This window comes from Lynx rufus, unplaced genomic scaffold (genome assembly GCF_022079265.1).
Source record: "Lynx rufus isolate CCGP_SWC_20201006 ecotype Redwood Valley unplaced genomic scaffold, mLynRuf1.p SCAF_16, whole genome shotgun sequence".
In the NCBI taxonomy this organism is placed as follows: Eukaryota; Metazoa; Chordata; class Mammalia; order Carnivora; family Felidae; genus Lynx; species Lynx rufus.
The window spans coordinates 6,112,210-6,377,499 of record NW_025814830.1 but is presented as its reverse complement, the minus strand read 5'-3'; the positions used below and the strand labels follow the sequence as shown (position 1 = coordinate 6,377,499).

Genomic DNA, 265,290 nt, shown 5'->3' with positions numbered 1-265,290 from the left:
CCGCCTGGGATAGCAAAGAGTTGGACCAAGCCCAGGGAGAGGGTATTCCGGGCAAAGGGACCAGAACCTGCAAAGCCCCAGACTTGAGAAGAGCTCAGAATGTTCCCAGGCGTGGCCCTGACTTAGTCACTCCACCCTCTGAATGGCCCCAGTGGCTTCCCTAGGGACAAAGTCTAAATTCTCCGGCTGGGCATCTGTCTGTCCAGCGATTCATTCCCTCAGTCAGTCAACAAACCACAGCCACAGAGCAGAACACAGAAGAGCCGTCAAACAAGACGAGACAGACGGGGACCTGGGTGGAGGGCAGGCTTCAGAAATAAATCCGGTGTCCAGAAATATTGTTGAGGAGGAACACACGAGGGGCGAGAGAAGGCGCAGAGGACCGGGCCCCGCACCTTCTGTGGGGGAAAACAAGTATTTACCCGCCTCTGTCTCGAATGCACTGACGGTCTCTTGCAGGGTGTCACAGAAGCTGCCCGGAGTGGCTGCTTTCAGAGACAAAAGCGTGGCTTTGCGGTTCAGCGTGAGCGTTGGGGCTCCCCCAGCTGCCAAACGGAGACGGCAGCGGCGGCGTCTGGCCTCAGAGCTCACGGAGGGACCAACCAAGGTCACGTCTACCAAGTGCTCTGGGTCGGTGGCCGGCCAACTGCAGCCCTCATGGGATTCGAAGCTGGGATGACCTCTTGAGACCCACATTTTATCTAAGGCCAAAGTGGAAAAGGGCTTTTTCCGTATCTTCCCTCGGACACAGATGCCCAGGCTGGTGCCCCCCACCCGAGAAGCGTTCGGGTCTCGGGGCAACTGGGCAAACAGAGCCTGAGAGGAAGCAGCTGGGACCTGGCAGCTGGGTTTCAGGTGCGGCGGCTGCAGGTGGCCAGGCTGGGGGGGGGGGGAGGGGGGCAGGGAAGCTTCTGGCAGCCCTCCTGGTGAGCAGGGCCCTGGGGACGGAGACGTGGCCCAGGCTGGTTGGGCAACACGGGCAAGGGCCAGGCTGCGCCCAGGCCCTGCTCTTGAATTTCAAGTGTGGGGGTGCCAGATGGGGAGGCAAGATGGTGGGGAGGAGTCTCCAGGACTCAGGGGACCCTGGAGCTCAAAGTCGCCCCGAACGTTCGGGAAGTACGGGGTGGGTCTGGGCCAAGAGGGGAAGGTTTGAGGGTTTGGTCCAGGATTGGCCGGTGGAGCGTCCCCACCCCTTCCCCTCCTCAGGCTTGGAGAGAAAAGTATACCAACTAGTCCCAGCCAGCCTTCCTTCCCCTCCGCCAAGCCTCCCACCCAGACTGGGATTTCATCATTGGAAAAGAAAAGGCCTGGGGCTCTGGGAAGGAGGTGAGAGGGGCCCGGAGGACGCTGGGCGGAGCGGTGTGGCATCTGCACCGCACGGAGCAGGGAGGGCCTTCCTGGCCTCAGTCTGCCGCCCGCGAAATGGGTATCGTTTGGCTCCGTGAGAGGGCGGGGTATCTGACAGCTGGAGGGACCGAGTTGACTTCGGGGGGGGGGGGCATCCGCCACCTCCCTCAGACCTGTGATCGGGAGCCCCCAGAGGATGCGGCCTCTGCTCCTCCCTCAGATTTGCATTCATGTGTTCAGCAAACTTTTTCTGAGAAGTCCAGTCTGGGAAGTGAGGCCAGGGACGGTTTCCTGGACGAGGGGGCATCTGAGCCGAACTGTGAAGGACGTCAGAGCTGACCAGCGAAGGAAGGAGGGAAAGGGGAAGGGCAGAGGACACAGCCCGGGCAGAAAGACCTGGAAGTGAGGAATTTATGAAACTAAGAAGAGTTCCATTTGGAAACTGCCAAGAAATGAGGCCCGGAGGGGGCGTCTGGCTGGCTCAGTCGGGAGACCATGCGACTCTTGATCTCGGGGTCATGCGTCCGAACCCCACATGGGGTGTAAAATAAAGTCCTGGGGCGCCTGGGTGGCTCCGTCGGTTGAGCGTCTGGTTCTTGATTTCGACTCGGGTCGTGATCTCACGGTTCTCACGGTTCGTGAGATCGAGCCCCATCTCTGCGCTGACATCAGAGCGGCTGCTTGGGATTCTCCCTCTCCTTTTCTCTCTCTTCTCCTGCTCTTTCTTCTCTCTCTCTCTCTCTCTCTCTCTCTCTCTCTCAAAAGGAATACATACACATTAAAAAAACAAAGTCTTTAAAAAAAAGACTTTAGCCAAAATCATTCATTTAATTCGGTTTAAAGGCAGCGGGGTCCTGCTGCGGTCACAGCGGTGGCCAAGGGGGTTCCACTCTGTCCTCAGGGAGTCTTAGTAACCACATCACATGCTTCCATTGCATGTTGACCTACAGATTCCCGGCCCTGAGGCAAAACAGAAGGAAGGAAAATCCTACCACAACCCCAGAAGAAGAGAACGAGAATATCAGTGGCCGGTCCTCAAGATTCTAGAATTGCACTCCTTTGATGGGAGTGCTTAGGGGTTCTTAGCACAGTCTATACATCTGTATTTTCTTTCTTTTTTTTTTTTTAATGTTATTTATTTTTGAGAGAGCGTGAGCAGGGGAGGGGCGGGGGGGGGGGGGACAGAAGATCAAAAGAAGGCTCTGTGTTGAAAGCAGAGAGCCCCATGCAGGGCTCGAACTCGTGCAACGTGAAATCCTGACCTGAGCCGACGTCGGCCGCTCAAGGGACCGAGCCACCCGGGGGGCCCCTCCAGATCTGTATTTTCCAACCTCAGTTGTTAACCTACTAGGCGTAAAACAGTGAGTCTCAAGCAGTCAATCGGGGCATGTGTAAAAATAATTATGGTTTCCTGGTATTTTAACTTAACTGTGGGCGCGCACCTGTTCACACACACACTGCGTTGCCGATAAAATATGAATTCTGTTGTGCGTCGAGTGAGGTAAATTGGACACACTTGGAAAAAATTGTTTTTAATTTTTTTTTTAACGTTTATTTATGTTTGAGACAGAGACAGAGCATGAACGGGGGAGGCTCAGAGAGAGGGAGACGCAGAATCCGAAGCAGGCTCCAGGCCCTGAGCCGTCAGCACAGAGCCCGACGCGGGGCTCGAACTCACGGACCGTAAGATGGTGACCTGAGCCGAAGTCGGACGCTCTACCGACTGAGCCACTCAGGCGCCCCAAATCGGAAACGCTTTGAAAAACACTGGTCTGCGGCCCCCTACCCAATCGTCTCCCCATCTTTTTCTCACACAAACGTCTCTTTGCTTTCAGCCAAGATTTTCTCATGCCAACCCAGGGATCCCCTGTGTCCTCCAGACCCCCAGCCTGGGTCACGTGTCCCTCCAAGCTCCTCCAGTCCCTCGAGTCTCCCATCCCAGCCCTGCCCACTCTGGACGGTCACTGTCTGGGGATAGGTCTGTCCCCACCATTGGGCTGGAGGGTGGGGGCGTCTTCACCGCCGAGTCCCCAACATTGCCCTGCACGGGGCCCGGGGCGCACAGTAGGGGCTCTGGGAATGTGGTCTGACTCTTTCAGAAGCGGGAAGGAAAGGAAGGAGGCAGGCCACTTGGGTACACCGGAGCCAAAAGACTCGGGGCCTTCGGGCATCCAGGCCTGTCTGGGAAGCCGCGGCCTGGGACCCGGGAGACTCGCCCAGACCTTCCCTTCCTACCTTTCTAGTTATTTATTTAGGAGCCGGCTTGTCTGGGCTGCTCTGCCCCGCCCCCGCCCAGCTGCAGGCCGCTTGTGGCGCAACAGTAACTCTCGGGTTTCTGGGCCTGAAGGCCCAGAGAGAGGGTGCTGCCCTCCTTACTTCTCCCCACACCCAGTTAAGGTCCTGGGAGCTGGTTCCCAGGCCAGTTTTGCCCCCTACTCCACCACTCCCGGGCCTGCCCCGGGACCCCACCGCTGCCTCAGAGCTTGGGTGACCTGGATGGAAACACACTGGATGCTTTCAGGGAGTCAGGATAGGATAATGGTCAAGGGTGTGGGGTCAAGGGTACGGGGCAGCGACAGGGGCCCTCCCACTTCTCAGCTGACCTTGGGCGAGGGATTCTGCCTCTGAGCCTCATGTCCTCAGCTCTGAAGCAAGATGAAAGTCGTATTTACCCCCAGGGTGGCAGGAGAATTAAATAAAACCAGGTGGCCGCAAAAGATAGGCCTTGGCCATGTGACAAGAGGTCAGTATATGGTACATTAGTCTATCAGTATATCAGATTATTGGCTTTTCCCTTTAGAGATCCCTGGTCAGAAGTTCGCCAAGCCATACCCCCCCTGGGGGCGTGGGGGGGGGTCTGAGGCGAATCCAAAGGAACATGGCCTTGGGACACCTGGGTGGCTCATTTGGTTGGGCGGCCGACTTCGGCTCAGGTCATGATCTCAGAGCTTGGGGGTTCGAGCCCCGCGTCGGGCTCCGTGCTGACCGCTCGGAGCCTGGAGCCTGCTTCCGATTCTGTGTCTCCCTCTTTCTCTGCCCTTCCCCCCGCTCTCAAAAATAAAATATACATTGGGGCCCCTGGGTGGCTCAGTCGGTTAAGCGTCCGACTTCCGCTCAGGTCACGATCTCGCGGTCCGTGAGTTCGAGCCCCGCGTCGGGCTCTGTGCCGACGGCTCAGAGCCTGGAGCCTGTTTCCGATTCTGTGTCTCCCTCTCTCTCTGCCCCTTCCCTGCTCATGCTGTGTCTCTCTCTGTCTCAAAAATAAATAAACATTAAAAATAAAATAAAATAAACATTAAAAAAAACAAATTAAAAAAAAGGAACATGGCCTCGTCAGGAGCTAATTCAAAGGGTAAATGATCACGCAGCCTGTTCACGGTGACTATGTGGGTGTCATCTCCGAAGGCAGCCGGCGTGAAGGACCAGGACGTTGTGAGTCTGGAGTTTTTGTCACCTCCAGCCCCCTGAGGCTAGGGCAGCCCCTGAGTATCAAGTGGTCTCCCCACCTGTGCGGCTGGCCAGCTGGGTCCCCAGAGAAACGTCCAAAGAGCCACCGCTTTACTTCTGAGAAGAGTGTGAGGCCAGTGACCTGGCTTTGAGGGGGGGTCGGGATTTGCACTTGAGCTTGAGATGACGGGGCATCTGAGTTCATCTGCGTGCTGATCAACGGGCTCTGGGCAAAGTCCCCCCCCGCCCCCCGCCGGAGTTGTGGGGTGGGGAGGACGGTGAACGATGTTGCCACCTTGACCTCAAGTAACGCTTAGTTACCATTTGAGGGCCCATTAGAGACCAGTGGGTCCGATCCCCTCGTGGTACAGACAAGGAAACCGAGTCACGAAGTCCCCCAGGGCATTACTGGCCAAGGCAGAGAAGCCGTCAGCGGGGATGGAGATGGGATATCAGGCCGGGAAGAGCGGAGGGCACAAACACCCAGAATAACCAGAGAAGTCCGAGAAGGACATCAAGATACCTTCCACCCATTTTATCTTTTTGACCCCAAGGCACCAAGTTAAAAAAATGTATTTAAAAAAAAAATAAATAAGGGGCGCCTGGGTGGCTCAGTCGGTTGAGCGTCTGACTTCGGCTCGGGTCACGACCTCACGGTCCATGTGTTCGAGCCCCGCGTCGGGCTCTGTGCTGATGGCTCATGGCCTGGAGCCTGCTTTGGAGTCTACGTCTCCCTCTCTCTCTGCCTCTCCCCCCGCTCACACTCTGTCTCTCTCGCTCTCAAAAATAAAGAAACATAGAATTTTTAAAATAAGTATACATTTAAAAAAAAATTTTTTTGGGGGGGGTGAAACCGACACAACATGAAAATGAACCGTTTTCAAGCAAACAATCCAGCGCCATTCGGTACAGTGCCAGTGTTGTGCAACCACCACCTCTGTCTAGTTCCAAATCATTTTTGTCACCTCCCCCAGCCCCTGCCAGGGAAACCCGTGCCCATGAAGCAGTGACTCCCCATCCCTGCCCCCGGGTGCCAACACCAGTAATCCGCGTTCTGTTTCTGTGGATTTGCCTCTTCTGGGGATCGTTCGCACAAACGGAACCGCACAGTATGTGATCGTGACGGTCTGAGTGTGCGTGTCACCCCCAAGTTTATATGTAGAAACCCTAACCCCCCCCAGGGGCGCCTGGCTCAGTCGGCTGAGCGTCCAACTCTTGATTTCGGCTCAGGTCATGACCTCACAGTTTGCGAGTTCGAGCCCTGCAATTTGGGCTCTGTGCTGACAGCGTGGAACCTGCTTGGGATTCTCCGCGTCCCTCTCTCTCTGCACCTCCCTCCTCTCTCTCTCTCTCTCAAAAAAATTTAAAAAAAAAAAGAGGCTCCAAAAAGCAGCGTCGCCCCTTCTGCCAGGCGAGGTGACGAGTCTGTTACCAGAACGGGGCCCCCACCTGCCCACGCCATGCCATCAGGCACCCCGATCTCCGACTTCCAGCCTCTAGAACAGCGACCGATAAACTTCTATCGTTGACGAGCCATCCGGTCTGCGGCATTTTGGTAAAGCAGCCCGACCAGACCATGACAGTGAATTTGACATTGGACTTCTTTCAATTAGCAACCCGTAGTTTGGTGTAATTATTACCAACCATTGAACCCTCACCAAATCCTGGGTGCTTCCGGGACGGCACATGTCTCAACCTGTTTGAGCCTCTCAACAAGCCGCCAAAATTACCCTTATTGTGACAGTCCCGTAGACAGAGGTACAGAGAGGCGGCCGGCCCCGCCCAGGGTTCACGCAGCCGGTGAGTGGTCGCACCGAGACCTTTTTCCTTCTCCTTTTACTTTATATTGTATCTGATTATTATTCTTAGCATCTTTGGCCTTCTTACTTTTCACGCCGTGGTAAAATATACATAACCTGAGGGGCACCTGGGTGGCTTAGTGAGTTAAGCGTCCGACTTCGGCTCAGGTCACGATCGCACAGCTTGGGGGTTCGAGCCCCGCGTCGGGCCCCGAGCTGACCGCCTGGAGCCTGCTTCGGATTCTGCGTCTCCCCTTCTGCCCCTCCCCTGCTCACGCTCGCTCTCTCTCTCTCTCAAAAAATAAGTACACGTTAAAAAAAAATTTTTTTTAAATATACATAACATGATGTGGACTCTTTTTTTTTTTAACGTTTATTTATTTTTGAGACAGAGAGAGACAGAGCATGAACGGGGGAGGGTCCGTGAGAGAGGGAGACACAGAATCTGAAACAGGCTCCGGGCTCTGAGCTGTCAGCACAGGGGCCCGATGCGGGGCTCGAACTCACGGACCGCGAGATCGTGACCTGAGCCGAAGTCGGCCGCCTAACCGACTGAGCCACCCAGGCGCCCCTGGGCTCTTTTCATCATTCGAAAGAGTACAATCCAGTGGTGTTGAACACACTCACGGTGTAGACATCAGCAGTACCTGGTTCCAAACCTGTTTTCATCACGCCAAAGAACAGGCAGGATCCGAACGCTGGATTTCTACCTCCAGAGCCGAGGCAGGTGCTCCCCCTCAGCCTCTCGCCCGAGGAATTTCGCGAGTGGGCAAGAACTCCTCCCGTCTTGGGAGTCAGGCCCGCAGAGCGATCGGTAGCTACGGATCGTTTCCCAGGATCTGGGTTCTAGCACCGGGGCGGGCACACCCCACACCGGGCTCCTCTCGCTGCCGGGAACCTTGTCACCGCCTCCAGCCCCTCGCCTCCTGTGACCACGAGGGGGGACCCCTAAAGGGTGCCAGCGCGGAGGAGAACAGAACTGACGGGTCGAGATGGGCCTCGTGGCATCGTTCGAGCCCCCTGAAGCCAGCTACGCCTGAAGCCAGCCAACTGGACGACTTTTCACTCCGACGGGCCGACCCGTTTCTGATTTTGCGGAAGACGGAGGCAATAAGGCTCTCAGGCCCCTGACGTACAAAGGGACCGAAGGGATCCCGTAAGAGTCAGTCGGCTCTAGGGCTCTGGGGGTAAGCTCCCGGAGAAGGGGAAGGCGGCAGAAAACAAGAGCGGGTGGGAACACGGCCCATCTCAGGGGACAGACAGCAGATTATCGAGGTGGCTTGGAATGTGCGATTTACAAGGGGTCGTGGTCATGAGGGAGCATAACGCAGGCTGAGGGCAAAATACAAGCTCCCGCCCCCAGGTGGGATACGTGTGATAGTCTCTGGACACCCCCGGGCTCCCCAAGAACAAACGAAAGGGGTTTCGGTGCTTGCCACGGTGACCTGGGAAACTAAGGCAAATGAAGAGTTAAAGCCCCTTACTGCCTCCAGCCCATTGGCACATCCTTGAAACGGGCAGAATGACCTCCTTCTAGGAGTTCAGCTGCCTCGATGAGGACACTTTGCGGGGGGACACAAGAGAATCTTGGCTTAATATTATCCTGACCCCCCCCCCAGGATCCCGTGAGTCACTTGGACGTAGAAAAATGCCCTTGGAAACTTCCTTTATGTCCACTCCCCCAAGATACTCCCCGTTTATGGCCCCTGCCAGCCATCCGAAGGGTCAGACGACTGAGGTTTTACTAAACGGTAATCAATGGCGTTTTCCTAACCCGGCGAGCCCCTCAAAGTCCTGGAAACCTTGCTTCCGAAATACCTGAGAGACTTCCTCTGTCCCTGATCCCCTCCCAACCCGAGGGGATAGGATGAGTTACCTGTCACGACCCCAGAGTAGCTCTCCCCGCCCACGGGTCCTGTCCCCGGGGCTTGATAAAATCCCCTGTTTGCACCAAAGACGTCTTCGGGAATCCTCTCTTGGCCGTCAGCTCCGAACTCCACCATCACCCCAAAACCCCATCATCGGTGGGGTCGTGAGGCAACAACCTTCCTGTCACAAGACAGAGGGACAGGCCCCAACGCCGAAGGACCGGGGCCTTGGAAGAATCAGGCAGCCAGAGCCATCCAAGAGTTTAAGCCGCAGGGGCGCCTGGGTGACAGGTAACTCGGTCGGTTACGCGTCCGACTTCGGCCCAGGTCACGATCTCACGGGTTCGTGAGTTCGAGCCCTGCGTCGGGCCCTGTGCTGACGGCTCGGAGCCTGGAGCCCGCTTGGGATTCTGTGTCTCCCTCTCTCTCTGCCCCTCCTCTGCTCCTGCTCTCTCTCTCTCTCTCTCTCTGTCTCTCTCTCTCAAAAATAAATACACATTTTTAAAAAAATAGCACACAACTTTACAGGAAAAAAAAGAAAAAAAGAGCCTAATCTCTTTGCATTACAACGGCGTGCTGGTAAATAGTTAACCACTGGCTCTTTGGGGGTGGAAACAGCCCTGATTTGCAGGTTACCGGTTTCTAATATGACCTTGTCGAAAGCGGAGATCGGAAGAAATACACAGCAGCCCCGGTTAAGCGTCCAGCTCCGGATCTCAGCTCAGGCCTTGATCTCAGGCTCGTGAGTTCAGGCCCCGGGTGGGGCTCCAGGCTGGGCGCGAAGCCTACTTAAAAGAAAACCACAGAAACTGATGGCCCACACGTTAGGGAGTGTTTCTACCGTGTGGACAAGACAGACATAAATAATCTCTCTACCGTGCGGACAAGATAGACATAAATAATCTCTGGCGCAGAGATTAGCCTCCTCGTCACGGAGCGACACATGTTGACCACTGATCGTCTTTGTGTTTAGTGTAATTTATTTCATCGCGAGTGCACGTCATTTCATTTCCGGCAACTGGCCGAGTTTAACGACCGGCTTGCAAAATTCCCGAAAGTTTGGCAATCAGCTCTCACAGACGGTTACAAGCCAGCCCCAGCACACCAGGGAGACATCTCCCAGATGAGAAAGAGAAAGCCAACTTTTGCACAAGTCGCTACAAGGCCGTGTCTGGGCCTCACTCTTCTCGCCGAAGAGTGAGCCCCGCTCTTCAGCTTCGAGGCTCCTTTCCAGATGTGGAACGCTTCAGGCTCCTACCTCAGGGCCTTTGCACGTGCTGTTCCCGCTGCTGTTTGCACCCCTGTCCCCAGATAACCACGGATATGGGAAGCAAAGGCAGAAAGAAAGGCAGGTGAGATCGAATTTCCTCATAACCCCACAGCCCACTGAGAGGTAGCTACTTGAGATCGAGTACTGAGGTTTATTTTGAGAAAAAGCATACTCACACAAACACGCGTGAGGGGCACAGAGAGAGGAAGAGAATCCCCCGCGTGGCGGTGGGGGGGGGGGAGCTCGATCTCAGGAACCGTGAGCTCCTGACCTGAGCAGAAACCAAGAGTCGAACCCTTAAGGACCAAGCCATCCAGGGACCCCAGCTCCCAACATCCGACCCACTACGTAACGTTAACATGTACTTACTTTGTGGATCTACTGCCTTCCCCACTTGGAATGTCAACTCCCTTCCCTGCTGGAGCCCCAGTGCCTAGAACGGTACCCGGCATACAGTAGGCGCTCAATACGCAAGTGTTGAATAAGTGAATATATTCTTTTTTTTTTTTTTTAAGGAGGCTCTACGACCAACGTGGGGCTCGAACTCACAACCCCGAGATCGAGAGTCACCAGCTCCAGCGACTGAGCCAGCCAGGCGCCCCTGAATGTACCCTTACATTTAAAAAAAAAAGGGGGGGCAGGATCATGTGAATTACCTCCATAACATTTCACTAGCTGTGCTTACTTACATATGATCGACTATCTCTGGGAAAAAAAACCCAAGAAACTGGTGGCCCCAGGGCACCCCCCCCCACCCGGAGGGGCCCCAGGGGGGAAGGGAAGGCTTTCACTGCATCCCCTTCCGGAGCTTTTAGAGATCTGTGCCTTTAATTACCTATTAAGATTTTTTTTCAAGTGTTCTATAAAAAGTACTGCCTCGGGCTGTTGTGGGGAACAGGGATGGAGGAGGGTGAGCGTGGGCTGCGAGGACGCTGGGGCAGTGACCCGAGAGCGGGGACTGGACAGGGCTGCCAAGCCCTCATCGCCTGTTCCAGAAGGCCCCGCCACGGAATGTTCTGCACGAAGCCCTTAGGGGCGCTGGGAGGCGAGGCTTGTCCCTCAGACCCGGCCCTCTTGGCCTGGCCTCTGCGAGCCAGCCGCAGGGCCTCCCCAAAAGGCACTTTGGCCACCTCCGTCCCCGCACCAAAGGATCCCGATAAGATCCACCGCCTCCAACTGTCCAGGGGATCGAAGCTGCGAATCCTTGGGGCGCCCGGGTGGCTCAGTCGGTTGAGCGTCCCGCTTCGGCTCGGGTCACGATCTCGCGGTTTGGGGGTTCGAGCCCCGCGTCGGGCTCTGTGCGGACAGCTCAGAGCCTTGGAGCCTGCGTCGGAGTCTGTGTCTCCCTCTCTCTCTGCCCCTCCCCTGCTCATGCTCTCTCTCTCTCGCCCTCTCTCTCAAAAATAAATAAACCATGGGGCGCCTGGGTGGCGCAGTCGGTTAAGCGTCCGACTTCAGCCAGGTCACGATCTCGCGGTCCGTGAGTTCGAGCCCCGCGTCGGGCTCTGGGCTGATGGCTCAGAGCCTGGAGCCTGTTTCCGATTCTGTGTCTCCCTCTCTCTCTGCCCCTCCCCCATTCATGCTCTGTCTCTCTCTGTCCCAAAAATAAATAAAAACGTGGAAAAAAAAAATAAAAAATAAATAAATAAATAAATAAACCTTGAAAACAACAGCAAATCTGAATCCTTCGTATCCCGTCTACAAGGGCAGGAGCACCGGACTGAGTTGCACCCCCAGAGGGAGATGTCAGCTTCCTTCCTCCACGTGACAATGATCTGACAGGCGTCAACTCTTTGTCAGGCACCCGGCCAGGGGTCAGGGAGCTGGGGGGTGAAGGGAGGCCTCGGCAGACACAAAAGGGAGCCCGTGGAAGTAGGAACAGGGTTTTTGTTGTTTTTGTTTTTTTTTTTTTAAGTTAAATCCTGTAAGAATAATTGGTCTGCGATCTGACTGAGAAGGTGCCCTCCTGGTGAGGAAGTGGGAAGGGAGAAGCAGGCGGAGGGAACAGCGAGCGCAATGGCCCAGAGGCTGGGGATGAGCTCAGAGAGTTCGGGAATCAGGAAGCAGGCCAGTGCGGCTGGATCGAAGGGAACCAGGGAAAGTGTCATCAGATGCAGCTGAAAAGACAGGTCTCCATGGGAGTCGTCGACTCTGTCAGGAGCTTGGTAGCATCCCCTCCTCCGGGAAGCCCTCCTTGGCTGCATCAGGTGCCCCCATCCCGATCCTGTTCAGCCCAGGCTTGTCACTCTCTAGTCATCGGCCTGTCTCCTGCAATGCCCGGGGTAGGACTGATCACCGCTGGGTCCCCAGCCCTGTCCAGCACACACCTGGGTACACAGCAGGTGCTCGGTAAATGACGAGGGCGCATGGAGCAAGCTGAGGGCACAGCACAGGCCAGCAGCAGCCCCTCCCCCTGGTGGAATACGTGTGATATTCCCCGGACACCCCCGGGGGCTCCCCACGAACACAGGAAAGGGGTTTAAGTGCTTGCCGCGGAGAGGGGGGAACCGAAGGCAAACGAAGAATTACGTCCCCTTACTGCCTCCAGCCCATTGGCACGTCCTTGACACGGGCAGAGTGACCTCCCCCCAGGGGCTCGGCTGCCTCGATGGCGACACTTCGCCGGGGGCACTTGCTTCCGAAATACCTGAGAGACTTCCTCTGTCCCTGATCCCCTCCCAACCCGAGGGGATAGGATGAGTTACCTGTCACGACCCCAGAGTAGCTCTCCCCGCCCACGGGTCCTGTCCCCGGGGCTTGATAAAATCCCCTGTTTGCACCAAAGACGTCTTCGGGAATCCTCTCTTGGCCGTCAGCTCCGGACCCCGCGCCCCCCACCTTCACCCGGAAACTTCATCAGTAAACGCCCCGGGAGGCTGACCTTGGCTGCCTCCCTGTCTCCCCTCAGCCTTGTCTCTTCCTGACCCAGGCCTGCGTTCCTGAGCGCCCCATCCGGCCACTGTCTTCCATCCCATCCTCAAAGGCTCCTGCGGGGAGGATTCCCAACAAGGCCAGGGGCCTCTGATGGGCTGCCGTCCAAGGTGAGGGCTCTGAAGTGGTCGGATCAAACACTTCCAGGGCTGCCCTCGGGCCGGGCCAGCGTGGGGAGGCTCAGAGGAGACAGAGATTCCCAGGCGTCGGTGTTCAGGGAAGGAGAATGAAAGGCAGGGTTGAAAGGCAGGGTTGAAAGGCGGGGGGTCCCACCCCAGTGACAGCACGCGATTTTCAGTTGCTGACTCATTTGGGGCCAGAGGCTGAGCGAATCTTTTTTTTTTTCCTTTTCTTTTTCAGTTTATTTATTTTGAGAGAGAGAGAGAGAGAGAGAGAACCCCTGTCAGTGCAGAGCTCGATGTGGGGCTCGAACTCTCCAACCACGCGATCAGACCCGAGGCGAAGCTGGACGCTTAAGCGAAGGAGCCCCCACCCCGCCCCCCGCCAGGCACCCCACGCTGAGCTAATCTTTAAAAATAATACAATATTGGGACGCCTGGGTGGTTCAGTCGGTTGGACGTCCGGGTTCGGCTCAGGTCATGATCTCGCGGTCTGTGGGTTCGAGCCCCGCGTCGGGCCTGGAGCCCGCTTCGGATTCTGTGTCTCCCTCTCTCTCTCTGCCCCTCCCCTGCTCGTGCTCTGTCTCTGTCTGTCTCTCTCTCGAAAGTAAAAGCATTAAAAATAAGATTAAAAAAATAATACAATCTATTCATGTCGATGGGTAAGATGTAGTCAGACTGTGTAACTCAGAAGGTTCGAAAGGCCTAAAGGGAAAAGTATTCCATTTTTAGGATTTTAAAAGGGGGGGGGAGTACCTTTCAGGTTGGGTGCCGGCAGCTCACAATCTTTTAAACGATATCTGCTGCCCACGCAGGTCCCCTTCCCGGAGGCAGCTCTTATTACCAGTTTCACTCAAAATGCTCAAAGGATATTCACTAGGCGCCTACTATGCGCCAGGCACTGTCCTAAGGGCTGAGGATATAATAGAGGGGGCTGGGGAGTCCGTATTTTTTAACGTTTACTTATTTATTAAAAAATGTTTTTTAATGTTTATTTATTTTTAAGAGAGAGAGAGAGAGAGAGAGACTGTGAGCAGGGCAGGGGCAGAGAGAGAGGGAGTCACCGAATCCGAAGCAGGCTCCAGGCTCCGAGCGGTCAGCACAGAGCCCGACGCGGGGCTCGAACTCACGACCGTGAGATCATGACCTGAGCTGAAGTTGGACGCTTACCTGACTGAACCCCCCCAGGCGCCCCTATTTATTTATTTTTGATAGAGAGAGAGAGAGAGACAGAGGCAGAGTATCCCAAGTAGACCACACTGCCGACAGAGAGCCCGATGCGGGGCTCGAACTCATGAACCGTGAGATCGTGACCTGAGCCGAAATCAAGAGTCAGACGCTTCGCCCACTGAGCCACCCGAGCGCTCGGATCAGTATTTTTTCTTTTTCTTTTTTTAATAGAAAGGTCAGAGAAGATCAAACCGTTTTGAGTGCTGGTGGGGGTGATCTAGATTCCTAGATGCCAAAGGAGAAGCGGAGGAGAGAAGGGGCCCGGCTGGAATGTTGTCCATATCTAGGCAAAACAGGAAGGGTCCCCAGGCTCAAGGGCGACCACGGCGTTTGCCAAAGATAGACACAACAATCTCTCCCATCCCACACGCTCTTACAGTGCGACCTCGACGTGCCTCCCACTGTGGTTTTTTTTTTTTTTAAGTGTATGTGTTTCTTTTGAGAGAGACAGAGACAGCGCGAGTGGGGGAGGGGCAGGGAGAGAGGAAGAGAGAGAGAGAATCCCAAGCAGGCTCTACACTGGCAGCGCGGGGCCGACACGGGGCTCGAACTCACGAACCTTGAGATCACGACCCGAGCCCAAACCAGGAGACGGATGCTTAACCGGCTGAGCCACCGGGCGCCCCCCACCCACTCCCACTGAGGGTGTTTTGTGTGAGGGTACGTTCCCTCGCCCTTGACACCGGGCAAACCTTCGCGTCTACGCAGACCAGTAAAGCGAGTGGAGGTCAGGTTTCCGAGGACCAGGTATTTCCCACTTGCTTTTAGGGCGCCCGCTCCTGGAACCCAGACGCTTGGCTCTGCGGATGATCAAGGAGCCCACGCCGGGAGGTCCCATAAAGGTATGGCAGCCGTCAGCCCAGCTGAGGTCCCGGCCACCAGCTGCCGGCACCAACTCCCGGACGTAGTGAAGATCCCTCCAGCTGTTTCCGGCTCCCAGCCGGGAGTTACCTCCCAGGTCTGCCGCTCTAGCCGGCCGAGGCCCCAGATATCGGGGCGCAGAGACGCGCTGTCCTCGCTGTGCCTCGCTGAAATTCCTGACCTACAGAATCCATGAATATCACAGAGGGATTTTTTGTTACGCAGCAGTAGATAACCGGTACACCGAGTAGTGGGAGGAGGCAAGAGGTAGATGGGTGGGGAGGAGTCTGGGAAGGTTTTCCTCTGGTGGGTTCTCTCCTCTCAGTGATGTAGAAAGCAACGTCCCCACTGAGAGTGGGCAGAAAGGGAGGAGACGTAGAGTCTGAGCCGTCTAGGAAACAACTCGAGTCCACCGACGAATGAGTGGATAACCCAAATGTCGTAGGTCCACACGATGGAACATTATTCGCCCTCCATCTTTCCCCGCCTCCATCAGGCTGGTGTGAACGTCCTGGCGGAGGCTTTCGAGAACTCCAGAGCGTTAACAATGCCGACGAGGGAAGCGTCTGCCAAGTTCTTATTAGGCCACGCTCCAGAGTCATTTTCCAGCGTCTAATTGCGATGATGAAGCCCGATTACACGGAAGTCACTGGCGATCACGGAGCTGGGAAAATTGCTCTGAAGCTTCCAGACCTGTCCCATTAGTCTGATTTTATTTGCGCTGACAAACCACGGCTGGTGTCTCGGACCAAGAGGGAGTAGGAGAACAACGTATAGGAGGGAGAGTCCCGGCAGTCTTTTTCGAAGGGTGTAATACGTACGTACAAATAAAATACCTCAGTGGGGGGGGGGGGGGAAGGAAAGGAAATTCTGACGAGGTGGATGAACCTTGAAACATCACCCTAAGTGAAGGAAACTGGATGCCTGAGGATAAATATTGTATGGTCCATTTATATGAACTATTCAGAAGAGATAAGTCTGTAGAGACCGAAAGACAGTGGTGATGGTTGCACGGCATTGTGAATGCGTTGATGACACTGAATTTTACCCTTTTATTTTACTTTTTTTTAATTAAGTTTTTAATGTTTATTTATTCTTGAGAGACAGAGCATGAGTGGGGGAGGGGGGGAGAGGGGGAGACACGGAATCCGAAGCAGGCTCCAGGCTCTGAGCCGTCAGCACAGAGCCCGACGCAGGGCTCGAACTCGCGGACCGAGAGATCATGACCTGAGCCGAAGTCGGACGCTTAACCCACTGAGCCACCCAGGCGGCCCCAAAGTTTGGAATTTGAAATGGGGTGTTTAGGGAAGTCCTGGACGACAAGATGACATTTGAGCAGACCCCTGGAATTGTGGGAAGGGCATTCTGGGAAGAGGAAGGATTCTGGCGGGGGGGATGGGGGGGGAAGCTCAGATCAGGACCAGGTTTCAAGGAGCCAATGCACTTCACAGAGTAAGTGAGGGTAACAGCAGCAGCAAATGCAATGGGGACATTAGGCAGGGTGACAGACGGCGTGGGGCCTTGTGAGACCCTGGCTTTTGCTCGGAGACGGGAGCCACCAGGGGGTTTCGAGCAGAGAAGAGATGGGATCAACTTAGGTTTTAACATGGATTGCTGCGACATCTGGGCGGGGTGGGGAGGGGGGGACAGACAGCCAAGGCAGAAGGGAGGAAGCCAAATCTCAGTCACAACAACTTCTGTCGCGACTGAACTCTTGCCGTGACTCGTGGCTGAGATTTATTCGGGGCTGACGATGTGCCCCGCGCGGCCCTAAAAGCAATTCGGGGCGCGGGCTCGTGCAATGCCTCCCACCTCTTCGACCCTGCTTGACACATGGGCAAACCAAGGCTCGAAAAGATCACGTTGCTTGGCCAAGTTCATTCCTGATGGTTCCATCTACTGATTTATTTTTTGTTTCAAGTGTATTTATTTATCTTGAGAGAGACAGAGCATGAGCGGGGGAGGGGCCGAGAAACACGGACGAAGGACTTGAACAGGTGATTTTCGGAGCAGGAAACTGAACCAGCCGATACATATCTCAGGGGCGCCTGGGGGGCTCAGTCTTAGGTGCAGCGTCCGACTTCGGCTCAGGTCATGATCTCGCGGTCCGTGGGTTCGAGCCCCGCGTCGGGCTCTGTGCTGACAGCTCAGAGCCTGGAGCCCATTTCAGATTCTGTGTCTCCCTCTCTCTCTGCCCCTCCCCTGTGCATGCTCTTGTCTTTCTCTCTCTCAAAAATAAACATTCAAATTTTTTTTTTTAAAAAAGGAAGTGTTTGTTGAAAGAATGAATAAATCTCCAAAATCACAGTGCGTGTGTATGTGTGTGGTCTAGTGATAACAAAGGCTGTTTTCAGGATTCCAGGACAGCGCGTTATTTTATTGTTGTTTATTTAACAATTTTTTTTAATTTTTAATGTTTATTTATTTTTGAGAGCAAGAGAGCTTGGGCAAGCGGGGGAGGGGCAGAGAGGGAGGGAGACACAGAATCCGAAACAGGCTCCAGGCTCTGAGCGGTCAGCACAGAGCCCCACGCGGGGCTCGAACCCACGAACCGCGAGATCATGACCTGAGCCGAAGTCGGACGCTTAACCCACGGAGCCACCCAGGCGCCCCAGATTCACGTTGCAGTTTTAAAAAACAAGGCAGAGAGGGCGCCTCAGTCAGTTAAGCGTCCGACTTTGGCTCAGGTCATGATCTCGCCTTCTGTGAGTTCGAGCCCCGTCTCGGGCTCTGTGCTGACAGCTCGGAGCCTGGAGCCTGTTTCGGATCCTGTGTCTCCCTCTCTCTCTGCCCCTCCCCCACTCCCCCCCCGCGTGTCTCTCTCTCTCTCTCTCTCTCAAAAACAAATAAACATTAAGAAACTAAAAATAAAAACAACACAGAGAGGGGCTCCTGGCTGGCTCTGTCACCGGAGCATCGCACTCTTGATCTTGGCGTCAGGAGTTCAAGCCCCACATCAGGCAAAGAGATTACTTTTTTAAAAATTAAATTTAAGGGGCACCTGGGTGGCTCAGTCGGTTAAGCGGCCGACTTCAGCTCAGGTCATGATCTCGTGGTCCGTCCGTGAGTTCGAGCCCCGCGTCGGGCTCTGTGCTGACAGCTCGGAGCCTGGAGCCTGTTTCAGATTCTGTGTCTCCCTCTCTCTGACCCTCCCCCGTTCATGCTTTGTCTCTCTCTGTCTCAAAAGTAAATAAACGTTAAAAAAAATTAAATTTAAAAATTAAAAAAAAATGCTAAAGAAATAAATCAAATACAGAGAGATCCTGTGTGCCTTTTACTGAGTTTTCTCCAATGGGAACATCTTATAAAAGTGGCGTACAGCTGAGGGGCGCCTGGGGGGCTCAGTCAGTTAAGCATCTGACTTGGCTTGGGTCTTGATCTGGCGGCTTGAGTTTGAGCCCCCTCTTCAGGCTCGCTGCTGCCAGCATTGCACCCGCTTGGGATCCTCTGTCCCCCTCTCCCTCTGCCCCCTCCCCCCCACTCACGTGTGCTCTCTCTCTCTCAAAAGTGAATAAATGTTAAAAAAAAAAAACTATAGTACAGTTGATTCTCTTCATTCGCGGCAGTCATGCTATGTCAAGTTGCCGCGAATGCTGAGTTAGCGAATACTGAATCACGGTGGTGGGGGGGGCGAGGGGGGCGAGGGGGGCGGGGCGGGGGCGGGGGCTGCATACAGTTAGGCTCTGGCCAGCTTCTGGTTACAACATGTTCACGAAACCATTAATATGTAACTTTGTTTTCTGTGTGTTTCTCTTTGAAAACACCTTACATAATATCCCTTGTGGATTCCTTGGCCTTGAACTCAGGCCAACAGCTCTGTAACTCACACCTGAGGGAAGTTCTTCTAACGCACGTAAACATCGTGCACGTTTTCTCCGTGAGGCATATCCCAGCCTTGTTGCGCGTGGGGACTCTGGACAGCACGACTCTTGGGGGCTGTTTTACACGGGAAAACCACGAACGGAAAGCACAAAAATGTAAAAAATGTGGCACTTAAATAGACCGTGAAAAGGATGCTTGTTTGCAGCGTGGGAGCTGCAAGGGGAAGGCAGACCTGTAGCCCGGTTCAACTTCAGCTGGGAATGTGTGTTGGGCGACTCGAGTTTTTTATTTATTGACTTATTTTTTTCCATTCTGTACATGTCTGGGAATGACCCGGAAAGTGCCGCCAGTATTGACTTTGGGGGTTTCCGTATTTGCATTCGCAAGTATGGAATCTACAAATCACAAGGACCGACTGTCCGGTATCCCAAGCAGGATGTCCTGACACTGACCGGGTCAGAATACAGAGCATTCCATCACAACGTCTCCCTCACCGACCCCGCATTATCCTGGTGTGGCCACCCCCATTTTCTCTGCTCCGACCTCCTTCTGAACCCCTGGTCACCACTAATCTGTTCTCCAGTTCGTGGGTTCGAGCCCCGCGTCGGGCTCTGTGCTGACAGCTCGGAGCCTGGAGCCCACTTCGGATTCTGTGTCTCCCTCTCTCTCTGCCCCTCCCCCACGCACTCTGTCTCTCTTTCTCTTTCAAAAATAAATAAACATTAAAAAAAAAAAAACCACCATACCCCTTAGCCATCACTCCCCAATCTCTCCATCCCTCCCAGCCCCTGGTAAACCACCAGTCTATTTTCTGTCTTTATAGATTTGCTGCTTCTGCAGATTTCACGTCAATGGATCATACGTTGGTCTTCTGTGTCTGGCTTTTTTTTTTTTTTATTAAAAAACTTTTTTATGTTTGTTTATTTTTGAGAGAGAGAGAGACAGAGCCCGAGTGGGGGAGGGACAGAGAGACAGGGAGACACAGCATCGGAAGCAGGCTCCAGGCTCCGAGCTGTCAGCACAGAGCCCGACGCGAGGCTCGAGCTCATGAACTGTGAGATCGGGACCTGAGCCGAAGTCAGACGCTTAACCGACGGAGCCCCCCGGGGAACCCCTGTCATGTCGTGGTTTTCAATGTTTGAAGATTCGGCGACACCAAGGCTGCCTGGATACCAAGGGACGTGTGGCCGCTTGAGGTGACATCTGGGATTGGCTTCCAAATAAGTCCAGGGCCCTGCGTGGGGTATGAGAGCACAGGGTTAACCCGTACGTTGAGGATGAAAAGCAAACGTTCGAAGCAACAACAAATGGAATCAGGGTGTCGAGTTATCTCGCTCGACCTCTCACACCTCGCGGGCAGCCACAGGGGAAACGATGGCCCTGACCCCAGACAGGCTCGAATCCCGGGTCTGCCGCTCCCCGGGTCTGTGCGCCAGCTAAGTGACTTGGCCCTCACCTGCCCAGCAGGGGACAATCAGACCCCGTCAGAGAACCTTCAAGTTGGGGGCCGAGCGCCGAGCCTTCCTTGCAGCAAGAACTCAGCAGATGGAAACTGGGTGGCCTCCAGCAGGTGACTTTGCCTCTCTGGGCCTCAGTCTCCTCACCTGTGAAATGGGATAGTCCTCTCCCCTACCTTTTGGGGCTGGGGAGAGGACTCATTTGTTCGTTCACTCATTTAATATTTCTTGAGCGTTTTCTACACATCATTATTGAGTGTGTTTTTAAGCTTTTTTTTATTAAAAAAAATTTTTATGTTTATTTTTGAGAGAGAGAGAGAGAGAGAGACAGAGCAGGAGCAGGGGAGGGACAGAGAGAGAGAGCGAGAACACAGAACCCGAAGCAGGCTCCAGGCTCTGAGCTGTCAGCACAGAGCCCGACGCGGGGCTCGAACTCACAGACCGCGAGATCGTGACCTGAGCCGAAGTCGGATGCTCAACCGACTGAGCCACCCAGGCGCCCCTAAGATTCTGTTTTTAAGTAATCTCTGTGCCCAACGTGGGGCTCCAGCTCGTAACCCCGAGATCAAGAGTCGCGTGCTCTCCTGAGTGAGCCAGCCAGGCGCCCCAAGGATAACTATTTTCTGTGGTGAGGTCAGGAAGGCCAGGCAGGGGGAGGTGACATTAGAGTAGAGACCTGAACGAGGTGAGAGAAGGAGGCACACAAATATCTGGGGGAACTGTGTCCCAGGCAGAGAGAATAAGTGCAAAGGCCCTGAGGCAGGACTGTGTCTGATAAGCTCAAGGAACAGCAAAGGGGCAAAAGAGGCCAGTGTGCATGGAACAGAGTGTGCAAGGGGCAGAGAGGATGGGGAATGAGGCAAAAGAGGGGACAGCGGCGTCGTTAGGTCCTTGTGAGTGAGGCAAGAGCCGCAGGAGGGATTCCTATGGGATTTTTTTTTCGTTGTTTTTCTTTTTTGCAAGAGAGAGAGGGAGGCAGAGAATCCAAAGCAGGCTCCACGCTGTCAGCACAAAGCCCGACGAGGGGCTTGAACTCACGAACCGTGAGATCGTGGCCTGAGCTAGAGTCGGATGCTTAACCAACTGAGCCACCCAAGCGCCCCGCAGAGGGGATTCAGAGAAGCGAGTGACATCGTGCACTTCCTGCGAAAGGGTTCTGCCGTCGCGTAAGGAACCTTCTGCCCCGGTTAAGGTGACCGCCATGGCTAAGGTGAGGGACGATGGCTCTGGGACCGGGGTGGTGGCTGTGGGGGGTCAGGCTTCGGATACATTCTGAAGGTCACACCCACAGGACTTCCAGCTGGCTGGGATGTGGGCCGTGCGATGCAGAGGTGAGTCATGAGGCCCTTCAAAGTTTCCAGCCCGCGTGTCTGGAAGGATGTCTGTGCCGCCCGAGAAAGTAGGCGACTCAAGCCACCGAGCATGAGCTGCACACCGGAAGTGCCTGACATGCGCTAGGGCGATTAGAGAGGATGTGGTCGGCCAAGGGCGGGCGTCACGGGGGAAGGAAAGGCACGGCTGACCCTGGCCACCCTTGACAAGACTCAGGCAAGTGCTGGGCACAGAGCCACCCTTGTCTTCCACCTCCCGTTTCCCTCTGGCCTGGGCCGGCCTCTCCCTTGCCCAGGCCGGAAAGAAAGAATTTCTCCCATCTTTACCTTGAATTCACTCTCAGCCAGGTCGATGAAGCTCCCGCCCCCTTCTGCCAGGCCCGTCTTCACCCAGGGGGCTGATAACTACAGATAGGTTACATCGCAGATGTTTGGTATACGGTGTGAGGTAGAGATCTCCCATCTCATAACCTGCCTCCTCTCCTCATCTTCCAGAACTTCCGGGGCTGTTTTCCCCTCCCTCTTTTGCACGGTTATTCATTCAGTTTTGTCTTGTTCTTCTTCTTTTTTTTTTTTTAAACTTTTTAATGTGTATTTATTTTTGAGAGGGAGAGAGACAGAGGCAGAGACAGAGTGCAAGCCGGGGAGGGGCAGAGAGAGAGGGAGACGCGGAATCCGAAGCAGGCTCCGGGCCCCGAGCCGTCAGCCCAGAGCCCGATGTGGGGCTCGAACCCACCGACCTGAGCCGAAGTCGGATGCTGAACCCACTGAGCCACCCAGGCGCCCCTGTCTTGTTCTTATTGATTACTCAAGAGCTCTTTATATATTATGGACACGAATCCCTCTGTCAGGTACATGGATTGCAACTATCATCCACAACTTGTGGCACATCTTTTCATTTTGTTTACAGTGTCTTTTGATGTCCGAAGGTTTTTGACTTTCAATGCAGTCTTTTCTAGACAGCCCCATGTGGATAACCCACATCCTTCCTCCGCGATCTGAAAGGCGACCTTCTGTCTCTTATGAAATCTCCATGAATGTGTGGGTCTGTGTCTGAGCCATCTGTTCTTTTTTTTGGTAATCTGCTTGCCTAATCGTACGCAAATACCATGGTCTCTTAGTGGCTGAGGCTAAATAATGATGAACTTGATTTCTGGTTAGGCAAGCCCTCGTATTCCTCCCTGCTCAAAAGGTTCTTGCCTTTTCTCGTAGCTTTGTTTTCCCACATGGATTCGTTTCCCGGGGCTGTTTTAAGAAAGGCCCACAGACCGGGTGGCTTAAACGGCAGAAGTGTATTGTCCCGTGGTACAGGAGGTCAGAAGTGTTGCAGGATTTGGTTCCTTCTGAGGGCTGGGAGCAAGAATCCGTTCTAGGCCTTTCTCCTTGGCTTGTGGGTGTCCGTCTTCTTCCCGTGTCCTCGCTTGTCTTTCTTCTGAGCCCGTCTGTCCCTGGGGCCAAATTTCCCCTTCTTAAAGGACACCGGTCCTGGGGCACCTGGGTGGCTCGGTCGCTTAAGCATTAGACTTCGCCTCAGGTCACGATCTCTCAGTTCGTGGGTTTGAGCCCCGCGTCGGGCTCTGGGCTGACGGCTCAGAGCCTGGAGCTGCTTCGGATTCTGTGTCTCCCTCTCTCTCTCTCTCTGCCCCTATGCTGCTTGTGCTCTCTCTCTCTCTCTCTCAAAAATAAATACATAAACATTAAAAAAAAAAATCCCCATCTCCCTGATCTCACATCCCTCCCCAGCCACTGTTTTCTTTTAGAGCAACGCTTCCTCCCAGGGGTTTCTAGGGGCTTTTGTCCTGTTCTTTCCTGGGCTCTCCAGAAGCCGCTCTGATTGGTCCAGGGACCGGGCTCCACCAGCCCTGCTCTGGTCCCCGCTGACCCCGCTTTACCAAATCCAGCGGCCGATTCTCTGCCCTTCTCTGATGTGACCACTCAGCAGCTTTTCTTTTTTTTCGCTTTCTTTCTTTTAAGAATTGAGGTATATTCACATATCCTAAAATTCACTTTTTTTTTTTACAAAAAGTTTACTTATTTATTTTGAGAGAGAGAGAGAGAGAGAGAGACAGCACAGGAGGGGCAGAGAGAGAAGGAGAGAGAATCCCAAGCAGGCTCTGCACGGCCAGGGCGGAGCCCGATGTGGGGCTCGAACTCACGAACCCTGAGATCATGACCTGAGCTCAAACCAAGTCGGAGACTTCACTGACTGAGCCCCCCAGGCGCCACGCCCCCCTCCTCCACATTAGGTATTTCTTTTTTTTTTTTAATTTTTTTCAACGTTTTTTATTTATTCTTGGGACAGAGAGAGACAGAGCATGAACGGGGGAGGGGCAGAGAGAGAGGGAGACACAGAATCGGAAACAGGCTCCAGGCTCTGAGCCATCAGCCCAGAGCCCGACGCGGGGCTCGAACTCACGGACCGCGAGATGGTGACCTGGCTGACATCAGACGCTTAACCGACTGCGCCACCCAGGCGCCCCCACATTAGGTATTTCTAAGCGAGCCATCCTGACAGGGCCATCGTGCAGTGATCTGAACGGCACGGAAGGCACAGGTACTCTCTCCTCCTGAGCCCCCCGGTCCCCTTGATTGGATGACGCTGCGCTGGGTGGCTTTCCTTCCTACGCACTGGCCTGTCAGCCTGTCTGTTACCCTCTGATCTCTCCTCTTCCTTTCTCCCTCCCCCGCCCCCCCCACCGTGGCGACCTCAGCGACCTCGTGGCTGTCCATACCTGCAGCGTTCTAGCAACTTCCAAACGTCCTCTCTCCTGAGCCGCAGACCCACCAAGCACCGCTCGAGTGGACACTCGAGCGCACCAACTAGACGTGTTCTTCCCGCTGGCTTCGCGCTCCTGGAAAAGGAGGCCCCAGCGACCCCGACGCTCGGGGCTGCAAAATCGGGAGGGATCCTTGATTTCTCTCCCAGCTGACCTCACGCTGTCAGCAAGTCCTCTCTCGGCCTTCAAAACGTGTCCGGAATCCGGTGTCGCCCCCCCCCCCCCTTACTTCGGTCGCGGTGCCCCCCGCCCTGGCCCCTGCCAGCGGCCTCTGTCGCCCAGACTCTTCCAGTCACCTCACTGGCCTCTCCGCTCCCTGAAATCCCAGCTAGCGGTTCTCCGTTCCCTCCCTGGCTCAGCATTCGCGAGCAGCGCGGATGGTAGGACTCCGTTTCTATGAAACGTCCGGAACGGGCAGAGTCACAGAGACCGAAAGAAGGTTGGTGGGGGAGCAGGTCTGGGGGAAGGTGGGGGCTGGATTGCGGGGTGCCAGCAATTGAGGGCACGGGTGTCTTTTGGGGGGTGATGAGGATTTTCACACGTTGAAAGCGCCTGGGTGGCTCATTGGGTTGAGTGTCCCATCTCGGCTCGGGTCGTGATCTCACAGGTTGTGAGTTCGAGCCCCGCGTCGGGCTCTCTGCTGTCAGCCCAGACCCCGCTTCAGATCTCCTGTCCCTCCCCCCGTCCCTCCTCTCAAAAATAAATAAAACATTAAAAATAATAACAAATTCGGTAATAACAGTGATCGTGGTGATGTAACTCACCCCTGCGAATACCCTGAAAGCTTCTGAACTGTACGTTTTAAGTGGGGGAATTGCATGCAGTGCGAGGTCGAGCTCAACAAAGCCGTCACCACCTTCCCCCCAAGCCCTCCCAACCACCACCAACAAACAATCCTTCCTGTGGCTCTCAACTCAACCCAGTGTCCTCACCACAGCGGGTGCAACTCGCTGCAATCTGCCGTCCCCTTCCCGTCCCGCAATCCTTCTATCTTCTGAACACATCACCTCCACTCTCCCCTCTGCCCATGCTGTTCCCGCCATGCTGGCTTCCTTGCGTGTTCTGCCCCAGGGCCTTTGCACCTGCTGTTCCCGCTGCTTGGGACAGTCGTCCCCTAAAACCTCCCACGGTTCACTCCCTCCCCTCTCTCACTCTCAGCTCCAGCGTCACCTCCTCCGGAGAGGCTTTCCGGACCATCACCTCGAACAGAAATGGCATCCGCCACGCTTCTCTGCCTCCTCTCCCTGTTTTATTTGCCTCCGCTGCACTCCTCACTTTGTGACACAGCGGATACGGACTTGCTTATGTATGCATTGCCCCATCGCCTTCAGGTGACCTGTCCTGCTCGCTGTGGTATCCGCCCAGGGCTAAACAGTGACTGGCACATAGCAGGTGCCCAAGAAACAGGTGTTGAATGCACAAATTAGGGAACGCTCCCTACATCCTTCCCTCTCTGAGCCTCAGAGTCCGCGTGTTCAAAGGCCTCCTGGTCACCTTTCCTGGATGACCCAAGGTATCTCAAACCCACTCTAGTGATGGATGGTCCCCCACCCCGCCTCCCCAGATATGCCGCGTCCTGGAGCCTGTGAACATGACCTTATTCAGAAAAAGGGTCTTTGCCGATGTCATTATGTTAAAAGATCCTGAGATGAGATCACGTAAATTACCCCCTTTTTCATGTTTATTTGTTGACAGAGAGAGAGAGAGAGAGAATGAATGAGCAGGGGAGGGGCAAAGACAGAGGGAGAGAGAGAGAGAATCCCAAGCGGGCTCCGCACCGTCAGTGGAGCACAAATGGCTCAGGACCTGAGCCAGAATCGAGATGCCCAAGTGACTGAGCCACCCAGGCTCCCCAAGATCATCTAGATAATATATGATATATTAGATATATTATATATAATAGATATTATCATATAGGATAATTCCTGGAGGACCCTAAATCCCGTGACCAGTGTCCCTGTAAGAGAAAGGAAAGGAGAAGGTGCAGGCACGAAGGGAAGAGCACGTGACAATGGAGGCCGAGACTGGAGGGACGTGGTCCCTGCCCAGGGGATGTCAGGAGCCACGGGAAACTGAAAGAGGCAAGAAAGAATCCCCCCACCCTGGGGTGTCGGGGGCGGGGAGAGCAGGGCCCTGCTGACACCTTGATTTCAGACTTCTGGCCCCCAGAACTGGGAGGGGCTTGATTTCTCCTTTCACGCCACCTTGCTTCGTGGTCGTAGGTTACAGCGGCTGCAGGAAACTCACACGCTCGCCGTGTCCCGAGAACCTCAGCATATTCCTCCCACCCGCTCTTTCCCCATCCCAGGGAGGGCCTCACCTCCCACCCCCTCGACAGCCGCAGACGCTCCACCCTCACCCCTCCTCCGGCGGTCAGTCGCCAATCCCCGTTGTTTGAAGCCACCGAGTTCGTGGAAAGTCGTTACGGCAGCAGCGAGAAACTAACACGCTGTTGTAACGATCGTATCTATAAAGTCGCCTCTGCGGGCCAGCTGCTCATTGTCCGCTTCCGCAGACGTCTCTGGTGTCTGTGACAGGGCCCGGCCCGCAGCGGGCACTTCAGGTCTGTGCAGTGAGCGTTTGCTTCCTAATGTCACGCACCCCCTCAACTTTCTCAGGATCGACTTCACCCTCAAGCAAACCCTGCGAGATAAAATCTATTGGCGACCGCCGGGGCGCCTGGGTGACAGCTGGCTGGGTGCGCATCCGACTCTTGGTTTGGGCTCCCGTCGTGATCTCATGGTTCGAGCCCCGCATCGGGCTCCGTGCTGACGGTGTGGAGCCTGCTTGGGAGTCTCTCTCTCTCTGCCCTTCCCCTACTCACGCGGTCTCTGTCTCTCTCAAGTAAATAAATAAACTTAAAAGACAAAACCAGGGGCGCCTGGGTGGCTCAGTCAGTTGGGCGTCCGGCTTCGGCTCGGGTCCTGACCTCGCGGTCCATGAGTTCGAGCCCCGCGTCGGGCTCTGGGCTGACAGCTCAGAGCCTGGGACCTGTTTCGGATTCTGTGTCTCCCTCTCTCTCTGAGCCTCCTCTGCTCATGCTCTGTCTCAAAAATAAATAAATGTTAAAAAAAAAAAATTAAAGAAAAAAAGAAAGAAAAACAAAACAAAACTCTTATCAGCCAGGATGCCTGGGCGGCTCAGTTGGTCAGGCGTCAGACTTCGGCTCAGGTCATGATTTTGCGGTTCATGAGTTCGAGCCCCACATCTGGCTCTCTGCTCTCAGCACAGAGCCCGCTTTGGATCCTCTGTCTCCCTCTCTCTCTGCCCTTTCCCCGCTCGCTCACTCTTTCTCAAAAATAAACATTAAAAAAAAAAAAAAAAAGATACTGGAGCCACCTGTCAGGGCTCAGAACAAACCCAGCTTAGCCACACTAGATATGTGACTGCGGGCGAGTCTTTTGACCTTCCCGAGCCTCAGTGATCTCACCTGGAAAGCGGGGATACTACCAGTCCCTTCCTCATGACCTTGTGAGGATTAGGGAAGGTGACGCCTGGTGCTGTTAGATGTTGGCAGGAGTATTACTATTTTAGTAGCAAGTGCTCGGTGTCTAAATCCCTCGCCCCTCCAGGTCGGGCGGGCAGGAGTGCACCCGGTGCACCTGCCTCACTCAGGCCAACGGGTTAGTCAACCGACCGACCGACCGACGACGGATGGCGGGGCGTCCCTCGGTGCCTGCGGCTTCTAGGGCGAACAGGCGAGGGCTCAGAGACACGGGCCGGGCGGGACCATGGGTTTATTGGGAGCTCCACGCGAGCACTCACAGCGTCACACGACAAGGGCACGGTTACCCGGAAGGCGCGAGGTGGCCTCCACCCACGGCTGGGCCCGGAGGCGGTGGGGTGCAGTCTCCTTCCTGGTGGCCCGGGCCCAGCGGGGGCCTTCCTCCCGGGCGGCTGAGGGAGGGCACCGGGGAGGCCCGGGCCTGGCAAGGGGGCGAGCAGGGGGCCGGGGGACCGGGGCGGGTGGGGGGCCTGCGCCCTCACTCCAGGGACTGGAGCATCAGCAGCTGCTTCAGCACCTTCGTCTGGCTGGTCTCGCGGATCTCGCCGGCCAGGAACATCTCGTCCACGACCGTGTAAACCTGAGCGGAGGGAGGTCGATGGGGCGGGGGGGCAGACCCCGGTGTGAAGGAGGCCTCCCCACCCCCCAACAGGCGCTGGTCCGAACCCCTGATGGCAGAGAGCCAGGAAACGGACAGGGGCAGAGGCACCGGGCGGCCCGCCCTCCTCCCTCCTCCTGCCCGGAAGCCCACCTTGTAGAAATTGAACACCAGGTCCAGCTCACAGACGTTGTGGAAATACTCGTTTAAGACCTGGGCGGGGGGGGGGGGGGAGGCAGAGATGGTAAGAGCCGGGCAGGGAGAGACACGCAGAGAAACCGAGGAAGGGGGAGGCAGGGAGGAGGAAAGACGCGGTGACAGAGACGGTCAGAGGCAGAAAGTCAAGGGCAGGGATGATCGGAGAGCGAAAGACGGCAGAGGGAGAAAGAGGAAACTGTACGGGCAGGGAGGGGCAGAGGGAGGCCCCCCCCCCACCCGGTCTGGGCATCCCGAGGGGAGACCAGGGGTGGTTCCGGGGAGTCGGGCCCGGGGCCACAGCGCCCCTACCTTCTCCCCCGCCCCCCCCCACCCCCCGCCTGCCCCTGCACCTCCACGAAGTTGTGGATGGCCTCCAGGTAGGCCAGGTTGTTGTCATTGACATCCACGCAGATGCAGAAGTAGAGGCCAGCGTAGCGTCGGTAAATGATCTTGAAGTTCCGGAACTGCAGGGCAGAGAGCCTGTCAGCGCCCAGCTGTGCCCAGGACCCAACGTGCTGGGCAGAGCGGGGCCAAAAAATTCCGTCCTTTATCCCATGCACGGTCCCTGAGGCCCTGCTCTGCGTCTGGCCCTGTGCCGGGGACACAGTGGTGACGGAGACAGGCCTGGCCCTCCCCTCGCGGGGCTCCCAAACCCACAGAGGTTCATCCACGGTCATCCCCAGCCTGGGGATCCAGGAGGGCTTCCTGGAGGAGGGGGCGCCTGCACTGAGGTCTGCACTGGGAGAGTAGATAAAGAGATAGATACAGGGGCACCTGGGGGGCTCAGTTAAGCATCCGACTTCGGCTCAGGTCATGATCTCGTGGTGCGTGGGTTTGAGCCCCGCATTGGGCTTTGCACGGACAGTACAGAGCCTTCCTGGGATTCTCCTTCTCCTCCTCTCTACCTCTCCCCCTTTGGCATGGTGCGCGCGCGCTCTCTCTCTCTCTCAAAGTAAATAAAATTTGTTTTAAAAAAAGAGAGAGGGGCGCCTGGGTGGCTTGGTCGGTTAAGCCTCCGACTTCGGCTCAGGTCATGATCTCGTGGTCCGTGAGTTCGAGCCCCGCATCGGGCTCTGGGGCTGACAGCTCAGAGCCTGGAGCCTGTTTCAGATTCTGTGTCTCCCTCTCTCTCTCTGCCCCTCCCCTGTTCATGCTCTGTCTCTCTCTGTCTCAAAAATAAATAAAACATTTAAAAAGTTAAAAAAAATAAAAATAAAAAAGAGAGAGAGATAGATATAGATACAAATAGGCATCAGGGTTTGCTAAGCACAAGGTCTTTGGCCAATATCTGAAAAATCCCAGCTCTGGGTCTGGTGTTAGAATGTTTTGTCGCCACCTGGTGGAAACTACAAAACATTAGTCCCTGATTTTTATGCCTCTTTTTTTCCTCCCCCGGGGCTCATCCTTCTGTTAATTTCTATACTTTGAGTATGTTTCCTTTCCTTTTTTTTTTTTAAGTTTATTTGTTTACTTAGAGAGAGAGAGAGAGAGAGAGAGCGAGCGAGAGCCGGGGAGGGGCAGGGAGTGAGGGAGAATCCCAAGCAGGCGTGGGGCTCAATCTCAGGACCCTGACATCACGACCTGAACAGAAATCAAGAGTCGGATGCTTCACCGATTGAGCCACCCAGGCGCCCAGCATTCTGTTTTTTCTGAAAGCTCTCCGTCTCCCACTATCACCCTCCCGGCTTGTTCCTATGCCTCAGTTTTAAATTTGGAGGCTTCTCGGGGAAGCTGGGTGGCTCACTCAGTTGAGCGTCGACTCTTGATTTCGGCTCGGGTCGTGATCTCAGGGTCCTGGGATCGAGCCCCAAGTCAGGCTCTGCACTGAGCGCCTGCTCGGAATTCTCTCTCTCCCTCTCCCTCTGCCCCTCCCCATGGGCACCTTGTGTGCTCTCTCTCTCTCTCTCTCTCTGGGATCCGGCCTCACACCTTCACACCTTCTCCTGCTATATACTCTCAGATGAGTCTCTTCCCGCAGGCTGGGGCAGGCCCCCTCTGAACTGCCCCCCCCCCCACAGGGCCCCCATCCCCACCCTGACCACTCCAGGCGTCACTGTCTGGGGGCAGGTCTGTCTCCTCACTGGACTGAGCTGGGGCTGTCACCGCCGTGTCCCCAGCACCACCCTGCACGGGAAGAAGGCCAAGCCCTAATCCCTGGAACCCGTGAACAGGTGACCTTACATGGCAAAAGAGATTGTGCGGGTGTGCTAAGGGTCTTGAGACGGGGAGATCTGGGATTATCCCGACGGGGCCCAGAGCAATTCCACAATGATCCTTATAAGGGAAAGAAGACGACGGGAGAGTGTGGGTGGGAGAGAGAGTTCAAGAGGCTATGCTGCCGCCTTTGAAGCTGGAGAAGGGGTCCCCCGTGCGGAGGAACACGGGCCACCTCCAGAAGTGGGGGAAAGGCAAGGAAACAGACTCTCCCCGGAGCCCGCAGAGGGAACTCAGCCCCTGCTGACCCATTGTGGACGCCCGACCTCAAGAACTGTTGAGACAAGGAATCTGTGTTGTTTGGAGCCACTAAGTTTAGTAATTTGTTACCACGGGGGCGCCTGGGTGGCTCAGTCGGTTAAGTGTCCCAACTCTTGATCTCGGCTCAGGTCATGATCTCACAGTCAGTGAGTTCGAGCCGCACATCGGGCTCGGCGCTGGTGGCGTGGAGCCTGCTCGGGATTCTGTCTCTCCTTCTCACCTACCCTCCCTCACTTGTGTGCGCGCTCGCTCTCTCGCTCTCTCTCTCTCTCAAAATAAATAAATAAACCAGAAGAAAAAAGTGATTTGTTACCACAGCAAAAGGAATCTAACATAGGTGCTAAGGAATAGGCATTCATGAACAAACGAGAGGAAGAAAGTTTGGGTGGCCTGGGCCTTCTCGTTGGGTACTCATTCTTAGGTTTTCCTCTCACAAGTCCCCTCCTCCAGGAAGCCTGCCCTGATCTCAGTCTCCTGAGAGAGACAGTATTTATTGTCTCCTACCCCTGATCCTTCCCACTTCGTTGGGGAGGGACCAATTCTCTCTTTTTTAAAAAAAAAAAATTTTTTTTAACTTTTATTTATTTTTGAGACAGAGAGAGACAGAGCATGAACGGGGGAGGGGCAGAGAGAGAGGGAGACACAGAATCGGAAGCAGGCTCCAGGCTCTGGGCCATCAGCCCAGAGCCCGACGCGGGGTTCAAACTCACAGACCGTGAGATCGTGACCTGAGCTGAAGTAGGACACTTAACCGACTGAGCCACCCAGGCGCCCCACCAATTCTCTCTTATTCCCCACTGCATTCCCTCCCCCAGGAACCCCTCCCTGACCCTCAGGCTGAGTCAGGAGCCCTCCTCCCACCCGGCTGCTCCGTCCCAGCCCTGCCCTCTCTGGGTGGTGGTGGGAGAGAGTGGGAAATAAACGCACAAAGGAACAAATGAATGAATGAATGGCCTACATCGGGAGGAACCGAAGATCTGGGCGTCAGGGCCCCTTGTGACCTTCTCGCCTGCCCAGCTGGCATCACCGACCTGCTCCTGGTCCCTCAGCACTCCGAGCAGGAGGCCCACTATGCTGGCAGCAGGGGACGGGGCATCCGCCCCCTCCTTCCATCCTGCACCTGCTGCACCGGCTCTCGCCCCGTCGCCCTGCTCCCCGCAAGGCCCCCCATCCCGTCCTCCTCCTGGAAACCCTTTTCTCTAGGCTGCTGGGAACCCCGAATCTCCTGGCTTTCCTCTGCCTCCTCACCTCCCGCCTCTACATATGGCCTCTCTTCTCTCCTTTGTTCCCCTCTGTCGATCGTCACCCCACCCCCCAACCCCGCTAAGTCCCTCGGCCTTCCTTGCCCGCAGTGTGCAGAACCTTCCAGATCACCACATCCTGCCCAAACTCCGGTTCATCACTCCGTCCTGGATTCTCCGCTGGGGTGTGAACAGACACCTCACTCCTGGCCTTCGCCCTCAACCTGCTCTTTCCTGAGCTGGCCCACCTCCCTCCTCTGCTCAAAACCCTCCCGGAGCAGCCACCACACTCGTAAGAGCTCAAGTCTTATGAGGCCCACGAGGCCCCAGGTGATCTGTCCCTGTTATCTCTTTGACCTCATCGGCCCTCCTCCCTGCCTTACAGCACCTCAGACCCGCTAGCCTTCTTGCTATCCCAGGAATGCCCCACTAGGTTCCCGCCTCAGGGCCTTTGCTCGCTACTCCTTACTCGCTACTCCCTGGGTTGGGAGGGCTCCCTCCCTCTCAGATATCATCTCCTGCCACTTCTTCAGCCCCTTCAGGTCTTGGCTCCAATGCTACCGTTTCGAGACTTCCTCCTTAAATCCCTGACACCTGCATTCCGACCCCCGCTGTACACACGCCAGCACTTCACCTCCCACAGATGACGCTTTTGCTCCCGGGCACCTATCACCACCTGCCAGGGTCTACCTTTGTCACCAGGCTCCCTCTGACCAGAACATCAGTGCCCTCAGGGCAGGGACTTGGATCTTTCAGTTCCCGCACCCAGAACAGTGCCCGGCGGGGGCGCCTGGGTGGCTCGGTTGGTTAAGCGTCCGACTTCGGCTCAGGGCATGATCTCACAGTTCGTGAGTTCGAGCCCCGCGTTGGGCTCTCTGGTGTCAGCGCAGAGCCCGCTTCAGCGCCTCTGTCTCCCCCTCTCTCAGCCTCTCCCCTGCTCTATCTCAAAAATAATAAACATAAACGTAATAATAATAATAGTAAGGAACAGTGCCCGGCATACAGTAGGCCCCCATTAAATGTGTTGAACTTACAGCCTGGCTGATGCCGTGGGAATTAAAGACACAGCCTTCCTGATTTAAAGACACCGGGCTGGTTCAGGCAGTATAGCCTGCAACTCTTGATCTCAGGGTCATGAGTTCAAGCCCCCTGTTGGGTATGGAGATTACTTAAAATGAACGAATGAATGAATGAATGAACGAACGGACCTGAGACATAGCAACAAACAGCCATACAAGATCCTTGACTGGCTCTGAATAATCAGCTACGACAATCTGGGGGACATTTAACTATTGATTGGGTATTAGAGTAAATAAGGGAGTATGATTACTTTCATCAGGTCGGCTAATGATATTGCGGTAATGTAAGGAAGCATCTTTATTTTCTGAGATAATTAGGAGTGAAAAGTCATCATCTCTGTAACTTAATTTCAAACACTACAGCAAGGGATAGTTCGCTACCTTAGTCTCTACTCGTGTGTGTGTGTTTTTCTAGAGTTTTATTTCATTTTTAAGATTTTATTTTTAAGCAATCTCTACACCCAAGGGGGGGTAAACTCACAACCCTGAGATCAAGAGTCACGTGCTCCACCGACTGAACCAGCCAGGTACCTGGGCGCCCTCATTTTTATAGTAATTTTTTAAAATAAGTTTCTTTTTAATGTTTATTTACCTTTGAGAGAGAGAGAGAGCAAGCGAGCACGAATGGGGGACAGGCAGAGAGAGAGGGAGATACAGAATCTGAAGCAGGCTCCAGGCTCTGAGCTGTCAGCACAGAGCCCCACGCGGGGCTCGAACCCAGGACCTCTGAGATCATGACCTGAGCCAAAGTCGGACGTTTAACCATCTGGGCCACCCCAGGCGCCCCTTTATAGGAAGTTTTAAAAAGGCACAAGAAAAAAAAAAAAAATCCTTCAGCCAAAAGAAAAGGTAGAGCCAAAGGGTGAAATATTAATACAGATGAAATCTGGATACTGGGTGTATGAATCTTCAATCAACTTCCTTCTCACTGTATTAATCTGTATGTTCGAAAATCTTCACAACGTGGGGACCCTGGCGCCTGGTACAGCGTGTGACTCTTGGTCTCGGGGTTGTGGGTTCGAGCCCCACGTTGGGTGCAGGGATGACTTAAAACTAAATTTAAAAAAAAATTTTTTTTCCCACAATGAAAAGTTCTTTGCAAAGAAGGAAGATCGCCAGCTCAAAGCGTGTTGAGGGAATGAACGCGGGAAGGAAAAGAGGGCCCGAGGGGTTCCTGCCTGTAGGCGTCGGGCAGGAGGCTGGGCAGGAAGGACGGGTGGAGGGAAGCAGGCGAGTGTGGTAGGCATGGGGGGGCAGGGGAGCATCACCTCCACAAAGTTGGTGTGTTTGGCATCTCGGACAGTGACCACGGCGTGCACCTCCTCGATCAGCTTCTGTTTCTCGTCGTCATCGAACTGCATGTACCACTTGGCCAGGCGCGTCTTGCCCGCCCGGTTCTGGATGAGGATGAAGCGGATCTGGGGACAGCAGGAGAAAGCGGAAGTGAGCGTGGCGGGGAGAGAGGGCTGGTCCAGGATGCCCCGCCCCGAAGCCCCGCCCACCCCCACGGGCCACGCCTGTAGACAGGGGCCACGCCTCCTGCCGCCTGCCCTCTGGGGTCTCAACTGCTCCCCAGAGCCCGGTGGTCCCAACACCCCAAGGGAGTGACTTTTCCCACTCCCTGGCCCTGAGGCCCAGGCTCCGCTATCTTTGTCTGTTTGACCTTGGACAAAGGATCCGCCCCCTCAGCCTCAGACTCCCCACCGGCAAAGTAAGTTTCCTAAGAAGATCCATCTTGTCAGTGTTACGGTGGGATAGAGGTTTATAAGCTTAATTCAGGAGCCGGCACGTAGCATGCGCTCGGGAAATGTTTTGAGTTTCAGACTTCTGTGGTCTGAATCCGGGAGACCCCAACTCTTTTATTTTCTTTTTCCTTACCAATTTCTTAAATTTCACCCACTTAAAAGATATGTTTCTTTCTTTTGAGAGAGAGAGAGAGAGAGAGAGAGAGAGAGCGCACACATGAGACAGAGCCCAGAGAGAAGGAGAGAGGGAATCCCAAGCAGGTTCTGCGCTGTCAGCGTGGGGCCTGACACTAGGCTGGATCTCACCAGCTAGAGATCATAGAGTCAGAACCTTAACCGACCGCGCCACCTAAAATTCACCCATTCAAGATGTATATAGTTCAAGTGGTTTTTAGTGCATTCATATGATTGGGCAAAAATCACTAGTCTCTAATTCCAGAATATTTTCATCACCCCAGAAAGAAACCCCCACCCGTGTAGCAGACACTTCCCCTCCCTCCGGCCGCTGGCAAACAAGAACCTTTCTCTCTCTATAGATTTTCCTGTTCTGGACATTTCGTGTGAATAGAATCAGAAACTATGTGGCCCTTGGTTTGCCTTCTGTCCCTTGGCAATGTTTTCAAAGCGCACCCACGTGGAGGCCTGTCCAGGCTTCACTTCTTTTCTTTTCAAAAAAAAATTTTTTTTAATGTTTATTTTTGAGAGGGAGAGACAGAGCATGAGCTGGGGAGGGTCGAGAGAGGGGGAGATGCAGAATCCGAAGCAGGCTCCAGGCTCTGAGCTGTCAACGCAGAACCCAACGACCGTGAGATCATGACCTGAGCTGAAATCAGACGCTTAACCGACTGAGCCACCCAGGCGCCCCCAGGCTTCATTTCTTTTTATGGCTGAATCGCATTCCACCGCATGGATATACCTCGTTTTGCTGACCCACCCATCCGTTGATGGGCATTTGGGTTATTTCCACTTTTGGGTGATTATGAATAAGGCCGCTATGACCATTTGCATGCAAGCTCTTATGTGCATGTGATGGTTTCATTTCTCTAGGGTATATACCTAGGGGGGGAACCGCTGGGTCTTGTGTTAATGCTGCGTCTCGCTTTCTCAGGAACTGCTGAACTGTTTTCCAAAGCATCTGCCACTTCTCAAGTCATGGAACTCCTTGGTGCCTCAGTTTATCCACCTGGAAAGGGCCTCATAAAGTGCGATGGGAAGTAAACAGTGTATGAAAAGCATCTAGACCAGCACCGTGCCTGGTTAGGATTATGCGCTGTGTCAGTTCTGATTACCATCAGCGAGGGCTAGGAAATTCGTTCTTGTGATTCTGAAAAGCCAGGTCAACCCTCATAGGGCTACTATGAAAACGTGAACAAGTTAATGCCTGAAGTGCTTAGCACAGTGCCTGTTATATGTACAGCCCTCGATACGATTAGTGATCAGGGCTGAGAGGCATTTGTCCAAGTGGCTAAGAACACAGACTCTAGAGCCTGAATGAATCCTGGCACTCCTGGCTGTGTGCCCATGGGCAAGTAACTTGGCCTCTCTGGGCCTCAGTTTCTCCTTCTGTATAACGGACATAATGATAGCACCTCCCTCATAAGATAGTCGCAAGGGTTAAGAAATGTCAGGGGCCCAGCACAGTGGCTGGAACATACTAAATGTTACACAAGTATTAGTTCTTAGTGATATTATAATTCACCATCATTTGACTTTAAGAAAACCAAGGCCCGGGGCGCCTGGGTGGCTCAGTCGGTTACGGGTCCGACTCTTGATTTCAGCTTGGGTCAGGATCCCGGGGTCGTGGAACAGAGCCCCATGTCGGGCTCCGCGCTGAGCGTCGAGGCTGCTTGGGGTTCTCTCTCTGTTCCTCTCTCTCAGCCCCTCCCCTGCTTGCACTCTGTCTCTCAAAATAAATAAATAAACATTTAAAAAAAATGTTTTTTTAAATGTTTATTTAAACACACAGAGTGACAGCGGGGAAGAGGCAGAGAGAGGGAAACATAGAATCAGAAGCAGGCTCCAGGCTCCAGAGCTGTCAGCACACAGCCCGACGCAGTGCTTGAACCCACGCATTTTGAGATCATGACCTGAGCTGAAGTCGGATGCTTAACCGACTGAGCCTACCCAGGCGCCACAAATAAATAGTTAAAAAATAGTAAGAAAAGAAAAGAAAACCAAGGCCCAACTTCACCCAGCTAGGAAGCCCGCCTTTAGGCCCAGTTCTGTTTGAGACAGGCATGCGCATACCCATTTATAGATGAAGAAACTGAGGCTCAGAGAAAGAAGTCTCACAGCCACAAAGCACACCTGGGAGTCGAAAGGCTTTGCTCTGGACCCCTTTACCCTGGCTGACTCTCCGGGAGCCTCTATCCGTTCATGGGAGTCCACTCTCTTTCCTAAGCCTCACTCTCCAATAGTCCCCCCTCCCCCAACCAATCAAGACAGACAGGAACAGGATATTACACTCTCCTTCCAAGAACCCCATCTGCTGAGCCAGGGAAAACAACTTCCTAGCAGGCCAGGGGTCCTGGGTACAAAGGGAAAGGGCCTGGGCCTGGCTGGGGGGAGGCTCACTAGGCAGCCACAACCTGTGGGCAGAGCCAGAGATATATAGGGTATATGGGGGAGGAGAGCTAAAAGAGCTGAGGGAGAGTCCTGCCGCTCACCCCCAAATTCCCTCACACACCTCTTCTGTATTAGAATCTCTCCACCTCTGGGAATCTGCCCTAAGAGGTCCCTTCCCTCCTGCACCCTCACCCCTCTGATGTTCCCTCTGGATGCCCCCCAACCTTCCCTGTCTCTGAGCCCCCATCCCCTGGAGCTCTTCCGTTTTGACTTCCAATTTCTGGGTTTCGATCAATCCCCTCTTTTAGGCCTCAGAAGGCCTTTTACTGGGGACATCCCTTCTCTGACGCCAAGGCCTCCTCCCCTGTTCCAAAGGTCCGTGTTGCCTCCAAGGACCCTGTTTATGGGGGAGACTCCCTCGTTCTGACACCCACCTCCATTGATCTTGTTTTCCAGCTCCCTGCCCAAAGACCCATCCTGGGGGAGGGGAGCCAAATCCAATGCCCAGTCCTTGCTCCAAAAACTCCATTCACATCTCTCACACTTGTATGTCTATCCCTACCCAAGACCCCTCTTCTTGGAAGGACCTGTTCCATTGCTCCCCAACCGTTTCTAATACCCACTCCCTACCTCCAAGCCTTCTCCTGCTTTGCAACACACTTCCCCTGACCCCATTCCCTACAGCAGCCTACTTCCCGTCTCCAGCGCCCAGGCTCTTCCCCTTGAGATTCTCTCATTCTCTTTCTCCCTCTCTCTCGTCAGCAGTACTCCTCCCGTTTCAACAGCCCCTCTCTTCCTTCAGTGTCAGTTTCCGCCTTCTAAAGACCCCTTCTGAAGCAGTCCCAGAGGTTTCCATTCTTCTCCAATTATCCTGCCACACTCCGAGAGATCCCTCCTCTTGGGTCGCCCCCTTCCCACCTCCCATTCCTTCTCCCCACCTCCCAGGTCCCGCTTCACGAATCGCCTCCGCATTTCAACCCCCCGCCCCCGCCACCTCCAGTGTCTCCCGCACAGCCCTCTCTCCTTGGCACTCGGTCGCCAATGTCCTCTAGCTTCGAGACCCCCGGTGCGCTTCCGCGCCGACAATCTCCACCCAGTTGCCCCCTTCCCGGGCCTCCAATCGGCCCCAATCCCGAGAGCCCGCGCCCGGCCCAAACCATCGCACCGCGGCAGGGGACGCTTGTCAGCACCCAAGCGAGCCTCAAGCACCTGCACGCGGACCCACCCTGCGCCCGTCCCCAAGGTGGGCGCGCCCCCGTTACCATGGCGACCCCCGTCCGGACCCCAGCGGCCCCGGTCCCGCGGCTACTTGGCAGCTCCGGCTCCCGCAGCAGTCCGGGGTCCCAGGGCTAGAGCGGACTTCCGGCAGAAGAACGCGCCCGCCTTCTCGCGCACAGCCCACTGGGAACCGTAGTCTCAAGAATGCCTTCCCCCGGCCAGGCTGCAAGCCTGGGAAAAGGGCTGGTCCCCCTTCCCAACATGCTGCGCGACTGTCCTTTTCCCACCCCACGGTACAGACCCCGAATGCATGCTGGGAGTTGCGGGTGATGGTCCCTTCCGAGGACTACAATTGCGTGACAGCCCGCAACGGGGAGTTGAATTCTGGGAAATGTAGTTCTGGTAGTCCTCCCTCTATCCCTATCCTCCTAAGGCGAGAAGGGCATGCTGGAAATAGTAGTTTTAAAGTAAGAAATTGATCTGTGGGTCTGGGGGCAGAAAAAAAAAAAAAAAAAAGAAGGAGAAGAAGGAGAAAAAACTGCGCTGTGGGAACTCGAAATGTGACTCTGACCGCGCTCACCCAGTGCTTTTCTTGAAATATATTGCGGTTCCCTGTGGGAGATTGACAGTGGTTTAAGAGAATGATTTTGAGAGGACTGTGTGCAAATTCGGCCATTGCATTAACTAGCTGTGTGACTTTGGGACAACGACTTCACCTCTTAGCTCAATTTCTTCATGTGTAAACAGGAGTAATCAAGAGGTCACCTCGGCGGGGTTGTTTTACATCTTCAATAAGTTTCCGAAGCGCTTATCACAGTGTTTGATACATAGTAAGTGCTCAATAAATACTAGCTGACATCACGAATGCTCATTGTTAACGTCCACAGGATAATAGGATCTTCTTACTTCCTATCCAGAGGTACAGTTGTCTCCTTTCAGTTATCTCAAATAGGCCAAATGTTTTCCTAACTCAGCAACTTTTCCTTTGTACTTTCCTATTGCCCATAGGCCTTTCCGCATTCATCCTGAGGCTGGCTCCTTTTCTTCCTTTACCTTAAACACCACTTCCACAGACCTGTGTAGAAGACCCTGCCTGCCTACAAAGGTCCTCTTCTCCCATCACCGAAATTCTCTAGGTTTGATTTTTTTTTAAGTTTACTTATTTACTTTGACGGAAAGAGAGAGGGAAAGGGGGGAAGGGCAGAGAGAGAGAGAGAGAGAGAGAGAGAGAGAGAGAGAGAGAGAATCCCCAGCAGGTTCCAAACTGTAGTGCACGGTCCGATGTGGGGCTCGAACGCACCAACTGCAAGATCATGGCCACTGAGCCACCCAGGTGCCCCTAGGTTTGATTTTTTTTTAAATATTTTTTTTAACGTTTATTTATTTTTGAGACAGAGAGAGACAGAGCATGAACGGGGGAGGGTCAGAGAGAGGGAGACACAGAATCCGAAACAGGCTCCAGGCTCTGAGCTGTCAGCACAGAGCCAGGCGCAGGAATTGAACTCACGGACCGCGAGATCATGACCTGAGCCAAAGTCGGCCGCTTAACCGACTGAGCCACCCAGGTGCCCCTGATTTTTTTTTTTTAACATTTATTCATTTTTGAGAGACAGATTACAAGCAGGGGTGCATTAGAGAGAGAGGGAGACACAGAATCCGAAGCAGGCTCCAGGCTCTGAGCTGTCAGCACAGAGCCCGACACGGGACTTGAACTCACCGACCGCGAGATCATGCCCTGAGCCAAAGTCGGCCGCTTAACTGACTGAGCCACCCAGGCGCCCCTGATTTTTTTTTTTTAACATTTATTCATTTTTGAGAGACAGATTACAAGCAGGGGTGCATTAGAGAGAGAGGGAGACACAGAATCTGAAGCAGGCTCCAGGCTCTGAGCTGTCAGCACAGAGCCCCACGTGGGGCTCAAACTCAGGAGCCGTGAGATCGTGACCTGAGCGGAAGCCAGACGCTTAACCGACTGAGACACCCAGGCACCCCTAAGATTTTATATTTAAGTAATCTCCAAACCCACCCTGTGGCTCGAACTCATAACCCCAAGATCAAGCATCGCGTGTTCCACCAACTGAGCCGGCCAGGTGCCCCTCTAGGTTTCTTTTTTGTTTTGTTTTGTTTTGTTTTGTTTTGTTTTAATGTTTATTTATTTATTCCAGAGATAGAGAGAGGGAGAGAGCAGTGGAGGGGGACTGAGAAAGAGAGGGTGTGAGAGAGAATCCCAAGTAGTCTCCATGCTCTTCTCATGGAGCCCGACAAGGGACTCGATCCCACTAACCATGAGATCAGGACCTGAGCCAAAATCAAGAGTCTGACGCTCAACCAATTGAGCCACCCTGGTGCCCCAAGTTTCATTTCTTATAGAATCAGTGGGGAGACCCTCTGACTCCCTGAACTCAGAACTGACCTCCTAAGCTCAGCAAGCTCCCAGAGCTTCCGCCTACCTGTCAAATTCATCTTTTGGAAATTAACTAATGAGTTGCTGGACTGGGGAAAGAAACATTTGTGGGTGAGATGCCTGTGCGGATGAATCAGAAAGTGCTCAACAGTGACCTCAGTTTCTTTTTTTTTTTCAACGTTTATTTATTTTTTTTGGAACAGAGAGAGACAGAGCATGAACGGGGGAGGGGCAGAGAGAGAGGGAGACACAGAATCGGAAACAGGCTCCAGGCTCTGAGCCATCAGCCCAGAGCCCGACGCGGGGCTCGAACTCACGGACCACGAGATCGTGACCTGGCTGAAGTCGGACGCTTAACCGACTGCGCCACCCAGGCGCCCCGACCTCAGTTTCATTGTAATGTTAAAATCCCCCCCTCTGAATATTCGTCACAAGCCCTCATAAGAGGAGCCTGAGTACCGTGGTTCTGGGAGTCCCTGATCTGTCCCTCCCCCCCCATCCCCGCTCTGTCTCTCAAAAAGAAATTAAAATATTAAAAAAAAACACATATCATAGAACAATGTAAATTCAAAACGTGGTATTAGCAGAAGCACCAACACATTGGCACGAAAAGGTTAGGGATCATTTCTATCTGGTGCACTGCTGTATCTCTAGGAAGGTTGGGATTGAGAGAAGGTAAACAAGGTGCCCAGGATATAAAATTAAAGAGGCACTCTTGAGTGCCTGGGTGGCTCAGTCAGTTAAGCGTCCGGCTCTCCATTTCAGCGGAGGTAATGGTCTCTCGGGTTCTTGAGTTCGAGCCCCACGTGGGGCTCTGCACTAGCAGCCCAGAGCCTGCCTGGGATTCTCTGTCTCCCTCTCTCTCTGCCCCTCCCCTGTTCGCGCTCTCTCTCAAAAATAAATAAATAAGGGGCGCCTGGGTGGCGCAGTCGGTTAAGCGTCCGACTTCAGCCAGGTCACGATCTCGCGGTCCGCGAGTTCGAGCCCCGCGTCGGGCTCTGGGCTGATGGCTCGGAGCCTGGAGCCTGTTTCCGATTCTGTGTCTCCCTCTCTCTCTGACCCTCCCCCGTTCATGCTCTGTCTCTCTCTGTCCCAAAAATAAATAAACGTTGAAAAAAAAATTTAAAAAAAAATAAATAAAATAAATAAATAAATAAATAAATAAATAAATAAATAAAACCTTAAAAAAAAAAAGGCACTCACTCTTGGGTGATGACCCTGCCCTTGCAAGAGTCTGAAAGTCAGCACCTACTTGAGGTTTGTTCCCTGGACACCTTGCCTGGCTCACCTTAGTCCCAGCCTTGACGTCTAGCGCTTAGCTCAGTGCCTGGCATGAGTCCGGTGTTCCAAAAACATTTGCTGGATGAATGAGTGAGTGAATGAATGAATGAATGAATGAACGAACAGTTATCAAGAAAAACACACTGTCCCCACTCTGACGACATTCACGGGTCGGGCAGGGGAAAAACGACATTGTATCCATGAATTTTAAAATCACCTAGGAAACAGTAAATATTATTTTATCTCATGCAGTTTCTGTGGGTCAGGAGTTCGGGTGTTCAGCTGTATGATTCTGGCCTGGGGTCCCTCGTGCGGTTTGCAGGGGAACAGATTCTGTCTGTGCCTTCAGGAATCTCATGCCTGGGTGGTTTGGAGTCTAAAGGCGATATTCCAGAGACACGGAAAGAAAGAGCAATCCTAACACTTCCACTCTCGTATGGATTTTGAAATGATCCTTCCCTTTGCAAGATCATGACAGTATGCTTGCCCTGGGGAAAAACTGGGAAGAGTCAAAGTATGCATCGTGAGGGGAAAAGTCAGTTAGTTTATGTGCAGCTACATAACAAAATATTAGACAGTAGTTAAGTTGACAGAGGGGCGCCTGGGTGGCTCAGTCGGTTGTGTATCAGACGCTTGAGTTCAGCTCGGGTCATGATCCCAGGGTCATGGGATTGAGCCCCACGTGGGGCTCTGCCTTGAGTTGGAGTCTGCTTAAGATTCTCTCTGTCTCTCCCTCTCCCTCTCAAATTAAAAAAAGAGAAAAAAGAAAAAAAAAGGAATGAGAGAAACGTGTATGCATTGACACGTTGTTGGAGACACAAAGGATGTTGTGGAGAGATATCTCCACAGTGTACCATTTGATCTTAAATTCATTGTGCCAGCTTTGTGTGTAGAAAATTTTCATGTGTACAAAAAAAAGTGGTAAAATTAGGACAACGAACTCCAGTGTTTACTCGCCTAGATCCATGATTAGCTGACATCGTGCCCCATTTACTCTATGTACGTATGTATTGGAGCGATTCAAAAAAAATGTTTTTAATGTTTATTTAGTTTCGAGAGACAGAGAGAGACAAAGCGTGAGCAGGGGAGGGGCAGGGAGAGAGAGACGGAGACACAGGCTCCAGGCTTTTATCTTATTTTTCCTTCTTTCCCCTATGTTCAGCTGTTGTGTTTCTTAAATTCCTTATTTTATTTTATTTTATTTTATTTTATTTTATTTTATTTTATTTTATTTTAGAGGGAAAGAGAGTGAACGGGGTGGGGCAGGGGAAGAAGGAGGGAGAATCTTACGCAGGCTTCTCCCTCAATGTGGAATCCAAGGCGGGGCTCGATCCCACCACCAAGAGATCATGACCTGAGCCCAAATCAAGAGTCAGAAGCTTAACCCACTGAACCACCCAGGCGCCCCCACATTTTTCTTCTTAAAAGTTATTTGAGGGGCGCCTGGGTGGCGCAGTCGGTTAAGCGTCCGACTTCAGCCAGGTCACGATCTCGTGGTCCGGGAGTTCGAGCCCCGCGTCGGGCTCTGGGCTGATGGCTCAGAGCCTGGAGCCTGTTTCCGACTCTGTGTCTCCCTCTCTCTCTGTCCCTCCCCCGTTCATGCTCTGTCTCTCTCTGTCTCAAAAATAAATAAACGTTGAAAAAAATAAAAGTTATTTGATATATCTGATACCAAACACATAAGCAACACAAGAAGAAAAAAAAAAAGCTGAGCATCAAAATTAAAAACTTTTGTGCACCAAAAGACCCTGTCAAGACAGTGAAAAGACAACCCATAGAATGGAAGAAAGTATTTGCAAAGCCCCTATCTGGTAAGAGACTGATATCCAGAGTAATGTCTCCAAAGAAGAGAGACAAATGGCAAATAATCATAGGAAAATATGCTCAACATCACTAGTCTTCAGGGAAATGCAAATGGAAACCACAGCGAGATACCACCTCACAACCATTAGGATGGCTATTATCAAAAACAAAAGAAAACCACCACCACCAAAACAATAATGACAAAGGTTGGCAAGGATGTGGGAAAACTGGAACCCTCGCACATTGCGAATGTAAAATCGTGCAGGCCCTGTGGGAAACAGTTTTGCAGTTCCACAAAAAAGTTAAATGTAGAATTACTACGTGAAACGGCAACTTTATGTCTAAGTAGATATTCCAAATGACTGAAAAGGGGGTTCAAATACCTGTGCATCAATGGTCCTAGCAACACAATTCACAATAGCCCCAAATCCAAATGTCCAGTAACAGGTGAATAAACAAGATGTAATATATACACTGAAACATTACTCAACCTTAAAAAGGAATGAAATCCTGATACACGCCCCCAACCAACGTGGAGGAAACTTGAAACCATCATGCTGGGTGAAATAAACCAGACACAAATGGACAAATGTGTGGTTTCATTTACATGAGGTACCTAGAACAGGCAAATTTATAGAGACAGAAAGTAGTTCTCTCTCTTTCTTTTAGCAGGCTTCATGCCCAGCACAGAGCCAGCCCTTGATCTCATGGCCCTGAGATTAAGACCTGAGCTGAGATCAAGAGTTGGACGCTTAACTGACAGAGCCACCCAAGCACCCCTGTTCCAGGTATTTTTCTAAGCGATTCGCTTATTGAAACCTCAAAAGAACCCCGTGCAGTAGGTATTAATATTATCAACTCCATTTTAAAGATGAGGAAATTGAGGTACAGAGAAGTTGAGTAACTTGCCCAATGTCACACAGCTAGCGTAAATGGTGGGGTTGAGATTCTAGTCCAGGCATTCCAGTTCCAGAGTCAATGCCTCAAGCCACTATACTATGCTGCGTTCGTGTAAGCGTATAGAGAGATCTGGGGGAAAAAAACAAAACAAAACAAAACAAACACATTTCTGGAGAGGTAAGTGGGATGGGTTTAGATTCTCCATGGAAACTGAATTTTATCTAGAGGTGTTTAAAAAATATTTCTTTATTTTTAAGGGGGGGGGAGGAGGGGAGTGCAGAGAAAAGGAGACACAGAATACAAAGCAGGCTCTGGGCTCTGAGTCATCCACACAGAGCCTGAGGCAGGTCTTGAACTCATGAACCATGAGATCAGACTTGAGCTGAAGTCTGAAGTTCAACTAACTGGGCCACCCAGGCAGGTGCCCCTAATCTAGAGTATTTTAATTTTTTTGCAAGGACAAGAAATTCATGTAGTATTGCATAATTTTAAATAATTAAAGAAAATAATATATAACAGTGGGCAATATAATATATATATTATATAACATAACACATATATTATATAACATATTATGTAACATACAATATATTATATAACATTTAATATATATTATATAACATAATATACATTATATAACATATAATATATATTATATAACATATATTTTGCCCATTGTTATGTATTATATATATTATATGTTATATAATATATATAATATATGTTATATAACATATATATAATATATAACTATGGGCAAAATATTTGAACAGCACTTCACCAAAGATGCTATTCAAATGGACTTTATACCTATGAAAAGACGCCCAACCTCATAAATCAGAGGAAGACAAATTAAGACTAAAAAGATACGATTGAACAACCATTAGAATGGCCAAAATTAAATTAAAAAGACGGAAAAGGTGGGACAGCTGAAATTCTTACACCTGACTCCTGGGATGGAAATTGGTACATTCACTTTGGGGAAGGTGAGTACATGCCCGCCCTGTAACCAGCAATTTCATTTGGGTACATACCTAGCAGGAATGAATACTATGTTTACCAAAAGACGTATTCTAGACTGTCACAGCAGCACTACCCATAATAGCCCCAAAGTGGAAATTACCTAGATGCTCACGACAATAGAATGGCTACATACATCGTATTTCATCCACATGGTGGAATACTACACAGCATTGAGAATGAACGATCGATAAGTACACACAGTATCCTGGAGGAATCTCACAAGCTTGATTAAAAGAGGCCACTTGTTGCCTAATTCCGTTTTTATAAAGTGTAAAAACGGGCGAAACTGATCTATGGCCGTAGAAATCAGGATACAGATTTTCCTCGTGGGAGGGAGTGACTGGAAGGGGTCACCAGGAGGCTTCTGAGAGATTGGTCACATTCTGTTTACCTGGGTGAACGTTACAGGGGTGTGTTTTCATTTTTTTTTTTTCAACGTTTATTTATTTTTGGGACAGAGAGAGACAGAGCATGAACGGGGGAGGGGCAGAGAGAGAGGGAGACACAGAACCGGAAGCAGGCTCCAGGCTCCGAGCCATCCGCCCAGAGCCTGACGCGGGGCTCGAACTCACGGACCGCGAGATCGTGACCTGGCTGAAGTCGGACGCTCAACCGACTGCGCCACCCAGGCGCCCCTTCATTTTTTAACGTTTACTTATTTTTGAGAGAGAAAGAGAGCAAGCGTGAGCGGGGGAGGGGCAGAGAGAGGGAGACAGAGGATCCAAAGCAGGTTCCGCAATGTGATGAGCGGAGACGCGGGACTCTAACCCACCTCGAAATCAGGACCTGAGCCGGAATCAGGAGTTGGCCTCTCAAGGGACTGAGCCACCCAAACGCCCCACAGGGGGTGTGTTCCTTGTGAATTACTCATGGAGCTGTACGTACCCTTGTGATTTGTGGACTTCTCCGTATCTATGTTATATTTCCATTTTTGAAGTCTGTAGAAATTGAGAGGTTCTTTCATTATCCATCCTTCCACGAGCCATTAAGTGCGTGACCGCTTCGTTTCAACCGCGGGCCTGGAGACGGGATCCAGCAGTGAATCCGAGCGGGGATCCGAGCATCCCCGCCTCCCGTTCCTTCCTCGTGATTGGCTGCCCTGCCGACCAATGGCGGAGGAGTTCACCGCTCTCTGTCCTCCCGGCGGCATCAGCTGGCGGCAGCTTCCTCTGTTCGGTTTGTAGGAGGCGCTGTGAGCTCGCTGACTTCTTGGTCAAGCGCAGACCCGGTCCCCACCCTCTGTCTGATTTTTTCAGACTCTGAGGAATGTACAGAGAATATACGCCAGCACATTCACCTCTTTGCAAAACTCTTTAGTGGATTTTTCTGGCTGTGTATCTCTACGAGCGGGGTCCAGAACCCCAGGCTCCGCCTGCCTCGTACCTACTCCGGCTCTCTGGCTGGTCTGAGTTCCAGTCCTAGGAGCCCTTCTGGGAGATGCTTGGGAAATCTCGGCAGCGGCCCAGGCCAGCAGTTGGTACTTCTCTCTCTGTCAGCTAATTGTTTACTCGGTTGTTTATTTATCCTGGAGCGGAGGCTAGCAGGGCAGTGAGGGGGCGGCTGCCCCCAGGGAAGCCTGCTTCCTGTGGTTGGCTTGCTAACACCGGCCCTCTGGCAAACTGGAAAGAAGAATTGCAGAGCTGGGAAGACCCTCCTTGATAGTTCAATTGTTCATTCAAGGAAAACACTGCCTGAGACCCTGCCTTGTGCTTGGACCTGTGCTGGAGACGTCGACAGTGACTGAGATAGCCCTGGCCCTGCCCTCAGGGGGTTCACAGTCTGATGGAAGACAAAGACCTGTTACCAGGCAGGGACAACCCAGGGTGGTCAGGGATTGGATGAAGGGCCCAACGGGGCTGTGAGAACCTAGAGGAAGCACCAGACCAAGCCTGCGTCTTAGGGAGAGCCTCCTGGAAGAGGGGGTCATATGAGCTAGCGTCTGAAAAAGGGGTAAGAGTTAGTCCTTAGACAGGACTGTGTCTTTTCGGCCATCCCCTTTGTTTAGCATGGGATTCATTTATTTATTAACTAGTATTTATTGTGGGCCATTTCCCAGACTGCAGAACTAGCCAGACAGAGCCCCTGCCTTCAAAGGGCTCACACATAAAATGGTGATGCCAATACAGAACTTCAAGCCCTGGTGGAGTGCTATAAAGAAGTATTAAGTTGTAGTCATCTGATCCCCATTATCTGGGTTTGAATCTCAAGTCTGCCACTTACTAGCTGTATAACTTTCCTGGGTCTTGGTTTAGTACAACAATGACACCTACGTAAAACCTTTTATTGTGAGTAACTTGTTCTGCAAGTGTTCCGCAAGACGAGCAAACATTTCTAATTTTAACTTGATAAACGAGCGATGTCTCGCAATACGAGTGAGTAGTATGTGATACTGAATGTCACATGATCACAACTGAGCCAGTGGTTCTTGAAATTTGCTTTGATACATGCTTTGGATTACAAACATGTTTCCTGAATGAATTATGCTTGCAAACCAAAGTTTTACTGTATAGCCTACTCATAAAATATTGAGGATTAGGTGGGTTCATATGTTTAACGTGCTTTAGAATATCACCTAGTATAGGGTACCTGGGTGGCTCAGTCAGTTAAGCGTCCGACTCTTGGTTTAGTCGCAGGTCATGATCTCACGGTTCTGTGCTGATAGTGCAGAGCCTACTTGGGATTCTCTCTCTCTGCCCTTCCCTTGTTGGTGCCCTCTCTCTCTTTCTAGATAAATTAAAAAAAATGTTTAACACAATGTCACCTAGCATAAGGTACCTGTTTTCATCAAAGGATGAGTCAGACCAAATCTGGGAGGCTGCTCTGAGGGAGTGAGTTTAAGCTGAGAGTCGAAGCACAAAGGTAGAATTGACAGGCTCCAAAAGACAGAAGGACATCTAGGTCCAGAGTGAACCCAGTCTTCTCTATTCTGGGTGCTGTCAGTTCACAGTCTTTCCAAGAATGGAACGACCTGGAACATCGCATTGGGAGTTAAAAAGACGTATTAAGTAATTTGAGGTGGGGGGATCCGGTGTTCCCTCAAGTGATCTCAAAATAATTTAGGAACCAAAGTTCGCGATGACAGCCTAAAGAAAACCTGGGCCACGCACTTGACTGGTTAAACAAACTCGGAAAAACAAAACAAAATGAAAGTAATGCACATCTAAAAATCAGATTATATGCATAAAAATGCCAAGTTAAAAAAAGTCAAGGGAAACGACTCTGATCGGTAATCAAAAAAACCTTTATTTAATGGGATGTTTTAAAACTTGAGTGCATGTAATGTTGTTTATCAACGTTTGCAAAGCAGTAGTTTTTAGTACTTAACCGTACTAAAACTGTACTAACTTAAGCTCATTTAATTCTCTCAGCAACCCCATGAGGGAGGTACGATTATTATTCCATTTTTGTAGACGAAGAGACTGAAGAAAGAAACGCAAAATGCAATAGGAAACAGCCTTTCTTCATGCATTCCGTAAATACTGACTGGATGCCCAGAACGCTCATCTTCCACGACGCGTACTTCCGGAGGGATCCCAGAGGAACCCCTCCTCGGTTCAGAAGAACTCAAGGGTTACCGCAGTGCCCCCTTCCCATCACTACTGTTACCCTCCACGGGTCGGAACTGACATTTGATTTGCAGTCATTTGCACAACGCTGACTTGGAGGTCAGGGCTGTACGCAGGAGCGTACCCTCGTCCCTCTCCCGGGCATCGGTCGAACACAGAATCCCAAGCAATTCGTATCCACCAGCGCGTTGCCTGCAGATTTTCATCACCGCCGAGGGAAAGAGCACGCGCTCCCCAGCCCTGCCCCTTCTTCCGGAACGACAAATTGCCCGGCATGGATTGGGGTGAGGCGGGCCACGCCTCCTCGTGTTCCCCAATCAACTCCCTCGCTGGGTGTCCTCTCTGCTCCTCAGCCCCTCCCCGCTGCCCCACGTTACGTCGCTCCCTCTCTCCTCCTCCGTTATTCCAGGGGCTGAGGCTTGCGCGGCAAACCCACCTCCCCTTGCCTCCCATTGGCTGGTCAGGTCCCGCGCGAGCGGGATCGCGCCCTTCGCCCCCGCCCCCAAAGCCGGGCCATGTCTCTCCCCTCCTGCTTTCTCCACGAGCCCCCGCAAGGAGGGGATCGGCTGCTTCTGGCGCGCGCAAGGCCGCGCGCGACTCCCGCGGGCCACTCCCTCCGTCTCGCGCTAGGCAGCCCCTCCCGCGCACGCGCACTTGCCCACCCCGTTCCCTCAGCCCGGTCGCGGGCTGCCTGGTGCCGTCTCGCGTCGCAGCCACCGCAGTAGCGGCATTTCTTTGGGGCGCACGCGCACTATGGCCTCCGCGCCCGTTCCCAGCCAGAGGCCGCGGTAGTGGCACTGAGCCCCACGGGTGCGTAGACGCCCTCGCCTCATCTCCTGCCTGGCGCCGGTTATCCCCTTGCGGCGCGCGCCCAGGGGCCGTTATCCTCCTGCAACGGTCCGCGTGCCACGCACGCGCAGTTGGCGAGGGGCGCGCGCGGCGGGAGCGGCGGCCGCAGGAAGGAGGCGCCGCCGCCGCCATTGCGAGGGAGGGAGGGAGCGAGCGAGCGAGGCTGGTCCGCCCTCCCCCTGGTTCCCGCCCCTCCCCCCTTCCCCTCCCCGCCCCCCCGCCCCGAGGGAGAGCCGCGGCGCGGCGGGAGGAGGAGGTGGAGGAGGCGGAGGAGGGAGCCCGCGAGGGAGGGTCCGCCCGGCCCCCCGCCGCCGGAGCCGCCGCCGCCGCCGCCGCCTCAGCCGCCGCTGGACGAGGAGCAGCAGAACATGGCGCCGGGGCCGCCGTCGCCTCTGCTGGGATCCTGGAGGCCGGAGCCGCGCTGAGGGCGCCCAGCTGGTGAGTGCGCGAGCTCGCGGGCCCCGGCGGCGAGGCCGGGCGCCGCCCCGCTGCGGGGTCCAAGGGGAGGCGGGGACGGCGGGGCCCGGAGCCCGCGAACAATGGAGGAGCCGGAGGGGGAGGGGAGGGAGCGGCCCCCCGGCCCCCCAGCCCCCCGGGCCCCGCCGGCCCCGCTGCTTCGCGCAGCGGCCCGGCCCACGGGGCCCGCTTGCCCTTCGGACCTGCCCCTGCTCGCCCCAGCCCTGCTGTCCCCGCGTCTGCCCCCACCTTCCGACCCATTTGGGATCTCGGTGCCTGCCTCGGCCACCCCCTCCTCACTTAAGCCACTCTTCTCCCAATTCTGCGCCTCCCCCTTCCCTTTTCCGCCCGTCAGTAGTGCCCTTCGCCCCTCCTGGACTCTGCGGTCCTCTAGCGACCCACCTCCTCAGTGACCCTTCTGCATTTCTGCATCCCTTAATTCTGGACCTTCACTTTGAGATTCGTGTCCGTCCTGCCCCTTCTTGGATTCCACTCACACCACCCTTGATCTGTTCCCTTCTTTGACCCGTCTACTGTTACCCGTCCTCTCTTGCACCCCCAGGAACTGTCCCTCTAAGACCTGCAGTTCCACCTCCTTCGAGATCCATCTGAGACCTTGTTCGTCTTGGCACTGCTGACCCTAGGTCTTCTCCTTGGACTTAATTCCACCTCCTTGGGCCCTGCTGCCCACTCGCGGAACCCCGTGCATCTCCCGGATGCCCCTTGCCTCTCCGACCCTTCCATGCCTCAGTTCAGTCCCCTGCCCCCTCTCGGACTGGGATGCACCATGCTTGCCTCTTCCCCTTCGCAGATCTGGCTCCCATTTGCCGTTCAGAGCCCCCCCCCCCCTCCTTTTCCCCACTCTTCCAGACCTTTCTACCTTCCCGATCTGCCCTTTGCCCAATCTCAGATCTTGCTGTGCCCTCTTACCTGCTCGCTTTCCCCGACTCTGCCTTCCATGAAGCAGCCTCCTCCCCCTTCTGTGACCCTGCAGCTCTCATTTCTGCCATTCATTTCTCTGACCTCTCTAACTCAGCCTGTCCGCAGCCTCAGTGCTGCCCTGCAGGCCCCAGTTCTGTCCAGTGTTCTTGCGGTTTCCTTTCCACCCCACCTCCTCATTGGCACTGTTGAGCTGTCTCATTCATTCGCTCCCTCTTTCTTTGACCTGTTTCCCCTTCAGGTCTTCTCTGCTTGAGACCTGCTTCCAGCCTCCTCTTCGCTCTAAGTCCTCTCCTCTCTCCATTTTGGCCCTTCTTAGACTTGCCCTTTACCTCCCTAAATCTTTGATAACTTCTCTGATCCATCACCCCCTTTCCTTCCCATTCTGCTGCATCTCGCAGGCTTGCCCCAAATCCTTTTTGCACCTGCTCTTTCAGTTCTGCCCCATCTGCTGTAACATTTTCCTCCCAGCTCTGCCCCTTTTGGAGCTGTCCACTTGCCCCCCTATTTTTTTTTTTTTTTTTGACTCATTTTAACTTTCCTATTGCTGTTCCCCTCTTGGAGTGGTTCTCTTTAATCCTGGTCTCTCTGTAACTGCATCCCACCCGTGTTACCTCTCAATACTTAAGTTTTCCACCTGACCTCCTCTTCCCCCCACCATTTTGATTCAGGCCTCGACCTCCAATTTCTCCTTTCATGTATTCTCTCTCCTTTGTCCTGCTTTTTACCTCCTTCTTGAGTTCTTCCCCCAGTTCTGCCCAGTGGTAGAGATGTCTTCTCAACCATTCTTTCTGATCATCGGCTGCCTCCCCACCCCCCAGCTCCCTCTTGGAGCCATCTCAGTGGTTGGATGGATTCTCCCTCTCTTTTGATACCCGTTTCCCAATTCTGTTCTACCTTGACTTTCCTCACCTTTTCTTTCCCCTTGTGTCCTGGCAAGCGCCTTCTCTTCCGTTTGGTTCCTGTCAGGCTTGCTTTTTTCCCAGCTCCCCACCCTTGACCCACCCATCCCCACTGAGTGCTCCCCGTTTCAGTCTTGTCTTCCTCTAGCCTCCAGTACTCAGCTTTGGAGGGGAAGGGGCTAGGTTGGATCCAGGGTTCTCTAGACTGTGGTTTAGACCGAAGATTCACTCAGCACCCTGACCCTCAGGGTTTTATCCCCAAGGATCCCGTGAGACCTAGATGGGGGGTGGTTGGCTGGTTATTGCTCTCCGGAGTCTGGGAATGTCTGCCCCATTTCCCCTACTTCTGCCAAGGTTCGTGGTGGTGAGGGGGCAGGTCTCTTTCCATTACCCTCCCCCGCACCTTTATTTTTCTCACTCCTGTCTCACTCCCCAGCCCCTTCTGATCCCTGGGCTTTGCAGCTTTGTGTCCTTCAGAACAGGAGAGTGCAGCAGCTCACAGGTTTTTTTTTTTTTTTCCTCTTACTTTCCCTTCCTCCTTCTCTGAGCTATTGTAAAGAGACAGTTGTACCCTTTCCCCACCTCCACCTCCAAGCCAGCACCCCTTGGGAGAACTTACAAGTGTGCTTTTTTGCCTCCCCCCCCACCCCATGACAGTCTAATTTTTGTTTTACCTCTGGCTGGGGAAATGCTAGTTCTCAAGTTCTCCCCAGTCCCACCAGGGGTTATGGCCACATTTGGTGTTTACTGCTCTGGGGCTGCAGAAGCTGCAGCCTTGCCTTCCCTAATGGCTTCGGGTTTGCTGTGTGACCTTTGGGAGGGTGGGCTTATTTCTTTTCACCTCTGCCCCAGGAAGGCTCTGGCTTCCTGGTCTTCAAAATAATTAAGGCCTGAGTTTGGAAAGCCCGTTGAGGTTGTTTGTTGAAAGAGAGAGTGCCAAGTGTCACTCAGATTTCTGCCCTCTGGTGTTGCAGGCAGCTCCCAGCCACCGGAGCTGAATGCCTCTGGGCAGATCCATGCTGGAGGGGGGGGCGGGGTGGGGGTGGGGGACTCAGTGGTGTACGAGGAGTCTGTGGGTGGGCCCTGACATTCCCCAAGCCTTGTGAGTGACCTGATTTGGTAGAGTGAGAAAAGAGTGCCAGGAACTGGCTGATACGATTGGATTTTTGGTCTTATTACCTGAGAAATTAGTACCTTTACCTTTTCTCAAGCTTTTTCTTTAGTGAGCTTATGTTGGGAGTGGGGTTCAGGAAATTTACTCAGAGAAAGAGGTGTGTTTTACAGAAAAGCCATCTAACCATTTTCTGTCCTTAATTTGGGAGCGGGAACCTTTGCATGTTATGGGTTTATTTATTTTATTTCTTAAGTAAATCAAAAGCCTGATTTTTTTTTTTTTTTTAATCCCTGTGGCCTAGGGCAATTGCATATTAAAGCAGCCATCCAGCTGTGGAGGAGCATTTACTGGAAGGACTTTTATTTCTTAACTGAGCTCTGATCAAACTTTGTTTACTTCAGCACTTATTTAGAAATAGTTCTACGAGAACACTTGAAATAAAAAAGCATTCACTGTTATCTGCAGAATTGGACTATTGACTCATCAAAAGTTAGGACATTTGTATATGATACAGTGAGGGGGGCTAGATGGTACATCCATTTGGTTCTTTAGCTTCTGACTTCTTAGGTCTTAAATGTTCTGCCAAGCAGAGTCTGGCAATTTTAATTACCTATAGCATGTGTCTTCACCATTATTGACTTGAATTTTGGTTCATCTTCCCGTTGGTTTCCATTCATTTTTTAATTTTGGCCTTGTGAATTATGATTCATTCTCTGGATTTATTTTAGAATTTGTTTTCCACGTTGGTATAAATAGTTGTTTTTTATCCTTAATGGGGAAGTGATAGCTAATTAAGAATTAAAACAACTGTGTGTGCAGCATTGCTTAAACTTGTGTTTCAGAGTTTTGACATCACTGGCAGCATAGAAAGTTTCTCCATGCCCAGACCCTAAGTTTACATAATAGGAAGAGAAGAGACAGAAGAACAAAGCTGATTTTTCTTCCTAAACTGGTAACTGATGTTACAGAGATTGTCAGACTTTTCTGATGGTAGCAAAGGCTCCAACCTCGGTGTCAGCATTTGCTTTCATGATGGAATTGGGTGCTACAGAAATCTGAGGTGGTAGCCTTGGCCTTCTGGAACAGTTAATATGCCAATTGGGAATGGGATGGAGAGCAGGAGATGGCGGTGGGTGACTGTTTTCAGTCTAGTAACACGTCTTAGGGTCTCCTGCAGTGCCTAGAAAATTCTTGTAATACTAGTCTGATCAAAGTTCTTCCCTTGCTGTTTTTCTTTTTGAACTATCCTTTTGACCATTTCTCCCTTCCCTTGCCTATTTTCTCTTTTTTTTTTTCTTGGCACGATTAAGGCCAAAGCATTTAGGACAATAAAAAAAAAAAAATCAGAAAAGTCATTCTTCTTGATACAGGTTACATGGAAGAAGTTGTCCACGTGGAGATCCTTTGGTCTGATGGTAACTTTTGGCAAAGGCCAATCTGGGAGGAGCGAGGGTTTCACAGATGACTGTAAACTGTAGCCTCTCAGGTGTTTCTGTGGTCTCTTATGTGATGAGGAGACACATGAGGTCAATACAGTTGGAGATTGATGAGGTGAGAGTGTTTGTCCATCTCCCTCTAGGCTCTGCTCTCACATCTTCAGTCTGCGAGGTGGAGGGCCTTCTGAGAGGTGTTAAGCCACCTGCAGGGCCTTCCTGTGATCTGCCTTGACTGTTGTCATTCCCCACCTGGGTGTCTTAATTTACCCAGCCAGTGTGACGTTTTATTGATCATCTAGTCTAGTTGTGTAAAATTTCTTTTTCACACTACATGAAATACATAAACTTGGAGAGTCTTTGCTTGAAGAGGGAAAGCGATTAGCAGAAATCCCTTGGGTTTGGACAACACAGTTTGAAAACCCGTGCCTAGTCTAGCCTCCTCATTTACAGATGGGAAAATGAACTCGCACAGGGCATGGTGACAGGCTTCCTGTCATAATTGAAGGCGTATTGGAAATACAGGCAGCAGACCTTCTGGTCTAGGCCTTAACCTAATTAGTGGGAACCGTGAACAAATCACTTCACTTCTCTGGGCTTCACATTCCTAGTCTGAAGTCTAGTGTGCTGTCCAGCTCTGATTTTAGATTCTTGTTGTCCTGGACCACATACCAAGTTAGAGCTGGGATTGGGACTGGACTCTTGGTGCTGGTCTTCATCCCACCCCCACCTCTTTCCCTCCCCTACATCAAATCCTGTAGCCTGGAATTGGGGGGTAAGGAAGGACCCTTTCTCTGGGAGATGCAGTAAAACGAATTGGATTGCCTTTGTCGTATACTTTTTCAAACATAAACACTATCTCTTTTTCAGCCATTCATGTGAAAATTAGAGTGTATAATTTTGGGGGAGAGTGGCATCCAGATTGTATTGACTACATAACTTAAAACCGTACACTGCTTTTAAAAGCGATATGGAATCTTTCAAGCTGAGTCATTGTTGACCTAGGCTCTCAAATAGCAATGTCTGAATAGTACTTGAATTGCTGGTATTAAGAAGTGCAAACAAATCATTCATGTTCATCTTCCTGAAAGTTTATTTTTATTTAATTTTTGATACAGTGCTTTAATGAGGCTTCATCTATGAAGAATTTTTGAAAATAACTTTCGGCATCTGGCAGTCTGATTTTCATTTATTTGCTTCTTTGGGGTTGGGAGACACCATTAAGTTGATATATTAGCAGAGAACCAGGTACTTTTCAGCCATGAGCCATCATCACAGGAAAGTAGTATTTACTTTAGTTGAAAATAGCCAGACTTGCCTATCTCCTTCATCTTCCTTTATTGAAATGAGCGTTTTCATTTTATGAAATTTGTGGCAGTTGTGACTGTTGCATGGTGTATCTGTGGTATTTCATACCTTTTTTGTTCTTCTAGTGTCTCTGCATTATTGTTGGAAAATGGTCGTTATGGTAATATTTGCACTTGGCAAATTTGAACAAATTGAGAGGCAGCTTCCTATGGCATAAAGAATGTTGAGTTGATAATGAAGAAACTCTGGTCCTAGCCCTGACTCTGCTGCTTACTAGCTGTGTGACTTTCGACAAATCGTTTTCACTTCTCTGGGCTAAGGTTTCTTCGTTGGAAAGATGAAGGGATTGTACTCATTGGTTCCCATTCTGCTTTATTTTAGCTAATGATGCTTGATTGTTTCCTTTCTCCAGATAGTAAACTCCTTAAGGGTGGGGACCCTCATGTATCTTTTATTTCCCATCACACCTAGCAAAATAACCTTGTACTAGTAGGCCCCCTGCTACATATATGTTGATTGAACCCAACAGGTGCCAGAGCCTTTTTGTTTTTATCTGCGCGGTAGGTGGGTGGAGAGATGTGCACCAAATATAATGGCCATTTTTAGGCTTTAAACTCTCAGAGGGCATGCCCTCCTGGTCAGCATTTAATCCTCGTGTATATATACATACTGTGTCATAAGTGTCTTGGCCAGAGTTACACAGCTAATAAGTCGAGAGCTATGTCTGTCTAATTTTAAAATCCGTGTTTATTTTATTAGTCTGCCTTGTGTTTCTGGGATGTAAGAATAAGCTATAGTTCATCCCCTTAAGGAATTTATAGTTGTGAACGGTTAACTCTCTATATAATATTATAAAGTGGGTGAGGGAAGCAAGTGTTGAATAGACTGTTCTGATGAATTTCTGCATTTGAGAGGCAGCCCCATGTTAACAGTCTTAAAGGCTTCCATATTCAGAGACTACTGAGCACACAGTAGGTTCTGTGTCACACTACTTTGAAAAAGAATCTATAGCTCCAAGTACCAGCTTGTCATTCTAGCCAGCATGTTGACAAAGTTGAGCGGTTGAATTCTGACCTGGATGCAAACCCGGGTATAACAAACAAAACTGTATATAAGTAAAGTAGTCCAAAGGAAAGAAGAAAGACATGTTTGGTCATGTAATGATTCCTTTAAGCTGTATTTTCTTTGGTAAGTAGGAAAGTATCTGAGTGGTTCCTGATTGACAATTTTCAAGAGAAAACACTGTAGGCAACTAGAAACTTACAGATAAAACTACACCTTGCCCCTTATTTGTGTGGCACTCTCTACAATGCTTTTTTCAAAAACACGATTCAAAAAGTTATTAAATAATGTTGGGGTAAAAGTATGTTGGCTAGCTGCAACTAATAGCTTCCTGAAGTGTAAAAAATTAAAAAAAAAAAAAAAGGTTGCATTGTACTTCTCCCTGTCTCCATTTAAAAGAAAGGTCAAAATCCCGGCTTCATCTATTGTAGCCTGTAGTTCTTAGGAATAAGACAAAAGAAAATGATTACCGTTAATTGCCATGGGCAATTAAAAAGGATTCTTTGTTCAGTAGCAAATTGATTGTGTACAAATGAAAGCCAGTACTGCATTAATACAAGATTATTAGATTCTCGAAATCTGCATCTTTAACTAGAGTGGCTTTCACTTCAAGGGAATTATTTCACTGGGATTAGTGTACTTGAATGGTTGGTGATAAAAGTATCACTAAGTCTTTATTTTCCAGATACGTTAAGTTCGTAGGTAGAAGGGTGGTGGATGCTGCTTTTGTGGTACCATTTCTAATGGCCTGAAATAATTGAATACTTTTTGAATGTTGCTGACTTCTAGGAGATTTCTTCCTCTGACTGGTCAGTCACCAGAGGAATGCAGATAAAACTTTTGGTAAATGAGGAAAAGGGAAAAAGTCCTCTCAGTGCTCAGGCAGTGAGTCTCCACTGTTGGCATATGCCCAGCATTAGCCAACAGCCATAAAGGCTTAAAAATGGCAGCATTAGCTAAAATAGTTAGGATTTCATGTTCTGTGTGAATACAAGGAATACATATGTTTTCTTGTGTACAGATCCTCTAAATTTTTTTTATTAAATAAATTAAGGTACAACTTATGTGTAGACAAGTACATAAAACTTAAAGTTTACATTTCTGAATTTTCGACATATTGTCTGCACAGCTTTTTCATATAATGGGGCATCATTTCCTTATCCATACACTTCTTAATTAGTTGAAAATTATTTGAGAGGCATTTAAGTCCTGACTTTAACATAGAAAGTGAACTGTATTGAGTGATATTTGTAGCTTTTCCAAGTTTGTTGGCTGACTCTTGATTTAGGAACAGGTCATGATCTCAGTGTTCGTGAGACTGAGCCCCACATTGGACTGCACAGACAGCACGGAGACTGCTTGGGATTCTCTCCCCCTCTCTCTGTTTGCTCCTCCCCCCCAGTAAATAAGTAAACATAAAAAAAGAGAGAGAGAGAGAATGGAATAATAGTGACCTGGTACAAATTACCACAAGTGATGAAAGCATTCTTTTAATAACAGATCTTCCCCATTTGTATTGTAATTCCAGAGGTTTTGGGTCTCTGTTTGCTGGGAATTAAAAGGAAATAGGTAATAGTCACGGCGATCAGGACTGTCAGACACAAAAACTGGTGTGAACTTTCTAAAAAGCATTTTGGCAATGTTTTAAGTGACATAGAATCCTTGATCAACATACAGATTGTGTATGGACCAAGAAATAGAGATGAGGACCAAGATTGTACACAGAGATACTGCCTCTAGTGATGTGTATAAAAAATAAACAGTAAATAAATGTTTTAACCTTAGAGAAACGGTTGCTTTATGGAAAAATACGGAGTCATTTAAAAAGGATGTTTTTTGGAGAATTCTTGACATGGGAAAGTACACACAAAATAAAATTAAGTATGAGAAAAAAGTGGGATATAGAACTATAAACAGTATGATCCCAGTTATTTTAAAAAATATATGGGAAAACTAAAAGAAACATGCCAAAGTGCTGTTTGTATTTATCTCTGTGTTGTAGAATTTTGAGTAAAAATTTTTTTCCTACTATTTTTTAACAAAAGGATAAGGTTTTTTTTTTTGTTGTTTACTTCCGTATGGTTGTATTATGTTTGGTGTTATAAACACATGAAGGAAAAATTGAGCTGAAAACAAGAAATTAGTCATAGTGATATCTGCTGGATTCTAGTTCCTTTGAAAGTTAAAGCAGTCGCCCTTTCTTAGAATAATAATTGAATTAGTTATTAGCTGCATTAGCATTTGATAACAATATGCTTATTGTGTACCAGGAGACTGCAGAGTGTTCCCCTCCTATCCTCACAACAGTTCTCTGAGGTAGGTGGTATTTTATTTTGTAGCCTGGGAACTGAGGCTTTTAGAAGGGACTTGCCCAAGGTCACACAGCTAGTAGGTTCCTGAGGTAGCATGGTTCAGAGCCGTAGTTCTCACTTTATAGAGCCTGGGTGGCTCAGTCGGTTAGGTGTCTGACTTTGGCTCAGGTCATGATCTCACGGTTCATGGGTTTGAGCCCCACGTTGGGCTCTGGGCTGACAGCTCGGAGCCTGGAGCCTGCTTCGGATTCTGTGTCTCCCTCTCTCTCTGCTCCTCCCCCACTCATGCCGTGCCTCTCTCTCAATCTCTATCTCTCTCTCTCTCTCTCTCTCTCAAAACTAAAACATTAAAAAAAAAAAAGAATTGAGTGTACCCCAGAGAAGAGAACTGAAGTCTGCTTTGTGGCTGATCACATAGCTAATCCATTAGTTCTCTTTTCAGCAGGGTGTCCCCCGATGCTTGTTTTAAGAGAGAGAAGGGGCACTTGGTGGCTCAGTCGTTTGAGCATCTGACTTTGGCTCAGGTCATGATCTCGTGGTCCGTGAGTTTGAACCCCGAGTTGGGCTCTGTGCTGACAGCTCAGAGCCTGAAGCCTGCTTCGGATTCTGTGTCTCCCTCTCTCTGCCCTTCCCCTGTTCGCGCTCTGTCTTTCTCTCTGCCTCAAAAATAAATAAACGTAAAAAAAAAATTTTTTTAAAAAGAGAAGCCATTCATATATTATTTTCCCTTTTTCTTGGCCAAAATCAAGAATGGACATGACATTAGTTATATCTTCCCGTCTATGAACCAAAATTCTTTAAGATTTAAATAATTTAGGGCTATTAAGCAGAAGAAGGAATAAACCTATAGGTTTGTAGCTCCAGAGGATAGAGATACAGGGAAACAGGTTTTATTTTTCCTTTTTCCTTCCCATTCAACCAATATTTGGGTGTCCACGCTGTTGAGAGTACTAGTTATACAAAACACGTCTCTTCCTCCCTGCGAGAGTTTATATGCCATTTATTAAAACAAAAGCAATTCTTCCCTTACAGGTGAAACAAGGAACATCCTGTTTCTGTACCAGAAAGTAAAAAATTTAGAAGGTCAGTGGCCTGATTTTTCCTGATCTTATCTTAGAGAAGTGTGACCAAACATTTCAACACAAGAATAGGTAGACTAGGAAGATAGATTTCATCTTACGATAAGAAAGAACTTCTTAAGAATATGGTCCAAGTTCATATTTTATCTTGAATAAGGAATAATTTGGAGATTTAAATTTTTACCTTGTTTTTATTGTTAATTAATAAGACGTTTGCACACACACATTTATTAACTGGTCATTCTTTCATGAGAGAGAATACTGGAAGACCTGAGGTTCAATTGAAATGTGAGGGGGTTTATATTCAGACAGCAGGAAGAAATTGCAAAATAGGTTTGGAAGCACCACAGGAGTTTTTTTCTATTCTCCCATTTATTCTGTTAACCCACTGGGCTCATATATCCTAGAGCCTGTCAGTAGGAACACAATATTTGTTGAATTAAAGTCATACATTTTATCTTATGTTTTATTTTACTTTATTAGTTTTTTTTTAACTTTATTTTTGAGAGGAGCGCGTACTCGAGTCAGTGCAGGGGCAGGGGGAGGCAGAGAGGGAGAGGGAGGTGAGGGGTGGGCAGAGAGAGGGAGAGAGAGAATCCCAAGTAGGTTCTATGCTGTCAGCGCAGAGCCCCACGAAGGGCTCGGTCTCATGAACCGTGAGATCATGACCTGAGTCAAAATCAAGAGTCAGACGCTTAACTGACTTGAGCCACCCGGGTGCTCCCTAAAGGTATATGTTTTAGATAGAAACCAAGAAAAAGTAGTCTCTGCCGTCTTTCAGTCCTTTCATTCTTAGGATTCCTCAAGCCACGTACAGAACCCTCTCTGCCGTCAGTTTTCATTTTGCTTCTCACCAACTTTGTTACCTTGGACAAGTCATTTATTTTCATTTAAATTCTTGTCTATAAAATGAGCCTGGGTACGTACTCTACCTACCACAAAGGCTTTTGTGTTCTAATTCTAGATTTCTTTTGAGAACTGAATGCCAAGATGAATGTGCAAACTCTTTAAGGTTGGAAAGCCTTTCAGTTTTCTCGGGGGAATGAAAGAGAACAATTTGGTTAATTAAACTGTTCAGGTAACTGCCACGTAAGAGGGCTACAAGGGCAGCATGCTGGCATTTTGACTCTGCAGAGCAACGACTGCTACTGATGTGTTATCTTGTAACTTGCCCCCAGGTAGCAGTCAGTTTTCGGGTCTTATCAGTAAGTGTCTCACACATCTAAATGTTATAGGTCATAGGCCAAATAGCAGTGGTTGAGGTCTGTTTGCTTTCACAATGTTAGGACTGCGGCCTCAGGCATTCTCACCGAGACGCATAGGCCTCCCTTCAAGTCCCCAGTCCTACCTCTGGCCAGCTCTGCGCCCTCAGACAAGACTCAAACTTTGGTGCCTCAGGCACCTCATCTATAAAAAGGGGAATATAGTAGTGTTTACTCCCCGAGTCACTGTGCAGTTAAAAGGGGTGGTATATTTAAGGAGCTTAAAATAATGCTTGGGTCATGGTGAGTGCTATGTAAATGTCATTATTAGTGTAGTGGTTCCCGGACTTGGCTTTTATAGACCAGTTGAAAATGATAGTGGGAGGGGCGCCTGAGTGCTGACTTGATCTCAGCTTGGGGCCTGATCTCACAGTTTGTGAGTTCGAGCCCCACATCGGGCTCTGTGCTGACAGCATGGAGCGTGCTTGAAATTCTCTCTCCCTCTTTCTGCCTCTACCCCACTCATGTGTACGTGCTCGCTCTCTCCTCTCTCTCTCAAAATAAATAAATAAACTTAAAAAAAAAAAAAAAGGAAAGTGGTGGAGGGAAGAGACATACAAATTTTGTAATTTGTAGTTTTGCCAAGGAGGGCATTAAAAAAAAAGAATGAAAAACCTTCCTCACTATTATTTTATAAAAAATAGGATCTAGTATCAAAATCAAAGGTAGCCTTTCTCAAGGAAGTTGGCAGCCTTATATGGACATGTGTAGGTATATGTTTCTAAATCTCATTTTTACGTAGACTGGGGAAGACTTTGCCCCAGGCCAGCACCAATAATGTGTGGATAGGTATTTAGACAGCCAGACGTAAATTCATATCCCACTTCTCCATTTATTCTGTCACCTTAAACAAGCTGTTTGACTTCCCTGAGCCGCCTTTAAGTTTTCTCATGTGTAAACTAAAGGTACTGGTATCTGCTTCACTGGGTTATTGTGAGAAGCTGAGGTAGAGAATGAAATGTTTGTCATATAGTAAATGCTAAATTGCTAGGGGTTCTCACAGGGAAGTCAAATATTCGTTGGGAGCCAGTCAAGTGAAATCCACAGTGTATGCCGTTGGGAAATCCAAAAAGTAAGGTAATGTGCTTGACGGTAGAAGTCTCTTGCAAGGTATCCTTCTCTACATAATTTCCTCTCTCTCGTTTATTCTCTCTGCAAGTCACTAAACAAAAACCTGACTTGCATTCCCTTGCTTGAAAACCCTTAGTGCTTTTCTATTGCCTTGTAAAGTGCCTGACTTGTCACAGGCGCCTAATTAATGCCCGAATGAGGGATAGAGTAGTCTAGCTGGGCAGACCAGAGAGATTTTTGAAAAAAAAAAATTTGAACACTGATAATACTAAACCAGCGTATCAGGGGTCCACAGCTAAATCCTAAAGCTAAATCCAAAGTTCTAGCAGTTGTCCCCTCCTTGGCTTTGGGCGTTGTCATAGCCCATAGGACATGGTTGGAAGGTGTCTACAAAGCTTCCTCAACCTGGAATGGATGGGGCTTTTTTTTTCTTTTTTTTTTTTTAAGTTTATTTATCTGAGAGAGAGAGAGAGAGAGAGAGACACCAAGACCGAGAGAGACCCAAGCATCCTACATGCTCAGTGTGGAGCCCCGTACAGGGCTCAGTCTCATAACCACGAGATCATGACCTGAGCTAGTATCAAGTTGGACGCTTGACTGACTGAGCCAGCCAGGTGCCCCTGGATTGGACTTTTCAAACCGCCCCTCCTAATACAGTCAGTACAGCATCCCTCCTCCCTCTGGGCTCACCCCTGGGGAAATCCGTTTCCTTTCCACCAAGTGAAGCTGGGTCCTCAGAAGCTTCTGCGATAATAGTAGCCTTTGCTTCCTTAGTCCTTTCCTATGTACCAAACATTGTTCTGTGTGCTTTATATCTTTTAACTCAAAGAATCCTCATAATAGCCCTCAGAAATAGATACTTTCCTTGTATCCATTTTATGTATGAAGAAATTGAGGCAGCACATGCTAGGTAATGTAGGAACATTCAGAGAAAAGAGGATTACCCCTCCCACCTCCCAAAGTACCAAATTGTTATACAGCTGTCTACTGGGCTGGTTTTGTATGTGTGCTCTCCTCTCTCTCTCTCTCTCTCTCTGGGGTTAATCACCTTCGATTCACATATTGACCTCGATTATTGGGAAATATTTCTCCCACTGAAAGGTATTTGGATGAGCATAGCGAATTCTTTGGTTTGTCCCCTTGATCCTTAGTTTGGCTTACCTGTTAAAGATTTCCAGAATGATCTGGCAGTTAATTCCAGTTCTGTTTTCCTTCCTCGTTTTTAGTGAGATCCTTATTGGAGTTTATCATCTGGTTTCCTCATTTTAGGTATTTTCATCTAAGTTTATTTCAGCAAAATATAAATCAAAGCCTATCACCCAATTCGTTTTTAGAATGCTTCCTTAAAGTATTTTGCTTTTTGGTTTTTGGGGAATTGCCCTGGAAATTTTGGTGTTGTATGATGCAGGGAAGGTCCGTGGCATGTGCTGTCTGCCATCAGTTGGCCTGGAATGCTCACTTTAATACCCATTTCAAATATATATTTGTCTTTCCGGAAACCTTCTCCATTCCTCCCTATTTCCAAGGTCTGAATTAGCATCAGGGCTTCTTTGCAGATCAGCCTTGTCTAATAGAACTTGCTGTACTGTTAAGTTTCTACTTGAAATGTAGATGGTGGGACCGAGAAACTGAATTTTAAGTTTTATTTAATTTTGAAGAAACTTTCAATGGCCAGGGTATTGGGGAGTGCAGATCTACACTATACGCTCCACAAGAGAGTTTGTTTTTTTGTTTTCTTGTCTCTTCTAACTCTGGCATAGGACCATGCTCCTTGATGTATTTGATGACTGTTTGACAAATAGCCCTCAATAGCAGAGATAATAAAGGAAAGTTTAAAATATTCCTTAAATTCTGCCTTCCAGGGATAACCATTGTTAACAATTGTGTTTTAATTGTAGAAAAAATTGCCAGTTTTCATTGACATTGCCGTGATTTCTGCATAGGATTCATCCTTGATTCTAGAAATCCATTTAAAAAATTTTTTTATTTATTTGTTTATTCTTTTCTTTAAAAAAGTTTTTTTTAAGTTTATTTATTTTGAGAGAGAGAGAGAGAAAGAACAAGGAGGAGAGGAACAGAGAGAGAAGGAGAGAGGGAGAACCCTGAGCAGGCTCTGCACTGTCAGCATAGAGCCCGATGCGGGGCTCCAACCCACAAACCGTGAGATCATGACCTGAGCTGAAATCAAGAGTCAGTTGCTCAACACACTGAGCTACCAGGCACCCCTATTTATTTAATTTTTTTAGTAATCTCTACACCCAACGTGGGACTCAAAACTCACAATCCCGGGATCAAGAGTTCGCAGGCCCTTCTGACTAAGCCAGCCAGGCGCCCCTCTAGAAATCAACATTTATCAAGGTTGTTGCAGATTTTGGAATTTTAGGAGATGGAGGCTTAGACTGCAGGTCATACATGTAACAGAAGCAAGTTATGACTAATTTTGGTCAAGTGCCTTTATAAAGATTGTTGTGACATAATGGAATTCTGTCCTAACGCTTAGAGTTCTTAGTGAAAATCTAGGAAAGAGGATGAATCATCCTTCTTTCCTCTTCCACAGCCCAGATGATTTTGCCAGCATTTTGTTTTGAGGATGAGTTGGGCGTTCAGGGGATTTTGGCTTGGCTCCTTGGGGTGGTGGGGGTATTTGGAGAAGAGAAATTAAAGGGATTTATTCCTTGCTGGCAAGATGGGAGAAGCAGAAGCGGGTCTACTTGAACTTCTTTTCTCTTCCATAGTGGAAGCAGCACCTTAAGCCAAGTTGTTTTTGTGAACATTGTGTGTGTGTGTGTGTGTGTGTGTGTGTGTGTGTGTGAGCGTGCATGCATCTTTCCTGTGTAAAGATGTCGTTGATTTCATTTTTTGTCAAATTTCCTTTAATCCCTAACAGTTTTTCCTATTTCATATTATCTGTGTTGGTAACTTCCATTCTGTTCTGAAATGACGTTTTTACCTTCAGAGTGGGCTATTGATGTTGGGGGATGGATGGGAAGCGGAGAGAGAGACAGAATGCAGATGGGTGGGGCAGAGAAAGAGGTAGACACAGAATCTATCAACACTGAGTCCAAGCCCGATGGAGGGCTCGAATTCAAGAACCGTGAGATGACCTGAGCTGAAGTCGGATGCTTAACCGACTGAGCCACCCAGGTGCCCAAGGAAGGAATTTTTAAAAGTCTTTGAATTAAGTGGAATCTGGGAATCTTGGATTTGGTCCTGGAACAGAAAAGAGAATTAATGGAAAAATGGTAAAATCCAAATGAAATCTCTGGTTTAGTTTTTTTTTTACCAAAGATAATTTCTTCGTTTTGACACATCTGCAATGGTTATGTTAATCTTAGGGGAAGCTGGGTGAATCGAATATGGCAGCTCTGTCATATCTGCAACTTTTCTGTAACTCTAAAATCATTCCAAAATAAGTTGTTGTGTTTTTTGTTTGTTTGGTTTTTGTGTGTTTGTTTTGTTTTGCGTTTTTTTTAAATTTATTTTGAGAGAGAGAGAGAGAGAGAGCAAGCTAGCTGGGGAGGGGTAGAGAGAAGGGGAGAGTGAAATCCCAAGCGGGCTCAGCGCCATCGGCGCAAAGCCCAGCGTGGGGCTCTAACTCAAAAACCATGAGATCATGACCTGAGCCGAAGCTGAGAGTTAGGAAGCTTAACCAACTGAGCCACCCAGGCGTCCCCCTCCCCTTTTTTTAAAGCCAAGAAGAGCCAGAGCATTTTAGGGTTGTGACTTCAGCAAGGGGGAAGCATACATAGATTTGGTTTATATAAGCCCCCCCCCCCCCCAGGAGCTGTGCCTGTCTCTGTCCACTTCCCTCCTTACACCCAGTGTTCCAGCCATGTTGAATGACTGTAGCTCTTCCAGAAATCCTAGCTTCTGGGCCTTTTTCATGTACTGTTTCCTTTTATCTGGGGTGTTCTCCTGCTACCCCCATCCCAACCAAACCAAACCAAACCGACAAAAACTTAACTAATTTATTTTAATTCTTTAGATCTGGCTTTTTTTTTTTTTTTTTTTTTTTTTTAAGTTTTAGAGCGTCTGTGTGAGCAGGGGAGAGGAGCAGCGAGAGAGAGGGAGACAGAGAGAATCTTAAGAGAATCCATGCTGAGCATGGAGCCCAACTTGGGGCTTGATCCCGTGACCCTGAGATCACGACCCGAACTGAAATCAGGACTCAGACACTTGACTGACTGAGCCACGCAGGTGCTCTAGATCTGGCTCGGGTTTTGTTTCTCTCAGAAAGCCTTCCCCGATTGACCATCAGTGGTCAGACCTTGTCTGAGTTTGCCCCTGATGTACTTACTACTGTGTGTTCGAACTGCCTGTTTTCTTTTCCTTTCTCTTTCTCCAACTACATCTTAAGCTCCTTGAAGGACTGTACTTTTCATTATTTTATCTCCCAGGCATAGAACCCAGGAATCTAAGCATGCTTGATAAATTGGGGAATGTTTCTTGAATCAATTGCTCCAGGAAGCAGGAAGCAGCAAGCAGCACACCTCACACTCTCTCAGCCTCCACTGGCAGTTTCACTGAGGCCTGTAAGGAATGGTGGCTGTAGTTTGCTGCGAACCCGCGTATGTGCCATAGATGGCCAAACCCCTGCTTTCAGAGATGAGAAAGCACATTTTTTACAGGCTTATTCTTGCACATCAAGCTCCAGGGGTCCAGTTTAGGAAGGCGTTTTAAAATCTTCCAGTTCTGTAGCATTATCTTTTCCTGTACTATGTGAATTTATCTCATTTTACCGTAAGAGATAATGTGTAGATTGTTGTAAGTCTGTTCTTTAGTAAACCAAATCAACAATTAATTCTCTAGAGTGTGTACAGCCCTGGGTGGAATACGTAATGCTATCTGATATGGTCCCTGCTTTTGAACTTCTTACATTCCAGTGGGAGAGAGAGAACATCCTCACCCTATAGTTGTTATTGTGGCTTAATAACATGAATCAGGTAACAAGAGGAGTAGGGACCCTTGTGGTTTAGCAGGTGCTAAAGCCATCACCTCTGTCTTCAGTTTCCCTTGGTGTTGGTATGACCTCTGAAAAACAGTGGTTGGTGAGTTTGGATTGCCCCTAGTTAGATGTGGCTAGAGATGCAAATTCTAAGCAAAGGCTATAAACTGAGGGTCTTTGGATCCTTAAGGGGTATGGTTGGGGGAGTGTCCATAATGTTCCTAAGAGAGTATGCTGCATTTTGGTTCCGTTTATTTTTTGTGGAGAGAGGATCTGTAGCTTTCATTAAATTCTCAAAGGAATCCATGACCCAAAAAAGATTAGAACCACAGGTTTAGAGTAACGCTGCGGCCCATGGCCTCATTTTGTCTTCCTTTTATTTCACCATTTTAGATTGGGCACTGTATTTGGTTTTTCTGTGATACTTGGAGGAGTCCTTGTTGCAAAAATTGTACTGTTGAATATCTGAGGGAGGATTGTGTGAAGTGTTCTCTTTTTTTGGAAGCTTGGTATTACGGCTCTTAAACTTTCATCTATTCTCTCGCTGTTCAGTAAAAACATCTTTATATTTGAAATAATAATCACTGCTTTCCTAGGTCCAAGTAACTGAGTAGTGGTCACATAAAGATGAGGATGACCAGGTCCTGGCCCTAAATCAGCTCTTGGTGATACACAGTGTAAGTACTCCGAAATGGTAGCTAGTAGTCTCATGGGAACAGCTATCATGTTGAATCACAGCTGTAGTCTTGGAGGATGTTCAGGGTAGGATGTACAGCACAGGAACACAGGGGAAAGAGTATTTAAATTGTATGTTTTGGGGCGCCTGGGTGGCGCAGTCGGTTAAGCGTCCGACTTCAGCCAGGTCACGATCTCGCGGTCCGGGAGTTCGAGCCCCGCGTCGGGCTCTGGGCTGACAGCTCGGAGCCTGGAGCCTGCTTCCAATTCTGTGTCTCCCTCTCTCTCTGCCCCTCCCCCGTTCATGCTCTGTCTCTCTCTGTCCCAAAAATAAATAAACGTTGAAAAAAAAAATTAAAAAAAAAAATAAATAAATTGTATGTTTTAGTGAAATTTTACTGTTGACTTATTACCTCATTGATATGTTGCAAACCTTTGCATGTGAGGGTATAACAGATTAGGTGCTTCCGGCCATTGCCAAGCTGGGGAGGTCCAGTTGGAAACATGACAGTGACACATGTATTAACATGGAACTCTTTTGAAGACTGCTGGCACCGTTTCCCCCTGCTCTGGTCAAGAGTGTAAGGTTCTCTTTGCTCTTAGGTCAATTAGCAAGCATCTATTGGACACCGAGAGGGTGTGTAATTCTGGGCTGGACCCTTGGACTTCACTGTTTACTTACTAGGAGATGGCAGTATCTTTTGATTTCTCTCAGTAATCAATATGGTGTCAAGGTCACCTCCCCTGGGAGGCAGTATAGATGGGTTTTGAAAGTCAAGATGCCAGAGTTCCAAACCCAGCTGTGCCATTTTCCAGCTGGATAGCCTTGACTCAGGTCATGGTTGACCCCTCTGAACTTCAGCTTCCTTATGTATAAAATAGGGTTAAACTATTAGCTGCCATATAGGACTTTCATATTATATACAACATGTCCACTGCTTCGCAAAGGGCTGGTCACAGAGTAGGGCCCAATAAATGGAAGCTGTATTGTTATTAGTAAGCAATGATTACAAATCATGGAGAAATTCCCTCATTTTATTTTTTTCACTAATGATAATTACTGTGTCACTCAGAAGAAAGATAATTCTACTTATGTGAATGGGGGAATTGGGTACTCCTAATTAGTATTGGAAGGAGTAGCTGAATCTCTCTCTCTCTCTCTTTTTTTTTTTTTTTTTGCCTGTTCCATAACTTTTGCTAGGGCAAAGGCTCTTAATCTGGGGTTCCTGAATTTTTTGTGTGTAAGTGTGTTTTCTGTGGGAGAAGGTCCAAATTTTCATCATATTGTCAAAGTGATCCTTAACTGGTAAAAGATTACTTGGTTAATTGATCCATTGGGTAGGTGTAGAGCCACAGTTGGTACCCTTGATCCTGAAATTGTCCATCATATTAAGATACTACTGAGAAAACTTTTCCAAATAAAAAGAACATAATGAAGATAGAAGTTGAATACTCAAAATCTTTTGTGTGCTTTTTTTCTTCCTTTGGCAAAGAGAAGGTGGGACCAGTAGGGAAGAAAGAGATGTCAGGAAGGAGTGAAATACTGCCTGCAGAATGACATGGCAGTTTCTTGCCTCAGAGGTTGATTCCAGATCATCACTTGGCTTCCTCATCTGCACCACGGCTTCTGGTCACGTGTACCATTTGCTTTCTCCTGAACACCTGTTCAGGTTCTGTCAGCTCAGGTTGGTCTTCTTGCTGAGATTGTCCCGTCTCCCATAGTCTGCAGGTGCAGGTGTCCTTCCTGATCCTGCCTATCTTAATTATGATCAGCTTCGGAGTCCTTCAGAGCACTGACATTCATCTTTACCCTCCACGGGCACCGTCCTTTGTACAGAGTAAGCACTGCCTGTGTGCGTGATATAGGGGCATATTATTACACATAATAAAGCATTGTGGAACTAAAGTGAATACTGATGCATAAGAAGAAACTAAATGTCTGCCTGAGGGAGGAAAAGAATATAGGTTAAATTTATTGAAAACATGAAAAGTGGTCAAATGCCAGTGGGAGTTTTGAGTTCTGAGAGAGTTTGGGAACCCTTTTATAGCCTCAGTGAGAGCCTTGTTAGGGGGAAGAACCCACCTTGATTTAGGAACTAGGAGAGTGGGAAACAGCCAGCATTATGGCCCTGGCTGAGTCATAGTACTTGTGGACTGGGGTTATCTTCTCTGCAAAGTGGATTAGACTTTTTTTTTTTCTTTTTTTTACGATTTTATTTTTTTATTATTATTTTTTAAATAATATATTTCTTTTTTTTTTTTTTTTTTTTTTTCAACGTTTATTTATTTTTGGGACAGAGAGAGACAGAGCATGAACGGGGGAGGGACAGAGAGAGAGGGAGACACAGAATCGGAAACAGGCTCCAGGCTCTGAGCCATCAGCCCAGAGCCTGACGTGGGGCTCGAACTCCCGGACCGCGAGATCGTGACCTGGCTGAAGTCGGACGCTTAACCGACTGCGCCACCCAGGCGCCCCAATAATATATTTCTTTATATCCAAGTTAGTTAACATATAGTATAGTATTGGTTTCAAGAGTAAAATTTAGTGATTCATCACTTACACATACCCAGTGCTCATCCCAGCAAGTGCCCTCCTTAATGCCCATCACCCATTTAGCCCACCCCCCACCCTCCTCTCCTCCAGCAACCCTCAGTTTGTTCTCTGTTTGTTTTTTTTTTTTAATTTTTTTTTTCAACGTTTATTTATTTTTGGGACAGAGAGAGACAGAGCATGAACGGGGGAGGGGCAGAAAGAGAGGGAGACACAGAATCAGAAACAGGCTCCAGGCTCTGAGCCATCAGCCCAGAGCCCGACGCGGGGCTCGAACTCACGCACCGCGAGATCGTGACCTGGCTGAAGTCGGACGCCCAACCGACTGCGCCACCCAGGCGCCCCTGTTCTCTGTTTTTAAGAGTCTCTTATGGTTGGCCTTCCTTTCTGTTTTTTGCTATTGTTTGTTTTGTTTCTTAAATGTTTATTTTTGAGAGAGAGAGCATGCACAAGCAGGGGAGGTGCAGAGAGAGGGGGACAGAGGATCTGAAGCAGGCTCCATGCTGATAGCAGAGAACCCGATGTAGGGCTCGAACTCATGAACTGTGAGATCATGACCTGAGCCAAAGTCAGATGTTTAACCACCCAGTCCCCCCCCACCCCCGCCATCTCTGTTTTTATCTTATTTTTCCTTCCCTTCCCCTATGTTCATGTTTTGGTGCTTAAATTCCACGTATAAGTGGAATGATATTACTGGTATTATAAATAAATGGCTTATTTCACTTATGATAATACACTCTAGTTCCATGCATATTGTTGCAAAAGGAAGATTTCTTTTTTTTTTTTTTTAATGTTTATTTTTTTTTATTTTTGAGAGAAAGCAAGTAGGGAGGGGCAGAGAGAGGGAGAAAATCCCAAGCAGGCTCTGTCTGGGCTGTCAGCATAGAGCCTAATACAGGGTTTGATCCCATGATCTGTGAGGTCATGACTTGAGCTGAAATCGAGAGTTGGACGCTTAACCAACTGGGCCACCCAGGTGCCCTAAGATATCATTCTTTTTTTTTTTTTTTTTTTTAATTTTTTTTGAAAGAGTGTGAGTGGGGGAGGGGCAGAGAGAAGGAGACACAGAATCTGAAGCAGGCTCCAGGCTCTGAGCTGTCAGCACAGAGCCCGATACGGGGCTTGAACTCACAAACTGTGAGATCATGACCTGAGCCGAAGTCGGACACTTAACTGACTGAGCCACCCAGGCGCCCCTAAGATATCATTCTTTTTGATGGCTGAGTAATATTCCATTATATGTATGTATATATATAATATATATATATATATATGTATGTATGTACGTATATGTATACACACACACACACACACACACACACACACACACATACACCACATCATCTTTATGGATTCATCAGCTGATGGACATCTGGGGTTTTTTCATAATTTGACTATTGTTGATGGTGCTGCTATAAACACTGGGGTGCATGTGCCCCTTTGAATCAGCATTTTTGTATCCTTTGGGTAAATACCTAGTAGTGCAGCTGTTGGGTCGTAGGGTAGTTCTATTTAAAGATTTTATTTTTAAGTAATCTCTACACCCAACGTGATGCTCTGAACTCAACCCCGAGATCAAGAGTAATATGCTCCAGGTGAGCCACCCAGCGCCCTGGATTGGCCTTTCTGAACATGTAATAGTGGTGTTGATGAGCGTCTACCATGTACCAGGTGCTAGGCTGGGTCCCGAGAACAACCAGACAAGACCCTCTGCTTTTATTCTAGTGGAATGTATTGAGTGGGATGTTAGTCCCTTCACCAGCATTACAGTTCTGGGATCTGGATAGTGCTCTGGGGGTTGTTGTGAAGATTAAATGAGAAAGCACTTTGAAGATTACGAAGTACTCTTCTCTTATTTATTATGAGTGCTGTCCCCACCCTGCCTTTGACCTATAATTTAAGCAGATTAAAAATGTTTAAAATGTGTGCCAAGGTCACTGCCAGCATTTTTACATTATCTAGTCCCCAGTGAGGTCTTCGTGTCATATCGTAAGTAAATTAGCCTAGGAAGATTGGGTGGAAGCTTTTTGCACCAATAGGAGTATGATCCCAGGGTTTAGGTAGATTTAGGGACTTAATTCCATCCATTATAAGTGAATCCCTTAAACAGGATTGGGATATAGATTTGTAATACTGTCTTCACTAACTGAGAATGTATTTGAGAAGAGCACGTTTACTTACAAGTATTTTTGAAGTGTTTCTGTATCGGGTTTATTTCTGCCTTTCTGCTGAGTTCTTTCCATTTTTAAAAAAGATTTCAGTCTGGGGACACCTGAGTGGCTCAGTCCATAGGGCATTGAACTCTCGATTTCGGCTCAGGTCACGATCTCATGGTTTGAGTTTTGAGCCCCTCATTGGGCTCCATGCTGGTGGTGCAGAGCCTGCTTGTGACTCTCTCCCCCTCTCCCTCTTTCTTTGCCCCTTCAGTGCATGTGCTCGCTCTCTCTCACTCACTCTATCTCTCTCTCTCAAAATAAACTTAAGAGAAGATTTCAGACTGACTCTTAAATTCTTACATACAGTTTCACATTGGCAAAGACTGCATATTGGGAAAAACCAAACTTCTCTCCTGATTTGGGCTTTTTTTTTTTTTTTTTTTTTTTACCATAAATTCAGGATACAGTTGTTTTCCAAGTGCTTCCATTTTGTGATTAGGCTTAGTATTTTTATTTTTTATAATCTTTAATCTTATTTTTTAAGTAAGCTCAACATGGGGCTTGAACTTACAACCCCACGATCAAGAGTCGCATATTCTACTGTCTGAGCCAGCCAGGCATCCCAGGGTGAATATTTTTAGATACAACTCCCTTGCCCTTAAGTTTTTCCCCAGCACCCTCAAAACAAAGAGTAAGTGATGTAATTAGGATGCAATCTGTTGCCTGTGGATTTCAAGGGAAATTATTTCCACGCAGCCCAGAAGCTTATGGACAAAGTCAAGCTTCCATTTATTTATTTATTTATTTGTTTGTTTGTTTGTTTGTTTATTAAAAAAAATTTTTTTTAATTTCTTTTGTTTATTTATTTTTGAGACAGTGTGAGCAGGGAAGGGGTAGAGAGAAAGGGAGACACAGAATCCAAAGTAGGCTCTAGGCTCTGAGCTGTCAGCACAGAGCCTGACATGGGGCTCAAACTCACGAACCGTGAGACCATGACCTGAGCTGAAGTTGGCCACTTAACTGACTGAGCCACCCAGGTGCCCCCTATTTATTTAAAATTTTTAAAAATATTTTTATTTATTTTTGAGAGAAAGAGAGAGAGAGAGAATGAGATGGGGAGGGACAGAGAGAGAGGGAAACACAGAATCAGAAGCAGGTTCCAGGCTCTGAGCTATTAGCACAGAGCCTGACGCAGGGCTCGAACTCATGAACTGCAAATTCATGACCTGAGCTGAAGTCAGACACTTAACCGACTGAGCCACCCAGGCACCCCTCAAGCTTCCTTGTAGATTGGGCGAATTTATCAAAAATGACCTGATGAAGTGAGATTCTTACCTTGAGGTTAGAGATTTTGAGTGTGAAACAGTGATGTGAAATTTCTAAAGCAGCTTTGATCTATGAATAAAATGTTACTTCTAATTGTCTTTGAGCCGTTTTAATTTTTTCTTTGAAACTTTAAATGGAATTGACGTTGTGTACACTGTGTCTGGGTGGTTTTCACCTTTAGGGAAAGGAAAGACACGGGTCTTTTCCCATTGTCTGCTGTGTCACGTTTTACTCTGCTGTTTTGTGAGTTCTTGAGACGGAGATAAAAGAGATGGGTTCTCCTACCCACGGAATTTTAGTATAGGTGTTTTCATTTTTTACATTTGAGGTTGGTTTTCTTCCCAGAGTGTTTAATTTTATGATTGTCCTTAGGAGGAGCTGCCCCTCACAGGATGTATACCAACATTGCTGTCTGATCAGTATGAAAGAAGTCATTTTTCTGGAGCGTTGAAAGAGGATCTCCAGAATCACGAGGTCACATAATGACTTCCTTGGTGATTTTTCAGGTGTACTTTCTATGTGAGTAGAAACGCGTTTTTCCAGTGGGATGAGAGAAAAAAAATGAAATTAAATTTAAGGGCAGAAACTTAGAACATCTCCCTTCCATGGTTTGAGAAATGAAGAAAGGCTCAAGCTAGTGTTTTCTCACAATTTAAAAATACTGAGCTCAGACAACTGAAATGATACTGATTCTCAGTGGCAAATTATACTGAAGTTTAAAGACAGCCATGTTCCATTAAGTGGCGTTTTGGAGATGGTCTTTGTGTTTAAAACTATGGCAGATGTTATGGGGCGCTGGAGTGGCTCAGTCTGTTGAGCATCCAACTCTGGCTCAGGTCATGATCTCACAGTTTGTGAGTTTGAGCCCCGCGTCGGGCTCTGTGCTGTCAGCTTGGAGCCTGGAGCCCGCTTCGGATTCTGTGTCTCTCTCTCTCTGCCTTTCCCTGCTCGTTCTCTGTCTCTCTCTCTAAGATAAATTAAAAAACAGTGAAAACAAACAAACTATGGCAGGCATTCTGTTTCTCTTGTGAGTCTTGGGTGACGTCATCATTTCCATTGAGGAGACAGCATATTGAATCCTTCTCTACTTGGGTGAGGGGTGTAGTCTCCAGGTCTCGGTGTTCTTATCTAAGGAAGGGAGGAAATACCTGTCATTCCCAGGTGCGTTTAAGAAATTGTAAGGCAAGGTATGTAATAGTACTTTGAGCAGCATGAGGCACTCACACACATTACTGTGGTGAGTATATTATTCCGGTTTTGCTTCTAGGTAGAGAGGAGCCTGCCCCCCTCACAGTGGAGAGCTCTGCTAACTGAGCAAATGGAGTCTAGCAATAGGTAGCTTTGATTTTTCTTCAGGAGGCTCAACCTGCACAGCTGTTCTTGTCCATTGGGCTTAGCAGCCGTGCAGTGTTGGGGTTCAGCCGGATGTGCCAGCTTCAGAAGCAGGCGGTAAGCGTCACATGAAGCTGGGTGGTCTAGAATGAGTTACTTTCCCTCTCTGAGCCTGTTTTCTCATCGGGAAAATGGGAGTTTAACAGTACCTGCCTCATTGGATTATTGTGAAAAGTGAAATGAAAACACATGTATATAGTTTATTTGATGCTGTGCCTGGCTTGAGAGTATTTGATGGTATTTTTTTAATAGTTTTTTTTTTAAGTTATTGATTTATTTATTAAAAAAAATTTTTTTTAGTGTTTATTTATTTTTGAGACAGAGAGAGAGCATGAACGGGGGAGGGTCAGAGAGAGAGGGAGACACAGAATCAGAAGCAGGCTCCAGGCTCTGAGCTGTCAGCACAGAGCCTGACGCGGGGCTCGAACTCGCGGACCATGAGATCATGACCTGAGCCGAAGTCGGACGCTTAACCGACTGAGCCACCCAGGCGCCCCAGTTTTTTATTTATTTTGAGAGACACAGAGAAAGAGTGTGAATGAGGGAGGGGAGAGAGAGAAGGAGAAAGATCATTCCCAAGCAGACTCCACGCTGTCAGCATGGAGTCCATCTCAGGGCTCTGTCTCACGAACCGCAAGACCATGACCTGAGCCAAAAATCAAGTCAGACTCCTAATTGACTGAGCTCTCCAGGCATCCCAGTATTTGCTGGTATTACTTGTACAAAAGAGAGACAGATGACAAGGCAGGCACCTGGGTGGCTCAGTCAGTTAAGTGTCTGACTTCGGCTTGGGTCATGATCTCACGGTTCATGAGTTCAGGCCCCATGTAGGGCTCTGTGCTGACAGTTCAGAGCCTGGAGCCTGCTTTGGATTCTGTGTCTCCCTCTCTGTCTGCCCCTCCCTGCTCGCGCTCTGTCTCTCTGTCTCTCAGAGCGTGAGCTGGGGAGGGGCAGAGAGAGAGGGAAACACAGAGTCTGAGGCAGGCTCCAGGCTCCCAGTCGTCAGCACAGAGCCCGACGTGGGGCTCAAACTCACAAACTTTGAGAACATGACCTGAGCCTAAGTTGGACCCTTAACTGAGCTAACTGACTGAGTCACCCAGGTGCCCGGAGATTTGTTTTCAAGTTGCTTTTAGAACTGGACTATTTGCTTGGCCTTCATCCCCCAATCTCCGTGAATTCCAAAGCTTTGTAACAGTCATCAGTCAGACACCACTTACCTAAGAAGTGCTTCCTGTGTGTGAGGTTCTGGAGAAACCGAAAGAAACACTTGGAAGGATTCTCTGTATTCCACAGAAACTCGGTTAGTCAAAGAGAGATGCAATATTGACTTCTTTTAAAAAAACATACAACTAGGGGCGCCCGGGTGGCTCAGTCGATTAAGCATCTGATTTCGGCTCAGGTCATGATCTCGTGGTTCGTGAGTTTGAGCGCCACGTGGGGCTCTGTGCTGACAGCTCAAGCCTGGAGCCTGCTTTGGATTCTGTGTCTCCCCCTCTCTCTGCCCCTCCCGTGCTCATGCTCTGTCTCAATAATAAATAAACGTTTAAAAAAAAAGAATTAAAAAACATACAACGAAACTATAAATGTTTGGCTAAATATACAGCTAAGCCAGCATCTTAATCTTTAGAACTCAAAAAGTACATTGTAATATACCTAAGGAGACATTTTCTAGGATTTCATTCTATGGGATTTTTAATTTTTTTTTTCAACGTTTATTTATTTTTGGGACAGAGAGAGACAGAGCATGAACGGGGGAGGGGCAGAGAGAGAGGGAGACACAGAATCGGAAACAGGCTCCAGGCTCTGAGCCATCAGCCCAGAGCCTGACGCGGGGCTCGAACTCACGGACCGCGAGATCGTGACCTGGCTGAAGTTGGACGCTTAACCGACTGCGCCACCCAGGCGCCCCTTTCTATGGGATTTTTAAAAATTGGTAGTCATCTTTGGCCAGTTTATATTTCATTTTCCATCTTTGTTGATGCTGCTATTTTTATTTCCTCGTCATCTGCTGTTCTATCAGTTATTGTCCAGTCAGGAAAGTGGAAACTCCACTCTAGCTGTGTCAAGCAGAGAGGGATTTAAATGCGAGAGATCCGTTCCGGAGGTGTTGGAAGGCCTGGAGGAGCAAAATGAGGAAAAGATGGTGTGTGGAGAGAAGCAAAAGGGAGACAGGGGGTCGTTACCCAAAGATGAGGAAGCTAGCTGCCTTTGGGCTGGAACCTCCGACTGGAGAGCTGCTGCCAGAGCTCTTTTGCCGCAGCTCAGCAGGAAGCCAAGAGCCAGCACCCGGCTGAGGATGCGGAGCCTGTGCTGTGTGCCGTTGTCTGCAGCCCTCCACGGTTGCTTGCTGCTGCAGACAGACCAGAAGCAGGAAGAGTGTTGGCTCCCTCTTCCTGACATCCAGTCTCCCCCGCTTTTGGCAGAACCTACCTGGAAGCCAGCTGGGAAAGGGGTCTGGGAAATGTGGTTTGCGGGCTTTCAGTTCTGGTGATGCAGAGAAAAGCACAGAAAGCGCAGGTGTGGCCGAATGAATGCTATGACTGCTTGGGGATGATGAATATGTCATAGTGGAGACGGGAAGAGGAGGCAGTATTTTAAACTGATAGCATTCAGAAAGGGGAGAGGTGTAATGGGATTCCAGATAAGGGGTCCAGCCTGTGTGGAGGTTTGGAAGCAGGAATGTACAAGGCATTTTCAGGGAACAGTTTATCTGGAGTGTGGAGTTCTTGTTGAAGGATAGTTGGAAGAGGTTGGAAAGGTAGATTGGAGTCAAATTGGGGTGGAGATGTGACAAAGACTATTAAAATTATTTTTTTTAATTTTTTTTAATGTTTACTTATTTTTGAGACAGAGAGAGACAGAGGATGAACGGGGGAGGGTCAGAGAGAGGGAGACACAGAATCTGAAACAGGCTCCAGGCTGTCAGCACGGAGCCCGACGTGGGGCTCGAACTCACAGACTGCGAGATCATGACCTGAGCCGAAGTCGGCCGCTTAACTGACTGAGCCACCCAGGCGCCCCAAGACTATTAAAATTAACATGGAGCACAGTACACAGTGCTTTGGCCTGGGAGAGACCAGTGAGGAAACTGCCCTTAGTCCAGGCTTGTGATGCGAAGGGCACGGTGAAGGCCGCGATAGTGGAGTTCGGGGGGAACAGTCCATCCGATCAGCTTTTTGACTGGCATAGCTGGCGGTGGGCTGGGGCAGGCCATTGGAGTCAATAACGAATTCTGGTTTTCTGCATCATTTGAATGTCTTGATTACTTTATATCTTTGAAGGTTCTTGCTCTTTCTTTTTATGCTTTTACCTCTTCCTGGGATGATTCCTTGGTAAGACTCGTTGTTGTTATTAGGATATCTCTTTAAGTGGCACTAAATTCACTCTAATCATAAACCGTGTATTTGAAGTCTTTGTAACTTCTGCAGGCACCTTTGATAACTTGAGGTAACACTTTTATTTCTTGGGTACACCTTTTTGGCTTTTTTTCTGGTTCGTTTGTTGTTTTGGTTTGGTTTGTGAGTTTTGTGGGGTTTTCTTCTTTTTTCTTTAGAAACTGATTCACTTGGGGCACCTGAGTGGCTCAGTTGGTTGAGTGTCCGACTTTGGCTCAGGTCATGATCTTGCAGTTTGTGACTTTGAGCCCCACGTTAGGCTCGCTGCTGTCAGCCTGTGGGCGCAAAGCCCGCTTCAGATTCTCTGTCCCCCGCTCTCCCTGACCCTCCCCTGCTTGCATTCTCTCAAAGATAAATATAAAAAAAAAAAAAAATAGAAACTGATTCACTTATCCCATTTATTTAGCAGGTAATTATTGAGCCAGGCATTATGTTCAGTGCTGAGGTTGGATGGAGAGCAGAATAGATAAGACAATAGAGGGGCACCTGGGTGGCTCAGTTGGTTATGCATCCAGTTTCAGCTCAGGTCATGATCTCACGGTTGGTGAGTTCGAGCCCTGCACCGGGTTCTGCATTCACAGTGCAGAGCCTGCTTCAGATCCTCTCTCTTCCTCTCTTTCTGCCCCTCCTCAGCTGGTGTACTCTCTCTCTCAAAAATAAATAAACATTAAGAAAAAGAAAGATAAGACATTAAATCCCCATCTTGGAGTTAACAATTTAACAAGAAACATGTGAAAAGAAAACTATTACCCGTCCCTAGAGCCTTTGCAGTTAGGTTTACTCTGCCTGGAACGGTCCTTCCAGAGCCCACATTATTTAACTCCCTCACTTTTTTGTTTTCTGATTCTGTTTCCCCTTGGTAGAGTGTGAGCACGGATCTTTGTCTCTTTTGTTCATTGCTGTAGCCCCAGTGTGTAGGACAGTGCCTGGCACAATTGTAGGTAATCTATAAAAATACTTCAGTAATTTTTTGTTGAATGGTTGAATGAGAATAAATAAGTGGGGCATCCAGGGAACTGGAGGAAGGCCACAGTAGCTAGAGTCTAGTGAGAAAAAGGTACAGTGGTGGAGAGGAGATCACATTTGGGGATGTGTAAGAATTTGAGGTTTTAGTAGAAGGGCAGAGAGGCTCGGAGGGGTTGTAAGCAGAGGATTGACAAGATCAGAGACGTACTTCAAAAAGATCATTTGCTGTTCTACAGAGTGTGGTCTGCAGAGAGCAAGAGCAGACGTGGGAAGGAACACTTGAGGCTGTGGGGATCCAGGTGACCTAGCTTCCCTGGCAGCAGATAGATTCTCTCTCTCAGCTGTTGAGTTTGAGTGTACATTCCAGCGGTAGGGATTGGTCGTTATCAGTCTGATTATAATTGTGTGCACTTAGGTTGTCGTTAGCCCCAAGAGACCTACCTGTCTCCTTGAAGAACATTATTGTCCAGTGATCCTGCTGACGGATGAAAGCTGTCAAGATAGCTTGGCTCTGAGATGCCATTTAACTAGTTTCTATCTGTGTGTGCCTCCCCCGCCCTCCCTACCTGCAAGATTTAATGACCTAGTTAGAGAGAAAGTCCAGGTCTCTTGGCTACTCTCCAAATGTTCTACCACTAAAATGCTAATGTTACCTTTCTCAGAATTCTTCTGAATCATTTGCTGGCACCGTAAGTGCCAGGGTTTTTAAACTCTGATTTTGCCACTTTTCAGACTGTTTGCGCTAGTACTTTTCACTGTAGGCACTTGAGTTGCTTTGGTAACTTGAAGAAGGCCTTTTCACTTGCCTTTGCTTTTCAAAATGGGAGTAGCCTGTGACAGGAATGTTTCTGCCTCTTGACATGTTAGTTGGCACAGTTGGAGAGGCAGCCCTTAATAAAGGTCACTTTGGAAGAATATTAGTTGGTTACTTACCATTCTTGGCATTCTTGTAGAATGATACAGGTTTATGGCCTTTTTATTAAGTTCTTAAAATTGAGTGGTCTTTAATTAGCAGCAAGCATATATAAAACTTAGTGACTCCAGACAACACTGGCCTTACTGTATTGGATTATAGAGTGAGGCTTGCGCTCGTAGGAATATGGGTTTTGGAGGGGGGATGGAGAAGGGGCGTGAGAAGGCTATATTGAACACATTCCAGCTCTGTCCGTGCCATCTGCTCATTGCAACCTTGACAGTGTGGAATGTGGACGTACAGCTTTCAAGCTCAGTTGCCTTTTGATTGCTCCTGACTAGGCTTTTAGTGCTCATGATTTAACTGGTTGAGTTGGGCTTTCTGTTACATAGTCAATATGGAAAATGGAGTCAGTAGCCCAGTTTTGAACTCAGTTTTTGAACTTGTGTAACACTTGACAAGCCACGATACATAGGTTGTAATTGCTGTCTTTGCAACGGCCCACTCCAATAAGACAGTGGAGGAATATATAAATTCAAGGACTGACAAGTTAACACGAAACAAGCCCACCCTTTCCAAAAAGAAGAAGGAGAAAAAGAGAAGAAGAAGAAGAAGAAGAAGAAGAAGAAGAAGGAGGAGGAGGAGGAGGAGGAGGAGGAGGAGGAGGAGAAGGAGAAAAGAAACAACAGTGAGAGAAACCCCACCTTACTGTGTATGATTCTTCACTGGGCAAAAGGGCTCAGGCAGGTGGGGATCATCTCTTCATCCAAGTATACCCTGGAATGTCCTTGCTGGAGAAGACTGAAAGAGGGGTTGGTGTTTTGGATAGGGCACTTTGGTGCAGATAAGTTATAGAAGTTTATTTACATGCTGACACCTGCACTCTTGAGGGGGTTTGATTGCCAGAGGGATTGTCCTTTTAGGGACAGCAAAATTAAACGCCTTTATGGGCTCTCTTACACAGCGGCTCCTCTGAGCAGAAAGTCAAAATAGCGGATGCAGGAGCAGGGGAGCGGTCCAAGGAGTTGGGGAGATGTGTGCAGAAGTGAAGGAGCTGAGTTGAATCATGTTTGTTCATCACCGAATCTCCTCTTCCTCCTGCAGACCGTAGTAGTCACGTTAGCCATGAGATAACAGTTTTCATTTAAGATTTTAACATAGTCGATGCTGTGGGTAGTCAAAATCAGTCTGTTGATAAGGTTTTATAATGGTGGTGTACTTTCCTATTCCATTCTTTCTAATGTGAGTTAGAAATCAGCAGTAGCTATTTGTTGTACTTTGATTTTAAGACTTTACAAAGAATGTACCTGCAATATGTTCTTAGGATCATGTGTAACTTGGAGACTGGAAATTGAGGTCACTAGACCCTCAGTGGGTTTATGTCGGGAAGAAATAGGGCAGGCATTCTATGCATATATAACTGAGAAGGTTATGCTGTTACCCAAAGTGAGTGTATTTTTGAGAATTTTAACTCAGACCTGGTTTCCTGAACAGCAGCCAAACACATGAGGTCAAGGTGATTTCCTCTAGTAGGACAGCTGTCATGGAAGGGTAGGCTGGACCTGTTTTCCTTCTTAAGTCTGAGGGCTGAAGTAGTGATAAGAGGTGACTCATTGATCTTCATGAAAATTACTGGCTGAGGACTTTCAAGGAATGGTGGTTGATAAGGAGGAACTAGTTACTATTCTGGTCTGTTATCTAAGGGAAAATCATGTAGCTAGCATTTTTTAGAAAATGCCATTTAGTAAATTGCTTACATGATCACAAGTGTTTTCTTAGTTATTTTTGGACTCCCCAACAGGACGTGTTTTATAGTTTGAAATTTATCTTGAAGTAATGGGTGGTAGTTAGGTACTGTACAGAACACGTAGCAGAACCTGGTGAAAATACACACATGGTGAAGGGCGGAGATAGTAGCTGTAATATGTGGTAGCTGGCCAAATGTCACTCCTTTTTGCCCCCTTTCCCTTTGATTTTATGATCTTCATTAATCTTACCATCTCATGGCAGAGAGGGGTGTGTGGAAACCACTCTGGGGTGGGAGCTGGAGGTGGGAGAGAGGCCCTGCTTTGTTAAAGCACAGGTCTGACAGCGGCTTGTGTGGCTTACTTCCTTTCTCCTCCTCAGCTTCCGCATCTGTTACCTGAAGGAGTTGGCTGTCATTTCCCCAGCTCTGCCTTCCAGGGGCTTTTCATTTGGAGAAACAGATCCGTTCATCTAGAAGTCCTTTTAAATTTGTTAATCCCAAGAAGAATCCTAGGAATTTTTTGCAAAGTGGCCAGTTTTCTTCAGATTTTGCTTCTTATTTATCTGCCCTCTCCCTTTGGCAGACTCCCTTGACAGTGAGACACAGGGTCATTGGTTTAAGTATGGGAAGGAAATTATGGCCTTGAGCACAGTCAGAAAGAATCTGGCTCTCAGGCGCTTCCTGTGAGCCACCACTAAATTACAAAGACTGGGCCCTGACAAGGCTTTTCAAAGGGGCATCTTACACCACCACTGTGTCAGCGTTTCCATCGTGAGCAGTTGTTTTTCACAGTGCTTATTATGACCAGGTTCGAGTGGCCTTTACACGGGAAGCATTTACCCACTGGGTGAGGGTAAAATAGACAGATTTGGAGGGAGGATGAGAGTGTACGGATTGCTCTCAGAATTCCCCTTTTCGACCCAGACCTGACCACGCCGTTCTTGTCCAGCATCCTGGGGCTTCCTCGGAATGAAGTCCAGACTCTCCTTAGTGTAACTGTGTCCTCCACGGATTTGCCCCTGACCTCTCCTGCCATCCATGTCTTAGGCCCTCCACTCAGTTCTCTGGCCGGGACAGCACGATACAGTAGGAAGACAGGACCTGGGGGGCAAAGGAGTGGCGCATTGTCAGAGGAGGCCTGGATTCTGGACGAGTTCCATTTCTAACTGAGTTGTTTCTTTTTCCTTGATCTCAGTAGTCACTAATCGGGATGAGTTTCCTGAATGAAAGGAAGAAAAGAAGGGGTTGGGGGATGGATCAGGAGGCTCTTTTTGACTCTCTTGTCTCTTGGCAAAATCTTGGGAATCAGACCACCAAATGTTTGACCATTAAATGGCTTTTCAAACCATGAAGTTTTTTGAGCTTTTAAAAAAACCCATAGAGAGGGGCGTCGGGGTGGCCCAGTTGGTTAAGCATCCATCTTTGGCTCAGGTCACGACCTCACGGTTTGTGAGTTTGAGCTCTGCATCGGGGCTCCATGCTGACAGTGCAGAGCCTGCTTGGGACTCTTTTTCTCCCCCCCCCTCTCTCTGCCCATCCCCCACTCGTGCTTTCTCTGTCAAATAAATAAAAAAAAATTTTAAATTATTCTTAACAAAAAAACCATAGAACTTTTAAAAAGTTTGTTTTATGGGGGCGTCTGGGTGGCTCAGTCAGTTGAGTGTCTGACTTCAGCTCAGGTCATGATCGCATGGTCCGTGGGTTCGAGCCCCGCATCGGGCTCTGTGCTGAACAGCTCCGAGCCTGGAGCCTGCTTCAGATTCTGTGTCTCCCTCTCTCTCTGCTCATCCCCCCACTTGCACCTCTGTCTCTCTCTCTGTCTCTCAAAAGTAAATAAACATTAAAACAAAATCAAAAAGAATTGTTTTACGTGGGATCCCAACATATAAAACAGATCAAATTGAGTTGTTCTGTTTTAAGGCTGGAAGGTCTGTTGTGCCACCCGTTCAGCCTTCTGCACAGCCCTGAAGAACTGCCAGTTACATCCAGGGCTCTCCAGGGCACTGCTTCTCAGCACTTCTCGCTGGCTCCCGTGAGGATTAGAGTCACCTGTTTGACATGATCCCGGGCGGAGGCCTCGTGTAGAAGGGGGCGAGTATTGCAGTGCTTGCTCGTGTTGGTTGAGCACAGGGTTGTTTCAGTACAGGGCCGGCTCGACCTGCTAGCCGTGTGAGGTGCCCGTGCCACTTCACTTCTCTGATTGCATGCTTTTACAGAAGTGGACAGAGAAGCGTGTAAAGCCTGCACAGTGTGAACAATTGCGAAATGACTTCCCGTGTAAGCAACCCAAGTCAAGGAATAAAACAGAAGCTTCACTTGTACCCTTTTCCCACCATATCCCCTTTCCTAGCCTCAAAGTAGGGACCTGAAGTACGCTTTTCAGATATTGAGGTGATAAATACTTGAACAGGAAATAATGTTTTCCGTAATAACTTTTTGTTAATAGTGCCAACGTGTAACATCGTTTCATTCAGAAAATCCAGTTTGCTTTACATGTATTAACTCAAATATTCATCTCTTCTAGAAGACAGGGATACACACCTCAATGTAGCAGATCTTCAAATATGATTAATTGAGCTTAGGACACAATTTTGGGCTGATTCCAGGCCCTTTTGCATGTTTTTTCTTGCACGTGTTAATTTTTTTCATCTCTCTCAGACATCTGTTTTTAGCTTCATTTGAAATAAGGCAAATGTGTAAGTAAATGTGGAGACCGGCAAGTAGAAAAGATGGCCATGAGTATGGATTTTGCTGGTGTGATCCTAAGTTGGTTCTTTAATCTGTGGATCCAAATTGTTCCAAAGGAACGATTCAGATATAGAAGTTGGTTCTGTTTCTTCTGTCTCTTTGTGACCCTTGTCCTTATCTTCAGTACAGGTGCTTTAGGTAAAATAAAACCATTCTTTTTTTAAAAGTTTATGCATGTGGCCTGGCTTTTATTACTTACAGTAGCCTGTTTTACGACTGACAATTTATAGAATAATTCAAACAAGGAGTGAAGAATAATTAGAAATAATGGGCTGAAATCCTCATGTCCTCTTAGAATGCCATCAGGGGAATAGAATAACAAGGCTTACTGTTGGACTTGAAAATAAGCTGACCTGTTTTCCCCAGTTTGACAGAAATGCCTGTTTCTTTAGCACTGTCCTCTGTTGGCAAGGCACATTTGGCTGGATGGTGCCTCCATTCTCACACATTCAGAGAAATGTTTATGGAGAGGATCATTTACAAAATTTTTCTAGTTTAAAGCAAAAACAAAAACACCGGAATAGATTAGATCCTAAGTGCTCAGAAGCAACTGCTGAAATAATAATACAGGTTTGCTTTACCATTTCAAAAAGTGTAGAATTGATCTGAATACCAGGAAATTCAAAGGTAAGACTTGGCTGTGTTTTTGTTTCTTGGTTTCCTAAGAATCTCAGCTCACTGCATTTAATGGTAAGTAGGCTGTGATCCTAAGACTTATTGGACTGCATTGGCCTTGGTTTTGAGTTTCCTTTGGCTTGGAATATTTTTACAGCTTATCGAGAAATCCTGTTTTGTTGTTGTTGTTGTTCTTGGTATAGGTAACCCAGGGAAATCCTGCTGCATCAGTGAAAAAGATTTCTCAGCCTTTGGTTTTGTCTTTGTTTATAGTTGCTTTGATCAGATAGCTTGATTAGAACTCTAGAGCTACCTGGTAGAAACCTGCTGAGGATAAAGTTTAAGGAAGTGCTTCTGCTGAAAGCAGCCCCTTTCATTCATCAGGGGAAGTTGATTTCATCCTGTGAATAGCTTGCCTTAGAAATTTTATTTCTTTGGGACCTGCGCATAGAGTTCTGCACACCTCAGAGCATGAGAACTGTGTCAGGGTGAAAAATGGGCTGGTTGGTTTCTTCAGTGCGGGCTGGTGAGGATGGTAAGATAGTGGCATAGTTTTTTTACCCTGGAATTCAGATTTGATTTGATGTGATTTTTTTTTTTTTTTAAGTAATCTCTACACCCAACGCGGGGCTCAAATTCAACAACCTCAACGTGATCGAGGGTCACGTGCTCTGCCGACTGAGTTAGTCAGGTGCCCCTACCCTGGAATTTAGAGATAACTTTCTTTACTAGGGCTTGGGGAGAAAATGAATCGAGAGGAGCAGGAAGAGACATTTGCCAAAATTACAAATGGAATGGAAGAGAATCTTTCATAGCTGCTCTTTTAAAAATTAACTTTAGGCCACATTGTTTTACAAACAGACATCTAAGATACCAGTGCTTTAAAACTGCTTTTGGTTTTTCTCACTGGGCCCTCTGGAGAGTGCTGTCCATTGAGTTTGCATAGGGCATAGTGAGAGCTGAATGCCGGTACATATCCAGTGTCCAAGAATAGCCCGTCTGTTGCATGAGATTACATGTTTCAAGACCAGATGGTTAAACACTTAAATCAGTCTTTCCAAAGATCCAGATGACCCATTTCAGAGATTTCCTGTAGCCAGAGCCCTGGGGATGTAGTGAGATTCCGTGGTTACGAGGAAATCCTCCCTCCTACATTAAACAGAAGTAGGTGTGTGTAGCCTGTAGTAGTGGGGCAACCTCCAGTACTCTTCTGGGCAAATATTTCCTCTTTGCTGCCTTTGTAAATCTATATTTTCTGCCCCCTTCCCCATTTTATTATTTTAATTTGCGTTAAACTGAATAGAAATAGAATTTGCCATATTCAAATGGAGCTTTCTTTCAAGTTAGGAGAGCAGCTCCTTAGACTGATCGACTCCTTAGACGGTGTTAGTTTGTCAGACGAGGAGTTTAAAGTAGTAGTGTTCCCACTAATAAATAACGTTGGTGGGATCAAAGATTGTCATATTGGATTCTCACAAGTTAAAATAGTCTGTTCATAATCTGAGTCCTTGCTGCCCTTCTCGCTTTCTACCGCCCATGAACACTGTTCCAGTCAGTCTGTCCCAAAACGTGTCCGGTGTTTTTCCGTTTTGGTCACCATTATTCTTGCCCTTTCACGTCTTTAGAACGCCTGGGTCATCCCTCCAAGCCCTGCCAGTCTTTTGTGTACCAATTCAAATTTCACTTCTGCTCTGACCCCTTGAGATCTGAATGATCTCCTCTTCCTCTGGATCCCAGGAAATGGTCTGTGCCCTTTTTTGTCTTGTGGTTAAGTTTTTGTTTTTGTTTTTCTAAGTAAAATATTATATGTGAAGTAAATTAGAAGATTCTCATCAGCAAGGACAGTGCCCCATTTCTTCTTTGTTTCTTCACATTGTCTTAGCTTTCTAAACAAGCGATTTGATTCAGTTCTCAGGTCTAAAGATTAGAGACTATAGAGCAATAGAAAAATGGCTAACCCATCTGAAATATTGTGAAGGAAGGAAGAGAGACTTTAGCTGCTGTCACTGGGGCCATCAAGTGGCTACCTTTCTCTTTTATTCAGTATCGGAGGCTGTTTTGTGCTTGTTGAGTTTGATGTAGTCATTTCCTACGACACTCTTCACGTGGTAAAGAGATGAGCAGAATTAAGGGTATTGCTTCACATTCCAACAAAACTCAACAGAGGAAACGAAGACTCCCTCTGTCAGTCAGGTTCATAAAGGTTATAATTCCTGTGTATAGCTGAATAACCCTGTCGCATCATTTGTGCACATCTCTAACTTTAAGGTTCTGTAAGTTTATCTGGATTTCACAGATAATTGAATTGGTTGAATGAGGACCTTGGACTTCACTTCTCACTTTTCTTCTGTGAGTTATGTAAAGTTTTTAAAGGAAAAACAAAAACCTTCAGAAAAGTCACTCTACATTTATTAATATAAAAATGGAAACCTTTGGGTTTTTAAAGACTATCTTGTTTCTAAATCATTTTATCTTATTTTATCATGATACATATGTACTCTTTTTTTAAGTAAACTTTATTTTATTTATCTATTTTTTTACTAACATTTTTTTAATGTTTATTTTTGAGAGAGAGAGAGAGAGAGAGAGAGAGCGCACAAGTGTGAGTGGGGGAGGGGCAGAGAGAAAGGGAGACACAGAATCCAAAGCAGGCTCCAGGCTCTGAGCTGTCAGCACAGAGCCCGACGTGGGGCTCCAACTCCCCAACCGCGAGATCATGACCCAAGCCAAAGCCTGACGCTTAACCCACTGAGCCGCCCAGGCGCCCCTGTGTGTATTCCTTAATCCCTATCCCCTATTTCCCCTGTCCCCCACCCCCCACTTCCTTTCTGGTAATTTTCAGTTTGTTCTCTAGTTAGAGTCTGTTTCTTGGTTTCTCTCTCTCTTTTTTTTCCTTTGCCCTTTTGTTTCTTAAATTCCACATGAGTGAGATCATGTGGTGTTTGTCTTTCTCTGACTTATTTCGCTTAGCATTATAGCTCTATCCATGTTGTTGCAAATGGAAAATTTCATTCTTTTCTATGACTAAATAATATTCCATTATATGTTTATACCACATCTTCTTTATTCATTCATCTACTGATGGACACTTGGGCTGTTTCCTAATTTGGCTATTGTTAATAATGCTGTGATAAACATGGGGTGCATGTATCCCTTGAATTAGTGTTTTTGTGTTTTTCAGTAAGTGTCCAGTAGTGTGATTCCTAGATTATAGAGTAGTTCCATTTTTAATTTTTTGAAGAACCTCCATACTGTTTTCCACAGTAGCTATACCAGTTTGCATTCCCACTAACCGTATAAGAGGGCTTCTTTTTCTCCACATCCTTGCTAACACTGGTTTCTTGTGTTTTTGATTTTAGCCATTCTGACAGGTGTGAATTGATTCTCTCATTGAAAGACCATCTTGTGGGGCACCTGGGTGGCTCATTCGGTTGAATGTCTGACTTTGGCTCAGGTCATGATCTCATGGTTCATGGGTTTGAGCCCCACGTTAGGCTCTGTGCTGACAGCTCAGAGCCTGGAGCCTGCTTCAGATTCTCTGTCTCCCTCTCTCTCTCTGCCCCTCCCCTGTTCATGTTCTCTCTCTCTCTCTCTCTCTCTCTCTCTCTCAAAAATAAATAATTAAAAAATTTTTCTTTTAAAAAAAGACCATCTTGGGGCGCCTGGGTGGCGCAGTCGGTTAAGCGTCCGACTTCAGCCAGGTCACGATCTCGCGGTCCGTGAGTTCGAGCCCCGCGTCAGGCTCTGGGCTGATGGCTCAGAGCCTGGAGCCTGCTTCCGGTTCTGTGTCTCCCTCTCTCTCTGCCCCTCCCCCGTTCATGCTCTGTCTCTCTCTGTCCCAAAAATAAATAAACGTTGAAAAAAAAAAATTTAAAAAAAGACCATCTTGTTTAAGTTTGGTGGTTCAGTAGACCATAGAGTTGTGTTTTCTTCTTACTGGAGCTTTTATATTCCATCCTTCCTGGTTCATTTGGAAAATCTGTTCCTCTAGAAAATTCTCCTTTTGGAGTCTCTCTCACAAGAAACATGTTTTCCAGTTAGATCCCCCCTTTTGCATTTCCTCTCTCCCATAGATAAGAGTCTTGTATCTACTTAATGCAGATCTTTTAACCAGCTGCTGATGGTATTCATAGCTTTGAAAACTTATTCAGAAATTTAAGGTGGTGAGAAGTATGAGGTATTAAGGAGGTTTAGAAAATGCTCTTTGCTTTGTTAGTTACAATGCATATTTCCATTCCCTTCCTTTATTGGGATTAAGAAAAATTATAGTACCAAGTATTTTACTTCCTTTTTGCTAGCAACTCCCTATGAAATTATTTCTTTACTTTATTATTGTGTAATATTATGTAATTACCGTATAATATTATAGTATCGTTAGTTTGGTGTGGTATTCTATACGTGGTTGTTTGAAACCAAATGCATCTTCAGAATTTGACTGTTCTCAGAGATAGAGACAGTAGTTTTGGTTATGGGTAATAGTGGTGGATCTGTGTCTTAGGGGACATTCCAGATCACAGAGCCCAGAAACATTTCCTCTTGGGGGTAAGACGGGAGGTGGGGGGGACGCGTGCTGATGGAGCTGTTGACAGTATGAACTTTAGCAGTCATAGTAATGCTGGATCACAGTGGCATTTCTGTGTCCTTTGAAATGTGTACTATCTTGGGAATGTTGCCACTTCTTGCCCTAAGTTTTGTAGAGGTGTTAAAAAAGAAAACACCCCCCTACCTTCCAGTTGAGACACTGTTTGGGGAGCTGGTACAGTGGTTAAACAAGTCAAGTAAATAACTCCGGAAGTCTGGTGGCTGGTTCTGAAAGAGCTCTCAGTTGTTTGCGTTATGTTGTAGTGCTGCATATATTTGTAACAAAAACTGAAGATGTTCCTGAAGTATTTTACTTTTTGAAAAAAAATTTTTCTTTAACATTTATTCATTTTTGAGATTGAGAGAGGCAGAGCATGAGCAGGAGAGGGTTAGAGAGAGACACACAGAATCTGAAGCAGGCTCCGGGCTCTGAGCTGTCAGCACAGAGCCTGATGCGGGGCTCGAACTCACAGACCGTGAGATCACGACCTGCGCTGAAGTCGGACGCCCGACCGACTGAGCCACCCAGGTGCCCCTGAAGTATTTTCCTTTTTGAAGGAGTTGACTTGTGGTGTAAAACTACTAAATATTAGGGTTTAGTTTTTCTAATACAACTAGCTGTCTAAAACTTGAAGATAGAAGTCGTTTCAGTTTAAAGAATACTTTCTCCCCCTCTGCTGTAACTCTTCAGTTTTCAAAGGACTAATATTGGCAAATTATTAGAATGGACATTTGGATTTTGCCGTTTGAGGAGTTTGGTGGCCCACTAAGAACACCGGTTCCTATCAGATGTAAACTAAAGATATTGCAAAGTCTCGGACATGCCCCATCTTCTACTTTCTCTTTCTTTGTGGCCTTAAGATCATTAAATTTAGTGACTCAGCTAATTTTTTTTAAATCCACCTCTTAGAAAAGTTGAACGTGTTTGTGACCAAGCACTTCGAGTTATTTCCTTTAAACCAAGTGTTTGCAGCGTTCTTAGATTTATAACAGTCTTTGTTTACCGTGTAATTCAGTCCAATTGAGGAACTAGTAAAACTGCATTATCCAGACATCAAAGACAGGCATGTAAGAAGAGTGTGCTTCTACCGGGGAACCTATTCGATTTCTACCAAGTGGAAAGTTACCAGGTGTCCCCAAATTAACCATTCCTTTGCCAGCTGATTCTCATTGTTGGGTAGCTTTTTTTAGTGTAGTCAGCAGCATTCTGGGTTTAAAATATGAGTTGCTACGTTCTTGAGAGTCGAGAGTTGTTGCTTTCTGTCTTTAGCGTCCTTCAGATAGTGGAGACGTTGACTTGCATGGGCGGCACAGAATATCATGCGCTGAAGAAACTGACCAAACAAGGTTTGGAGAATACATTTTAGCTTAGTTCAAAGTTGAGCTGCCGTCTCTATTTCTTGAGGTTCAAGAGCAGGTTTGGTGTTTTGTTTTCCTGGGATTTTTGTGAAGAGAGAGCTTATTCGACCCCCTTTACAGAGAATAAGGGGGATGATTTGCCAGCTGCGTGCAGCAGTCACTTGAAGTGGGACCCCGTCACCAAGTTGCATTTCAGGATTGATCAAGTAGGTGGCCTTGAGTCCTGCCAGACTCTGGGATGGGGAATTGACGGAGAAGGGCTCTGTGACAGGAGCACCCCTGACTTACACTTTCATCAGCATTCCTATCTGAGGCTCTGTCAAACCTGAGTCTCCCGAGAGGTGGAAACAAAATTGTGTATATGTGTACTACAAGTAATAAGCAAAAGCACTGTGATTTCGTATGAATCTTTGCTATTTGGGTATTTCAGAGGATGTGTGTAAACATCTTACAATTTTACCTAAGGAAGCAGTCGCCTGGGGAAGTGGAGGATGGGGATCCATCTTTCACATGGATGTCTGCTTGTTTCTGCTGAAATCTGGACCTTGGCTTCTTTAGGAGCATGCCATTAGGTTATCTGGAGGTGATTGCTTATAATCATCGAGATTTCCGTCTTGACAATGGTCAAATCATTTTTACATACCACATGTAGGCACGTTTTGTTTCCATGGAGGGTTTGGCTTTCTCGGTTATCGAGGGAAGATAAGGGATGTTTGGGAAAGGTCTGTGACCTTTTGAGGTTATCATCATAGGGGACAACTTTCCTCTCTCATTCATCACCCCCTCTTCTTAGAATAAAGTATGGTGATGTGACTTCCTGTGGCATCTCTTAGGAGAAGGGCTCACAAAAATATATTCAGGTTGTGGAGATGCTGGGTTCCTACCAGCCATGACCGAGATTCAAAAGAAAATTGTTCTCTTTATTTTATTTTATTTATTTTATTTTTTTTTAACGTTTATTTATTTTTGAGACAGAGAGAGACAGAGCATGAACGGAGGAGGGTCAGAGAGAGAGGGAGACACAGAATCTGAAACAGACTCTGGGCTCTGAGCTGTCAGCACAGAGCCCGATGCGGGGCTGGAACTCATGGACCTCGAGATCGTGACCTGAGCCGAAGTCGGACGCTTAACTGACTGAGCCACCCAGGCGCCCCTGTTCTCTTTATTTTAAACTGAGTTATCTCAGGAGACTGTTCATTTGGCTACATGTTCGGCCGTCGCGTGGTCATATTTGCACGTGTGAGTAGACGGCAGTGCAGTATAAGCAGTAGTAGCCAGAAGACCATTTATGTGGAGACAGCCGAGGCCTATGTATTTGATTTCTGTTAACCAGGAGGTTGCTAAAGACATCGTAAGATACTATCATAACGTTTCATTACTTCACCTCTTCATACTTTAGGTCCTTTAAGGTGCCACTTTTCAGCCACGCTCTGTGGTTCCCCATAGCCTTCGGGAAAGACTGCAGACTCCTTGAAAGAGGTTTAATCTGATTTCTGCTTCTAATGCATCTCACCCATCCGCTCCCCACACACACTCGAGGGGCTGTGCCTTTTTCTGCAGAGACGAGTCTCCGTGTTTCTTTCACCTACTTCAGGTTTCTCCTGAGGTGGAACTTCCTCCAGAAAGGCCTTCCTCAATCAAAACACTGGGTGTAATATGCCCTCATAGTCATTCCCTGACTCATTCCTTCAGTAAATCTTCGTGTCAAGCACCGTGTCATAGGCTGAGGATACAGAAGTAAATGAGAAGGGGTGGACCTTGTCCTCACAAAGCTTATTCTGTTCTCGTCAAGGAAACCACCCAATATTCACACCTTTTTAAAAATGCTTTTTATTTGGAAACAATCACAAATTTATAGAAAGCTGCAAAAAAATTAAAATGGCACAAAGGAATATCTTATCCAGATTTACCTGTTGTTAACATTTTACCGCATGCGCATTCTTTCTTTCAACGTATATACATATTTTTTTCTGGACCAGTCACACACATTATGGTCTTTTCCCCCCAAATACTTCAGTGTGTATTTTATAAGAGTAGGCCTATTCGCTTACGTGGTAGTTACCTTCCTAAATTTACATCGATCAAATACTTCTATATAATAGTCCGTTCAGAGTCCAGTGTTGTTAAATGACTTAATAATGTCCTGTATTTCCCATTCTGATGCAGAATCCATTCTAGGTTCAAACAATTGCATTTAGTTATGATGTCTCTTTAGCTTCTCTTGATCTAGAATGCTTACATAGCCATTCTTTGTCTTTTATGACATGGATACTTTTTGAGAAGTATAGAGTGTGCACTACATCCCCCCGCCCAACCCCCATAATAGAATCTCGTTCGTTTTTTGTTTATCTGATGTTTCCTTGTGATTCGGTTGAGGGAATATATTCTAGGTCATCACACCGCTTAGTAATGTGTCCTCTTGGGGGTACCACATCTGGAGGCCCATGATGTCCTTCTGTCCCTCTTTGGTGGTGATAATTTTCATTACCCAAAGTGTTAACCCAGGGTACCTGGGTGGCTCAGTTGGTTAAGCGTCCGACTCGCAGTTCATTAGTTCAAGCCCCGCGTCGGATTCTGTGCTGACAGCCCGGAGCCTGGGACCTGCTTCGGATTCTGTGTCTCCCTCTCTCTCTCTGTTCCTCCCCCACTTGCACTCTGTCTCTCTTTCAAAAATAAATAAAGATTAAAAAAAATTTTTTAAAACAAAGTGTTAAGGCAGTTTCTTTACTGTATAATTAGTGGTTTTTGGTACCTCTTCCCTCTGCAGCTGATAAGTAGCATATCAGGAGGTACCTCAGGTCTGTGCAGATATCCTGATTCTCATCAAAATCTTCCCCCTAGATGGGGTATCAAGTGATGATTCTTGTCTGATCCAGTAGTATGAACTCAGGTTTCTGTTTTTGGCAGTGGGTTATAATCCATTACTGTCTTTAATTATTTTGGTGCTCAAATTGTTTCAGATTTGACCAGTGGGATCCCCTTCAAGTGGGCTCCTGTGTCTGTGAGGTGCCCTGTCATTTTTTCAAGCACTTCCTTTCCTGCACAATAGGATGTTCCAGGCTCTTCTTGTACTAACTCTGCTCTAACCCTGGTATCAGCCATGTTTCCAAGAAGCCCTCAAACTCTTGTTTTAACACTCAGCACAACTGCTTACTTGTATGTCTTCCTCTGTTAGAGGTATTGAGAGCACATAGATGTCAGTCTTACTCTTACATCTTCACTCAGCGTGAGGCCTGGCACATTTAGTGTTTGTTTAGTATTTGTTGAACGAGAAAATTGATTTTTGCTATAGTTCAGCGACTAAAATCAGGTTCCAAAATTATGATGCTGATGGGTTTTCTTTCTCCTCCCACCCCCGTCTAGGAAGAAATGTTTACTATCTGGCGATGAGAAGTGGTGAAAACTGACCTTGTGCTGGTGTACAAACACTATGGGACCTGACACTTTCACCTCGTGGGCAGCCGGCCCCCACTGATAATGTGGGGAAACCATCAGGTCCACTGGAAAACACTAATCTGATCTTGGAAGTGGCCGATTGTGGCAGGATGTGTCGACGATGATGATGGCAAGAAAGCAAGATGTCCGCATTCCCACCTACAACATCAGTGTGGTGGGATTGTCTGGGACCGAGAAGGAGAAGGGCCAGTGCGGCATTGGGAAGTCTTGCCTGTGCAACCGCTTCGTGCGCCCGAGTGCTGATGAGTTTCACTTGGACCATACCTCTGTCCTCAGCACCAGTGACTTTGGCGGGCGAGTGGTCAATAATGACCACTTTCTCTATTGGGGAGAAGTTAGCCGTTCCCTGGAGGATTGTGTGGAATGTAAGATGCACATTGTGGAGCAGACTGAGTTCATCGATGATCAGACTTTTCAACCTCATCGAAGCACGGCCCTGCAGCCCTATATCAAGAGAGCTGCTGCAACCAAGCTCGCATCAGCTGAAAAACTCATGTACTTTTGCACTGACCAGCTGGGGCTGGAGCAGGACTTTGAGCAGAAACAAATGCCAGATGGAAAGCTGCTGATTGATGGTTTTCTTCTTGGTATTGACGTTAGCAGGGGCATGAATAGGAACTTTGATGACCAGCTCAAGTTTGTGTCCAATCTCTACAATCAGCTTGCAAAAACAAAAAAGCCCATAGTGGTGGTCCTGACTAAGTGTGATGAGGGCGTTGAGCGGTACATTAGAGATGCACATACTTTTGCCTTAAGCAAAAAGAACCTCCAGGTTGTGGAGACCTCAGCAAGATCCAACGTAAACGTGGACTTGGCTTTCAGCACCTTAGTGCAACTCATTGATAAAAGTCGGGGAAAGACGAAAATCATTCCTTATTTTGAAGCTCTCAAGCAGCAGAGTCAGCAGATAGCTACAGCAAAAGACAAGTATGAGTGGCTGGTGAGTCGCATTGTGAAAAACCACAACGAGAATTGGCCGAGTGTCAGCCGAAAGATGCAGGCCTCTCCTGAGTACCAGGACTATGTCTACCTGGAAGGTACTCAGAAAGCCAAGAAGCTGTTTCTCCAGCACATCCACCGCCTCAAGCACGAGCACATTGAGCGCAGGAGAAAGCTGTACCTCGCAGCCCTGCCGTTAGCCTTTGAAGCTCTTATACCCAATTTAGATGAAATAGACCACCTAAGCTGCATAAAAACCAAAAAGCTCTTGGAGACCAAGCCAGAATTCCTGAAGTGGTTTGTTGTGCTCGAAGAGACACCGTGGGATGCCACCAGCCACATTGACAACATGGAGAATGAGCGGATTCCCTTTGACTTGATGGATACCGTCCCTGCCGAGCAGCTGTACGAGGCCCACTTAGAGAAGCTGCGGAACGAGAGGAAAAGAGCTGAGATGAGAAGGGCATTTAAAGAAAACCTGGAGACCTCTCCCTTCATAACTCCCGGAAAGCCTTGGGAAGAGGCCCGTAGTTTTATTATGAACGAAGATTTCTACCAGTGGCTGGAAGAATCCGTATACATGGATATTTATGGCAAACACCAAAAGCAAATTATAGACAGAGCAAAGGAAGAGTTTCAGGAGCTGCTTTTGGAATATTCAGAGTTGTTTTATGAGCTGGAGCTGGATGCTAAGCCCAGCAAGGAGAAGATGGGTGTCATTCAGGATGTTCTGGGGGAGGAACAGCGATTTAAAGCATTACAGAAGCTCCAAGCGGAGCGTGATGCCCTTATCCTGAAGCACATTCATTTTGTGTATCACCCAACCAAGGAAACGTGCCCTAGCTGCCCAGCTTGTGTGGATGCTAAGATCGAGCACTTGATTAGTTCTCGGTTTATCCGACCATCTGACCGGAATCAGAAAAATTCACTGTCTGACCCCAACATTGATAGGATCAACTTGGTTATCTTAGGCAAAGATGGCCTCGCACGTGAGTTGGCCAATGAGATTCGAGCTCTCTGTACAAATGATGATAAGTATGTGATAGATGGTAAAATGTATGAGCTTTCCCTGAGGCCGATAGAAGGGAATGTCAGGCTTCCTGTGAACTCTTTCCAAACGCCAACATTTCAGCCCCACGGCTGCCTCTGCCTTTACAATTCAAAGGAGTCTCTATCCTATGTGGTGGAGAGTATAGAGAAGAGTAGAGAGTCCACACTTGGCAGGCGAGATAACCATTTAGCCCATCTTCCCCTGACATTGATCTTAGTTAACAAGAGAGGAGACACCAGTGGAGAGACCCTGCATAGCCTAATACAACAAGGTCAGCAGATTGCTAGCAAACTTCAGTGTGTCTTTCTCGACCCTGCTTCTGCTGGCATCGGTTATGGACGCAACATTAATGAAAAGCAAATCAGTCAAGTTTTGAAGGGACTCCTGGACTCCAAGCGTAACTTAAACCTGGTCAGTTCTACTGCTAGCATCAAAGATCTGGCTGACGTTGACCTGCGAATTGTCATGTGTCTGATGTGTGGAGATCCTTTCAGTGCAGATGACATACTCTATCCTGTCCTTCAGTCCCAGACCTGTAAGTCTTCCCATTGTGGAAGCAACAACTCTGTTTTACTTGAACTACCGATCGGACTCCACAAGAAGCGCATTGAGCTGTCTATTCTTTCGTACCATTCCTCATTTAGCATCAGAAAAAGCCGGTTGGTCCATGGGTACATTGTTTTTTATTCAGCCAAACGTAAGGCCTCCTTGGCTATGTTACGTGCCTTTCTTTGTGAAGTGCAGGATATTATCCCCATTCAGTTGGTCGCACTCACCGACGGCGCTGTAGATGTCCTGGACAATGACTTAAGTCGGGAACAGCTGACCGAAGGGGAGGAGATTGCTCAAGAGATTGACGGGAGGTTCACAAGCATCCCTTGTAGCCAACCCCAGCACAAACTTGAGATCTTCCACCCATTTTTTAAGGATGTGGTGGATAAAAAGAACATAATCGAGGCTACTCATATGTACGATAACGCTGCCGAGGCCTGTAGCACCACGGAAGAGGTGTTTAACTCCCCCCGAGCGGGCTCTCCACTCTGCAACTCCAACCTGCAGGATTCAGAAGAGGATATCGAGCCGCCTTCTTATAGCTTGTTTCGAGAAGACACGTCACTGCCCTCTCTGTCCAAAGACCATTCTAAGCTCTCTATGGAACTGGAGGGAAATGATGGGCTGTCGTTCATCATGAGCAATTTTGAGAGTAAACTGAACAACAAAGTACCTCCACCAGTCAAACCAAAGCCTCCTGTCCATTTTGAAATCACAAAGGGGGATCTGTCTTATTTAGACCAAGGCCATAGAGATGGGCAGAGGAAGTCTGTGTCTTCTAGCACCTGGCTACCTCCAGATGGGTTTGATCCTTCTGATTATGCCGAACCCATGGATGCTGTGGTCAAGCCAAGGAACGAAGAAGAAAACATATATTCAGTGCCCCATGACAGCACCCAAGGCAAAATCATCACCATTCGGAATATCAACAAAGCCCAGTCCAACGGCAGTGGCAACGGTTCCGACAGTGAAATGGACACCAGCTCTCTAGAGCGAGGCCGCAAGGTGTCCATCGTGAGCAAGCCCGTGCTGTACAGGACGAGATGCAGCCGGCTAGGAAGGTTTGCTAGTTATCGAACCAGCTTCAGTGTGGGGAGCGATGATGAGCTAGGGCCCATTCGGAAAAAAGAGGAGGATCAGGCATCTCAAGGTTATAAAGGGGACAATGCCGTCATTCCATATGAAACAGACGAAGACCCAAGGAGGAGGAATATTCTTCGCAGTCTACGGAGGAACACTAAGGTAAGACACCAGTTTAGGAATGAATCATAGGAGTGGCTTGCACAGTGTCTGGGTGAGAGCTGACTGATGATGACGATGATGATGATTTTTCAAGGACAGCTTATTCTGGTTAAAAAAAAATTGGTCGGTGTGTGCATTTACTCTCTGACTTGGTGTAAAAAAGTAGGCAGTGTCTCAGATTGCTACCACTGGCAGCTCTGGAGTAGTAAGGACCTTGGATAGACAGCCTGAGTTTGAGTTGTCTTTGTCCAGAACAAGAGTTAGGTAATTCCAAAATGAGCAGATCGTGTAGAACTTGTCGGTGTCCTGACAGGTAGCCAAGCCAGTGACGATATGCTTGCTCTTCCTTTATGTGAACACCAGAATCTAAAATTGCATGCTCAGTCTCTGACTGCTAGACAAACATTTCATCCGTATGCCTCTTAAAAGCTCCTTTTTCCCCTCACTGACCCGTAAGGTTGCTGCATCTTAGATTAGGAAAAATTGGATGATTATTTTGTTTGCATATGCGAATGAGTGAAGGGTCTTTACGTAAGTGAAAAGTAAGAAGTAACTTGCCACTGTGAGTTATAAACCTGTCCCATATTTGTGAGATTGGAGTGCCCTCCAGCTGCATTATTTTGAGTGAGTTGCTGTGACAGCTTCAGGTTTTATTTAGGGACCAAAGCAGGATGGGGAGAAGAGAAAGAAATTAAACCGCGTGTGTTATGAGTGTCAGGCCTGCCATCAGATGGAGAGGAAACAGCAGCAGGTGAATCCTCTTTATCTTGTTTCGAATTGTGGTTTACAAAGTAGAGTGCCCTGTCCCCTTGGGCTTAAGATTTGAGATAGAAAAGGTATTTCCCAGATTTTTCTTTTTTTTCCCCCCATTTAGAGCAGAGGGAAACACTTTGTTTTTTCAAAGAAAGACATCTTGGTGAGACAGGACAATAAAAGTGTGTTATATGCTAGCCCACGACCAGCCTTGCGACATACAGAATGAGGATTTCTCTGCATTGAAAGCTTTTCCTCCTCTCCCTACCGTGAAGCAGCAGAGAACAAAGTCGCTTGTCTGAAAACATTTCAGGGAACTTTGGAAGAAAGGATGCCAAGAACTTATGTTATTACAAGACGTACCAAATCAGAAGGATCTAGAGTTGACAATTCTGTTGTAAAGTAAGTACCACCCGGAGGCTAGTTCTGCAGCTCTTACTGGTTAGGAGGGCCCTTGCAGGTGGAGGAACATGGTTCCATGGCCCTCACAGGGAGCGCACCTTCACTTTGTGTTCCCTCATAGCATACACAGTGGTTCCCAGTCACCATTGGCTGGAGTTTCCAGAATTTCCTCACCTGTGTAATTTTAGAAAGGGCAGGGCAGCATTGTTGTGTGTTCTGTCCTCCCCCTCCCGCCCCCCCGCCCGCCCCGAACTGAACATTAATAAATATCATAGGCATTCTCCTATTTGATTTCCCCTTGTTTTTTTCTCTTGGATTCCTTCATCTGCCTTCAGTATTTTGTCCTCCAAGGGTTAGTAATGGGCAGACCCATTGAAAACCTTTCGTATTTATGAAGTCTGAAGTTAGCCTCACCTGCCTCCCAGTATTTCCTCAAAGCTCTCCTGTTTAATGATCCTGGAATCCAAACATTTTAACGTTTTGACTTTCTTCTCTTCCTCCTCCACTCCTGATGAAGACTGTTACCAGAATAGCTTATCTGAATGCTGGCAGTCTTAATTTGTGGGGGTGTTTGCACACCTGGGAATTAGGATTAGGAAGGTGGCATAATAGCACACTGAGTTGTAACTGATCTTCTGACTTCTAACTACATTTTTAACACTTGTTGAAGATAATGTTTTTAAGACGCATTCCCAAACAGACAGTGCTTTAAAGAGCGCACACGTTAGGCTCAGCCGAAGATGGCCGGGGACCCTGTTTTTAAAGAGCACTTCCTAACCTAGAACTTCCTTACCCTGGGTTGCTGGGTCAGCATGCAAGAAGTGATTAACTTCCCGTCTTAGTTATGCGGGCCACACCTCTTCAAGTCAAATAAAAATGACACCTCTGGCCCAAGAGCCATAGCGTGCCAGAAGCTAGTTCAGGAGTATCCTTTGGAAAGTGTGAGTAAAAGGTGAAACTGTCTTTTCCTGCCTCGGAAAATGGTGCTTTGAAATGAGTGTAGTTGCTTTGTCACCCTAATCCAGAGATCAGCCTTCATTCTCTTCCCCGTTCGTTCGGGCAAACCTCCTGTTAAAATTGCTGCCTTAAGAAAGCAGACTGACACTTGTCTTACTGGAAAAGCAAGATACCATAGGACAGAGAATGCCAAGCCAACCCCTACATGGGGGATTTGGCTTCTGATTTTTATTGGCGTGACACGGCAATACAGTATTTATTTGACGTGCGGGGAGAGCCAGTCGGTCATGGAAGATACAGTTAGTACCTCCCGGGTGCCAGAATGCTAGACACCACTGGGGAAGTGGCACGGATCCTTCTTGCCCAGACCGTGGCTCCCAGTGGAGGCAGCGAGACCTCCACAACTACTGGAAATAGGTGGTGTGCCCAGGGGGCGCTGTGTGGAGGCAGAGTGGAAATCCCACCGCTGGGGGCGGTGAAGGTAGTGTAGCGTGTGTAGTGATTAGGAGCTCGGGATCGAGGGCCTAAAGCCAAATCCCGACTCCTCCACTTCCTCACTGGGACTTGGGGCGCGTGATTCACCTGCCATATCCCTTCGGCAGAAAGGGAGAACATAGTGGCACCTTCCTCATGTGGTGGTGAGAAACGGAATGAGGTTTTGCACGTGAAACACTCAGCATACTGCATCTCGGACAGGTGTTAGGTATGGCAGTGTTATTTAACTAGACCTTGAAGAGTGGGTAGAACCGAAGAAGTGACAGAGGTGAGGAACAGCTTGAGGGTGAAAATGTGCATGTCGTATTCAAGGAGAGGAGAGTGCTGGTCTGGTCTAGCCGAGGGCTTGAGGGACCAACATCGTCCCTCCCTTTTGTGTAAGTTTTAACCCTGTGTGTTACTCAGCTGCTTTCTCAGCACTTGCCCTAGCAACAGCCCTAACAACAACAACAAAAAGCTGTGCTCTGGGTACCGATGTGATGTGGAGAAAGAGAAATTGCTCAGCTTCCCTTGGCCGATTTGCTAGATTAGCTTTTTACTGTAAAATTGGAATTGGAGTGAGGGAATCGCTTTCATTTCTGTTAATGAAAGTGAAGACTGTAAGGCTGACTGTCATTCTGGGTCCTTTTCCCAGCTGAACCATTTAGCAACCCACCCTCATAGTGGGAGCCTTCCGCACTGAGCTGAATGAAATTGAAAATCTACGATTGCACTTCAGTGGGGCCCATGAATAGATGCTTTGTCTGTAAAGAGTTGGTGTTGCACATGGTCTCTGTCTCACAGTATCATGCGTTTGCAAAGATGAGATCAGGACCGGCAGGGTCTTATTTTAAAACCAAAAAAAAAAAAAAAAAAAAAAAAAAAAAAACCAAAAAAAAAGAAACCACAGGCTGGGAGTCTTGGTCCACAAAATGTGCCTTTTGGGCAAGCTCAAGTTGCTGAATTTAGTGTGTTTGACCATGGATTTAAAGACAAGACATTATTGGCTATTCACCCTTCTATCTGATGTGCTCTTATCTTTGTGTTTAAAAAAAAAAAAGACAACAGAATGATAAAGAAAATCTTTCACTCACTGTAGCTACCACATGACAAGACAACCTATTGAAAAAGCAAACCAATTCAATCACGCATTGTTTGGTCTATAAGGCACCAAGTAACCAGTTTGACAGTTTGTGTCCCCCCCCAGTGAATTGGCTTATTTCATTGGATTCAGTGAATCGGCTGGTTGTTGGGGCTTTGTGTGGACACAGCTCTCATTTTGTGAGGCCTAGAACGGAGTTAAAGTTTCTAGTGTGAATAAAAACCAGCTGGGGAATTGGACAGCTAGCTCCCCAGGGAGGGATGTTGCATTTTGACAGACAAGCTGAATGGTATGAAATATGAGCTCTTTGTAACCTGCTCGGGAAAGACTCTCAGTGTGTGCTTCAGAAAAGGCTAGGCCTACTCAATGTGCTGTGAGGCCAAATAAATACCATAGCCTTAAAGATGGGGTGGGGGGGGCCTACTTGACCTTGGATTTTCTGATTCCTGAAAGAATTGCATCTTTTAAGAGAAGGATTTTTGCTCCAAAGCGTGTGCTCATTCATTCATTTTGGGAAGGAAACCTCCAGTTCAGCGCATGGACGCTTAGTGAGCAGTGGTACCCCAGGCTTTGTGCTGAGGGCGCTGCGCGTGGTGGTGTGTTTATCTAGCTTACCGTCAAGGGATGGCGGATTTTAAATACACGCTGACATGTATTTTGAATACTGTCACAGAGGAGCTACAGGGTGCTAAGGGATTGTAGAGCAAGGAGTTTTAACCTCAGCGAGGGTCCGGTAAAGCTCCCCAAGGCAACAGTGTGTAAATGGAGACTTACAGAGTGAGGCGGACAAAGGCAGTGAGGGTGGAGGTTTTCTGGGGAGAGCTCTTGAGAAAACAGCGTGGAACTTGGAGCTGGGGGAAAGAAAGACAAAATAAAAAACAACACGTGGAAGAAACCTAGAGTGGTTGCTGTGGAGAGTGAAGGGGAAGCAGGCCGGGGATAGCAGGGTTGCGAATACCGTGGGGTTTCATCCTTCCCCGGAGGTACCGAACGCTTGCTGTGCACCAGGTGCGGCACCAGCCCTTTTCCCGTTGCCGCCGCCCATGTTGGTGTAGTTTTCTAAATGGAGGAGCTGAGATTTTTGAACCCGCTCTTCTGACTTCCGCTTCCAACGGGTCGGTAGAGTCCAGCCTGCGAGAAAGATGGTAATCTTCAATAGCCAGGCACACGTTTGGACCACTCAATCAGTCTAGTAATTTGTTCATTTCAGACAAAGGACTGTGATTATTATCTAAAAAAATCCATTTCCCTACACTACCCCCCTAAGAATGGCCTGGTGCTATTTGTTTCTGGCTTCAGAGTCTAGTTGAGTAGAGGACAAAAAAGGCATGGGGACACTGAAATAGCGACTGGAACTTTGAGAAATTGTTTTGAGCTGGTGTCATGCGTTTTCTCAGTTTATTTTAAGCCCAAAGAACTGCTGTAGTGTGTTTTTGGTGACAAAAATAGACTATCTTTAACTATGGGCCTTAGCTTATAGCACACCTGTTCTTAAAAAAAAAAAAAATGACAATGGGCAACCCATATCTAGTTTTCAAAGAGCAGAGAATTGCTCTGATCATCACTGAACCAGCTTGTTCTCATCCACCACCTAGTGATACTGAAATATCTTTTTAGGACCCAAATTATTTCAGCAGGAGTCAAGAATCACCTCTGCTTCCATAGAGAAAGGTCTTCTGAATGCATTTTATCCAGTATTTGAGAAGAGGCAAGCAGATAAAAACTGACCTGTAACTCTGGGAAGTCCGAATTCAGTGAGTGTTGGATCAGGCAGGATGTTTGTAAAAAAAACTTTCCTGGGACTAGTGGACCCTCCTTCCTAGTTAGCCCGCTGTTGCACTGGCCGTTCAGTCTGAGACAGCAGCAGGGGCTGACCCAGATTTGTTAGACTTCATGCCTTTCTAGAGCAGCAGGCTGTGGTCTCGCTTGATTTGGGGCCTGTGAAGGGATGGCACATGTCTTTTCCCATCCTGGGAGAGGATTAGGGATGCTAGGAAGGCAGAGACTTTATGCTGCTTCCTTTCCCAACCCTAAAAAAAGATGCCCCGAGACAGTGGGTGACCTGGCTATAATACTAACTGGCAGCGTGAAGGAGACCAAGTCTAATAAGCGTTTGTGCTTTCATAACAGACTTTGCCAATGAGAACAGATCCACCCTCAGGTTTTCTCTTAAACTTGGGCTTAGATTTTTTTCAGAGCCAGAAGAGGGAGCACCAGTTAACCAAGAATACATTTGGGGCACGAGTGAGTAACATAATTGAAAAGGTTCTTTTGAAGCTCTGTTGGAAATAAGAACGAATCATTACTCATCAGAAAGCTGTAATGTTGAATACAGAATGCAAGAGATGCTTTGGGGGAAACCTGTAGTCACGTTGTGTATGGAATCTTTTGGTTTTTGTTAAGACTCCTCCCAGTTTCCCTTAATCCAGAGTCAGCCAGTACACTGCTTGGCAAACCGTGGCAAGAGGGGAGGGCCTCTCGAGGGCTTTGCTAATATCACTCTTGGGAGGGAGAACTGTTCTCATTCAGAGGGCACTATCCCTGTCCCAGACTACATTCTGTCTGTGGCATTCCTCCTTTAAAAAAAAAAAAGAGAGAATCTAGCAACCTGCATTCTGTTTTTTATTTCCTTCATTAGATAGGTTACCAAGCATTTAAAAGACTGCTAGGTGGTACAACTCTGGTGATCATATGTTCTGACTTTAAAATCTGGTTAAATAATTTGACATGTATTAAAGGTATTTTATAGGGACCAGGAGAGAATATTTGAAGTTGTCAGCTCAAAATCGCTAAATAGCTGTACCTGCTATTCCCACAGAAGATAGAATGTTCTTTATCCAGAAGGAATGGCTGAGCTCTCCATTGGAGCCGTGGGAGACTCTTTTCCTTTGTGGCTCAGTTGTTACTGAGCCTGATGTCTAGATCAGCTTTGCTTGCCAGGGATATATCTTTCTTTTACCAGTTAGATTGTAAGTTCGTTGAGGGGGATAGAGGACTTTGGTCCTGGGATTAGCCCTGCTGCTAGTTTGCTCTGTGACCTTGGGCATAATTCGTTAAAAAACAAAAATGCTAAGATCCTTACTGAGTTAAGTAGGGTAACAGTCACATGTGTACATAAATGACTGTCCTTTATCCAGTGGCCACACAGTGACATAGGGAATTCATTACCTCATCTGGTTTTTAAAAGGGAGTCTGGGACGGTAGTGCCAGTATAAGACCTTCTGAGCCTCGCCTCCTCCATCCGCGGAAAAGGAGCACAATTTAGAAGAAAAACTTCTGTACATACAGAGATAGTCCTCATCTCAGCTAAACTTGAAAAAATATAAAGAAATATTGGCCCTGTGCACTATTGGAAACTGTTTTTGTTCAGGAAATTTATGGAGTGCCTACTGCATATCAGGCCCTGGAACCCACTCATCTTGCAGCCTGATAGAAAGGGCCCTTCTGTCAGTCGCTTCTCATTCTTCGCATGGCATTCGAACCTTTTTCTTGTCCCCGTGGACTCCAGAGGGACCCCCGTGGGCTTACAGATGTCTTCCTACTCCACCAGAGTTGGGAGTTTCCCTTTATGCTCTTTTCTTGTTTCGAAAGCCAAGGGGCCAGTGGGAAATTCCAACCACCGTCTCTTCGCAGTGCCGTCTTGGCAGAAACTATTGGTTCGTTTCTTTGTTTCCTTTGCCACCTGGGTATTATCAAGACGAAGAATCGGGCCTGTTTTTAAGGAAACTGAAGTAAAGAACAATGCACTGTGTTGCTCGTTCAAAAAATAGATCCGTGCAAAAGAACAAGATGAAGGTGGTTCAAACTGACCCGGTCCTTGGTTTTTGTCATTTCATCATAGAGTTCACGTAGGGGAAAAAGGGGCTTTGGTGTTTATAGATCACTAGCCTCTGGAGCCTGGCTCTCTCAGTGCTGGGTGTGACTCTCTCAGAGCTTGATTTCTCACCTGTAAAATGGTGCTAATAACCCTTACCCTGAAGATGGTTGTAAGGTTTCAGGTAATTGTGCAAAGTACCTAGCAGTGGCCTGCACATGGCCACTCCAGATTAATCACTGGTTTCCATTTTTGACCCAATAAGACTCTAAACTTAGAGGCACAGATGTGTAGATTATTCTCAGGGCTTGGTCTCCTCTGGCTAGATGCTTTTTTTCAATTCAGCCTGCTCTGTGAGTGCCCTCGAAGGAAGATTGATGTTGGGATGGTGTTACTTTCTCCTCTCCAAGAGCCTGCTGCTTAGAGGGCCCCAGGGACTCCATAATGAGCGACCCACGTCTGACCGGGGACTGAGACAGCTGGCAGGCCACTCACAAGAGTGGCGTTTCCATCTGACATGTGCCCAGTAACCCTTCAGGTGCCTGATGTGTTGTTTGTCATACCGACAATCTGGCCCACCTCTTAGTGCGTACCACAGAGTCTGATTTCCTTACTAGAAAGGTTTAGAATTCGTTGTGCAAGAATCCCCGTCCTAATTTTGTGACACCCTGCAGAGCCTTCACTTACTTCTAGGAGGTGTTTTGACATTCGATAAACCAGGGTTTGTTTAAATCTGAGAGGGAGAATCCATGTCATTTAGTAACAGGAGTTGATACTGTTGTTAAAGCTTACTCTCCATTTCTGCATTTTGTAAGTTGAAGCACTGAACTAGGGTCTTGGATTCTTTGGGACGAGAGGCATAAGGGCAGTATCCAATTTAGTCTTCCATCGAATGGCAGAATCTCCTTGACAGTGGTGTGGCAGAGGTATGTAGTTTGCAACCTGTGCTTGGAATATTTATACAGAGCAGTCCCTTCCTTTTTAAACACCTGGGGATTTTGTTTTTTAAATTTCTCTTTATATTTAAGGCCAAAATTGCCTGTGTTCTCTTCTTATCTCTTTCAGCATAACCCTTTGGAATCATATAAAATAATCTCTCTTTCCAAGAGATAGTCCTATAGCTGTATGAAATAGTTGTCATAATGCTCCATTCCTTCCTTTTCCAGCTTAAAGATCCCTGGTATTTTATGTGAGTGGGCCTCTATTACCTTAGAAACTCTCCAGATTGTCAGTGTACCCTTAATCATTTATTCAGCTATCCATTCATTCTGCCTCTCCCAGGACCTTTCAGGGAAGGGCCGTGAACCATAGTGGTTAAGAGAGCAAGTTTTGTAGTCAAAACTGACTTGGGCAAGTAACTGAATTTTTCTACGACTCCGCTTCATCTGTAAAATGGAGTTATTAACCCCACACCCTTGGAGCTGTTGTGAGTCTGGAATGAAATAATACATCTAAGGAACTTAAGCAAGGGTCCAGTACATAGTATTCAGTTGATAGATGGTAAAGTTTCTAGTTAACTTAGATTGTTAGAACACACCTCATCATCTTGTTCTGGTATTGAGAAGGTGGAGGAAGGAAGTATAAGATTAAAATTGATCGTTTACTAGAACTATGGTTAGAAGGCTTGGTAGGGGCGTCTGGGTGTCTCAGTTGGTTAAGCGTCCGACTCTCAGTTTCAGCTCAGGTCATGATCTCATGGTTTGTGAGTTCAAGCCCCACATCGGCTCTGCACTGACAGTGCAGAGCCTGCTTGAGATTTTCTCTCTCTCTCTCTCTCTCTGCCCCTCCCCTGCTTGTTCTCTCTCTCTCAAAATAAATGAAAATATAAAAATAAAAGTAAACTTAATTTAAGAAAAAGAAGGCCTTATGGTGATTAGAAAAAAAGTTCCATTTTTTATTCCTTAACAATTTATTTGGAAGCATCAGTTTTATTGAAGAACAATACTGTTGTCGGTTTTGACAGGGAAATTCTGCAAGACTGAGACTGATAAAAAGAATGTCGCTGAAATCCAGATGGTCTTCTTGTATATTCAGAATCTGTAGCTAATAATTTAAACTGTATGGCATTTTTAAGGGAGAGCATCGCTTGACTCATGGTTATCCGGTTGCCACAATGTGTGACAACAGAAGCACTCGCCCCTCTCTTTCCTCGAATTACTGGATGGCTACTGTGAGGCTAGGCACTGAGCCAGGTCGCCCACATTTCACCCTCAAGACCACCTTGTGAGGAGGCCCTGTCCCTGAGATGCTAATAAGTCACTTACCCAGAGTCACAGGACTTGTCTGTCAGGATTCAGACCCAGGTCTGCTAAGATTTCAGATCTTAAATTCTTTATGTTATACTTCATATAAATAGAAGATGTCAGGGAGAGAGTCTAGATTGGTTAAATTATCTCGTGTAAAGATACATCATAAATCACTCATTTGCTTTTCCTTACTTCTTTGGTAAAAAGTCTAGGTCCGAGCCTGTTTGCCTCTGGCAGGCAGTCTGGAAGGGGAAGGAACAGTGGCCACTCCCTGCAACCTGAGAGGCGGTGTGGCTGCATTTATGAGGAGTGGGACAGGGGCAGGGGTGAGCCTCGTGGAGCCTCCGTGGTTCTTCTCTGGAACGCCAAGATCCATTCGCATGGCGGTACAGTCTTCCAGACTGACCCAGTTAACAGGCTCTGTGTAGAGTGGATGGTCTTTGCCTTTTGGTGGTCATTGCAGGTAATGTCAACCAGCTTAGAGATGGGCTTGTGCCTTCTTTCGTGTACGTTTTCTTCTCAGTTGTTCTTTTTCTTTGGTACTTGTTTGCACAGGAAGTCCTCTGAGAATCTCAGACTAAACAGGAAGCGATTTGTTCCCATATAAATAGAGGTACCAGAAGGAACGAAGATGGGCAGGAAGAGGAATGCGAATGGTTGACCCTGGCTAGTTAGTTGTCCCTCCAGTGGATTTTATGCAAAGATCCCTGAATACTTTCAAGTTTATAGGTTGCGTATATTTGTAATAAATCTGCCCTCTAAATTCATCTCGTTAACTTAGACATGAAACCGAATTGCCGGAGCTACACCTGGGTCCATTTACCTTGCTCCTGTTTGGTTACCCTTTTCCTTAGTAGATATTTTAACAAAAGTCCAGAATTTCAGGTACGTTTTTGTCACTTTTAGGAAATTTACCGTTTGTTCAGAGCATTTTTTCCTCATGTGAGCTTCAAAATAAAAGGATTGAATAATTTTGGAGCAGAATATCTCAGAGAGGTCTATGAGCCTGAGCTTTGGAGACAGACCCTCCTGGGTTTGAATCCCAGCACTATGACTTAACTAGTTGTGTGACTTAGGCACGTGGGACATTTTTCCTTGATTCAACGGAATGTCGTGAGGTTTAAAAGAAGTAATATTTGGGACCTGGCTTGGTACACGGTGAGCTCTCAAGTGGTTGCCGCTGCTGCTGCTCCTGCTCCGGAGGAAGGCGGCTGCTGGGAAAGAAGAGACAAGTATTACCTTCTTTGTCATGTTTGCTCAGTTGGTTTTACCCTTTCCTGATTCGATAGCCATTGGGAATTAACCCCGGGCTAATGTATGGAAGGGAATTCTCATTTGGAGCTTTCAGCCGTAGCAGAACACATGCTCTATTTCTTTTCTGGAAAGAGGAAATTACTCATTCTCCATTCCATCTTTTATCTTTTTAAAGATTTTAGCCGTCTTGAGTGTATGACATTCATTATCCATGTGGGATGTTTGGAAAACTTCCTGTTTACTCCAGGGCACCCCTGATAAAGGATGTGGATAGCCATCTCGTTGTTACTAACTCAGCATGGCCTGCTTCTTCTAAACACCTTTGTGTTGATAATGCAGTCTCACACTCAGGGTGTGACTGTGTGTCAACTGGCTGGCATCTTGTGTGATATTTGGAGGCTGGAAAATACAAAATTAGTGAGATGAGCAAATGGATCTCTATCCTGCTTGGAGTCTTCCCAGCAGTTTCCACACCACTGTGAATTCCCTTCTGGAAGCTTTAGCTGATGTTTAAGTTGCATGTTGATATTCACTTTGTTTTTGTTTTATGCTTTCTTTTCTCTTTCCTATACAGAAACCAAAGCCCAAACCCCGGCCGTCCATCACAAAGGCAACCTGGGAGAGTAACTATTTTGGGGTACCCTTGACAACTGTCGTGACTCCAGAGAAGCCCATCCCTGTGTTTATTGAGAGATGTATTGAGTACATTGAAGCCACAGGTAAGAGTGTTGTTACCTCAGAGCTGATCATGGCTTTCACTGTCTACGGGCTACTTTCTGGCGAGCTGAGCCATCTGGAGACTCTGGGATCAGCTCTCCTTAAGTGTGAGATGCTTTCTGAGAAGGAGCTGAGCAGTGTGGACAGCTGTCAGACTTATGGGTCTCCATCTGCGTGTAGTTTTACGGCTGTTGTACAGGATCCGTGAGACCTTTCCTTGCACCAAGCAGCGTGTTTTCAGGCCTGCAGCTGTGGCTGCTTAGGTGCTTTCTCTGTGCTCCCTCAGCTCCCTGTCAGAGCACCCACCCTGTTTGTCTGTGGCCTCGAAGATCTGTCAGCCGCTTGAGGGCGGGGGAAAGGGGCGTGTTACCATTGTGTCCGCAGCCCTGTCCTGGGCACAAATGGTAATAAACTTTGGCTTAATAAAACGAAGGAGTAGTCGTGACTGTTGCAGACCTTGGCCTTTGATCAGGCGCCTGGGATTCATTATTGATAGAATTTTTTCCCTGGGGTAAAAAAAGCCCAGCTAGGATCCTTGGATATCTTCTGGTCAGACAGCTGTATTTCAACTCCACTGACAACTTGGTGTTACTGCAAAGAACAACTGTCTTAATGTTTTCTGCATCGTTCTCGAAGTGACAAGTTTGTGCCTGTATTGAAAACATTTATTTGTTCATTAAGTGTTCTCCTAACGTGTCTCTTTGGCCTCCCTTTTGCCATTGTGTCCCTTGGTTTGGTTTTCTCCTGGATGCTCTCAGAGCTGATGAGCTTTGAGGAGAAGGTAGTCTAAGCGGGTGCATGGTTAGGTCAGTTCTTGGGCATTAGCATTAGTAGTTGAGCTCAAGAATATGGGTTTAAACAATTTGAAACCAAAGTAGGGATTAGAGCCTCCCTCTGTGCTCTGATCCCGGTGTTCCCTGCAATGATGTTAAGTATCGTATGGTGTGCACAGCCCGTGGGTGCTGCAGATAATTTCAGCAGCATCCTAGTAAGCTGCGTGACGGTGTTAATATTTACGTAGGATGTGCCAAATCAGGGAAAACAGGTTTCAGGTTGAAGCCTGCTAAAGCAGACTTCGTGGTTATTTCCGGGGTTTTCTCTGCAACATACCAGGGTTGAATCACGGTGAACACTTTGCCTAATCTAACAGCAGATCTGCAGCTTTGTTTAGTCCGTTCTGTCCCCAGAATGGGGACACTTTTGTCAGTGTCCATCTTTTTGACACTGGTTTTATAGATCAGTTTCTTTCTGGCACCTCTCCCTTGTGCAAGGGGAAAAACTGCACAAAGGTCCAATTCAGGTGATTGAGGCCTTTACATGTTGACCTAGCACTTCAGAAAGATACCCTGTGTCATTCTGGGGGAGGGGAAGGTTGCTTTCTCCTTACCTTTCTTTTCAAAGTATTTTCGATTTTTTGGAAAAATTACAAGTTTAAACAAATTGGAAGTTACAAAAATTCCCAGGTTCCTTCAGTGTTAGTGTTTTAGCACTTTCCCCTACACCATTCTTTCTATATAGATAACTGTCTGAAATATTTGAAAGTTTGCAGATCTGATGCAGCTTTACTTCTAACTACCTCAGTGGGTAATTCCTAAAAACATTCTCTTACGTAACCACCGTGCGGTTATCAAAATTAGGACGTAAACATTGACCCAACGCTAACCTGTCCTCTGTTTTCATTTCATTAGTTGTCCCATTAATGTCCTTTATGGCAAAACACAAAAATATTTTGGGCCCGGGAGCTAATCCTGGACCACACGTTAGGTTTAGTCGTCGAGTCTCGAGGCTCTTTCAATCTAGAACAGTTTTTAGTCTGTTTTTCATGGCCTCAATAGTTTGAACTACAGATTAGTTATTTTGTAGGACGTTCCTCCTCAGTTTGGCGTTTTTTTGGGGTTTTTTGTTTGCTTGTTTTTTGGGTGTTTTCCTCACGATTAAGTTCCTATTTGCACCTTGGGCAGAAACAGCAGGGAAGCGATGCCGTGTCCTTGTCGGTGCATCGCACCATGTGACACATGATGTCAGTTTGACCCATCACTGGTAACGTTCACTTGGACCCCTTGGTTAAGGTGGCGGTGTGGGCCGAGCTTCTCCACTGCAGAGCCACTCTCTCCCCATCGTTTGACTCCCTGGTTCCTTCAGCGTTGATCAGTCGGCAATCTCCTGTCAGGGGAAGCCTTCCCTTTGTAGGGGGAGCCTTTTGTGAACGGTCTCCTCAAGTGGCTCCCCTGTGGTAGCACAGGGTGCCTCAGTGTCACCCACATGCGCCCTAGCTGGGCACAGCAGTGGTCTTGACCAACCCCTCCCGCACCTTGCTTCTCTCGCTCTTAGACTGATTCGCTTTTTTTTTTTTGCAATTCAAGTTTATTTATTTTGAGAAAGAGAGAGAGAGAGAGAGCGAGCATGAGCAGGGGAGGGGCAGAGAGAGAGGGAGAGAGAGAGGATCCCAAGCAGGCTCCGCACTGCCAGTGCCGAGCCCGACACGGGGCTCGAACCCACGAACCGCGAGATCATGATGTGAGCTGAAACCACGAATCGGACACCTGACCAACTGAGCCACCCAGGTGCCCCCACTTTTCAGTATCCGATGACAAAATTTTACCTCTCCTTGCCCTTGGATTTATGAATCCTTTTGGGTATGAGGCTTTACCACCAGCCACTGCCAAGCTGCTGCTTTTCTTAAAGTTCTCTTAGACTGTGCCACTGTCCGCCCTGTCACCAAAAGGCTTGGAGCTTCAGGATCACCTCCGATCAGTTCCCAAGTCTGTCACTTCTACTTCCTCATCTCTCGGCTCTATCCTCTCTGTTTTATTTTTGCTTCCCCACCATCACCCCCCTCGTCTTGATTATATGACGGTTCCTCTACTAAAAACCTCTTTTTACTGCCTCATTGCCTACCAGGTGCCGGCCTCAGCAGTCTTGCCTCCTCCCATGCGTGGTGCTGTTATGGTTGTCTGCCCGCCTTCCTGCCCCCCGTCTTCCTCTTTCCCTCTCTCTCTCTCTTCTTTCTTCCTTTTCTGTCCTCTGCTTTCTGTTTTATGCTACTACAGGCATTAATTTTTAACTTGTTTTACAAGGTGGGTGGCTCAGTTGGTTGAGCGTCCGGCTCTTGGTTTCGACTCAGGTCATAATCTCAAGGTTTCGTGAGTTTGAGCCTCACATCGGGCTCTGCACTGGTAGTGTGGAGCCTGCTTGGGATTCCCTCTCTCTTTCTCTCTCTCTCTTTTCTCTCTCTCTCTCTCTTTCTCTCTCTCTCTCTCTCTCTGCCCCTCCCCTGCTTACACTGTTCCTCTCTCAAAATAAATAAATAAACTTAAAAAAATTACTTTTGCAAGAATACAAGCAGGATTTCTTTATATTTTGCTGCTTTGCATGGGTTCTTCGTGTGGTTTGAAATGTATCCCACATTCCTCCTTGCCTCTGGAACTTGTCCTCATTCTTCAAGACTGCCCCACCCCCAGTAGCCTTTGGATGCAACCTCCCCGGTAGTTCTCAAGCATGTTTTCACTTCCTGGGAACAGGATTCTCTGCTCTCCTTGTCTTCTGAGAGTGTGGTACACAACATACATTACCTGTTGATTAAATGAGTGGTCTTCAGGCTGGAATACCTTAATTCCATTGTTTTCTTCTTTGTTTTCTTTGTCCTTTTAAAGTTTGATTACATACTTCCCCTCTTTGGCATTGGTTTGTACTTTTATAGAATTCCAGGGAAAAAAGTTAAACATGGAATCTGTGAATTTAATTTAGCATGTGTGTTTGGGGGGGGGTGTGTGTGTTCTTTTCCCTGGAAGGATTTTTTTCCTCTTAGTAAAATTAAAGCATGTTCATTGTAGAAATTCAACAAAAGCCAAAAACTGTGAAAAAGGATTTAAAGAGTTGTTGATCTTCCACTTCGTGAAACCACTGTTAATAGTCTGATATAGTTCCTGATAGTCTTATTTCTCTGTATGTGTGTGTCGATTTTTATTTTTACATAATTACATAATGCACGTTATATTTACATGTAAATATTATACTTACATATCTACATAATATGTGGTATGATAGTTCTCAAAAATTTTTTTAGCATAACTTAGATGAGGCAAAAGAGCCCTGACTTTACCAGCTTACCTACTCCTATTTTCCTGCAAGGAAAGAATTCAGTAACCAAGAGGTGGGTTGAACGACCATTTTTTGAGAATCTCTGCTTTTTATTTATTTATTTTTTAATTTTTTTAATGTTTATTCAGGTTTTGAGAGAGAGAGAGAGAAAGAGAGACAGTGCGAACAGGAGAGGGGCAGAGAGAGAAGGAGACACAGAATCCGAAGCAGGCTCCAGGCTCTGAGCCGTCAGCACAGAGCCTGATGTGGGACTCGAACTCACGAACCATGAGATCACAACCTGAGCCGAAGTCAGATGCTCAACTAACTGAGTCACCCAGGCGCCCTGAGAATCACTGCTTTTTAAAAAATTTTTTTTCAAGGTTTGTTTATTTTGGGGAGAGAGACCAAGTTCTAGAGGGGGAAGTGCAGAGTGAGGGGTAGACCCAGAATCCAAAGCAGACTCCAGGGTCCCAGCTGTCAGTACAGAGCCTGATGCGGGGCTCGAACTCAGGAGCCATGAGATCACAACCTGAGCCAAAGTCGGACTCTCAACCAACTGAGCCACCCAGGTGCCCCGAGAATCACTGCTTTTTAAATCAGACATTGTTTTGTGAGTCTGTGAAGATATGGCTTTTTTTTTAGTGTGAAGATCTAAGTAGTTTTACTAAGTAGTTTTACTAAGTATGCACGAGCTGGGTAGCATCCCATCAAGCAAGCAGAGAGGATCTCCCTCAAAAATACAACGTTCAATTGCCGCACGACGTTCCGGCAAAATAGATTATTTAACTATTCCCCTGTTTGGGGGCTCATGCAGCATTTTCTCCTGACGCACGTAAAGAACCAGATTCGCTGGGACAGACGTTTTGGGCTAGTGATACAGAGCTTCAGATCTGCAGTTAGGCCCGGTTTAGAATCGTTCCGCCTTACGCCCATCTGGAAACTGAGGGTGATGACAGGACCTGCCGCTCGGGCTGCCGCGAAGGTGCCGGCAGACTTGCACGGAGGCGCCGAGTGTGGCGCGTGGCCCAGGCAAGTGCTCAGTATGTGCCAGTTGTCGCCTTCGCCTCACCAGTAGTACATTTGGTTCTTCTTCCTATTGCCTGTTAGACTGTACCATAAATGTAAATATCTGTGACTTTTCTTTGCTCTCCAGCTTCCCCCCCCCCTTTTTTGTAAGAGAAAGAGAGCATGAGCAGGGAAGAGGGGCAAAGGGAGAGAGAGAGAGAGAGAGAGAGAAACTCAGGCTGGATTCTGACACGGGGCTTGATCCTATGACCCTGGGATCATGACCTGAGCCAAATCAACAGTCAGACACTTAACCAACTGAGCCACCCAGCACCCCTTTCTCCAGCTTTTAAATTGAATATAGTAAAACCCATGGAAGAGTTAAAAGAGTAGTATGATGATTCACTCAATATTGTGTCCCGTTTGTCCTTTCTTCTCCTCATTTTTATTGTTGTTAAATCATTTGAGAATAAGCTGCAGGTGCCACACATCCTTTCACTTCTAAAAAATCTCGGCTTGTATCCCTAAGCTTAAAGAGTCTCTCTGTAACTGCATTAACATTATCATTTTTAGGAATAATAGCATTAATTCAGTAGTATTTCACATGCATTCCACGTTTAAATTTACTCAGTTGACTTTAAACTCTGTCTTCTAGCTAGGATTTTGTTCTAGGATCCAAGGCATGTTCACAGCGCATTTGGCTATTGCTTCCTTTGCACCTTTCAGTCCAAAACAGTTCTCTTTGCCTTTTGTTTTGAATGATGACCTTTTTTTTTTTTTTTTTAAGTCTAGACAGTTGTCTTGTAGAATGTCCCCTTGTGTGGTGTGCTGTCTGTACCTCTCCATCATCCACAGCCCCCTTCTGACACCACCCACGGCTGCCTCATCATTGCGGCTCCTGTCTCAGCAGAGGCCTGGGACTGATGAGATTTTGTTGAATGATTGAATGAATCACAGAGCGTGTGTGTGCCCAGGTCTGACTTATCCTGAACTTGCACTTAGGAAAGCCTCTGCTGCCACCCCACCCGTCCATCCCATCGCTCCCTCTACTGCTCATGGTGGAAATCGTCGTATGACCCCAGTTTCAGGCAGTCATGTCTAGCTGATTGGAGATGATACTCCACATGAAACTTGTCTGCCAGGTCTGCCCCATGCAGCTCGAAGTCCAAAGTTGTCGTGTCCCTGTCTTTGTGTCTGTCTCAGACACGTTGGCACTTGGCTTGTCCTGGCAAATAAAATACCGCACCGTCACTTTCAGAGGCCGTGCTTGGGAATTCACACTCCTGCCCACCAAAGTGAGAAAGAAAGATCCAGTGAGAAACCCAGAAGGAAGCCCCTCTCCTTGCATTCCTCAGGACCCTGGTTGCTCCCCACCTGCCACCTCATGGCCAGGGTCTGTCACAGCCAGCAGTGGGGAAGTGGTGGCATGACCGTTAGGAATTGGGACAACGTGAACTATCCCATCACCTTAATATTTTTCCTAATTACAAAAGTAATAAATTTGCTCACAGTAAAAAAAAAAATTTTTTATTATAAATACAGATCTAGAACAGAAAGTGAAAGTCCCTTACAGTCTAATCTCCAGAAGTAATCTGCATTAATAGATGGATTATGTTTGCTGCTAGTACTCCCCCCCCCCCCAATGTTTCACAACATGAGATCGTGCGTGCGCTGTTCTGCAGCTTATTTTTTGTTTTAATTTAACACTGCGTACACCTTGGGCATCGTCTCTTTAATTCCATCTCCAAGCCAGCTAACTTGCATTTTAATCTTGGACCTGAGAAGAGAGGGTGGCAAGAGTTGGGGGCAGGGTGGGGGCTGGGGTCTCGGGGAGTGTACGAAGAGAGGCTTCGTTGGCAAGCAACTCCGTATTCCAGGGGTGGCCCACGGCAGGTTCCTGTGACTGCTGTGTTTCCTCCTCAGAGTTTGTGAGTAAACTGCCGAGCCCTCCTTGACACAGATCGTAAGGCAAGGATCGCTGCCTTCTCACCTCACAATTTGCTGCTCCTGCTGTGTGTTACCAGGACTCTGTGGGAGCTGGAGATTGCTTCTGGCTTGCACCTTTTTTTTTCCTGAGCTTTCCGACCAGTTCACTCACCCTCGTTTCATATTTCCTGAAAAACTGGAATGTGTTTGGGGTGTCTGGGTGGCTGAGTCAGTTGAACGTCTGACTTCAGCTCAGGTCATGATCTCGTGGTTTGTGGGTTTGAGTCCCGCGTCGGGCTCTGTGCTGACAGCTGAGAGTCTGGAGCCTGCTTCGAATTCTGTGTCTCCCTCTCTCTGCCCCTCCCATGCTTGTGCTCTCTCTCTGTCTCTCGATAATAAATAAACATTAAAAGTAAACAAAAGTGGAAAGTGTTCAAGAAGTGGCCCATAGGTAGAACAGCTTTCAGATTGATTTGCAGATGGTTTTAGCCCAGCCCAGCCTCAGAGACAGCCTCTGTGCTTGCTGTGCTAATAGGACGGCAGCTCGTCCCTTGCGGCTCTGGTTACCTGATCAGGCCAGGAGGGGGCACGTCGCGACTGCAGCTGCTCTGGGGCCACCGCTGCCATTTGGACTGCCTTTGTATTTCTGGCTAGAACACTTCCCCCCCAGTTTTCCTCCACGTGGAAAATCGTCAGGGCAGTGGAGCCCCTGCTCCCCTTCTATAGCAGTGTGGTGCCGAGTGAGGAGAGAACATTGGCCAAGCCAACCTGAGCTCTCTGACGCGTGGCAGGGAGTAGGAATATTCAGCCCTGTCCAGAGTTTATCTCGCTGGAGTCAGGGTGGGGACTTACTTTTAGAGCCTACTCACAGTCCTGAGAATAATTTCTCAGGAGAAGTATGCTGTCTTTACACCTCACTGTGGTCATAAAACTAAGGTTTTAAATCCCAGGTCTCCGGGCCAGTTCTGGGTCAAGGTTCTCTTCCCACAACTGGGGGAAACATCCATGTCCTGCAGCATAGAAACCCCCCGAGGGAGCTTCCAAGTGTCACTGCTCCCCGGCCTGAAGGTCTAGTCTCCCGGAGGCCGAGTGCTTCGTGCCGTGCTCATCTGGGCTCTGCGGCATGTATTCCCCAGGCCTGTGGCCTCGCTGAAGACTGCATTCTCTAGGAATGACTTCTCTGAATGATGTAATGTGTGAGACCAGACCCCCTTGCTCCCTCTTTCTGTGATCTTTAACCTTTTTCTTTTGGCAGTGGGAGGGGGCAGGGTGACAATAGCAAAAATGGTTTCCCATCGAATAATCTTTTTCTTAATTGCTTTGCTCAATTACTAAGAGGTGGCGAATTCCTGGCACCTCTGGCACGTGCCACAGAGGGCTGAGGAGAGAAATTGTTCCCAGGGAGAGGCGGTTTCATTTGGGCAGAGGGCCCCTCTCGTACATCTTGAATTATTATGTATTCAGACCCCACCGTATAAATAACTGGTAGGCCATGGTTTTGTTAGCGCATCTTAATTTCAGTCTGTCCCTGTGGAATGAAAAAGTCCCTGTAGTCAGGGAAGCCTGGCAGCTGTTTAAAATAATAACGCCAAAGATGGTCTGCCATCACATGAACTCTCCCCATTTTCTATTCCTGACACATTTATGGAGTGCTCGCTATGACCCGGGCATTGTCCTGGGCACTTGGCATACGTGACCTCAGTTCACAAGAGATTGTTTTGTTACTCCAAGAACCCAGATGTGGCGGGAAGCTGGCCCTTGGGAAGGGTCAACATCTTGTATCAAGCATAGGGAGGACTCAGTGTCCATAAAGTGCAGGGTTAGCCTGGCTGGAGAGAAGGTGGCAGCCTTCACGGTCTCTTCCACTCCTGTCTCGGAAGGACTCTCACCTGGTGACAGGAACGGGGCTCTGCCTTTCAGGGCAGCACCTACCTGGACACGATAGTGCAGCTGAAACTCCCGTGTATCTTCAAAGCCCTCTCTTGCGGGGCCTGCGGCTGAGCCACACACAGAGCCCTGGGGTTTTAGTGCCTGCCCTCAGCAGGCTGTGTCATGCAAGAGGGGCTTCCTTATTTGCCTTCTGGGGTGCTGCTCCTCAGTGGACAGCAGAATCCGGTCAGCCTTGACCTCTCCTCTCCCGTTCAGTGGGAGAGTGCAGGATACAGCACCAAGTAGTTATAGAAAGATAGAAACTTCCTGATAAGTTGTTAGTAGGGTCTAAAATGTTTAGCTTACTGTCTTTTCGTTGAGGTTGGGGGCAAAGTCTGCAGATTTCATTCATTCAACAGATATTTACTGACTGTTTATATTTTTTTTTTCAACGTTTATTTATTTTTGGGACAGAGAGAGACAGAGCATGAACGGGGGAGGGGCAGAGAGAGAGGGAGACACAGAATCGGAAACAGGCTCCAGGCTCTGAGCCATCAGCCCAGAGCCCGACGCGGGGCTCGAACTCACGGACCGCGAGATCGTGACCTGGCTGAAGTCGGACGCTTAACCGACTGCGCCACCCAGGCGCCCCTGACTGTTTATATTAATGAAGCACCTACTATGCTAGGAACTGTGTTGAACTCGAGTCCCCCTTCCCCCCCATGATGTCCAGAGACATAAGCACACAAATGCATAATTAATTCAGGCAAGGAACATTATTGGATTTTAAAATCACTGGGGAATGAAATGAGCGACAGGACCAAGTGAGGCTGTGGAGCAGTTAGAACCCTCACACGATGCTGATGGGAATGTAAAAGGGTAGACTCCCTTTGGAAAACTCTTTGGCAGTTTATTGAAAGCTAAATGCACACTTACCATTCTACTCCTAGGTATTTGCCCAAGAGAAATGAAAACATACTCACACAGAGACCTGTACTTAACTGTTTCTAGCAGCTTTGTTCATGAGAGCCCCAAACCGGAAACCACCCAGTGTCCATCAACAGGTGAATAAACAAATTAGTCCTTCCACCCCTGGAATACTACGCAGGGGCCAAAAGGAGAATTTCTAGCCACACGTAGTAGTATGGGGGAATCTCAAAAGCATTATATGCTGAGAGTGATTCAGGCCAGACACGAAAGATGACAAATTCTGATTCCATTTATATAAAGCTCTGTAAAATACAAACATCTCTAGTGACAGCGGGCAGATCAGTGGTTGCCTGGGAGCTAGGAGTGTCAAGAGGATTGATGGCAAGGGGGCATGGCAGCAATTGGGGGATGATGGAAATCTTCTATTCGAAACTATCAAATGTTACGTATACTTCAAATGGATAGAGTTCATCATGTATACATTATGCTTCGATAGTTAATTTTTAAAAACTAAAAACAAAAAAATCTCTGGAGAACAGTTCTGAAGGAACTTGATAGTTCCGTGGTCTCAAAATGTCACCCAGCACCAAGGAGATGAAGAGATCTGGGGGTCACCACCTTCACAAAGTGACCAGACCGGGTGCCCCTACTAGTGGTTCAACCAAGCATATATCTCCTTTGCTAAAACTATTTAATCTGAATCTTACCATGAAGAAACAATCAGATAAATCCAGAACGTGTTGCCTTTTAGAAGACAGCTGGCCTGGACTCAATAAAAAGGCGTCACAAAAAAGAAAAAAGTTTGAGGGCCTAACGCAACTTCTGTGTTTATAACATAAACCCCTTTCCCATTCAGATAGTCCAGTGGTGAGGCCCTAAGCTTCGGCGTCACCCCTGGCATCCTGACTTTTGCAGGTAGTAGCTGGCCTTCAGCTTGAACTGGCTAAGCCCTATTTTTCTGTTCCTTCACAAGTTGGGAATAGAAATAGTAGGTCTTTCACAGAGAGATTTTGAGAACTGGATGCATTCTTGTTTGTAATGTTCTCACATAATTCCTGGTACGTAGTCATCACTCAGTTGATGTTAAGCCATTTTTTGGTGGCTCCTGTCACCGACTTGCTGCGCTTGTAGAAATCCAAACAGGACTTCGCCCCAAAACAGTAGCGGATGAGATCGCACGGCGGTTTTTTTGGAACTTCTCATTGAAGTATAGCAACCATTAAGGAAAAGTACAGCCATCATAAGTGCAACTCAGTGAACTGTGTGCACAAACCGAACACAACTGTGCAGCCAGTTTAGGAACAGAAGACGGGCGAATTCCCCTAGAAACCTTTTCCCAGGCATTACTACTACCCTGACTTCTAACGGTATAGAATGATTGTGTCTGTTTTTATGCTTTAAAGTGGACTTATACCAAATGCAGTTTGGGGCCTAGCTTTCACTCGACCATGATGTCTGCGAGATTCATCCCGTGGTTGAATCCATAAATTCACCCATGCTTGTGTGTGGTTGGAGACCATTCTCAATGCCGTATACCCTTTATACCCTTCCATCGCGTGAATAATCCACTATTTATTCATTCTGTTCTTCATGGACATTTGGGTACTTTCCAGTGTGGGGCTATTATAAATAGCGCTGCTGTGAACATTCTTGTAAATGAATTTTGGTGCGTATGTGAGCACTCGTGTGCTTCAAGTATATACCCAAGAGTGATGCAGTTTTAAATAATTAATTTTAGCGTGTTGAACATGATGTTTTAAAAGACACCAGTCCCTGAAGGGACAATCATCTGTGAGGCCGGGAACTAGAGCAGTAAGGGGTTCTCCTTACTACCTATTCACGGGTTGGTGTTTTGGATCTTTGAAGGAGTTAAGGGGTGGTTCTGGAAGGGCGTTTACGGGGACACAAAGCTGTCTCACATACTCTTTTAGCAGCTGGATCGTTCCCATTTGCAAAGCGTGCCTGGCCGGAGGAGTCTTGAATTCTTCCAGTACCTTGTGAGGTAACTTTTCTTTGCCGGGGTTCCGTCTGTGGTTTTGAGGTGAGGCTGTGGTCAGCACAGATCTTGATAACCCGGTGGGGTTTACTTGCGGTCCGTCGTAGGGGCTTTGCTCCCTGATTAGAGTTTGGCTGTTTTGTAGCACAGATAAGTAGGTGTTCTTATTGACATCCACCAGTGAGGTTCCAAAACGAAAGGCTCAGCCCTGTGGGCGGTTTGTGAGGGGAGGAAGGGTGAGGCTTCAGAAGCAGGGGTCTCTGAGGGCGAGTGCCGAGCCCTGCAGCCACGGCTCGAAGGCCGGCCGTGGCTCTCATTCAGCTTGTCTGCGTCATTCGCAGGTCAGAGGTGGCCCTCATCTCCTCTGCGCAAATGGAAGCCCTCTATAAAAATGGTCTTTGACAGATACTCAGAGCTGTGACCTTCCTCCTGATTTAGCTCATTTGCCTGGATAAACGAGCAGAGTGCTTTCTGTGTGGCAGATTTAAATTTCACCACTAATTGAGGGTAGCATCTTCAGGGAGAGACGCTCGCCATTAGAGCAGAGGCCTTTGGGAGATGGCCCGGCCACAAACACATCAGGGCAGATGAAGGCAGGAGGTGGAGATGAGGAGGGTACAGAGCGCACTGTCGTTAGTAACCGTGCCCACCGAGAAGCCACGCGAGGGCTTGTGCCGTAGGCCGGGGCACCGCACGCACACGCCATGTACTCGTCGGGCAGGTTTTGGTAGCCCTCTGCCCCCGACTCGTCTTGCTGCCGAATAGTCTGTACAGGATGAGCCCGGAGCCAGGGTGCCTGGACTCACATCTCCACGCTGCTGCTTGTGAACAAACGGTGAACCTCTCCGCGACTCCGTTCCTTGACTCTAAAATGGGGGTGACGGTACCTTGAATCCTTGAGGTGCTTCGGTATGTTCGGGGCCTGATAAGAGTACCTGGCGGGTTGTGAGGGGTGATCAGCCTGGGCTGCTGCTGCTGCTTCTGGTGCCGCTCCCGTCGCCCAGGCTGCACCTTCCACTCTGGGTGGGCCCCTGCCTGACCTTGAGGGAGCCCTCCTCCGCCCGCGGGCCATTGTGCCCCTCACCTTTGAGGGCCGCCCAGGCGGCTCCTTCTGCCTTCCAAGGGCGACTCCCTCTCCCTTCCGAGCCGAGACCTAGAGCAGGGCAGGTGAGGCGTGGACTTTAGAACCCATCACACTCCGTTTAAAATTCCAGCTCAGCTACTTCTCTTCGCTGAGCCGCCTCCCGTCTCCGAGGTCCTGAGGTCCTGAGATCCGTGCTTCCTGTGTGCGGTGCAGCCGTCGGGAGGACCTACCTCGTGAGGGCTGCGAGGGCTGAATGAAATCATGCGTGTGAGCCCCTTGGCCTGGCACGTCGGAGACACAGAGCACCGGGGAGCCCGCTTCTTTCGTGGTGAAATCTGGGGGGCTGAGCTTCCTGCTCGTCCTTAGTGTTTCGTGGGCTGGCTTGGAACCCCCGTCTAGCTGGTCTTTCCTCACCGTCAGCCTCTTGTTTTAGGTCTCGTCCACGCTTGCTTGGCCCGCTGTGAAGCCTTGGGAATCTCTTTTTCCACAGGGCTATCGTCACCTCCATCTTACCTCACTCTCTAGGGTAGGTGGTCCCTGCGCACTTACTCGTTCCTCTGCCTGGGTCAGAGTGCCAGCGGCCTAGGGTACCCGGAATCGTGAGGATCCTGTCCTTACTTCATTCCGTCAGCACCTGTGTGTTGAACATCTCACGTACTGTGTGCCATGCACCGTTCAAGGCGCCGATGACAGAGTATTGGACAAAACAGATAAAAATTCTTGCTCTCGTGCAGCAGGCGTTACAATCTAGTGGGGGAGACGGACAGGAAATAAAATACATATAAAGAATCTTAGTGATTAGTGCTCGAGAGAATAAAAATAAAGCAGGAAAGTGGTATGTGAAATGTCTGGAGCAAGTGTTAAAATTTCAGATACGGGGGAGCTGGGGGAGGGTGGCTTTTGACGAGAGCCTGATGGAAACGAGGGCGGGAGCCGTGCCATTACCTGGGGAAGAACCTTCCAAACAGAGAAAAGAGCCAGTGTGAAATTCCCAAGACCGGAACGTTCCTGGTGAGGGCTTGGCTTTTACCGAGTGAGGTAAGAAGTCACTGGAGGGTTTTAAGTGGAGGGACAGTGTTTGGCCTCTGCTCAGTAAAATAACTCTGGCCACTGCGTAGGGAACAGTCCTGACCCTTGGGAACTTGAGTGTGCTTGATCTCCTTGCATTTCTGTAAATCTTCCTCCATTCTGCCCTTTCTCTGGATATGTAACCAGTCCCCTATATTGTTGGCATGGATTGACCTAGACCCTTGGTTTAGACCTGAAAGGGTGGAGGGGTCTAACTCAGCACGGGGGTGGGCAGCCCGGTTGGAGCCAGACTGGGAGAATGCAAGAAATGGTAAGCAGACGGGGCAGCTGCTGACCCTGGCTTGCCTTTCCAACCTCCTCTTTCTTCACATTTTCCCGTTTCATGCTTCCGTGTCTGCTCATCGCTGTTCTTAACCGCCCGATGTGCTGTGTACGTGCCCTCCCCCAACCCCTGCACCTGACAAATCTCCCCTCTCTCTAAAGTCTTCACACTCTAGATGTACCTCTCCTGTGTCACATTGGCCTTGCTTGAGGGTTGATAAGGCCATAAGGGTGGGGCCCTCGATCTGGTAGGATCCGTGTCCTCCTGAGAAGAGACACGAGAGAGCTCGCTCCTCAGAAACTGAATTGGCCGGCGCTGTGATCGTCTTGGACTTCCCAGCCTCCACTGAGAAAGTGTTTCTGTTGTTAAGCCCCCTAGTCTGTGGTACTTTCTATAGACACCGTGGCAGCCTGAGCCGATGGATACACGCGGCCAGGTGGTTTGACAGAGGCATCGGGAGGCCTGAGACCCTTAAGGCAGGGGCCAGTTCTTTCTTCGCTTATGCATCCCAGTGGGGCTTGGCTCTCCAGTGACCTCGCTCAGGGATCTTTGTGTTCACGTGACCCGAAGAGAGCAATTGGGTCAGTAAGAATGGGAATTGAGGCAACAGAAAGTCAGAAGGCCTAAGGCTGGTAGAAGGAGACGGGGAGGAACGCCACCTGAGAACCCTGGTCTGCAAAGATAAGCTTGCTCTTTTGTGTAGCGCCTGGCTCTCAGGTGGTTGGTTTGTTTGCAATGTAAGCCGACTGGGGTATCGGGCAATCGGATCCCACTTTTTCACACAGAGATGGTGTAAAGGCCCTGTGATTTCACCTCTGTTTGCCTTCTTTCACTCCTGGCTGGAATCCTTTGGCTGTGTAGATTTGGTGGCCTCCCAGCAGTTCGAAGAAACAAACTCACACAGTTTATCTTTTCACGTAAGCTGCAATTTGGTTGAAACAAGACCTTTCTAGTTAGTACGTGGTCCAGAGCTCCTGATAACTGTAACTACGGCCAGTGTTTCCGTGGTGTGATCTGGTTTTCATGTTTCAAAAGCCACGACAGAAAACTCTTTCTTCTGTTGTGGGTGTCAGGAGCCAGATTTGGGGCTGTGGCCGCAAGAGAGTGTTTGTGTAGAAACTTAATCTAGAATGAAGTATTTCACTTCCTAGGCAGAGAGCACGTATTCCTCTGTGACCCATAAAGTGAGGGAAGGACCCCAAATCTGGGTAAATTCAAAATTCTTCTGAGTCTTAAAAATGTAGGTTATGGATTTGTTGTCACTGTTGTTTTGATATCGCTATGACTAGATGAGGAAAAATAAGCTAAAAGTACCTGGCCGGAACTGAACTAAATGAAACAACTCTTGATTCTCAGAAAGGCCCCTTGGTTCTCAGCTGCCCTCATCCGAGTGATACCAGCTTTGGGGGAAGGGTCATGGGCAGGACAAGTAAGTAAAGTATTCGTGGAAAGTCAGCCTAGTTGGGAAAACCTTGAAATGGGCTGAGACGTACATCATCCGTACGTCATCCGATGGTAGGAATGTGGTAGCGGCACTTTTAACAACAGTTATGGTGAGAATAATGAACGTTTCCGAGGTCCAGTTCTAAGCTCTTTGTAAGCGTTGTTACTTCATTTCATCCTCGCTGGGAGGGTAGAGCCCCAGAGGAGTCGGCCCTGGCCCACCCACAGCTCGCCTTTCAACAGCCTTCTTGGCAGCATTTTCGTAAGGTCGACAAGATCTTCCTAATCTGAACATCTCTATTTCATATTTCCTGTATTTTAGGTAAGGCAGCTTGATCTTCATGATTTTGGAAGGGAAGGACGGACGTCTGCATCATTTAAATAACATAAGCAAGATTCCAGGGGAGAACCCCTTAAACTGTCCAAAAAAGAAAATGAGGTTTTGTTTTTTTGGTTTTTTGGTTTTTTTTTTTACAAAATGGAAATGGCTGTATTAATGTCAGACTTTTCTTCTTGAAAGATCTAAGAAGAAAGTAAAAATGAGCCTTAATGCTGCCACTCAGTTATAAGCATCATTTAACAAGAAAGAGAATACAGCAGAGCAGTCGGGAACAACCCACTGGGATCTTTCTGCTTCGGTGCCAGGCCCTGTTCTGCCACCTCCAAAGCTCTGTAACTTGGGGCACGTTACTTACTCTGTCTATGCCTCAGCTTCCTAGTCTATTCAATGGTGATGATGATAAAAACGATATTGCAATATGTCCGTGTATCCAGATTTCACCAGCTATTTCTTTCCTTTTTTTTAAATTTTTTAACGTTTATTCACTTTTGAGAGACAGAGACAGAGTGCAAGTGGGAGAGGGGCAGAGAGAGAGGGAGCCACAGAATCAGTCCGAAGTAGGCTCCGGGCTTTGAGCTGTGAGCACAGACCCCGATGCGGGGCTCGAACCCGTGAACCACAAAATAATGACCTGAGCTGAAGTCGGATGTCCAACCGGCTGAGCCCCCCAGGCACCCCTCACCAGTTATTTCTACGCATTTGACAAATACAGTACTTGTTGATCACTGTTAACATACTAATGTCAGGGACACCTGGGTGGCTCACTCTGTGAAGCGTCCAACTCTTGGTTTCAGCTCAGGGCACGATCTGAGTTCTGAGCCCCGCATTGGGCTGCATGCTGGCAGCGCGGAGCCTGCCCGGGATTCTCTCTCTTTCCCCCTCTCTCTGTTCCCCCTCACCTACCCCCCACCACCTTACCAATCGCTTGCTCTCTCTCAAACAAACAAAAATCCATACTGTTGACAGATGATTTTTAAGTATTGTGTTTTTTTTTTTCTTTTTAAGTTTACTTTGTAAGAGAGAGAGAGCAGGGGAGGGACAGAGAGAGGGAGAAGGAAAGGATCCCAAGTAGGCTCCAAGCTGTCAGCACAGAGCCCACCTGGGGCTCGAACTCACGAACCATGAGGTCATGGCCTGAGCCAAGTCGGATGCTCAACTGACTGAGCTACCCAGGTGCCCCGATTTTTAACTGTTCTTAAAGCTGACCTTCTAATACTGTTGTTCGGGTGGTACTATCCTTCATCTTTTTTGTTGTTGTTGTTTTTTAAGTCTGATTTAAACTATTAAATGTGCGGCTTACATGATTTCTTCATCCAAGTAGGCTTTCTCAGTTGCTTCAAATTTGTGAAGTTGAGCATAGTAGCCATTTTGGTATGGTGGCAAGGTGACTGATGCAGCCATCAGAACATCTGACTTTTAGTTCTGGGTCTGTCATTCACTCATTCAGGCAATGAGTGAGCATCTTCAGCAGTCCGAGAGTCAGTGAGTAGGACATGGTTCCTGCCCTTCGGAGTTAGGAGGTGAGAATGGGTGAAGAGATATAGGAGGGACATGTCTGTGTTCAAAAGACTGAGAAGAGGCACCTGGGTGGCTCAGTGGGTCAAGCATCTGATTCTTGGTTTCAGCTCAGGTCATCATGATCTCACGTTTCATGGGATTGAGCCCCACATTGGGCTCCGCACAGACAGTGTGGAGCCTGCCTGGGATTCTCTCTTCTTTCTCTGCTTCTGCCCGCTCACACTCTTTCTCTCTCAAAATAAATAAATTTGAAAAAACAAAAAGGGAAAGAAAAAAAAAAAAAGACTAGGAGAACCCAGGGGAGAGAATTGGAGTCATTTCGTCTCTTTTGTCCTTGGTTTCTTCAGTGCAGAAGGGAGCCTTACCCATGCTACATGATGGGTGATACTGGAGATCAGAAGAAAAACAAATGGAGGGGCGCCTGGCCGGCTCAGTCGGTTAGAGCATGTGACCTTTGATCTCGGGGTCTTGAGTTCCAACCCACATTGGGCATGGAAGCTACTTAAAAAAGAGAGAGACATGTTGAAATGTTCGCAGATTATAAAACTTTGCAGCTCTTCTTGTCTGGAGGTGTGTTGGTCTCAGAGAAGAAGTAAGGCCTTCATCTGTGCTTGAATAGGTACATGCCAGGTACAGTAGCTCATCGAATCTTCACGACGGCCCTGTGAGGGAGACCCTGTAATGGTGCCGGAAAGATGGGAAGTGATCAGCAGCCACGCTTTCCCAAGTAGGGAGCTGGATTATCACAACTTTGGTCTTATTTCTTGCATATCTTGCCTTTTAAGAGGTTGTCAGTGTCATCATGACCTGCACGAGAGGGGCTCCCAGACTTTTTTATTTAAAATCACTCAGTACAGTCACTCTCAGCATTTTGGGAATAATACAGGGTTGCTTTTTCATTCCGCCGAGCGTTAAATTTTTGTAGACTATTAGACAAATCACCTGAAACTAATGTTAATCCATATGGTAACTAACTGGAATTTAAATAAAAACTTAAAAAGAAACCTGTTAGACAATTATTTCATAAAAGTAACAATACTTGGGGTGCCTGGGTGGCATCCAGGTTTGGCTCAGGTCATGACCTCACAGCTCGCGGATTCGAGCCCCGCAACAGGCTCTGTGCTCTCAGCACAGAGCCTGCTTCAGATCCTCTCTGTCCCCCTCTTTCTCTGCCACTCCGCCTCTTTCCCTCCCTCCCTCTCTCTCTCTCTCTCTCTCTCTTACAAATAAAACTTTAAAAAAATTTTTTTGAGGGGCACCTGGGTGGCTCAGTTGGTTAAGCATCTGACTTCGGCTCAGGTCATGACCTCACAGTTTGTGAGTTCGAGCCCCACATCAGGCTCTCTGCTGTTAGAGTAGAGCCCACTTTGGATCTTCTGTCTCCCTCTCTCTCTGCCCCCTCCCCCGCTCATGTGTGCACTCACACATGCTCTCTCTCTCTCTCTCTCTCAAAAATAAATAAACATTAAAAAAAATTAAAGTTTTTTTTAAAAAGTGACAATACTTTATCAATCCCAAGGTAGTAGGAAAGGTGATTTCAGAATACAAGCTAGTCCACTGTTAATTTTTTTTAATCCTGTGTTTGGTATGAAATGCAGAACAGCAAGCAATGAAAAAGCAAATCTCCCTCTTAGCCTTCTGCCCCAGGCCCCTTAAACTAGCTAAAGATGTAAGTTACAGGTGTCTTTGTTCATTGCTTGAGTTTATTTATAAGGTTTCTTCTGCATAGAATTTATTCCTTTGTTTTACAGCTGAATTTTCCCTCGTTTCTTTTGGCTTCTGGGCTTTTGATGTATTCAGAAAGGGTTACTCCACTCAGGATTATTTTTGAAAACCCATAGTTTTTTCCTAGTATTTTGTGGTTTTTATTTTTATCTAAAATTTATTTTAGAAGAAGATACAGCATTATTTCAGTTGTGACAGCATTGCTTATTGCATCATCTGTCTTCCCACGACTGATTCGAAAACCACTTGTAATATATACCAAATTCTTACATTTATTGGCATGTCTTTCTGAACCCTCTCATCTCATTGATCTATTGATCTAGCTAGCTAGGTACTCGTCCAGTCCATGTATGTGCCAGAACTGCGTTATTTTATTTACTGTAGTTTTATAGGTAGCCACTTACGGATTTTCTTGGCTTTCCTTGCTTTTGTTTATTTTTCCATATGAACCTTAGAATCTATTTGTTTAGTTTTAAAAATAAACCTTTTGGAATCCTACTGGGATCCTATTAGATCATATGTTAACTGCTGGCTATCTTTATGTTACGTCTTCTTTTGTTTTCCTCAGTCTTATTGAAAGTTTTCTTCCTATAGTTCTTGCACATTTTTTTTCAATATATGAAATTTATTGTCTAATTGGTTTCTATACAACACCCAGTCTTGCACATTTTTTTAAGATGAGTGTTTGAAAAGGGACTAGTAGGTGGGTGTTTATGTAGATGAAGGCTTTTGATTTCTGTATATTAACTTTGTAACCAGACTCCTAACTGAACTTTTTATTGCTGGTAATAATTTCTCAAATGATTCAGTCTGCTTTACTGAAATATAATTTACATACAATAAAACACCGATTTTAAGTGTGACATTCTTGAGTTTTGACAGATGTAACATCACAATCAAGATATAGAACTTCCTGGTTTTTTTAGGTAAATGATTTAGAACATCTCTAATTATAATTTATCTCCTTTCCGCGTATTTATTCCCCTGATATTTTTCCCCTCTGTATTAATTACATTGATCAGTAGTATCTATAGTACCTCTAGGACAATTTTATTTTATTTATTTTATTTTTTTTTTCAATATATGAAATTTATTGTCAAATTGGTTTCCATACAACACCCAGTGCTCATCCCAAAAGGTGCCCTCCTCAATACCCATCACCCACCCTCCCCTCCCTCCCATCCCCCATCAACCCTCAGTTTGTGCTCAGTTTTGAAGAGTCTCTTATGCTTTGGCTCTCTCCCACTCTAACCTCTTTTTTTTTTTTTCCTTCCCCTCCCCCATGGGTTCCTGTTAAGTTTCTCAGAGTCCACATAAGAGTGAATACATATGGTATCTGTCTTTCTCTGTATGGCTTATTTCACTTAGCATCACACTCTCCAGTTCCATCCACGTTGCTACAAAGGGCCATATTTCGTTCTTTCTCATTGCCACGTAGTACTCCATTGTGTATATAAACCACAATTTAGGACAATTTTAAATAATACTAGTAATGGTGGATATTCTTACCTTGTTCCTTGTTGGCTTTTGGGGTCTCCTGATCAGATAGAAGCCACCAAATGTGGGGCAACCTGATCAGATGGAGGCCTGTGGCATGGGCCAGGAAAGAAGTCACAAGGCAGAACAAAAGAGATAGAAGTTTATTGACTACACTGCAAGGGAGCAGTGGGTAGGACAGCAAGGGAGAGACTCTGCCAGGCAGTGGTGAGGGGCTGTAGTTAAAGGCAGAAGCTGAGGAGGTCTGGGAACAAATGGAATTTTCCTTTTTTGGTACCTGTGTTCACGTGTAAGTAGCCCATTGATCAGCTAAGGTTTCTAGATACTTTGAGGTGCGTTGATTGATGGGCCTGTCTATTTAGCCAGGGGGTGGGGGTCACCGTGGGTCCTTCTGCCTTACTCAGGTTTCCATTCAAGTTGCTTGGCTGAAGGTGGCCTCTACGATAAATTATATATATTTTTTCATTTTGAAGAGCTTATTCATCCATCCTATTTTGCTAAGAATTTTTTGGTTTTATTTTTATCAAGAGTGGAGTTCAGTTACATTAAATGCCCTCTGAGCTTTTATGAAGTTGCAGTCATTATAGTTTTTCTCCTTCCACCTATTTAGGAATACAGTAAATTAATAATTTTCTACTCACTGGGAGACAGTTGACTCACCAGCAGGCCAGTGACGTAATCAAAAATATCTGTGTAATGAAGCCTCTGTAAAAACCCCTAAATGATGGCATTCGGAGAACTTCCTGGTTGAGTTGTTGGGAGAGTGGTACCCTCCGAGAGGCAGGGAAGCTCCTCCTGTCTTCTGCACACCCTGGCCTGTGCTTCTCTTCCCTCCGCCTGTTCCTGATATATGCTTTATGATAAACCAGTAGTAAGTAAAAGATGTTCCTGAGTTCTAAGAGTTGTTCAGGCAAGTTCTCAAACCTGCGGAAGGGGTTGTGGGAGCCCCCAGTTTATAAGCTGTTAGAAGTACACAGGAGGGCCCCAGATCTGTGACTGGCCTCCGAAGTGGAGGCCAGTCTTATGGGACTGAGCCCTTCACCTGTGGGGTCTGCACTGACTCCAGGTAGTTAGTGTGAGAATCGAATTGAATTGGACACCCAGCTGGTGGTATCCGGAGGATTGGCTGCTGTGAGGAAAAACCCACATACATTTGGTGTCGGAGGTGTTGTGAGTAAAAACAGATCACTCGGTCATACATAGCATATTATTTTTAAATGTGCTGCTTGCTGAATGCTATTTGCTCACAGTTTTTGCATCAGAATTCATAAATGCAGTTACTCCGTGGGAGTTTTTTTTTTCCTTTTGAATGCTCAGAAATGTTTATTGTCTTCGTATTCAAATGGAAGTTTTACTGGATATGAAATAATTGGGTTATCCTGTCTTTTGTTGATGCCTTCATAGGCACAGTGCTGTGGTCTTCTAGTGTAGACCGTGCATGGGGGAATCTGAGGACAGCCTTTTTTTACCTGAAGCCCCCACCCCCACCCCCCACTTTTTTTTTTTTTTTTTTTTTTAAGTTCAATAAATTTGTCAGGACATACCTTGTTAATTGAAGTAAGTCACTTTTTTTCTGGAGCGTAGTGAGCCCTTTTAATTTGTAGATTTGACTTATCTTAATTTCTGTACTACGTGTCCCTTACTGGATTTTCAGCAATGTCTTTTCCGTGTGTTTTTTTAATTTCCATAATGGAAAAATATTTCTTTCTCTCTTCTACTTCTCTGAACTCTGCCCATAAATGTTTTCTCTGCTTGTGGTCTCATCGTTTCTCAGTGCTTGTATCTCTGCTTTACACGCTGTTTCACAGGGGGAATTGCATGGTTTCTTTTGTTTTTTTCATTAATGGGAATATATTTTACTTACCACATGGCAACATCTTGTGATAGATGTTCTTTGCAGTTAGTTTTTCTTGTAACTTCCCTTTTTGCTGGTAGTCTTCCTGGAGAATTTGGGCACTCTTTTTTTTTTTTTTAAGCGAGGTAAAATTGCATAATATAAAATGTACTGTCTTGACCATTTTTAAAGGTCCCGTTCAATACGTGCTAGATCCTTTTTAAATTGTCATTCATCTTCGAATGAGGCAATTCCTTCCTCCTCTGGAAATCTGTGGACCGTTTTGGGGGGGAGAGGCTGGCTTAGCTGGACTTTTCCTTAAATGTCTACATGTGAACGGAGCTCCTAGCCTTTCTTGCCCTGGGACGCCTGGAATTGGTGGTTGTAAGGCCCCAGGCCGTTTCTCCATTGCCCCGCCTCCCTGATAGGACTGCTTCCTGTAGGTTTGACTTGTGCGCGAGTCTTCGTGCCAGATGAGTCTGCCTCAGTTACCAGACCCTGAGCCAGTTCCCACTGGTTGAAACAATGGATTGCTGGTTTTGCCCCCTTCGAAGGAGGAATTTACTCTTTAGAAATGGGCTTTTTGCTTCGTCCGACATCTGTAACAACAGGCTGCCTCTTTCATCGCTTTCCCACACCCTCATCTGACCTTTACAACATTTGGCGGTTCTTACTCATATATTGGGGTTTGGGGTCACACATGTCTCTAGTTTTGTCAAAGACGTGATGTTTCTGTTTCTCATTCTCCTGGTTGGTTTGTGTGATTCTCCAGTGGAGAAAGGGGATCAAGTCGTCTTTTTTCTGCTGGTTTAAAAGGAAGTACAATCTTCTAACTTAAATCAGTTGAACATTCCAAAAAACTCATTTTTTACGGTCCTTATTTTTTTTGCCTCCTGATGAGAACTTCCTCACTACCATTGGTTGGGAACTTGCTGCTTTTGTGTCATTTCGGGGTAACCTGATCTTACTGAGGGAGTGGCTTCAGGGTTTACTGAGAGGGGTGGGTTTAGACCCTTCCCTGACTTCTCTCCGTTAGCCTGGCTATTTCCGTCTTCCTCTGATTTTATTAGCATTTCAGTTGGACTCTCTGTCCTCGAGTACACATTTCTTGTGTGTATATCACTCTGCTGAGAATCTTGAGGAAGAGGTGTCTCCTCTCCTACCGGCAGCGTGCGCGGCAGGAGCAAGTGCAGACCACTGTCGTCGCCAAGACCGGAGGCGCTTTGGGAGCTCGTAGGTAACCGACCTGCCGACCCCGGTGGCTCCCTCGGGTCTTGGGTCTTCTGGTGTGGAGCGGATCACGGATCGCAGGCTCCACCGACTGAAACAGCCAGGTGCCCTCAAGGTTTTCATTCTTTAGTCTGCGTAAAGAGAACAACGTTCTTTTTTGAGAGAAGACATTTTTTCACCTCACCATTAATTATTATTATTATCGTTTCTGTAGCTGAATTTCTCCGGTTGGCCACGGTGTGTCAGTCACGTCAGACCAGGTTAAAATCTCAGTGGCTTAAAGGAGCAGACTTTTTCTTTTTTTTTCCCTTTTTCTCCCAGAGCAGACTTTTTCTTAGCCGTGATATTTGTCCTGGGGGCTGTGGTCTTCATTGTTCTGACTTGGGGACCCAGATGATAGGGCAGCCACGCTCTTGAATGATGCTGGGTACGAGAGAGAAAGAAACTTGCGCAAGATCTCATTCCCGCCATTAATGCTTCACTTTTACTCCTGTGTAAGGCCTTGGTGAGACCTGGGCACGTGACTTCACCCGCCCAGGGGGCAAGGGAGCTCACTCTTCTTGTTCCCAGGAGAAGTGAATGTTGGGAGCAGCACTAAAGCTACCACAGCCACCTGTCAGTTGTGTCAGCAGAGTTGACAGATGTTCCGTTTAGAATTTCTAGTGTTTGGATTTGTACGTTTTTCTTTTAGCGTACCGGTAGAGCGGAATGTCTGTGCCCAGCTCTGCGTAGACCTTCCTGGGTGATCTTGCAGAGGGAAAGTATTCTGGACTAATCTCTTTTCTCTTTTCTGCATGATCTTACTTAATCCCCCTCCAGTCCTATGAGGAAGAAACTAGCATTTTCCTCTTTTAATGATGAGCTGGTATTGAGGAAAATTAATTCATTTACCCAGAAGTGGCTTAACTAATAAGAAGCAGATTCATCTCAGATGTTGATCTAATTCCAGAGCTCAAGCTCTTAATCTTATTTATTTGTATCTTAAGGTCTGAGTGTCCCTAACTTTAAAATGAGAGGCTTATTAGACTAGCTCATCTAGACAAGGGCCTCGCTGACTTAAAAATCTGCCCACCTTCCTAAAAACTAGCATAGCAGCCCTGTTGGTCTGTGCTTTGAAATGCTAGCCCTTACAAGGTTTGGCCTTTTCAGGGGCACCTGGGTGGCTCAGTCGGTTGAGCGTCTGACTTCGGCTCAGGTCATGATCGCGCAGCTCGTGAGTTCGAGCCCCGCGTCGGGCTCTGTGCTGACAGCTCAGAGCCTGGAGCTGCTTCAGATTCTGTGTCTCCCTCTCTCTCTGCCCAAACCCCCTTGCATTCTGTCTCTGTCTCTCTCAAAAATAAATAAACAATAAAAAACGAAAACAAAAAAACAAGGTTTGGCCTTTCCTAGAAACAGGAAACCAGAACCTACAACTGAGTAATTTTAAAATGGAAATCTCGATAATGCCAGAGAAACATGATTCTTAGCAATACAAGTTACACTTCTCGTGCCTGACTCTAGCAAGGACCTTGGCAACCAGCCGTCGTGGTGGCTTGATCGTTTCTGGTCAGAATGTTCAGAGCCAGCATTCTTTGTGAGTGGAGAATATATGCACAGTGATAAGTTAGTTGCTTTGTTCAGCCTTCTAAATAAATCTGGCAGTTAGGAGACTGGCTTTTTTTTTTTTTTTCAACGTTTATTTATTTTTTTGGGACAGAGAGAGACAGAGCATGAACGGGGGAGGGGCAGAGAGAGAGGGAGACACAGCATCGGAAACAGGCTCCAGGCTCTGAGCCATCAGCCCAGAGCCCGACGCGGGGCTCGAACTCCCGGACCGCGAGATCGTGACCTGGCTGAAGTCGGACGCTTAACCGACTGCGCCACCCAGGCGCCCCAGGAGACTGGCTTTTAAACTTGGGGCACCTGGGTGACTCAGTCGGTTAAGTGCTCGAGTCTCGATTTCGGCGTAATTCTTGATCTCATGGTTCGTGAGTCAGGGTCACGGATCTCACAGATTTCACGTCGGGACTGCACTGACAGCAGCGAGCCTGCTTGGGATTCTCTCTCCCTCTCTCTCTGCCCCCCGCCCCCACTTGTGCTCTCTCTCTCAAAATATTTTTTTAAATTAAAAAAAAAAAATAGGTTAAACTTAGAAATTGGGCTTTTTGCTAGGTTTAGCTTTCAATCTTTTTAAAGCTTTTGTTTTTGTGGTAAAATGGGTATTCCTTATTAAAAATCACCAAAGGTGCAGTGTCTAGAGATTGTGCATTTGTGTACTATTGGTGGGAATATAGATATGGCCATTAAAGAAGATAATTTGGCAGTAACTGTTAAAAATTTTAAACCCTTGGGGAGCCTGGGTGGCTTTGTCGGTTGAGCATCTGACTCTTGATTTTGGCTCAGGTCATGATCCCCGGGTCATCGGATCGAGCCCCAAGTTGGGTTCTGCACTGAGCCTGCTTAAGATCTCTCTCCCCCACTCTGCCTCCCTCCCCCACTCGTGCTCGCTTGCTCTCTCTCTAAAATAAAAATAAATAAACATTTTAAGCTCTTATGTCTTTAGTCCTAGCCATTGGCTCTTCTGGGAATTTGTCCTATGGAATTATTTGCCTCTGCCCACAAATTTATGTACAAGGATGTCTGTTAACAGCAGAACAGTGCATCCATCCAGTGGATGGTGTTAAAATGATGAAGTTTATCTGTATGTACTAATACGGAAGTATGCCCACAATGTATTAGAAAGTGAGAAAAGCAGAATATAAAATAATGTCTGTAGTATGATCCCATTCATAAGGTAGAAGAAACCATGCGTATGTGTTTATGACATGATAAGAAAATGTCAGGGCACTTGGCTGGCTCAGTCAGAGCATGTGACTCTTGATCTCAGGGTCATGAGTTCAAGCCCCATGGTGGGGTTTAGAGATTACTTTAAAAAAAAAAAAGGAAGGAAGGAAAAGATAGGAAAGAAAAGATAGAAAAGAAAAATGTCTGGAAATGGCAAAGACTTCGGGAGTATCTCCCAGGTGGCTCTGGGAGTGGAGGGAGATTTTTGATAGGGGTAATGTTGAAAAATAAGACTTCGGGGCGCCTGGGTGGCGCAGTCGGTTAAGCGTCCGACTTCAGCCAGGTCACGATCTCGCGGTCTGTGAGTTCGAGCCCCGCGTCAGGCTCTGGGCCGATGGCTCAGAGCCTGGAGCCTGCTTCCGATTCTGTGTCTCCCTCTCTCTCTGCCCCTCCCCCGCTCATGCTCTGTCTCTCTCTGTCTCAAAAATAAATAAACGTAAAAAAAAAAAAAATTAAAAAAAAAAAAAGAAAAAAGAAAAATAAGACTTCGACTATGTACTTTATGTATAATTGCTGCATTGAATCTAAAAGGAATTTAACAGTAAGTGTTAAATTATTTAAAAAATTAAACTGGATAGAATTGTTTGAAGGAAAAAAATAAAGTTGCCTTCTCATTCCTCAAAGTTACCTGCTGTTAAGAGTTTGAGTCGTTCCTTCACAAAGCTTTCTTTTTCTCTGCACATACACACAATATATATAGCAGGTGCTACTTGTTTTTACACAAAGGGAGCAACACCAAACATACTGTTCTATGCCTTGCTTTTTTCCTCACTTAAAAATACATCACTGGGCCCCTGCGTTGCTCAGTCACTTAAGCATCTGACTTTTTTTTTTTTTTTTAAACGTTTATTCATTTGAGAGAGACAGAGCAGGAGTGGGGAAGGGGCAGAGAGAGGGAGACACAGAATCCGAAACAGGCTCCAGGCTCTGAGCTGTCAGCACAGAGCCCGAAGCGGGGCTCAAACTCACGAACCGCGAGATCATGACCTGAGCCGAACCCGGACGCTCAACCGACTGAGCCACCCAAGCACCTCGAGCATCTGATTCTTGATTTCAGCTCAGGTCATGATCTCAGGGTTGTGATATTGAGTCCCATGTCGGGCTCCGTTGTGCTGGGTGTGGAGCCTGCTTAAGATTCTCTCTCCCTCCCTTTCACTTTCTCTCTCCCTCTCCCCCCTCCCTCAAAAGATAAAATATAAAAATACATTGTAGACATTTTCCCATAATGGTAGGTGCGAACTTCTACTACCTCTTCCTCTTCTTCCTCTTCCCCTTCTTCCTCCTCTTCCTCACTGCATAGTATTTCTTGGTCTGGATAGATCATAATTTATTTACGCAGTCTCCTATTGAAAGACATTGTTTCTAATCTTGTGTTATAAACTGTACTCCTGTGGCTGTCTATCTGCAGGGGCGGGTATATACACATATGCATACATACATGTGTGCAGATCTGTCTGCAGAATAAATACCTCAGAATGGACAGACAGGTGTGTACGTTTTGTATTTTATGGATATTGCCAAAATGCTGTCCAGCGTGCCACCCACATCTGCCTTTATGCAGTATATAAAGGCAACACTGTGGTTTTACATGGTAACCCATTAGAATGGGAAAGCGCCTTAAAAATCATCTAGTTCAGGGGCGCCTGGGTGGCCCAATCGGTTAAGCGTCTGCCTTCGGCTCAGGTCATGATCTCACAATTCGTGGCTTCAAGCCCTGAGTCGGGCTCTGTGCTGACAGCTCAGAGCCTGGAGCCTGCTCTGGATTCTCTGTCTGCCTCTCTGTCTCTGCCCCACCCCTGCTTGCGTTCTGTCTCTTTCTGTCTCTCAAAAATGAATAAAGTTTGAACAAAAAAAATTTTTTTTGTAATCATCTAGTTCAGCCCTCCGCAGCAGGGGTGACTCTCGTGAACATACTGAACAAAAGAAGCCAGAAACAAAGGAATACATACTATACTGTATGATTCTGTTTCTGTAAAGTAGAAATCAGGGAAAATTAGTTATGCTGTTGGAAATCAGGACAGTGGTTATCCTTGGCGGGGAGTAGAGACTGGAGGAGTGCTTCTGGAATGCTGGGAATGCTCTGATTCTTTACCTGGGTGCTATGTACGTGGGTATGTTCAGTGCATGGAAATGCATCAGTGTGCACTTCTCTGTAAACTTATAAATGTGGGGACACCTGGCTAGCTCAGTCAGTGGAGTGTGTGACTCTTGATCTCGGGGTGGTAAGTTCGAGCCCCACATTGGGTGTAGAGATTACTTAAAAATAAAATCTTAAAAAAAAAAAAACAAAAACCTTACAAATGTGTAGTATACTTCAGCAAAGGGCTCTTTTAGGAGCGCCTGCGTGGCTCAGTTGGTTGAGCGTCCAACTCTTGGTTTCAGATCAGGTCATGATCTCGTGGCTTCGTGGGTCTGAGCCCTGCGTCTGACTCTGCGCTGGTGGCATGAAACCTGCTTGGGATTCTCTCTCTCCCTCTCTCTGCCCCTCCCCCACTCGTGCAGTTTCTGTCTCTCTCAAAATAAACTTTAAAAAAAGGCTTTTTGAAGCGTCTAGTCCAACTCTTTTCATTTTACAGCTAAAACCCCACGAGTCGAAAGCTTCCCCCCTCCCTCTGCCACCTCATGCAGCTGAGGCTTCCTGAGAGCCTTGTGCTTAAAGCCAGAGCCCTTGCCTGTCTTGCCAAGACTGGACTAGGGATGCTCTTGGCATCCAGAAGCGCTATGAATGTGTGACCGTGTCTTTCACCTTGAGGCCCTCGAAGAATAGCGGGGCGTCTGAGAGTCAGCTGATGTGCCAAGAGGAGTTTCTGCTTTGACAGCCACACGCTACCGTGTTCGGGGAAAGTCCCGGCCCAGGGCCTCACACAGACCAGCCTAGGAAGGTTCGTGGACTGCCGAGAAAGTCAGAGTGCCCGTCATGCCATCCTGCCCTTCACTCGTGATTTCTCCCACTCAGTCCTTCTTCTCACTGCGTTCCAGTCTGTAGCCTCTGCTGCTGCTTCCTGGTCATTTTTCAGGCCGGTCCCTGTTTCACATAATTGCGTCTTCAAGAAAATTGCTTGCTCAAAGTAAAAAGGAAACTGCTTTCTCTTTTGTCCTTCACGGCCTGCTTTGAGAGGGTGGTAGAGTGGTGGATTCCAAGGGGTTGTTTGCATGGTGTGTGGCTCCAAGATGGGAGATTTTCAGCCTCCAAGACTCCTTGATTTTGCTGTGGAGATTCTATCTGGAAGCCTTCTGTAAGTCAAAGCATAGCTGGATGTTTGAACATTTCCTGTGGTCAGAAATTGTTGCTTTTGACTGGAGATGTATTCTGAACCCTTGGTGCACACACTTCTGACTTTGCTAGCACCGGTGGCACATCTTTGTGGATGTCCTGTCTGGTCATGTGTTACAGATAATGGCTAATGGAGCGCCCGGGGGGCTCGGTCGGGTAAGGTCCTGACTCGATTTCGGCTCAGGTCCTGATGTCACAGTTCGCGCATTGGAGCCCCACGTTGGGCTCTGCGCTGACAGCACGGAGCCTGCTTGGGATTCTCTCTCTCTCTGCCCCTCCCGCACTTGTGTGTGCTCACTCGCAACATAAATAAAAGTAAACTTAAAAGAAAGAAAGAGAGAGAGAGAGAGAGAGAGAGAGAGAGAAAGAAAGAAAGAAAGAAAGAAAGAAAGAAAAGAAAAGAAAGAAAAGAAAGAAGGCTAAATTACAAGGGCCAGCCCTCTTAATGTAAGACAGCCTCACGAGCATGGTGTGTTCCGTGTCCATACCGAGAGATTTGTGCAAACTTCAGATAACTGTATAAAGTTCAGACTGGCCTCCTCTTAAATCCCAAATACCCCTGACACATAGAGGAAGTGTTAAAGAAACCTCCTGATCTGTTCTAAAGGGACACTGGTAAATATAGTGCTGGAGGAGGGACCTTCCAGATATAATATTAAAGTAAGTCCTTATTTGGATGATATTAGTAAGTCCTTATTTTGAACCAGACGGGGCCTACTATAGGGAGGCACTCTCCCGCTAGACAATTCCCATGTTAGGCCTTCCTGCAGGTCCCTAACACACCTCACCTATTTCTTCCCTTCTGTTTTCCTTTACCCTCTGCCTTCTGTCCTCCCCTCTGGCCTCAGCAAATCCGTCTTTTATCAAAGGCCCAGCCTGAATCCTTCTTTCTTGTTGATTGACCATCCTGACTATATATTTTTTATGTTTGTTTATTATTCTGAGAGAGAGAGAGGAGGGGGTGGGCAGAGAGAGAGAATCCCAAGCAGGCTTCTCGCTGTCAGTGCAGAGCCCAACGTGGGACTAGATCTCACGAACCCTGAGATCATGACCTGAGCCGAAATCAAGAGTCAGACACTTAATTGACTGAGCCACCCAGGCACCCCGACGATCCTTACTACCTTTAAGTGTGATTTCACTTTTCACATCTTTACGTTGTCTCCCCAAGTTGTCACCTGAAAAGACACAACGGTGCTCTTTATTTTTGTATCCCCACTATTCGTGGAATTCAATAGTGTCACCCAGTAGCATTTTTGTCGGTAATGACTTATTGCTGTGATGCTCTGTTAACCAAATGCCACCATATCATCAGAGATGAGCTTACTGTAAATTGAAAATTCATTTCCAACTTTTTTTTTTTTTGGTATACTTTATTTATTTAGAGAGAGAGAGAGTGGGGGGGCGGGGTTGGGCAGAGAAAGGGAGAGAGAGAATACCAAGCAGGCTTCATTATTAGCGTGGAGCCCAACATGGGGCTCAGTCCCACAACTGTGACATCGTGACCTGGGTCAGAATCAAGAGTTGCTCGTTCAACTGACTGAGCCACCCAGGCGCCCCTCAATTTCCAACTTATTTTGCGAACTTGAACTATTGACATTTTGTCTTCCTTTATATCATAGGTCAGCCTCCACTGAAAAACTGTGACAGAATAATTTTCAACTTTTAACTGACTCAGCTAGCCTCTGAATTTGGGATCATGTTTGCTTGACAAGGCAGTTTTAGTTCAGCAGAGGGCTTGATATGGCTTGTTGGAGCTTAGAGGAAGATGATTTTACCCTGGGTTTTAAGGTTAATATGTGAATTCTTCCCCCCGCTATGTTTATTTATTATTTATTTTGACAGAGAGAGAGAGAGAGAGAGAACACGCACACACAAGCACAAGCAGGGGAGGGGCATACAGAGGGGGAGAGAAGAATCCCAAGGAGGCTCCACACTGTCAGCCCAGAACCCAGTGCAGGGCTCAAATCCACGAATCATGAGATCATGACCGAGCTGAAATCAAGAGTTGGATGCCCAGCTGACTGAGTCACCCTGGTGCTCCCAAGGCATTTTTAATTCCGAGGAAGCCAAAGACCAGGTCTCATTGGAGAGATGAGATGGCTCCGTGGAAGAGAACATGAACAGGGAAGAGTTCGTGGCAGTGAGTTTGCCCAGTGTCCATGAAACTGAGGTTTTAGTAGAAAGGAAGGAAGGAAGGAATTCCCTTGAGCTGGCTTGGTACATGTCCGGGGTGGTGGCCAGGCCTGTAGGAGAACTTGGATTCTGTAGCAAACAATGGATGCAGAAGAATCTTCCAGGCAAGGGAAGTGGGCTGCACAAGAGTTGGGTGTGGAGGTGAGAGGTGCTGCTGACCACAAAGTCCTGTTGCTCTAGGCATGAAGGTCAGGCTCCAGCATTTGGACTTGGCCAGGGCTTTTCAGACTCCCTGTCTTGGATCCCTAGGAGTCCAAGGAAGTGCCTCTGTGTGCAGATGGGGAAGGCAAGCTACCAGGACCTTGGGTTCTTCACCCTGAAGGTTTAGTTTCAGATTTCATTTGGAGAAGGGATTTTGCCGCTCCCAAGAAAGCTTGTCAGCCCTGTCATCAGTGGGAAGGCAGGGTTTGAAGGGTTTCATCCGCAAGAATTTGCCAAACTGTGTAGGCATGAGGCTGTCCGAGTCCTCTCCCTCTGTATCTTCCCACGTCAGTCACTCTGATCAATCAGTCCTGTTGTTTTTACTACCCAAGGGTCTCGAATCTGGCCCCCACCTCTGCATTTAGTCTGCCTTCCTGGTTTATGGATGTAGCTTCTCGTCCTGTGTTCCTTCTCCACACTGCTGCAGATGTATTTCTGTAATAAATGAGATTGCATCACCTTCCCCTGTTTAAAATTCTTCAGTGGCTCAGAATAAAGTTTTAATGCTTATTGCCAGTAGGATCCAGCCCCCACCTGTCATTAGAGAGCTTCACCTCTGGCCTTTACTTTCATCCACAATGATAAAATGCGGCCACACAGATTAGAACTATGTGCAGTTCCTTAAGCTTTTGTGATACTTCTCACCCACACCACCTTTACTTGCTGTTTTCAAGGACTCCCCTCCTGGAGTCCTTCTCTGACCTCCCCTCTGAGCCAGGACCCCCCCCACCCCACCCCATGTTCTGTAGGGCTCTGTGCAGTCCTCTGTGACCAGTCAATCACACTGAACTCCAATTGTCTTCCTTCCTCAATAGATCCTAAGTTCCTTGAGGGAAGGGACTGGGTCTTCCTCATTGTATCCCGCAAACTAAGGACACAGGGCTCTAATAAATGGCTGTGAATGACCGACTGGTAGACTGGTATAGAGACATTCAAAAGACCTCTTCCTTCAAGACTTCCATTCAGTGGAAACATGGAATTGTATGCACAGAAAAGGAGAAGTAAAAAGATGCATACAATACTAACCTTGAGCAAGGTTGCAGCATCAGAGTGGAAACAGATTCTCTGTGTTCTTAGTGTGAGGGGTAGAGGGTATACTGTTAACAGTCCAAGGGATGTGTGAATCTTAAGAGTTAGGATATTGAAGTAGACAAGCTTGGAAAGAAAGGGGCTGTGAGTCAGCAGAGCAGGGCAAGAAAGCGAATGAATCAGGCTGCCTGGGCTAATGGGAGATGTGGTGTCCTAAGTGGAGGTGCCAGCCATGAATATTCAAATGCATCTTTCCTGGGTTTGGGGAAGTGTCTGAAAATCATCTTAGAATTTAGGGTTCAAATTAATACAACGTGGGAGACCCTTGAAAATAAGTTAAAGAAGCTAGTCACAGGGACCACATACTTGAGGATTCCGTTTATAGGAAATGTTCAGAGTAGGCAAATCTATAAAGACAGAAAGTAGACTAGTGGTTACCAGGGGCTTCAAGGAGAGAGAAATTTGGAGTAGGCGCTAATGGGTATGGCGTTTCTTTTTGGGTTGATGAAAATGTTCTAAAGTTGATTGTGATGATGGTTACTCTCTAAATTTATTTAAAAACCACTGAATTGGGGGCGTCTAGGTGGCTCAGTTGAGCATCCACCTCTTGATTTCAGCTCAGGTCATGATCCCAGCCCCTGAGCATGGAGCCTGCTTGGGATTTTCTCTCTCTCTCTCTCTCTCTCTCTGCTCCTCTCCCCCACTCGAACTGTCTCTCTAATAATAAGAAGAAGAATAACGACAACAACAACTATTGAATTGTGTACTTTCAACAGGTGCATTGTATGGTATGTGAATTGTGTCTCTATAGGGCTGTTACATAATGACAACAACAATATGGGTGGAGGATAAGATGGGTAGATGTTCTGCTCTAGGTTTGTACTTAAAATTTCTCCGTTCGTAGCAGCCAGTACTCATTCAAAGGTGGGTCCTTTGAGGAGAGATCTGTCTGCCAAAGATTCTTCACTGCCTGATTTCTCTGCTGTCTCACGCACCCTGGGACTGCTCCATCGTTCAGCCACGGAACAAGCAGGGGCTGGCAGAGACAGCGACCGCGTTAGAGCCTTAGTGACTCTGAGAGAACATCTACATCTGGGCCGTTCTGAGCAGCAACAGGCAGAACAATAGAGAACACTCTCTTCAGGGGTCTAAAGACCCCGAGTTGAACCATCCCGACCTAAATAACTGCTGAATGAATCGCTTCCGTGGGTGTCCTCAGCCTCAAAGAAGCAGTAGATTTTCTTCCTCAGCCCCAGGTTTCTGAACTCATGCCATTGTTGGATCTCTCTGCTCCGTGTATTCCTGGGTTGGATTCAGTGTCTGAGATGACCTCCGTTTTTGTTTCTGTCTGTCCTCTCCACTTTCAGGAGTCCTTCTCTGAGTCCCACTCTCCCACCTGCTCAAGGCAAGATGAGGGGTTGGTACCAGAACCAGTAGGCTCTCTGTTGCTGGTGCACAGCCCTGTACTGGTGCTGCCACTTTGCTCCTCTGTGTCCTGCGATGCTGCTACACCGTAAGGAACTCCAGGGCAGGAACTGCCTCTTCTTCGCCTTCACCTAGCGTGGCCCCTCACGTGTTGTGGGCACCCGGGTATTTATCGAAGGAGTAAGTGACTTCTTCCTCCTGTGCACGGACTTGGTTAGACGAGGGCAGAGGAGGAAATAAAGTCGCTAGATGCAAGATGAATTCCTGAGGATTGATCACTTGGAGATCTCTTACTGGCTGGAGCCCGTCATTTTTGCTTTTCTTTTTCCTTGTCCAGGTGGCTGTATTGCACACAAGTTTTGTTTCACCTTTGAAGGCTGTAGGATGCTCCTGCCACAAGGGCTGTCTTTGTGGAGTTTGATGAAATGTTTGTTGTTGGAGGGATTTATATTGTTAGAGCAGATAACTTGGGGAAAAGCAGATTCTCAGACCCCTGGAGTCAACTTGAGGGACTGTGCAAGCAAGTGTATTTTGTATTTAGAGGCGCTTAACCTAGGGTCTGTGGATGGGCTTCCGGAGATCCGCAAACCCCTGAAAATCAGTGCGGAGGTTGTGTGTGTCTGTGTGTGTGTGTGTGTGTGTGTGTGTGTGTGTGTGTGTGGCGCGCATGCACACTGTGGCTAGACCAGAATGTGCAGCCGTGTTCGTTAGGTGAGCAAGGTGAGGGGAGCCTCCTCCCAAAAGGTTAAAGATAGCTCTGCAGCCACGTGTTTGTGGCATACCTGCCGTATGACCCAGAGCAAGCCAGGATGACGGCACACCCTTGTCCTCAAGGAGTTTATGGTCCAATAAAAGCAAAACCACTTGGCCCTAAACCACTCAGAGCTGACAAGAGAGAGCTCTGTGAGGGCCGGGAGGTAGAGTTCCCCTACTTAAAGGGTAAGTAGTTGGGAGGTGATTGAGCCTAGCTGGAACAGTGTTCTCGTCACAGCCCCGGGACGGGAGAGACCCCGTAGCTTCCCAGGGATTCCATGTGCCCCGCTGGCCAAAGAGGGTGGGTATAGTCCACCCCCGGCTTTACTGTGTGCCTGTCCCCTCCCACTGGGTCCTTCCCAAGTGAGAGTCACTCACTGGTCACGTATGCTCATGACAAACGGCAGTAAAAGTGTTTTTATGCGGTAAGGTTAGCTCCTGGCTTTATTTCCAGGGTGTCGCCTCCATATTGTAGATTGAAAAGAGACAACCATCAGGGGTCCCTGAGTTTTATCCCTCCTCACAGAGAGACGGCCTAGCACACGTCTCTGTCTCTTCCTGTGTCTTCACGGTGAACATGAGAAAGCCTCCCAGTGTTAGGGAACACTCGGATACGTGGTTCACGGTTCTTCAGAACACCCCGGCCCAGTCTTCCCTGGAACTGCCCTCCAGAAAACGCCACCAAACTCATCCATGGAAAATGGCTGCTTAGTGTTTGGAGTAAGTAAGATGCATGTAATTTTCAGCTTCGTAACTGAGAGCAAATTACAGTGTCGCCCTGATGGGAGACAGCAAGACAAAAGGCCAAACTGTTACTTGAGCTGATTTCCTCCAGCTGTTGGTGAACTCCCAGGTTGCTTGATCTAATTGGGAAACGCTCTTTATGCCGCACAGAGCCTCGCCCAGAGAGGGGACATCTGTGGGCAGCGTGACAGGTGTGACCCTGAGCGAGTTCTTGAACGTCTAAGGCTCGGTTTCCTGGACTGTAAAATGAAGATGGAAACGGCTCCCTTGCAGGGGAGTCGTGGGTATTACGGCAGATAATGTGGCCCGGGGGCCAGTTTGGAGCTCACGTCGACAGGGCCAGAGCCGTTTCCAGAAGTCTCATTTTGTTCTCATGGCGGCCCTCTGAGATGGGCGTGATTTCCGATTTTCTGATAAGGAAAATGAGATTCAGAAAGGGAAGGTAGGAGAGCTGGGGTTCTAACCCAGAGCCATTACCCTCTTAGCTGTATTGCCCCCCCCTTTGCTAGGAATTTGAAGCCCGGAGAAGATCGTGCCCTGGCAGCTCCCGGAGCAGTGGGGTCAGGCCAGCTAATGTTGGACTCTGCTGCCTGCACCACACACCCTTCTTCCTCTCTAACCGCATCAGAGGTTTTTTATTTTCCTCCTGACATCGGATATGTGAGGTCTTTTCCAGCACCACTTGTCCAGCTCTCGGACACCCACTAGGTGTCCTGCAGTTCACTTCCGACGCTGACTCCCCAGGGTTACTTACTGTAGGACTCAGCAGGTTTAAGGACTCAGTCTCGCAAGCCAGTCCTCACTTCAGATGCCATTTGCAAGTATGGAATCCCCGAGTTACCCACGCACACTTCTGTCTGACCTGGCCACGAAGTCAGGGGTTCCCTCAACCTCCCCCTAGATTCAGTAGTTCGGGCGAATGCCTCACAGAGCTCTGGACGGTGCCGGACAGACCCTTACAGTTGGTTACATGGGATGCAACTCCGGAAGAGCTGAACAGAAGAGCTGCTAGGGCATCGTACACGTGCGCCCTCTGAGTGTGCCACCTTCCCGGCACCTTGGCGTGTTCCCCAACACGGCAGCTCTCCCAGCCCTGTTGTGTAGGGGTTTTACGGAGGTGCCATTAGTTAGGCATAGTTGATTAGGTCGTTGACTGTCTGTGACTGGGCTGGATCTCCAACCCCTCTCTCACGGAGGGGGGCTGAAAGTTGTAACCCCTTTAATCAAGACGGGGTCTTTGTGGCCACCAACCCCCACCGTGAAGCTGTCTAGCGCCCTGTAAGAGTCACTCATCAAAAACTCAGGTATGGTTAGAAAGGGCTCGTTATGGATAACAAAAGACATTCTTATCTTTAAGGAAATTCCAAGGGTTTTAGGAGCCCTGTGCCAGGAACTGGGGACAAAGACCAACTGTATATTTCCCGTTTTACGACACTGCCCCTGCCCGTCTTCCCACGGGGTGCCTAAGTTTAAGGTCTTGCCAGGTGGGCTTCCTCTGCCCCTCTTGAGGGCACCAGCACCGAGGAGGCGGCTGTCCTCCAAGGCTGGGAAGGAGAAGCCGGAAGGGAGCAGCCAGAAGAACCCAGCCTGGGCCAGCGCGCCCCTCCGCAGCCTGGGGAGAGCCCTGTGCTCGTGCCGCTTCTTCCCAGGCCACCGTACGAACTTCATACGCTATTGATCTCAAAGTACCACTAACCCCTTTTTAGAAGAGAGGAAACAAGTCCTGGAGTCCTTTGGGCAGAGGCCACTTGCCGCCCGTCGGAATGGAAAGGACCCACGTTCCAGCTCTTTCTTCCGTGCTTCACGCTGCTGAAGCCGTGAGCTTTGTCTCATCCGACTGAACAGATTCAGAATTTTACCAAGTTCTTTAACACTTGGGAAACTGCTACCCTAAAAAAGCCTCCATATTTCTATCCACGTGCATCATAGCCATATCCTAGAGCTATCGTGGAGGAGATCTGGTGGAACTGGAGCCGTCCGATCCAGTCGGTTATTTCCCTGCCGTCAGCCTAGGTCTCTGTAGTTCTTTCTTTCAGAGAAGGCAGCTAATTTCAGTGTAGATGCTCCCATCTATCACTGTAACAGTTTAATAGGCACAGTTACGACTTGGGTACACCAACAGGCTTTATGGAGTAATTGCCATATTTATACTGCTTTGAATTGATGATAAAGTGCTGAAATAGGTGTGTGGTTTCATCTGCTGTGATTTTTATGGGGGTTCTGTGTTCCTTAATCTCCCCACCCCCTGTAATTCTAGGTTCGCTGGCAAGTTGCTGGCCCATAACCATAAATAGTGTGAAAACAGAGGTTTTTCCACTCTCTCTGACTGCCTCTCATGTGCCCCTTTCTCACCACCCTCCTGTTTTCTGGTCACTTGTAAGTTAAACACAGGCACTTGCGTTGTAAAAATGCCCCCATGGGGCACCTGGTGGCTCAGTCAGTTAAGCGCCTGACTCTTGATTTCGGCTCAGGTCACGATCTCATGGGTTCGTGGGATCGGGCCCCACCTCAGGCTGTGTGCTGACAGTGTGGAGCCTGCTTGGGATTCTATCTGTCCCTCCCTCTCTGCCCTTTCCCTGCTCACGCTCTGAATCTCTCACTCTCAAAATAAACAAACGTGTTTAAAAACTGACTTATTAAAAAAAAAAAAAAAATGCTCCCTTGCCATAAAAGCAGGCAGTCAGCCCCACTTTGGCCTCTTCCAGATAAGCAGAGTTCGTGTGGCTTGTGACTCGGCGTTGCTAGCGGATTTCCTCAGGACCCAGTGCCCTGATCTGCACAGCGCGCCCTGGCAGGCTGCCTGGACAGCCCAGCAGCCAAAGAGAAGTAAAGCTTGTTTCACAGAGTAATCCTGCCCTTCCATCCAAGACAGAAATAGTCTGGGTGGAAGCCCAGATCCCCGAGACCGTTCCGACAGACCTGCCTGGCCTGGCTGTTCCGGTTGTGCCTTCCCTCTCAGCAGCGGTGAGCTCCGTCAGGCGGGCTGCTCCCCCTTAGCGAGCGGCCTGGACACACGCCGCGTTTGCTCCCACAGTCGGTTCGGCAGGCCGCCCGCGAGAGCCTCTCCGCACCCGCCTGTGCCCCTGAACTGTTGCCTGAGGGGAGCTCTTTGGCCCTCGCCCTCGCTCTCGGTCCCTGTCTGTCCTTCATGCCTACACGTGTGCGTGTGGGAAGGGGTGCAGCCCACTGTGGGGGATCCCAGCCAAAGCCAAACTATGGCCCCTCTCTGCAAAAGTGAACAACCCAGGGGTGCCTGGGTGGCTCAGTTGGTGAAGCGTCCGACTTGGGCTCGGATCGTGATCTCACAGTTCGTGGGTTCAAGCCCCGCGTCGGGCTCTGTGCAGACACGCTCAATGTCTGGAGCCTGCTTCCGATTCTGTGTCTTCCTCTCTCTCTGCCCTCCCCTGTTCGCGCTCTGTCTCCGTCTCTCTTGAAAATAAAAGAAAACATTTAAAACATTAAAAAAAAAAAAAAAAAGTGAACAACCCAGATCGGAAAGCCACACACAGAGCAGCAGACGACTAAACCCCAGGAGATGATAAATGAATTTATGAGGCCCCCTGACCTCTGCAGGGACTAGTGGAGATGGGGAGCGCAGACCCTCACCCGGTGCATAAAGGAAGGTAGGGGTTGGACACAGTTGTTTATGAAACATCTTTTCCATGCTGGCCAGGCCGGAGGCTCTCTCTTTCCCACATTCCACGGGCTGGGAAGGCCTGCCAGGACGCCTGGAGGCACGAGGCCATCCGCTTCCTCCCTCTCTTCAACCAGAGAAACTGCACATTTAGTGTCAGGTACTTACTTCTCTTTCCCTCCATTCTGGGCCTAGTTGCTGAATGCCTTCTTCCGGTGTGAGTGGCTCTGCCGAGTCCGGGTACCTAGAAGGGTAATCAGAAAACCCTCCCTGTTCCCATGGCCTACTGGGGGGCCGGCACGCAGCAAATAACCTCTCGGCTGCGCGGGGACTTTCCAGCTCGCCGGTGCCCTGTAAGAAAGTGCAGAGCGGGGGCGCCTGGGTGGCGCAGTCGGTTAAGCGTCCGACTTCAGCCAGGTCACGATCTCGCGGTCCGTGAGTTCGAGCCCCACGTCGGGCTCTGGGCTGATGGCTCAGAGCCTGGAGCCTGTTTCCGATTCTGTGTCTCCCTCTCTCTCTGCCCCTCCCCCGTTCATGCTCTGTCTCTCTCTGTCCCAAAAATAAATAAACGTTGAAAAAAAAAAATTAAAAAAAAAAAAAAAAAAGAAAGTGCAGAGCGAGTGGGGTGTGGGGATTAAGCACAGGCTCCGGGGCCAGACTGCCTGGGTTCGAGTGCACCCCTGCCGTTCGTTTGCCGCATGGCTTGGTCTGTCCTGCTGTAAAATGGGCACCATAACAATGGTAGTCTACAGCTCCCGGGTTGTTATGAGGCCTTGCTGAGATGGGGCACGTAAAGTGCTTATCCCTGAGCCTGGCCCGTCGTGGAAGCACTGCGTAAATGGAAGCACTTACCGTAACACGCTTAATTTAGATCTGGGGGTCAGGGGCGTCCTCTCTGAGGGAGCGATGTTTAGCCAGCCAGAAGCAACGGAGGGAAAAGTAGAAGTGACAACCTGTAAGAAGGCCTTGCGGAGAAAGATCCGGTGCTTCCGAGCCAACACGATGGGGGGCTGGGGAGCAGGCTCGGGCGGTGACGCGGGCCACCCCACGCCACATGCGGTATTGTGTCCTAGACGCAGAGCGGAAGGATTGCCGGCCGGTGGAGGCTACAACCCCCTTTTCTGCCTGAGGATTATAGGCCTCTCACCTATGAAGAGTGCTCGTCTTAGTGAGGAAAGGGACACCAGGAAAGGAAGGACACCGGGCTGTGATTGGTGACATCTTTGTTCCTTTCATGGTTCATTGGGAATCAGGAACCTGAAAGAAGTTAACCTCTGCCCTCATTAATGCTTGGGAGGAATCTGCCCGTGACCTCAAGGGGCCTCTCTCCTTGGGGGCCTGTCGGAAAGGAAGTTGGCATTATATGCATGGGGCTGGCAGTGACACGCTACCTCTGCGCTGGTTGGAGCTGTTTCTTTGTTGGTAGCGCTTTGTTTAGCCAGTGAGACCCCTCACCGTGGTGGCCCCAGCTCGCCTCAGAGCCACACTGCCGTCACCCCTGTGCCACTGGGCTTGTGCGTGTACCGACAGAACCACACCCGGAGCCCGGAGGATGCTCGAATTCTTGGCAGAAGGGTCTCCCAGCTGCTCCCGGCTTGGAACATTGGTTGCTGCTTTGCTGGGTACGGTTTGCTCAGCTCGACTGTGGGTCGCACTCTCCTCTCCCCTCCGTCCCGGGCTGCCCAGAACAGGCAGCGTCAGCTCTAGGCTGACCTGAATGAAGTTCACTTTGTCGGCGTGGTTTCTCAAACCCATCTTTCGGGGTCTGCATTTTCTTGAAAATCAGGAAAAATACTGGGCCCCTTGTTTGGCTCAGAGCAGAGTCCAGAAGCCCTCTTTCACAGTTAAATGCAGTAAATACATGGGTAGCTTGTAAGGGATCAGCCAGATGCTGGAGCCATATGATGCCCCAGACCTGGTGTGATATTGTCGTCTCTTTCCCCCCCTTCCTCCTCAGCCTTGAGATTTATGACATGACTGTGTGTACGTACAATAGAGTTGGAAATTTATAAAGCCACAGTGCCTACTTGTGGGGCTAACACCCGGTCAAGCAGTCATAATAGAGTGTTAGTGGCACTCTGTCATGGGGAGAGAGGAGGTCTGGCATTGCCAGAAACAGATCTTGATTGACGAGGGAATTACCGAGGGAAGACAGCTAACAAAGGGGCGCTGGCGGGGCCAGAGTGACCCTAGTGTTCGATTAATAGAAGAGCCAGAAAATCATTCCGAGCACATCCAAAACAGGAAGGCAACGGGGAGATCTGGCGGGGACTCTTTCGTGTCATCAATAGTAGAACTGCATCGTAGGAATAAAGCAAGGACACTTCCCATTGGCTGCTTTTTATGTGGCGAGGAGGTGGCATTTTTTCTGTGGCGCTTCCTCCTCACCCTCCAAGTGACAGATGAGAACACGGAGCGGGGTGTGAATGAAGAGATGAATGCGTAGGACTACGCAGGGGATGGAAAGTTCTCAGAGCCCATAGTGGATCGATCTGGCATTGGCAGGATGTAACCTCCATACCACATTCAAGGGAGAAGGGACCGGGGATTAGCATTGCAGATAGTAGACCCCTTGCACAGTAATCGGAGACAGAGCCTGAGCGAGCTGGTTCAGATCCTGCCCCCACCACTGACCCAGCTCCATGGCTTTGGGCAGATGGCTCAGCCTCATCCAGCCTCCATTTGCTATCTGTAAAATGGGAATAAAACCAATATTTACCTTAAAGAATTAGTGGGCGGATCCACTATGATAATTCTAGTGAAGAGCTGAGAAAACTGCAGGTACATAGTAAGCCCTCAACAAAAGTTACCTGTCATTGTTTCCTTACCGCTATTGGCCTTCCAGCGTGCCAGCCATTCGTATTCCTCCCTCGCACGTGTGTAATCTCAGTGTTTGTGGCGTCTCGACCAGAGTCCTTCATAAACAACCCTGTTTTTGACCAAGTAGCCGAAGCTCCGAGAGGTGAGTGATCTGTCCCCAGTCACCCTGCCAGCTGTGAGGCAGAGCCAGGATCAGAATCGCGGTCACTTTGGTGTCGAAGCCCAGGTGTGTTTTAAAATATTTTTCTGCAGACTGGCTGGTTTGGGCTCAGCCCTCAGAACGGGCCCTGCCTCTAGGCGCCACTGCCATCTTGTGAAGGGTGTAGAGCAAGGGGGGACAACAGCAGCCATTAAACTGCGGCCTTCGCGTAGGTTTCTGTCTCTTCCTCACAGCAGCGAAGGTGGGCGTGCATCCATTCCGTGGTCAGGTGAACCGCAGCGAGGGTCAGGATTCGAGCCCGTGTCTCCCTGACGACAAAAGTCAGGTGCCCCTCCACTTGCCGGCTTGCTTTCCACTCAGATCATCCGGGTAATAGCTACTGCCTTAACCCCAAGGTCTCCCGAAAGGCACACCACTAGGCCACCACGGGGGAGCTGTTCTGTCTGTTGTGCAGAGAAGGAAAGCCAGGGGGCCGGGACCCCACAGCTAGCAGGTCGCTTCTGCTCTTGACCTCCGTGTTCCACCGCCCCCAGCCCTTTCGTCTTCCTCCAAGGCAGGGGTGCTGCGGTGTGACCCTCAGAAGGAGAGACCACGTGTGCTGCTGGCCTGCGGCCCCAACGGAGGGCATCTTCCTCCTCCCCAGAGGTTGGCCCTCTTCAAGACCATTTAGATTTTATGGTCGAGGGAGTTGCCTTCTCTCCGAGTTCCCAGCACCCCTCTGGGCTTGTAATTTAGCCCACCTGTGACTTCTTAGTCTTAGATGCATGGACGAGAAGAGTACTCTGTTAGATGGGTTTTCAGCCCCCAGAACAGTCAACAAAAGTTATTTCATAGTTAAGGCCCGTCTCGTGTGGGCCACTTAGAGCACCGGCGGCACCAATTAAGTTTTTTCTAAAGGACTGAAGTGCTGAGTTTTTATACCTAAATATAGAATGTGAAAAATAAACAAGTCAGAGTTTATCTTAGAAGAGGAATTGATTTGTTGCTAGAAAGGAAACTTGGGAGGAACGGAGTCCTGATGTAAATGAGCAGAGGCAAAGCCTGACGTGGGCCGACTGCGGAAAGCCGCCTGGCCACGAACGCTGGTGCTGAGACGTGGTGCTTGGGATCCAAGAATATAAACTCGTTTGGACATTTCAGAAAATCAGACACGTGCCCTGGCAGGAGGTGATTCGCCCCCCTCGGTTTCCAAGCTCCCAGTGTCCCTAGTGCTCCGGGTGCCAGGGAGGAGCCGGGGTCAGCAGCCACTCTGACGGGGAAATCAAGGGTGAAATATGCTAGTTCTCGGGCCCATGGGGCATGCCTCCTGGCTGGCATGGGCGGGCCATCTAGCCTGCTTAGGTCATCAGAGGAGTTTTGAGGAAGACCACACCTGAAAGGCTCTGGAAAGGCACTTAACTGCCATGTAGGGGCTTGGTAAATATTCAGTGAAAGAAAGAATAAGGCCCTTTTGCCTTTCTCTTTACTATTTTTTAACATTTTTATGAAAGTCATACATGGCTGTGGATAAAGTTTAATACACTAAAGGCTTGCTCACGTTACAAAAAAGCAGCAGTTTAATACTTTTGAAAATGCTTGGTTTCCAGAGTATCCAGTATTTATTTTGCCTTGTACATATTGCCTCCCAGTTTTATTGAAACGTCGAATTTAGGAGTCTGAGATCTTCAAGGTCTGGGTCATCTTCTACAGTAGCAGTTATCCAAAAGGATGGTTCCCCGACCGGCAGCGTCCGCACTGTCCGGAAACGTGCTAGAGATCCACGTTCCGGATCCCGCTCCGGGCTGATGTTGTCGGAATCTCTGCGGCAGAGCCCGGGCACCTGTATTGCAGCCGGCCTTCCCAGGGGTTCTGATGCGTGCTCAGTTTACAGAACTGGTGATTTAGAACAGGGTAAAAGAACGCAGACTCTAAAAGTCAGGTGGGGTTGAGATCACAGCCCAGCAGCTCTCTGACCTTGCCCGTCTTACTTTACCGCTTAGTCTCTGCATTCCCGACTGTACGATGGGATCAGTAATAACCTCTCTGAAGAGGCTGTTGTGAGAACTAACGTAAAAATGCACAGCAAGCGCTTGGCATCGTGCACCTCACACGTAGTAAGCATCCAGTGGGTGCTTTGGTATTGTTGTTGTTAGCTATCTTCCTAGACCAGGTGTTAATATTTTTAAACAGAAACCCTTGACAAATGGCTGTCCGGTGAAGAGGGAGCTCAGAAGCTCTGGCCCGGGCCAGCGAATGTCAGCTTAGGTATTAGATTGTTATTTCATATATTGAGAGAACGTTTCCCTTCCTGCAGTTTCCATTCTTAGTCGTAGCCCTGTTCTCCAGAGCAGTTGGACAAGACTGTTCACGTAGCAGTTGTTGAGGAATTTGAAGAGAGTGACCTTGGCCGTTCTGAACTTTCCCTTGTTCTATTCCCAAAAATTAGCTTTAATGGAGAAGATATTTGAAGGGCTTTTTCAGCTAGGACTTTTTAAAAAGGAAAGAAAAAGGACTGTAGGTGAGGCCCTGCTTTGGTAGCGAGCGGGTCTTTGGAGATTTCTGGTGTGCAGAGATGCCTCAGAGTTGAGGTTGAAGCTTCTCGAGCAGACTTGCGGCGTGGAATGGATGTGTCATCGGGGCACCACTGGCAAGGGCTTTGCTTCCTGCTGGCAGGCCTGAGCCACAGGCGCAACCCCCCCCCCCCCCAGAGCGTTTCTGCGTGGGTCCCGGGAGGCGCAGCCCGGGGAAGCCGGTCCTGCTGTGTCAGGGGCCGTGGTTCTCAGCGGTATCGCCAGCCCTGGGCTCTGTCTCGGTAGCGGCCTTTGTGGTGTTTGCAGTCTGTTCTGAGCTTTTGTTTTTATTTAATTGATGTCTGATTAGTAGCTGTGAAAAATTGTAGTGGCCAAGCAGATGATACCTTTCCTAAATTATGCTGTGGCGTTGTGTAGGGCAGCAGCAGAATTGCTATTTTAAAATGGCATTGCGTAAAATAAACACGTGTCCCGATTACAGGAAATACTAAGTTGACGATGAATTGACCCTGCGGAGCTGGCCTTGCGCTTGTAAATGCCTCCACTCTCGTGATCGTCCATCTAGTGAGGTTTCAGCAGGCCCACGCCTCGGATAGTTTCCAGAGAGCTGATTTGCAGCTTGTTTTCTGCCCTCCGGTGCTGGGGCAGGTGGCCACGAGGAGACAGCGCAGAGGACTTCTCTCCACGCTGGAGGTCAGAGTTGCCAGAAGATGGTGAATGGCCTGAGGCTGTCAGGATCTTCCGCAGTTCCTACGGGGCCTGTCCACACCTGGGGCTCAGACCAGGGCATTGCCACATTCTTGAGGGACTTTTAAGCCCCTGCCACTTGTGCCTTTGTTTCCTGTGTGCTGGAGGGAGCTGATATTCAGATAAAGGGAAGAGTATGTGGAAAGTAGGTTGTATTTTCAGCCTATAGGAGGTGAAGCCTTGTGCCTGCTGACACATAACTCAGGGCTTGCCAAAATGTGAAAGTGTGGATGATTGTGTGTGTGTGTGTGTGTGTGTGTGTGTGTGTGTGTGTGGTATGTGTGGTTACCTGGGATGTGAAATAGGTAAAAAGTTTAAATATGCTGAGACGCTTTGGAAAAGTCACTAAGAAGAAAAGAGACCATTGGAAATTTACTAGGTCCATCCCTGACTCTGACCTTTGGGGGTTGACAGCATTAGGGGATGTGCCATCTCAAAAGCGACCCAGAATGGCGAGGACCAACGGACTTCACTCAAGTGTGGCATATCTTCTGCGGGGAAGACTGTGGTCTGGACCCCAACCTGTTGGGTAGATGCCAGACATCTTCCGGAACAGCACTGAGGCAGAAGGGTGACAGAGGCCCTGGACTTGGGCTTCTTATCATCTGTGCAGTTTGGGGCGAGGATTTCACCTTTTAGAATCTTCCTTTTCTCATCTGTGTTCTCACTATCCAGCAGCTCCTACCATAAGGGCTGGAGGGTTCAGGGGCATCATCGTTTATTGAGTGAGTGAGTGAGTGAGTGAGTGAGTGAGTGAGTGAGTGATGGATGTGGTGGGGAAGCACCCGGCTCAGTGCACAACATAGAGACACTCAAGAAACGTCAGTGCCGAAAGGGAGGCAGTGAGCAAGGTTGCCGAGCGGGGTTCGTCTGGGGCCTCAGGTTTGGAAAGTGTACGTACTTCTCCCTCCCCACAAATGCAGTGAGGGCAGCTCCTTTGTAGCCAGGCACTGCAAGGTAGGGTGTCCTTACGGCTGGCCCGTTAACCCCCTTTTCTCTGGGGTGAAAGGCCTATGTGCAATTAACAGCTTTTAAGCCAGAGAATTGATGACTCTTGCTTCGATGTTCTTTAGAGTTCACCTGCTACTATTGTGGGGCCCCAGAAATAGGCTGCTGCTTTGGTCTTGCCTGATGGGTGCCTCTCCAGAGGCAGTAATTACGGTGATAACTGACATTGAGACACTTGGCTCTCAGGAGCTCACTAATTGACTTCCGGGCCTGGTCCCGTCTCCACTGCCCACACTGCCTTCTGGTGTTGGCTCCGGGGCACATCCTCAGGGCCCCTTCAGCTAGCCAGGGTTGCTCGAAACCGTAGTCTTCAGAAGGGGCCAGGCTTGGTTTAGCCATGAGATCCCACTCTGCTCTTCACTGTGACTTCCTCGTCCTTTAGAACTGTGGTCTCGGGCACAGCCGTGGCCTCTCCTTCCCTGAGATGAGGACAGTGGAGGCAGTAGCCAGGGCCTGGACTCCACTTTAACCTGAGCGGTGCTTCCTGTGCCAAGGGGTTGAGAGCTGAAGGGTGGGGTGAGTCAGTCTCTGACCTGATCCTTTATGTTCTTCCGTATTACTTAACTACATTTTAGGATTTTTTTTTCCTTACCTAACGCTGTATATACTAAATCAGTTATAAAAGGATCACAGAGCTAAGTGAAAAAAAATTATAAAAGAACAAGAAAGAAATAGTACCTGCTCTAAAAATAGGAAAAGCTGTTCAAAGATAAAAACAAAGGGAGACATCCGGGCGCCTGGGTGGCTCAGTCAGTTGAGTGTCGGTTGACTCTTGGTCTCAGTTCAGGTCATGATCTCACAGTTCGTGAGATAGAGCACCTCATCAGGCTCTCTGAACTGATAGCACAGAGCCTGCCTGGGATTCTCTCTCTTTCTCTCTCTCTCTCTCCCTCTCTCTCTCTGCTCCTCCACTGCTCGGGCTGTCTCTCTCAAAATAAACAAACTTTTAAAAAAATGTTTAAAGACAAAGGGAGACATGATAAAGAAACAGACTGGTCCTGAAAACCTAAAAATTTTTAATTACATACCTCAAAAAATTCATTATACGTATTTAGAAGACACATAACAAAAAGGGAGAATGTTGTAACATTAACATAGTTCCTTACTATTCAGAGGCCTCTTTCAAGTACACAGTGAGAGGGACCACTCATAAAAAATGAACAAGAGGGGCGCCTGGGTGGCGCAGTCGGTTAAGCGTCCGACTTCAGCCAGGTCACGATCTCGCGGTCCGTGAGTTCGAGCCCCGCGTCAGGCTCTGGGCTGATGGCTCAGAGCCTGGAGCCTGTTTCCGATTCTGTGTCTCCCTCTCTCTCTGCCCCTCCCCCGTTCATACTCTGTCTCTCTCTGTCCCAAAAATAAAATAAACGTTGAAAAAAAAAATTAAAAAAAAAAGAAAATGAACAAGAATGACAAGAACAGGGGCGCCTGGGTGGCTCAGTCGGTTAAGCGTCCGACTTTGGCTCAGGTCATGATCTCATGGTCCGTGAGCTCGAGCCCCGCGTCGGGCTCTGTGCTGACAGCTCAGAGCCCGGAGCCTGTTTCGGATTCTGTCTCTCCCTCTCTCTCTGCCCTTCCCCTGCTCATGCTGTCATGCCCAATCTCCACCCCCCGTCTCCCCCCCTTCCCCCCCCCCTCAAAAATAAATAAACATTTTTTAAAAATTAGGGACACTTGGGTGGCTCGGTCGGTTGAGCTTCCGACTTCAGCTCAGGTCATGATCTCACAGTTTATGAGTTCGAGCCCTGCGTCGGGCTCTGTGCTGACAGCTCAGAGCCTGGAGCATTCTTTGGATTCTGTGTCTCCTTCTCTGTCTGCTCACGCGCACGCGCTCTCTCTCTCTCTCTCTCTCTCTCTCAAAGATAAATAAACATTAAAAAAAATTTTTTTAATAAAAAAAAGAATGACAACATGAATAGGAAATTCACAAAGTAAGAAACACACATTGCCAAGAATCTGTTAAACTTACTAGCTTTCCAGAAAACAGAAGAAACATAATTGTGGGGTATTTAAACAGGAAAAAAAAACTCAGGAAAAACTAAATGATTAACAATAGGACTGTTTTTAAAGCTACTGTATACTTTGATGTCATTAAAATCATGTTGTAAAGAATAGTTAATGATTAGAATAAGCCCACAACATAACTTTGTAAGTGAGAAGGTCAGGTTAAAACACAGCATTATCTCCCATTTAAAAAAAAAATTAAAATTAAGACTCAAGGGACACCTGGCTGGCTCAGTCGGTAGAATATGGAACTCTTATTCTCGGGGTTGTGAGTTCAAGTGCCACATTGGGCAAGGAGCCTACTTTAAAAGAAAATTAAGGGGGCGCCTGGGTGGCTCGGTTAAGCGTCTGACTTTGGCTCAGGTCATGATTTCACAGTCTGTGAGTTCGAGCTCCACGTCAGGCTCTGTGCTGACAGCTCAGAGCCTGGAGCCTGTTTCAGCTTCTGTGTCTCCCTCTCTCTTTGACCTTCCCCCGTTCATGCTCTGTCTCAAAAATAAATAAACGTTAAAAAATTAAAAAAAAAAAAAATTAAGGGGCACCTGGGTGGCTCAGTCGTTTGAGCGTCCAACTTCGGCTCAGGTCACGATCTCACAGTTCGTGAGTTTGAGTCCCACATCTGGCTCGCTGCTGTCAGTGCAGAGCCTGCCTTGGTTCCTCTGTCCCCCTCTTTCTGCCCCTCCCCTGCTTGTGCTGTCCCAAAAATAAATACTTTTAAAAGTTTTTAATTAGGGGCGTCTGGGTGTCTGTCGGTTGAGCGTCCGACTTCGGCTCAGGTCATGATCTCGCGGTCTGTGGGCTCGAGCCCTGTGTCGGGCTCTGTGCTGACAGCTCGGAGCCTGAAGCCTGCTTCCCATCCTGTGTCTCCCTCTCTCTCTGACCCTGCCCCATTCATGCTCTGTCTCTCTCTGTCTCAAAAGTAAATAAACACTAAAAAAAAATTGTTTTGAAGTTTTTAATTAAAATACAAGAATATACATCAAAACGTGGACAAAAATTATCTTTAGCTGAGGTACCTCTATATTATTTTAATTTTTACGAAAAATATTTTTAAATATTGAGGTAAAAACGAAAATGGGGGAAGTGGGTTGAAGCATCTAGGAAAGTCTGTGCTTCGCCCTCTTCCTCCCCCGTGTGGGCTCCTCACGGAATCGCCCCGTCTTTGCTCAAGTCCAGTCCTGCTCATTCTCTGCACTCCCTGCTCCTAAGATACCTGTTTGTTTCTCCTCAGGACTGAGCACAGAAGGGATCTACCGGGTCAGCGGGAATAAGTCGGAGATGGAGAGTCTGCAGAGACAGTTTGATCAAGGTGAGGCCACAGCCTGGCTGAGCATCGGAGGCTCGAGCCGGTCAGGGGGGACGGGGCAGCCAAATTGCCGGGGTGTCCTGCCACGCACAGCCCCGGAGCCAAGAGGTGCTGGCCGGGTGACTGAGAAAGAGAAAGCATTTGGCCCCAGTTAGCCTTCCCTCCGAGGTCACACTGCCACTCGGAGGGGAGGGGAACGAGCCCTGCCGCCAGATGGAAGCATTCCCGGCGCCGAACCCGAGTCAGCCCGCTGCTCCCCCGTGTCACCGTCCACTGACCGTATTCCAGGTCACCTCTCGAGGTGCCTTGCTTCTCTCACCCTGGGAAGGGCAACATGTGCCTCCGTCACCTCTCAAGGGCGTTGCTTCCCTTGCCCTGGGCCCCCGGGGCATAATTGCAGGCACATAATCTGAAGTTGGGTTGCAGCAATAGTCCCGTTTTGCCAACCCCAGGAATACCTTCAGCCATGACTCCCCTCCTCGCAGAGTCCCTGCACGAGAGAGACAAAGCGAGGGAACGTTTATGATCAGCTGAGCGTTGGGACCCAGACTCCCAAAGCTGAAGTCTCATGAGTTAGACTGGCTCTTGGCCGGGACTCCTGTCTCCAAAACTGGGTCTCAGAGGTCTGAAGCCAGAGAGCTAAACTCTAAGTCTTAGAACTGAGCACACTATGGGCTGAGAAGTCACACCCACTGGTGCCAGAAGCAAACAAGCCAAAGCAATGAAAGTTCTCAGATGTCACCAGCCAGAGAGGAAAGTAAGCTGAGGATCAGAGTAGGGTCCAACCCAGCGTGTGGCTGGGCCTGAGGAGACCAAGCCAGATTCTGAAGCCAGGCAGCCCGTATGGGCGTGTGGGACAGAGCAGCGGCCAGGAGCAGGCCCCCAACCCCGCCACGGCCAGCCGGTTAGCCAGCAGTGCGGGGAGGGCACGCGCTAAGGAATCTTGCAGGATGGGAGGCCTGACGTCAGCACGAGGGTAGAGCCACACACTCAGTTATGTACTCGTATGTATGCAAGAATCTGTTAATGGTTTCTACCGCCCCAAATGGAAATAGCTAGTGTCTAACAGTAGATGATTTCTCGTAAATCGGGAATGTAATAAAGTATTTAAAGAAAAGTGAAGACACAGAGGTCATTGGTTTCATAAGCTGGGAGGGGCAGAGGGAGAAAGAGGAGTCTGCTCACCCTGCCACCTTAAGGAATAAGGATGGAGTTGAGATTATTGGTAACATTCTGTAACCCACCGTGGAAAGCGAGCCAACCTTTTAGGAAAGTCCTTTGATTTTCCAAGGGGGTAGGGGGCGGGGGGATGTAAGGAAAAGGCAGGACAGAAGGAGGGGGTAAAGCTGCTTTATTCAAAGGATGACCTTGGAAGGAGGCATTGGGTGTCAGCCTCTGTCTGCGAATCTCACAGCTTTTTTTTTTTTTTTTTTAGCAGGGAATGCCACCTCCTGTTCAGTCTTTGATAATCCTGAGTCCCTGCCCAGGCTCCAGGCCAGCCCTGGGCAGCATCCCAGGGTCTTCGAGGTTTCTCTGCCTTTCTCCAAGCACTGAGTTTTCCTTTTGCTTCTTTCCAGCTTAGACTGACCTCACTCTCCCAACTTCCTTTCAGACCACAACCTGGATTTGGCAGAGAAAGACTTTACGGTGAATACCGTGGCTGGTGCCATGAAGAGCTTTTTCTCAGAGCTGCCAGACCCCCTGGTCCCGTACAACATGCAGATTGATCTGGTGGAGGCACACAGTGAGTACTGGTAACCCAGCCCGGCTCGTGGGCCCAGGCAGCACTCCAGGCCGACTGTGTTTGTTGAACTAAGGGAGAGGAGCTGAGCATCAGTAGAATGAGTTCTGTGCTCAGGGAACAGACACTCTGGCTCTTAGAGCTGAGGTTGGAAGGATATAAGGACAGGGAACTAACTAAGGATGATGCCGTAGGGGCTTGTAGATCAGCCCCCACCCCCACCCCCGCCTTTGTAGACCAGAGATGCTTTTCTAAGCATTCTAGCAAAATCGTTGCAGGTTCCCCCAAAACTCCACGACTTACTAGCCTGGTTTTGTAGCAGACTTGGGTCAAATCTGCTCCTATGCTTGTTCAAAGTGTAAGCGTGGTTGACACAATGTTCCCTGACCCTTAGTTTCCCTACAACCCTGTCCCCGCTCCTATTTATGAAATATTAGGAGAGACTTCGAGGCAGGGCGGTAAGAGACCTGTTAAAGGGGGCAGGTATTTCTTTTCCCGTCTGCTTGCCCATCCCTCTTACAAGGAAGTTAGCATGTAGTCTGGGGCCAGCCCACCTCTGGGGGGAAAGGGATGGTTCCAGTTGCCCTGACCACATGATCAATGGCCGGGGGGGTGGCAGGTCAGCACCTCTGGTTTTTTGTTTGTTGTTGTGGTTTTTAATTTTTTTAATGTTTATTTATATTTGAGAGAGAGAGTGAGAGCGAGCAAGCGGGGGAGGGGCAAAGGGAGGGAGACAGAATCCAAAGCAGGCTCCAGGCCCTGAGCACAGAGCACAGAGCCCTACACGGGGCTCCAACTCACAAGCCATGAGATCATGACTTGAATCGAAGCCGGATGCTTAACCGACTGAGCCGCCGGGTGCCCCAGCACCTCTGGTTTTAATGGTGACCTTTGTGTGCCATCCTGCCCGCCCTGCCAGCTGTTGCCACCCTGACCTGCTTCTCTCAGGAGGCATCTGTCCACCCGATTGGGAGCCTTCCCTCCGGGCAGCCTTTCCCGGACTTTGTGTAGTACCGCAGCTTCCCACCTTGTGGCACTTTTTACCTTTTTTAGTCAGAGGCATCCTTCCTGCTGTGCGGCTCTGGTGGGCCGGGACCCCCAGAAGGAGCCATGGCTGCGCAGCTGCAGAAGGGAGTGTCTTGGCCGGTGACCATGGAGGTGGGGAAGAGGAAAAGGAGCCATGTTCCTTGGACCACACGGGACTTTAGTCTCATCTCATCAGTGCCCAACTCAGAAGAGGGAGTTTCAAGCAAGCATGGTTTACTCACAAGGCTGGTGGTGTAGGCAGAAATTTGGGGGCAGTCGCAAATCAGGGTTTTAAGTCTTAGGTCACAGATTCTTAGTGGCTTCAGGAAATGGACGTGCCGACAAAAGTCCACCCCTGAAATGTGAGGGTGCCCAGGTCAGAACCTGGCTGCTGCCAGAACTGCGGGGCCCCTGGGGTCACCTTTCCATGGTCTACGTACTCTGCGGTGCTAACTTTCACAACCTGGGTGCCACCTTTGCCTTGCTTTATCCTCACGGTCTCGGTGGATTGAAATCTCTCACGGCTCCTGATCTTATCCAAGCCCATCACGGATGGGGCAGGAGCGCATGGTTCTGGGGCTGTCGTAGGGTTGCCGGGCCTTCTTTCCCACCTGCTTTCTCTGGATAGGAGTCCGGGTTTCTCCAAGATGAGTTGGGTGGGGACAGGTGCCAGCTTCTGCTCTGATCCTGCTGTCCCAAGACTCCTCCAGCAGGCTCCAGGCTGGCCCAGATGTGAACCACATAGGAAATCTCTATGTGGAGCCAGCTTTCTCTCCACTGAAGCTTGTCTCTTGGCGGAAGTTGGGGAGAAAAGGTGTGGGCTGGTACTCCCCTCCAGGAGCCAGTGGATTCCTGTCAGCATTTGTCTTGACTTGGCGCCATCTAGAGGCTTGTAGAGTCCTGGCACCCGACAGAATCCCATTGTCTCTGCAGGAACTGCTAACGTAGCATCTTTTTGTTTTTGGAGGGGTGGGGGGGGGGCAGGAGAGGGAGGTGTTATTGATAGAGAATCAGCTGCCCTTCCTACAGCAGCTTCCCTAGTCTCCACTGCTGAGAAAGGGAGCCCCTTGCTGCAGCAGCCTGGAAAAGGGTGGAGATTTCTGCTTCCTCTTCCCATTGTGTGTTTCCTGTGCCCGAGCTAGTCAGCTGGGGTTCCGTTGTCTTGAACCTGGGGGCAGGAGGGTGGAGAGGATCTCGCTGACCTGGCACCTTTCAAGGCCACAGCAGTTGAGTGAAGGTGGGCTGTGTATGTCCTGGGGTGGCTTTAACTGAGCCAGGGGCACCAAGTAGGCAGTACCAGTGTTAGTGTTAAGGGACATTATGAAACGAAGATTCTCAAGCCCAAAAGTAGCTATTCCCAGCCTGGCTGGGTTTCCATGGCAACATCAACTTGACCAGCTCTTCCCACTTAATACTAAGAGCTGTTGTGTCTGTGTGTTCAGGGCTTGAGAATGGTTTCAGATTCCATCACAACAAATATCAAGGTCACTATCAAATTGTTTTGTTAGCTCCGGAATTTCACAATATTGAACATTGCTGAAAATGTGTGCACAAATAGAGATTTTTGTGATTATTTACCATTTATCTTCCTACCACACTCAAGGTGATGTGTGGGTGATTCAGAAATGAGTGGCAGTAGCATCCGTCACCCACACTGCTGGGGAGTGGCACGCTGGGGCTTGACCTTCCATGCAGAGACGTCGTCCCTGCCCTGCCAGGGTGCATATGTTAGTTACCTGCCAGACAGAATGAAGCCAGCTGAGCTGGAAGGGTAGAAAATGCAGGGTGGAGGGCTTCGTGGAAGAGATGGCACCTGAGCTGTGGCTTCAGGGAGGACCAGGATTTCAGGAGGCAGAGAAAAGGGCTTTGGGTTCCCTGTTCATCTCACACGCACACCTCATCCTGGCCGTCGCCAAATATTATCACTCGTTCTTGCCCCACGTCTTCCCCTCCTCCTCTTATGACACCGCCAGCCTCACCACCACCTATTTAGAGTCCCTCCGGTCCAGCCAGTCCTGTCCTAGGTCCTTCATGCCAGAGGGACGTAAAGCTAGCCCTGTCTTGGTCCAGAAGTTCTGAGCCTAAGGACCTTTGGTTCCGGGGCCTCATTAGCCCCGTAACTACTTGTAAAGCTCCATATGTGCAGTTTAGTGTACAGAGAAGACCAGCAGCTTCCGTCGGATTGTCAAAGGGATGTGGGACCCAAGTGGTTCAGGGCACTGGCTCCCGTCTTACCATTCCCACTGGGAGACGGGGTGCCTTACAGCTAGAGGTGGTAAACATCCTGGGATCGTGCCTCCTCTTGTCTGTCGAGATAGCTGCTTAAGGTCACAGGGGTGTTCCTCACTCACATCCTGGCACGTACCAGGCCCTGTGTGGGACAGGGACAAATGGCAGTAGACAGAGGAGTGTGTAGTCCCTGCCTCGGTCTGGCGGGGTAGGAGGCATGGAACAAGTTACTGCAGGGTCACGCCTCCCGGAGAGAGATACCCGGAATCTTCCATTCCAAGCCCAGCGGAGTGAAATCTTGGCCTTGGACTCGTTTTGTACCTGAGGGAGAGGTAGAGGGTGCATGCTGTACGTGCTTGCGTGCTTCACTGAGAGGGTGCTGTGACCTTGAGCCACTTTTTTCCTCTTCTGGTGGTGCAGGTGTGCGAGATGGTCGAAGGCCATCAGATTTTCCTCCAGGCACTGTGTGGGGCGGCAGCAGGTCCAAGCCTAGAGCCTATCTGATGGCCTGGGGTGACGTGGGCAGCAGGGCGGCACGGCCAAGGCAGGGGCTGTGTGTGGGATCGAGATCCCTGACAGCAATTTGTGTGACCTTGGGCCCGTATTCTTACTTCTCTGAGCCTTAGTTTCTCTGTATACTGTGAGGGGTGTGGCGAGCTAACCTCTAGGCTGTGGCCTCTTGCCGTCCCCTTCTCTTCCTCCCGAGTTCTTAGGGTATGTGTTAGTTCTAAATTGGTTCTAAATTGCCTGGTCTGTGTAAAGAATTTGCCTTGGTTCAGCTGGCCTGAAAATGCCTCTTCTGAACCCGTCTTGCCATCTCCGTCAGCTGAGACCTCATTTCACAAGTATGACATGTTAGCTGGGGGGGGGGGTCCTTGCCCTGTAGAGGGCCCCTCACCACCCGAGTCGTCCTTCAAAGAGGATCTGAAGCCGGAGAGCGCTGCGGCCTGGCAGAAGGCAGGGGAACCGGAGCAGACATGGGGGACCGGGAGACGGAGCCTGTGTCCGGCCGCCCTCCCCCCACCGGTCTTACGTCCTTGGCGCTGCCTCTTGGCGTCGCCCCAGCCAGCGTGTAGGGTGAGCCTAGTGCGGTGAGGGCTGCACAGACAGCAGCTCCGAAGCTGCCCCGCTAGCACTCTGGCCTGTGCAGAGGAAGAAATCACCGGCGTCCCGAGCACCGGGAAGAAGATTCGCTTGCTTGAGGGGGGAAGTGAGCGAGATGAAGTCAGAAGGTGGTCAGCAAGATGGGCCGTGTTTTTCGTGAGACAGACAACAGAGGGCCGGGCCCTGCACCGAGAGGCTTCCTGTTGTCTCCTTGACTTCCTTGCTCCTCCTGCCAAACCCTGTGCTCCCCAGCACTCGTGAGCCCCTGCACCCTGAAGCTGGCTGGAGAAAGAGAGGGGAAGCATGAGTAGGGGGGACCATCTAGGTCTTCGTTGGGCACCTTGCTGCCGCACCACGTGGCGTTCCTGAGAAAGGGGCGTGAGTTACTATCGAGGCAGCCTGGTACCCCCACCTCTGCCTCCTCCTCCTCATCCTCCCCCTCCTTCTCCCCCTCCTCTCCCTCCTCCCAAGGAAGACCAAGGGAGCCAGCATCCCTGTGGCACCATGGATGGGAAGGAGAAGACCGGCACCTGTCACTCCAGCCCTGCTTCCTGCCTCTAGTCAGGATGGCAGAGACCCGCTTTTGGGTGAAGGCGCCCTAGGGGTCAAGTGCCTGATGAAAACACACAGCTGCGTTTGTGCCGCACCAGTGCCCAGGAGACACCTGGGCCGGGCTTGCATCTGTAAGGGGGCGCGATCACTTTTTTATGAAGTGAGATTCTGAGCCCTGCCCGTGCTTCTCGGGTGTCAGGACGATCGCGCATCCTCCCTAGAGCAGTGTACTATTTTTAAGTAAACTTTTTACTGAAGTTTAACAGTAAAAAGTATTTGAAATTCAAGGCCGGAGACAAAGCGTGCTCTCAAGGTGGAACCCTTAAAATAAATCTTAGGCACAGAGCAGTGAAGGTGATAATGACCCCACCCAGTTCGCTCCCTTGGCTTTTCAGTCATCTTCTAACAGACAGACACTATCAAAACACTGTTGTTATCAAGTCCCAATCTTGAGTCCTAAAACTCCCCAGTTTCATGACCGTGAGCCTACCGGCAAAAGCTCTGGGTCGCTCCGGCCCTGCCTGTCTCTGTGGCCTCCCTTCCCGCTGCTTCCTGACATTCGGACCACCTCCAGATGCTTACTGTGTGTGTGCTGTTCCTTTCACAGTATGGCATCACCGTCCCCAGCCCCTTTTACAGAGAAGGGCCTGACACTCACATGTGTCACTCACCCAAGATCCCACAGCTGGCAGGTGTCAGGGACAGAATTTGTACCCAAGACCGTGTGGGTTGGGTTTGGCTCTGTCCCACCGCACGGCCCTGGCCCCCTGCCCCTTGCCACCACCACCCCCCCCCCCCCCACCGTTCATGCACCACCTGTCCTTCCTCGCCCAGCTCGAGCCAGGCTCCTCCTGCGCTTCCCCAAACCATGACCCTCTAGGGGCAATGCCTACCGCGGAGGTTCTTAACTTGGAGGCCACAGGCTTCCTAAGGAATGTGATGGGTTTGGGCAAGTCCGTGAACTCCAGAGGTCGTAGACGGGGTTGTACACGGCCTATCTGGGGAGAGGTTCTGGAACTCACATCCAGCCCAAAGGAGTCTGTGCCCCGAAACCAGTCGGGAACCATCGTATTTTTTTAGCGATCCCCCCATTCATCCACCCCCATAACCGTAAGTGTGGGATAGCTGTTATCTCTTCCTGGGCCCTACTCTAGTTTTTCTGAGTGCTAGAGATCACCTTCAGTTCTAAGAAGTAGCCACAGGGGGATCTTTCCATGCTCGGAGAAATCTGTCTAGGCTGGCTCTCCTAGCCAAGATAAGCCAGACGTATTCAGGGAAGGGAGCTGGGATCCCAGGGGACATGATATCCACAGCCAGTCAGTGATGTTTGAGTCCCAGCTCTGTAACCTCTATGAGTATGAGATTCCTTATCCCTCAATAGGGCGACAAGCAAGCCCCTTCCTCATAGGACAGCAAAGACTTGCTGAACCAGGCCTGGTGTGGATAAGCCCTTACTCGAGTTAGCTTGTTTTCACACTCCCACTACATTAGGATTCCATGATGGGCAAAGTGTGGGTGGTGGTGGGGGAAGGGGGTGCATAGGCCCTTTGATGAACTGCATGAGAATTCCCCCACTGTTTCCATCGGCTCCTCCAATAGGGGGATGTGTAGAGGGTCCTTGTGTCTCTAGGGAAAGGACAGAGCCCTGGTCTTGTGACAGACTCCCTCCCTAGACAGTCTGTGGGCGTGGGTGGGTGGCAGTGCTCACCCGTCTGCTCAGGAAGCATGCGGGCTTTCTGCACCGGGATTCCTGTCTCCAGGGGCAACCGGATGAGCGAAGAATGGTGTTCTGTATGGGGAGTCTGTGTGGATCGTTGAGTCTCGGGCGGTGGGGGGGCCAGGAAGCCCCGGGCGCACAGTGCTCCCCTTCAGCAGGGGCCTGGGACCCCGAGGTGGGCCCGGTTGCTGGGTCGGTGCCACCGCCAGGTGTGCCCGCTGTGGGCACAGACTTATGGGGGGAAGAGTGGGGCTGACCTGGTATAAGAGCCCTGGGCCACCCCTAGGCGGCCCCCGGCCCACCAGTCTCACCACCCGCCCAGGACTGCCATCTCTCGAGCCCATAACACCCACCAGCTGTGGCCATGGAAGTCTTTGGTTTTCTCTTTCCTCAGAAATCAATGACCGGGAGCAGAAGTTGCATGCCCTTAAGGAAGTACTCAAGAAATTTCCAAAGGAAAACCACGAAGTCTTCAAATACGTCATCTCTCACCTGAACAAGTACGTGGCCGGGCTTGCCCTCGGGTCTTCCCTCCACCTGAAATCGCTAGTCAGGGGCCGGGCCGGTGAGCGGCAGCGTGACGCAGAGCAAGGCCCTGTCCTCAGCCTGGCAGTGATAGGGCTGCCGTCTCCCTCCTCAGTAGGCCACGTCAGGCTCACCAGGGGCATCCTGGGGTCTCGACTCCTCCTCCCATGTCCGTCCTGCTTCTGTCTGAGAGGCCCGTGTGGCCTCGGGCATGCCCAGGGTCCTCCGCGGTATGTGACAGAACACTGCCAAGGTACGTGTGCTGTGAAGAAGCTCAAACCCGTCGAGTACGTGCAGGAGTGTGGGCAGGAAGCCTGTAACTGTTTCCCGGATTTATGTACAGACAGAGTAGGTTGGTTTTCCAGGCAAACCTGTTCTTCTCTCGCCAGAGTGGTGTCTGACGGGGCTCCTCTCCCTCTCGGTGCAGCCAGAGCAGTGTCACACACTTTGAGGCCCGGGCGATTGTCCCTGAGGCAAGACCTCAGAGTCACTCCTCGGGGGCTGGCCCTGTGGCGACACCGAGGCAGAGGACCAGCCCTAGAGGGTCTCCGAACTCAACTTCCAGGCCAGGCCCGGGAGAGCTGTGCTCGGGCCTTTTCTCTGTTCAGGCTGTAGACGGGCAGGCGGGCAGAGCATTCTGGGGTGTCAGTGACCACGAGCACACATGGGACAGGGCAGGGTCCCTGCTGGCAGAGAGCCTCATCTGGGGCCCCCTGCCCTGTGGAGCCCTGACCGTGAGTTTGGTGTCACCCACAGAGTCAGCCACAACAACAAGGTGAACCTCATGACCAGTGAGAACCTCTCCATCTGCTTCTGGCCCACCTTGATGAGACCCGACTTCAGCACCATGGACGCCCTCACGGCCACGCGGACCTACCAGACAATCATCGAGCTCTTCATCCAGCAGTGCCCCTTCTTCTTCCACAATCGGCCCATCAGTGAGCCTCCCGGTGCCACGCCCAGCTCCCCCTCCGCCGTGGCTTCCACCGTCCCCTTCCTCACCTCCACACCTGTCACGAGTCAGCCGTCACCCCCCCAGTCGCCTCCACCCACGCCCCAGTCTCCCATGCAGGCCCTGCTCCCCTCCCAGCTGCAAGCCGAACACACGCTGTGAGCCACCGAGGCCTGGGGCCAAAGGTGACCTTCTCTCTTCCGCGGGGTGGCATGTGGCCTTGAACAAAACCAGGTCCACTGGGGTAGGAGTGGGGAGAGTGTCCCCTCTCCCCTGTTACCTTCTCAAGACCTCAGCGGTAGCACCAGCCCCAGTCCACACCTTGTGCTGGGCCATCAGGCTCCCCGAGCCCAGCGCTGCAGACCCCGGAGCTGGCCGTAGGCAGCAGCCAGAGGGCGCCCTGCTCTCTGACTTGGACCTTCTTGAGGACTGAACTGGCCAGGCAGTGGCCCCCGTGACCCTCTACGCGCTCACTGCTCCCCAGACCACTTACCCCGCCTGCCCGTGCACAGCGGCCTCAGGGCATCGTTCACCGCTTGGACAGAGCCCCGGCCTCTGCCAGTGGAAGCAGGTTCCGGGATTTGGGCTGCCCCGGGGCGGGGTCATCGGTCCCTGCAGAAAACAATTCCCGTCCGTTTTGTCCACCTCTTTCCACCTTCCGCGTCTGCACTTCCACCCCCGTCAGGGTGGCACCTGTCCGGTGGCCTCCTCGGGAATGCGCGGGCCGCGGCTCTGTCAACCCAAGGTACCGTGCTGAGGGTGTAGCCCCTGCAGGTCAGAACCGGGGGAGGGCGGCTGTGTGCCCGGACCAAGAGCGTGGGACTCCCCTCCACTTGCGCACGCCCCCTCCCTCTTCACAGGATCTGGCCTACGTTCCCTTTAAAACAAGGGAACGCTGGAAGAAAAACGGAAAACCCCTCCGATAACTCACAAAAGAAAAAGGAAGAAAATCCAGACCTCAAGACTGAGCTCTCCTCCCACCTCTCGGAGAGGCAAACGGGGGGCGGGTGGCCCTTGCCTTGGTAAAAGCGAAACAGGGATGCCCAGGGGTGGCTGCCAGGAAAGCTGTTGGGGTCCCACTGACACCCTGTCAGCAGATCCCCTTTTCCCAAGAAGACAGTTTAAGCCCTTGGTGGGAGAGCTTGGGAGACCAGCCTGGATCCTGGTCTGCTTTGAAACACACTACAGTGCTGGGGAAACGCTATTCTGTGCGGGGGTGTGTGTGTGTGTGTGTGTGTGTGTGTGTGTGTGTGTGTGTCCGTCCGTCCGTCCCCGTGTCCCTGTTAGGGTGCAGCTGGGGGCGCTGGGGGCACCTGGGGCTTGGTTTAGTCCTCATCCCGGGCCACCGAACACCACCAACCCAGTGCTTAGGGCACTTCATGGGAAGTGGGTGACATACGGGGAAGTGTGGTCCGGGTTCCTGCACAGGGACTGAGGGCCTGGGGGAGCAGAAGTCACAGAAGCAGTCGGAGTCATGAGGAGGGTGCCGGGCCTGCCCGTCACTACAAGCCCCGTGGCTTTCCCCCGCCCTTCCTGGGAAATGGCCTCCTCCTCAGCCTCCATGCCCTTCCCGCCTTCCCGCCTTCCCACTGGGAACCCTTCGAGTGCCCACCCGTCTCTCCAGTGCAGCGGCCGTGCTAAGGCTGCTACAGATACTGGCTGCCCTCCGCTCCTCGTGGCTGGGCCGTGGCCTCTGCAGCGGGGGAGCCTGGCACAAAGGCGCCCCGGGCCCAGGTCGTGGGGTTCGGGGCCCTGCGTGCCACACAGCCTCCGGGCCTCTCTGCACTTTAAGAAGCAACGCCTGGGGTGGGTTCCCCGATGCCCTGGGTCCCCTCAGCCGGCGGCCCGACAAAAAGCTGCCTCGGTCTGGCCCCAAAAACTTCCTGTTGGCCGTGGGGGGGGGGGGGGCCTGTGCTCGCCGACTGCTCCCTCTGGATAAGCGGGACACCTTACTGTTCAGAGTTCTCGTACGGCAACATAAGGTGCTTGGAAAACACTACCCCGCAAGTTTTACCACCTCTTTTTAACACTAGTCAAAAAGAAACGCAAGGTACATGAATGTTTTACATAAATGCTGGGTGAGGAGGGCTCTCTTTCCTGGCCGATCTGCATCTGAGGCTTTAGGCCCAGGTTGGCTTGTGGGTGACTGTGGTGGCAGACCCGTGGCTCTGGCTCTCCAGCTCCCTCCGCTCTAAGTCCCGGGCAGGCGAGGAAATGACTCCACAGAATTAATCTCGGCCTTTTTCTAGATCGTGCCCACCTGTCCACGCCCCCCCCCACCCCACCCCCGCCCCAAGGTAGCCCTTCAAGGTATTGGGTGTGCGTGGCCTGGGACCACCTTCCCTCCTGTGGACGGGGACAAAAGTAGCCTGATCCCCACCCACTGCCTGTTTCCTCGGCCGCCCACTTTGTGCTGGTGCACCAGGCCGGGTGCCCCACGCCACCACCTGCCACCTCGGCTGTGCACGGGGGACTCCACAAGCCCCCAAGTTCCCCTCATTCTTGAGACTAACGGATGTGTAGATGGTGACTTTTCTGGGGGGGGTGGGGGGCGCGCTGGGAGGAGGAATACTTGCTTTGTGCTCTTGCCCTCCCCCTCCCCCTCCCCTTCCCCAAGAGTAGCAGGAGCCCGCCTTCCCCAGGGCAGCCTCTGGGCCGACGGTGCCCCCTGGCAGCCAGCTCAGGGAGCCCCTTCGTGTGCCTGCCCTGTGCCCTGCCGGGGCTTTAAAGGGTGTGGGGGGCGGAGCTGGTGGCCCATGCCCCACAAGAGCCACAGTGCACAGGAAGTGCCAGGGACCGAGCTTCCAGTTTTCTGCTGCTCCAGACTCGGACTAGGGGGTGTTAGTCTTGTCACTCTGGGTTGGCGTTGCCACTAGTGGTAGTTCTGGGCCCTGGGCTTCCCCCTCCGGTCGGGAGTGAGCGCCCATACCAAATGGGCACTTGGGTAAGACCCAGAAGGGCAAGTCTGGGCCCATGTCAGGCCGTGCTGCTTTAGATGGGTCGCTCCCCACCCCTCCGGTGCATGCGGCGCGGTCAGCTCTGAAGTGTTTTCACAAACGATTCTCGTGCGAGGTGCACCACGGCTCTGGAACCGAAGGCAGGACGGGCATTAGTGAGCCTTGGCCAAAATGGCTGAGCAGGTCAGCAGAGGTATGGGACTTGCTTCCCGCCCCACAGCTAAATAGCAGTTTGCCTGGGAGCGCTCTGCCTGGCCCGCGTCTGACATCCACAAGAATGTGGTGGTGATATTCGGTGGAAATGAACAGCCCTTGGTTGTGAGCAGAAGGCTCCTTCTAGAAGGCCCTGACAACTGAGGAAGGGGTCGCGGCGTGGCTTGCGAATTCGCCCCGAATTCTTGGCTGTGTTGTGTTGGGGATCACACACGGCACATTTATTCCTGCTCTCTGTTGAGTCGTTCTTCCCGTCACTTGACGTGCTGGAGTGCTGAGAGATACTCCGTACGGTTTCCTGTGTCTACACCTACCGCCACCCTGCTCTTCCTGCTGCCGGGTGTGATCCTTCCCGCCGAGCGTGTTGGTCTTTGCCAGGTGGGCAGAGGGGGCCGTCCTGGGAGCAGCGCGCCTCCGCCCCGGGCCCCTGGTCTCGGGAGGGAGGCCTGGAGGGCGTTCCAGCCTCGGCCCCGAAACTTGAAAACCACACTGGGTAGAAGCCCTCTCCCTCTGTGCCCCCTCCCGCTCCTGCGAGGACAGCCACACTGCCTTGGGGTTCCCGAGAAAGGAGTGGACGCTGGCTCGCTGCCGCCCGCCGAGGGCTCTGCCCACCGTTGCTTCTCCAAGAGAAGGACGCCCCAGGGACCTGGGCGGCTTTCTGGGGGCCGGGCTCCACATTCCTGTGCGGTGGGCACGGTGCGCCCTGGGGGCCGGGACAGCGGGCGCTGCACTCGCTCCCGGGCCCTGCCGACTCGGCGGACGGTGGACGAGGAGCCGCCCGCCTGTTGCTTGGCAGGTTCAAGCCACTCGTTTGCGCTTAGGTGAAAGGACCGACCGAGTCGAGTCCGGGACCGCTGGCCCCGGAGAGGGGGCGGCATGGGGGGAGGGCCGCCGGCCCCCGAGTCGGGAGCCGGGAGCCACGTCCGCCCGCCACCCTGGGCCGGCGCCCGCGGCAGTGATGTTCCACTTTCATGTAGTCAAGACAGGGCGTAAGTTATTGTTTGCATAAAAAAGAATCCTGTTCCCTGTGTACATTTAAAAAAAAAAAAAAAGGCAATGTCTCTGAATTGTATGGGAATAAAACTTGTTTGAAAATTTGGAATAGTGCTGCTGCCAGCTTATTTTTCTGGTACTTGTATTTTCACATGTTAAATGATCTTTATATATGTTGAATTAACAAATATTTTGAGTTTCCTGAGGGAAAAAAAGCATATTAATGGTATTGAAATGTGTTAGTAGTCTGGCCGTGTGCCCAAATTTCTGTTTTGCAGCAAAAGTGGAGAACTGTATGTAAAGAAAGTATAACAATTATTTCTTTGTATTTTAGGGGCTTTAACCAGGACATCATCCTCTAGTTGGTGTTAGGAATGTTTGCTTAATTTCCAGACCCCCTTTTTTTTTTTAAAACACGTTGTGGGTTTTTGAGGCTCCAACCCGATTAGTGCATGGTCAGCCGTCAATCAAGGCTGAAGCATCTCTGACTGAGGTGGTTTTGTTTGGTTTTGTTTTTTAAAATCATGTATTTGCTACAAAGTAATGTATTCGTCTCAATGGGAATGGTGTAAAAACTGAAAAGGCCTTATGTGATATGTATCATAGTTAATAAATCAATCTTGTAAAAAACCAAACCTGAGAGACATGAAGGCGGCCCCTCCTGCCGGGCCCAGAGCACCTCCCCCCCTCCCCCTGCAGGGCACAAGGATCCCTGAGCACCCCCCTCCCCCCCCCCACAGGGCACAAGGGTCCCAGATTACCTTCCCCCACTCCCCTGCAGGGCACAAGGGTCCCAGAGCACCTCCCCCCCACACAAGGCACAAGGGTGTCTGAGCACCTCCCCCTCCCCCCACAGGGCACAAGGATCCCTGAGCACCTCCCCCCCACACAAGGCACAAGGGTCTCTGAGCACCTCCCCCTCCCCCCCCCCCACAGGGGACAAGGGTCCCAGATTACCTTCCCCCACTCCCCTGCAGGGCACAAGGGTCCCTGAGCACCTCCCCCCCCCACAGGGCACAAGGGTGTCTGAGCACCTCCCCCTCCCCCCACAGGGCACAAGAGTCCCAGATTACCTTCCCCCACTCCCCTGCAGGGCACAAGGGTCCCTGAGCACCTCCCCCCCCCACAGGGCACAAGGGTGTCTGAGCACCTCCCCCTCCCCCCACAGGGCACAAGGGTCCCAGATTACCTTCCCCCACTCCCCTGCAGGGCACAAGGGTCCCTGAGCACCTCCCCCCCCCACAGGGCACAAGGGTGTCTGAGCACCTCCCCCTCCCCCCACAGGGCACAAGGGTCCCAGATTACCTTCCCCCACTCCCCTGCAGGGCACAAGGGTCCCAGAGCACCTCCCCCCCACACAAGGCACAAGGGTCTCTGAGCACCTCCCCCTCCCCCCCCCCACGGGGGACAAGGGTCCCAGAGCACCCCCAGGAGAAGACCTTCTTGCTGGGGGTGCTGCTGGGAGTTGATTCTGGGCAGCCCTGCAGTGTTAGCCTCTGTTAAGTGCCCATGTTCTGGACAGTGCTCCTCCCACAGGAGCCTCAGTCACCCAGATCTGGCTACTCTGCCCCCTCCCCTTCTAGGCTCTCTAGGTCCACTCGCAGCCATGACCTTCCTGTCCCTACTGCCTCCGTTCCAGCACAGGCCCAAAGTCCAGCTCACCTGGCCTGACGACAACCCCAAGCCCTAAGTGGCCTCCCTGCCCTCAGTTTTGCCCCTTCTAATCCTTCATTCCCCAAAGTTAATCCAGAAGGAGACCTATGGCAGGAGTGGAAAACAGTCCCCATACGAGCCCCCTCCCCTTCCTGTGCCTGCGGTAGATGTGGCTTGTTGACCACGGCACCCACGGAGCTCGAGCCCAGCAGGCCTTGAGAGGCAGCCGCTGGCGATCAACAGAGCTGGCACTGGAGAGGCCAGCTGCTCGCACGGGCTTCTGGCCGGGCTGTCACTCAGATGCTGTGACATCCATGCTGGAGCCCCTCGCACTGGATTCAGCCTGCCTCTCCCACACTCCTCCCAGCAGCTCCCCGGCATCAGTCAAAATCACGCACGTCCCCGAATGTTGTGGCTGCTTCCCGCACCCAGGTCTTTGCCTGGAACTCCTTCTGTCCACGTGCCCCCACACCTCAGCTATATCCTCACCTGACCCCCTCAAAGCCAGTCGCGGTCTAGAAATGCTTCCCTGGCGATTTCACACAGTGACTCTCCCAACGGCTGTTATTTGCCTGCTCTGGGGACTTCTGTAACTCCCCGTAAATGCCTGAGCATTTGTCCTCGTTTAAAACAAAATTCTCTACAGTATACAGTTGGTATTCAATGGTGCGCTGGCATAAACCTGCCTATAGCTCTCCACGTTCAGGTTGTGTGTACCTATATACTTGCACCTCTCAGCTGCCACCCACCCGACTGGAGGGCTTTGGGGAGCAGGGCCTGTGACTCCCCCCCCCCGACATGTCCTCACGAGCTGCCACGAACACGGTGATCCCTTTGGAGATGGCAGTGGTCTCAACCTCGCCCTTGACTTGATTCTCCATCTATAAGCCGACCTCTCCCATGTGACTCTCCAGCTCTGCTCCCAGCACCGCACTCACCCACCTGCCCGTGACACGGTACTTGGTGACTCCACTGTGACACACCCACAGCCAAACCCCTGACCCTTTCTCCTAAGCTGTCCATCTCCTACAAGCCAGATATCCTGGAGGCCTCTGCGTGTCCTTCTCCCTTTCCCGTCGACCCCGGACCACCTCCACGGTCCGTTGTACCTTCCACATAGCTGTCCGGTCTGGCCACTTTCCTCCACGTCCCCTGCCACCGTCCTGTTTCAATCTCACCTAGGTGTCTGTCCCGGCCCCTTCCCTGGCCTTCCAACGTCCCATCCCACCCCCTCCCTTCCACCTCCTCAGGCAGCCAGAGGGAGCTTTCCAAAACAGATCTGGCCCTGCTACTCCTCCCTCAACCCCTTCCAGGGCTCCCCAGATCCCTTAGAGGAGAGCCCCAGCATTTCAGCCTGCCCACCTCTGGGGGGACCTTCCCTTCCCCCTGCGTTCCAGCCTTCAGACTCCCAGGGGACCCGCCCCCCTCCGGCCGTCTGCAGGGCTGCTCCCTCCCGGAACACTGTCCTCCCCTCCTGGCCACCCCTCCTCGCTAACACCCTCCTCCTCAACCACCGACTTGCTCAACAAAGCCCTCTGCGACCCCAGACCAGGACGGACCCATTTGCTTTCAAGGAAAGACAAGCTCTCGTCTTTAAGAGCATTCTTCTCAGTTTGTTACTCATTCAAATTGTTATTTGCCACTTAACACGCTCTTCCTGAGCATCTACTCTGTCGGTACCAGCCCCCCCCCCCCCCGAGACACAACTGGGAACGGCCATCTAGTGAAACCCACAGTAAACAGGCAAAGAAATGAATGTGTGCCATAATGTCAATCAAGCACAGATAAGGAGCTGAGGATGTGGATTTGGGGCCGCAGGGATGCTTTTGAGGGTGGTCAGGAAGGAAGACCTCTTGGAGGAGGTGACGTTGCAGCAGAGTGAGTGAGTGAGGCACTCGCCTCGGGTACAAAAGGGATACAAAGACTCCGAGATCAAGATTAAAAAAAAAAAAATGTACCCAGGCGGTGTCTTGTTTTGTTTTTTTTTTTTAAGTGCAAAAAAAAAAAAATCGGTGTTCACAATTTTAGATCAAACCGGATCGATAACGGTGTTGAACCATACCGAATGAAGCCTGAGGCCAGCGGAGAAATCCTAAGACGGCCTGGGGTCGGCAGGGAAATGGTGGTGGGTAGACAGGAGCGGGGACGGCCAAGTGGAGAGAGAAGGCCGAACCGGACGACTCCAGGGCTGACACTGATTACCCTCCGTGCCACCTCCACCCCCACTACCCTGCGACACCCAGCAGCCGGAGTCTGTTCCCCAAAAAGCACATCCTAGGCGCTCCCGGGCGCCCGCCGGCGAGTGCGGCGATGCTCCCCGCGGCCACCAGGGGTCAGCAGAGCGCCGCCTGCCCAGCCCCGGCCTAGCAGGACCGCGTGGGAAGCCGGGTTGGTGGCGATCTAAGGAAAGGGAGTCGAGGATTACGGGGACCAGTGGGGACCGGGGCGGGGGCGGGTTCTGAGAAATGGGGCTGGCAGCGGCCCAAGAGCAGACTGAGAAGCACGGGGACGAGCTACTGCTCCTGTTGTTTCTTCCACCCAGCCATCCATTTCTTCCTTCAGTCGCAGCCAGGCCACACGGGGCTACAAGCTCGTCCCCAGGGCGCTGCCGCGTGGTGAGGGCTGGGTTGGATTTGCGGGAGTTCGGGGGAAGGAGAAGAAAGTGGGGACTGGAGAGATCGCTCCATCCCGCCCTCCCCCGCCCCCCCCCCATGGGATTACAGAGCACACAGTGGATGTAAATGTTAGCAAGGCGAAGAATCCTAACAAAAGCTAATGGTTTGGGGACACTTACAAGGTATCAGGCCTTGAGTCTTTTTTTTTTTTTTTTTTTACTCTATCAACTCAGTTTTCACACAAACTCCAGGACGTTGTCATTATGCCCATTTTCCAGATGAGGAAACCGAGGCACAAAAGGGCCAAGTGATTTGTCTGACGTCTCAAGCGAGTGAGAGGGAGCCAAGGTTTGAAGAAGCCCGGCCATCTGACTTCCAAGTGACCAGGCTGGCTGTCGGCACAGGGCCCAGCGCGGGGCTTGATCCCACGGAACTGTGAGATCGTGACCTGAGCAGAAACCAAGAGTCAGACGCTTCACTGACTGAGCCGCCCTGGCGTCCCTCCTCCTCTGTCTCTTACGAGGACACTGGTCACTGAGGTTAGGGCCCACCCAGACGATCCAGGATGATCTCCCCTCGAGATCCTTAATTTAATTACATCTGCAAAGACCCTTTTGCCAATAAGGGCAAATAAGATCACTTTTGTAAAGTTTCCAGGGTTAGGATGTGGACATATCTTTCTGGGGGGAGGGGGGCCACGACTCAACCCCCCTTCAACTCTTCTCCATATTATTATTATTATTATTATTGCTGGCGCTGGTATAATTCTTACTACCTCGAAGGGCAGTTCAGTTCGGGGCTGGAACCAAGTGAGAGACCCCGATGTGGAAAAGTCCTCAGAACACAGAAGGCAGTGACAGTGAGGGGCGGGCGCCTAATAATTGCAGAAGGCATCTTATCGTGGCCCCACCCCCCCCTGCTGCCTCCCCAGCGAGTGCGCAGGCTCTTGTCCCCTCTTGGGGCGGGGGGAATCTGCAGCGTCGTGGAGAGAAAAGCCCTCCCTCTCTGGAAGGAGCGCCCTTGGACCGGAGGAGGCATCCCCACTGGCCGGTGGCCTTGCCTAGTGTCCCTCAGGGGCAGAGGACGAGCCCAGCGCGCTGCTGACTGTCCCTCTGTGCGCCCTGCTGTGACAAGCCTCCGGCTCTGTTCCATCGAGGTTCGTTTTCTTTCTGCACCTGTGGACAGGTGGCAGGTGGCAGGGTAACCCTCGCCATCCTCTTTGAGATTAGAGTTCCTCCCTGACACATTGGGTGGCCTGAAGGAGACAACATGGGGCCGGGAGATGGGAGCCACAGCGGGGTGAGGCAGAAAGCATCCGGGAGGACAGTCAAGTGTCAAGCTGGGTGATATTTAGATGTGGGGCCATTTATGGAGTTGGTGGGGGGGGGTTTTCTCTCACCCCCAACTTCTTCTTGCTAATAATTGTCAGTACTTGACCAGCCGACGTGACATCGTGTGTATGCGCGTGCGCCCGCACCCTCTAGTCTGTCCTCTAGCGCTTAGCTCCATCTGACACAGGATTTTCTTGTTTTGTCTGTTGTCCGACACCCCCACTAAGACGGGCGCTCAGGTGACAGGAACCTCTGCCTGTCCCTTCCCTGCTGGATCCCTAGAGCATCTGGTATACAGTCGGTACTCAATAAATGTTTCTGGCTAGACGGACCAAAAACGAAAGCGTGACAACTCTGGGGCCAAACTGCGCTGCCCAGGTGTCATCCATGGATGACCCCTCGTCATCCATTTAATGGGCTTTATAATATATATATTTTAATATTTATTCATGTTTGAGAGAGAGCGGGGGGAGGGGGGAGACACAGAATCCCAAACAGGCTCCAGAATCTGAGCTGTCAGCACAGAGCCCAACTCGGGGCTCGAACCCACGAACGGTGAGATCATGACCTGAGCCGAAGTCGGACGCTTAACCGACTGAGCCAGCCAGGCGCCCCTAAAATATTTTCACTCTTAGAACTGAACACGACATCATCCTCTCAAGGAGAGCGTTCCTGGGGTGCTGCACCCCACTAGCACCCCAGGGCCAGGGCAGACATCTCCCTGATGACCTAGGTCTCCCAATCCTTGGCCTTGGACAAGGCCTGGCTCTAAGGCCCCTCTGGGTACATGTTGGCGCACTGAGGCCCCAATGCAGAAGGGAGGCAGATCAGACAGGAAGTAGGACTTCCTGAGAAGTGAAGGGAGGGGGGGGTGTCTCCAGAAAAAGACGGCCCCGGGGGGTGGAGGGGGGTTTCATCCGCTGCTGGGACGTTGCCCCCTCGCGAGCTCGGACCCAGCACCTGCTCCTCTGGCCGCCCCTGCCCCCCATCTCATTCAGGGCGGCCCTGCCTCCCGGCCTCTCCTGCCCACACCCCTGCATCCGCATGGCTCCTCCCCCCTCGCACCGGGTCTCCGGCAGGACCCGCTGTCACCTCCTGTCTGGACTTTTCCAGTCTCTTCCTCAGCTGCCCACCCCCCCCCCCCCGCTTCTGCTCTCGCTCATGACATTTCTTTTCCCACTCAGCAGCCAAGATGTCTTTAGAAATGAGGAATTCGACCAGGCCCTGCCCCTGCCCCACACCCCCCCCATCACTTCTCATCTCCGTGGAGCCAACACCAAACCCCTCCCCCAAAGCCCCTGCCCATTGACTCCCCCCCACCCCTCCCCTTGTGCCTGCCTCCCCCCCAGTCCCGCAGGGACCTTCTCTGTCTGGGTCACCGACGTCTCCCAGCCCTTAGCACATACTAGGTACTCCCCCATTTTTTAGGATCGAGCAGTTTGTTCATGTTTGTTCATATGTTCTCATTAAATGCATACGTGGTCCAAAAAAGTAATTAAAATAATCCCGAAGGCTGTACGAGGCAGAATAAATCTCCCCTTGCCGACCAGGTTGCCTGAAAAAAAGAACCCATTTCCTGAAATCTCACTAAATCTGAAGACGATCCACTTTTTTTTGTTTGTTTTTTTGGAAGTCCGTCCACACCCAAAGAAAGATGGCTTGTTACCTCTTTGCTTATTTATGTATTTATGAGACAGAGGGGGCGCACGTGTGCCAGGGGCAGAGAGAGAGAGAGAGAGAGAGCGCGAGAAAGGACTCGCCCAAAGCAGAGCCGGGCTCAGGCTCGCCTGACGTGGGGCGCGAACTCACGAACCACCGTGAGACCATGACCCGAGCGGGAAATCAAGAGTCAGTCGCTTCGCCAACTGAGCCGGCCCGGCGCCCCCCGCTTGACCCTGTTGAAATGGTTTTCAGCTCGCTGGCATTGTGGGACCAGCGCTTCCTATGTCTTATCGTAAATTACATCCTACAAACAAAAGATCCCACGAAACACCTCTGCCTGGTTGTTTGTAGGGATAATAACTAAGCGGTTATCGGGGGCCCACCCCCTGGTCCCCCGACCCTCCCCGGCCAACCACATCCTCTCCCTCTGGAGTCCTTGGAGACTCAACGACCCCATCACGTTCATCCTTCTCTCTCTCTCTCTCTCTCCCTAAGTTTGTGTGTGTATTTCTTTATTTAATTTTTTTTAATGTTTATTTTTGAGAGAGAGAGAGAGTCAGAGCACAAGCTGGGGAGGAGCAGGGGGGGGGGGGAGCCACAGATACCAAAGCAGGCTCCAGGCTCCGAGCTGTCGGCACAGGGCCCGACGCGGGACTCGAACTCACAAGCGGAGAGATCATGACCTGAGCAGAGGTCCGCCGCTTAACCGGCTGAGCCACCCAGGCACCCTGGAAGAATAAGGATGTTTAAGTAGAAGTCACTGGAACACACACACACACACACACACACACACCCCACTCTCAGTGTGCACCAAAATCCTTGTTCCTCTCCTTGATTTCCCCCCGGTGACAGGGAGCTCACTATCTACCAAGGGGACATGTTATTTTTCCCCATTTCTCCCTTCCCCCTCAGGCCCCAGGTGCTAACTGCTCCCTGCTCTGCCGGCCCTGGGTGCCGCACCAGCCCTCCTGGATGTCCCCAAACCTTGGTCAAGAGCCCTTGGCGAAAAGCTCAGTCCCCAGCTGGAGGGCCCCCGCCGGCTACACACCCCAGCCCAGCCCCTCTCGTGTTTCTTTGCACCCCTGGCTTCGGAGCTGCAGAAGAATGCGGGTAACCACAGGGCAGCCACCCATTTCACAGATGGGAAACTGAGACCCCTAGTGGTGTGCATACAAGTCTCCCGGCGACTCTGTGAGTAGTGTGGAGGTAAAGGATTTGGGGTACCTCCTTAGGAAAGACCAAAGAGCCTTATTTTTGCTTTAGCAGCCACACCAGACCGTAAAACTGAGAATCTTTTTTTTTTAAAGGCAACATTCATTTTTAAACAGCAGTAATAAATCTATTACAGGTTAACATTAATAACGGTTTTAAAATTTATGTTCCCATACAAAACATGTTAGCGAGAAGAATGTCATTATCTCACACTTTTGCAGGGTTCTGTAAAGTCCGGCATTTCGGAAGACAGCCGGACCCTCAACGCCGCTCCTGTGTGGAGCCTATTGCGATATCACACGCCATGCAGCTTCTGGAAAACTCCACCGGGCACCAGTGCCAGAACGAAGCGAAAAAGGCAGAAAAACATCTCGGTGTGCAAATCTGACCTAGAGAAGGTCTCAGGCACCAGTCGCCAGGTCACGCTTTGAGAACGTCCGGATGAACTTCTGTAACGCTTTCCGCCACGCTGTGAGGTGTGTACTAGATGGAAATTTACCTCGTTTTACAAAGAAAAAAACGGGGGCCCAGAGAGGTGAAGCTCCTTGCCCAGCGTCACACAGCAGTAAATGGCAGACCTGGGGTTTGAACCTGAGCAATCAGGCCCTTAACCTTGACAAGATCTGTGTGTACGTAATCATAGATCAATTGCATAGCATGAGTGCTCCTCTCAAGGCCTGTCATGGCACTTCCCCGGGCCACACAGCCAGGAAGTGGTGACAGTGGCGATCGGGAGATAGGAGCCACTGATCTGGGCTTGAATCCCTACCCTGACGCCCTATCAAGTCTCGCCGGGGATAACCAGGAAAATATTATTGGCTGAGAGACCAACATAATCAGGCTGTGTGGTCTCTCTCTGCCTCAGTTTCCTGAGCTGTAAAATGGGTTTAGCAATAGAGCCCCGCTCAGAACTTTCCTATGGAGAAAAGAATTAGCAGAACGTAAGTGATCCCTGACTGTTAATTGGTGATTGTGAACAGGTTGAAAAGTGTTCCCATCAGGGAGGCCTGGCTGGCTCAGTTGGTAAAGCATGTGATTCTTGATCGTGCGGTCGTCACCTTGGGCATAAAGCTTACTTTAAAAACAAAAACAGGGTTCCCACCAGCTAGTGCACAGGACTGTTCGGAGGTGTGTGCCTCAGTGTCTCCATCTGTCCAACAGAGACAGGCCCATGCTCTCTGTGAGGCCCTGCCTGCCTGGCTCTCCTAAGACTCCATTTGCATTGGTGGCCTTGGGGTCTCCTAGGAGCGGTTAAGCTCCCGGAGCCGCTCATGACAGGCCACTGAAGAGGCTTGGGAGGGACAGAGGTGGACAGGGCCTGGCTTGGACGCCTGGATCCCGGTTCTCCGTGGGAGGCGCTACAATCCGAGTTCTTATCTATGATCTGATAGGAAGCTCGGATGTTGGGGTTCCCCTCCCTGTGATAGGGGGAGGATGTCAGATCCCAGGATCCTGATTTCTGAAGTTCTGCGGATACCTGGGTCCCAGGGCGTGAGACAGCCTAGGTCCAGACGCCAAAGCCTGGCCTTATGAGATGGGGGGCCCTCGGAGGGCGGGGTCCTCTTCTTATGGGGAAGGGATACTAACATCCTGAAGTTCTCTCCTGGAAAAGGAGGGTCTCGAACACCTGGCTTCGCGTCCATGGCGCGGGTACTGAAGGTTAAGTCCTCCGTCTACAGGGGGCTTGGGTGCGCGGTACCCGCCGTGTCCCGAGGGGGCTGCTGGAGCACGGGGTTCTCTTGGACGACTAAGGTGCCAGCTCCTCCCGGTGGAGTCTGGAGACTCCGGGGTTCCCCTGTCGGGGCAGGGAAGCTCCGACTCCGAGGTTCCCATTCCGGTGGGAAGGGGGCCGGACCCCCGAAGCTGCCGTGGGGGGAGAGGACTCGGACGCCTGGGCAGCTCGGGAGTCCCTGGCTGGGAACCCCCTACCCCGGCAAAGGCCGGAGAGGCTGGCGTTGGGCGGGACCGAAGGGGCGGAGACTAGGTGGGCGGGGCTCCGCAGACGCCGCCCCCGCCTGCCAGCGCGGTCCGCGCGTCTCCAAGTCTGCGAGGCCGCGGTGGGCGCGGAGAACCGAGCGCCACCGCACGCGCGCCCCGCCGAGCCCGGCCTGCCCCGGGGTCTATGGGGCCGCCCCTCTGCGCCGCCCGGCCGGCCCCACGCCGCGCCCGGAGCCTGCCCTGCGGCCAGGTAAGGGGGCTGTGGGTCCTGCGGGTCGGGGACGCCTGGAGGCTGGCAGGAGGGGACAGGGAACTCCTGGGTCCTGCAGAAATAGGGGGGCCGGAACTCCAGCGTCCTGGGGGCTAGGGTGTCAGGACGCCCGTATCCTGAGGTCGGGGGAAGGGGCACACGGATGTTTGGGTCCTGGAGAAATAGGGGGCTGGGTACCTGGACACCAAGGTCTAGGGCATCTGGACACCTGGTTGGACAGGCTTGGGGGCGGCCTGGATCCTGGGGGCAGGGTGGGGGAGGGAATCCTCAATGCCTAGTCCCGGAGGAATGAAGACCTGAGTGAACACGTTCCTGGTTCTGGAGGATCTGGATCCCGGGACACCTGGGCCCCGAGTGTCGGGTCCATCCTGCGGGCGTCCTCTGGCTGACGCTCTGGCCACTGCGTCGGGGGCTGTGGCTCGCACGCCCGGGTCTTCGGAAAGGAAGTTGCGGTTGCGGAGATCTGGCTGCCCGGACACATGGCCCCACCCCTAGGGGCTGGGGGGTGGGGGGGGGTCCCTGGGCCGGGCATGGGGTGGGTGGGGTCCCTGCCCTCTCCCTCCCCCCCTTACCTCCTTAGCCCAGCCTGGGAAATGGGCGCCCCGCGGATGCGAGCGCTCGGACTCGTGGGATGGGCTAGGAGAGCGGATCCCCGGAACAGAGAGGGCTCTGGGGGCAGGAGCCGGGCGCGCCTGGGCCCCGGCGAGGCGCCTGCCCCCCGCCCGCCCGGCTTGGGCATGCTTGGCACGCAGCGCGCGGGCCGGTCGGATCCGTATGCGCGCCGCGTGCGCCTATTGGTATGCGGGAGCCGGCCCGGCGCGGGCGTGAGGCGGCCGCGCTGGCGGGCGGCGCGGGGGAGGCGGCGGCGGCGGCGGCGGCGGCGGGGCACGTCCTCGCCCCGAGCTTCGCCTGGGGCCGGGCAGGGTGAGAGAGCGGCGGGCTCCGTCCCGGGGCCTCCGGGGAGGAGAAACTGAGGCACCATCCGGCCCCAGCTCCTTGCTGGGACCCCGAGCCCCTCACGGACCTCAGTTTCCCCAGCAGGTCCCCGGGGTACCCCCGCAGGCACCGAGCGCTGCCTTCCCGCGGCAGGAGACGCGGGTCTCGAGGCTGCCCTGAGTCCGCCTGAGCCCGCCCCCCGCCCCCGCGGAGATGGCGACCCCCTACCCCAGCAGTGGCGGCGGAGGCGAGGTCAAGTGCGGGGGAGGTCGTGGCCGCAGCGTCCCGTGGGACTTTCTGCCTGGGCTAGTGGTCAAGGCCCCGCCCGGACCCTGGTGAGCAAAGCCCCGCCCCCCGGGCCGCGGCCCCGCCCCCAAGGGCGTCCTGGGAGAATTCACACTCGGCTTTCCGCCCCGCCCTCCGGAGCTGGAATTTCTTACCCCGGGAAGCTCAACCTTTGTTCTACAAACAGCCCCCACCACGTTCTGTTCCTACCCCCCTTCCTCAGAGTTCATACCCAACGTTCTCATTTCTCCCCTCTGCCTCCTCCCTCCCCCCGCCCCAGAATTGATTTACACCCCGGGGTTCTGTCCCCACGGCCGGGTGCAGCATCCACACGCGGGTTCCGCCCCCACCTCCAGTGTCGAACCCACTTCCCACGTCCCGACCCCGTTCCGAGGCCCCGAGGGCAGGGCTCCCCCAGGCCGCGGACCCCTGAGCGCCGGGGGCCCCGCTGACGCCCCCTCCGCGCCGCCCGCCCAGCCTGCAGGCGCAGCGCAAGGAGAAGTCCCGTAACGCGGCGCGCTCGCGGCGCGGAAAGGAGAACCTGGAGTTCTTCGAGCTGGCCAAGCTGCTCCCGCTGCCCGGAGCCATCTCGAGCCAGCTGGACAAGGCGTCCATCGTGCGCCTCAGCGTCACCTACCTCCGCCTGCGCCGCTTCGCCGCCCTCGGGGCGCCGCCCTGGGGACTGCGGGCCGCGGGGCCACCGGCCGGCCTCGGTGAGTGCGCGTGCGCAGGGGACGGGGGCGGGGGGGGGGGGCAAGTGGGAACGTGAAGGGCCCACCAGCTTTTGCCCAGTTCCTGCTTGGCCGAGAGGGAGCACGAGGTTTGGAATCAACCAGATCCTCTGTGTGTCCCTATCAGGTGGCTTCTAGTCTCCGAGCCTCCGTTTATTCATCTGTTAAATGGGCACACGAGGTAGGGATGAGTTCACGAATTTTGGCCACCAGGGATCAGACCACTAGTAAATGCTATTATTTTTATTAGGGAAGATGAATCATTTTCACAAAGGAGGCCCGCAGCTCCATGGGCGGGACAGAGGGGGCCCAGCCTGGGCCTCCTATCCACTCATGGGCAAGAAACCCCCTCACTCAGACTTGAGCACAAGGACTCTGGAGTCAGAATTCCCAGTTTGGGAAAGCGGGAGGGAGACAGTATGATGTGGCAGGTAAGACGGAGAGAGCTTCAGAAAGACTCTCCTGGGTCCCTGCCCACCCTCCCACCCCCATCCCGGCCACTCCCCAGCGTTGTGACCCTGGGCAGGTCGCCTTACCTCTCTGTGCCTCATATGTGAAATGGGAATCCTGATGAAAGTCCGCACACAGACACCCGGAGAGCCGAGAAGGAAGCCAGGTGATGTGTGCAAAGAGCCTGGATATACTTGGCACAGCCTGGGCAATGAGTATGTAGCGACCCTTAGTGCCACTGGTTACCTTGCGGAACCTGCAGTTTCTTAAGCACCTACTGTGTGCCCGCTACTGTTCTGAGTAGAGGAGCCAGCAGGAAACAAACTTGAGAAAAGTCCTGCACAGGCTGACATCCCAGTAGCCAAGACCCAAGAATGAAATGAACAAAGAAATGCAATCTACCATCTGTAAAAATACAGAATTAGGTAAAGGACAGATACAGATACACAGATATCGACTTTTATTGGAATTCAATTTTTTTAATGTTTGTTTATTTTTGAGAGAGAGAAAGACAGGGTGTGAGTGGGGGAGGAGCAGAGAGGGAGGGAGACACAGAATCCGAAGCAGGCTCCAGGCTCCGAGCGGTCAGCACAGAGCCCGACGCGGGGCTCGCACTCACGGACCGCGAGATCGTGACCTGAGCCGAAGTCCGCCGCGTAACCGACGGAGCCCCCCAGGCGCCTCTAGAATTCAACTTTATTCCCGATGGATGATGCATAGCAGTGTTATGTTACTGTTATTGCTTGTTTTATGTATTACTGCTTCACTCAACTAGAAGACAGTGAATCGTGTAAATCTGAGGTGGCAGGTGACAGCGACCGGGCACCCCAGGCGACGGGGCCCCCCAGAAGAACGGGTGTCCTTAGGGTGAGGTTGGAGGGGCTCCAGTTCCCCTCCTGCCCCCGGTCCCAGGGGAGGAGGTGGGGGGGGGAGAGAAAATAGCATTGATTAAGCTCGCAATAAATCACCATTTAAATTTAAATAATCCGGCTTCCCAGGCGGTAATTAGGCGAATTGACTGGCGCCCAGAGAATGCGGCATTAGCGCGGCTGATTACTGTCATTACCGCGAACAACATGTGCGCCGGCGGGGGGATAAACATCTTGTCTATTGTCCCGAACGCCGGGAGAGAAAGGAAGGGAGGGGGTGTTGAGATAGTCCCTCCGGCGTCCAGCTCCCCCCCCCTTCCACCACCTCCCGCTGCCCGGATGGGCACTTGAAGGGGACAGGAGCCCGCTGAGGACACAGCACCGAGGGGGCAGACCGCAGACTCCGTCGAGGCCCCCCTCCTGTACTCCTGGGGAGCACCCCCCTCCCCCTCCCCCCGGCCCCGTATGGAGGTACTGCGTGGACTCCCTCCCGGATCCCCTAAAGTAGGCATTTGGAGGCATCTCCTGCCTCCCAGGGGCCCCAACAAGAGGTCAAGCGCCTGTTTCCGTAGTTCACACGGGGAAACTGAGGACAGGGTCTTAGCTAGTCAGAGAGCAAAGCCGTGTGTCTCCCATTCTGTGGCTTCCTCAATAATATAGACAAATAACTCGCCTATTTTATTTTATTTTATTTTATTTTATTTTATTTTATTGTTGTGGTTTTTTTTAACTCACTGAACCCGGGGCGCCTGGGTGGCTCAGTCAGTTAAGCGGCCGACTTCCGCCCAGGTCATGATCTCACAGTGTGTGAGTTCGAGCCCCACGTCGGGCTCTGGGCTGACAGCTCAGAGCCTGGAGGCTGCTTCGAATTCTGTGTCTCCGACTGTGCCTGCCCCTTCCCTGCTCATGCTCTCTGTCTCTCTCTCAGAAGTAAAGAAACATTAAAAAAAAAAAGTGTTTTAATAAAAAAATAACAAAACTCAATCCTCTCACAAACACTAGGAGGAGAGCGGTGTTGATTCCCATTTTATAGAAGTGGAAAACTGAGCCCCAGAGAGGGGAAGCCGTTCACCCATCGGTCAAGCCTGGGCCCGGCTGAGATCCAAACTGTCTTCAGAGTGCACTTCCTCAGCCTCCAGACCTGGCACGTCCACAGGTCTCCGGGGATCTTGCGGGTCTCGGCCTGTCTCTGGGCCTCCCTCTGTGTCCGTAAAACAGCACAACAGATGCGGAAGCCTCGCCCTGGGCCTCCACGTCCGGGGAGGAGACAGCTTGGATCTTAGCTCAGTGGTCATCATTCATTCAGCATCATCGAACACTTCTCGGTGCCAAGCCCTGTTCTAGGGACAGGACAAAGTCCCTGACCTCAAGGGTGGGCCTACCAGCCCTTCGTGGTGTGCCCGCTGTCCCTCACCTCTCTGATCTCATTTTTCTGCCCCTCTCACCTCTTCAAACCCCCACACACACTACCACACACACACACACACACACACACAGTGGCTATCTCGCTATTCCTCAGAGAAACATGTTCCTACCCCAGGGCCTTTGCACTTGCGGTGCCCTCCCTCAGGAGCTCCCTTCCTTCCAAAAGTCAGCTCTTCAGGGAGGCCTGCCCTGACCACTCTGTTAAAACCGACAACACCCTTGTCCCCCAGCGCTCTCGTCTTCCTTTCCTGCCTTCTTTCTTTCCAAAGCACTTATTGTCTATTGTGTCTCTCCCCCATGACACCGTGTTCCCCGAGCCTGGGACAGTTCCTGGGGCACAGTAAGGGCTCCCTAAGTATTTGTTGGCTGGCCATGGAACAGAGTGAGGGGAGGAGGGTTGACATCTTAATTCACAGGTCAGGCCCAGCCTCACTCTGAGGAAGTGACCTTTGAGCTGAGACTGGAAGGAGGTGAGGAAGCAAGCCGTGAGAAAAGCTGGAAGGAAAGCAGTCTGGACTGCGGGGAATATGTGCAAAGGCCCTGAGGCAGGCAGGAATCCGCTTACTGGCTGCAGGGCACAATGAGGCCAAGTAGTCGGAGAGAAGTAAGTAGTTGAGGCAGAGAGCAGACAGCCGGAACCAGGCCCTGCAGGGCCTCGTGGGCTTTGGTGAGGACTTTGGCTGTTAGCCCAAGTGGGACGGGAACCAGAGGTGGAAGCAGGGAGCCCAGTGAGGTCGCGGGTGCGATGGTCCAGGCTCCTGCCTGGTGGGGCAGCTAGACCGGGGCGGGGGCCGTGGGGTGAGGGGTGGTGGGAATCAGGAGAGGGATGTGCTGAAAACAGCCGTGGGTGGGAGAAAGAGATAGGTCAGGGCCAACGGCAGGGAATTACCTGGAAAGGTAGAGGTGCCCCCAAGTTATCCACCGTACCTGGTAAGAATAAGGGCAGGACTCGGGAATTAGGTCCCTACCGTGTGCCTGGCTGTGTGTTGTTCACACGCACGAACCCATTCACGCTCTAGCATGAGACCCAGTTTACAATTGAGGCTGAGGAAGGTGCCCCATCTGGCCCCTGGGGCCTGCCCCTCCTGGGAGCAGGGTTTCCCTCTCTGGACTTCATCCCCACCACCTGGTCGGGGAATCTCTCTGAGCAATTGACAATAGGAGGTGATCGGACCCCTGGGAGTCCCCTTCTCCCCTGGGTCCCTCGGTCCCAGCTCTGTGATGACAACTAGGACAGTTTTTCTTCTCCGGCGGCCAGTCAGGCTCCAATAAAAAGCGCAGCGAATGTTTGTTGAGTGAGTGAGTGATGGTTGGGGGTTGGGCGTGAGCAGGGGGCAGATCTGGGAGCAGTAAAGAGCCACCTGCCGAATTTGGGGGACAGAGGAGCTGAGGCATTTGCCTGGAGAGGCCGGAACGCAGAGGCAGGAGTCTGGAGTTGGGTTTGGGGAGGGAGGGGGGGCTGGGGGTAATAGGACGCATCAGTCAGCGAAGGGGACCGACCCCAAAGCTCCCGTCCCAACGGGGGAACAGCAAGCCCTCCCCCTGCGCACCCCCCTCATCCGACGTGCCCATTAACGCTGTTAATTGCAGCCGTTCAGTCTGACCTGGGCTGATCCTGTGAGCGGGAAAATGAAGGAATTAGCAAAAATGACAGGGGAAAATTGCGACAATTAGCAGGCAGCATTGTTCCTGCCTGTCACCCGGCTGGTTCGAGCTGCATCTCGGGGGAGGGGTCCCCATCAGCACGCCCCCCCCCCTCCATTTATTGTTCCTGGTGCTCCAGCCAGGGGTGGGAAAAGGGTGCGAACAGCGGGGGAGGTGCTCCCGGGAGGAGGCGTGGCTTAGATGTTTTGTGGGGGGGCTGAGTCCTGATGGGGGCACCGGGGGGGGGGGGTTTGGCCGCCTGGTGTTTTGAGGGTCTGGAAATAACAATAGTAATCACACTATTAATACTGATCCTGGCTCTGTGTTTGGGAGCACCTGAGGTGTGCCTGGCGGGTGCGGGGCCCTTTCTGTTCCTTATGCTGAGTGCTCAACCAGCCTGTGAGGTCCGCGCCCTTTGCAAATGCACTTGACAGAGGAGGAAACTGAGGCACAGAGAGGTGAAGGGACTGGTCCCAGGGCACACAGCCAGGGAGGGCCGGCCCTGGGGCTGGGCACCAGACCAGGACCCTTAGGCCTGCAGGAGTCAGCCACTTGCCCACCCTCAAGGTCACGGAGTCCCCTGGCTCCCTGATCTGGACATAGAGCCCCTTGGGAGGTGTTTCTCTGCAGGGTCAGGGAGAGGGACCTGCGTGGGAACAGCCTCCATCCACCCCCCCCCCCAACCCTATGCCCTCCTCTCTGCTCCAGACTGTGGGGGCTGGGGCGCTCTTTGCCCTTTGTCCCATTTGACATGACCTCCTGTCACTGTCTTTCCCTGTATTTCTCCTGGACATCTCCTTTCTTTTCTCTCCACCTCTTTTTTTTTTTTAATTTTTTTTTTATTTTTTTTTATTTTGAGAGAGACAGAGAGCCAGCTGGGGAGGGGCAGAGAGAGGGAGACATAGAATCCGAAGCAGGCTCCAGGCTCTGAGCTGAGCTGTCAGCACAGAGCCCGATGCTGGGCTCGAACCCATAAACCGTGAGATCATGACCTGAGCCGAAGTCAGATGCTTAACCTACTGAGTCACCCAGGCGCGCCAAGATTTTAATTTTTTTAAGTTTATTTATTTTGAGAGAAAGAATGAGCGTGCACATGACTGGGGGAAGGGGCAGAGAGAGGAGAGAGAGAATCCCAAGCAGGCTCTGAGCTGTCAGCGCAGAGCCTGATGTAGGGCTCGAACCCACGACCCATGAGATGAAGCCCTGAGCCAAAGTCAGATGCTTAACCGACTGAGCCACCCAGGTGCCCCTAGTTCCAGAACATTTTCACTGCCTCCAGAAAAAGCCCTGCCCACATCGGCAGACACTCCCATCCCCCCTCCCTCCCGTCAGCCCCTGGGCAGCGCTAATCTACTTCCTGTCTCCGTAGATTTGCCCTGTTCCGGACGGTTCATAGAAATGGAATCACACAGTGTGTGGTCTCTTGGGTCTTGAGTAATGTTTTCACTTTTTTTTTTTTTTTGAGCATGTTCCACACCCCACGTGGGGCTTGAACCCCCGACCCTGAGATCAAATGTCTTGTTCCTCCGACTGAGCCAGCCAGGCGCCCCTGGATTTTTTTAGTTCCTTGCGTGTTGTGTATCTGCCTCTGGCCTGGGAGGGGAGAACCAGGCCGCCCCGGTCACCTCGGTGGCCCTAGGACAGGGCCTGCCGCACAGTTGGTGCTCAGGGAGTTTCTGCCTGGATTGGATGGATGGACAAACGGACGGACGGACCCCCGTCTGCATCCTCTGGTGTCTCTCTCTGTCCCTGTGTGTCTCAGCCCACTTCTGCCCCTTCCACCCTTCCCCCCAGCCCAGGTGTCTCCCCGACAGGGCCCGGGGTCCCCAGTACCCCAAGGTGGCTGCGGGACCGGGGAGAAGAGAGCGGGATTTGTAGCCTGGCTCGAATGGGGGCCAAGAGGCCCCGGCCTCACCCCTCCCTTTGCCCCCAGCCCCCAGCCACAGGGGCCCGGTGGCGCTGGTCTCCGAAGTCTTCGAGCAGCACCTGGGAGGACACATCTTGCAGGTGAGGCCCCTTCCCTGCCTGCTGCTCATTGCTGCCACCTGGCGGCCACCTCTGGCGAGCAGCACCCTTTTCTCCAGCATCCATCCCAGCGAGGGCCCCCTTTCCGAGGGCCACCCGATCCCCTTCCCCTCCCCCCCCCCCGATTAATCCATCCTAGGTGGAGATCTAGCTTTTAGAATCTCTTACCACTTGCCTGCTGGACAGACAGACGCCCAGCGCTCCTCTCTCCGCCCCCTATTTCTCCCCACTCTAGTCCCTGGATGGCTTCGTGTTTGCCTTGAACCAGGAAGGGAAATTCCTCTACATTTCAGAGACCGTCTCCATTTATCTGGGTCTCTCACAGGTAAGGGGCCCGCAGCGGGCTGCCTGGACTGGCCCGGCCACCATCTCCCTTGCTGGCCCCTGCATGCCCTTCCTCTCTCCTGGCCTCACCATCCCAGCCTGAAAAGTGGGCTGCATCCGTGGTTCCCAAAGTGCACCCCTGGGAACCCCACGTGGCTCCTCCTTACAGGCGAGAGGGGGGCTATTAAAGTAGCAGGTCAATTTGAAGACGGCAAATTAGCAGAAAGGTCAGTTTGCCCATGAGTGTTTGCCAAATGCGCCATATTTACCAAAACTCGCTTTTTTTGTTTTGTTTTGTTTTTTCCTCCACAATTGTAAAGAATTCACAGCGATTTGCATCGTAAGGGCTTGGGTTTTGCCAACTTTGGAAGATTTTCTGTAGCGTTTTAGTGAACTGGCTTGCTTTTTCTATCTCAGCCAGCTGTTTCTGCCCCAGCTCCTGCAGCTGGCACTGGAAGGTAAAAGGCAGGGGAGGGGGCGCCTGGGTGGCTCAGTCGGGTAAGTGTCCGACTTCGGCTCAGGTCATGATCTCACAGTCTGAGTTCAAGTCCCGCGTGGGGCTCTGTGCTGACATCTCAGAGCCTGGAGCCTGCTTTGGAGTCTGTGTCTCCCTCTCTCTTCCCTCTCAAATATATATATATATATATATATATATATATATATATATATATATATCAGAAACGGAAACGGACTCCCAATCCGGGGGGGCCTGGCTCCTTGTGGCCTTCCTACTACCAATACATTCAGTACAAATCACTGTCCTCTGTTATCACTGCCTTTGTGAGCACCTTTACAGTGAGTTGTTGGAGATATGTGGAGGAGGAAGACCCTGGAGGTAGGGGCATGTGGCCAAGGGGAAGGGAGGGAGGGAGAAGTGGAGGAAAAGCTGGAAGCTGGTGCAGGGAAGGGTTTAATGAGGAGGAGTTCAGAGGGATGAGGGACAGAGGGGAGCCTGGGATCCCAAGCCCAGGGGCAGTGGGAGCTCTGAGAGGTTTCTGAGAGGAGGCGGGCCGTGGTCAGGTGAGTAATTTAGCAAGGGTGTTTGGGGACTGAAGGCCAGAGCACCAGGGAGGACCCTGGGGCAGGAAGACAGCAGAGAAAAGTTGGGGGCCTGGACTAGGGGAGGTGTGGAGAGAAGGGGAACTGCTCTGAGAGTTTGGGGTGAATTCAGTGTGAAAGTCTGATTAAAAAAGTTATTCTTGTTTTTTTTTTAATGTTTATTTATTTTGAGAGAGAAAAAGAGCGAGCAGGGGAGGGGCAGAGAGGAAGGGAGAGAGAAACTCAAGCAGGCTCCTCGCTATCAGTGAAGAACCCGATGTGGGTCTCTAACGCAGGAACCCGTGAGATAAGGACCTGAGCCGAAATCGAGTCGAATGCTTAACCAACTGAGCCACCCAGACGCTTCAAAAAGTTCTAACTCTTTAAAGAGCTCGAGAAACATTCCGCTGCTTGCATCCTGATTGCCATTCCTGCGGGGACATCCTGTGATTCATTTCAGGGCACAGTTTTTTGCTGTGAGTGGGTGGGAGCTGGGTAAATGGAGGCTACGACAACCCAGTACACAGCTTCTTAATAGCGTAAGCAGGTGCAGAAAATCCTTAACGATCGCCGGGTTTGAAGTGGGAAGGCTTAAGAAGAGCCTAAAAGTTTGTATTCTTCTTTTTAAAAGGTTAAAAAGCAATCCTAATAAAAACACGAGACTGGCGTGAAGCGCGCCTGCAACCTAGGCGAGCGAGCCGGAGGCTGAAGGCCGGGCGAGTGGCTGCGCGCGCATCTTACCCGCCCTCTGCCGTCCCCTCTTTCGCCGGCAGGTGGAGCTGACGGGTAGCAGCGTCTTCGACTACATCCATCCCGGGGACCACTCAGAAGTGCTGGAGCAACTGGGGCTCCGGGCCCGGACTCCCGGGCCCCCCACGCCGCCCTCCGTCCCCTCCTCCTCCTCCTCCTCGTCTTCTTCCTCGCTTGCAGATACTCCTGAGATCGGTAATTCCAGGGGCCCCAAAGTCACGCGGCCTCAAGGGTGTAGGGCTTGTTGTTACAAAACCCACTCTCCTTCGGGTTGTGCAAAGTTGTGCAAAATGCATCAGAGTCTGAACCGAGGCAACGCGACTTGGCTCCCGAAAATTGCCTAAGCTGCCCAAGGTTGCCTGGCTCCCCCGGAGTCGAGCTTTGGAAAGACCCCTCTTGCCACTGCTTGTGGGGGACAGATGGGACCAGGCTTTGATAACAATAAAGCCCGCGCCTCACGGGCTTTACCCATGCTGCGCCTTTAACTGCGTAATTGGAATCCTAATCACCACCCCACAAGCGGGGAACTATCACTGTCTTCATTTTGCAGAGGTGGAAACTGAGGCACAGCGCAGAGAGGTTAAGTTAATTGGCCCGGGTCACACAGCTGTACGTGGTTGGTCTGGACCGCGGCCCGGGTTTGTCTGGCTCTTGCATCTGTGTTTCTAGTCCTTCCCTGCAGTGGAAAATTCCAGTCCATGTCAGAGAAGGAGGGTGTTGGGAGATTACCCTGGAAGTTTCTTTTAGCTCTGAGATGGGGGGGGGGGGGACTAGGAGGTTAACTTTCCCGTAAGGAGGATTTTCTTCTGTTGGGTTTGCTTAACAGCAAAAATATCTGAGCTACCATCAGGGCCTGCACGCTTGGGAGAGGTTTGTGGGTCCGCTGGGGAAGGTGATTAGGTTTGCATCAAAGATTGAGAAACAGGTTCGTCTGGCGGTGAGCAGTTACAAGAATGTATCACGGGATGTACAGACTAATCTGTATTTGTGAGTCTTTCTTGTTTCTTATACCCAGAGCCCCTGCTCTGTGCTGGGGAGGGCTGGGGACACAGTGATGACAGCATCCCCAGCCCTACCCTCCCTGTGCTCACAGTCCGGGTGTGGGCAGGCCGACCAGTCCCTAGAGAATGATAATCCAAAGTGGTCGGGACTGGGCTGGGAGACCCTGGAGGGATGGCTGACCCAGCCTGGGGGGGGGGGGTCAGGGAGGGCTTCCTGGAGGAGGAGCTGTCTACCCTGAGACCTGGAGGCTGTAGCTAGAGATGGTGTCAGCGGGAGGCAGTTCTTGCGGAAGTTTTAGGCCAAGGTGAGGAGCTGAGCTTTCTCCCAAGGGTCCTAGGGAGCCATGGCAGTTTCAGGGCAGGGAGGGGCCGGGGTCATACCTGAGCTTTAGAAGAGACCCGTTCAGCTGTAGCTCAGAGGGGAGGTTCGTCTGCGACTTCAGTGAGGTTGTGTAACCCTCAGGCTGTGGCCTTGACCTTGTCTGGCTAGATGTACGGGGGGGGGGGGGGGGGGCAGGGACGGCCTGTGTGTGTTTCTCCTTCAGGACCTCCTAACCTTCCTTCACTCTCCACCCCAGAGGCCAGCCCCGCCGAGGTGCCTCACTTCTCCCGGGCCCAGGAGCGTTCCTTCTTCATCCGTATGAAATCTACCCTCACCAAGCGGGGGCTGCACGTCAAGGCCTCGGGGTACAAGGTGAGGGTCAGCTCTCTGGCCCCGGCCGCTGACTCCTGGGTCTCCTCTCCTGCGGGGGACGGGGGCGGGGGGGGGGCTCCCACATTCCTGCCAGCTATGTCCTTGTGCCCCGGCACCGGCGGGGTGGTGGCCTCGCCAGGCCTCTCCTCCAAGCCCGCCTGTCGCCCACAGGTCATCCACGTCACCGGGCGCCTTCGGGCCCGCTCCCTGGGCCTGGTGGCTCTGGGCCACACGTTGCCCCCAGCCCCACTGGCTGAGCTGCCACTACACGGACACATGATCGTCTTCCGCCTCAGCCTGGGTCTCACCATCCTTGCTTGTGAGAGCAGGTACCGGGGTCGGGGGGCCGAGGCGGGCGGATGGGGCCACACGGGGGAGCCAGGGCTGCGGGAGGAGGTCCTGGAAGGAGGGGGCCGGGGGGCGGGGCCTTGGGGGCGGGGCGGGTTGCGCCCGGCACCACGCGGTGGGGAAAATTAAATCGCGAAATAGCCCCCACGCTCCGAGTGCCTTCGGGGGGCCCAGGGCCACCCCACGGGGCCCACAGCCACTCCAGGCGGGACGCTGGTATGACACCGCCATTGTACCGAGGGTTAAAGTGAGGCCCAGAGCGCTCCAGAGCAAGATTTCGGAGCTGGGGGTTCCAGAACCAACCCTGCCTCTTTGCCCCCAACCCTGTTGTCTCAGAGCCCTTCTCACCTCCTCTCTCTGTCGCCCCCTGTGCTCAGAGTCAGCGACCACATGGACCTGGGGCCCTCAGAGCTTGTGGGCCGCAGCTGCTACCAGTTTGTCCACGGCCAGGACGCAGCCAGGATCCGCCAAAGCCACCTGGACCGTGAGAACCCCTGTCTGCCGGCACCCCGGGCCTGAGTCCACAACCCCCCCCGCCGCCCCGCTGTGCCCTGCACCCTGGGCAACAGCTCACGTGTGGGGTGGGAGGAAAGGGGCCGTGGGGTCTCTCGGGCCCACCCTTAAAAGTCCAGAAGGCCCCCCAGCCAGGTTAGCCTTCAGTCCTTCTGACTCTGTCTCTCTCCGTCCCCCCCTCTGTCTCCTCCCTGCCGCCACCCTTTCTGCCCCTGTCTCCCTCTCTCGCCCCCGCCTTCCTGTCCACCTGTCTCTCTGCAACCGTCTCACCCCGTCCCTGCGCCGGGCCCAGTGCTGGACAAGGGTCAGGTGATGACCGGTTACTACCGTTGGCTGCAGCGAGCCGGGGGCTTTGTGTGGCTGCAGTCCGTGGCCACCGTGGCCGTGAGCGGGAAGAGCCCCGGGGAGCGCCACGTGCTGTGGGTCAGCTACGTGCTCAGGTGAGGGCTGTCCCCGGCCGGCCTCACCGGGAAGGGGGCTTGGGGTGGAGGCTCTCCAGGGAGGGCTTCTCGAAGCGGACAAGAACCCAGAGGGGCCTGAAAACAGGAAGGGGAAAGGGGACAGTGAGAGGAGAGGCTTGGAGGTGGCGAGACCTTACGTGCAGGGGGGGCGGCTTTGAGGTGGCCCCAGCCCAGGCAGAGGGTCTGGATTTGATTCCGGGGCACTGGGGAGCCACGGCAGGCTTCAAGGCTGGAGAGGGTCACAGTCAAATCTGCTTTGTGGAAAGACCCCTCTGGCTGCCTGGAAATGAGAGTTCTGAGGGACGCGCGACGGGGGCCGGGAGCCCAGGGAGGAGGCGGGGGCAAGTCCCGGAAATGCCAGGCAATGCTGGTGGAGGAGGGGAAGGGCCGTCTGCTGCCACCCACGTCTCTGGCTTTGCTGGGCCTGGATTTGGGCCCCTAAGAGGAACAGCGGCCTGAAAGGAAGACGCTGGGGACATTTAGTTGGTGGCATCGGGGGCAGGGGGGCACAGGCTGCCCGGGTCTGGCCTCGGATGACAGGGCTGTGGGGCTAGAAGCCAGCGTGGAGCCTGGGGGGTCCAGTGATGAGCCCTAAGTACCATGGGGTGGGGGCTCTACCCCACCTGTGTTGTCCCCAGCCAAGCCGAGGGTGGCCAGACCCCTCTGGACGCCTTCCAGCTTCCAGCCAGCGTGGCCTGCGAGGACGTGTCCAGCCCAGAGCCAGAACCCACAGGTGAGCCCCACCTCCCACCCCCCAGCACCCCAGCCCCCGGGGGAAGCTCCCAGGGGCCTCTGGGACCTGCGCTCTCCAGTCCGGAAGCCACCAGCCACGAGTGGTGACTCATGTTCAATTAAAAATGAACGGTTCGGTTTCTCAGTCACACCCGCCACATTTCGAGGGCCCCGTAGCCTCACGTGGCCAGTGGCTAATGCGGTTGGACCATAAAGATACGGAACGTCATCGGGGAAAGTTCTGTTGGACAACACAGGTCTAGACCACAGATGGGAAGACTGAGGGCTGGGGACGCGCACCCGCAGTGCCCTTTGTATCTCCCTCTTCCAGAGCCAGAGCCTCCGGTGGAAGGGAAGCAGGCTGCCCCCCTAGACAAGGATGAGCCCCCTCGGACCCGGGGCAAACGCATCAAAGTGGAGCCTGGCCCGGGGGAGACCAAAGACCCGGAGGACAGCGTGGAGGAGGAGCCGTCCAGCCACCCGGCCCTGCCGAGGCCCGAGTTTACTTCTGTCATCCGGGCAGGAGCCCTGAAGCAGGACCTGGTGCGGCCCTGGGGCCTGGGGCCTCCTGGAGACCCCCCACCTTCCCTCCTCCACGCGGGCTTCCTGCCCCCCGTCGTGCGGGGCCTGTGCACGCCCGGCACCATCCGCTACGGCCCTGCGGAGCTGGGTCTCATGTACCCGCACCTGCAGAGGCTGGGCCCGGGGCCCGGCCTCCCCGAGGCCTTCTATCCCACCCTGGGCCTGTCGTACCCGGGGCCCGCGGGCACCAGGGTGCAGCGGAAGGGTGACTGAGGACTGGAGGGCGGCCTCCAGAGCCGGACCCTGAAGGAGGGGCGGGGCCCTGAGGGCGCAGGGGCGGGGCTCACGGCCCCGATGGCCCTCCCTGAGAATTAAACACCTTCTCCCCCTCCGTGGCTCAGTCTCCGGGGGCCTTGGGGCCCCTCGCTCCTTTTCTTTCTCCTTGGTTACCTCCACCTGCTTTTACTGATTCCCATGCCCGCCCTTCCCGGTCGCAGGAACCGCCACTCAGAATGTGGACAAGGGTCAGGTTTTAATGTCCCGGTCCTCGGGCCGTCCAGCGCCCGGCCATTCCCCGTGGCCCAGCTGTTCACTCCGGTGGCGGCCGGCCGGCTTCGTCGGGGCCTTCGGCGGTGGCGGTCCCATCGTCCTCGGGCACCAGTTCCACATCCAGCTCCAGCTGACCCATGTAGAGACCGACGGCACAAGCCCAGAGCAGGCCCACGGCCAGCACGGCCCCCACGCCCGCCGCTGCGCCCCCCAGCGACAGCTGCATGGGTCCCCGCAGTGCAGCCAGGCCCACCACGTAGGAGGCACCGCCCCACACGACGCACAGGCCGCCCAGCAGGAAGAAGCCTGTGGGGGAGGGCAGGAGGCCACGGTCAAGGAGAGGCAGGGCCTGAGCTCCCAGGCTGGCACTGCAGTGGGGTGGATGGAGAAGCCGGGGTGGGGAGGGGGTTCTGGGATCCAGATGACTCTCGGGACCGAGGTGGGTCAGGGGACCAAGGTGGAGTTAGAGAATGAGGCAAACTCAAAAGCAGGGTAGGCGTCAAGAGTAGTACAGAGCCAAGGTCAGGGGCATGAGGAGGTATCGGTATCAGAGGAGGTGTCCTGGATGGGGAGGTGGGGTTCAGGACCAGAGGCGGAGTGGGGAGCTGGTGTGAGAGCAAAGACAGGGATGGAGTGGCAGGGCCAGTCTGGGGCTGGGCCAGCATGAGGGGCTAAGACGTGACCCTCATCTTTGTTGGAAAGTCAGATCGGAGGGGACAAGGACCCACAGCCACCCCGTGGGCCACCCACTCGGGTGATCCAGTGGCCACAAAGCAGGGGCGGGTGGATGTAACGTCCACAGTCACACGTGAAAATGAGGTGGCTTCTGGTGGGGGAGGAAAGAGTGGGTGGCGGTGGGACAGGGCAGGGAAGAATCTACACCCACGGGGGAGGTTGGGGGTTCTGCCCTCCTCAGTGGGGGAGCAAGTGCCCACACTCCCTGGTTGGGGCGCGAGTGGGGGTCTGCACTCACCGTAGGCAGCTTCCCGTCCCATGTCACTCTGCATGAAGGAGATGACCCCAATGCCTGATGCCAGGAGGCCATTGCGGAACCAGGAGAGGAAGGCTGGAGGAAGGGGTGGATGGGGAGGGGAAAGAAATCAGCATCAGCCTGTCAGCCCAGACAGTGTTATCCCATTGCACCCCAAATCCCCACCCGGTCCTGACGGCCCTCCACTGAACCTTAACCCCCGCCAAACTGTAGCTTCCATCCATCTGAGCCCTCTCCCCAAACCCTGCAGCACCAAAGATTCAACATAGTCTGCAGAATCTGCAGGAGAATCTAGGAACCAAAATTGCCGAACTTATTTAATATTTTTTATTTTTTTTTAACGTTTATTTATTTTTGAGACAGAGAGAGACAGAGCATGAACGGGGGAGGGTCAGAGAGAGAGGGAGACACAGAATCCGAAGCAGGCTCCAGGCTCTGAGCTGTCAGCACAGAGGACGCAGGGCTCGAACTCACAGACCGCGAGATCATGACCTGAGCCGAAGTCGGCCACTTAACCGACTGAGCCACCCAGGCGCCCCCAAAATTGCCGAACTTAAATATGAGGACAGGAAGATCCCGAGGGGTCATCCTGGTCAACACCACTCCTCTCCCCATACATACATGTGTGTAGCCCCCTCCCGCCTCCCCGCTCTGGGACAAACTTCTGCACTTCAGTCCTCTCTCCAGCCTCCCCCTTCAGGGAGCCTCAAACGCCAATCATCTGCTACCGCGTGTGAACTTCCTTGCTGTTATTCACATCCATTCAAATCCCTTGTGTGGCGCTAATTGGCTGGTCCGGGTTACAAACCCCACACCCACTCCCCATCCTCTATCCATACAAGAGGCCCCTCCCCCTGCAGCCTGGATCACCTGGCCCTCCAATCAGCCCAGAGCTTTTCTTTTATTGGTTGTTCCTTCCTCCAATCCGGAACTCGTCCCCTCTTCTGATGGGATCCACGCTCCCGCCTAATGCAGAGTGGTCGCCTCTTGGATCTGAACTGGCTCCTCCAAGGCGGACCCCTCCAGTAGGCAACACCCCCGCCCTTCACCCTCTTCGGATGCCTCTCTCGCCCAGGCAGTGCAATTTTATAAGGCTGCCTGTCCTACCCCGACCCACCTTTCCAATCCCCACTGCGTCCCACTAGCCGGACACCGTCCCATCCGCAAGCACTTCTATGCGGACAGACTGCGCTCTTGCAGCAAGCGCTTCCCTGCGCTTTTACGGAAGCCCTTCTCGCTCCGGAGTCCCAGCCCTGTTTCCAGCAGAAGCTCCACCCCCTTCCCCCACTCGCGCGCGCCGACAGCTCGGTTTTCCGGGACCCCCTGTCCCGTCGGGGCCGACCCCAGCCCCAGCCTCAGACCTGTCTCATGCGCCTTCCGGAGGAGCCAGGCGTCCGCACGGTCCAGCTCGGACACGGGGGGCGGCGAAGCCCCGGCGCGGGGGCCGTGGCCAGGGGCGAAGGACCCTCGGGCGCCCCCGCTCCGGGGCCGCGGAGGCGGCAGCAGCGCCCCCCGGAAGCGGAGCCGGGCCAGTCGGGCGGCCCGAGCCCACCACCAGCCGCCTCCCATGGTTCCCACTACGGCCGCCGCTCACCGCCCCGCCCCCACGAGCTCCCGTAGGCTGAAGCCCACGTCATTCAGGCATGGCGGCTCACCCATTGGCTTCGAGAGCGCCACTCAGGGCTGGCGCCCACGGTCCATTGGTCGAAATAGCGGTGATTCCTCCTCTGTCATCTGTGCCGGTACTGCGCGTCCCACCTCGCTTCTGCTGCTGGACTACGAATCCCAGAGATCATTGCGCCCATAGAAGGCCGGTCTTCAGAAGGCGGAGGCACGATGTCTGCCGGGACTTGTAGTTTATGTTAATAACTTTAATTCTAATAGCCAATCAACAAAAACAAAACAAAGCTGGGGTACTTAATGCAGAACCTTTGCAACATCTGGAATAGCCCGGAGGAGAAAGTAAACCTCAACATTAATCCCACTGATGAGCAGTTACTGCTATCGGTTGTACTCTCGCCCTGCCTTTTTTCTAGGCAAATGTCAAGTGAGATGCCCTTTGACACATTAACTTTTTTCATAGAAGTCGAGAACATTGACTGATGGCATTGAATACTTTTCATAATTTTTATATTAAAAATATGATTGGGGTGCCTGGTTAAGCCGCCGATTCTTGATTTCCACTCAGGTGGTGATCCCAGGGTGGTTTGATCGAGACCCGCCACCGGCTCCACGTGAGCGTGGCGCCTGCTTAGGGTTCTCTTTCTCTCGCCCCACCACCCCCGCCTCCCTCCCTTCCTCCGCCCCTCTCCACTTTTGCAATCTCTCTCAAATTAAAAATAAATAAATAATTGGGTACCTGGGTGGCTCAGTCGGTTGAGCGACCGACTCCCCGATTAGGCTCAGGTCATGATCTGTTTTGTAAGTTCGAGCCCCACGTCAGTGTCTGTGCTCCCCTGCTCCTGCTGTCTCTGTCTCTCTTAAAATAAACTTTAGAAACAAAAATAGGGGTGCCTGGGTGGCTCAGTCAGTTGGGCTTCCGACTTGGGCTCAGGTCATGATCTCCCCGTTAGTGAGTTTGAGCCCCGACGGGCTCTGTGCTGGCAGCTCAGAGCCTGGAGCTTGCTTTGAGTTCTGTGTCTCCCTCTTTCTCTGCCTCTCCTCCGCTTGCACTCTCTCTCTCTCTCTCTCTCAAAAATAAATAAACATTAAAAAAATCTTAAAAATATAAATAAATAAAAATTAATTTATTTTGGACATGGTACAAGAAACAAAACATACAGAAGGATCTAATGGAAAGTAACCCCATGCCCCAGGCAACCATCCCCCTCTTCTGTTCCACAGCATGAAGTCAATGGTTCATACTGATGCATTACAGGTTGGTACCACAGGTGCTCCCCATCTGTAGGTGGTTTCCAATTTTCCTTGATATAAACCATTGTTGTTTCCTTTTGGGTCTAAACTTAGGTCTGAGTCTGGACAGACCTGATCCCACTGGCAAATCTCAGCAGCCAGCTTCTGCCTCTGGGTCCACACATGGCTTTATGCCCCCCCTTACTACACTGTGTGGTAATGATCTCTATACTGATCTGTGCCAACAGGCTTCACAGCTTTCAGTGGACTGGGTCCTTGATTGATGTATCTCCTATGCCCTCAACCCAGTATAAGTAGGGAACTTGGTAAATAATAATAGCAAACATTTATCAATGACTTTGCCTGTGCCAAGAATTGTGCTAGGCATAGTCTGTGCGTAATGTTATTTAATTCTCATTGTAACCCTAGGAGTTAAGAATTAGAATAGGGGCACCTGGCTGACTCAGTCAGTGGAGTGTAGGACTCTTGATCTCGGGGCTGTGGGTTCGAGCCCCATGTTAGGTGTAGAGATTACTTAAAAATAAAATCTCGGGGCACCTGGGAGTTCAGTCGGATAAGCTGTGGACTCTTCATTTTGGCTCAGGTCATGATCTCACAGTTTGTGGGCTCGAGCCCCGAGTTCGCTCAAAATAAGTAAATAAATATTTTTAAAAAGATACATTAAAAGATAATATCTAAAGGAGTACCTGGATGGCTGAGACAGTTTTAAGCATCCTCCCGAGCATGTCATGATCTCATGGTTCGTGGGTTCGAGCTCCACATCGAGCTGTGGAGTCTGCTTGAGATTCTCTCTCTTAAAACTTTAAAAAATAAATAAACTAAAATCTTAAAAAGAATCAGAGGGGCGCCTGGGTGGCTCAGGTGGTTAAGCGACCGACTTTGGCTCAGGTCATGATTTTGCAGTTTGTGAGTTCGAGCCCCGCGTCGGGCTCTGTGCTGACAGCCTGGAGCCTGCTTCGGATTCTGTGTCTCCCCCTCTGTCTACCCCTCCCCTGCTCACGTTACGTGTCTCTCTGTTTCTCAATAACAAATAAATATTTTAAAAAGTTTAAAAAAAGGAATTGGAATATTCCCTCTTTTATAGAAAAAATAAAATGAGGCTCAGAAAACTGAGGTAATAAAAGCTGATGTTTACTGAGCACTAACCATGTGTCAGATTCAGTGCTCTTACTTTACATGGATACTCTGATTAAATCCTCAACATAATCCTCTGTGATATATACCATTATTATACCCATTTTACAGAGAAGGGAGACAGAGCGGTTACCTTATCCTAAATCACATAGCTAATTAGATAAGTCCAATGCTACATTACTAGCCCCAGTGCCATGCAGCTTATACTCATTTGATCTTTCATTCATCCATCAATTATTTACTCAGCACTCACTCCCTGACAGTTATGCTACACATTTGGTACAAATCAGTAAACAAAACAGACAAAATTTGGGGCACCTGGCTGGCTCAATCAGGGGAGCACGTAGCTCTTGATCTCATCATTGCGAATTTGAGCCCCACCTCGAGTGGAGAGATTACTTAAAATCTGTCAAAAAGGGGGGAAAAGGGGGTGTCACTGGGGTGGCTCAGTCAGTGGACTGTCCAACTCTTGATTTTGGCTCAGGTCATGATCTCACAGTTGATGGGTTTGAGGCCCGCATCTGGCTCTGCATTGACCGTGCAGAGCTTGCTTGAAATGATCTCTCTCCCTCTCCCTCTATCCAGCTCGTGCTCTCTCTCTCAAAAAACAAATAACCTTAAAAAAAAAAACAAAAAACAAAAACAGACAACATTCTTTGCCCTGAACTTTCTCAATCTGATCAAAGACATCTACAAAAAAGTCACAACCAGCACCATTCTTAGTGGTGAAATATTGACTGCTTTTCCCCTAAAATTGGAAACGAAGCCAGGACTTTCATTCTCCCCATTTCTAATCAACATTGTATGGGAGGTCCTCACTAGTGCAATAGGCAAAATAAATAGAAGGGCATTGACATAAGATAGAAGATTGGCACTGTTGATATTTGCACATGTGATTGCTTTTGTGGAAAATTCCAAAAAATCAAAGTAACTACTAAAACTAATAAGTGAATTTAGCAAGATTTCAGGGTACAAGATCAATATACAAAAATCAATTTTATGTTTATATACTAGCAGGAAACAGTTGCAAAATGATACTAAAAATAAGTTCCTGGGGCCCCCTGCCTGGATGGCTTAGTTGGTAGAGCCTGCAACTCTTAATCTCGGGGTCGTGAGTTCAAGCCCGACGTTGGGTGCGGAGTCTACTTAAAAAAAATTTTTTTCATATATTTTTTTTAAAGTTCGTTTACAATAGTATCAAACCCCAAAATACCTTCGGAAGTATTTTAACAAAACACACGCAAGATTTCTACACTGAAAACTACAAAATACTGTTGAGGTACATTAAAGATCTAAATAAATGGAGATATATACCATGTTCATGGATTGGAAAGCTCCTCGCTCTCATGGAGCTTCCGTTCTAGAGATATAGGCAGAAAATAAGCAATAAACATGCTAAGTAAGTACATTCTAGGGAAAGCCCAGGAGACTAGAGGAGCCCAGAGAGGGCACCTAACCCAGCCTAGTTGAAACCTGAACTCTGACTAGGCATGGACCAGATAAACCATGATCAGAGCCTTGCAGAAAGAATCTGGGGCCCAGAAAAATTACACTGAGTGTAGGACACTGAACATAAACAATCATTTACCATCACGAGATGGTTTCCTTTCCTTCCTTGGGCAGCCATCACAATTATATTTTCTAAGATGCCCTACAATGTGTAGAGATCGTTTGAATCCACAAAAGCAGCTCTCTGACCACCTTAACCCCAACCAGAGCAAGAGGACCTTCCGAGGTTACCCCCTTTAGTTCCTGGGTCACCTGTAACTCCTGACACTGTGCAGTAGAAAGCCATAGATGATTTATGCAGGGGACATATGACGTTCCACTGATCTGTTAAGAACACTTCCACCTCCCTGCGAAGGCTGGGTTGTGGCAGGGAGAGATAAGAAACTTGCAAGAGGACAGGAGATCCTGCCAATAGCTATCAATTTCTCTCCATTTCTTTCCTAGTTCAAACCCTTGCTATCTTTCACCTGGACAGCTGAAACCAGCCCACTTATTGGTCTCCAGAACCCCCTCAGGGTACATTCTCCACTTAGTAGTTCAGCAAATATTTATTGAGTATCTACGATGTACCAAGTTCTGCCTAAGACCCTGAGGATATAGCAGTGAACAAGACAGAAAAATGATGTGTCCCAGCCCCTATGGACATGGCAGCACTGGGAAAGGGAGACCAAGGAAGGATTAATATATTTTCAGGAAGGTAAATCCATCCAGAAAATAAATCTAGGTGATGAGGTAGAGAATGACAAGAGCATATGGCAGCGAGCTTCTATGATGACCTCAGCCATCACAGTTTGTGTTGTCTCATCCCATATTCTAAAGACATACATCAGATCATGCTACCCCCCACCCCCATCCCCGCCCCAGCTCAGGAGTGCTCTGTGTGGCCAGTAGAATACTGTGGAAGTGACAGAGTGTGACTTCCAAGGCTGGGTCATAAAAGACATTGTCACTTCCACCTTTCTCTGTGGGAAGCCAGCTGCTGCATCGTGAGGACACACAAACAGCCTGGTGAACAGGCCAGTAGCCAGCACCAGCTTGCCGGCCACATGAGCGAATTTCCTTGGAAGGTTCTCCAGTCCCCGTCAAGCCCTTGGGGGACCACAGCCCTGACCAGAACCTCATGAGAAATCCCAAGCCAGAACCTCCCCAGCTAAGCTGCTCCCGTGGGTACTTCCTGATACACAGAAACTAAACGCAATAATACGTGTTTATTATTTTAAGCTTCTGAGTGTTGAGGATGTGACATATGAGTGGCAATATGAGTGACAGAGAGTTATCGATGAGGTGATGAGGAGGAGGAGTACTCCAAGCAGAGGGGATAGATAGCAAGTGCAAAGGCCCTGAGGCTGGAGTGTGCTTGACGTGCTGGAAGAATGGCCAGGGGGCCCCGCATGGTTGGAGCAAAATGAGCAAGGGGAGAGGAGAGGAGAGGAGAGGAGAGGAAGTCAAAGCCAGATGGAGAGTCAGGTTGTTGGTGTCTCGTGGGCCACAGTGAACGCTTCCTCTTTAATTTTAAGTGTGATGGGAGCTGGGGAGAGTTTGAACTGAGGGGTAGCATGAACTGACATATATGTCTTCAGCGTATGTTTAAGTATTTATTTTGAAAGAGAGAAAGGACTGAGCAGGGGAGGGGGAGAGAGAGAGAGAGAGAGAGAGAGAGAGAGAGAATCCCAAGCAGGCTCTGCTCTGTCAACGCAGAGCCCAACGCAGGGCTTGAACTCACAGACCATGAGATCATGGCCTGAGCCAAGATCAAGAGTCCGACATTTAAATGACTGAGCCACCCAGGCATCCCAGAGAGGATGTTTTAAATGAGCAGCTAGTGATGTGCCTCTAGCTGAAACCCTTCCGTAGCTCTCCATCCTCCTCTGGAACCTTGTCTATGAGACCTGATCTTTATCTCCCAGCGAGAAGAGCTCAGATTTTATGGAGGGGGAGGCAAGCTGGGAGCTCCGGAGGGGGTTGAACTTGGGAGGGAGTTCAACTGGGCTGTAACAGCCTGCCTGCTGGCAATGAATGCTAAGCATTAAATGGGATTAAGTGGAACAGATAATATTGGAGACACATTTTTCACATTCTTGGCTGGTGAAATGGTTTAGGCTGATGAGAAGGGAAAGAGAAATGAATGCCAGAAAGGGTCAGGGCAGAGAAAACAAATCCTCCTTAAAGAGACAGATCGTGATGTTGGCCAGCTGCCTCTGCACTTGTAATTTGATCAGTGGTCCTAATACACGAACTGTCCGGGAGCTTTAAAGACAAGTTAACGCTCCAGCCTCATCCCGGACCAACGCAGCCATATCTGCGGATGGGAGGCAGGAAGCGGGCATTGGTATTCTTTTACAGGATATATATTTACTCACCACGAAAAGGAAGTGAAAATTGTGTGACATGATGGAGGTGTTAGCTAACGTTACAGTGGTAATCCTATTGAAATACTGTATATAAGTGTGTGTGTGTGTGTGTGTGTGTGTAGACATATACACATGTATATATGTAATCAGTGAGGATCAAAGCAACATGTTGTGTCTTAAACTTACGCAATGTTCTATGTCAATTACATCTCGATAAATTAAAAAACATTTTTTAAAGTTGACTTCTTTTGAGAGAGAGAGACAGAGAGAGCAAGCAGGGGAGGGGCAGAGAGAGAAGGAGAGAGAGAATCCCAAGCAGGCTCTGCACCATCAGCATGGAACCTGATGTGGGGCTCAATCTCACGAACTATGAGCCAAAATCCAGAGTCGGACGCTCAGCTGACTGAGTCACCCAGGCGCCCCCCGCGCCCCCCTCCCAATTTTTTAATATATTTTTATCAACAGCTGACCTGGGGGCGCTTGGGTGGCTCAGTTGGTTTTGTGTCCAACTCTTGATCTCAACTCAGGTCATGATCTCACGGTTCATGGGATCGGATCGAATCGTGATCCCATGGTTTCTGTCTCTCCCTAGCTCTCTGCCCACCCCCCACCTCCCCTCCCCTCCCCATCCCACTCACAAGTGCACTCTCTCTCAAAATGAATAAACTTTGGTTCCCCGGGGGCTCAGTTGCCTGAGCATCTGACTTCAGCTCAGGTGGTGATCTCACGGTTTGTGAGTTCGAGCTCTGCATCGGGTTTTCTGCTGACAGCACAGAGCCCGGAGCCTGCTTCGGATCCTCCGTTCCCTCTCTCTCTGCCCCTCCCTCTCTCGCACGCACGCTCTCTCTCAAAAGTAAATGCACATTTAAAATAATAATAATAGGGGCGCCTGGGTGGCGCAGTCGGTTAAGCGTCCGACTTCAGCCAGGTCACGATCTCGCGGTCCGTGAGTTCGAGCCCCGCGTCAGGCTCTGGGCTGATGGCTCGGAGCCTGGAGCCTGTTTCCGATTCTGTGTCTCCCTCTCTCTCTGCCCCTCCCCCGTTCATGCTCTGTCTCTCTCTGTCCCAAAAATAAATAAACGTTGAAAAAAAAATTTTAAAAATAATAATAATAATAAATAAGCTTTAAAAAGAAAAAAGAGCTGACCTGATGTCAGGCCCCGTTCCAACCACTGTGGCCACAACAATGAACCAGAGACAAAGGATCGGCTTTTGTGGCAGGACTTTTGAGCGTGTGTTGAGGGATCACAGGGCAGGTCATGTGACCCACAAACCAAGCATTTTATTCAGGTTGCTCTCTGAGTCCTGCGACACAACTGTAACACTTCCTCTGACCAGGTGCTCACCGTTACCCTCTGTCTCCCCCTCGACCAAACCTTAGGCTACTCTCCCCCGGCCCCCGCAGGCCTCGAACCTCAGTTCTCCAAGTGCTAACTGAGCTCGGAAATGTGGGACATGTCCCTTTGCCAGCATCTCCCGAGACCCGCTGACCACAGAAGGACACGTTTCCTGTCAAACCACACTGGTGACTTATTTCCTCTCTCCGACCCAACTTCCCCAACTGCCAACCCAGCTCACCATAGAGAAGCAATGCCCTTTCCTGTTTGACCTGGAGACACCTGCAGAGACCTCTTGAGGTCAGAACAGCCTCCTCACTGAAATGGTCTTTTTTTTTTTTTTTTTGAAGATTTTATTTTTAAGTAATCTCTACACCCATCGTGGGGCTCGAACTCACGACCCTGAGATTGAGAGTCACCGGCTCTTCCGACAGAACCCCTGTTCTGGACATGTTAGTGGGCGGGGGGAGCCTTTGGTGTCTGGCTTCTTCTTCTTTTTTTTTTTTTAAATTAATATAAATAAACTTCTTTTATGAAATTTGTTTTTAATGTTTATTTATTTTTGAGACAATGCAAGAGACAGGGTGCAAGTGGCGAAGGGGCAGACAGAGGGAGACACAGAATCTGAAGGAGGTTCCAGGCTCCGAGCTGTCAGCACAGAGCCTGACGCAGGGTTCGAACCCACGAACCGCGAGATCATGACCTGAGCCGAAGTCGGACGTTTAACTGACTGAACCACCCACGAGCCCCTGTCTGGCTTCTTTCGGTTAACTTAATGTTTTCACTTTTTTCTTTTTTTTTTGTCTTTTTGTAGGAGATGAATTTTCTTTATTCACTGATCTGTGATAATCTTGCAAGAAAAGCGTATTACACCATTCCGTAGTTCATAAGCCGTTGGGTAACTCAATTCTATTAAAATGTTTTTCTCTCACCCCACTTTACCCCCATTCTATGTGAAGTCATGCTTTACCTTTATATTTCTTACTGGCTATTATTATTTAAAAAAAATTTTTTTAGTGTTTATTCATTATTTTTGAGAGACAGAGAGTGTGAGCAGGGGAGGGGCAGAGAGAGAGAAAGACACAGAATTTGAAGCAGGCTCCAGCCTCCGAGCTGTCAACACAGAGCCCGATGCAGGGCTCGAACTCACAGACCCCGAGATCACGACCTGAGCCGAGTTTGGACGCTCAACCGACTAAGCCACCCAGGCGCCCCCAAAATTTTTAATGTTTATTTATTTTTGAGAGAGAGAGAGCGTGAGCAGGGTAGAGGGAGGGAGAGAGGGGGACAGAGGATCCCAAGCCGACTTCATGCTGATAGCAGTGAGCCCAATGCGGGACTCGAACCAACAAACCGTGAGATCATGCGCTGAGCTGAAGTCAGATGGTTAACCATCTGAGCTCCCAGGTGCCCCAATGCATCTGTTTTTTTTCTTCCTTCCTTCCTTCCTTCCTTCCTTCCTTCCTTCCTTCCTTCCTTCCTTCCTTCCTCTTTCTTTCTGAAGGAGACAGAGTGTGAGTGGGGGAGGGGCAGACACACACACACACACACACACACACAGAATCCGAATCAGGCTCCAAGCTCTGAGCTGTCAGCACAGAGCCCAACACGGGGCTCGAATTCACAAACTGCAAGATCATGACCTGAGCCGAAGTCGGCCGCTCAACCGACTGAGCCACCCAGGTGCCCCAAATGCACCTGTTTTCAATGCTTGGGGGTTTGGTGGGAAGCATGGCCTGAAAGCCAGCTGCTCCCCTTGGCTTGGGGCCTCTTCCTTGAACCACTGCAAACTTTGCTTCCCAGTTAATCTCTCTGATCTCCTGCCTCCCTTTTTTTTTTTTTTTTAAGTAAATCTATTTATTTTGAGAGAGAGAAATAGCTGGGAGGGGCAGAGAGAGAGAGAGAGAGAGAGAGAGAAAAAAGAGAGTGCAAGCAGGGGAAGGGCAGAGAAAGGCAGGGGTACAAAGGATCTGGAGCAGCCTCCGTGCTGACAGCAGAAAGCCCTTCGGGGGACTTGAACTCACAAACCACAAGATCATGACCTGAGCCGCAGTCAGATACTTAACCAGCTAAGCCACCCAGGTGCCCCCCTCCTGCCTCGTATTTATTGAGGGTCCTTGTGATGACATCAGGCCCACCCAGATAACGCAGGATTGTCTCCCCATCTCATGACCCTTACTTAATCCCACCGGCAAATTTCCTTTTGCCATATACCGTAGCGTTCTCGGGTTCCAGGAATTAGGGGCGCATTAAAGGCTTTTCCAAGAGGGAGGCCGGAGGACCAGTTAATAGTGGGAGATGTGACAACAGGAGCAAGAGGTCAGAGGGACAGAAGGAAGGGGCCAGGAGCCAAGCACTGCAGGAGGACTCTAGAAGCTGGAGAAGGCAAAGAAATGAATTCTCCCCTGAACCCTCCAGGAAGAACACGACCCTGCTTAACACCTTGATTTTAGACTTCTGGTTTTCAGGACCATAACAGGATACATTTGCATTATTTTTAAGCCCCTTAAGTTTGTGATAATTTATTACGGTGGCAAACACGGTTACCAAGCCTGACCATGAATACAAGTTGCCAGGAGGTGGGAGGTCTGGAGAGGAAAGCAAATTGGTAATTGTGATCACTTTAAGAGCTGGGAAGTCCCGTGCTGTATATGTAGGATTTAGGGCTGTGCTGTCCCACATGGCAGCCACTGGGCACATGGGCCTATTTATTTATTTAGAGAGAGTCCGTGAACGGTGGGGGGGTGGGGGGGGGCAGAGGAAGAGAGAGAGAATCTTAAGCAGACCCCATGCTGAGCCTGGAGCCCCATACAGGGCTTGATCCCCAGGACTCTGGGATCACGACCTGAGCTGAAATCAACAGTTGGACACTCAAGTGAGCCATCCAGGTGCCCCTTATTTATTTTTTTAACTTCACACTCAGCGCAGAGCCCAATGCATGGGGCTTGAACCCACAATCTTTTTTTTTTATTAAAAAAATTTTTTTTAATGTTTATTTTTGAGACAGAGCATGAGCAAGGGAGGGGCAGAGAGAGAGGGAGACACAGAGCCCTTGGCAGCCTCCAGGATCCGAGCTGTCAGCACAGAGCCTGATCCCGGGCTCAAACTCACGAACCGTGAGATCATATCCTGAGCTAAAGTCAGATCTTAAATAACCGAGCCACCCAGGCACCCTTGAACTCACAATCTTGAGATCAAGAGTCAGTCACTTAACCAACGGAGCCACCCAAGCACCCCTACATGGCCTATGTACATATAAATTCACATTAACCAAAAATTAAAATCCAGTACCTGGGCTTAAGTGCTCAGTGTCTCTACATGGGCCCAGCGGCTGCCTTCCTGGACAGCAAGGAGAGAGTCCATTTCCATCCCTGCGGAACATTCTAATTAATGGGCAGTGCTGGTTGAGAGAATAGGGCACAGGGAATGTGTCATAGTGTGTAAAGTTACAAGACAAACCAGAAAGTAAGGAAGAGGGGAGGGAGTAGGAAGTCGATAAAAAAAACACCTAAAGCTGACACCGTTTAAGAGAAACAGAGTAACCACCAGAAGAAATAAGAAGGAATCTTAAAAGATTTTGCCTTTCAAATCATCTTTTGGAGGGATATGGTGGAATGGGGCAAGGTGGGTGCGACGGATTGAATTGTGTCCTCTCAAAATTTCATTTGTTGAAGCCCTAACCTTTAGTGTGGCTGCATTTGGAGAAGGGACCATTAAAGAGGTAATTAATTACGTTTAAATGAGGGGATAGGGTGGGGCCCTGATCCAGGAGGACTAGCTCCTGAGTGCTTTTTGGCTCTCTCCAGCCGGATCCCCCGGAGAACGCCATCCCCAGCCCCACCCCACTCACTCATTGGCTGGAGCGGCCTGTCGGGGCGTGGCCTCCATGCAAATGTCGCGGTGAATTTCAGGTGCTGGCGCTTTGGGTGAGCGACGCTCCCGGGCAGTGGAAGACACCTTCTCCAGGCCACCATACTTCCTCAGCTGGCTACTGTAGCCCGTGGCAGGACCCCTGCAGGCAAGGAGGATGCCTGGGAGAACCTGGGAGGGCTGGTGTGGAGGCAGTAGCGCTGGTCTCCAAGCAGCTCCAGTTGTCCGTCTTCCGGCCCCACAGCGGAATAGCACCTCCCGATACCCCTGGAAGTTTGGCTGGAACCCGCTTTAGCCAATGAAACGCAACAGATGTGAAGTCCATGGCTTTGGGAAAGAAGCAGTTAAGGGCTGGGGGTGGGGGGTGCTATCCTCAGCCTTCCCTCACCAAGTGGTTTCAGGGGCGGAGCCTCAGCGCGCGTCCCTTCCTCAGTGGCTATGATGAGCAGAGCTTCCGGCCGACCCATGAATGAGCCACTGCGATTTGGGAGTTTGTGTTTCTGCAGCATAACCTTGCCCATCCTTACTTACACAACTGATACACAACCCATCTTAAACAGTTGTTTCTATACTAGTCTTAACAGATCCTCACCGGGGAACCTGGGTGGCTCAGTCGGTGAAGCATCTGGTCCTTGATTTCAGCTCAGGTCCTGACCTAACAGTTTGTGAGTTCAAGTCCCTCCCCTGTCAGGCTCTGCGTTTGGGATTCTCTCTCTCTGTTTCTCGTTCTACCTCTCTCTTTGCCCCTCCCTCGCTCAAGCACACTCTTCCTCTCAATATAAATAAACATTTAAAAAAAAGTAATCCTAGGGGCACCTGGGTGGCTCAGTCGGTTAATCATCTGGCTTCGGCTCAGGTCATGATCTCGCAGTCTGTGAGTTCGAGCCCCGCGTCGGGCTCTGTGCTGACAGCTCAGGGCCTGGAGCCTGCTTCAGATTCTGTGTCTCCCTCTCTCTCTGTCCCTACCCTCCTCTTGCTGTCTCTCTCAAAAATAAACATTAAAAAAAAAAAAAAAAGGACTGTGAATATTGAACCCTGTGTTCTGATGTCTGCAAGTTGTTTTGAAATGCATCCAAACACGATGGATGGGTGGAGAGGGGGATGGGCAGATGGCTGAACTGTGATAAAGCGTGTATGGCACCATGTTCACACCTGTGGAATCCAGGCCGTGGGCGGGGTCAGGTGCCTGAGGACAACCTGGCGTGGTTGCCGGTCCTAATGCCCCAGGAACTGGGTGAAAGTGGAAGGCTCTTGACACAGCTCTTGGCCTCAATCACCAGCTGGTGCCCAATGGCCACTTCTGTCCTCAGGCTCCATTTCTTCCTCCAACACTGATACTCAGGGCTTCATGCACTTCTGGAGATGCCACCCCGTTCCTGCAACTCTCCTGACCAGCTCTGTGCAGGAGTCCCCCAGCCTGCGACCACAGCTGCTTTCGGCCAGTTCCCAGACCACGTCCTCCTCTGAGGTGCCATCTCTGCCTTCCACTGGGCTGACCAGACATCTTCTCTGATCCCTCGCGGTCACCCACCACGTGTGACTGTGACCGACCCCTAAACACCCCCCCCCCCCCCAAGTCTCAAGTCTATTGGCTCACCAGATGCCTGCTCCCGTTGCTTTGTCATCCCAGCAGGCTTGCCCTAGCCAATCCCTTTCCTACGCCCGTGAGAAAGAAGGTTCTAGGCTCCGGTCTGCATGACCCAGTCACTACCTTACTTGAACACAGACTCTCCAGATTCTCTCCCTGTGTCTGCAGCACACTGCCTTCGAGGATCTCCAGGACCTGCCAACGTGACCCAGGCACCAGCTCCCTTCCCCTTGCAGGGCCCTGCCCCAGGCCGGTGGGTCGCCTCAGCAGGAGCCCAGGGTCGCCGACAGGATCTGATGCACCATGGGTGCGTGCCCATGCGTGACTGCTGGCTGTATTGTCACTGTAACTGTCAACCCCTGTGCCTCCCCCCACCTCACAGGGCCTTGCGGGATGGATCTTTGTCGTTGTTAACGACTAAACACAAGACTTCTGTTCTCCTCTTCCCTGGGACCAACACAGGACGGGGCGCACAATCTGATCCTGGCTGACAAGACCGGACAGGAAGGGTCCTGAGGGACTTCCAGAACTGTTCCCTTGCTCCTGAGAAGGTACAGAAGAATTCCTTCCTCGCTCCCACACTTGGCTGAGGCGAAGGCTGTCGGGCGCTCTAGCCATCTTGCGATCACAAGGGGGTGACCGACAGTCTGAAAACCGGTCAGGACCTGTGTGAATTCACAACTCACTCCAAGCTGACCAACCCTGAACTGCCCTGTTGACCTTCCAGAAATGCTGGACTCCTGGCTGTTGAAGCCAAGGGGAATTGGGAACTTTGAGTTGCAGGTGAAATCAACCTTACTCAGTAATGGATGAATTGGAAGAAATTCAAAGATCGCATCCTGAGGTGGTGACATGAACTTAGAGCTTAGCAGCCTAGACCAGCAAGCAGTGGAAGGGCTCCACCCTCCTGACCTCATCACCTCCCGATACCATGGCATTGGGTGGGGGTGGGGGTGGGAAAACAGGTGTCAACATACGAATTGTGAGGAGACGCACGCATTTAGTCTGTGCTAGTCAGGGCTCCCATTTTGGCGCATCCCCAGGAGCCAGCCCGGGGGTCTTGCAAGTTCACACTGGCCCCTTCCGTGGGCTGGACAGGGGCAGGGCCGTGCAGCTCACCGCTGTATCTCTGAATGCAGGGACTGGCCCAAAGCGGGGGTTCAGGAACCGTGGGAGGCAGGTGCCAACCACTAAAGAAAGCGGAGAGGCGGTTCGGAGGCCCCGATCCCATGAGGTCATCACGAATGTCACCCTGGGGGCCGGCCACCACGAGAACCGATCCAGGTTTTCTCATTCCCAGGGTGGGGGATGGTGGGAGCGGCACAGAGAGGCGAGACCGCAGGATTTTTAAAATAACTGCATCCTTTAATGGCAGTAATACAATTATTGGATTAAGAGACCACAGGAGAAAGGGCAGGTGACATTTCTGGAAGACAGAGAAGGAGTACAAAAAGGGAGCTGGGACAGTCATGCGATGATCATTGTAAAAATACAGTACGTTATATACATATTTGCACCATCAACTTTCAACTCTGAAGTAATATTTACACTTTTGTTACAATCCTGGTTAGAGAACATTTTGTTTTTAAAAGCTTGGCCTGATGGCAAATGAAAATTTTGGGGGGAATTCATAGTCCCGTGAGGTTCTTAGGCTGAATATTCCTAGAGGAGGGTTCCAGCTTCTATTTCATCCACAGATTTCGGTTTTAAAAAAGTATTTAATTTTGCTTTTACAAAAGAAAATTCTCAAAGGAGGGAGGGAGAGAAGGAAAAAAACAAAAAACAAAAAACAAAAAACCCACAGCCACACTGTGTATCTTTACTTATTTTACAAACATCAAGGGCTGCAGCCCTTTGCTTCAAGGCCAACACCGGTGGCTGAAGAAAAATCTCACTAATGATTGTTTAAAAACCACAAAACGAAATAGACAGAGACGAACCAAACCAACCTGATCACGGCGCACTGACCCTGCGGGCTGCCTCTTCCCACCCGTGCTTCTGGCCCCAAACTGGACAGTTTTTCTTCCGGGCGAGAGGGGTTCGGTACAGGAGCCTCATTCACCTCCCACCCCAAGGAGGTGGGAGGGGAACCCTCTGGCTGGATCACCAGTTTTCTTCATTATTAGCAAGAAAGAGATGGGGGCCTTTAGCAAGGCAGTTGGGGTGATGGGACAAGAGCAAGGCAAGAGATGGCCAGCACCTGCTTATGCACAGGTAGGAAGGACCCCGGAGCCATGGGCCGGCCTCCCCAGGTCCCATCCACAGGGTGAGCCTTTTCTGGAGCTCTGTGGGTGGGGCTGGACCTCAGCCAGGGGCCTGGGGCAGGTGGGGGGAGTCCAGTGCAGATGTCTCTGCTCCCATCCCGGCTCAGCCGGAGGAGGGGAGCAGGATGCAGGCTTCTGGTTCCACGCCCTCCACCTGCAAGCGGGGGTCCTGCCGGTTCTCTCCTAGAGAAGGCCCAGCGGCCCCCCACCCTGCCCTGGCTAGTCTCCTGCCCTTTCCTCAAGCCCCCCAAATCCAACACTGGGACATACCTCTGAACCCGTGCACCTGTTAGCTGGGAAGAAAAACACACTAAAACCACGGGCCCTACATCAGACGCGGTGGGAGGAGGTTCAAAGCAAGCGGAGAACAGAAACACTTTGCAAGAACCCCCCGGGGCTCTTGTCGGGAGCCTGGCGGAGCGGCCATGCCACGGATCCTTGAGCTGTCCCCAGAGGGGCTGGGGCCGGCACACTGGGTGCTCTGGCTTCGGGGGACCAGGAAAGACCCCGGCCTGAGGGGAGGACGGCGTGGCCGCGACGGGACAAAACGAGAGCTAATACTGACAGAAAACACGCGGTCTGCGGAGGCTGCCTCCTGGAGGCAGCTTTTGGGGGATGCCGCCCCACACCAGCCCTGCCGTCTCCAGGTTCGTCTCTCACCCTGGAGTCTTCTGACGTGGGCGGAGGGCACAGGTCTGAGGACGAACTCTGGACGGAGGGCAGCAGGGAAGCCGGTGTGCGAATCCACAGGAGACGGGAGCAGAAATGGCTGTGCCTCTCCCAGCTCAGACAGCTTCCAAGGGCTCTCTGCCTTTCTTTCAAATTCTTTCCTTCCTCGGGCCCCTGAAGCGGGTCGTCGGGGCCTGCCCACTGCAGAGGGGATGGGGTTCTAGAAATGCCTGGACCTGCTTCGACGCAGGGTCTGCCCACGGTCTCGGCTTCATCTCTCCTCGCTCACATGGGGTGAGCAGCGTTCAGTGCCTTCTGACACCTACTGTTCCCTTTGTCCTCGGGTGTGGGCTGGTGGGGGGGGGGGGGGTTGGGGAGGAGGAGGGGCCCAGCTTTCCCCAGAAAACCCACTGGACCTCCAGCCACCAGACTGGGGCTCCAGCCTTCAGAGAGTCCCTGATAACTGAGCCTGGCCAGAGGAAGGGCCCGCTGGGGCTGAGGCCCCGGGGACTTCCAACTGTTCATGTGCACAAGTAGGTTTCCTTGGCAGGAGCCTGGGAGCCCCGCAGCACTGACCAGAACTGACTGAAAATGGTTATATACAATTTATATGTTGCAAAGAAAGTACTATTAAAAAAGAAAGAGAGAAAAGGGGAGGGAGAGAAAAAAAAGGGGGGGGACCACCCAGAGCCCCCCTCCCCCCAAGTTCCCAACTCTGGTTGCTACCCTTAAATATTGCCCTGGGAAGGGTGGGGTGCGGGGAGCGCCTGACTCCAGCTTAACACTACTGGCAAAAGGGGGAGGCAGTGGGGTCAAAGCCTTTAAAAACATCTTTCAGGGACCCCGCGTCCTGCTCGCCCTCGCGGGCTGGGCTGTTGCCAGCAAATGGGCTTCCAGAGCCCGTCTTGGGCGTCTGTTTCACAGTCCCAAAGAGGGTGGGCACGGGCAGGTTGTGCACGCCAGGCTGGGGCGGGGCGCCCTCTGGTGGCGGGGCACCCGGTGTGGCGGTGGGGGCCGCGGAGGCCTTGGGCCGGGGGCGGTTGTAACTGTTGTATCGGTCTGTGGCTGTGGCAGTGCCCCCGTCTGCACCGGGCTTCCCGGACTCAGGCTGTTCCAGGGCGGACTTGCGGACGAATGGAGGCTCCTTGGCCTTGGCGGCCGAGCTCTTGCCATTGCCCTCAGGGCCTTTGGGCTGGGTGCCCGCATCGGCGGCTGGCTCCGCAGTTTTGCCACCTGCGTTGGGAGTCCTGGGGTCGTAGAGGCTGATGCCACTCAGCACGCTGCTCTGCCCACTCCCGCTGCCCTGGCCCAGCCCACCGGCAGCCAGCACTCGGGGGTCATAGGGGGCGGTGGCTGGTGGGGAGGACTCCCCGCTGGGGCTGGCGGCCGGAGAGGGTGCTTCGGCGGGGCCGGGCTTGGCAGCCCGGGAGGAGGCAGCAGAGTCCGCTGGTTTCTGGAGCCGAGGGTCGGTAGGTGCCTTCCGCACCCGGGGGTCACTGGGCTTGTCGCTGGAGCCAGGGGCCGCCGAGGGGCCGGTGGCATTAACAGTCTTAAGGATGCGAGAGAGGAGCTCGAAGTCGGGCAGGTTGGAGCTGGACGCGCCGGGGTCTGTGGAGGCGCCCAGGCGCTGTCGGGGGTTGGGAGGTCCCGTGGCAGCGCCACGGTGCAGCCTGGGATCCAGGGTGGGCATGGACTGCAGGGCTGCGGGGACGGGGGGCACCGCGTCCTGCTTGGGGATGGGCAGGGGGATCAGGTCCTCAGGATTCCAGAGCACAGTGCGGGCGAAGCTCGGCTTGCTCAGGGTCACGTCCTTCTTGATGTGGCTGAACTGCTGCAGCTGGGACCGTGGGTCCCGCAACGGGGGCCCAGGGAGAGGGTCCAGGGGAATGGTCATGGCCTTCTCCCGCAGGGCCCGCTCCCCTTCCTCCTCTTCCGCAGGGGGTGGTCCAGACCCTTTGGAGCCGCTGGGGCCTGCAGGGCTGGAATGAAGGCCGCCTTCGGGCTTTGGGTTGGGCAGGGAGCGAGCCAGCCGAGGGTCGGAGGGCCCCACGTCTCCTGGGCCAGACCCGCTGGAAGCCTCGGCATGGCGGGTGAGTCTGGGGTCCCGGCTGAGGCGAGGGTCGGCCAGCCGGCCTCCCGTGGGGTGTCCTTTCTGGAGGCGGGGATCCCCCAGCCCGCTGTTGCTCAGGTCCCCGACGGAAGCCTGGGGTCTGCTGGACGTCTGCTGTCTCAGGGTCTTAAGAATGGAGGTGACGCTGCTCCCGCCCTCATCCTCATCACTTGAGTACCAGTTTCCGGTGTCACCTGAGCAAGAACAGAGGTACAGGAAGATGAGCGGCCACCGAGCGGCCACCGCCACCGCCACCAGTCCGCAGACCCACAGCGGCCCGCTGGGTGAACGGCTCCTCTGCCTCTTACCTCTCAGAACCTCAGTTTCTCCTTTCCTAAAAACCCCTCCCTCTGCGGGCTGCTACGAACAGCCACGAAACTCAGGTGGGCGGAGCACCAAGCCTGGGAGATCACTGGCTACTGTTTCTGGATCCTTCCCCATGTGCTCTATCTTATTAATTCTCATGACCACCCAGAAGGCAGTGTTACTATCACGCCCGTTTGACAGACGAGAAAGCGGAGGCATGGACGGTACCTTGAGATCGAGGGCAGAGCGAGGACTGAGCTCAGGATCCCAGCCCGGGGCTCCGACACCTCGTCCTCACCTGCCATGGGCTCAGGTCCCAGCATGGCAGGCCCTGCCCTGGGCGCCTGGGAGCACCTAGCACTGACTCCGCTCTTTCTGCGCTTGGGGCTCACAGACACTGGCCCCCAGGCCCCTCGAAGCGTTACCATATCCCGGCGAAGGGCAGTCACCGGCTGGTAAGAGACGGGGCCAGGTGGGCAGACTCAGAAATTGGCCCAAGTCCAACCTTCTGGGCAGGTGACACCGGAGCCACCGAGGGAGGGTGTGGCCCCCTCTTCCCACTGTCCCCACCTGCTCCCAGGCTCCAGCTCCTGGTTCTAGACACCATTTGTCCGCCCCGTTTCCTCCTGGGCTGGATGCCATCAGATCCGCTGTGTGGCACCAAGTGACCTGGCAGCTGGGACCGTGCTTATTACTGGTTTATGTCAGCAACTGGCTGTCATCTGCTGACTTCCTGAGAGCATGGTCTAGGGAAAGGAGAGCGGTGAGCCTCCTCTCTAAGGGCTCAGAAGGGAAATCCTGTCGGCTGCTGTCTCCTCCAGGGACCAGCCCACCGCCCTCCTCAATGGGATCAGGGTCTCTCTCGACCCCCAGGATGCAGAAAGGCAGCCCTGACTTCCAATTTCCTCAGGGACACGCGATGCAGCGGCTCCAGCCCGGCTCCACGGTCCTCTCTGGCCACAAGCTCCTTTCCGACACAAAACCCAGCTAGGCCTTCCCCACCTGTCCACGGCACAGCGGCCTGGGGGGCCTGTGCCTGTCAGGGGAAGCCCCTGCCCCTGGGGAGGACACATGCCTTCCTCATTCTCCCGGTCCTGCTTGCTGCTCTCAGCCAGCCTCCTCGCTCTCTCCTCCTCCTCCTGCTGCTTCTGCTGGATCCTCAGGTACAGGGCCCTCTGGGCTGAGGGCAGGAAGTCGGGGACACCGGCGCCCGGCTTCGGCCGGCCTGGGGGCCCTCCCTCAGAGAAGCTGTCGGGCTCCAGAGGGTGCTCGGGGAAGAGGTGCTCCCCAGGCTCCCCCGGCAGCTCTTCGTAGTGCCCGTAGTCCTCTGTGGCAGGGAAGAACCGAGGGCTCGTGTCGGGAAGGGCCTTGCGGCACCAGCTCCATCCCACCTGCGCGCCCTTAACTGGAGAACCCCCACCCCCTGATGGCAATGGGTGACGATGTGCAGCCCGTCCCTTCCTACCCTCCCCAGGAGGGTCCCCACAGAAGGCCCAACAGCAGGGGACGGAGCAGCCAACGGGGGTGTCCCCACCCAGGATGCAGCCGCTGCAAAATGGGGTTCACAGCACGATTTAGTGATGTGGGCGGGCAAATGCTCATGAAGTGAAAACAAGACGCAACGTCGTACAGATGTTTACAAAATGCAACGAAAAGGCTTTGCAGACAGACAGAAAACAGTCCTCTGGGAGCGAGACTCGGGAGAGAGGGGCCCCCACGTGCTTCTGATCTGTTCTAATTACTGGTGAGGGGCATTCAGCTTATGGTTTCTTTCTTCCTCTTTTTTTAAGTTTTATTTATTTAGGTAAGCTCTACCCCCGACGTGAGGCTTGAACTCACAACTCCAAGATCAAGAGTCACGCGCTCTTGCGACTACACCAGCCATGCGCCCTCTTTTTATGATTTCTTTGTAATAATCAGAAAAGAAAAACACTGCATCTCGTAGAGAGCTCGTAATATGAGCTCGGCCACGGTGACCAAAGACTTGTAAATAAAAGGAAATAACTGAAATGTTGCTATGGCCACATGTCAATCCAGAGGCTCACGGGTGATTCCTCCTTCTCCCTCCCTCCTTTACGGGGTCCTGAACTCTGCAAATGCTCACGAGTGTGCGGTTGCATTTAAGGGCGGGGGGCGGGGGGGTGTCTCTCTCACATGGCGTCTAGGAAGCACAGGGCTCGAGGGTCGGGGTCTGCCTTCACTCCTGAAGGACAGGCAGGGGCCTGCTGCACGTGGGGACTGTGTGTGCATGCGTGCGTGTGTGCAGACAGAGAACGTGTAGTCAGCGCCGCCCCACACATAGAACGTTCTGCAATGATGAAATATTCCGTATCTGCACAGTGCGACCTGGCTACCACTATCCTCCACGGGGCTACTGGGCATCTGAAATGTGGCCAGTGCTACCAAGAGGATAATCTGTAACTTAATAGAAACTAAAAGGCCTAACACGATTTGTAAATATTTCATACGCAAAGCATATGAAGGAAAAAGTGAAAGGCCACCCTCTTCTAGCCCCTGAACTTCGTGGGCAAACCTGCACTATGGGGCAGGAGCCTAGAGCGGTGCCGGGCACACGCCGTGAACAACAGTCCCAGTAGCCCCTGCACAGAACAAACTACTCGTTGGCCGTACGACTGAATATAGTAACCACCACTGGGCGGGCACACTTCAAATGCATAGATTTCCGGATAAGGAAATAGGGGCGAATTACTTTAGAGGCACCTACTGTGAACAGCTCGCCAGACTTGGTTTTCCTCCGCGCCCAGGCCTTTTTCCATGCACGTTCTACACGTTTACGAAAGGAGGAGGGGCCCGTGGGAACCACGGCACCTCCCTCACACAGCCTGCCTTTCTCACTCCCGCTTGCAAAGCTCCCGCTCCTTGCCGCAAACACTGCTCCGTGGCTCCGAGCACCACCGAGACGCGGGAGGCTCACACTGACCCCCAGCCTGGTGGTCTCCCTGATGCCCCGCGAAGTTTCCCCACGGCTGTCAAATGGGCATCTCTTGCTTAACAGGGCGGCTGAAGTGATCTCTTGTGGGTGCTCAGCACCCACAACTCGGCTCTCTCCAGCAGGACGTTCCGGCATCAGGGACGGCGTGAGCATCCGCCCAGGTGACCCTGCCTCGAGGCCGGCGTCCCCATTTGCCCCTTCCTGTCTTATAACATGTGCACGAGGAGAAATGTAGGCCCCACGGCGTTTTCTCCAAACTCGCTACTTCCTGCCCCGTCACGGCCAGCTCTGCCCAGGACAACTCCATAGCATTCCAGAAAGTTCCCTGATTCCACTCCAACCCCTACTATCCACCCCCTCGAATGCCTCTGCCTATACCCTACCATTCTTCCAATGAGGCCACCTCACCGGGGCCGTCGGAGTCCCCACGCTGGGACTTCTGTCCCTTCCCTTTCCCAAGTTACACGGCTGCCCTTACTTTTCTCAACCGAGCCGACGGACCGGGGTCTCTGCCCCTTGGCCTCTTACCCTTCACATCCCAACTCACTCCCTTCTCAGAGAGGCCTCTGCTGGCCATCCCCACGCGGCACAGCCACTCCCAACCTGCCTCTGCCCCGACCGTCTGCCACAAGCTCTGTGTTTTACTTTTTCGAGAAACGATCTCTGCTGAAACGAGCGTATGTGTTTATTTACACGTCTCCTGTCTGCTTCCCTGAACTAAAATGCAGCTGAGGCAAGGCCTACGGCTGCCCTGCTTGCTCTGACCCCAGGCCTGGCAGCAGTGGGCACATCCCAGCCTTCCCGAAGGCGGCATGTGACCTCCTAGGGATGCAGCACCATGGGCCGGCCAGCACCCTGTCAGACACTGAAGCTGTTACCAGGACGCATTCTTGTTTCAGCCAGGAGGGAAGGAAAGACGGAAGGAAGACGGTCAGTCGATAGAACGCCAGCAGCTCCAAGCCAAGGACCGTCCAGAAGGAGCCCACACCGGAGAAGGCGCTTTGGCCTCAAAGCCCAATGCCACCCCACACCCGCCCCTCGGGCTTCCAGGCAGAGCAAGCGACAATCAAGTAAACCAGACTCATCACGTCACAGGACTCCCTTCGACCTCAACGGGGTGGTGAATCCCGTCACTGAAAACGTTCAACCACTCACGGGACAGAGATGGAGTCGGATTCATGCTTCCAAAGACTCGGACCAAGGAGGAAAGCCAAGTCCCCGATGACACTCCCCTGTGCGAGCCGCAGCGGCCCCTCCCAGCCCCCGCCCGGCCCCCCGCGCACCTGCGTCCCCGATGAGTCCAGGCTCCGTCTCCATGCCCTCCTGCTGCTGGTAAAAGTTTTCATAGAAGTTCTGAGATGGCGGGATGGGGGGCATCATTCCAGAGTGTGGGGAGTCTCCAGGACCATAGGGCATCATTGGGGGGCCACCGGGGCCCATGGGCGGGCCAGGGTTCATGCCAGGACCCATCGGCATGTCGGGGTGCATGTCGGGGTGCATATCAGGGTGCATGTCCGGGTGCATGTCGGGATGCATGTCGGGATGCATTGGGCCCCCCATTGGCCCCGGGGGGCCCATGTTGGGCCCGGGGCCCATTGGCCCCGGGGGTCCTCCGGGTCCAGGGAACCTAGGAGGAAGAAATGCACCTGTGAGGGGCTGCAAAGCATGCATGGTAGCCATGCCCTCGAGGAGACACGGTGGCATCCGTGAGGCTGGTCACAGAGGGCTCCAGACCAGGCTCGCAGTGAGACCCCCGGCACAGAGGAGCCCGGCTGAGGCCAGACCAGCCCCACCAGACGGAATCTGGGGCCCTGGGGCACTCACCTCACACCCAGCTTCTCAGCCAGCTGTCCTGTGGGCCGCACCACGATCTCAAACAAGGAGGGGATCTTCTTGTTGTACATGTCCTGCTGCTGCTGCAGCTGCTGTGGGGACAGCGGCTCGTGCACAGGCATGGGCATCTGGGGGGGCCCGGGAGGCGGAGGGGGAGGTGGGGGCGGGGGCGGGGGGCCGCCCTGCATGGGCCTGCCGTTGGGAGAGGTCGGGGCCGGGGGGCCGGGGGGCCGAGGAGGGGTGGGCAGGAGGCCCACACCAGGGGGGGGTTTGGGCAGGGGGTTGATGCCCTGCTTCTTCAGTTCCTCCACTTCCTTCTCGTCCTCAGCGCCCGCCTCTGCGTCATCAGCCAACATCTGCCGGTGAGAACAAAGCGGGGGGGGGGGGGGGGGGGGGGATAGACCGGGATGAGGTAGGGACCAGGCCTCCCGCGCAGGAAACTGAACTTTCTGAGAACCCTAAAACACCAGGACCCCGCGACCATCATGCCATGAGGCACGGAAGTCATCATCCCACACCACTGCTGCCTCTGCTCTGTGACCAGCTGGGGCAGGGAAGGGGGCAGACACTCCTGTTTGCACCAAGACACCCAGGGGCGCCTGGGTGGCGCAGTCGGTTGAGCGTCCAACTTCAGCCAGGTCACAATCTCGCGGTCCGTGAGTTCGAGCCCCGCGTCGGGCTCTGGGCTGATGGCTCAGAGCCTGGAGCCTGTTTCCGATTCTGTGTCTCCCTCTCTCTGCCCCTCCCCCGTTCATGCTCTGTCTCTCTCCGTCCCAAAAATAAATAAACGTTGAAAAAAAAAATTAAAAAAAAAAAAAAAAAAGACACCTGTTTTTCTCCCCTTAAACTGTACAATTCAATGGCATTAAGTAGTCATGAGGATGTACAACCACCACCTCTATCTGGTTCCAGAACTTCCCCATCACCCCAAAAGGAGGGCCCATACCTATTAGCAGTCACTCCCCTTCCCCCTCGTCCGGGGCCCCAGCAACCACTAATCTGCTTGCCATGTCTATGACCTGCCTATTCTGGAGAGTTCATTAAAGCATACACTGCCCGGCCTTTTGCGACCGGCTTCTCTCGCTCAACACGTTTGCCAGGTTCAGGGCGCCTGGGTGGCTGTCGGTTGATGGTCAGACTTCGGCTCAGGTCATGATCTCAGGGTTCAGGAGTTCGAGCCCCACGTCAGACTCACTGCTGTCAGCGCGGAGCCTGCTTCGGATCCTCTGTCCCCGCCTCCCCCACCCCTCCCCCATTTGCGCTCTCTCATACCCACATTGTAGCACGTGTCACCTACTTTATACCTAATACCCTATTGTCCCATGCCCAAACTGTTTATATAAATGATGTGCTTTCTGCCGAAACACACCCTTTCCTTCTGGGATTCTGGAATTTTGGTACACGCCAGGCAGAGGCGCCACCCTGAGTACTGAGTCCCTTGGGCATCCCTGGTATAGAACATTCCACAAGTGCTGTCACAACCTGAGGATTAAGCACGGTCCTTGTGACTCCATGGGGCAAGGACTCTTGGACGCTCACGCCTGGTTTCTCCAGCCTTGGCCCACTGTGGCTACACGTTTGGTCCTGGGACCGCCCCCGCCCCCTGCCAGGAAACGACTGAACCTGGGCCAAGGCCACCTTAGGGACCTCAGCACAGATGCCTTCGTGGATCCTAACATGGGGCTCAGAGATGCTTCAGCAGCTAGCAGCTAGCATCCCAGCCCCAGCACCGCTCAAGACCGCCCCCCCCCCCCCCCGCAGCGATGGCGGGAGCGTGGGTGGTGGGAGCAGGGTCTCCAGGTGCGTGTCAGGCCGGTCTTGGCTCTTCTCTCTCCTGTCAGGAATGGTACCTGCACCTGGGGACAGCAGGGTCTAGGAGGAACATGGCTTCAAGGGTGCCGGAACACTCGAACAACCAATTGACAGAAAACATCTGTCCCTTAGAGCCCCGCTACTCGAGGCGTGGTCTGAGAGTGAACGAGCAGCACAGGGCGACCTGCTGAACCGGAACCGCATCTTAACAGGTGCCTGGGACGGTGTGGGCGACCCTGCCCCGAACCAGCAGTGCCTTTCAGTGGCAAGGCAGGCCCCGGCCCTGCATGCTTCACCGCCCTGACGCTCGGTCCACTTCCCGCCCGGCGTACTGGCCCCTGGGCCCCTCTGCTTCTTGACCGAGCACGTGGCTGCTGCCTGTGCTGTGTCCCCTGCTCAGCACGTGCCTCTCACTCTTTTCTTCCTACCACTCACCTCGGGACCAGCACAGGGTTGCCTCACTGAGGCTCCCGTGAATGGCAGCCTGTCTGCAGAGCCTCTGGGCTCCTTGTACCTTCCCTCCACTTCCGCGATCCCGGTGCATCATCAGGATCTGCCCAATGACTGGACCCCGTCTCCTCGCCACCGCGTCCCCCAGGGCCCAGGACGGTGCCCGGCAGAAGCTAGGCACGGACGCACATTTGTTGGATAGATGAGCAAGGAAAACAGACAAATGCACCTGCCCCTGCATTCCCTGGGCTCCAGAGAACAGCCGGTTAACATCAGAACCACGGAGGATGGGAGGGGTGAGGGGTGGGGGGCGCGTGGGGGGATGAGAGAGTTAAGGCCTTGGCCACCCTGACCCCGCTCTTTGATGTTCCTCTCCAGTGGGTCTCCCCGGCACCCCGCCTCCACCCCCCCTCCCTGGCTCCAAGGCTCTGCCCGCCCCGAAGCCTTCAGTCAGTGCCAGCACGGGGCTGGGGAGACTCCTCCATCTGGAGAGCTGCGGGTAAGTGTTCAGCTCCACCCGGGCACACTTCACCCCACGTGCCTTCTCCACTGGCCACAAGCGTGGCTCTCTGAATGAGGGACCCCCTCTACTTCCTGAACCCCGAGCCACGATCTGGGGTCTCACTCCTACACACTGTTCCCAAGCTACTGCCTGGACCTCCCAAGCGGCCCACCCGCCCTCTGTCCTGGGCCCCGCTGCCTCTGGCCAGGACTCTGCCCCAGCCTCCTACCTGGTCTCTGGTCTCCCTCCCACCGTCCCCTGCACACTGACCTAGCACACATCAATCACAAAGCTAGGTCCTTCCGTCATCGGCAACTCGATGCCCTCAGGCAGAAGGCAGAACCTAACAAGGTTATACCTCATTAACCAGGAACAACCTTGACCTCAGCTTCCTCCCCTCCTGTGGAGGGGGTGGCAAGCTCTGGCCACCGGAGGGGTCACGCTCCCTTGGCCTCCGGAGCTCACACCCAGACGCCCTATTGTTCCCTCCTTGCAAGCGCTGCCTCCTCTGCCCCACGGCTGCTCTTCCTTTGGGTCGCCTCCTGCCACCAGCCTCTGATGGCCTCTGGAGACCAGACATGCCTGTCGCGTGCGCTTCTCTGTTCCACTTAACAGTCGGGAACACCCGGCCAGCGTCCCTTCCTCCATTAGACCACGGGCTCTGAGAGCGAGCCTGTGCGCCGTCTTCACTAGCGTCTGCCGGCGCTGGCCCAGCAGCCCGCATGCGCCGGGCGCTACTCGGGACCAGCAGCGTCTCGGCCACCAGGGCCTCCATCTCCTGCCCCACGCCAGGCGGGAGTCTCCCGTCCCAACCTACTGGCCAGCTGGAGGACGCGGCCCCCCCGCTGCAGGACTCAGCTCCCCTCACCCCTCGCCAGACCCCAGCTCCACGTCTAGACCAGCTCCCTGCGCTCGTCTCTCTACCCTCCATCTCCCACCCTGAGCCACGCACGTCGCTGCGAAAGCAGGCGCCGAACCACATCAGAGGGCAAGACGGTGACACATAAAACACATTAAAACCGCGTTCCCACCAGGAAAGCCGAACCCAAACCGTACAGCCCTTGCTCAGAGACGCCGAGAGGGACACGTCTGTTCCAGACCTCCTGCGCGTCCCCTCTGGGCCTCTCCGCCTGCAAAGACGAGCACTCCCAGGACCTTTCCATCAGACGAGACACACCAGGCCCCTCCCCTACCAGGATGGATCCTGACCGAGGCCAAGAGTTTCCGAAAGTTCAGAGCAGCCTCTTAGCGGCAAAGGGCACTCACACCCACAGACGCGCAAAGGTATGTGAGCCAAGGCTCATCAAGGCAAAGAAATCAGCTTGTGTCGGTTGGCTGGCTAGAAAATTCTTAAGTTTCTCCCCCACGCTAGAAACAATCCAAATCTTCTTCGGTTGATAACTAGACAAATTTAAGACCATCCATACAACGGACTCGTACTCACCAACAAACAGCAATGAACTACCCTCAACAACTATTCTCAACAGATGCACTATGCCTGGTGGAAAAAAGCAGATTCAAGAGGTTATGCACACACGTACGTGTGTTTAAAAGCTCTTTACTGGATATGCCTATTCAGAGAACATTCTCGAAAACACAAACTATAGAGACAGAAAACAGAGCAGCGATGCCAAAGTCTGGAAAATGGAGAAGCACTGAGTCTATAGGGGCAGGGTTTTGGGGGCAATGGAAGACTGAATTTCCTCAATCTACATTTTGGGATGGCTACATGACTCTGTGTTTGTCAGAACTCATAGAACTTTACACTAAATGGGAGGAATTTTACTGGATACAAACTATACCTTGCCAAACCTGACTATAAAAAAATAGAGCGTGAGGAAGGACTTCAGGGTAAAGAACCAAAACGTGAGCAACTTACTCCCGAATGGTTCAAGGAGGAAAAAAAAAACAAAAACAAACGTGCACACACATATATAAAATAAAACAGGAGCAAATGGGGCAGAATGTTGCTAACAGACAAATCTGGGTGGAGGAGCAAGCATGCTTCCAAACGTGGAACGGATGGCTGGGAACACATGTGTCTAGACGGACAGAAAGGTGTCCGCGAAGTGGGAAAACAGAGCTGAAGGAAGGAAGAAAAAGAGCGCAGGCATCTCAGGGGAGGCTGGCCAAGGCCCAGGCACGACTGGCACCACGGTGTGGACCCGGGGGCCGCCCAGAAGCTCCAGGCCCCAACCCTGGCCAACAAGCTGCAGCTGTCTGGGCAAGAAGGAGTGGTCGATGCCTTCATCTGGGTTAACCGGGTCCTTAAAATTCATCTTGAGTTTTACTCTCTGACTACCCAAATTTGACTCTGGTATGGTTTTTCCACCATCTTTTAAGTTTATTTATTTTGAGAGAGAGAGAAAGAAGGAGAAAGAACGAATGGGGGAGAGAGGGAGAGAGTGAATCCCAAGCAGGCTCTGCAGTGTCAGCACAGAGCTCAAAGTGGGGCTCGATCCCATGACCCGTTGAGATCGTGGCCTGAGGCTGAAATCAAGCATTGGAAGCTCCACCGACAGAGCCACCCACGTGTCCGTCAACACTAATTTTTAACCCACTGAGACTTAGTTTTTAGATTGGGGAGGATACCGATGCTTTCAAAACGTTTGTAACGGGGAGCTGAAATGTACCATCTTGGTTTGCTTTGGGTTTTTACTAGGGCGTTTAGAGCTGGGCTGTGCAAGGCGATGGTCACTGGCCACATGTGGCTACTGAGGCTTGAAATGCAGCTGGTGCAAACGGAGAGGGGCTCTAAGTAGAAGATAAGCGCCAGATTCCAAAGACACGATAGCAACAAGAACGATAATGCAAAACGTCTTACGTTTTTCGTTATCACTTGCTGAAACGATATTCTGAACACAGACACGCCAAGTTAAATAAGACAAACTGCCTGAAATTAACTTTTCTAGGTTTCCTTCTACTTTAACATAGCTTCCAGAAAATGTGAAAGGACACCGGTGGCTCGGTTATGCTCCTACTTGGACAGCACTGGTTAAGAGCACCAGCTCTGAACCTCCAGCAGGGGGCAGGCCTCGGCAAGTCACTGTTCAGTTCTTCTCGTGAGAGGAAGCCACTGCTTACCCCGCTCCCTACCCTGTCAGAGAAACAGACTCTAGACAAGCTTCTCATTACAAAACCCTATTCCTAGGATACTAGATTTCCCAGAGGGCCTGGTAAGGGGAGAGTTCTTCCCACGGCACTGCCCGTGAGCACTGGGGTGCTTCCCTGCTCTGCTCGTGCAGTGCTCACCCTTGACCCCTCAGGCAGACCTGGACCCCACCAGAAACAGGGCGGTACTGACGGACTCCAGAAGCTGCCTCATGTGCTACTCAGACTCGATCCTTTCCATTCTCAAAAAACCGGCCAAAGCTCTCAGACCTGCTGTGAACTAGAAGGCACGAAAGCCTTCATCTGAAAGGAGCTGTGTTCTCCCTCACCCGTTCCCTTAGTGCGTTAGGAAGCCCAAGACAGGAACCTGGGCCCCCCAGAGTCCTCATGACTCATCGGGGAGAACAACAGACACTAGGATGAGTCTCAAACATCGCCTGGCTGGGGAGGAAGGCCTGGCACAGCATGGGAGAAGCCGCTCTCTCCCGAGAACCTCCAATTACCCTGCACTTTGTCAGCTGCGTAACGGAATCCTTAAGTCTTAGGAGGAAGCATCTGACGTTTCCATCAAAATACAACCCACCCAAGTTTCACTCTCCTCCTTGTGCATCATGGGCTCTCTCTAAAAGATGGCTAAGCAACGCAAGATGTGTTTGCAAGCAACGTTCCTTTCACACCGCTGCCCCCCTCCTCCTGCCGCCCCGCCACAAAAACCGCCCTGGCTGGAGAGAAGATACACGCGAGAGCACCTCAGTTCTCCCCGCAGAGAAAACAGCCCCCGTTCTCTCCCTCAGACGGCCCAGCTCCAGATCAAGGCAAGTGGGAATTCTGGTCCCGCACAGAAGCCAGATGGACGCGCCAGGTCAAGGGGAGGCGCACCTCCTGGTTCCCCTGGAGGCAGCTGGGCCCCACATTACCCCCAAACGTTACCTTATCCAAGAGCTCTCTCGTCTCCTCGGTCAGGGGGTCGTGGGAGAACATGCAGTCGTCCCCGTTGATGCAGTTCCCCGTCGTGTGGTACAACTTACATGGGAAATCACGTTCACGGGCACGTTAAGGCAAACGTATCGTGTCACAGAACCCACCCGAGCGTGGAATCCAGCCCCTTCTGTTTTGGAGATGGGGAAACGGACACCCAGAGAGGTGAAGTGACCCGCTCGGGGGCTGCATGACGTGCTCGCAGCAGACCCAACAAGAGCCCGTTTTCTCAGGACTCTCCCTCCGGAGGGCTTCCTGCCCGCACCACGCTGGCCTCGGGGCCGCGTCCGCAGGTCCTGACTCCCCGGGAATGATTCAGGTCGAGGATTTGCCCAAGGCCACACGGCCAACTGGGGAAGTCGCAGGAAGGGAACAGACAAGGGCGCTACAAACGGCCTCGAGGGTACCCGTAAAGAGAGCAGACGCATGAGTGGTTAGTTCACTCATCTGCAGGACAGGGACGGCACCTCTGCCACGCGACAGACCACGAGGGGTCGCCCGGAGAGGCGGACGGAGCGCAGGCGCGGAGGGCCAGCGCGGGTGGCGCGGGCCAGCCGCCGTCACCGGGGAGGACGGGGGAGGTCCTGCACGCTGCGGCAGGTCACGCGTGAGCGCCAAAGGATATCGTGCATGTAGGGGCAGTTCTCGGCTCTGGCACAAAAGCCGGTGATGTAAAATTTGCACAGCTCGCGCTTCTTTGGTAGCTCGATGTCGTGGCTAAAATTACAGTGGTCTCCCTGGAAGAGAGGCGGGAAAAGGTAAGGGGGGGCCACGCTAAGCCCTCGCCGACGCCCACCTGCAAGGGGAAGTCCTCCTCTGTCACCGCTGAAGCATGGAGGGACCAATGGCAGGGACGCATGCCCCCCCCCCCCAACAGGGCAGGGAGGGCTCACGACGTGGCTACCCACCACCTTGAAAGTTCTGACAAAGCTGCGCTCCCTTTGCTCGGGCCCTGCCTCCCCGCCCCACGTCCCCGTTCATCCAGGCTCCGCTCCGCTGCCCTGCACCGCTTTGTTCTTATTCTCCCTCTCCCTCCCTGCAGCCACTATTTTTCACCATTTGCTGCATGACGGCCACGCTTCTTCCTTCCTAACGCAACCTCCGTTTTGTTTGGGAAGAACGTGCCCGGCTATACACACATCCTCCAGGCTCGTGTGGAGATACTGTGGCCGATGAAATATAAGCCAACGTCCCCGAGGGAGGACAATACTGCTTCAATTAAAAGAAAAATCAAACTCCTTCACCCATCTTTCCTCTCAGCCCTTAGATGGGACGCCCGGAGCCACAGCAGCCACTGTGGGACCGGCAAAGATGGCGGATATTCTTAAAAGTAGGAAGGAGAAAGGAGCTTGAGTTCCCCAGGGTGCCACTGACCAGGGCACCAACATCCCTCACCTCAGAGGAACAATGTCTGAGCGTTTAAGCTGGTGGGGCTTGATTTTCCATTATCCACAGACACACTCAGAACACAACACCCGGGTGAACAAAATATAGAAATTGTCCTATGGCTGTTTCCCCTTACTCTCAGGAGTGGCTACTCATTTTTCATTGGATGTATTACAAGCTTCTAAAAATAATATGAATTGAAACTGTAACACAGAGCGTTTTTTACACGTGTACGCATTTGTTCGTATTTGTTCGAAATGCACAGTTTTTCCTAAGACTTATCACGCGGTGCGGCATTTCCTGGGCACGTGTGTGCCGTTGTCTGTCCACTGCCATCGCACTTGAATACAAGGCTGGCGGCACTCACACCGGGTTACACCCTCAGAGCTCTGCGGTCATCGGCCCACCTTCTGGTATTGAACTCTGCTGTGAAATTCAAGGCTGGCCTGCTTCACCCCACCTGCCTTTTTATCTAGAGGCCGTAACAAATTCCCTTTCCAACGCTAAAGTCCAGTAACTTCACCAGAGCACGTTACATCTTTGCAAGAGCGTCTTCCCCAGCATCTCTTGTAGGCGATCACTTCCACCCTTACCCGGCCACCGCCCCCAATTAGTGTGGCTTCTAGAACATTCCCAGAGGCCTGAGCATCCTCCGTGAGGTGGCTGCCTTGCTCCGGCAGCCAGGCACTGTAACTGGCCCCTTACCCACGTACACCGCCCCTCCACGAAGTATTTGCAGATGACTTTGCCTTTCTTGTCGGACTGCTGGTGGGGCTTGTCATGGTCGCTCCTCCGGTAGCTCCCGCCACCATCCTGTCAGGAACACAGAGTGTGAGCATAAAGGGGAGTGAAAAGGAAGGGTTGGGGGGACAACGCAGGCTGGGGGAGGCGGGTTGCGAGGGAGTGACAGAAGTCGGCCGGTGGGCACGAGCATTCCGACAGAAGCGTCTTCTGGTAACAAGAGCAGTGTCATGGCCGTGAGGGGTGTGAGCCCCAAGGCAGGGGGCGCTGGCGCGGACAGGAGAAGTTCTGCCACTCGGAGCTGTGGGCCACCGAAGGGCACCACACAGCTGTGCAGGAACGCATCCACCTCCCAGAGGGCAAACTCTCCAGGCTGCCTGGATGGGTCACCTAGAACCTTCCACACCTCAGAGATGCAGGTGCTACAGAGATGTGGTTTTATTGTTTTTTTTTTTTTTTCAACGTTTATTTATTTTTGGGACAGAGAGAGACAGAGCATGAACAGGGGAGGGGCAGAGAGAGAGGGAGACACAGAATTGGAAACAGGCTCCAGGCTCTGAGCCATCAGCCCAGAGCCCGACGCGGGGCTCGAACTCCCGGACCGCGAGATCGTGACCTGGCTGAAGTCGGACGCTTAACCGACTGCGCCACCCAGGCGCCCCAAGAGATGTGGTTTTAAAAACAGAGGGTCTCACCAGCAGCACACCCACCATGAGAGTTGAGAGCTCATCTGTCCCATGGAGAAGAGCGGACGGGAGCAGGAGGATGAACAGGCCTCAGAGGGCAACTTGTTCAAGAAAAGGAAAAGTCCGAGAAGGGGGCCTCGGCTAAGTATCTCAGATCCGAATGAAGGGTCAACTCACGCCCATGTCCTCGTCATAGAAGTCTTCGTCGTCATTCATTCCGCCCTTGTTCATCCCTCCTCGGCTGCCACCTCGGCCGCGACCCCGGCCCATCCCTTTCCCTCGACCTCGGGAACCCCGGCCACGGCCTCGATTTAACCCTGCAGGGGAGAGAGATGGCGTTCACCTGCTGCCTCTCCCCAGGATCCCGGTCCGGCAGCAGCTGCCGGAAGGAGCCCCGCCGACCCGTCACCTCCTGGGCCCCCTGCCCACCTCGTCCTCGGCCATCTTTGGACCGGCGGTACTGGCTCAGTTCCTTGGAGTACTCGTCATAGTCCTCATCTCCCATCGGCTCCTCACTTTCTCCATACTAGGGTTCCAGAAAGGAGAGAAGCAGGTGGCGTGCAGGGAACAACGAGCACTGCCCCTAACTGTGCTCTCTGTCCCCTCACGCCTTTTTATTTGGCTGAACGCCAGATTCAGAAGGGCAGATGACCCACCCAAGGCCACCTGCTTATGCCCCCTCTTACATGCGACAGCCTAAGGTGGAGGGGGGTGTCTAACCTCTGGTACTGTCTTCACCCCTACAACTCCTCTCCCCTCCCCCCAGGTAAATCCCACAGGGCTCCTCCTACACAAGACAGCTGTGGCTGTAACAACGGACCACCAGGGAAAGGTCTCGGGCAGGGATAGAACAATGAACGTGGAAGCTGTGTGCGTGTGTGTGTAGGGGGGCGTGAATAAACAAGCACCTGACTGCAAAGGCATCAAACATTTCCAGAAGGCACTCAGGAGACTTGTCTCCAGGGATGGGAACTAAGCTGCCGGGGGCAGCAGTAGTGGGGAGAGGTTTTCACAGCTTTGGTACCCTTCCAATTTTGAACCATGTGAAGGTTTCCTCTATTCCGAAATAAGAAACGAATGTGGAAACACAGAGAACTGCCACCCGATGCTTTCCTTCCACTGTTTCCAAGGTTTCCCCCAAAAGCGCCCACCAGCCCCCCACTTTCTCCCGGGACTGGAGGAGAGCTTACTTCCATCTCTTCCTCGTAGAAGTCTTCTTCGTCCTCCGGGTGGTCTCCCACGGAGCCCCTGCCCCTTCCACGGCTGCCCCTGCCCATGCCTCGGCCTCGAGATCCTCCGCGGCTGCCTCGGCCCCGGTAGCCCCTGCCACGGCCTCGGCTGCCTGCAGGGCGATTCAGATGGTGAGCAGATGCCCCCAGCAGGAGAGAAGGCAGCCCATTTTCCACCCCCGAAGTCGGTCATTTCCTCCTCCTCCCCAAGCCTTCCTAGCAGCTCCAGGCAGAAGGTCCCATGGTTCCCAGCCCAGGTCCCCTCAGCATTCTGGATGTGCACCTGCTATGGCACTCACTACACAGCCACAAGGGCATCTGTGCGTTGAAAGCTGCACTCACTGTCCAGCTACTTGTGGCTACGGAGCCCCTGTAACACGACCAAACTAAGAGATGCTGCAAGGGTGAAACACACACTGGATTTACAGAACATCATTTAAAAAAAAAAAAAAGGAAAAGAAAAAGAGCGGGGGTGCCTGGGTGGCTTAGTCGGTTGAGGACCTGACTCTTGGTTTTGGCTCAGGTCATGATTTTGAGATTCATGGCTTCAACCTGTCAGTGTGGAGCCTCCTTGGGATTCTCTCCCCCCATCCCCTGCCCCTGCCCCTCCCCTGCTCACATACACAATTTCTCTTTCTTTCAAAATAAGTAAACACTGGGGCACGTGGGTGGCTCAGTCGGTTAAGCATTGGACTTCGGCTCAGGTCATGATCTCATGATCTCACGGTTTGTGAGTTCAAGCCCTGCGTCGGGCTCTGTGATGACAACTAGGAGCCTAGAGCCTGCTTCAGATTCTGTGTCTCCCTCTCTCTTTGTCCCTCCCCTGCTCACGCTCTGTCTCTCAAAAATAAATAAATGTCAAAAAAAAATTTTTTTAAATAAGTAAACATTAACAAAAAAATACAATTGCAGTAAACATTAAAAAGAGAGAGAGAGAGAGAAAACAGAGAGAGAAAGGCATAACATAAAATACCACATCTATTTGTTTGGATAATGTGTTAAAGTAAGATTTGGAGAATATGAGGTAAATAAAATAAACTGTTAAAATTAATCTCATCTGGGGCACCTGAGCGGCTGAGTCGGTTGAGCATCCAACTTTGGCTCAGGTCATGATCTCGCGGTTCATGAGTTCAAGCCCCGCATCGGGCTCTGTGCTGACAGCTCAGAGCCTGAAGCCTGCTTCAGATTGTATCCCCCGCCGCCCCCTCTCCACCCCATCCTAGCTTGTGCTCTTTCAAAAATGGATGAACAGGGGCGCCTGGGTGGCTCAGTCGGTTAAGCGGCCGACTTCGGCTCAGGTCATGATCTCATGGTCCGTGAGTTCGAGCCCCGCGTTGGGCTCTGTGCTGACCGCTCAGAGCCTGGAGCCTGTTTCAGATTCTGTCTCCCTCTCTCTCTGCCCCTCCCGTGTTCATGCTCTGTCTCTGTCTCAAAAATAAATGTTAAAAAAAAAAAAATTAAAAAAAAAATGGATGAACATAAAAAAAATTTAAATTAATCTCATCTGTTTCCTTTTATTTTTTCAATGGGACTGCCAGAAAATTCTAAATTCTACGGTGATTTGTGTTATATATTTTTTCTTTTTAAATGGTTTAATCATTTTTTTGAGAGAGAGAGACAGCATGCACACACGAGTGGGGTGAGGTAGAGAGAGAGGGGGAGACATAGAATGTGAAGCAGGCTCCAGGCTGTGAGCTGTGAGCACAGATCCCAATGCAGGGCTCGCATTCATGGACCATGAAATCATGACCTGAGCCTAACTTGGACACTTAACTGACTGAGCCACCCAGGTGTCCCACACTGTATTTCTATCGGACGGCACTGGTCTAGAATCTCCCCAAAGAGCAGAGCTTGTCCAGGGAGTTGTCCAGGGAAGACTTGCCAAGAAAATGAATGAGCAGCCACTCTAACAATAAGCTGGGCCTTAGTCAGGGCTAAGTACTGCTGAGCTATAAGGTCCCAGGAACCCTTGTGGGTTGCAAAACCTCGCAGGCAGGAGCCAGTTCTAGATGGTTTCCGGTGCTCCGCCCTCCCTCACCTCCTAACTGCCACAGTTCAAGGTTCAGAGGCTGCACACCTTGTTGGGTGATAGGAGCTGGGAGGAGTGGGGAGGAGGCTGGGGCAGCCAGCTGTCCGTTACCCTGGCCTGTATCTGACAAGCTGTCCCTTCTCTCGCTCCTCACAGCTGAGCAGGAAGTGAATGAAGAAAACAACCCTCAGCCACGAGGGCGTCTCCCCGCCTCCCGCCAGCCTGGCTGTGTCCCAAGCACAGGCCTAGCACTGGGGCTTCTTCTCAGGGCCCTGCGTGTGCAGCCCCCGCCCTTCCCCTGTACTCACCCCTGCACCGAAACCACTGCCGGTCTCTCCTCCCGCACCGGAGGCTCGGCAGCACTGGGCCCCACGCTGCACCCCGAGCCCCCGCCGCGGATCTGCTCGGACCCCCTCCCCCCCGCCCCCCCAGAGGCGGCAGGGCCTCACCTCGGCCCCGGCCGCTGCCCTCCTTCGCGCGCCGGTACTGGTTCAGCTCTTTGGTGAAGTCGTCATAGTCCTCCTTGCCCATATCCTCCTCCTCGTCGCCCTCGTACTCCCCGTACTGCTCGTTCTCGTAGTCTTCGTACATGCCGTAGCCTTTGCTGTCCATCTTGGAGTAGGCCTTCTTGGGCAGGGACGTGGTGTGCGACGGGGGGTACTGCTGGTGGGACTGATGGAGAGAGGGCGTGAGGCGGCCCCGGGGCCCTGGGCCCGGACTGCCAAGATCCCCGCTGTTCCCTTAACTGATGCACTGTCTGGGGGCCTCTGCCACCCCGGCGGCGACACACCAGCCCCCAGCACTCGGGGCACTGGTTCCCAGACAAGCGAGAGCTGGGCGGTGGGCTCAGACGTTTCTGTTCTTCAAAAAGGGCCACGGCTTGAAAGAAAATTTAGAAACACGGACCCCACGATCCCTGAAGAACTGGGGAGGGGAGAGAAAGGGCTATTGCCCAGGGATATGCAATCTCATTTGGGAAGGAGGCCTGGTAGGCAACAGGGGTGCGCCTTTTTATGTATTTATTTTGAGAGTGAGAGCAAGTGGGGGAGGAGCAGAGAGAGAAAATCCCAAGGCAGGCTCTGTGCTGTCAGCACAGAGCCCGACATGAGGCTCAAACTCACAAAACTGAAATCATGACCTGAGCTGAAATCAAGAGTCTGCCGCTGAACCGACTGAGCCACCAAGATGCCCACATCTATCTACCTATCGATCCATCTGTTTATTTATAGGGGACGCCGTCCAGGGGATGCCGTCTAGGGACGCCGGGGTGGCTCAGTCGGTTCAGCGGCAGACTTCGGCTTGTGAGTTCGAGCCCCACATCAGGCTCTGCTGTCGACACAGAACCCACTTCAGGTCCTCTGTCTCCCTTTTTCTCTGCCCCCCTCCCCCTGCTCTCTCAAAAATGAATATTTAAAAAATAATAAGTAAGTAAGTAAATAAATAAAAGTAATCTCTACACCCAACGTGGGGCTCGAACTTAACCTGGAGATCAAGAGTCGCACGCTCCACCCACGGAGCCAGCCAGGCACCCCCAAGAGGGGTGCTCCTTGGTCAACCTTTTCTTGGGGCCTTGGAATTCAATTAATAATCTACTTGGCAACCAAATTAGAAAGCTATTAAATGCTGCTTTCGAAAGTGTGTTAGTGCAAAGAGATATCGGATGAAGTTAGACAGAGACAGACACACACACAGACAGACAGACACACACACACAAATAGAAAGCACCAAGATGGCCTTTAGTAAACAAATAAACTGGGGTCCATCCAGACAATGGAGTCTTATTCATTGGTTAAAAGAGATGAGGGGCGCCTGGGTGGCGCAGTTGGTTAAGCGTCCGACTTCAGCCAGGTCACGATCTCGCGGTCCGTGAGTTCGAGTCCCGCGTCGGGCTCTGGGCTGACGGCTCAGAGCCTGGAGCCTGTTTCCGATTCTGTGTCTCCCTCTCTCTCTGCCCCTCCCCCGTTCATGCTCTGTCTCTCTCTGTCCCAAAAATAAATAAACGTTGAAAAAAAAAAAAATTAAAAAAAAAAAAAAAAGAGATGAACCACGGGGCTATGGAAAGACACGGGAAAACCACACACACATACTGTTAAGTAAAAGAAACTGATCCGAAAAAATTACACGCTGTAGGAGTCCAGCTCTCTGACATTCTGGAAAAGGCAACACAACAGAGACAGAAAAAGACTGTGGGTTGCCAGAGGCTCAGGGAGGAGGGAGGGGGTAAGGCACAGGGGATTTTTAGGGAACTGAAACTATTTTATATGATAGTGTATGGTGAATACATAACATGAGCATTTGTCGAAAACAAAAGAACTGTAAAACACAGAGGAGGAAACCTTACTATAACCATAAGCTTTGATTAATAGCCATGCATCAATACTGGCTCATCAATTACAACAAATGTACCATAATAACGTAAAGCGTTAACAGGAGAGGGACACGTGGGTGGCTCAGGTTAAGCTTCCGGCTTCAGCTCAGGTCATGATCTCACAACTCGTGAGTTCAAGTCCCGCATCGATAGAGCTCTGTGCTGGCAGCTCAGGGCCTGAAGCCTGCTTCAGATTCTGTGTCTCCCTCCCTCTCCACCCACCCCCGCCCCCCGCATTCATGCTCTGTCTCTCTGTCTCTCTCTCTCTCTCAAAACTAAATAAACATTGGGGCGCCTGGGTGGCTCAGTTGGTTGAGCGTCCGACTTCAACTCAGGTCACGATCTCGCGGTCCGTGAGTTCGAGCCCCGTGTCGGGCTCTGGGCTGATGGCTCGGAGCCTGGAGCCTGCTTCCGATTCTGTGTCTCCCTCTCTCTCTGACCCTCCCCCTTTCCTGCTCTCTCTCTGTCTCAAAAATAAATAAACGTTAAAAAAAAAATTAAAAAAAAAAAAGTAAATAAACATTTAAGGCATCTGCTCAATTTTCTACAAACCTAAAACTGTTCTAAGAAACAATCTATATTAATTTAAAAGACCCACACTCATGGGGCGCCCGAGTGGCTCAGTCGGTTAAGTATCCAATTCTTGAGCTCAAACTCAGGTCTTGATCTCAGGGTCATGAGTTCAAGCCCCATGTTGGGCTCCGTGCTGGGTGTGAAGCCTACGTAAACAAATAATTAAAAAAAAATAAAAAATCCACACTCGTTATGAGAAAATACAGAACGTAAGTATATAGACACATAGGACTACATTAGCAGACCTTAAAATCCCTCAACCCCAGATGCCTGGCTGGCTCAGTGAGTGGCACGTGTGACTCTCGCTCTCGGGGTTGTGAGTTCGATCCCCACGTGGGGGTAGAGATTACTTAAATATAAAATCTTAAAAAAAAAAAAAAAAAAAAGCCTCAAACTCTAGTTCCTAATCGAAGCTGTGGTGTGCCCTCCCTCCATTTCTTGTCTCAGGTTGAAAGTCTGAATCTCTGCTAGCATATCAATGTCAAGTGTAACATTATATGATTGAATTATTCGTTAGGACAGATGATGCTGAGTCATGGGACACAGGGATGTATGTATTTTAGAGCTACTAACTTTAAAAGCATTTTTCATCAAAACTTGAAAATCTACATCAATTTTTCTTACCGATTTTGCTGGGGAGAAAAAACAGTACAGAAACCAAACAAATAATCTAAATGCCCGTTTAAGCTCCGTGTTACAACAGGATAAACATTGACTTCTGACTCTACGGCCCTTGAGATAATTTGCTCCAATTTTCCACAACAGGTCATTTCTCAATGGTGGACAACGGTCAGCTACACCAAGGATAAATCAGCAGATTTCTGGGGGACGGGGACATCCTGAGTCCTGCCAAGGCCATGGGAAGAAGAGGGAAGTCTTAGGAGCAGCCACCGACTGGGCTTGAACCCCAGCTCCTACACTACAAGGCTGCCACCTGGCTGGTTTCCCGGCTCTGTTTTCCTCACCTGTAAAACGGGGATAAAAACAGTATCTCGTCTTGCAGGCTTAAAACCCACGTAACACGCGGTGCAAGAATGCCCAGCAGGCAGCAAGTGCTTAGCAAACAAGGGTGGTTTACCCGGCTCCGCGGGGGCCCCTGCGGGGCAGATACTCACCGGTGCATACGGGGGGCTGTACTCTCTGTACTTGCGGTGCCCCTTCTCGCTGGGGCTGAAATCCGAGTCATCTGAAAAGTCCGAGAAGTCATCACTGGAAGAAGCGTGGCGCTGCAGTGGCAGAAGAAACGGACTTAGTGATTCCGCTGCGGGCAGTGTCAGCCCAGGGACAGACGCTGCCGGAATGTGCCGGAAGGGCCCAGCGCTCCCTGCCAAACACCTCACCTAAGGGCATTTAGTGGCAATGGAGCATGAGCCACTGACTCTTTAAAGAAAAATAAAACTGTTAATCCAATTTGGGGAAGGAATAAGCACCACTATTACGCGTGCCCTCTGGCCTCCGAGGCGAGCTCGGCCCCCGGGGCTCCGCTCCGGCCCGTGCACGCAGCCCGGCCCGGGCGCACCCTCCCAGACCTACTTTGTGCTTGGATTTCCTCCTCTTCTTCGACCTCCTCTTCTCCTTCTCCCTCTCTTTCTTCCGCTTCCGCTTCAGTCTCCGGTGAGACTTCTCCTCGTCCGAATCGCTATGGTGCTTCTCCCCCTTTTCCTTCCGGCTCCTCTCGGGCCCTCCGGAGGTGTCCTGGGTCTCCTCGGCCCCATCATCCTCCAGTTCACCTTCTTCCAACTCACCATCTTCCCTATAAACCAATCCCAAAGCCAGTATGAAGCCGGGGTGTGAGAGGGGATGTCCGAGGGCTGCGGGGTGGCCCTGGTGGACAGGAAGAGAGCGAGGCCTTCCTCGGGAGGACTGGGGGCTGCTGCCTCTCGGCCACCCCCCCCCCAAGGACTGCGCCTACTCTCGTGTAACCTGGCTGGGGGACAGCGGGCGGGGGCCCGACACCGCTGGATTTTCAAGGTGCAGCCACTGATACGGGGACCACCCTAAGTCAGTATTTCTCAGAGTGCTCCAAGGACCTCGAATTCTAAAGAAGAAAAGCGACAAGGTTCTGTGGTCAAATGAGGGGAGGAAATCCCCACCTTGGGGCATCACAGTGCTTAATGCTCTAATGGAAGTTCCCAGAGGTCTTACCGTCCAGAAGCCTGCGCAGCCCTGCTTTAAGAGCATTTCCAGGACTTACTTGACCAGAGAGGCTGCTGTCTCTCGGGGAACACGGATTAGCATCCGTCCCAGAGTGCAGTGGTGCACAGCGGCCTGAGGTCACGGGCTTGGTCCTAGTCCTATGGATGTGTCCTGTGAGCTGAGGGTGGTGGCTGTGTACAGTGGGGACAGGGCCATGGTTCTAAACCAGAGGCGGCCCCCGGTCTCCTGGACCCGACCCACAAGCAGGCTCGGGCTGTGCCCAAGGACACAATGTATTTCACCAAAGCCCCGTAAGAACTACCAGTGACAAGCTCTGGTCTCCAGAGGTCTCACCCACAGCCTGGGCTGCACAGCTCTGGGCTGGGGAGCCGGGGGGCAACCGAGCAGGTGAAGAAAGGGGAAGGGGTGAGCGAAGGGTCCCAGGCCCCAAACCCCTCCTGACGTCCCCTCCTAACAACTGTCGGGGTCGGGTCCCCCGCACTCCACTGCTGCCGACCCCCGGTATCCCTTCTGGCTCCCCTTCCTACAGATTTCCTGATTTTGTCACTGCCCCCACATCACCCCATCCCTAGTACTTTCAAAAATAAAAGCACTCTCCAAACATGACAGTCGCTGCCCACAGAACATTCTAAATATCTACAAGGTGGGGAAGAGGGAAGGGGATAAATAGGGTTAAGAAGGAAAGCAACTGGAAAAAGAATCCAGTTTTTGGCCAAACCCACAGAGACAGTTGTCACAAGTACAGGAGTTGGTTTAAAAAATAAAAATAAAATAAATTCCGCAAATCTTTTCTAAAAGCTCCCACAGTTCCTCAAGCGTGACCATGGAAGAGCGTGTGCGAGAAGAGAAAAAAATCCTTTCTTCTCCATTAACTAGGACCCCAGAAGAGAACGAAGAGAACATAAACAGGGGCATAATGAACCCAGGATCCGAAAGGCTAACCATGAAAGGATCTAATCCAGGCAGAAAAGACCTTGCTGCCCAGACGGGCCCGGGGTCAGAGTGGGAACAAGCCCGCCCCCAGAGCCCCCGCAGGTTCTACGGGGCTTTGTAGAGAAACACCACACTGGTGATGCTCCAAGAGTCCTTCGCGTCCTTTCACTCACGCAACCCCCTTTGTCCGCCCCGGGTGGCGCTGCTCCCCAAATGTCAAGGAGCCTCTCTTAATTCTCATTCCCCATTCAAAGCGGTCAGGTCAGCTTAAAACCCAAGCGGCCCCAACCCCACGGACAGCCCGGCAGAGGTCAAGGGCAGCTCTCTCACACACAGCGCGGGACACAAAATTTGTTCAGATGTTTCAAAGGAAACAAGTCAGGGAGGTGACCGACGTGTGTCTCGGGTCGTCTCCTTGCAAATCGCCAGGGTGGGGGGTGGGGAGCAGCCCCGAAGAACGATGCAGAGTAAAGCGGGGAGGAGCCGGCATTCCTGACAAGTGAGGCACCTTCCGGCTTGGGCTTGGGTGCGGCCCACGGAACGGGGTGTGGGACAAGCTGCCTGGCTGGAGTGGCCTTGCCCACAGTAAAAGTGCCACCCGACTGGGGAAACTGGTTTCGGCGAGCTCTCCAGCCGAAAGGAGGGAGCAGGGCAGGCTCCCTGCTGCCTGGAACCACGGCGGACGCCAGGGTGTGGTTCCCGCAGCAAACAGGACGCACGTCCCTCCCTGCTGGGAACACCGTGGGCAGACCAGCTTGCCACACCTCAGGAGAAACACAGGGAGACAGACAGACAAAATGGAGCTGAGGAAGGCCCAGAGACAAACCGAGGATGGCGGGGATGGAGGGCCGTACTCCATGAAGAAAAGCTAAAAAGCGCATCACTCTTAACCAACGGTCTGGAAAGGAAAAAGCTCAGAGGGACATGTTGGAAAAGCGGCCAGAATCTCCGGGCAGGTGGGGACGGAGGGGACACAGGAAGACAAGAAGGGCCCGGGCTCCCAGAAGCCCTGATGAAAGAAAATAAGGCTCCCAGAGCAAAAGACCCTCATGGAGCCAGAAGAAGCCTATCAGAGTGGAAGGGATGGCAAGACGCTTTGAACGCTCTCCTCTCAGGCAGGTGGATCGCAAAGGGAGGACAGGTGATGGGACTTGTCAAGGGCAGACATTGCAGACACTCCCTTACCTCCGCCCACAGCGTGACAGGGCAGGCCAAGGTCTTGCCCAGGGTCAGGGTCAGGCTCCATCCCTGTCCCGCACCCACAAGCCAGCTTGCTTGAATACGTGGGCCGGGTCTACACCTAACACCTGGGGGCTGGCTACAAAGACCACCCGAGCGACTCCAAAGTCCTCACCACCATCAAGAAAGATTCCTAGGGAGCACTTGGGTGGCTCCTTCGGTTAAGTGTCCGACTTCATCTCATGGTTTGGGAGTTCAAGCCCAGCATCGGGCTCTGTGCTGACAGCACAGAGACTGCTTGGGATTCTCTCTCTCCCTCTCTCTGCTCTCCCCCCAGTCGTACACATACTCTCTCAAAATAAATAAACTTAAAAAAAAAAAAAAAAAAAAAAGAATGATTCCTGAAGAAAGCCCTTTAATGCCGAAGGACTTCCCAAAGCAAGGAAGCACAGTGTTCAAATCCACCCTCCAAAGACTTTCAGCCAAAGAGGGGCTCTGCGTTACCTGTACGAACACCTCCGGGATATCTGGGCTCAGTGAGAATCTACCCCGCAACTTTTTACTAAATGGGTCACGAATACTTAGAACTTTGTTTCTTTACACGGACTTGGGGAAAACTGACAAACAGTATTTAAAAAACAGAAACAAAAAACCTGCTGGCGACTTACGAAGGGAAAATGGGAGACTGCAAGGGACACCAGGCCGGTGACCCTCCAGTGCCCACTGTGCGTCCTCAGTGCCATCTGGCCATGCTGTGCTCTCAAACTTCTCCGAGCCCTGGGCTAACCTCTGGTCACCTGAGGGGGTGCCCTCTGATAACACAGGAAATTCCCAGCTTAACTTCTGTATGAACACGGGGTCTGTCTTCCTTACAAGGGGAAAGAACAAAAACCAAGAAAACCGAACCAGCCGGGACAGGGGCAGAAATCCCCGGGGACCACTGACACGCGGGCACAAAAGCAGGCTCCAGGAACAGCAGCCAGGCTTCAGTGGTGCCACCTCACAGACTGCCAGCAAAGCCCATGTCAGAGTGGGATTAAATACCGAGGGAGCTTGCCTAATAGACTGTGACATAATCCCTCAAGAAAAGTGGGGGAAGCCCCACTGCGCTAATCATTTCAATCTAGACCTGCCAAGCCCTCTTGAGACCAGTAAGCAGGAGAAAGCCTGAGGCGTCAGCCTGAGCAGGGACGACCTTATTCCCAGAGCCCGGACTGGCAATGTCCCAGGATGGCCGCGCCAGGGTCGGCCCGCCGGGGCCATCGGGGACAGGCAACCGACCAAGCTGGGGGACTGACTTGGAACGGGTGTCCAGGAGGGAACGGGAAGAAGCCACCGGCTTGCCGAGGGTCAGATCTGTCTCGTGCCTCCCGCACTAAGCTTCCAGGGCATTTAAACTCCCACTCACAGAGCTGGTGACAGCCAGCTCCTCCCTCTCGGGTCAAAGACTAGATCTGGGTGCCCATTCTAAGGAATGCCTATTTGGCCACTCCACAGGGCACGAGCGTGCTGAATTCAACACACACCACGGGCTTGGCAAAAACAGCACGCAGTCAAGAAATCTCATGACTTCAAAGCAGGCTGGTGGGGTGGGGCACGGGGCCGCTTTCTGCAGGCCAAGTGACCAACCACCAGCTCCGCTTCTTACGCTCTTGGTATGCGTAACTTAGCGCCTTGGTTTTCTCACCTGTGGAATGGGGTGACTGTAGTACCTACCAGGGTTGTTAAGGTTAAATGAGATTAACGTGGATAAAGCCCTTGACGTGAGAAAGGCACAAAGTACCAGACAAAAAGCAGCTACCAGGTTTAAGGATAGCCCTAAACTGGCTGGGGTGCTCATCAGGAAGCACTTTCTGTACGGAGAAGCTTCAGCCAACTCCCCTTGGGGGTCGCTGCTGACCGCTGGCCAACAAGTTCCCGCTACACTCGGCCGGACTGAGTACGCGCTATCCTCTCCCGACAGACCCTGACAAAACTGACAAATCAACACGTCCCCTTCCTCTGCTCTAATCTAGCTGGTAAGAGGAAGTAACCGAGTGGGTGACCAGGAGGGAAAGGCACAGGGAGAGCTGAGCCCCAGGAAGAAGGGACAAAAGCCCCTTAAAAAAACAAAGCTTCCCGACATGGAAATTCTCTAGATGAGAGAGCTGGAAGGAAACTGAAAGGGGCCCGGGTTTGTGGATCGATCTGGTTTGCAAAAAAAGAGAAGGGGGTGGGGGCAAAAAAAACCAAAAGGTGGACACTCATGGGAGCAGTGGCTGTTACCTGAAGATCATGAGAGCCCTTGACAAGAGGCGGCTAGGTTAATGTGAAGGTCAGGGTTATGACCATTAACTGCCCAAACGCTCAACAAATTGCCTGGGTAGGCTCGGAATGACCCATTAACTAGGGACAAAACTACAAAAATTATGGGGAGGCTCTGCCTCTTCAAATGGTTAACGACAGGCCTAACTGCCGAAGTCCCCAAATCCGACCGTGTGGGACAGTTGTTTACTGGGAGCGAAGGCACAGAGGCTTTCCCTCGCTTTCCGACGAGGTGAAGGAGCCTCGGGGGGTGGGGGGCACCTCACTGAGGGATTTTCAGAGGCAGGAAATTCTTGAAATAAACCTCTGGGCCTCGCACATGGTTTTCAGTGTCCTTGCTACCTAGGTTTATTGACCAGAACTCAAGAGCAAATGGGCTCTATGTCTCCCTTCCCCTCAACATTCTCACGTGGTGTCACAACAGACTGTGACATCGCACCACCTCCATGGTAACGTGCCCACGTAACAGACAACACCCCACCCGAGCATCCAAGCGCAAACCAACCATGGGACACGAGAAGCCCGATCGCCAGCACCCCCAACCCCTCACTTCAACGTGAGCAGAAGAGCCAGTCTGGTGCTGAGACCCGGATGGAAACGCACCTACAGCCAGAAGTCAATTTCTCCAATGGAAATGGAGAAATCTGCACTTGGAATGGGTATCTGAAATATTAAGTAGTTACTGTCAATTTTGTTACATAGGATTATAGCTTTGCGGTTACGTTTTAAAAAAAAAAAATCGTTGGGGCACCTCGGTGGCTCAGTCAGCTAAGCACCGGACTCTTGATCTCAGCTCAGGCCTTGATTTCAGGGTCTTGAGTTCAAGCCCTGTGTTGCACTCCGCACTGAGCGTGAAGCCTACTTTAAAATAAATAAAGAAATAAGTAAATAAATATAATAATTTTTAAAAATCTCCAAGTTACAGATATGCACTAAAGAATCTGCAGGTCAGGGGCACCTGGGTGGCTCAGTCGGTTAAGTGTCTGACTTCAGCTCAGGTCACGATCTCGCGGTCCGCGAGTTTGAGCCCCGCGTCGGGCTCTGGGCTGATGGCTCAGAGCCTGGAGCTTGCTTCCGATTCTGTGTCTCCCTCTCTCTCTGCCCCTCCCCCGTTCATGCTGTGTCTCTCTCTGTCTCAAAAATAAACGTTAAAAAAAAAAATTAAAAAAAAAAAAAAAAAGAATCTGCAGGTCAAATGACGTGAAATCTGAGATCTGCTTTAAAATACACAAGGCACGGGGTGCCTGGGTGGCGTAGTCGGTTAAGCGTCCAACTTCAGCCAGGTCACGATCTCGCGGTCCGTGAGTTCGAGCCCCGCATCAGGCTCTGGGCTGATGGCTCAGAGCCTGGAGCCTGTTTCCGATTCTGTGTCTCCCTCTCTCTGCCCCTCCCCCGTTCATGCTCTGTCTCTCTCTGTCCCAAAAATAAATAAACGTTGAAAAAAATTAAAAAAAAAAAAAAAAATAAATAAATAAAATACACAAGGCAGGGGCGCCTGGGTGGCTCAGTCAGTTACGCATCTGACTTCAGCTCAGGTCATATCTTGTGGTTCATGGGTTCAAGCCCCACGTCAGGATCTGTGCTGACAGCTCAGAGCCCAGAGTCTGCTTTGGATTCTGTGTCTCCCTCTCTCTCTGCCCCTCCCCCACCTGCACGCACACGTGCTCTCTCTCTCTCTCTCTCAAAAATAAACAAACATTAAAAAAATACGCAAGGCAGATGGGGGATGTAGTGAGATGAACCAAAATTGGCAAAATGTAGATAACTGTGAAACCAAGTGATGTGTAGATGATGGCTTTTCTCTTCTAACGAAAATGCTAGAAAATTTCCGTAAGTTAAAGAAAAAAAGATGCCCTGAGTGGGGACCGCCTCAACAAGTTGAGGCGAGGTTATCAAGGAAGGCAGAGAGCTGGAGTCTGGGGTTGGGGAGGAGGGGGGGCTCCATCACCCCCATGAGGGCCTTACCTCTCGGCCCTGATTTCCTCAACGACAAAACCTGCCAGGATACCTCAGCGTCTTATACAAAGCAGTGAGAAGTATTCGTTACAAACATCCTGTAGCAGCCGACTTCCATGCCAGGTACCAGACTGCTGAGTTCACATCCACTCATCCCTCACTGAAACGCGGTAGCAGACCCACGTTGGTCATGAGTCATCGGTACCCCCATTTCACAGAGGCTCAGGGAGGAGAAGATATTTGCCTACAAGGTCACAGCACAGAGCAAAACTGGAACGAGTCCTGGATTCTCTGACTCCAGGCCCAACTCTCAACCTCGACCCTGGAGAATTAGAAATCATCTGGAAGAGAATAATTAGCTCAACAGGCCAACCGCCAAAACCCCTCCCCGAAATTTATAACGGCGCTGGCAAAAAGAAGACAGATGTACAGAAAACCGACCAAAGGAAACAGCATTCCAAGAAACACCAAAGCGAGGTATTAAGACATTGGGCGAGGTCTGTGTCCGGGTTTCAACTGTGAGGTGAAGACAGAAACAGAACCTGTGAGAAGGACCGAATCCTCTTGGGAAGAATTTCCTGAGACCACGGTCCATCACGTGCTTAGCACTACCCTGGCCCAGAACAAATGCCTAGGAGGAAAAACTATCCTTAAGCAAAGACATGAGGCAAATACAGTCCTTCCAAGATCAAATAAAGGGAAATGAGACGTTCAAAAATCTCACCAAAGACTTTTGCACAGAAAGGCCCAAAGAATCCTGGAAAAACCCCAAGGAAAGGGTCTTCTCCCCAGATGGACAGAGAGCAACGGGAATCATTCCAAGGGAAGGAAATTCCAAAGCCGTGCAACACCAGCAGGAACACTTCATCCCGGGGTGTGCGGCATCCACGCCAGGGTTTGTCCAAGCACACAAACCCCTCAGGCAGAGCGTTTCTGCAGAGCTTCAAACAAGCTGATCGAGAAAAAACCTGGCCTACTTACTAGAGTCTCACGGAGTCCGGTGTCATTTCCTTCGCCTGAACAGCTACTTTTTCACTCCCACTCACTCTGAACGCTGCTCCTGGTTTTTTTTTAGTGTTTATTTATTTATTTAGAGAGCGAGAAAGCCAGCACTCGAGGGTGTGTGTGTGTGTGTGTGTGTGTGTGTGTGTGTGTGTGGAGGGAAGGGGGAGAGACAGACAGACAGACAGACACCCCCAAGCAGGTTCCGTGCTGTCAGTGCACAGCCCAGGCTCGAACCCACGAACCTCTACATCGCAACCTGAGCCGAAATCGAGAGCTAGATGCTTAACCGACTGAGCCACCGGGCACCTCACAGCTCCTGTTCTTGGTAAAGGCATCCATCTGATCCCAGTTCCTCCTGTCAGATGAACCTCTGAAGTCTGTTTCTCAGCAACAGAGTTTCTTAACCACCTTCTCATGCCAACTAAGGCTTCAGACAGCTGGAAGGATGCTGGTTCTCATCCAAGGAGGACCAATTTCTATTATTCCAGAAAGGAAAATCAAATCACTTAACTTGTGAACCAAGCCTCTTGCTCGTCTGGAATCTTTTCAGAGGAAATAGGTTTGGTTCCATTCAACATACATTCAACTAAGACAAAGAATATATTAACATTTTCGTCTTAAAAGAAAACCTAGCCTAGGATTACTAGGATTTCTTGTTCATACACCACCAAAGAATTTCCTTAAGAACTGCAATTATCTGGGGGTGCCTGGGTGGCACAGTCAGGCAAGCGTCTGACTTTTGGTTTCGGCCCAAGTCATGATCTCATGGTTTGTGAGTCTGAGCCCCACATGGGGCTCTGTGCCTGCTTGAGATTCTCTCTCAAAATAAATAAATAAACTTAAAAAAAAAGAAGAAAAAAAAACAGAACTGCAATTATCTGTATTCAACTCTTTGCTAACTTCAACTGTGGGCTCCTGGAGGACAGAGAAGAGGCTGGCGGTCACCTGAGTTTCCAAGGGTCCAGCACAGGGCCAGGTTCAGACTGGGGGCAGCACTTGTGACATGTTCTGCACAAACCCAGCATCGGCCTCAGCTCTCCATACCCTCTTGCTCAGTTTCGTCAACACAGACACAGGACTATTTTCACAGTCAATAACGTGGGTTACCTAAAACTCCAATGAGGTAATCGAGGGGCTGTCTTTAATCAAAAACTCATTCACTGAGTGTCTATCAAGGGCTTCCTGATAGGCCAGAGAGTGACAAAAACCCGTACGTGATGCATCAACTGACATGAAAGGGGCCACCAGTCAGCACCCCCCAGGGATGAGGCCCACCTCCCTTGCCAAGAAGCTATGGTTCCCGGGACTGCTCTGGCTTTCCATGCAATGGCAGGGCCTGAAATCCCAAGGAAACCTAAGCCCTGGTGTCTGTTAGGAAAATGAGGAGGGCAATAACCCAAGCCACCTGCAACGGACATTTAGCCAAGTGACACTCATGTCTGGGCCCAGCTCCCTTGGGTTGGGCCCTAACAGGGACATGTTAGCTGCAATCCACTTCCCCGCTGGCTTCAAGAAGTCTCCCGTTACTTCCGATGAATGAAAATCTCTTTGACTTAAAGGTTCAAAAGCCCAAGCTTGGGCCTCTACATGCACTGGAAGGAGTGAAACAACGGGCTGACGGAGCTGCACCAGGTCACGGAGGGTCCCCACTCTCTGAGGCCAACTTTTTTTTTTTTAATTTTTTTTTAACATTTATTTTTGAGACAGAGAGAGACAGAGCATGAACGGGGGAGGGGCAGAGAGAGAGGGAGACACAGAATCGGAAGCAGGCTCCAGGCTCCGAGCCATCAGCTCAGAGCCCGACACGGGGCTTGAACTCACGGACCGCGAGATCGTGACCTGAGTCGAAGTCGGACGCTCAACCGACTGAGCCACCCAGGCGCACCCCCCCTTTTTTTTTTTTTAAAGTATTCTCTACACTCAAAGTAGGGATGGAATTCATCACCCTGAGATCAAGAGTTGCACGCTAGGGGCGCCTGGGTGGCGCAGTCGGTTAAGCATCCGACTTCAGCCAGGTCACGATCTCGCGGTCCGGGAGTTCGAGCCCCGCGTCAGGCTCTGGGCTGATGGCTCAGAGCCTGGAGCCTGTTTCCGATTCTGTGTCTCCCTCTCTCTCTGCCCCTCCCCCGTTCATGCTCTGTCTCTCTCTGTCCCAAAAATAAATAAACGTTGAAAAAAAAATTAAAAAAAAAAAAAAAAAAAAAAGAGTTGCACGCTCTACTGACAGCCAGCCAGGAGTCTTTGGGGCCAACTTTTAAGGGAATACCTGTACTTCCCTTCCATTCTCTCCCACCACCTCTGTCACAACAAAGATAACAATGGCTCCTGTGCAGGTAGGGACCAGCCACCTTCTTCTTTAAGGGCCCAAAATGTGGGGGTGCCTGGCTGGCTCAGCCAGAAGAGCATACAACTCTTGATCTTGGGGTCACTGAGTTCAAGCCCCACGTTCGAGGTAGAGATTACCTAAATAAAAAAAAAATTTTTTTTAAAGGGCCCAAGAATAAATACCGTAGGCTTTGCAGGCCGTACAGTTCTCTGTACCTTTATGGCAACTCTGAGGTTTAGTGCAAAAGCAGCACTGACCTTATAAGTTAATGGGCGTGGCTATGTTCCAACAAAACTTTACTTAGGGGGGAGAAAAAAAAAAGCCAAGTGGGCAGGCTTGGATCTTGTAGAGCCACAGACTGTCCACCCGTCCTCCCAGTAGTAGCTTTTCAGCTTTGACCTTGACCCACATCTCCTTTATATGTTTCTCTGAAGTTTTACAAAGTGGCTCTTAAACTCCACTGTACTCTGCTTTTTCTACCCTCTTTCATTCCTTTGTTTTTCAAATTGCAGGAGACAAATCACTAAATGGGACTTCATATCCCGCTAACGGCTGCACACTGCAGTTTGAAAACATCGTATCGGCCCCACGACAGCGACAGCATATAGGTACGGGGCTTGGGCCCGGGGTTCTACCTCTGCCTCCACACCCAGCTCTGTGACCTTGGACAAGTGACTTCATTTGTTTCAAATTCTCAGCGCCGGCCTGGGGCGAGCTAGCACATGGGAAGCACTCAGCAGGTCCCAGGGAGGTAATCTTCGACCTTCACACGAGGCACTGTCGCACCTTTGGGGAGACCAGCAGTCAATGACTCACAGGTCACATACAGTCGGCCTGACCCCCACGTCCACACGGTCCACCACTCCCCACCATCCCTCTACCAGAAGAGGATCAAGACAGGTTTAAAGGGAACAAACGGAATCCACGCGGTACTAAGCTTTACACTTCTAGGAGTTTATGGTTTCTGGGCACCATCGGACAGGGACAACAGGGACAAAGGAGCCAGGTGCTCAGCTGACTGACAGAGCCACCCGGGATCTAAGCACTCAGCCTAACCTCGCAATTCGTTTTGAAGGCACCCCCTTTGCAGGTGGGTCTCCAGAGCTGCCACAGCAGCAGCAACCCCTATGGTGGCCGGAAGCTGCAGGTGTCAGACACGGGAAGGAAATTTGAGGCCGGGCAAAGGTAGGGACAAGCTTAGCTCAAATCTAAATAAAGTCCTCCAGAGAGAAGAGCTCCTTGCACACCCTGAAAACTTTTCTGCTCCAAGCAAAGCGCGGTACGGGCCTGACTGCTGAATGAACAAAAACCTTTACTGACTCAGCCAAACTCCCAAGGGGCGAGGAGAATCTTGGGAGCTGGGACGGGCCTTGCTCGTCTGTCAGAGATTCTAGAGGGGGTAAAGGACTTGCTTGAGGTGACGAGACCAGTCAGCAGCGGGTTGGGGTGCTCCGGCCCCACTTTCTCAGTTCTCGGGAGGCCCACTGAGGCGGCAGGAAGGCTCAAACCCTAATCACCAGAGACGAACGCAGGCAGGACGTCAGCATAAGCTCAAGCCGCCGAGACCGTCCCAGCATCTATAACGAGGACCTTGAGCAAGCCAGAAAGGCCTTAAGATGGCTTCCACTTAGTTTCCACCCCAATCTGCTGCTCAAAATTAAATAAGCTGGCCAGGAACCTAAGGGGTGAAGAGAAACGGACTTGCCTCAAAAACACAGTTGCTCTGGGGCGCCTGGGTGGCTCAGTCGGTTAAGCGTCTGACTCCAGCTCGGGTCATGATCTCACAGTTTGGGAGTTCGAACCCTGCATCGGGCTCTGTGCTGACAGCTTAGAGCCTGGAGCCTGCTTCGGATTCTGTGTCTCCCCCTCTCTCTGTTCCTCCCCCGCTCATGCTCTCTCTCTCTCTCTCTCCTTCAAAAAGAAAAATATTTAAAAGAAACAAAAAAAACACAGATGTTCTTTCTTCTGCTTACATACCAGGCTATACATTCGATCTAGAATTTTTCTGCAGTAGAGACAGAAGATAAAGAAACCAAGATTTGCCAAATGCTAGGCATCGTGTGGGTGTCCGGTTACATGCCCACTTGACCGCAATGACCCTGAGAAAAGAGCATTAGCCTCAGTGCCCACTGCAGGGATGGCCAGGCCTGGACACAATCTTATCTGCTTCCAGAGCCCACACTGTTCCTTCCTATCCCGTAGCCACCTCCAACGTTCAAAAGATGTCAACAGTTGCCTTACACACAGGGAGCTGAGTCACCAATTCACACAGATACAAACTCACCAAAAAAAAAAAAACACAAGGAGGGAAAAAAAAAAAAAAAATACGAGAGATTCTCCATCCTGAGCCATTTGGCCAAGAGAAGCAAACTATGCTCCCGGTAGATATCCAGTATGGGAACAAAAAAGCATTCTATCGGAATGATGATTGTGGGATGCAACTAAGTCCACACCAACCGAGGGGGCCACGTCTTCCAACTGCCATCAACTGATCAAGTCAGAAATTTTAAAACTGCCCGTGTAATCTTCTTTCGTTACAAAGCCAAGAAAAAAAAAAAAGAAAAAGAAAAAAACCCTGTGCAGCCTTTCCAGGCTGCCATCTTCATTAACTATCAAAACTAGAACGGTTCCGCGGCAAAGACGAGGCCGATAAATTTGGAGAGCCAAATCCATGAATGAAACCTGGCTCCAAACATACAGCCCCAGTTTCACCTTAACCGAAAGCACATCATAAGCCACCGGAACAAGCAGCTTGCTCCTCTCTTTCCATTAGGTGTTAATTATGAAACCGGCCTCGAATCATTTATTCTGATTCCCGCCTCCGATGAGCCGACTGCGCTTACACAGATGCCTGAATCGACCTATTAAATACCAACTACCAGGAACCTCAGAGACCGGCCTCTTTTCTCCTATTGTGTTAGGGGCTATGTTGCCAAGGTAAAGGCAAGCACCTTGCCTGCTTAGAAACTCAGACATTTCACTTACTATTTGCTCCGAATTATTGTCACTCAACTTCCCACCCTGGGTCAGAACCAGTCACTCTGGTTCTAGCACATTCTGTCCCCAGGGACCAAAACTGGGTCCTCCGGAATATGGCTTGACCTAAAGCTATCCCCGGAGGCTTGGGAATAATTAGCGACTTTCACCATCCAGGTATTTGCTGTAACTGGATCTGGCTTCTACGAGATGGTCCTCGGGCCTCAATAGCCACGACGACGTTAACGGAAGGGAACAACGGGTAAGGCGACAGGGAGACATCCATTCCTCCCCTATCAGGGAAGGGAAAAGATTGAAAAGAGCAGAGGTGGAGGAATTATTAATGGATAAATTACAGGGCACCTGGGTGGCTCAGTCCGTTGAGCATCTGACTCTGGCTCAGGTCATGATCTCACGGCTCACGGGTTGGAGCCCGTATTGGGCTCTCTGCTGTCAGCACAGAGCCTGCTTCGGATCCTCTGTCCTCCACTCTCTCTGTACCTGCCCTGCTCGCACACTCTCTCTCTCAAAAATAAACACAACGTTAAAATAAATAAATAAATAATAAAGGACAAATTACTAAACCGGCTTAATATGAAACTGTCTACATTCAACTGGATGGAAACAAACTCGGAGTCGACCATTCATCTCTAGCTTGCCAGGGAGTCAACAGCTGGGAAAGCCTTCAGTTCCACAGGCGCAAAGCAGTTTTCCACTTGGGATGAGCCTTCCTGGCTAAGCAAAAGCCATAGGAGTGTCTTTGCTGTACTGACAAATCCTGGCTTGTCAACAACTCAAAAACTTGAGCAAATCGAAACCCTATCTGGGAGACAGGACAGACCGTGAATGAGAAAAGCCCTTTTGGGGAATCATCTTTTTCTTCTGAAGAACACATTTAAGAATAAAAAATAAAGGGGTTTCATGAGCGGAATACCCGTATTTTCATGGCTACAATTGGTTGTACTTCTACTGGGAGATTCGTATTTGGTTTCAGATTAAACCTCTCCCCAGAGAATATAACAATTTTAAAGATTGCAAGCGTCTAAGAGGTGCTGTTAAATCAGGGATTCTGAGTGACACCCTTTTTCTTTTTTTGCAACATCCATTAATTTGAATTTTAACTAGTATTGGTACATCAGTTTGGGGGGGTTAAAAAAAAAAGGCAGTACTGTGACATTTCAAAAACAAAGACTATGGAAATACAGTTTGACATAATTACTGGGGCTTCTTGGTTTTCATGGATGAGATTCCTTCGAGAACGGGGGGGAAAAAAAAACAAACCAAAACCAAACCCTTGTGTTGCTACGCCTGAGTCCTTTTTAAGTGTTTGGGGAGATACTTTTGAATTCATTGAATGATTGCTACAATGTTCACTTACAAAAGAAATCCCATTTCCTTAACATTCCAAGTCAAGTTAAACAAGCATCCTTCTACAACTCAGTTGCCCTCGAAACTTGGAAAGTTCATCTGTGAGCAGCCGGTTGCTGAATCTGGCTCCTGGAGAAGGAATTTCACCAAGGATGGAAAACTTCAAATAAAGGCAGTTCATTTTCAGCTGACCCTGCGCACTGGAGAGAGTGTGTTCAGTTCGTGCTTGAGACTTTTTTTTTTTTTTTTTTGCAGGATATTGTACAGTGTGGACACTTCTTCCTCCCACAACTGATTTTACATACCTAACATCACCACTTCACAGCAGTTACGTTGTGAGTATTTTGAGAGGAAGACTAAGACAAATGGCCCACTGAACTGCAGTTAACATTTCCTTATCCCAACGTAAGTGAACTTTTTTTTCCCCCTAAGAATGGAAAAAAAAAAAAAAAAAAGGTAAACAGGATCTTTCAGAGGGGAAAAGGGCCGTGTGTTAAAAAGTTTTCTCGACCAAAGTACATCAGGGACCAAAACTGGGGCCAAGAGGGAAAATGGAACTTCAACGTGTTTTGTCTTTTAACGGAACTTATGCTTGTAAAACACATCGGAAGTACAAGTGTTTCGTTCTGCAAGTCATTTCTGTTGCCGTTTTTTTCCTTGTATGTGTAGGAGAGGGAGGACTGGGGGCCGGAGGAAGTGTTCTCTCCACCATGACTGGGCATGTAACACGTTTGCATCAACTTTTCACGGTCAGGCATGTGCTTTCGAACAAAGGGAACAACAGTGGAGACGGGGAGAGGAGACTGGGGGTTGACACTTTACAGATTTGGTGCTTAAACAGTACTTTACAAATGACTTGCTTAATTTAAACGTCCATCACCATAAGAGACATTGGAGTAAAATGAGAAAATTGGATCTACTTGAACCACAATCTTTTGGGGAGGGGGGAGGGGCGGGGGGGAGGGAGGGAGCACATTAACTCAAATACAGGGATCATAAACCAAATTCAGTTTTAACCTCGTCTCCTAGAAATGGACCTCTGAAGTGTCCACTTTCTTCAAAGATGAAGGCTGGAGACAAAGCAATGGACTGATAGGGACAGAGGGATACCAAGGGCTTGAAAACATATGGGCCTTTTACATAAGTTTTTGTCATGTTACAGTAACGCTCTTTTTTTTTTTTTTTTTGACAAAACTGTGTACGACAAATTAAAAAAAATTAAAGATCGAAAGGATGTGCAAGTCTAAAAGGGCTCAAAACTGGGTTAGAATCCTGATTCGAACATATCAATTCACTCAAGCATCACTTTGGTCTAAAGGCAGGAGGAAGGCAGGCAGGAAAGGGACAAAAAGAGGGAGATAATTGAATTACTCAATAAAAGAGGCTACTTACCATCCCAACCCATTGTAAGACATACACTTCTGACATAAGAGAACTCCTTAGAGGTCGAATAAAGCGTGTAAGCACCTTTGAGTAATGCACCTGCCCCCAAGAGGGGGCCCGGAAGCCCAACGTGGGCTTAGCGCACAGACCTTTGCTAATCTGTTTATTTCCTTGAACTGGAGTCAGGCTGCGATGGGCTGCGATTCCCAGGACGATACATTTAATTAGAACAAAACAGAAAACAAAAACAAAAAAAAAAAAAACCAAAAAAAATTTTTTTTGTAAAAGCTCACCAAACTGCTGCACTTGTGTCTCTGAATGTGGGTGGCATTTCTTTTAAAAGGCAAAGTATGGTCTGTGAAGGAGAAAGGGAAAAGGGGAGGTGGCAGTGGGGAGAAGGGGCCGTGGTGCCTGGCAAGGAAGCCCTCGCTAAGACCCCAATCTAGGGGAGGGTCCTCCCGCGACTCCCCAGCCCGGGCTGCTATGGGGCAGCCATCTGTCCAGCTCGATCTTTTCCCCTCCCCACCCCCACTCCTTCTCAGACTGCCTTTCCTGCCGCTTGAAAACCTCCTTCCATTTCCCAATCCACTCTCTAGACACCTCTTCCCCTGCCCCGCCAGGAAAGGGAGGGCAAACCGTGCACCCCAACCCTCTGCTGGAGCAGGGGAAACAGGGGCCCCAACCTCGCTCTAAAACGCGCCAGGCTGGCCCCTTTATCACCCTCCAGAGAAGGGCGTGGGGCATGCCCATTTCGCACTTAATAAAAGGGGAAGGGGGGCACTCCCTTTCACCCCCTGCAAAAGCACAAAATTAAAAAAAAAAAAATCGTTATCTCCCCCGGAAGGGATGGCGCCCCATTTTAGCCCGAAAGAGGAGGGAACCCCATGAGAAATAAGAGACCAACTTCCTCTCCCCTCCAAGGCAGGGAAAGCAAACCTCACCCCCCCCACCCCCCTCGCCAAAAACGCATCACCTACCTACGAAAAACGAGAGGACCCCTGCCTTCAAGGAAAAACACGGGGAGGGGGCTTCTCCCCGCAAAAGAGAAAGGGGCTTCCATCGAAGGAACTAGAGATCCCCCCCCAACCAAATTTGCCCTCTAGGTAATAGCTAGGAAATCCCTCCCGCCAAAAAAAAAGTGCGAGAGCCCCCACCCAAAGGACCCCCCCCACTAAAAGGATGGAGCTAGAACTGAACGAACCCCCACTTTCTGCCTAAACTAGGGTACCTCTCCAAGTAGGGCAGGGCACACCTCCCCCAGGAGAAAGGATACTGCCAGGGGCTGGAAACCCCCAACTCCCAAATCCCTAAGAGCGGGGTTACTACTCGAGATCCCCCCCCCCAAAAAGGGTCCGGGAGCCCCTCCCCCATCCCCTTCCCCGAAGCCAGGCGACGGGCAGGCGGGCCCATGGCTGCCAGCTCCGGGCGCTGGGGCAGCCAGGACCCCCGTGGGCCTCCGCAGCCCCCCCCCCCAGCGCCCCCTCCCCAGGGCGGGCGGGCGGGCGCGGGGGTCCGGGGGGCGCCTCCTCACCTTCCCCTCAGCATGGCGCCCAAAAAAGACAGAGCGAGAGCGAGGGAGAGCGGGCGAGCGCCGCGAGGGGGGGGAAACGCATGAGGCCAGGAGAGAAAGCAAGCGAGAAAGAGCGAGCGAGCGAGAGACACCCACCGACCCCGCCCTTCCTCCTCCTCCTCCTCCTCCGCGGCCCGGCCCAACATGGCGGCCGCCCCCCTTCCTCCTCCTCCTCTTCCTCCCCCCGGGGACGCTGCCCCGGCCGGGCCGGGGGCCTGACCTGTCGTCAGGGAGCGGGAGGCGGTGGTGGAGGAGGTGCGGGGTGGCCGGGCAGGCGTCGGGGGAACACGGAGGAGGCGAAGGCGTTGATGGCGGCGGCGGCGATGGCGGCTGCGGCGACTCTGATGGTGGCGGCGGGGGGGTCCCGGGCGCGGCCTCCATAGTTCCTTTGGGGGGGAGGGGATGTTAATGCACGAAAAAGGACTGCTTGGGCGTGGCGGGAGGGGCACACTTCAGCTCTGAGGGCTCCTGATAGGAATGGGTATATAGTTTTTCGGTTTCGGAATCACCTCTGCGCCGACCTCCGCGTAGGCCGCGCGGCCTAGGCCTCGGCGGGCCGCTCGCCGCCTTTCTCCGCAGCCCGCCCCTGGGGTCACTCGCTCACGGGCGCGGGGCCCTCATCGGGGCGAGAGCCCCCACACACACCTCCCCTGCGGGCCCGGAGGTGGGGGACCCGGGAGACACGGACACTGGTGGGTGGTTGGGTGTAATTAGCGCGGGCCGCGCGCGATGGAGCAAGCGAGGGGGGAGGGGAGAAGAGGAGAGCGAGCGAGGGGGGTTAAAAAAAAGGATTTTAGGGAGGGAGGAAACGGGCCGCGGAGACGGGCCGACTGTCTTGTCTGTCTGCCCGCCCTAGGTGCCCCGGCTGCTCGGCCCCCGCCGCAGTCAGAAATTCACACAAAATGGCGGCCCGGCCTGGAGGAGCCGAGAGGCTGAGGCGGGAGGAAGGGCGAGGTGGGAGGGGGAACTGGGAGGCGGAGGCGGAGGCCGCGTCACGTGGAGGAGAGGGGCACAGGCCTTCTCCCGAAGGCCGGCGGAAAGAGCCGAAGGGAGGGAGTGAGGTCGAGGCAAGGCGGAAAAAGCCGAAGGCAGAGGAGCGAGAGACGAGTAGAGACGGAAAAAGCCGAGGTTGGTGATGGGGGTGTGGCTAAAGAATGGATGGAAAGTCGCGGGAGCCGGAGATAGCCGAAACGGACCAGGACGGGATGGGGGGGGGGGGCGGGGGGCGGGGAAGGCAAGGAACTGCGACGATCCGGAAGGAGCCGAAGGCGGTGACGGAGGCGGGTGGCAGGAGGCGGAACTAGCCGAAAGAGGAATTTAGACGGGAAAGGCTGAAGGGTGGGGCTCGGGAGGCGATTAACAGAGCAAAAGGCTGGGAAATTCACCCGAGCGCAAGCGGGAAGAACCGAAAATTACCAGCTTGAGGGAAGGCGGAAAGAGACTAAAGTTTTAGGTGGAAGAATGGGAGGGAAAGAATTCGAGCTACGGAGAGAAAAAAAAAAAAATAACCGAAAGCTGGAGGCCGGGTGCCGTGAGTTGTAGGTTTCCGGAGAAGGGGAGGATGGAGCCGAACAGGTCCGGAGCTGACGTCATTAGAAACCTCGGTCAGTGACGTCTCCCTGGGGCGGTGCGAGAGGGGCGGGCCTTGGTACTGCCTCCGGGAAGTTTAAGAGCTTGTAGCGTAGGTTATCGGGAAGGCTCAAGATAAATGTTACACGTGGGAGCGACTGACCGGGTTCAAACGGTGTGCAAACGACCTACAATCTTTTGATCCTCAAAACTCCGCTGGGAGGAACTACTATTCTCATTTAATGGATGCAGACAATCCTGGCGTCTAAATAGTTGTCTCAGGAACGTAATATTACCCCTAAAGAGCGCCTCAAGAGTTTTAGTCCGTGTGGGCATTCCATTGCCTACTGCAAAAATTCGTTGAGGCCGGTTTATATCCAAGGATCTTTGTTCTGTGCTTTTATGAGCTCCCTGTGCAGTGTCAAGCTCCGTGATGGTCGATGGGAACAGTTTCTAGCTTCCTGGAGCTTAAAAACCGATAATGC

General features: G+C 50.9%; 5 protein-coding genes across 14 annotated transcripts; 2 read left to right on the top strand and 3 right to left on the bottom strand.

Moving 5' to 3' along the window:
- Positions 1–27,978: 27,978 nt before the first annotated feature.
- Positions 27,979–39,040, bottom strand: AP2S1 (adaptor related protein complex 2 subunit sigma 1). 2 transcript variants are annotated; one of them, XM_047077786.1, is made up of 5 exons: positions 38,928–39,040; positions 34,624–34,773; positions 28,911–29,024; positions 28,516–28,575; positions 27,979–28,344 (listed from the first exon to the last, which is right to left on the bottom strand). In XM_047077786.1, the coding sequence occupies exons 1-5, from the start codon at positions 38,928–38,930 to the stop codon at positions 28,243–28,245; spliced, it is 429 nt and encodes a 142-aa protein (XP_046933742.1). In that variant the 5' UTR covers positions 38,931–39,040; the 3' UTR covers positions 27,979–28,242. The 2 variants fall into 2 exon arrangements, with proteins under 2 accessions (XP_046933742.1, XP_046933743.1); XM_047077787.1 differs by lacking the exon at positions 38,928–39,040 and adding an exon at positions 36,157–36,236.
- Positions 39,041–51,021: 11,981 nt separating this feature from the next.
- Positions 51,022–172,535, top strand: ARHGAP35 (Rho GTPase activating protein 35). 2 transcript variants are annotated; one of them, XM_047077784.1, is made up of 7 exons: positions 51,022–51,147; positions 96,383–100,259; positions 111,836–111,980; positions 162,363–162,440; positions 164,050–164,181; positions 171,201–171,306; positions 171,447–172,006. In XM_047077784.1, exons 2-7 carry the CDS (start codon positions 96,576–96,578, stop codon positions 171,649–171,651), a joined length of 4,350 nt encoding a protein of 1,449 aa, XP_046933740.1. In that variant the 5' UTR covers positions 51,022–51,147; positions 96,383–96,575; the 3' UTR covers positions 171,652–172,006. The 2 variants fall into 2 exon arrangements, with proteins under 2 accessions (XP_046933740.1, XP_046933739.1); XM_047077783.1 differs by lacking the exon at positions 171,447–172,006 and adding an exon at positions 172,088–172,535 and having other exon boundaries at positions 51,025–51,147.
- A 15,742-nt stretch (positions 172,536–188,277) lies between these two features.
- NPAS1 (neuronal PAS domain protein 1) lies at positions 188,278–202,271 on the top strand. Its single transcript, XM_047079090.1, has 12 exons — positions 188,278–188,399; positions 188,827–189,062; positions 191,995–192,006; positions 195,402–195,475; positions 195,729–195,818; positions 197,629–197,820; positions 199,202–199,300; positions 199,472–199,629; positions 200,026–200,132; positions 200,454–200,601; positions 201,261–201,355; positions 201,686–202,271. Exons 1-12 carry the CDS (start codon positions 188,278–188,280, stop codon positions 202,147–202,149), a joined length of 1,797 nt encoding a protein of 598 aa, XP_046935046.1. The 3' UTR covers positions 202,150–202,271.
- Positions 202,272–202,389: 118 nt separating this feature from the next.
- TMEM160 (transmembrane protein 160) lies at positions 202,390–205,024 on the bottom strand. Its single transcript, XM_047077782.1, has 3 exons — positions 204,778–205,024; positions 203,399–203,491; positions 202,390–202,731 (listed from the first exon to the last, which is right to left on the bottom strand). The coding sequence occupies exons 1-3, from the start codon at positions 204,983–204,985 to the stop codon at positions 202,466–202,468; spliced, it is 567 nt and encodes a 188-aa protein (XP_046933738.1). The 5' UTR covers positions 204,986–205,024; the 3' UTR covers positions 202,390–202,465.
- A 14,399-nt stretch (positions 205,025–219,423) lies between these two features.
- ZC3H4 (zinc finger CCCH-type containing 4) lies at positions 219,424–264,923 on the bottom strand. 8 transcript variants are annotated; one of them, XM_047077776.1, is made up of 15 exons: positions 264,746–264,923; positions 263,457–263,622; positions 245,613–245,832; positions 245,195–245,305; positions 241,588–241,810; positions 239,071–239,222; positions 238,310–238,406; positions 238,058–238,197; positions 237,159–237,266; positions 235,693–235,804; positions 235,020–235,129; positions 228,206–228,570; positions 227,665–228,008; positions 224,504–224,755; positions 219,424–223,316 (listed from the first exon to the last, which is right to left on the bottom strand). In XM_047077776.1, the coding sequence occupies exons 2-15, from the start codon at positions 263,615–263,617 to the stop codon at positions 221,797–221,799; spliced, it is 3,915 nt and encodes a 1,304-aa protein (XP_046933732.1). In that variant the 5' UTR covers positions 263,618–263,622; positions 264,746–264,923; the 3' UTR covers positions 219,424–221,796. The 8 variants fall into 8 exon arrangements, with proteins under 8 accessions (XP_046933732.1, XP_046933731.1, XP_046933735.1 ...); XM_047077775.1 differs by lacking the exon at positions 264,746–264,923 and adding an exon at positions 263,746–263,982; XM_047077779.1 differs by lacking the exon at positions 264,746–264,923 and adding an exon at positions 261,960–262,021 and having other exon boundaries at positions 263,457–263,488.
- Positions 264,924–265,290: the final 367 nt, after the last annotated feature.

Excerpts from the sequence above, each read along its gene's own strand:
- ZC3H4 (XM_047077776.1), bottom strand. The coding sequence starts at position 263,617 with ATGGAGGCCGCGCCCGGGACCCCCCCGCCGCCACCATCAGAGTCGCCG. Across the intron at positions 237,267-238,057 it reads TCTATGACGAGGACATGGGC|GATGGTGGCGGGAGCTACCG; the intron begins GTGAGTTGACCC and ends TGTTCCTGACAG. Across the intron at positions 228,009-228,205 it reads GCTGAGAAGCTGGGTGTGAG|GTTCCCTGGACCCGGAGGAC; the intron begins GTGAGTGCCCCA and ends TCTTCCTCCTAG.
- NPAS1 (XM_047079090.1), top strand. The coding sequence starts at position 188,278 with ATGGCGACCCCCTACCCCAGCAGTGGCGGCGGAGGCGAGGTCAAGTGC. Across the intron at positions 197,821-199,201 it reads GTAATTCCAGGGGCCCCAAA|GTGCCTCACTTCTCCCGGGC; the intron begins GTCACGCGGCCT and ends AGCCCCGCCGAG. Across the intron at positions 201,356-201,685 it reads CCCAGAGCCAGAACCCACAG|AGCCAGAGCCTCCGGTGGAA; the intron begins GTGAGCCCCACC and ends TCCCTCTTCCAG.
- AP2S1 (XM_047077786.1), bottom strand. Across the intron at positions 28,576-28,910 it reads CCATCCACAACTTCGTGGAG|GTCTTAAACGAGTATTTCCA; the intron begins GTGCAGGGGCAG and ends CCCCCCGCCCAG. Across the intron at positions 28,345-28,515 it reads TGGTGTTCAATTTCTACAAG|GTTTACACGGTCGTGGACGA; the intron begins GTGGGCTTCCGG and ends CCCTCCGCTCAG.
- TMEM160 (XM_047077782.1), bottom strand. The coding sequence starts at position 204,985 with ATGGGAGGCGGCTGGTGGTGGGCTCGGGCCGCCCGACTGGCCCGGCTC. Across the intron at positions 203,492-204,777 it reads CCGGAAGGCGCATGAGACAG|CCTTCCTCTCCTGGTTCCGC; the intron begins GTCTGAGGCTGG and ends CCCTTCCTCCAG. Across the intron at positions 202,732-203,398 it reads GGGACGGGAAGCTGCCTACG|GCTTCTTCCTGCTGGGCGGC; the intron begins GTGAGTGCAGAC and ends CCTCCCCCACAG.
- ARHGAP35 (XM_047077783.1), top strand. The coding sequence starts at position 96,576 with ATGATGATGGCAAGAAAGCAAGATGTCCGCATTCCCACCTACAACATC. Across the intron at positions 164,182-171,200 it reads TGATCTGGTGGAGGCACACA|AAATCAATGACCGGGAGCAG; the intron begins GTGAGTACTGGT and ends CTCTTTCCTCAG. Across the intron at positions 171,307-172,087 it reads GTCATCTCTCACCTGAACAA|AGTCAGCCACAACAACAAGG; the intron begins GTACGTGGCCGG and ends TGTCACCCACAG.